The 246,754-nt window shown below is 32.8% G+C and overlaps 10 protein-coding genes across 17 annotated transcripts; 4 read left to right on the top strand and 6 right to left on the bottom strand.

Annotated features, from left to right (window-relative positions):
* Window positions 1–3,222: 3,222 nt before the first annotated feature.
* Window positions 3,223–24,930, bottom strand: LOC148599522 (uncharacterized). 3 transcript variants are annotated; one of them, XM_088557714.1, is made up of 16 exons: window positions 24,800–24,930; window positions 22,839–23,047; window positions 22,373–22,450; window positions 20,148–20,286; window positions 19,557–19,689; window positions 18,581–18,674; window positions 17,621–17,698; window positions 17,166–17,320; window positions 15,612–15,649; window positions 15,193–15,298; window positions 11,023–11,181; window positions 9,383–9,527; window positions 7,447–7,566; window positions 7,024–7,099; window positions 5,304–6,371; window positions 3,223–4,706 (listed from the first exon to the last, which is right to left on the bottom strand). In XM_088557714.1, the coding sequence occupies exons 1-16, from the start codon at window positions 24,903–24,905 to the stop codon at window positions 4,627–4,629; spliced, it is 2,784 nt and encodes a 927-aa protein (XP_088413840.1). In that variant the 5' UTR covers window positions 24,906–24,930; the 3' UTR covers window positions 3,223–4,626. The 3 variants fall into 3 exon arrangements, with proteins under 3 accessions (XP_088413840.1, XP_088413841.1, XP_088413842.1); XM_088557715.1 differs by having other exon boundaries at window positions 7,048–7,099; XM_088557716.1 differs by having other exon boundaries at window positions 19,557–19,662.
* Window positions 24,931–26,769: 1,839 nt separating this feature from the next.
* On the bottom strand, window positions 26,770–34,983 carry LOC148599521 (uncharacterized). The gene is made up of 3 exons (XM_088557717.1): window positions 34,874–34,983; window positions 31,183–33,150; window positions 26,770–28,771 (listed from the first exon to the last, which is right to left on the bottom strand). The coding sequence occupies exons 1-3, from the start codon at window positions 34,878–34,880 to the stop codon at window positions 28,473–28,475; spliced, it is 2,274 nt and encodes a 757-aa protein (XP_088413843.1). The 5' UTR covers window positions 34,881–34,983; the 3' UTR covers window positions 26,770–28,472.
* On the top strand, window positions 34,984–97,113 carry LOC148599520 (dnaJ homolog subfamily C member 13-like). 2 transcript variants are annotated; one of them, XM_088557712.1, is made up of 56 exons: window positions 34,984–35,120; window positions 35,943–36,018; window positions 38,212–38,287; window positions 38,534–38,683; window positions 39,407–39,448; window positions 40,072–40,218; window positions 40,777–40,830; window positions 41,326–41,468; window positions 42,599–42,758; window positions 43,179–43,270; window positions 44,114–44,211; window positions 44,853–44,921; window positions 47,005–47,087; window positions 48,585–48,757; window positions 49,114–49,213; window positions 50,198–50,305; window positions 51,388–51,543; window positions 52,228–52,284; window positions 53,113–53,234; window positions 53,938–54,013; window positions 54,877–54,972; window positions 55,516–55,626; window positions 57,248–57,376; window positions 57,978–58,122; window positions 59,088–59,160; window positions 60,052–60,211; window positions 60,424–60,486; window positions 60,917–61,018; window positions 61,794–61,898; window positions 62,671–62,958; window positions 63,354–63,554; window positions 63,949–64,103; window positions 65,417–65,618; window positions 67,441–67,556; window positions 69,662–69,740; window positions 70,195–70,327; window positions 70,576–70,760; window positions 71,172–71,246; window positions 71,874–71,990; window positions 73,111–73,290; window positions 73,729–73,902; window positions 75,275–75,388; window positions 76,159–76,275; window positions 76,551–76,604; window positions 77,468–77,591; window positions 78,110–78,201; window positions 79,700–79,799; window positions 80,799–80,873; window positions 82,279–82,561; window positions 83,036–83,252; window positions 84,172–84,351; window positions 85,196–85,336; window positions 85,767–85,907; window positions 86,729–86,828; window positions 88,015–88,026; window positions 92,406–97,113. In XM_088557712.1, the coding sequence occupies exons 2-56, from the start codon at window positions 35,951–35,953 to the stop codon at window positions 92,516–92,518; spliced, it is 6,726 nt and encodes a 2,241-aa protein (XP_088413838.1). In that variant the 5' UTR covers window positions 34,984–35,120; window positions 35,943–35,950; the 3' UTR covers window positions 92,519–97,113. The 2 variants fall into 2 exon arrangements, with proteins under 2 accessions (XP_088413838.1, XP_088413839.1); XM_088557713.1 differs by lacking the exon at window positions 88,015–88,026.
* On the bottom strand, window positions 94,771–101,513 carry LOC148599519 (uncharacterized). Its single transcript, XM_088557718.1, has one exon. The coding sequence runs from the start codon at window positions 101,000–101,002 to the stop codon at window positions 99,515–99,517; it is 1,488 nt and encodes a 495-aa protein (XP_088413844.1). The 5' UTR covers window positions 101,003–101,513; the 3' UTR covers window positions 94,771–99,514.
* A 5,434-nt stretch (window positions 101,514–106,947) lies between these two features.
* LOC148599518 (uncharacterized) lies at window positions 106,948–109,424 on the bottom strand. The gene has a single exon (XM_088558562.1). It carries the CDS (start codon window positions 108,560–108,562, stop codon window positions 107,099–107,101), a length of 1,464 nt encoding a protein of 487 aa, XP_088414688.1. The 5' UTR covers window positions 108,563–109,424; the 3' UTR covers window positions 106,948–107,098.
* Window positions 109,425–121,740: 12,316 nt separating this feature from the next.
* LOC148599517 (uncharacterized) lies at window positions 121,741–125,508 on the top strand. The gene has a single exon (XM_088557710.1). It carries the CDS (start codon window positions 122,192–122,194, stop codon window positions 124,061–124,063), a length of 1,872 nt encoding a protein of 623 aa, XP_088413836.1. The 5' UTR covers window positions 121,741–122,191; the 3' UTR covers window positions 124,064–125,508.
* Window positions 125,509–129,297: 3,789 nt separating this feature from the next.
* On the bottom strand, window positions 129,298–168,776 carry LOC148599516 (ADAM 17-like protease). Of its 2 annotated transcripts, XM_088557709.1 has the most exons (23): window positions 168,614–168,775; window positions 166,932–167,061; window positions 164,573–164,703; window positions 162,926–163,014; window positions 161,370–161,467; window positions 159,574–159,671; window positions 158,769–158,902; window positions 156,020–156,115; window positions 154,589–154,672; window positions 154,214–154,352; window positions 151,852–151,962; window positions 148,365–148,483; window positions 147,256–147,325; window positions 145,096–145,219; window positions 143,185–143,292; window positions 141,841–141,903; window positions 139,223–139,296; window positions 136,419–136,540; window positions 135,308–135,386; window positions 134,287–134,375; window positions 133,463–133,510; window positions 132,828–132,993; window positions 129,298–129,421 (listed from the first exon to the last, which is right to left on the bottom strand). In XM_088557709.1, the coding sequence occupies exons 1-22, from the start codon at window positions 168,666–168,668 to the stop codon at window positions 132,835–132,837; spliced, it is 2,220 nt and encodes a 739-aa protein (XP_088413835.1). In that variant the 5' UTR covers window positions 168,669–168,775; the 3' UTR covers window positions 129,298–129,421; window positions 132,828–132,834. The 2 variants fall into 2 exon arrangements, with proteins under 2 accessions (XP_088413835.1, XP_088413834.1); XM_088557708.1 differs by lacking the exon at window positions 129,298–129,421 and having other exon boundaries at window positions 129,891–132,993; window positions 168,614–168,776.
* Window positions 168,777–181,331: 12,555 nt separating this feature from the next.
* On the bottom strand, window positions 181,332–213,840 carry LOC148599514 (islet cell autoantigen 1-like). Of its 2 annotated transcripts, XM_088557164.1 has the most exons (14): window positions 213,699–213,840; window positions 211,560–211,608; window positions 210,260–210,434; window positions 208,168–208,240; window positions 206,362–206,485; window positions 204,646–204,844; window positions 202,818–203,042; window positions 201,291–201,373; window positions 198,286–198,444; window positions 196,068–196,177; window positions 194,132–194,272; window positions 184,251–184,502; window positions 183,082–183,197; window positions 181,332–181,500 (listed from the first exon to the last, which is right to left on the bottom strand). In XM_088557164.1, exons 2-14 carry the CDS (start codon window positions 211,565–211,567, stop codon window positions 181,390–181,392), a joined length of 1,776 nt encoding a protein of 591 aa, XP_088413290.1. In that variant the 5' UTR covers window positions 211,568–211,608; window positions 213,699–213,840; the 3' UTR covers window positions 181,332–181,389. The 2 variants fall into 2 exon arrangements, with proteins under 2 accessions (XP_088413290.1, XP_088413292.1); XM_088557166.1 differs by lacking the exon at window positions 198,286–198,444 and having other exon boundaries at window positions 213,699–213,833.
* Window positions 188,140–192,478, top strand: LOC148599515 (protein meiotic P26-like). Of its 2 annotated transcripts, none has more exons than XM_088557162.1 (3): window positions 188,140–188,280; window positions 189,595–189,684; window positions 190,361–192,478. In XM_088557162.1, the coding sequence occupies exon 3, from the start codon at window positions 190,369–190,371 to the stop codon at window positions 192,388–192,390; it is 2,022 nt and encodes a 673-aa protein (XP_088413288.1). In that variant the 5' UTR covers window positions 188,140–188,280; window positions 189,595–189,684; window positions 190,361–190,368; the 3' UTR covers window positions 192,391–192,478. The 2 variants fall into 2 exon arrangements, with proteins under 2 accessions (XP_088413288.1, XP_088413289.1); XM_088557163.1 differs by lacking the exon at window positions 188,140–188,280 and adding an exon at window positions 189,457–189,478.
* Window positions 213,841–218,120: 4,280 nt separating the features above from the next.
* Window positions 218,121–230,674, top strand: LOC148599513 (uncharacterized). 2 transcript variants are annotated; one of them, XM_088557800.1, is made up of 6 exons: window positions 218,121–218,240; window positions 218,940–219,013; window positions 219,754–219,874; window positions 225,533–225,647; window positions 226,383–226,522; window positions 229,062–230,674. In XM_088557800.1, exons 1-6 carry the CDS (start codon window positions 218,221–218,223, stop codon window positions 229,291–229,293), a joined length of 702 nt encoding a protein of 233 aa, XP_088413926.1. In that variant the 5' UTR covers window positions 218,121–218,220; the 3' UTR covers window positions 229,294–230,674. The 2 variants fall into 2 exon arrangements, with proteins under 2 accessions (XP_088413926.1, XP_088413925.1); XM_088557799.1 differs by lacking the exon at window positions 218,121–218,240 and having other exon boundaries at window positions 218,530–219,013.
* Window positions 230,675–246,754: the final 16,080 nt, after the last annotated feature.

Genomic DNA, 246,754 nt, shown 5'->3' with positions numbered 1-246,754 from the left:
TTCAAATTTCTAGGACGTTATTCAAATCATACGTCTTTTGAAAATTCGATAAGTCGCATAAAATCATTCACTTTTTCCCAACTTTGCAACATTCTTGTATTTTCTGAAAGGGCTAGCCGCTGCGTCTAGAGTGAATTTCTAAGGTCATGCGCTGTTGGAGCTTGATGCTAAGTGTCAAATTAATGAAGGCTAAAATAGCACTTATAGGTTATGAGTCATTGCATAAACTAAGGAAACGATGCTTTCTGTAATTCACGATGTTATTTTTTTCATCATGTATATTGTCAGCATATTGCCTCTGGTATGAAAAAATATGCTTCTCACTAAATTTATTAGTTTTCTTCTTATCAGTAAGTTATTGATTTTAATTGGATTCTAGCTTGATTGTTGAGGTCAATTTGCACCAAGAAGACATGTAATGGCTTTAAGAGATCAATTGAGTTGAAAGAAATGCTTGCAAAAGATTCAAGATTGTATATACTTGAAAAGTAAATTAAGAGAACCAGAGTAAGAACGGTAATTAAAAAACATAATCCCAAGACAATAGCTAAATATATATAGACACACACAACAAAGAACATGAAATAGTCAAATAATGCACACCCAGTATGTAAGTAATTCTTATTTATGAGCGAATTTCATATTAACAATAACAGAAGCTCTCGTGAGCTTTGATAGTGATTTATATATAAAATAAATAGACACAAGACATACAAAATATTAAGTAGCACTTAAAGCTAAGAATCATGCAAAATTTGATTCATGGGTAAAAGGCCTACATATTTCTATTTTTTTGATATTTTGTTTGATTTTGGCATAGTAAACAGAAATCAGCATTCAGTTTTTAATATAATCCGTGTTCTTATGAGATAAAATTTATATATAATGCACGGTAGATTTCAAAATTAAGAGAGATAACTCTGTAAATGACACTCAAATATAATAGAATCTATTATATTTTCAATGTGGATTATCCTAAGAGCAGGCAGATTTGAATTAATAATTACACATTTTATAATATAGATCCATAAAACAACTTAATTACAAAAATAAAAATATGTAGTCTTTTTCGGGGTGTATCACATTTTTTTCAGATTTTGCTTGATTCTTACGAAGACAGCTACATAAAACATATCAGCATGCAAGCATACATAATTTGAATAAGGCACACAATATGAAATAAGCTACGGTCAATCAGCGATCTTAACCAACATCAAGTAAGACTAAGCAGCTAAAAAGCACACTTTAGAAGCACTATAAAAAGTACATGTATGAATATGAAAGCATAGAAAGAAAACAAAAACAGCCTATAAACACAAATATATTGGCATTTATTATTATTCAGGATATGAATTAGACAGGATTTTGGATAATTCAGTGTTTGGTTTAGACAGTTTGTTTTATTATTCAGGTGCAGCACTGGGCTAAGCGGACTAAACAATTTAAATGATCCTTCAAGACATGATCAGTTGCTTTTATTTGAGAATACTTTAAGAAATCACGATCATATTTCATTCGTAAAAAGTACTACTACGAAAATTGTGAAACTTGACCAAGTCTAACTGTAATAGTACTCGTACACCTTTCTTGTTTTAGATATCACACTAGAAAATTGTAGCTTTCATACAAAAAATATGACAAATAATGATTTTGATTTTCCCTTTGTTAATGTTCCTGAATCATCATCTTAATTAAGGTATTTACTTTTCTCAATTGGTCCATTTGCCTCGTATTTAATAAAGCGTTTGCACCATCACGGTACCGAACGCAGATTTTACGGTTCCAATGCCGGATTCGCGTTTTTTTTTTTTCTGACGCCGGAGTTGTTTGATTTACGGTGATTTCTAAGTAAAAAGTGGGTAGCGTTAGTAAATTATTCTGATGTAAATGACTGTTTGCTTAATCTTTACAGCAATATGAGCATCCGGTACTGCAATGAACTACCTTTAATTGTTTGCTTATCTACAGAGGTAAATAGCGTATTACCAAAACCGTAAAAAATTGCGATAAGGGTTAGACATGGTGACCAGGAGTATCGATATCACAAACTTCTGAAAACATTTCCTTAGTTTGTTTTTTTTTTCACTGGTACAAATTAAAACATTAATACAAAAAAAGATAGCAGGGTAGGTTCTTAATTAAAACTGTTGTTGCCAAATTTCTTACGGAAACATTATCAATGAAGCACATTCTTTCAAACAAAATACGATGGATTTATCCACTGCCCTTAATAGGTTTATTCGTAAAGGATACCTCTTTCAAATCATTGTTTGTTCTTTGAACCTGGTTTTCACGTTAGAGAAACTCGGTCCGTCATCACATCCCTACGTTCAAACTGGGTCATTTTTTACTATTACACTACATCAAAACTTATCTATTTAGTACGAGACGTTACGACTCCAAATCCAGTTCACTCGAATTGTGGTGACCGATGTTTTCTGATATTGGTAGTTTTTCTGGTATTGTCAATTTTTGATATTACCTGAGATAGCTTAACCTACCGGTGCACCTGGTCCATGCTCCCAGTTTTTAGTGGAGTCCGAGTTGCTCATTTGCGTTTGTTACTTTGTATGTATGATTTTAGTTACTTTGTGTTCTTTGTTTTGTATGTCTGTTTTCCATGTCTGGTCTTTGTTCCTGCATTACATTCTATTGATGACCGCTATAACCTTGGTTCCTTTGATTACTCTTTCAGCAATTGCAAGCTTTTCTTAAAGTGGATATATAATATTGTCTACAAGGATTATTTTAAGGTATTCAATTGAAAGAATTGGATGCATTATTTAGAGAATTATATAGTATGTATGTTTGTTTTATCATTTTATGTTTGACCTAACATTGAAGGCGGATATCATAGGCCTTATAAAACTAGTTTAACACCACCTCAGACATGGAATGTTTATCATTGATGTGTCTTTATGTCGTTACTTTAATTTTAATTTTATTTTGAAGAAATTTCATTGTTCGGTTATGGTTGATTTTATTGCTTTTGTGGCCTTCCATAGCTTCCATAAACGTATGTTTACTTTTCTGTTACAAATCTTTGGGTGATATCTGGAAATATTTACTATTTTAAATTTGTTATATATTGATACACTTGTAGATTTCACCATATCCGTTCACTTTGTGTATTTTTTTCTTCTGCTTTTCAAAAAACATTGATATGTTTCATCCTAAAAAACGTAACGTCAGGAGTAGACGAAAGAGGAAAAGAAAACTAAGTTTAGTTTAAAAAGTTTATGTATTCATATATATTCTAATATGTTCTATATAACATTATAATTTAAGTCGGCCGAAAGTTATAAATAAGAACAGGACATACAGACATACAGACATAAAGTACAGATATATTAGCGTTATAGTATATAAAGAATAAACAAATCTAGGTGCAATATTGAGAACATGATCTTTAGTAAATGTTATACATAAAATAATGAGAAACTTATTATTACTGAAATAAAGTCAAAACATCATAGAGACATTTTATAGTGCAGATTTAGGGATTTAAAATCAAATCATCTGCAAATCTGTTGCAGGAAAAATTTCCCGCCATTTTTATTTCCTATGTAAACAAATCATTTAACTATCTTAATCTCAACACTTATTTGTATCAATATTGGTTTCTTCGTATTTTGAATGCAACAATAGTTTTAAAGTTATTTTATGGTTTTATTCCCCCGTTGAAAATAACATAACGAAAGTGTGTGATAAATTCCCATATTGATTTAGTTCAAATAATTCATCAATTCATGACGTCATCGATACCAAAATGGCACAACCAATTAAGGTCTTCTATTCATTTGAATGGAAAATATCATCACTGGAATATTCATGCACTATTTTTATGGTATGACGTATTCAAAAGAAAAGTCATGCATGGAAAATGCATCAAAGTATATGATTTCACACGTTTGTGAATCTTCAAAGATGACACATTCAATTCTTATTATCATATTTTATCGGCAGGTGTTTCTAGAAAAGCAGAGGACGCTTACCCCACCGGTGCACCTGGTCCATGATCCCAGTTTTTAGTGGAGTCCGAGTTGCTCATTTACTTTTGTTACTTTGTATGTATGATTTTAGTTACTTTATGTTCTTTGTTGTGTATGACTGTTTTCCATGTCTGGTCTTTGTCCCTGGGTTACATTCTTTTGATTACCGCTATGGCCTTGGTTCCCTTGATTACTCTTTGATATGTTTCTCTTATTCTATTTCATCTGTGATGGCAAACATGGTTTTGGTATTTTTTTAATAAATGGAGATTAAAAGTATTGTTCAGTAACTGTATGCATGGCCTATAGAAATAGATACAAATGTGTTTTATCGACTCATGAAGCATCATTTAAAAAAACTGATTATCCAATGAGATCAACGTGTTAATGATAAGCACAATAAGTGTATTTATTTTTCAATTATACGACAGTTTACTTAAATAATGATACTTGAGTACTTATGTTCATCTGACACTTATATCCTCTGAAGAAATGAGATAGTAGTCAAGAGTTATCTCCAAGGTATCCGGTTTGGGATCAACAGTTCCCAATGGAAAGTGGACAAAAATTGTGTGAAATCAACTTCTATATGACCAAGATATAATTAGCCGCTGTAAGCTCGAAGTATTTGGCTCTAAAAGAGGAGTACTTTAGTCAAAACAATACCAAATAGAACCAATATTTCTTTCCCAAATACCCTGCAAACACCAGAATCTGTAATAAAATCAAAATAATAAAATAACAAATATCATTGTTAAATAAAGAAATCGTTTTGGCAGTTTTCTATGACATTATTTCCGCCAGACTTTCAGTAAAATAACGGTGTTTTTTTTCAGTGACGGCCAATGCCAGGTAGTGTATGCATATAACCACAAAAACATTTTCAATTATTTACCGAGGGCCATGCACTGTACTAGATCGACCAACTAAATTAATTGGTTCTTAAAATACTAAGCAATGGAAGCAGCTATCAACCACATAGGGGCTCGTTTTGGGTGATTTGTCGTGTTGTACTATCATTGGGTGTTACTGTTAAACACCAAATATAGTACCACCCATTGCTAGCTGAACCTGTCAAATCAACCTAAACATACCCCTGTGTCAATAAAAAAATAAGCTGGTGTACCACATGTCTACGTATCTCCTATTAATTATTTCGTAATGAAAACCTAGGTCTACCAATTGAAATTCCTTATGAATCCTTGAAAATGTATACAAACGATGGACAGGCAATATTTCCATTCATCGAGTGAGGTATGCAACCAGGAAATACACAAAATCATATTTACTGTACAGAGTGTCGCTACTTACTAAAATTGTTTGTATTCAGGGTTGAGTCTATTGTTGTCAACTTCGTGATCGAAAACAATGATGATATTGTCTGAGACAACGGCTCAGTGTGGGGTGTGGTCAATTTATCAGTGGTATCTATAGTAGAAAAATTGGTCGTCAGTGATGTTCCACCAGGCATTCGTGTCGACTTTGGTTCCGTCAGTTTTAGAGATTTTGTTGACAGATATACCTCCGTAGACAAAGCTGGAGATGATGATGTCATTCTGCTTGTTGATGTCGGTGCCAGTTTTGTCGTTGTTATAGCTTCAGATGTTTCTTGCTCCATCTGTCCGGATGTGGTTATTGACATTTGCTCAGTTGTAGATATTATTTCGGAGGTTGATGTCTCCGTCAGTTGAGATGAGGTTGATGACGTATTCTCTGTTGTAAACACAGTTTCGGACGTAGATGGTCCCATCGGTTCAGATAAGTTTGCAATCGTTGGCGCCGTTGTAGATCTACTTTCTGAATCAGTCAGTTCAGACGTTGTTGCTGACCTTTGATCTCTTGTAAATGCAGTTTTAGACGTTGATAAATCCGTCAACTCAGATGTTGTTATTGAAATTTGGTCTGTTATAAATGCAATATCGGACGTTGGTAACTCCGCCAATTCGGATACCGTTGACGTTTGTTCTGTTGTAAATACCGATTCGGGCGTTAATGAATCCGTTAGTTTAGATGACATTATTGTTGTTAGCTCTGGTGTATGTATATTTTCAGAAGCTGATGACTCCGTTAGTTCAGATGATGGTGTAAACGGAAGCTCTAGTGTAGATAAAGTTGAATTAGTCAGTCCAATTATTGTTGTTGACGTTTGGTCTGTTGTAGATTCAGCCTCGGATGTTAATGACTGTGCCACAACAGATGTTTGATATGAAGTTTGTAGTTCGGTTGCTATAGTTACTGTTGGCAGATATGGAGCACACGAATCACAGCAAGCAGTGGCGACTTGAAGGCAGTTGTGTGGAGCAATGGAGGCAACATCAGAACAGTTCCAAGGTTGGTTACTATACACTTGCCCCTCAATATCGCCATACAAACAGTTTTCTACAAGGAAATAAATAAGGCAGTGAAGTGAAATTACGTTACACCTTAAAAAGAAAATTAAGCATGGCTATAAGTACATGTAACTTTAACTAATAATTCTTATTGGACAACGAGTAACCAAATAATCTTACTTAAGCATGCATATCATGTGTTGGCCGTATTTCTTGGTGTTAGTGTTTCTTTAGCGATCAGAACTTACTCGATCGGGCAAATTTCTTTACTCACAACATCTAAGTTGAATTTAATTGTAGGTACTTTTATGCGTTAATTTCATTTTCGTTTTTGTTTTTGTTTTTGTTTTTGTTTTTGTTTTGTTTTTTGTTTTGTCTTTCTGTTTAATTTTTTTTTGTCTGTGGAGTAGATGGTTTGGATGTAACATATACAGAGGACGATCCAAAATTTTAGGTAAGTGGAATATGACCATTTTTGGGAGGGGAATTACCTCAGAGGAATGCCTAATTCCATGCAAATACAGTTCCTATTTTTCCAAAATAAGTATTTTAGGGGATACAGTTAGTGTCTTAAAATCAAAATTTCTTGCAAGAAATATTCATATTTTATTAATTTTAGTAGGAACGAACGTCCCCTCGCTTTTTTAACCTGCACTGTGATACACAAATCTCTGTAAGGTTTTGGTTGCGTAGATAAATACCCATGCTTATGAAAATGTTCATACCATTTCCAGTCGGAGCTCGCAAATCAAACTTGCATTCGCCTAATTGACACCACTGAAAAATATTTTTACTTCTAGTATACGTTATATCATACCTTGGCGTATAATGAATACTGAAATAAAATGACACAGAAGTTTGCAATGCATTTCAACCAATTTCAATTTAGAATGATAAATCTTTCCTCGCCATATTAGACCTACGCTTAACAGCGTAAAGGTGTTGCTTCTGGAGTGTTTTGACTATGTAACTGTTCGTTTCAATATTTCGCTTTAACTATCTAGCCTTCCTGATTCTTATGAGAATTTGTATTTTACAACATTTGTAGCTGCGTGAAGGAACTATAATGATAAAAGGTGTATTTAATAATATTTATCGATAAAACGTAACGATTTCTAACTAACCATTTGATTTCCACAAAGCGTTCCCTCGGCTGCTAATATTCTTCTGCAATATCCGGGTGCTTCCGGAATAGCACAATAAAGTGCTGTGCATATTGTAGAGAAATGTCCTTTGTACAAACCCTGCAAGTTGATATAATTAGTAACTATATGTTTGTTAAAATGCTTTCACATTGACACTTTTATCAAATTTGTGTATACAACATTCTTAAGTTTGGATTGATTTGGTTACTGCCATCTTTCAATGGGAACTCCTCAGAAGTGACATACTTGTATACACTTAACATGACGCTCAAAAGATTTTTTTATTTTATTTCTGAAGTTATCTTAATCCTGATAATTTAATGCAAATACTTATCACTGGGGAAACCAATATTCCAGCGAAAATTCAACGAATATACTTCAAGGATAAACACCAGACCAGGAAAATAGGCAGACACATTTAAGAACTTGATGAAACCAAAATAACACATAAAAAGAAACAAAATTATATGAGCAACCCGGACTCCACTGAAAACTGGGAAAATGAACTGGGTGTGTCGGCATGTAAAGTGTCCTCTCCTCTAAAAACACCCGCCTAGACGCTCATAAAACGTCACGTCCGGGATGGACGAAATAGGAAAGAAAAATTATGTCACGTTGAAAAAATCGGTTATCACATTGCAGATGGATACATCATATATCAATACATCAATGTGACAACTATAAAACTTTTTGTGGTGATGACTTGTATCTGGGACAACTTAACCTTGTTCCAGAAGCCAAATTGTAAGAAGCTGAGCATGATAAAAAAAAAATGGGTTGTGATAGGATAACTCTATAACAGCTTCTGAATGTATGTTGCCACTGATCAAAGGAAAGTTGACAATACGGAATGAGAAATTATCGCGTTTGGTTATCGTTAAGTGGTGAGTCCACCACACGGGATAAAGACGTTGTCGATTAAATATTTCAGCATTTTGACAACATCTTTATTGCATTCAGAAGATGATTTGGAATCGTTTTTACAAAGTTCGGAGAATTTCTACCTAGTACGACGTTTTTGTATCAAGGTGTTCCATTATTTTAAGTTACAACGATGTATAATACTCTTCAACTTAATATTGGGAAAAGTGGTATAACAGATTAAAAAATCAGAGGACTTATTGCTTTTATATATCGATAATTATTTAGATGAATAATCAAGGGAACCACGGTTAACGCGGTAATCAAAAGAATACTATCTAGGGACAAAGACCAGACGTGGAAAACAGACATACAAAACTCCACTAAAAACTGGGAGCATGGACCAGGTGCACCGGTGGAGTAAGCGTCCACTGCTTTTCTAGAAACACCAAAATTTAAAAAATCAGAGGACTTTTCCGTTGCTAATCCGTTGCATATTAAGAGATAATTTTTATACCGGTTGCAAGAAGATCTAAGATATCAGGTCGGAGGGAGCATGCAAAATACTTGCTGAGAAATATGAGGGACAAAATTGATAGTCATAGAAATTTAAGACATCATTAAAAACATTTTCAGATTGAAGAGCAGCTAGGCTGGAACAGCCCAACGCTCTTGATCATATGTGTGAGTGAACGATCACATGTCTAAGAAAAAACACATGCAATAAATTAACCTTGAGTAATACGACTAGTGGTAGTGTGCGGCCTTCATTGTATGTAATATGAACAAAAAAGAAATACGTGACTTTATAAATATTCTTCTAACAAGACAGTGTTTTATCTTATATTCTGATTACCAACCGTGAACTGTCAGTTTCTAACATTACAAATAGTCTTCAACCATCAAAAATTCACATTGCATGATATTCAACCAGGGGCACCGCTGTTGCTGTGTAAGGTGCACGAAGTTCATCCCAGTACTCATTAAGTTTCGTTTTACTCAGTTTTGTCTATGAATTTCATTTTATTTAACAATTCTTTTTTTTAAATCGTACCTTACAGAGATACGATGATGTTCCCAGGGTGTGTTTACATTGTGAATCGGCATCATACACTTGACCCGGTTGGTCATTCTTATATTGCAACAGGGCAGTAGCATTGTACCCTGAGTGTAGCTCTTTCATGCAGTTTGGTGTAACCCTAGATGATAAATATAATGAAACATCCGTATAGAACTTGACTATTCTGATTCATGATTAGTTATCCAATAGACCCTTTTGTGGTAAGTTGGTGAGCATGCTCAATATACACTTCCGCGAGGTAGAGCTTGGGTAGAACAAAAGTGTTTTCCTCGCGGAAGTGTATATTGAGCATGTTCTACGCATGCTCATCGACTACCTCAACGTTAGCTCAAAAGGGTTTATAGTTTCTTATATAGAAGACATTTTTATGACAAATTGACTACCAAGACCTGAAATGTTGATATTGTCTCGAGCCACAGCCGGTGAGTGCATTACTGATTTTGATGGCAGTATAACTTTCCAAGGGCAGACAATTAATCAATAAAGCCCCCTAGATCATCAACTATAATATTTATGTGATTGAAGAATCTAAAGCGTAAATTGTAAACCGGAAAATGTCCCCACCGTCTTTTTTTTGTGGTTAATGTGACCAATCTACCTTCGTGCAGCTTTAAAATGCAATTTTTCTCCAAATTATTCTATACTTTCTTGGAAAAAAGACAGTTTCATTTTCGCGTTACAGATCTTACCGCCGTGGAAATATCGAAAATATAACTGCCGCGGTTTACTGTTTTACTGCACGGTTATAACATGGACATTTCATGTGGTAATGTACCTCTTCACATTGTAACGTTAATTAATGAAAACCACATGGTTTTTATCCAATAAGAATAGCTCATTCTTCCCTGAATGAGGAAAAACTAATATTTTCTGGTTAAAGATATCCATAACAATCGGGAAAATTGTCAATTGTGTAATAGCAAATTGGAAGAACTTGTGAATATATCCCTAATAGAATATTTCCTCAAAGTCCAACATAATTCAAAGATTACTTACAATTGACAGGGTACAAGTACAAGTAGTTGCAAATTATTTTATTTAATTTATATTTCGATTTTCTCATTAACAAAAACACGATTAAGAAATTGAATTTCATGTTTGTGAGTTAAATGTTTCTATATGTTTTTCATACATTTAACAATTCTACAGTTTTCGTGTCTTTGCGGGTGTTTCATAATTAATAATTTATTGTGAAAGTAAATTTAATTCGTGGATACCAATTTTCGTGGATAAGGGCAGATACACAAGTTCGTGAAATCTTGATTTCGTGGTTTCGACGTTTTCAGTAAACCTCCTTTTCATTGGGAACCAAATTTCGTGGTGTGACTTAACCACTAAAACCACGAAAATTGGTACCGCACGAACAATAGTACTTTCATAGTATCTTGACTTCAAAATAAATGGATGTGAAATTAAGACATAGTACGTCACCTCCTAGCTCCATACGAAGGTCATTAAGATTGATGATTCTAGTTCGGTCTTGGATGTCTATTGTGATCTGAAATGTCTGATTTTGACAGAAAAGGTTAAATAAATATTGTAGATATTCATACGAAACACTCAGTATACTGAGATGGTTCAGTGTAATCACAATGGTCCGATTGCATACTTACGAATCTATGTAAGAAGTGAAGTAGCTCGTGGAACATGATGAAAATTTCCATTGGTTAACGACAGTACCAGCATCAGATAAAGGGCTTGTAGAAGCTGACATTATATAATAATCGCTGAATGCACATAAATTGCCATCTCCATCATGCTTTGCACTTAAACTGAAAAAACAATATGATTAAGTATAAATACCAGGCGTGGATGATTCATCATATCTAATTATAATCAATGAAAACTTTAGGATAGCAAGCTTTCAATTTTTGAGCATTTAATGCACCGGAATATAATATGGTTAAATTATATATCGATGGAAAGCTTATTTCAAGCTCTATCGAAATATCGATGTCGTATACGCAATAAGAAAATGGGATAAAACGTCAGTCATTACTTTTAAGATAAAAATGTATCATTTTTGTAAGACTAATTTCCCTTTGCTCTTAAGAAAAATTCCAAACTTGTTACATCAGATCAGCTCAAATTCCATCTCATACAAGAATCAATAGCTATATTTAAGAAAAACTATCAAAAAGTGCCATCTGCGGCCGTCTTGGGAAATATGCCAAAAACTTTCAAATTTTAGCAGTTAAAAAAGAAAGGTCTTGAAGTCTTGAAATGTAAAATTAGAAAGTAGATATTAAAAAACACCTTTTTTATTTTCTATTTAAATAGCAGCTTTGAATGTGTCATTTCTCCATTAGTTCAATTACAAGTTCCCATTTGATCCATTGTGTGAATATTTCGTATATTTGCAAAGAGAATTATATAATACTAGTTTTTCATAACCATCTCAGTTGTTGACAAACTTTGTGATAAACATATAATTATAAACTCAAAAGAACACCACTGAATCTGTCTATAATTTCTTCTTGGTCTGGCTACAACGAAAACTGGTCAATCAGGTTGTTGAAAAGCGGAAATCATGTGTTTATTATGAAAAAAGACAATACCGATATAATGCAATAAATGCAATTCAAAGAAAATAGCTGAAACAACACATCGTTATTAGCCAAAGTTGTTTTTATTGCACATAACGAAACAGTATATCATTGTATCATAATTGATTTGGACTTAAACATGCTAATTCAAGCCAAAAGAAAGAAACATTTTTTTGCTACCCGGTTTTTGAAAGGTCATGAAATGCGACAGAAACTGCACCTCAGACACTTTTTATGTCCAGTTTGTTTCATGTGACGTGTCAGCAGCAAAACACGCAACTGTCACTAATAGTATCCATGTGTCGGCAAACAGGTCCTTAACAGAGTTACCCTGTCGTGAATTAAAAGCGTGTATTGAACATTCTGGCTGATATACCCATATCCTTCACACAGACCAGTCATGAATATACAGTTTGTTACTGGATACTGAGATAGCTTTTGATTTGAAGACAGCTCTAGGTTATGAGAATTTCTTGGTGGAAAGGGGGGATATTTCAATTTCATTGCACCGGCCTCTTGGCGGGATAGAATTGACGAGAATAATGATAGCATTGACGATAGCGATTTGTTCTACCCCTTCGTATACCAACCTGGAATATTTTTTTTTTGTAACCTTACAGGTTGTTTTATGTTTTCCGTTTGAAATGAACTAAACAAAGTAGGGGACTTCGGGCATGTTTGATTGTTTGTGCAGATATCCAAACATAAGAAATATATGTGAATACTTGTAGCTTGGGTGTGAGTTAAATATGATAAATATGAATATTTAAATGTTGTCAATCTAACTCCTTGCCAGTTTGCTTAATGTGTTCATTTCATGTTCCCTTCGAGTTGAAGCAAAATGCCGTTTGCTATACGTAGCATCTTGTGAAACAACGTCATTACGATTTCAGCCTGACATAGTCTGGAAATCATTAGTATGGCTATAGCATTCGTTCTTTTAGGTATATTACAATCGTTTACTGCATGCATAAGTGGGAGAGAGGTTTTGAATTGCAAAGACTACTTGTTTCCTTGTTTTTAGATTTTATAATGAGATAATATTCATAATTATGCTATAGTATACAATCATAATTGCAAATAAAAATGTGCAGTACATGATAGTACTTGAGCCCTAATTTAAAATATATGGAGTCCTTGTTCTTCACGAGGTACAAAAGAATGTATTATAGCGAAAGGAGAAGTCCCCAGAGAAACGGATAAACAGAGAATTATAAGAATAATACCAATTTTTTTCTTAGACCAACAACATAGTACCATAATGAATCGACAGTCGGAGCCAGATATTTCGAATTAATTGGAGATCCGTATAAGATTTGACACACTATTTATGAATTAATTGTGTTGTTGATATAAAGAAAGTATTTTGGGTCAAAGCCGAAATATTTTATAGGATCTATACAGTTAATGCAATCTCCAGGGGCGGATTCAGGCGTGGGCGTTTTGGGCGCATGGGTTGTCAGGGGTATGTTTAGGCATTATAAGGTTGAAACTTTAATTTCTCGCTAATTTTACCACAAAAGATATCTACATTGCACACACTCTAAAAGAATATTTCAAAATTTAACCTAAACAAATTTTTCTCTGCGCCCCCCTAATTTAAAATCCTGGATCCTCCACCTGAATTCAATCTTTCAGTGTGCCTTCTTATGCATAGGAAACAAACACTCCCATTTGTTAATCATATGTACTCCTTTTAAATGTTTTGGCACACTTATGATTTCTTCTTTAGCTAAACCACTGGTCCGATGCTCTCTTTTTGTATGCCTAAATGTTATATTGACTAAGATTTGTTCATCGTAAGCATAGCCTAAAACCATATTAATACTGCGTCCATGTTCATTGTGATATTTTCTCTTATACTGTGAAGCAGAAACTGTCAGCTAACGAGGTTATACTTTGTAAATTGTTAAGTGGTTATAGGTCTGCAGGGACATTGGATTTTTTAAAACTTTTTGCTGAAAACCCTTCAGTCATTATAGATGTTAGCAATTTATTTACAGTATATTATTATCCTCTCTTACAGAAAATATAATAAAAATTGAAATGAGTGAATAACCAACATATGGTCAAGAATGTCAAAAAATGTCATGATTTAACAAGTGCGTGGATATTGTTAAACGCACGAGCTATATATTTAAGCGTTCGTGAAGCCAGTAGTTATATTGTGATTATCATGCTAATCAATAAATTATTTATTGCTATTTTCAACATAAATTTTAAACTTTGTGATCGGCATATTCACCCCCGTCAGACTGTCAAGCGAAAGAATTGACCGAAAACAAATCGATAGTATTCAGCTTGATTGCGAATGGATCGTAAACACGTGTTTTATTACTTTTTTGACAATTTCAGCAAAAAAAATCAAGGATGTCTGTCAAAATGATTATCAGATGCAAAGGTTTTAAAGCAAAGGGTCTGTCATTTTTAGTAATTCATTTTTTAGAAAATGCAAAGAGCAGCATTGCGCCCTAGGTATTTTAATTAAAAGTGTGTATCTATTATTATGCTACACCATAATGAGCGAATTGTTTCGTTGGGTTTTTTTTTGGAAATAAATGTACATTATTCCATAGTTTTTGCAAATGGTAATCATTCTGACAGACATATTTGATTTTTTTTTATCTGTAAAACATTTCAGTTTCGCTGAAATTGTCAGAAGAAATAAACAATGTGTTCACGATCCTTACGTTCTCCGTTCACGATAATCTGTTCTTGATTATTTCTCTCTCTTGACAGCGTAACCGATGGGGATGGTATTCTTGCTGTGACCTTTCAGCCGGAGGGCGAGGGCGAAATCTATATCATATTGTGAACTATCGACTTTGTGTTAAACAGGTTATATTCGATAAGTCATGCTATTTTTTAATAAATTATGATAATTAGCATTAAAATGACAAATGGTTCATGACATCACTGTAATGTGGCATTATTAGCCCAATGAGATTACTGGGGATAACAGGAAACATGCAACTCCTGGAATTAAATTATAACCCAATGTATACAAAATATTAGAATGTTAGACAAACGATCGGAAAAAATGTGAGGCCACGTAATATAGATCAAAAATACAAGTAGAAAAATATTTTCATCTAATGGACAGGTAGTGATGGCCTCCATGGGTGAGGAAAATAATTGCTGCATGGAAATTTTGGAAAAAAGACAACGAAATTGTTTGAAAAGTTTCGATAAATATTTTGGTATTAAAACGTTTTTACCCAAAATATATTAACATACCTGTGTCCGAGTTCATGTGCAGCAACCGTTATCATAATAAAGCCGAAATGATCTTCAACTATAGATTGGCTGCTTGGTGTACACACTGTGCCTACGTAGGCCAAGCCTAAAATACAGCAATGTAAAACCAAATTTATGTTTATATGTTCTTGCTTTTTGCAAACTTTTTCATGGACTTTGATCGCAGAGTAAATGATCACTACATGTAAAAATAATTTGTGTGATCTGTTTTTTCTCTCTACTTGAATTAATGAAAATAAAGCATGAAACTGAGAAATAGAACGATTTCAACCTTGATCGAATATATAATAAGTGTTAATAATAACTCGTGGCGTATAAATTCTACGCGAAAAGTGAAAATTGCATATGAAATTTGGATAAAGACTCTATACACATAACAAAAATCAACAATGTTTAACCTGCATTAGATCCTGAGCTCTCATGGGTTAAGTCATATCTGAAATTACGAAAAGATTGTATAGTATTAAATATTAACGAAACAATGGGCAAGAAACTAATAAAATATTTTACTTTACGGTTACCATGGTTTCATAAATCTCGTATAATCAATCAAATCAATGTCAATGGCATGATGGTAGCGGATTGGTAGGTACTTTTACATTGTTTGTAGATTATCGCATATAGAATTTCATAATGGAGTTACCTCCGTTATTTATACACGTATATGGTCATGAGTACATAGCACATGAAACTAGATAAGTACATCACGGACTATTTTCAAATAGATATATATATAAAATGTATATCTGCGATAATGTTATTTTTATATTCGAACTGCATATTTACACTGTGTTGAAAGTGTAACTTTTAAGTTAAAAGGAAGCGTGGTTTTAAAGATTTAATTTGAATACATGTAGCTGTACTATTTAAACTAATGAAATATTTCATATTATAAATAACATGTATGCGTAGATTGTGATATTATTTCATATTGAGTTCGCATGTTTGTAATTTGAAGTTAGATCATCATTCACTAAATTGTATTATTTGTTGTTACAGATTTATTAACATCTGGTAATAAAAATCGAACTCTAGTATCATCCTGATGTCAATAATTTGTGCAAATGTATTCGTATTATAAACAAAAATTAGACTCTCTGGGTGATAACGTTAAATGATTTTTAGTGCATCTCTAAATAACTTAACTTGCTGTACATGCGTTTTATTATCATTCTCAGTGTTCTCAATTATATATGTGTCTTTTTTATCTCTGTACCAAAGATGTTGGTGTTTAGAGAATAAAAGATATATGTAAGATTTATGTATCATGCATATAATTATCGGGATGCAAATGGAGGCCGGGCTAGTCATAACAAGGGACGTTAGTTATATCGTAAAAGCTGTTAATGTAGCATACGATTTCTCGAAAGGAACAGATATTGTTTAAAGCAATTTGTGGCTAATAATGAAAGAACTATTTATAAAGCACGTGTTGTCTAATTTGCGAAGCTTGTACTTCCTTGTACATGCATATAGTTATCCTTGCCATGTAAACAACGAAAGCTAGCTTAATAATCATCCCTGAAGAGTAAACAAACTATACTCATCGATTACGCAATGTCGTGACCCATGTATCATTTGCTTTATATTTTATATCAATAACGGCGATAAAATGTAAAACAAAAGACAACAGATTATTTGTCTTTGTATATTTATAAAAGGAACGCATTGATATATATTGAAAAAAAAATGTGAATGGGGATACAGTATAACAAATTGTGGATGTTTGTAGGCTAACTTATTAGAATATATCTTCGTTCCATAAAAACACTAAAATGTTTATAGGCCCATCCGTGTTTAATGCAGGGTAGTCGGAGCGCATGCTAAATATAAACTTCAATGAAGAAAATTCTACACCAAGACCTATATACCCCACGAGAGTGGATGTCACGCATGCTCCTCGACTAACCCGCAGTTTACACGAAAGGGCTATTGTATTCGTGCTGTCATACCGCGTGAACAACATAGCATGGTCATTCCCTGGAATTGCTGTACCCATGTGCTGTATCCATGTCCGAAAGTTTTCTAAAGCATGCTTCGAGTCAACTTGCGCAGTGCTAACATTTTCATTTCTAATGGTCTCTGTCCATGTAGAATCACTTGGAGTCTGTGAAAAAAATTTGAATTATGCATTTTCTTTCTTTTTTTGGTTGGTCTGTGCAAAACAAAAGTCCTTAGCCAGTGGCATAGTCCCTTATTCCTGTTTTATTTTGATCATGTACTTGTGTAGATTCTACTGCCAGATACAATAACTATGCCAGAAAAAAAAACGTTGGTTTTTACCTGTGCAATTTTAAATCCGGCAAACAAAGGTTGGCATTAACCGTGCAATTATTAACTAATCAACCGTGTTTTGGTATTATCTGGGTAATTTATATTTCAGAAAACAAGCAAACTTTGGTCTTACCTGTGCAATAATTATTCCAGCAAAAAGCACTGAAATCGTATATGCCTGGGTCTGTATGTTTTTGTACCTAATGTCAATCTAAAATATGTTGATATTCATTAGAAATCTTAAACATTTGTATGATATATGGATAGACGTAATACTTTTTCTCTATAGGATGAAATGAGCAATTCGTCAAAGGTTAGTCTGTAAAACTAACAGTGAACAATTACCGAAAGTTTCATTATCTGTGTGTTCTATTTTACCTCCAATTTTACATATTGTTTCATTCCCTGTTTTCGTGACTTTTAAATCTTCCCCTCCGTGCAACCTTTTGATATTTTGAATTTTGTGGTTTATGTCGCTTTGAAAAAAAAGAAGCGTTCAATAGTTTGCCCGACACACTGATATAACAGTAAACCTAGGGCCAATGCAATGTCACTAAATCTGGAAGTTTATATACATTACTAAACTCTGACTTAATGTATCGGTTTAGTACTACAGAGCAGGACTTGATCGATTTAACAAATATTTCGGTCTGTAATGTAAATCGTTTCTGCCACTGAATGCAAGATATTAACCAATCAATAGGCGTTAAGTCAGTATGTACTGATTTTACGTCTACGTAGTTCTGTGTTTAAAGTCAATGTCACAGGTAAGGAGGGTGTTCATGGCGCTTTTAAGGAGGTAGACCTAGAGTAAGGGTCATAACTCTTGAAATCAGTGATATGTTTGTATCATTTTCAATTTCCCCAAAGCCTTTCAAGCTTTTATCTGAAACAGAATGAAATCAGTCCAAGTCACTTTGATGCTTACACGAGATTGATGTAAAATGATGAATACAAACGTTCCAATGATTACTAAGAATTGTGTCCTTTACATCTAGGTCTACCTTCTTAATAACCGAAAATAGCGTAAGTGCGGTTAAAAAAATTGAACGGAGATTGTATTTAACGTTTTAGTTAGTACATATTTTCTTACTCCGTTTATGACAAAGGCATAGAACTGTTTGATAGTTTCCAATGCTTCTTTTTCCTTCTCTTTATCTGTTGTTGCCGTACTCTTATCATACCAGCTGTGGATTAAATTAAAGGCATATCAAACACTACTCCGGTGAACATGATCCGTATTCATAATTGTAAATTTGTCTGCTGCAAGCTCCGAACAACGTCTGACGTTCTAAATCCACTCTAGACACTGTAGCCAGCACTCTCAGAAAATGCAAGAATCTTGCAAAGTCGGGAAAAAATAAATGATTGTGTGTGGCATTATCTGATTGTCTACGTATAATTTGAATAACGCCCAAGAATTTTCAAAGTCCTGTCTGCAGCGGTCAGCAAGAGAGGAAACGAACGTCTGCCACTCGGTGGAGTTAATGTCCGCAGACAATCTAACCTCTTTCTGATTTACTATGAATCACTATATGCAGTATACGTATCAATTTTCAGTGTTGCTAATTTTCGCGGTTCTGTCAAGTGAACATATTCGCAGGTATCAATTTCGCGATTTCAGTAAATGATAAGAGTTTTATAGTGTTCAAAAATCAATTTGTTGGGTACTATTTTTTCGCGCTTTTCTGTCAAACGCCAAAATAGCATGAATTAGTACACCGCGAAACTTAATACTTTAGAGTATATGATCGTAACTGAGGTGTGTAAGCACCTTACTGCTGAAGGAAGAAATTCACACACTCTGTCTTTCCACTGTGCCTGTTCGTAAAGGTCTTCTTGTACGATCTATGTGTCTGATATTGTAATTTTCGTCCTATAAGTTATTCGAAACAATCGTGTGTTTATTGCGATGTTGTCTTGGAGGATGTTTACAAAGAGTCCGTGCTTTGTGAAAACGTTTACAATTTTATCAAGAAATTAACTTTTAAAACAACTTTGCGTTACCGCCGAGACATAACATCAACACAGTTACACCAACAAGTAGAGACTAAAGGTATTTTACGTACTATTTAAAGATTGAATAGTCAACAACTATAAGAAGTTCCAATTGATACTCTCCTGTGGCTCGCTTCCATCTTCTTTTAACAGGTACATTTCTGGGATCTGTTATATCTGGGATACCATTAATGTAGAATAAATCTATTTTTCGGAAATTTATTTTTAAAAAAATAATAATAAATAAAATAAATAAAAATTACCCATCAATTCATTATTGTTTATTTTGTAATCTCATGATGACTTTGAAATCTCAAGAATTAAAATACAAAAATAATAGGGATACTCCTAATGTCCCAATAAACACCCCTAACAAAACATCCGTTTATTAGGGTTTTATTAAGTTGTAAAATGTTGATTTCATCAAATGTTAAGTACTACAATCTAAGGGTAAACAACTTGCAACTGATGTAGAGTTGAATGTAGCCGAATCAAGGGACAAAACGAAAATCATTTTTATGAGTGACTATGAAGTACCTTAAATGTAATTTACTAAACCATTACCTGCTATGAATAAATTGTGAATCTGCGGTACCATCGGTAAATTTGCGATATCATTACCTTTTATGTTTAATTAAATCGGTTAATTTTTTTAACATTACCTGCTATGCTTAAATCGGTAAAGTCGACGTCCCAAATTCTTTGCTTGAAAATCTTGAACTTGGCAGCCACATTTTGTTTAGAGAGATCATCGTCAGATTGAATAACAAAGTCTCTGTTTTTAACTCGTAATACACCAATCTGTCAACAACAAAAATCTAGTTATGACAGTTTCAAAACTTATAAGTAAACGTATTTTTTTATAAATATTAGGTTGTAGTCCCTAGTTTTATAAATAATCTCAAATTGCGAATATTTCTCAAATCTTTAATTTTAGGCAATTGAGAAGTTGAAATTTTAGTTAACAAAACGTAATGGAAAAATCAAGTTGAGATGTTATATCCCCGGGAGCTAAATTTGTATACATACAAAAGCAATCAAAATTATATAATAGTATATATGATGTTTGTAGGCGATAATGCTTTAAAGTAGTATTGATCTGATACAACTCAGATAAATTTAAACATTTACAGGTTTTAAAAAGTATGTTTAAAAAGCTATAAATAAATATAACATAAAATGTAAATAAAATAACCCTAAATATAACACTCAACGGACAACAGAAAATAAACATGCACATGGAAGGAGTCGCTTATGATTTTGTTAGCGACTGAAAACTTGATTAAATCTATTGCAGTATTATCGACAGCATCACATTTTAACCCTAAACAGGATATAATATATCCGGTTGAGTATGGAATATCAATCCCTTCTGCTTGCACCAAATTCACCAAATATATAGCACTACTTCCTTGAGTTATATAGAATTATTATTCATGATTTCAGGAGACGTATTGAACATCTTTAATTTCGCATCCAGATTTCTTTTTGAGAGATCGTCAAATTGAATAACAATCTCTATTTTCAATTTTAGTCTTGTTTTTTGTTTGTATAATTCTTTTGCTATAATATATTAGTCGCTATTGTGTTGACTTAATGTTACAGTATGCAAGTTACTTAATAAATATGATTAAACTATCAGGTTGAAATTCATCGTTGGTATGTCGTTTTCACATTGAATTTTTTTTCCAATTCAGGGGTTTTAAAAAGGATACTATAGGATGTTACAAAGTCGCCAGAACCAATAATGTCAAACTGTTAACTAGCTTAAGTAGCAGTCTTTCTGAAAATCGGGCAGGGGTGATTCGTGCATGTCAAAAACCCACCGAATTCAGTTTTATTTCTTGTTCAGAAACTGTTACTGATCACATAACCAGTCTTAGTTTTTCATTAGAATGCTGCGCTTTTGAGATAAAGAGTATAAAGATTGTTCATGAAATTTTCGCTTTTCAAGAGTTATCGCTCTTGATTTGGTTTTATTTGGTTGATTTTAGTTGGAGATATAAGTATGATTTTTCTAAAAAGTTCAGATCTGAATGCAGAAATTAGTATCGTTATGTGAAAGTATAGCATATGTTGACTGAAAAAGCTTCTTTTGTTAGGTGAGTTTTTCTACATCATGAATCATTTACCATTGGCAGTGTCTGAATTTTATGTGGACTGGTACTTAAGTATATAGAGGCAACTATTTGGCTATACCTGCATATAATGTTGTTATGGGGCCAGCTGCAGTCTGCATAGTGGTATTAAGATTTTCTCGTCAATCAATGAAAATCAATGAGTGACCTTGGGCAGACATTTTTCATCCAAGTGGGGTTGGGTTGTTGTCTTTTTGACATATCCATTCTCATTATATTCATACACCTAAAACATTTCTTATATTATCATTTTCAAGCAAACAAAATCCCTTTGATTGGTTCCCCTTCGTGGCCAGTATCCGTCAATCGTTATTTTTGTGCAACGAAATCAACGTTTACTAGTATTTCAAAACCTCTAAAATTCTAATTAAAAATCAAAAGTAAAGTACAAATCTTTGTGAGAATCAGGCAAAATTTGAAATGTTTGAATCGTGCATGTTAAAATGCCACCGATGATCATTACTCTCTTATTATATTGGCCCCTTGTGTTAATATTGAATCTCATTTTGTCTAGCTCCTTTACGAAATTGGTAGAATGTTGAAATTTTTACATTTTGAAAGACGTGTATATCTCTGTAATGCATTTCGTGAAACTATAACTCATTCTGTCAAAACTATATGACGAAGTTCCTACTTTTAACACTGATGTACAAATAATCAAATTATACTGTCAAAGCGATATTTTTTTACCATGTTTTATTCACTCCCTGACTCTTACAAAGATTTACGATAAATAGTTGTTCTCTTACCATGCTTTCGCCTCCCGTTCTGCTTTTCTGTATCATAAAAACTGCTCCTGTGTTGATATCTTGGTAAAATGTTGAGTTCTAATAATTTTCGAAAAAGGTAATTACATCATTGAAAGCATGTGTGTTTTTTATTTGATCCTTTTGTACGATTTGAAGTAAAGTTAAAGGTATATAGGATTATACGCATTCGTATATAAACAAAGTGAAAGCAAAGAACAAAAACAACGCTACTAGATATACAAAATGTATTTACTTTTACTATACTAGTATTCCAAAACTCGTTAATCGTCACCTGGTCTCGATTTCACAAAAAGTCGTAAGTGTAAAGTTGATCGTAAGTAATGACATCATGATTTAAAATAGCATTGTGACGTCATGATTTACGATCAATTTCACACTTACGACTTTTTGCGAAACCGACGCCAGGCCTTGTTATAAACGTCGTATGAAACAATGCAGAACTCACCTCCGCCGATTCCATTTCGTTTATGCTCAAAATTCCCCCTTTTAAAGTCAATGCAGGAATGCTTATTTCTATATTTGTATTTTGCTCAAGGTTAACATACACTGCCGTTCCCTCGATAGCGAACTCCAAGTGGTATGTCCCATAAACGATTATATTTTCCGCAGACCTTCTGACTCTTTTTTCTGATTTCAAATGTACATTTACAATCTCTGAAATTAATTTTCATACATCAACATATAGTTATCTTTTTATTAATTAAAATATAGTAAAACCTGTCTAAAAGAACCCCTTTTAGACTGAGGAAATTGTTCGGCTTAAGGGACCGGTCAAAATTTATCGCCACATAGGACCAGTGCAAATAGCAGTAGGACAGATACTTTTTAATGTAATGCTTTTGCACCACTTACTTACTGATAATATCCATAGGACACATATTTTTTTAGGAACAAATACTTTGAACTAATTTTTTTATTAACTTTAAAAAAAACTATTATGGCAAAAATAGTCAACAATATATAAATGCAGTAGAAAATACAACTATTAAACGTTATTTATTGTAATTGGAATAACTATGTATTAAACTGGAAATTTTTATAGAAGTTTTATATCAATACCTCATTTGTAAGATCTTTAATACACTAGTACTGTATGTGTTAATATAATATTTTTAAATAAAAACTTTATAAGAAAACTATGATAGGACACCAACTTTTTTCATTACCAAGTTGACATAGGGCATCATTTTTTTTTCAAGTAAGATAGCCATAGGGTTGCAACTTTTATTTAGGCTCTTATTTTTTTGCACCGGTCCTACGTGGCGATAAATTTTGACCGGTCCCTAAACTGGTGTTCGTTGTACCCAACTTAAAACACATTTAAACTGATATGAAAGACTTTTAAAAAAGTGTCTGGTTTAGTCGTGTTTTAGCTTATTCGAGGTTCAGTTCTGTACTACAACTTTCTGCTTTTTACCTTTGGCGAAAGAAAAAAACCAGAAGTTCCGAATGAAAATGCTACAACTGGTACTTAATATGAAACTTAGCACATAAAGTATTGAATTATCAGGGAACCAGAAATATAGCGGGGGAAATCATGGTATTTCAGCTCTTCAATTGTGAGGTAATAGGGAACATCTCAAAATATCCATTGAAACAAGATGGCGGGTAAACAATACGTTTAGTGCAAAATTCTCGTGGGAAAAATAAATTCAGAATTTTTTCAATGTTGGAGGTAAGAACGAGAAATAATTGTATGAGAATTGTAGTATAGAACTACATAAATAAAATGGCTAGTTTTTAAAGGAACTTTTGAGTAATAAAAATAATAATCTAAAAAACACTGCAAACAGGCTGAGGTGAATTTGAGTATACACGTAGTTAAAGTTAAATCTTTAATTACGCTACCCTGTTTGACTTGGCACATGTTAGATCGTGTAATTTAATCAGAATGGCACATGTTAGATCGTGTAATTTATTCAGATTAGCACATGTTAAATCGTGTATTTTAATCAGACTGGGTTCAGTTAAGACCGGTTACTATGTATCTTGAGTGCGATACAACTATGCCATTATATAAATTCTACTCGAACCTGTGGAAATGCTCAACAAAGTCTCGCATTTTTCATTATAATTTTCAACCTCATATCTGTATCAGTTTTATATGAATGTAGTGCTGTATCGTTTTGTTTTATAGTTCTCTTGTAAACGTTGTAAAATGTGTAGACCATACACAGAAGAAAATGACATGCGCGTAAGACAATAAAATGCGAACGTGCGTAAGAAAAATATCATACGCGTTAGGTAATAAAATGCATACGTGCGCAAGAAACAATATCATGCGCTTTAGACAATAAAATACGAACGTTCGTAAGAAAAAATTTCATGCGCGTGGGACAATAAAATGCGAAAAATGTTATGCGAACGTTTTAATGATGTTAGGAGATACATTCTAATTTTACGTACCTTCATATTCAATGTGATCTTCGGATGATATTTTCATAAAACAAAAGGCAACCGAAAACAAGTTTAAAAGAATTAGAAATAGAACAAGCTCCTTTACAGATTCCATGTTGAGTCTCTTGTACAATGACGAAGATAAGTATGCATTGAAAAAGATCATGATAGATAGCAACACGGATATACAGTGAAAACTATTCAACCCGAACCCAGATTTAATTGAAAACCTTTCTAAACAAGACAAGTTTTTAAGTCTTTCATATCCGCTACAGTGTATTTTGAACTTGAGTAAACCGAACACCTGTCTAAACCGGACAAATTCTACAGTACAAATGGGGGTTTGGTATAGACAGGTTTCACCGTAGTTAGATATACATCTGTATATAATTGAAATACCTTTTTTGATACTGTAGGTGTTTTGAGGTGTATGTATAATCCATTAGTACTTACGTCCTGCTTGTTTTATTTAATGTAGATAAGAATTAAAAACCTGACTTCAAAGTTAGAAGTACTACATGTTACGAGCATGTTTGAACTATACTTAAGTGAAACCTTTGCGGATGTTCAAAAGTTCTGGTCTCGATTTCACAAAAGGTCAAAAGCGTAAAAGTTGATCGTAAGTAATGACGTCATAAACTAAAATAGCATTGTGACGTCATGATTTACGATCAATTTCTTGATTTTTCTGTATTTTTAACCTTTTGTAGCTTTTTTATCATTAGTTGTATTTTTATGATGCCTTTATTTATGTATGCTAAATGTTAATTACAGAACGTGTATCTGAATCCTTATTGGAATTTAATGTATAATACTAGTTTGTAGCGCTCATGTAATTTTATAGTAAGATACTATTTCAGCTAAAACTAAATGACAATTGACCGTTATTTTTATTGTTTATTGAGAAAAATATACATGTAATGTAAACCGCTATTTTTCGCATTTAAGGATGTCGGACCACTTTCGCGGTATCCATTTTGTAAATAAAACTCTTCTTAACCACTAGATTTGTTTGTGTCAGAGAACTATAATCAGGTTATGTACGTGCAATAGTGGTTTTTTATCAGAATAAAATTTTCGTTTACGAATAGCGCAATACGGACACATATTTCGTACCCTTCCTTTATCTGGGGCAATTATCATACAAAAATAATGGTATGCGCATCTTGATTTAGAACTTAAGGAGACAAATTTGTAATAATCAGGCAAAATGAGGAAAAAAATCTGCGAACGTGCATCTCAAAAACCTACAAATCTGATAATACAATTTCTCTCAAATAAGTCATCTCTATTTGAAATGGACGCTCTTTGATCTCTGCACCACCGGATATGAAAGAACACTAGATGGTTTGAAAATGGAAGTTTTTGACAGCGTTATCTGCCATCAAATGTTCATTAAGTAATTTGTAGTGTATTTTAATGGAATTATAACTTATTTTACCAAATTGATTTGGGAAATCTTTTTCTTAATTCCTTTCTAAGCCAAATTATACTGTCAAAGTAGTGAGTTTTTTCTAACCACGTTGCTTCCAACACAAGATTCTCACAGAGATTGGAACTTAGATAGCTGTCCATCTACGAAGTACGCAGGGGTGATCGTTTGGTCCAAAAATCACATACTAATTGTATGTTAGTATATGCTTCAGAGTACTAACATGTACTAAAGGTTGCATATCATAGTTTTCTAGTGGCGGGAAATAAGTCAATGGTCGTTTATAGATATATCTGTTTTGCCAACATATTCCGTAACATACTCTTAATTTCGCATATATTTTACTACGTAGAAGGCTTAATCACAAATCGTTGCATGGTCATTTAATTAGTAAAATTGCTAACTTGCATAAAAAAATACGAGGCACTTTTTTTAACGAATCTTTAAATTTAGCACAATTTTGCAGGATTCCTTTACATACCTTGCGGGTTTATAAAAAAAACTATGACATTAAATGGATTCGGGTTTTGTAAGTAAATAGAAGAAACCTGTATTGAACGTTTTTAATAAATATAGTACAAATGTACAAAAAATAATAGTAAAATACATAGATGAACAAAAACTCAATAATATGAGATATAATTGCACATATCTACATATTGACTATAATTAACACTCCCCCCCCCAAAAAAAAAAAAAAAAAAAATACGTATTGGTACCCCTTCCTTTGGCACTTTCTGATCGACAATATGCAAAAATCCTTTTATTGTACACAGCAGATTTTTTTTCACGTGAAATTCATTTTAATCGAGCTTCACATGAAATTAACATGATTTGCACATAAAATTCACTTAACACAAATCGCATGTGAACATACAATTCACGTGAATTTCAAGTGAATTCTGTCACAAAGTTTATTTCCTCAATTCGTGTGAATATCAAGTGAAATAATTTTGCCTGTGTACCGGAATATATATTTTGCAATGGTGTGATCCAATTTTTATGGAAAGCTTCAAGCAACATCTGGGTGTGATCTATTTGCTCAAATTTGCTCATTGACAGGCTATGATTACAAAAAAAGTCGTATTTTTTTACTTGTTATCTTAAAAAAGGAAAAACAAATGCACTGTTTCCATCCTTTAAAAAATGCAAGAATGTTTATATGATTCCAATCTAATCAATTTTCAAATCTACCCTGGAAAAATGCCAGATTTAATCATCTTCAGTCTAATCGACTTTAAGACCTTAAAGGATGGAATAGAGATAACCAACTGGCATCCTACAGCAACAATTTCTTTTTCTAAACTCCCCTTTTACCAATTAAAAAAACTACTAAACATAATATGAAACTACATTTCAGAATTGTCATATAAGTTGAAAATTGTAATACAATTTTAAAAGCAGACGATAGAAGAGGGAACAGATACGCAAACTCCCAAGTCAAGGTTTTGAGTCTCAATACCTTGTCTTGGAAGGATGACAGATGTGGTGAAACGCAACAAATAAAAGGGAGATAATGATGAGATTATACAGAGAGTTTATATACGACACAAGGCACATAAAATTGGCACTTCGAAATTCATTGATCTATTGATTACTTACCTATTTGTACGTACAATGTATAGTCACATACTGATTTCTAATTAAAAAGTTCAAATATAATTTCTTGTAGATTATACAGGAGTAAAACCCACATTTCCTTTCAATAAACGAAGCGTATTTCAATTACATCTGAAATACTATAAAACTAGCTTGTCTCACACGAATTAAAAAACACTCCTATTAATAGTATATACTAAAGGACTAATAATTTGACCTATTCATAAAAAGTATTCATCTGTATTGTATTTAATGCAGAAAACATATTTTATTTAACACTCTCTTCAAAATAAAATTTCGTGATATTGCAGAAGCAAATCCAAAAATTGTGAAAAAGTGAGTATCAGACATGAGGTTGAAGGCTGCTATGCGGAATTTTTTGCCCAAGAACTCCCACACCCCGGAATACCCCCTCCCCCCCCCCAAAAAAAAAAGAAACCATTAAGTTCGTTACACTAGAGGTGACTTTAAGTATATACGTCTCTAGTGGCAACCAAGATTTGTAACCGGAATTGTCCTTCCGACAATCACAGAATAAATGGAGAGCGTCCTAAGTCATACATATCAGACAAATGTTGTCTGTTTCCTTGTGGTGTTGTAATTACAGTCTCTGCCTTTGGGCATACAGCTTCATGGCTTGTGGTTTTGTAATTACAGTCTTAGTCTTTGGGCATACAGCTTCATGGCTTGCAGACGCAAGCAAAGCTCATCGTATCCAATTATATGAAAAACTCTTATCAGTTCGTCAATATTTGCCATAGGTCCTTTGAACTCTTTCCAGAAAAGCATAGCATGGTAAACTCTGTCTTGTAACTTATCCTTCCCATAATATGTCTGTTCGAGTTCCGCCATCTTATCTTCCGGGAATCGGAACTTCTTCATCAAGTACCGTAACTCGTTTTTGTTTAACGAAGTCTTGATGACATTGATCATCTTCATCAACAGCATTTCTGAAAGAAAGAAAACAAAAACAACTTTAAGAAATGATTAAGAACTCTGTCTGCATATTGTAGTACCTCCTCATTCCTTCAAATTAAAACTCATAAGCAGGATTATTCCCACTTTATTACAGTCAATATGTTATTGTACGTCTTTGGTAGAAAATTTCATCAATCGGACATAGTCTAGAATTACTATTGAAACCAAAATTACCCCGACACTTTCATCTTTTGAACACTGTCTTTTAGCATTCTGAAAGGTCTCGCATAAATCACTCAATTCTGCTTCTGCATTAATCTTAGAAAGAGTTATATTTAACAGCGTGTTGCTTCCGTTCAATTCGTTATGGACAGTACTTTGTAAAATTAATAAACTTCTAAATTCATAGACAAGATTTACTATATCGTCTTCTATTCATTGTTCTCTAGAAGTAAAACTTCGAGTTAGGAAAGTTGCATCAGGCTTGAACTTGATATGAGATAAAATGAGTGTTATGAAGATCATATGTGACATTTGTATATGATGTTACGTTGGTGCTTGCTATGCATCTCATATAAGTTGTAATATATTATGGAGAAAACAATGCAAGTACAGGGGTTGATCCAAATTTTTTGAAAGGAGGGTTCTAGAAAAAAAACAGAAGTTCAAGGTTATTAATGGCTCATTTTTTGCCCAAAGTTTGTACGAATTAACAAAATTTTCCAATTAAAAGGGGGTCCAACCCTCGGAACACCCGTTCGATCCGTTACTGAAGTTGAAATATCTTTTGTCTTGTATCTAGTTGGCTATTTTGTAATAAAACATGTTAAAACTATCTAAACTGTGCTTTATAAGATTGCTAATATTAGGTCTATTTTTCTCACTTTAAAATTTATCCGAAGCTCCATGAACAAATATCCCACTGCGCCTACCCCAAACCCCGGAACATCCCCACTCCCACCGCCTCACCTGCATCTTAAGTTCGTTAGCATAAAAAGTTAGTATATAACCACGATTTATAACCGCAAGTGTTCTTTGGAAACATTCTATCAACTAAAATTTAAATCATACCATTCGTATAAATGCTTAGATATTAAATTTAGTCTAACGCAAAGTTCATGCTTCTTAAATTGTGTTGATTAGAATCAAAAACTACATGCACGATACATGTATTGTTTATATGGTATTTTGTGTCCAATTTCAATATTCTTAATACTCAAGTCAGCTTTATGTAAAAAGAAACACTGTCTAAAGGGTGGTATTGTATACACGACAAATCTCTCCCTTTTTGAGAAACTAATTAGGTTTCAAGTCAAACAAAATCTCCTGGACTTAATGGAAAAGCCCTCAGATAGAAATAAAAAAGGGGCTATTCATGAAGGTAGGGTACATATGACTATTCCTATACACCAATGAAACTATAATTTCAAAGCAACTTGAAAGTCAATCCGGAGATTTTAGACTCCGGTTCAGAAAATGCAATAGTTTTTGTACCGTAGAGAAATTTACACCAATGCGCTTTCAATCTGATCAGTCAATAACTTTATAGAGCAAAAATTGGATCGACCTAACCTACCTGACAAAGAAACGCGCATGTGTACATGTGCAACAAGTTTTATGAATGTGAAATGTTGAAAAGTTTTAATAAACATTCAAGGACAATCACGGAGACAAAAATGTATACAGTGATTTCTTAAAAAAAAATCCTTTGCTATTTAAGTTAACTACAATCTATGCAACACCATTACCAAGGTTTGGGTGGAAAATGACGTAATTGTACTATACACACACAGCCACACATACTAAAGTATACGAGATCTTCAAGAGGTTTCGTATCAGAGGATCAACGACTCAATCTAAATGCAAGAATCGATATCAAATCATTTTGGAGGGATTTAGACCCTCCACCAACATGATACTTCTTCAAAGTTTGTAGAAAAGACACCATGTATTGGCATAGTCAAATGTAAATGCTTCTCACAAGGTTTCCGGTTATCAAATTAGCATCTATTTAGATTACCAACTACTAGTATTTCTGAGTTACCTTCGAAACTTGTAACATCTACAAACAAGACATTCAAACACTGCTGGTGAGAAGATTTTTCAAAGGTATGCAAAGTATGAAATTATTTATCCAATTAAGGACTGTGCATATTGTGATGATTTCGTTTTCATTGTTAAAAGCTTTAACTGAATCCTAATAAAGTCTGATTGAATTATTTCTACTATCTTACATGATCTTTTATGGGGCTGGGCAATAAAACATTGTGGTTATTTCTGAACAAAAAAATGCAAAGAATTAAACAAAATCGCCAAAAGCAAATTGTAGAAATAAGGACTGAACACTGACTGTAATTTCTGAGACCTGAATATTTGACAATGACCATAACTGTCAAATACAAACTCTGCAGAGCTGGGTGTAAAATCAATGCATTGACCTTACCTTCCCTTTCTAACGCTCTGCGGATGAAACGACCAATGGGTTGAAGGACACCACTGACACATACATCCATGGGTGGAGTTTTAAGTGGGTTGTTATGGAGACGCAAATCCTTCAAATTTGATAGATTGTCAAAGTTCTCTGGAAGTGATGTAAGGCAGTTGTCATTGAGATGAAGGACTTGTAACCTTGGCAACTCACAAATGGAATCTGGCAGTGTGTGGATATCGTTGTGGTCCGCAATGATAGAGCGTACGTTTCGCATACCATTGATTGTGTTCGGTAGCGTACGTAGCGTATTGTTCGAGAGAATCAAGTATGAAATGCTAGAAAACTCCATTTCATCTGGAATGTAAGAAAGTTGAGTCCCATTACTTTGGTCAAATTTTAGCCTCTCAAGATTTGGAATCGAGAAAACAGTTTTCGGAAACTCCGGAAATCTGTTGTCTGAAAGATCAATATCGTTGAGTTTTTCCATGTCAGCAACATTTTCTAGGACTTCTTGTAACTGATTCGATGATAAATCTAAAACTTGCAGCTCTTTTAAAGTGCAGAGTTCCTGATCAAATGTTGCAATCTGGTTATTATTGAGTTTTAAAACTATAAGTCTTTGGAGCTTTGAAATTACAGGAGGAAGACTTTCGATGCTGTTGTGGCTAAGATCCAATACTTCTAAATGCTTGAGTTCGCAAGCGACATGTGGAAACTTGGCGAACTTATTGTTACTAAGAATTAGCTGTCGAAGTTGTACTAGACCACTGAAGTCACTGGACAAAGTTTCTAGTTCATTGTTTTCTAAAAGCAAAATTTCGAGGTGGGAAAGTGAGCCAATGGCATCAGGCAGTGATTTGAACTTGTTATGAGATAACATTAGTGTATGTAGCCTTCTCAAGTTTTCAATTTCGATTGGAAATGAAGATATGTCATTTTTCAATAAACTTAAAACTTCAAGATGCGAGCACCAACACAAATTTTCAGGGACATCCTTGATACAATTTTCACCAAGATATAGTTCTCTAAGATTATAAAGTTTCGCGACATGTTCAGGAATTACACTTATTTTGTTGTTCTCCAGACCGACGACTTCGAGCTTCTCTAACTGGAAAAGCTCTTCGGGAATTTCCTGAAGGTTATTGCTGTTTAGTCCAAGTACAGTTAGATTTTGCAGTTTACCGATCTCTGGTTGGATTTCTTTCAATCTGTTTCCGGACAATGCTAGTTCTGTCAAGCTTTCCATCCATAAAACCTGAATAGGAATGAACTCGAAGTCGTTATCGTCTAGAATTAGTTTTTCCAACAACAGGAAATTCTCAGTATCACGAGGTAGATTCGTGATTTGGTTGCCAGCGAGTGAAAGTTGTTTGAGTCCATCAACTTTGCAAATCTCAGGATTAAGAAATTCCAGACTGTTGCCATCAAGTGTCAAAACTTTTAAGTTTTCTAAATAGGCAATCGCGTTCGGAAGATCCTGCAGTCTATTATCATGCAACTCCAAAACTCTTAATTTCCTCAAATAACCGATTTGGGAAGGGATTTCCTCCAAGCGATTCCCGCTTGCCCTAAATTCCCGTAGACTTTCCAGACCACCGACGTCAGGCAACATTTCCTCAATTTCATTGTCTGAGATATCTAACTGGACAAGCTTATCAAGAAGATAAACAGATCTACTTAAGCTTCTTATTTTGTTTTTTGCCAGGATGAGAATTTCCAAATTCTTCAACGAAATCAAGTCGTCGGGGACTTCAGAAAGTTTATTCTCCTGTAGATAAAGCGTTGTCAGATTGTCATATTCAAAGATTTCTGGCGGCACATGACTAAGACCACAAGAGTACAGATCAACCGTTAGGTATTTACCCTGGACATGAACTCTTTCTTTCAGATTGAAGACGGGTTTCTCTTCAACCACTTCTTTATTTTCGACTTTCTGCCCCTCTTCATTTTCTATCGTTATGTTCAACGTGCTTGCGGTTTCTGTAAAAAAAAAAAACAGATCTGTTATGTATTGGGTTAATTATGGGTCAGTAAATAGTAAATGGTAATTGGCTAGATCTGGATTAAGATTAATATTAACAGTTGTATGCACAGACTTTCTCACGACCATCTGTTGATTGATCCCAGCATCACAGGATAAAGATCTATAGTTTTATTTCGAAAACGTTTTATGACACTATCCCCTGTTGAACATAACAACTCATTTAATTAATTGCTTTTGACAAGTAAATATTTTGGTCAAAGTTAGAATTTTTAATGTTTTATTTATAATTTGTGTTTATTATTTGGTTGACTTTTTCCGGACTTATACTTTAATAGTTGAACAACGTGTCCCCAGTTGTTTACAGATCTCTGTTAATTGCCTAATTCAACTTTGCGTATGGTACGTGTAATACACGTTGGATGTTGATTTGGTATATTGGCAAATTAAGGTGATATTTTACGAACTTGTCTATTATTTGACAGCCTGTAAATTTATTACCAATACAACTGTACAAATTACACATTCACTTTCATAAAATTACAATTCATCCTTAGTACCTGAACAGAAGAAGAAGAATTGTATTATCAAATCAAGGGCCTCAAAGGACATGCACATTTATGAACAACTATAATTACTTATGACTGATAAATAAACAATGAATAAATATCATCCTTGTGTCTTAAATAGAACAGCCATGGTATAGGCAGCCCTTCTACAGGATACACCAATAACGATGCTATTGTGATGGTTATCCATGATTATGCAAAAGATCTTACCAGCGTCAAATATTTTATTCAAAGCAAAAGTTAGTTTTACATAAACTGCATACTATTATTTTTACCATCAGAAAACTGATTTATTTGTTTAAGCCATTCTACAGATACATGTACAATGATTTTCAGCCAGTGTTGGCATGTACTGTTTTTTTTTTATACATTGATTCATTTAAAAGACAGCTGACATATTCAAAGTAACAGTTTAAATGGTTTTTAACAAAGAAAAAAAACATTAAAAAAAAAACAGTTGTAAATGTAACAGTCAGTCGTTTAATGTAAAATCATAAAAAAATATATTCATTGGACAACGATGGATATCAACATTGTCTCATAGTTATTTTAAAAACTTCTTGCTAAAAGCCTGACTGTAATAAACTGGTTTCTAAAGAAGATTCATTATTTTAGATCCATTATATGCATCTTTCAGCAGAGGAATTATCTAAGCGATACCAACAAATAACTTCCCTTCCCATGTGTACATCTATATAATACTGTAATCCATAAAAGGATGTTGACTAACCAAATTGAGGAGACGCTTAAGTGATTTCTGGGGATTTTAATTCCATACAATCAACAAATCGGGGCATTTGTCTTTGATCCGTTTATAACAGTACGGAATGGATAATTGGTATAAATATTAAAAAGGCTGCCCTAATTTCTGCTTATTACGCAGAACTTCAAATTTGTAACAAGAACAATAATTCTGAGTAATCTTTAACAAAGTTGATGTTTTCATAAATGGGATAAGGCCCTTATCACTGAAGTGAAACGCTCCGCCCCCTTTTAATAGTTTAATCTAATTTGTTAATTAGCTATGCACACAAAGGCTATATGTCAACGGTTTGTCTTTCGAGTAAAGGAGAAATTTGATATTTCAATAAGAAGAAGGTAAATGAAAATTCAATGCATTTAAAACTATGTATCAAGAGGCTGATGATGTTACCTGTCATTTTCGGCAATACACATCACTCAGGACGCTCTGGTTGCCATGCAAGGTGTCCGTCTCGCATAAGTCGAGACATGGCGTGATGTGGGAGGACCCAGTGAAGCGCATGACAGGAAATTAATTTTGTAAACATGGCAGCCGCCAAGTCAAAGATATTTTGCCGACTATTTATTTGGTGTTTTAATTGAATATTTGTGTGATGTAATCAGTTTGTCAACTTCTGCCAGAAGTAATATTTTGCTGGGTATGAACTTTTCTCTCAGTTTCCAGATCAGCGTTAATAGAGTTGCAAATTCTAAGAAGGAAGAGGTTTTCAAAATTCATGTCGGCCCAACTTCCTACCACCAGCCTCTCATATTGCTTCTTCGTTTATCTCATACCTGAAAGAAACAAAAGTCTTTAAACTTGCTTCATGTTTGCAAGTGTCAAATGCAGGCTGAGATCTTATTGTTGACATTTAGTCTTTGCAGGATAAAAATTTTGATATTTGATAACTAGTCCGGATGATGAGGTCATCATGATGTTTGCTTAGACATTTTAATGTAGCATTTATGATGGGAGGCAAAAAAAAAAAAAATAAAGTAAAAAAAAGGATGAAGCCACAACAGATTGTATAATTACTTTTTTTGTTAGAAACCCATAAAACTCAATTTGTCAACTGCTTAAGGCCTGAATTTTTCAAATTAATGAAATTGAAAGTAGACCTTCACCAGAAAGTATTTCAAAATGAAATATGACAATTTCCAAACTTTACAATTTCAAAGTTTGTAAATTTCCACCATACGAGGGGTGGAACTTAATAGGAGAGATTGCGTCAAATCTCAGGATTTGTGTCTAACCTGTTTATTACTCAATAATACAGCTTGTCACAAGGTCACAAATAAAAATTGACAACTCTTCTGTGTATTATAATTTTTGATGAATTTGAGTAAGATTACAAAAACTTCAGCAATCTACATAAAAAAAATCTCAAGATAATGTACATTTGCACATGGTAATGAAAGATTTTATTAATTTAATTAGGAACTAGTTTGTCCACATTATTTATACAACATATCCATTTCAGAAGTCAGAATGGGATCTATGAAAGACAACCAAGATGTGGCTTGTTATTTTATAACAAAGCACTCATGGAAAGGAAAGTATGTTTAAATTTTATGTTTTGTTCATGGCAGAGTTCTTGTTAAGATGCGTACACGCGTCTGGACACGCCTAGTTAAAACATTGTGTGCCCATGGGATGCGTCTTCACAATATCAGCTGCATCCTAACATCAGTAATTTATTCAAAAATCATTAAAACTATCCTAAAAATCGTGACAAAAATCTCTTTTTTTGACAACCTGAACAACCGGAACTTTACATAGTTAATTACTTGTGATGTTCATCATACGATTGTTTTACCAAACAAAGTTAAGTTATGAAGTATATGATAAAAAATTGTGACAAATAATTTCAGTCTCATTTCTTTAATTAGAAGAGTCATAAATCTGACAAAAGGTGTTAATTGCTGTCTAAACAGGTAAGGGTATGTTTTATGACAGGTAAATAATCTCTGAGGAGCAATCATTGACATTTGGAAAATGAATCTTGATTGGATATGCCACTATTTTGTGAACATCCAATCATTTTCTAAAGATTAATTTCTACTCTACAATTAATTTGAAAATACTGTCTTTTTAACAGGTCTCAAATTTGTAGAACCACAAATTTTAAAATTATCACTGTTTAGACAAAATGAGTTACCTCTCCTGCAGTCTTCACATTTCCAGTAATTTCAACAGTGCATTATTTTCCCCATAAGTTTTGTTTGCAATAATTAAAAGAAATACTATTCCTCTAAAATTGTGATGATTTTGGAAATTCAGTATCAAATTGCTTGAATATTTGTTACACTACACCTCATGGTATGCATTTAATTAAAAATAAGAGTTGCCCAAGTTTCCATCTATCTATTCTCAGGAAACTACATTGTATACAGCATCACACTGCCACATAATCCTAATAAGGCTTTCATTGATATATATATATAAACTTGCTAAACTGTAACTCTTCAATTTCAAAACTTGAATCCTAACCCCCTTATACTGACATCAATGAGATGTATTCTAAAATAGTAGAAATGAATTTGAATGTAAATGTAAGTTTTTTCATTTATTATTTTTTTTTCAATTTGATAAAACTTAAATTTTAAATTAGGTTTGGAGGAATCCAACACAAAAAGGGCTTACAAACTTCAGTGCATGGACATGTTGTTCAACTGAAAAAGGCACTATAATGCTATAGTGATTATCTCATTCATACAGTAAAACCCATGCAATTTGCAAGATATGTCCCGAAAATATCGGTTCATACATTGTCCTGCATAAAAACCTCCATGGGGATTTTCAAAAGTTGGCATGTATGTTAGTAATGTAAATAGTTACATGGAACTAATTACACATTATGTATTGAGTTATGTCATGAAGCCAGCAAACAGAATAAGTTTGTTTTCAAATAAAAAAAAGATGCTGAGTTTACTCTTCACAAGTTAATATGGATGACATGCATAATTGCAGTGAGATATGGTTTTGTATGATTGTACATACATGTATGTACATGTAGTACTATGTACACAAAAAATATTGAGTGTAGCACTCTGAATGGTTTTAAATAAGGAAAAGGGTGGGACCCACCAAGTTCATCTGGGACTCACCTTTCCTAAAAGTGATAAGTCCCAGGACTCACCATGTAAAATTCCTAGTGAGAGCCCTGGTTCATGGTAAAACTGTCAGTGTGTTATCTTTGTCAAGATTTTAAAACCCCTTATTGTGTCAGCAGTTTCCATAATTGTCTCTATTTTCAGTTCCCTTAACCACAAATTCTCTGTGAAAATTTAGATTTTATTTATAGTTTGACTTGATTACTGTCTTTGTAAGAATCATGCAAAATCTGAGAAATGTGATACACCCCAAGAAAGGCTACATATTTTTATTTTTGTAATTAAGTTGTTTTATGGGTCTATACTATGAAATGTGTAATTATTCATTCAAATCTGCCTGATCTTAGGAGAAAATCCACATTGAAAATCCAATAGATTCTATTGTATTTGAGTGCCATTTACAGAGTTATCCCCCTTCATTTTGAAATCTACACTGCATTCTATACAATTTTTATCTCCTAAGAGCACGGGTTATATGAAAAAACACATGTTAATTTCTGTTTACTATGACATTTCAAACAAAATACCAAAAATAAAAATATATAGGCTTTTTACCCATGAATCACATTTTGCATGATCCTTAGCTAATCTATCTCCTTGAATGATTGAGATTGAATTTTCCCCTTTGAATTTCAGATATAAAAGAATTTTTTCAGTTGGAACCCTTGGTATCACAACTTACAACCCACAGTCATTAGAAATTACAAATCAGGTGAGATAATCTATTCCTGATTCTGAACATGTAACATAATTTCAAGTCCAAGGGAATTTTCTAGAAAATTTATTCATTTATTTATTTGTTCTCGTTTCAAAATGCATGAAATATTTGCCAAAATGAAAGCCTTAGACTAGAGCATTTTTTTTCACATAATTTTATATTATTGAAAAATTCTGGAACTAAATAGCTCTTTACATGCATTTCACTCAAACATGTGCCTTTAGTTCTTTTTTTTTTCAGTGGCCCTATGAAGAGTTTGTCGGCATTGTGCCAAATGTAAAGGCCCCAGGAAACAATGAATTCATTATCACCATGAAAAAAGGCCCAAAGAAGACAGACTCAATGAAGTTTTCTACAGATCATAGGGCTGACTTACTGACCGAGGCTCTGGTATTTATACAAATTTATTTTAAAATTAAGCCAAATGTTTTACTACTAACTTCTTTGCATATTCTTGTGGTAAAAATAAAGTGTATGGGAAATGTCTTTGAGAAAACCATGCAAGCGAATCAAACTAACATATGTAAATTGACAGGAAAAAAAAGGAGGGACATGAAAAAGTAATTGACAAGAAAATTACACAAGTTTCTTACTTGAAATAGGTACATGTAAATTCATATGTATATCAGTATTTACTCCCTCATTATTTTATCAGCCTACAACATAAGACTTATCTCAGTCTGTACCAAACCCTCAGTCATTTCCAGTAGAAAGTTCTGTGAAGTAGACTCCAGGAATCATAAAGATTGTAACCTAATGTTCAAAACTGTTTTCAGAGTTTAGTTTGTTTCCATAAAATACTGAAACAGTAATACCTTATTCAGTCTAGAAGTAAGAAGAGAAATTAAATTGGCTCAGTAAAGAAATTGATAGTTTCTTAGAGCCTGGCTTAATGTAACAGCATAAAATAAACAAGGATTTAGCAATGATATAATCACAGTGTTCAATGTCAAACACCAAATTTTACTCAACCTTCTACTGACTGTTGATTTATTTTATAAGCCTGTACCAAACTGATTATTGGCACAGGCTTAAATTAGTTTTACAATATGATGCTGTTTGATAACCTTCCCTAGCAGAATTCTCTGTCAAAATTTGTGTTGTCTTTTTCAGAGATTTAGAAACAAATTTGCAGAGGTCAATAACACTTCAAAGGTAAGTCATCGCTTTAAACTCTAGCAGACATGATTTTGCTTTTAAACTAGTTTTCTTCTTTCTCAATTCCATGACTTTGTAACTGTGTATTAAGAAAATGTGTTTTTACATCCATTTTGCCAATATTAGCTATGTTTTAGTCTTGTAGAAATCACATACCAGATCAAATTTGTGTTGCTTAATAACATTCAAATGCTCTGTGTGTTAAAACAAGGCAAAAATTGAAAACTTGCATTGTCTATTTTTCTTCAAAATGATTTTGTATTGTAAAATTATTTGTCATATACAGAACCTAATTTTCAAATCTTCAGTTGTTAATTCTGTGTTTCCGGTAACCCAAAGGATCTTATTTTTCCCTGTCAACCCTAATTTTTTAGGATGTCAAAAAGAAAAACAAACAAAAAACAGATTTTCAGCATTTCCCTCGTCATTTTTTTACTAGAAAGTAGAAGTTTAAAATTCATTAAAAAAAGACCTACCTACTCACCCTAATTTTGAAGGAGATGTTACCGGAAACACAAATTTTTTTTTTAGGCCTAAGAAGTGAAGGTACACGTATTGTCAATTAAGATAATTTGATCAAGGTGACTTCAAGGTTTAATTGAATGTTTTTTCTTTCAAAGAAATTCAATGCATACAAACATCACTGGTCGGAGTCTAGAATTCCTGTGATTTTAGAGGTCAACCAGGGGTCACTAGACCAAATTGATCCAGCAACAAATAAAGTATTATGTTCCTATGACTACAAAGACATGGAAGGTTTAATACAGGTAAGGTTAAAGGTCATCTAGGCTTATTAGGAGATTATCCAGTTAGTGTCCCGTTGAAATGATTAAACAATATTATTAACTTGAACTATGAAGATGGGTTCAAAGGTCATAAGGTTGGAAAAATAAACAGACCTTTGTCTACATAAAATGAGAAACATAATTTTGAAACCTGAGTTTTTATATACAAGCATGATTCACCTTTCACTTACCTTCACAAAGTATTATTTTAAAGATCACATTTTGATCACATTGTCTTGTTATAGAGTTTTATGGTATATTGAACACAGGCCTGTACATTAAATAATGGATTCTACAATAAACATACATGTAGTAGTTATCACAGTTGTACATGTATATACATATTTTTTATTTTGTATGTTTTGGGGAAAGAGTAGATTTTTTAATCATTAAAAAAGATTCTCAGAAATATAAATTGTTGTTCTACTAGCCTATCCTAAAATATCTGAAGATTAGTTACATGTATGTAAAAAGTCTTTGTTAGCAAAATTTCTGAAAATTATTTTGTACATGTAGTTTAACTATTCTTCGTATTTACAGATGTCAGATTACCCAGGTGGGGTATGTGTGGCCCATGGTGGATTTACAAGGCTGGTATGTCATACTACACTTAAAGCACACTCATGATTAATGTTAGGTGTTCAGTCTGAAGTGCACTATTGCACTATACCCATAGTATTTGTCATTTAAGTAAGAAAATAGACATTTTGGTTGAGCACCATTTTAGACTGAGACTTTTGTGATCAATTCTGAGAAAGTGATGAAAGATATACTTGTACTAGGTTAAAAAAAAAGTCAATAGATCACTTAATGTCATGTGTTTTCTTCCCTTTTGGACTCCTCTGCAAACTTGTCAAGCAAACATGACTCTATATGACATACATGTATCTCTAAATCAAACTAATGTAAGCATACTTGTAGGTGCTGAGAATAAATATCCAGAGCAGTTTAGTTATCGTCCAAAATCTTATTCTGTTAAATATCTCAACTCAGTTGTTCTTTTTTTTTGTTTTTTGTTGTGTTTTTTTTTTTTTACCAAATGTACCCAATTCTATCAATGCCATTTTTAAACCTTTTTCTATATTTCAGCACTTGTTTGCTCTGGATCAGAGAGATGCTTTAATAAAAAATGTAATGGAAGCAGCTGCAGCCTTTGTTGGGGTTTCTGTCAAACAGAGGAAAGACCCAATAACTATGGAGAAATTTGCAAATCATAGACTTGGAAAATACAGGTATATTTTTATCATATATGAAAACAAACATGTCTTAGTGAGTAGTTTTCGTATTGCATTTCTTTTGTACGAAAGGAAATACACTTAATGTAAGAACTGTAACAGATATTGTATATTATTTCATGAACCTGCAATATATATCAAAGCACAACCTTCTTCGTCAGTTGCAAATCAAAGAGCGCTAATGGATACAAAAAAAAACGTTTAAGTCATAATGTTCAATTAATATCATAATAGAATACAGTTCAATGAACATGACATTAAATTGTTTTCTATTTGTATCTGTCAGCATTTTTTGATTTGCAACTAATGAAAAAGGTTGTGCCTTTTTTATTTTTTATTTCTCTCCATGAAGAGTATTTGTGTTTAAATTTATAGATTTTGTATAAATAGAATTTTAACATGCTCAAATTTTATGATGGGAAAACATAAATTGCTAACTCATGCAATTCCCAGAAAACACAAAAATACAATCTAAGTTGAGGAGGTAGACCTTGGGTAACGGACATAACCCCTGAAGTCAGTAATTTGTTTGTAAAATATTCAATTTCACAAAGCCTATCAAGCTTTCATTTGAAACAGAATGAAATCAGTTCAAGTTACTTTGATGCTTACATGAGGTTGATGTAAAATGCTGAATACGATCATTCCAATGATTTGTAAGAGTTGTGTCCCTTACCCAAGATCTACCTCCTTAAATGAAAAAAATAAAATTAATTTTTCTTTTTTTGTTGTGTTCTTTTTGCGAAATTCTCTTAAATTCTCAACAGAAAAGCTACCGGTATATTTATGTAATTTCAGATCAAGAAGATACAAATTTTTTTTTATTTTTAAAGACATGCCTATACCATGTTGCACCCATGGCTGATGTGGTTTGGTTGAGTCAATTTGTATTTGTGATGACAATAATTTGAATATGAGAAAACTAAACAATGCATATCCATGTACATGTACCACTGCAAATATATGACACAAGCTCCAGATTACCTTCAACAATTTCAACAACTCATGAGATTTTAAATAGAAAATCATTGATAATCTTGAATGCAGTACTAATCGTTTTATACATAAAATGTACATATCCCTTGATTTATGTATGAAATAAAATCTTTTTAAAATACTTTTTCAAGCACTGATGAAGCTCTGACCTCCTACACAGAATTCATGGTTCAGAAGATCTCCTCTCGGCATTCAGACTCAGTCAGAAGAACATTATGTCTGACAGAAACTTGTCTTGTAGAAAGAGATCCAGCTACATACAATGTGGTGACACTGAAACCTCTTTGTGATGTAAGTATATCAACAGACATGGCCATGTACATGTACATAAATGTCTATCCCATTCCTGTTAATTTACTCTGTATACATGTCTTTCTGTTCAACATCGGCAGACATGGCCATTTACTTTGATGTCTATTCCATGCCTATAGGTAACTCTATATACATAAATGTCTATCCAATGCCTGTAGGTAACTCTGTATACATGAATGTCTATCCCATGCCTGTAGGTCTCTCTGTATACATGAATGTCTATCCCATGCCTGTAGGTCTCTGTATACATGAATGTCTATCCCAAGCCTGTTGGTCACTCTACATACTAAGCGTTTAATGAACAAAATGATAACAACCACTTATTCCCTATCTCATTGATATAATGTAGTCATTTTGTATGAAATTAATCTCTGTTTCATTGAAAATTTCTTATTTCAGATATTTGCCATTGTGAGGGACCAGGAAAATCCACAGAAATTCAGTGTTGAGTATGTTAAAGGTGCAATAAGGACATACCAGTCTACTGATAGGTATGGTTTATTGTTGATTTCTGTGTCCCCTGTGGGTGTGTAGTGTCAATAATAGTATAATATTGGCTTTTATTTTGTATGTTTAGGGGAAAGAGTAAATATTTTAATCATTAAAAAAGATTCTCAGGAATATAAATTGTTGTTCTACTAGCCTATCCTAAAATATCTGAAGATTAGTTACATGTATGTAAAAAGTCTTTGTTAGCAATATTTCTGGAAATTATCTTGTACATGTACCATAGAACTTCAGTGTTTCAAGGATATATTCTATCAGATGTTTGTTAATCTCTTTTAATTCAGAAAACATTGCAAAAAAATTAAAAACTGAATCTCATGACAATTTTCTAATATAATGTATTGTTTATAGTTTTGTTTGTGTGGTTTCTTTTACGCTTCATGCCTCAGTGGTCTGGTGGAAGCATACTGTTCTGGAGTGTGACACGATTTGGGTTGCACTCTAATCCATGTCAAAGACTAAAACCAATACTCATTGCTCTGCCAAGACGTTGGTGTACAAGAGAAAGAGAAATCTTATTAGCCAGGAGTCAGAAAAATGAGTCCTGGTGAAATGATTTGTCTCCCTGCAGGCATTTGCTTCAGTGAGCTATCACATTAGACATCTGGCTCTGTATTAAACGCAATCTAGAGTAAAGCAGAGTCTTTTGATTCTAAGATCAGAACTGTTATTACTGTCAGCAGACTACCTGTTTTACCTCTAAAATAGTCCTGTTGACCACCAAACATATGAAGTTAGTGTCAAATTCAGTTTCAGTTTCATAATAAAAGTTTTAAAAAATCCTTTTGAGGGCATTTATTTTAGCAATTTCTTTCTTTTTGTTGTAGAGATGCATTGATAGCCTCAGTCCTTGATGGAGTCAGGGCTTCTGGAAATAGAGATGTCTGTGTAAAGATGAAGTTCACATCTAGAGGTCATCGCTTAGGTTTGTATCAATTTAAACATTTCTTTTTGTTTTTTTTTAGACCAGTATTTGTAAAGTATGGTGAATTTTAGGACAGACAGTATAAGAAAAATTTTGGTGTCTCTTTTTGCAGATTTGAAGAGGTGCCTAAGTAATTAAGCCAAGAGAACATTTTTTGTGGTAATTATTATGGAGTTCTTAAAGAGGCTGCTACACTGCACCAAAAATATCATTCTGCGAAAATTCCCCACTGTACGGTAGCTGTTCCCCCTTATTTCACTACTTTAGCCGGAAATATTGAATGGTTTCAAAAAGACTTCATAAGTTCAAAAGAACAATAGTTCCACCTTTTTCTTTCAGGGCTGTTCTAGTAAAACATATGAAGAATGGGGGAAAGGCATTTTTATTCTTTGTATATGGGTGGGTCTCCAAACATCAATAGAACTTCTATGGATGACTAACCTGTTGAAAAAATGCCTACCCAGGGTACCTCATATCTTTAGATTGAACAGCCCTCAAGAATTAATACTCACATCTGATATTTCTTTAGTGTATTCAATACTTCATTTTGCAGATATTGTCTTGTTAAGTTTTTGTTGGGTTTTGTAATTTTATTTTATTTTTTTTTGTCAGCTCTATGCAATTTTCTCATTTCTAAACAGGTCCATTTACAGTTCCAGTTGATGAAGAAGTCGAGAGTCAACACCTTAAATTCATCTCTATACCTCCAGGTATTGTGTGATTGTCTTTTTTTAGACAAATTGATAAAGCAATTCAAATAATGCCTAGTAAAACTAGTTTAGCCCTACTGCAGTCATGCCCCTAATATCCATCTCTATACCTCCAAGCGTTGTCTTTCTTTTTGGCTAACTAAGTATACCACTTATTTTCCCTTTTCAACTTCTGCATAATGGCTCAGGGTAAAAATGCAAGGGATTTTTTTTCTCTCCAAAAGCTGTTGGGTTTTATTTTCCTGCTAGGTTCAGTATTTTTTTCTCTAACAATTATTTATTTTGAAAATGAAACTACATTTAGTTTTTAAGAGTATTTGTTGACATGAGAAAAAAAACAGTGAATCACATATTAATAGGGCTAACTTTTAGGGCTAGATATGTATAGAAGAAGAAAAATAATGTCAAAATTTAAAAAAATACCACTATTATCTATTGTTGCAGAAATGTAACTTGGTTGACTTGGCAATTCATTTATTTTTTTTAAATGGAGCTTTCCACAGCATAATAATGAAAACAAAATAAAAATGTTTTACCACACAATTTACGACTCTTTGCACCTTGTATGTGGTTTCATTACAAGATGTCTCCAACAATTGTATCATGTGTATTCAATGAAACCTGTCTAAACTGAACCTGTCATGGTTTGAATGATTTGTTCTTTATAGACAGGTGTTCAGTTTATACAGGTGCAACATGCAGGGATCTACACTAACAATAGTTTGGTAGTCCTGTGCCACCCTGATTTTGGAGGACTTGGTAGTCCTATAGCCTATCTAAATCTTGTCTTATTTTTCATAAGATCTAAGGTCAGAACCGTTATTATTGTCTGCAGACTACCTGTTTTACCTCTGAAGTAGTCCTGTTGTCCACCAAACTAATGAAGTTAGTGTCAAACCCCAAACATGTATTGAATATAGTGTAGAAAGACATCAGAAATGATAGGTTTGGACAAGTTTTCAGTGTATGCTAGAGTACAGTTTACGCAGGAGAAATTGTACATGTTTTTTAAAGGAGGTAGACCTAGTGTAAGGGGCACAACTCTTAAAAATCATTGGAACGTTTGTATTCAACATTTTACATGAATGTCATGTAAGCATCAGAGTAACTTAGATTAATTTCATTCTGTGTCAAATGAAAGCTTGATAGCCTTTGGTGAAATTGAATATGTTCGTAATTTATGTCCCTTACCCTAGGTCTACCTCCTTAAGGTAGATCACACCTAATTAATAAAGTATGCTAGTTTTTTGAAGATGAACTTGAATGAACATAATTTAGATTTTTAATGCAAAATGTCACCAAACTTGATTTTAAGTTAACTGAGCCTTGATAAAGGCAATTTCATGTTGATTCATGTGGGGATTTTCACTATTTTGCAAACTATCAATAAACTGGTAAATAGAATTTCTTCAAAATTCAAATTAAGATCACTTAATTGACCTTTTTTTCATATTTCAAAAAGATAATTTGGGGTAACCAACCTTTTTTCTTGTAATATTAAAAAACTAGTGTCCTATTACAATTCCCACCAATTATCCCTCCTTAAAGAGAATTGTTTGTAATTTTACCATACAATCTTTTATGTCTAATTTTTTTCCAAATAATTTAAAAATAATGTTTTTACATCATTTTAAACATTATTAATTCATTGGAAATATATATGTCTCTATGATTTTGTAAGATGACAGAAAAGAATGCTCAGTGTAATAGGAAGGATCTACCTAAAATACCTGAGAAACACATGTTCGTCATTTTTTCTCTCTGTAAAAGATTACTATAAAGAACATATGTTTCTGGCTAACAAATTAAAATTCATAAAAAACAAGTTGATAAAGAACATTTTGCATTTATATGTTTTCAATAGGGTTAGTATGGTTTCCATATGATTTTCAAAAAAATGATTTGATGGGTATTTTTATATGCATTAAAACATATATTTGCCATACTGGTCCAAAACATATATTTCCATATGTTTTAAAACAATTTAAAAGCAAATGTTTCAATTTGGCACGTATAGAAATGTTCTACCGTAATTTATGAAAATATGAATCAATTAAGTTAATTGAATTACTTTTATTTCTAGTTGGTATGACTTTTGATGAATGCGTCTCCAGGTTTAACAGTAATATATCGTACAGTGGTCTATTACATGCTGTTACACAAGATGTAAGTTATTAACAGTTATATATCCTACAGTGGTCTATCATGTGCTGTTACACAAGATGTAAGTTATCAAGTTACATGTACACTATAGGCATTAACCTTTGAAAATTCTAAAGTTGGAGATCTCCCTCTCAAATTTTTTTCAAAGTGTTAGATTTGTCAAGTTATTGTTTTTTTACCATGTTTTGACAACAATTTAAGTAATTTATCATGATTTTATGCTGAAAATTCAAATAATATGGAAGACTGCTAAAGTTTCTGCTTTGACACAGACACGTAAGCGGAAAATTGTTGAATTTTTCAATAAATATTGGGAGGCTTCTTCCAAAAGTGGGAGAGTTAACACCTATGATGTACATGTATATACCATGAAATCTGTCTAAAGTGACCAATTGAGAGCAAAGTCATAGTCACATAAGGCAAGTGGTCTTTATATACTGGTTAATTTGACGCAGAAAGCACCACATGTGGATACATGTATTTTAATGATACATGTAGTCTTTAAGAAAGGTAAATACAGGTGGTTAAGACAGGTTTAACTGGATGTTCTATTTATCACATTTGGAATGGTTCTTGACATTTGATTATTAATCAGTGGCTCAATTAGGCCTTTCAAAGTTATTTTTTTTGGTTCTCAGGTCATTTTCTTTAATACCAATGAAGAACAGAGGTATTTTCTTTACTCTATTTACTGCCTTAAAATAGTGATGAGAGTGTTTTTACATTGCTTATAATCAGGCCAAAAAAAAGGATTAGTCTTGTTTCCTACCACCAGCAAGAATAATAAGGTACGTAGGTAGGGAAATTATTTTATTCTTTTAAAAAGATTTTACATTGAGTCAGTGGGAAACAATCTAGCTTTAACAGTGCTTGAGCTAAAGTGGTCATAAAATGTTTTGGGTAGGAAACAGACATTATTTTGTTTGGCCTGAGTTAAAACTATATGGGAGGCCTTTTTAGTTTTTATTTCATTGAAATTGCAATGGAAGTAGATCTGTAAGGCAAAAAAACTAACAGCTAAATGTACATGTACTTCAGTTGGACTGTTGTTAAGAGAAACTTTCATGTGACCTTCACCACAATATGACCTAAGCTTATGCAATTTAGCGAAAGAGTAATCAAGGGAACCAAGGTTATAGCAGTAATCAAAAGAATGTAATCCAGGGACAAAGACCAGACATTGAAAACAGACAAACACAACAAAGAACATAAAGTAACTAAAATCATCCATACAAAGTAATAAAAGCAAATGAGCTACTCGGACTCCACTAAAAACTGGGAGCATGGACCAGGTGCATCATTAGGGTAAGCGAAGATTGATATAGAAATGGGAATCAATAAATGAAATTATACATGTATCATTTAAATTTTTAGTCTTTCATATTCAGCCTTAATCACACATGTATTAATCTTGTTGGTTGCTAGTTTTCACAGATTCTGTCAAATGAACATTTTTGAAGTTGTCAAATACCAGAATCTGGATGTATGATTGTTTTGCAGGGGTTGTTTGCTGAAAACAAAGAGAAGTTGATCAATGGAGCACTTTCTGGATTGTTAGAGAGAGAAGGAGACCAAACAATTATCTCCCCTGAATCATTAGAGGCTCAGTTCTCTGCCTTAAGGAGGCTAGTGGCTTCTAAAGCTGGTTTCCAAGCTTTCACACGGTTACCTAAGTAAGTATCCCTATTCCACCTACTATTTTCTGTAATATAGTTACTACCTTGGTGGTCTCATTGTGGCGTGTTCACTTTAATTGCAGATCTTAGGTTCAATCCCCAGCCAAGTCACAACATAGACTTTGAAATTGGTACCTACCTTAAGTAACTGCATACATTGTAGACTATTATCCATAGAATGCATGTAACTTAGAAAAGTGATGTAGTGCTATCTGTCAGGATAGGCGTGGAAGAGTAAATACTGATATATAATGGTTTGGTAATTTATTTGTTCAAATGCCTAGGAAAGCCACTTCTCAATTATATTTTTAGCATGCACATTAACTATAGCATATTGATATTTTGTTTTAAAGGATGAGAGAGAAAGTGGGAGTAAAGGTTGTCAAAGCTCTGAAAAGGAAAGATCATGGTGTCACTCATGCTGCAGTTGACATGCTCTGTGCCCTGATGCAGGTTTGTAAGAATTATTCTGAAAAAAAAGATCATGCTGTCACTCACACTGACCTCACAGCTTATTTGAAGTAATTTTGTCATTTGAAATAGCAAATATTTTTTTATTATCACGTACTTGGGCTGGTTATTGGCCTATTGTCAATGGCAACGTCATCAATATCAGCCTGTTGTCAATGGTAACATACTTGATATTCCTGTAGATTTAATTTTTATAAACTTTACAGATTTGTTTATTGCCATAAAAGTTTTGACATCATCCTTTTTCTCCATTACGTGATGGGGTATCACTTAATGTTCGATTAATGCCATATTTTTTATGGTTCAAATATGTATTAAAAAGATCTTGACATTTCATTGTTCTATATTGTCCCTTGCATCAACCCTTGACCTGTATCCACCATTGAGCAGAGCAGTAGGGCTTTATACATAGGCCAGTATGGAAAATGCAACATTATAACCTACAAGTTCGTGTACCAAGGCAGTAGCCTGAGATTGAATATATCAGGTACACAGGCAAATGTGCCTCACATGAGAATCATATGGTTTGCATCATATGATTATCATGTAAATCGAGCACCATATGATAATCATATGTTTCGGTTTACATATGATTATTGCATGATTATCATATGATAATTATATGTTTTTCACAAACATATGATTGTCATGTTTTTAAGCCAAAATTAACTTATGAGAATCATATGATAATCATTTGACTATCATATGTTCAATATCATATGATTATCATATGAATTGAGCACCATATGATTATTATATGAATTGAGCACCATATGATTATCATATGTGGCACATTTGGCTGTGTATAGTAAGAACAATGCTATGATATAATGATGTTAATTTTTTATATAGATTATATGCTGTTATATTCCACCATAGATTATATGCTGTTATGTTCCACCATAGATTATATGCTGTTATGTTCCACCACTTTTTTCTATTGATATTCCTGTTATTCATTTTCAGCCTATGCATGATGATTATGATCTACGACAAGAGCAACTGAACAAAATGTCTTTATTGTCATCTCGGAAATTTCTAGAAACTCTGCTAGAGATGTTTAATGAACAAGTGGTAAGATAATTTTTGGAATGTATATGTACATGTACTTACTGAAACCATTTAGACTCTTTAGTCTAGGCATTCCAATACTATACATTTTTATTGTTTATTTGTTGGGATTTAACGTCCGAGCAGCAATATTTCAGCTATATTCAGACAATGAACATGAAATGGATGATATAATGAACATGAAATGAAAAAAAAAGGATGGGTCACAAGGATAATAGGGTCGACAAATTTTGATTGCCACTGGAAAAAGGGGGGATGGGTAAGATCGAGCCGTGGATGCTTATTTACTTTTGTTTCTTTGTATGTTATTTTGGTTATTTCATCTTCTTTGTTGTGTCTTTTTGTTTCTCTGTTTAGTCTTTATCCTTGGAATATATTCTTTTGATTATCACACAAATCTTGGTTCCCTTGATTATTTTTTTTTAACCTGCATATGTACATGTACTAAGTCATACACCTCTTACAGCCATTCAAGATTTTTTCTTTGTTGGAAGATTTAGGTCAAACAATATCAGAGTAACCCTTCGTCACTATATCACCTGCATGTACATGTATGTGCCACTTGCTTGGTAAAGAACCAGTATCTACACATGTACCAGTTTTTAAAGTCTTTGATGTGAATTTGTTGCAGTTCAAACCCACGATCTCCATCAGTGGATGCGAGCTGGCTTCCACAAGACACCTAGATGGCTGAGATTTTATTTCACTGTTATTAGCTTTGTATATGAAAAAATGGGAAAATTTAACATCCTTATGTAAAGTTTGACAAATCTTTGGTCACTTAAATAAACTGTTTGAAAACCATGAACATTTTTAATTTTCCAGATCATGGACATTTCTCCACTTCTCCTATAAACAGTACTGTTTGTGGAGTACCAATTTTTATTATTTTTGTTGTGTACAAATTAGTGTGAAAAAAGAACCTGCAAAGTTTAGATGAAGTACATTGAAATACTTATTAAATTATTAGCACAAAAATTAGTACTCACAAATATCATTATAATGTTTTAAACACATTCTGGAAAGATGAGCAATTCCAGAAATTAACTTGTATACAGTACATTTTATTTTTCTCATTTTTGTAGGTACACAATACTGGTGCCCTTGTCATCTCAGCTATGTTAGATTTCCTGACATTTTCTCTTTGTTCACCATACAGTGAAACAACAGATGGAGACCATTTTGACAATCTTTTAGAAACTGTAGCTTGTAATGGTAGAATTGTGTTCAAACTTTTTCAGGTTTGTTTATATTAGACATAAAATATTTTTAAAATTTACATTTTAATGGTAATTTATATTAATTTAACCTGTAACCTTTGAATCACTGAAAGTGTTAGTAAGAATGAGGCCTAATAGGAAAAAATCAGAAACATGTATGTCAAAACCCCACCGATCTGATCATGTAATATCACTCAAGGATACCTTTTCTTTTTGAAAAGACCCTTATTTGATTTCTGCATCACTGGCTTTGATCAGAAATTTGTCAATAGAATGTTAAAAAAAAAATGAGGTTTTTTGACAGAGTTATCTGCCCTTGAAATGTTCATTTTCAGTGCATTTCAATGAAATCATTTCTCAGTGCACCAACATGATATGCAAAATATTGTCTTTTTTCATTGTTTCTGATGGTGCAAACAGTCAAATTACACTATCAAATTGGTGAGGTTTTTCATACTATGTTTCACCCACTGCCTGATTCTTACAGACGGACACTTAATTATACCTTTGTAGAAGGTACATAGTGATCATGGTGTCCCTCTGTTTAGTCATTAATTATACCTTTATAGGAGGTACATAGTGATCATGGTGTCCCTCTGTTTAGTCATTAATTATACCTTTGTAGGAGGTACTTAGTGATCATGGTGTCCCTCTATTTACAACATTTTTGTTTCTTTCGTTTTAACATTAAGCTTTTTATTTCAGCATCCGTCAATGGCTGTTGTGAAAGGGGCAGGCCTTGTGATGAAGGCAATAATTGAGGTATTATTACATTAAGCAACTTAAATCAAAGATTTTGAATATTTGGACACCTTAGAATAGCAGTAATTACATTTTTTATGCATATGATTAAACTATGCTAATCTCATGAGATAATCAGCTATACACATGATGTTTTCATGAGTCTTTTAGCTGTTTACATGTATACAGGCCACGCCCAGAATCAAATGGACTACTTTTATTGATCTATGTGTATTGCCTATTTTCTAAGTATCTTTAAACTAAATTGAAACGAAATAAATGAAACAGACAATTGAAAAACAATGATAACACAAAAAGCAGCTTTTAACCATGAAATACTATCAAAATCCCTCAAAGTGTACAAGTGGGCAGATGTTTGGATCGGCATTTCTACACCTATTTTACCTTTCCTCGTTTGTCTACCCTTGACTTGACTATGAGCAACTCGGCGGGTGTTTCTAGAAAAGCAGAGGACGCTTACCCTACTGGTGCACCTGGTCCATGCTCCTAGTTTTTAGTGGAGTCCAAGTTGCTCATTTATTTTTGTTGCTTTGTATGTATGATTTTAGTTACTTTATGTTCTTTGTTGTGTATGTCTGTTTTCCATGTCTGGTCTTTGTCCCTGGATTACATTCTTTTGATTACCGCTATAACCTTGGTTCCCTTGATTACTCTTAATCATCTCCATTTTATTTAGACAAGTAGTTACAGGCATTCTGTTTATTCAGTTGACATTAAATGGCAATATTTTAAAAAAAAATGAACTTTAAAGCTGAAATGTTGAATTCAAACCATCATCCGTCATACTTTTTTTGTATTATGGTGTTAAATTAAATATTTTCCTTATAGGAAGGTGATAGTGAAGTTGCAGCAAAAATGCAGGAATTGGCCCTTGCTGAAGGAGCACTGCCAAAACATCTGCACACTGCTATGTTCACACAGAGTATGGACAGCAGAATGTTGACCAACAGGTAAAATTTAACATCATGGGTTGATTCTATTTAAAAAGCCCCTATTCAGAGACTACTGCTCAAACATCTGAACTGCCTTGTTCACACAGAATATGGGCAGCAGAATGTTGACAAACAGGTAAAATGTAACATCATGAGTCGATTCTGTCTAAAAAGCCCCTGATCAGAGACTACTGCTCAAACATCTCCTGAACTGCCTAGTTCACACAGAATATGGACAGCAGAATGTTGACAAACAGGTAAAATGTAACATCATGGGTCGATTCTGTCTAAAAAGCCCCTAATCAGAGACTACTGCTCAAATATCTCCTGAACTGCCTTGTTCACACAGAGTAGAATATTGATGAACTGGTAAGATTTAATGGCAAGGCTAATGTACTGAAATGATTCTGGTCTAAGGGCCTTGACTTAGGAATGACTGGTCAATTATCTCATTACAGACATTTTCACACAGTTGTTTGGATTGCAAAATGTTGACTAAAAGATGTTCTATCTTCTAGGGTTGATATTATCTAGATCAAATTGTAATGGAGAATATCTACTTATTCATAGATCGTCTGAATATAGCTGAAATATTGCTGCTCGGACGTTAAACCCCAACAAACAAAGAAACTTATTCATAGGACATGAATATTTGAAGAAAGTTACTACTTGTATTGTAATATCCCTTTCTTAATTTTGTAAATTTTATTTTCCGTTTTAGGCAGCTGAGTCGACATCTTGTAGGGTTATGGGTAACTGGACATCCTACTGCTATGGGTCTGCTCAGAAGAATTGTTGTAAGTATTTACATGTACATATCAGTCACATTTCATTGGTATGATAGTTCAGATTTAGGAATTATAACCAACTCTTGGGCTTATACTGGTCAGAGAACAGGTCTCATCATTTTAAGACAGAAGCAATGCTTGCCATTCTGCTCACCAAAATATCATTCCTAAATGAAATTTTTTGTTTTCTAGCTCATTTTTGAGAGCAAAATATTGGCAGTCTGTTAGACATTTTGTCTTAAATTCTGTGCTTGAACTTGTTTCTGAGGAAAGGAAGAAAAATCAGTTGGTGAGAATTACTTGCCGGCAAGAATTACTCCTTGGCCTGTACCTGTTTTTAAGAAGTGTTTATTCCTAAATTTTTCCACATTTGTTGTTTCTTTTAAAGGTACTTAAGGTAAACATTTGCACATTAGTTTCAAAATTATAAATTATGGTCTATCAAGTTCATTAAGCATTATTCAAATTGGCAGTTTCATATATCTGGCTTTATGCATTAACAGTAAGTTAGTTTCTTCTACTCAAATGTATAAATAATGACCTTGACATTTTTGATACATTTTGAGTTGAAGAAACTAGAATAATGCCAGGAACTAGAAATTGGTGCTTATATGCTAGGAATCAGATACAGGCATAATTTCAAAGTAGTAGATACATATTGAACATCTCAAAGACATTCTTTTTTTACTCTTTTTCAAACTTGATTTTATTATGTTTCTTTGTTGACTTCATATCTGATATCCAAACAATTGTTTAAAAAACACTAAAACATTCCTAGGAAAGGTAATGTGTTCGAGTTTTAGGAAAAAAAATATTTCAATTACAACAATTTTTATAAGAAGTTCTAAATTTTGGTTTTTTTGTTTTTACAGCCAGGAGGTTTACTGTCCTACCTTGACTCTAATGATGAGGTACCAGTTCATGAAGATGACAGACTGAATGTCAGGGACAACCTCAAACTAGCTCAGGTATTTGTAACTTAATTATTCACATACATGTAGATCTACCTAATTTTTCTTCACATTGGTGATATGTATAACTGTATATGCAGATATTTTATCTTTATTCTTGGTAAGGAAATATCCGTGGCCCAAGATAAAAATTTCCTTGATTGATTTGTTTAAGACACTACTCCAATAAAAATCATACTGCCAATCAACAAGTGGGTGGTATATTTGAATATCCTGTTTGTCCATCCAAATTTCATGGCAATTATCTCAGCCCTGGATGGATGGATTTATTTCAAATTAGTGTGTTGGAGGGTATACATAGCATAACAAATGAACAAATCAGGGGCAGATATTTCTGTCAAAAACATCAATTTTCTTATTCTTTTATTAAAAAAATTCCTAATATATCCAGTGATCCATAGCTCATATAGTGGCCATTTCAAATAAAAAAGACTTTCATTAGTGAAAGTAGATTGTCTGGTCAGGGGGAGGGGTTTGACATGCGTGTTTTTAGATTTTCTCATTTTGTCAGATTCCTACAAAGACTTGTATTTTCTACAGGACATACAGAACAAGAATAGAAGGAATCCAAATATTGTGATGATTGAGAAGAAGGTTGATGAGTTCCTACAGCATTGGAGAGCTAGAATTGGACTCCAGAAACAAAAGCAGGTTGATATAAAAGGCTTTGATATGTCACAAAGGGCATTAGGCATGAATGTTGTTTTGTCAATAAAAAAATTATATTAAAAAAAAGTTGATTCCCACAAAATCGATGGTTTCCTGGCTTTAGACCATGATGGAACCATAAGATGGACCAAGGGCCCATTCTTTATAGGAGCCTATTGAAATATTCAGGATTTCAATGGGGCATTTAAAAAAAAGCCCTTGCAAAATTTCAGTGGGCCAGAAATATCTTAATACTGTCATAAGGGACAAATAAACAGTTTATTTTGGTGCCTTATTAAGGGGCCCAGTAAAAATAAAGGACCAGTAAAATTCTCTCAACACATTTTTCTGTAAAATTGAAAGGGCCCATCCCGGGATAGTCCCAGTTGCATGCATATAAAAGAGCTAGAATTCAACATCAGAAACAAAAACATTGATATGAAAGATTTAAGTCAGTCTCAAATTTGTCATACGGTCAATAAATCATGGTCACATAAGACAGGTGACCTTTGATACACAAGTTAATACAGTCGAACTTCGTTAAGTCGAAGTTGAAGGAACCATGCAAAAATGTTTGAGTTATCCGAGGTTTGAGTAATCCGAGGTTGCGGATAAACCGGAAATACTAGTAGTTTGGTCCATGATTGTTTCTGTATTTATGTCATTTGTTATGATTGTACATGTACATGTACTTCACACTTCACTTTACACGGTACTTCGTAATGCCATGCGTTCCTATCAGAAGATTTTTTTTTTTTTGTATGTTGTATATCATGTTTGAAATACTGAATTGCACCGAATGTTTTAGTGAAATTTCCTTTTATTTTTTCTATATCAAAAACGTCATAGTTCATAACATGCTGCTTTGATTCACAATCAGGAGTGTCGTCAAACCATGTGCTCTACATCGTCTGAATATAGCTGAAATATTGCTGCTCGGACGTTAAACCCCAACAAACAAACAAACATGTGCTCTACAATATTACAATAAAATTTCAAATTCACTAGTGAAACAAATGTAGTCATTGAAATACTCTTACTATCATCTGTTTGATGTTTCATTAAATAGTCAGATACCATTACAATTCATCTGTATTTTTAATTTTTTTTTAATATAAAATATTTTAAAATATCAAAATATCCGATATCAATGTTAGTGTAAATTTCGACATGTTATTAATAAAATTCGTTTCTTTTAACAACACACACAATTTTAAATTAATTAAATAAACAAATCAAACTATAAAGAGTGTCAACAAATTAATTTTAAAAGCCACACTAATTGTTGTTAAAACACACTTCGATCATGGTTTGTAATAAAGCAATCAGTTTTCCGACTAATTAGTTGACTTCAAGACATCAGGGTTAATTAACCTCGAAGCCCTATCGAGGGGACTAATTGATTACCTTGAGTTATCCAAGGTTTCAATTCATCCAAGTTCGAATCATCCGAGGTAAAATTGTATTAGAGTAAGGGGAGTTTTGCTGGGACTTTGTAATTAGTTCGAATTATCAGAGATTTCAACTAATCCGAGTTCAACACATGTTCATGTTATATCAAAAGTAAGAAAAAGAAAGTTGATATACAATTAAAAAAAATACATGTTTGGTTATGATTTTGCAGCAAAATGACCTAAAGCCAGTAGTATTACGGAAAAGAAGAGAAAGAATAAAGAGTGAGGCTAACTGGCCTCTATTTTATTATCACTTCAGCAGGGACCATGCAAAACCAAACTTGATCTGGAATTATAAGGTCAGTGTTTAATATAAACAGATATGATTTTTTTCCACTTTAAAATGGAATTCCATTTTTTTTCAAATCCAGACTTTAATATTACGTATCTCTTTTAACTGTACACTTGCTTACAATTTTGTCAACTTCTGCTTTTTTGATAAGTGTAAAATCAGTTTAAAATGTCCTGTTCTTTAAATTACATTTTCTTGATCTTTGCAACTCTGTAATTTTGCCTGTAAATAGAGTTAAAAACAAATGCAAAGTCACTATTGCCTGTTTAGGAAATTTCATGTAAATGAACATTTTAGTATTCAGTGCACAAGGTGTGGTTCAGATAATGGTTTTCCAATTTTTAATTGTCATTCTTATTTTTTTTCTATCAAGTTATTGTCCTTGATACAGTGCAGTAAATATCTTAGTGGAGATTAATGTATTATTGGGTTAAAATTTATTTGTAGGCTTTATCGTAAATTGTTTTGGTTTGTACAGTAAGGGAGAACATTTATTTTTACTGAATGAGTTGTCAGCCAAGAGAGATAATTTAATGTTTTGTGGTTGGAGGGGAGATAAATAAACATGTTTTATGTGGGAAATAACTGAGTGTTTTGTGTATTTATAGACTAGGGAAGAGCTAAGAGAGAATTTAGAGAACGAGATGAGAGCTTTCCTGGTGGATAAGGAGTTAGGAGCCAGCTGTGTGATAGGCTGGAACCATAAAGAATTTGAAGTTCCATATGTTTGTCTTAATGAGGAAATCAAAATAGGTACTGTGACTGTCTCCATCTCTTGAAGGGAGAACACATTGTTTTTGTCATATTACTCACAAAGTTTGTTCTTTTTTTAATCTTTTAAAGTATGTGTTAATTATCAGATTAGAATGAAACATCTGAATATTATTTCCTACTTTGTAAATGTGTGTACAAATTAAAACTATAAATTTAATTTGGGGGTTTCCATCAGTAAAAATACTGGGGCATGTATGTAAGCATAATTCAAAGATCAATTTATAAATTAGTTACAGTGGATGGTGAGTCCAAAAACCTTTAAAAAGTATATTAGTTATATTCCAACTAAGATAACTGGTGGTGTTTTGGCCTAAAGCAAAGAGGCGCTGGTTCTTTTCCCAACTGAGTCACACCAAAAATTAGAAGTAATTTTTTTTCTGCCATGCACATGAAATATACACTCTCAGGAAATAAAGTGACCACTGGTTTGCTAGAAGTTATATTGTGTGTTTACATGCCTACCGGAGAGTTATTGCTTTTGTTTAGCTAGCTTATAATTAAAACAGCATGTCAGACTAGCACAAAGCAGGGTCTGTTTTATTGATAGGTCTCATCCTTAAATGCAAGAACTATCTGCTATAGGTCGTAAAACCACTATCAATTAATCAATAGCTGTACTGTGAAAGTACTTTAAATTCGTTGGTACCAATTTTCGTGGATTAGGGACGAAACACAAATTCATGGATTCTTTGATTCATGGTTTTCAGATTTTCAGTATACACATCAACGAAAATTTCCTTTTTGTTTTGAACCAAATTTTGTGGTTGGTTTATCTATGAAAACCACAAAAACTGGTACCCCACGAACAATATTACTTTCACAGTTTTTAAATCCTAAGATTGTTCTCTACTTTCAAATTTTTTGTTTTATCGGTATGTATATTTTATTTCATTCAAATTATGATATGTAGTTCTATATTTTGACCTTTTACATGTGTATCACAGGTGACTACTATTTGCGCTTGTTATTAGAAGAAGATGACAGTGAATCAGAAGAAACTAGTGCCATAAAAAGATCGTAAGTCTCTAGTTACTATTGTTTGTTATAATATTGTTTAGGTAGATCTAAAATTTGAACACACTTTTTATCAAGAATGGTTCTATACTACACCTGTACTTGCCTGTTCTGACGCAAGTGTTGTTAAATTTTTACGGATGCTAATTTTCAACATTACTGTCGAATGAACTTTTTTGAGGGTATTTTTTATTTTGGTTTCAGTAAATTTTTAGCGTTTCATAGTGTCACAAAAAAAAAAAATGGTACTATTTCTATCATGCTTCCACCACCTACATGCAAGTCATTTTAAAAGTATCAGTCTTTATTAGAATCAGATAGGAGGTGACTCATGCATGTTAAAAAAAAATTCAATTTCATTTCTTATTCAGGAACAGTAAACCAGGTTTATTTTGTCATTCTGTTGTTGTGCTTTTGAGACGAAAATTATAAAAAGATTGGGAATGAGATTGACACTTTTCAAGAGTTATTGTTCTTGATTTGGTTGGATTAAATGGGAGATTAATGTATGATTTTTTCAAAAGTACAGGTCCGAAAACAGAAAGGATATGAAAGTTTAACGTATGCAGACTGAAAAAGCATCTTTTGTTTGGTAGGGGATTTCTGCACCATAAATCACCTCTACAAAAAACATTGAATTAAATATGGATTGGTGCTTAAAATTTACTTCACCAGGAAAATTCTAAGTTTACAATATTCTGAAATCCTGTACAAGTTAGTCCTTTTAGACTATAGAATTTGTTCGGATCACTCAGGTTCAAAATGTATTTGAATTGATGGGGGAACTTAAATGTCTGATTTATTGAGGTGTTTTGTTTATTTTAAGTTTTGGTTTAGACAGGTTTCACTGTCAATATTGTAAGTTCATTTTTAATTTTTCGTTTCTGTTTTCAGATATGAGTTTTTCAATGATCTCTACCACCGATTCCTATTGACACCAAAGATCCCCATGAAATGTATGTGTCTCCAGGCCATGACAATTGTGTATGGTCGTTGTCATGAAGAAATTGGAGCTTTTAATGATACTAAATACATAGTAGGAATGTTAGAAAGGGTAAGATTTATCAACCATAGCCCCAATATATGTTTTGAAGAAAAGCCATCTTCAATTTTAGAGGTTAAAAGAAATTTGTTTATTAGGTTTCATGGCAGATATTAATTTATTACTGCTTTATGAGTATTAATTTGTGCCAGCATAAAGAATCTGATTTATCCAAGTTGTACTTTATTATGCTTATTTTCATTTATCTGTCATTTCTTTAACAGTGTGCAGATAAACTTGAAAGAGACAGATTAGTACTATTTCTGCAGAAATTGATTCTCCACCAAGTAAGTTCAATTCATCATGTGATTGTGTCAAGCTTGTAGTATGTGATATACGTGGATGAATGTCTTTCACTATTTAGCAGATTTCTGCTAATTGTAATTCATATGTAATCCTAATATTTTTTTCCTTTACTGTATAAGTATTTCCAGTTTTGCCAGTTTCCACATTATTTTTTGTTACGTGTACATTATTGTGTCAAATAACTCATTTTTTTAAAAACAGTTCCCAAAATAATGATGAAGTCTTCGGTTTTTGGCTACTTGAATAATCTTTTATCTAATATCAGAAAATGCATAATCTCCTGTAATTTTTTTTTTTTTGGTTTATGGAATAAGATTAGTTTTTGTTGGAAAGTGAAGGACCTGTCAAAGACTGTACGTTTCTTGCCTAAAAAGAACACTTTATGATATGATTAATTTATTCATATTTCAGAAAAATGTCAAAGAAATAATGGATGCAAATGGCACCAAAGTTTTAGTTGACCTCTTAACCCTTGCTCATTTGCATACCAGTAGAGCAACAGTACCATTACAAGTGAGTATTGTCTTTCCCATAAATATTCTGGTACCTACATGTGCCTCATTAGATTTATTGTGTATTGGTAATTGTACATTTAGCACTTACTTTTGTGTACTCCTTTTTTCCCTGTTTTCATGATGTACAAATAATGATTTACATGCCTATTTTATTTTTATGAAGCATTGATAATTATCTGTTAATATTACAGAAATTCATTCTCTTGAATACATGTAGGTGCATGAGATAGAAACTTGTATGTTTTCAGTAATTATCATGGTTAATCAACTAATTAACTAAAATTCTTAATTAACAATAAAGTAGGTTAGATACTGTTTAATAGGACATACTTATAAAAGAGCATTCAAATACCATAAATTGGGATACTTTGACGTCAGGGTATTTTGGAGTTTTTCTCCCAAAATTAGGGTGTCTTATTTTTTTATGTGTATTATTTTGGTGATTGCCAAACATTTTCATTGACATTTCTAGCAGTCAACTTTTTTTTGGGTGGGGTGGGGTTGTTTAATTTTGGCACTTTTAAGACAGGCGCCAAATACACCAAAATAAAAATACATGAAAATTTACGGTAGATTCATATAGATAATACCTATCTTATAATAATAAATTTCTAATGGATATTTTTGATGGGAATATTTTAATAACAGCATTTGGACCAATCAGCATCACAGTACCAGATAAAGTTATACAAAAAAATTTAGTTTACCCAAAGAACCAACCAATCAGAAAGCTTGTTACAATTCAGATTTAATCATATCTTTATATTTGTCAGAGTAATGTAATAGAAGCTGGGGCAGACATGAAGAGAGAGACAGAGAAAGAATGGTACTATGGGAACAAAGATAAAGAAAGGCTAGGTCCTTACAGTTTTGAAGAGGTAGAAAATCAAGATGATATATTGAAAGGAAACTGAAATTTATCAAGAACTGTATTGTACCACTATATTTGGTCTGTACAAAGACAAAAACAGTTCACATGAAAATCATGTAAAAAAGGGCGTCATATGAAATTCCTATCATGTGATTTCTAAATTTCACACAATTTTTTAAAGAAAAGCTACCATGGCATTCATATAAAGACTGAATTCACGTAATTTAAAATTACTTGTGAACCCGTCAAAATTTATTTTTCTGGTGAAAACCATGTGTATTGTTATGTTAATACACCTCACATTGGAACAGGTCAATAATACATGTACATTTAAACTGACATAATGAGGCATTTGAAAATGTCTGGTTGAAATGTATAAAGTGACAAAAAATATATTATCCAGAGAGCAATTTTTGACACATGTTTCTATTACAATGCTATGTAATGTTCAAAATATCAGGATATAGAAATGGAGATATGGCCAATTTGATAAGGCGTGTTCATATATACATGTACCTATTATAATATTATTTTATTGCCAAACACTTTTGTATTGCTATGATGTTAATGAACCTTCCAAGTTGATTGCAATGTTTTTTTTTATTTTACTATTTACTGGATCATTAAATCCATGAGCTAATTTTCATATCATTATTTAAAGATACAGTGAATAACATCGATTATTTTCGTGATGAGGCAAAGTTTTAAAAAAAAATTTGGCCAATGGCATTACAAATGCAATGCTTTCTAGATTTTAAATCATTGTTTACAATTTGTAGATGAAAGAATTATGGGAAGAGGGAGTGGTCCATGCCAAGACCAGGTGTTGGGCCCAGGGAATGGATGGCTGGAGACCCTTACAATCAGTCCCCCAGCTGAAATGGACTATCATGGCTTCAGGCCAAGCTGTAATGAATGAGAGTGATCTAGCCTGTTTAATACTCAATATGTTGATCAAAATGTCGGGGTATTACCCTAGCCGGGATTCTGATGGTGCAATAATTAGACCACTTCCACGTATTAAAAGAATGCTGTCGGATTCTGTTTGTCTTCCACATATAGTGCAGGTATGGCTACAAATGTATTTTAAAAAGAGTACAGGTAATAAGATGTTTTCCAGGTTCAGGGTACAAAGGTTATTCAAATATTAATCAACTTTGCTCCACCTGTGTGGTCTTGTGGTAGCATGCTTGATTTGGTTGTGGCATTTTGATTGGCTCCCAGCCGTGTCACACCAAAGACTTAAAAATAGGCAGTCTTTAAATGCATGAAATATCTGCTAAGGTATGTTAAACTACCATTCGTCAATCAATTTGATTTCACAATAGAAGAATAGTGTTCTAATGCAGAAAAAAGAAACATGCCTCAAAGTTTAGAACATTTTGACATAATTGTACTTTTTAAAAGTCCACCTATAATTGATTTTCTTACCTTGGATATATAAAAATGAATTATTTTTCAGCTCTTGCTGACCTTTGACCCTATACTCGTAGAAAAGATTGCCAGTTTGTTGTATGACCTGATGCAGGACAATCCCAACATATCACGTCTGTATCTAACAGGTGCTTTCTACTTCATAATGATGTACACTGGATCAAATGTTTTACCTGTCGCTAGATTCCTCAAATATACACATGTCAGTCAGGCATTTAGATCAGACGAGGTTTGTGTTACATGTATTTATAAGCTATACTTGTAGAAATAACAAACTTTATTTATTAGCAACTTGTTTTTCCATTGTCCCGTGTGCCTGATTATATCTCAGGTGGCTGCCGTGATATTAAAAAATATCTGAAAACTCCAATGACAGCATCTCATCTGTGAAGCCACTGATAAACAAAATTGAAGGTATTCCTTTGGTTAACTTGCTTATAGTATATTTAATTAAATTTACATTAAAATGAAAGAAGAGTATGTTTAGTGATAAAAAATCTAACTTTTTTTTTGGCAAATTTGACTTGCATGGAAAATATTGTAGTAAATGGTATAGTCCATGAATCATATACCACATGTACTACCCATGCATTGTGTTTGATAATTAAAATCTATTTTGCCAGAACAAGAGCTCAGACATAATGAACAGAAGTGTATTAGGTCACATTTTACCTGAGGCCATGGTGTGTTACCTGGAGAATTACTCAGCAGAGAAGTTTGCCGAGATATTCCTTGGAGAGTTTGATACTCCTGAGGCCATCTGGAACAGTGAAATGAGGTTTGTTATAATGATCAAGGTATTACAGTCATTGTCAGTGAAGGACTCTTTACTCCTACAGTATGTGAAGAAGTGAAATTATGTACTGACTTTATGCTGTGCTGTGATCTAAATGTTAAAATTTATCTAACTTTTTGGTCATGTGACCAATAAGGTCAGTTTTGGTCATGTGACCAATGTGGTCAGTTTTTGGTCATGTGACCAATGTGGTCATAAATGTACTACAGCAAGTCATTTTGAAGGACATATTTTTCATGATTTGCACCTCCAACTGAAAACTAAAATGAAATTTTCAGACTGTTTATGTAAGTGATAAAAATAGAATATATATTGGGAAACACATGAAATGCTTCAATGTATAGCTTAAATTCCATTCAAAGGTCACCATCAGGTCTTCAATCAGTGTAAGCACTTAAAAGTCTATGTCAACTGTACATGTTAAATTATGCACAATTGTTAATTATGTTCAGGTGTTCTGAATCAATATATACAAAAGTCATCAACTTTTAAAAGGAAAAAAAAGAGCTGAATGTGTTATGCTTATAAGGTATGAATATTGAATACACAAAAATTGTAAGAGGAAATGTGAGTGTTAAGATCAGTGATCTTCTTACTATAAAAAATGTTATGAGTGTCTCTTAGAATCACATAGTAAGGTGTGGCACTGTCCATCTGTTCAACTTCATATGCAGTCACTATTAATTCAACAAGGCCATACAAACGTAATGCCTAGGTTCTCAGGCCACTTTTAACAAATGATACTGGAAGGAGGCTTTTTTTTTTTTTTTGATCATAAGCAAGTTTTCTTTTAAGAAATTTTATCGAATTTAGCAATTCTGTAAACATACAGAATGTTGAGAAGTTAAATGAAATACTCCATGGCATTAAAATTTTACTGGAATATGAGATGTAGCAAAAAATAAGAGCCATCTCTCTGCTATGAGACAAACTTTCATTTTTTAATGATCAATGTTAAATAACAGCCTCATTCACATCATACTTTTTACCTTTCTGTCAAGCGCACAGACGATTCCATTAACTAATTAAAAGTCTATTCCGTACTGGATATGAAAATTTTTTGATTTTGTGGCAATAAAAATTGCAGATGCGGGAGGGTTTTTAGGGATGCGGCAGGGCCTGAGATCCTAGTTTATTTTGTTTTTTAGCCTAACTTGAATATGCTTTTTGCAGGTTTTCATGAAAGAAAGTGACCTTTTGCTTTTCATTCTTTTTCTATTTTTTGTTAAAAAACAAGGAACTGCATTATAATAAGCATTAACACTGCTATTATACCATTCCATTTCAATTTACAGACGAATGATGATTGAGAAGATTGCGGCCCACATTGCTGATTTCTCGCCACGTCTCCAGAGCAACACTCGAGCCCTGTATCAGTACTGTCCAATACCTGTTATTAACTATCCTCAGTTAGAAAATGAACTGTTTTGTAATATTTATTATCTTAAGCATCTCTGTGATACTCAGAAATTCCCAGACTGGCCAATTAAAGACCCGGTAAGTAAATATTGATCTAATTATTAAGTAAGTTATTTTAAGATAAGGGTAACAACAAAATTACCAAACATTGATCCAATCCATAATCAAGTCAAGTCCAAAACAAATCTGGCAAAATAGGTATTACACCTCTGGAACAGCTGGTGTCGTAATGGTCCTGACTTGGTACAGGCATTTCAAACAAAATGGTGGGTTAAATCTAGGTTTTACAGCGCACTAAACCTTTCTCTACCATTGTGGCATGAAGATATCAGTGACCAAATGGCATGTGCATGCTATTGCCTCATAATCGGTAAATCAGTGGTTACATCAGCGTACAGGACAAATTACAAAATACAATCATTACTCATTATTTTAGAAGAAACTGAGTATTTTTCAACCACTTAAGAATAATAAATAAGTTGAAAGGAGCCCCATGTAAAATGTAAAACCAAAGCTAAATACAAATGAAATACAGATAAAAAGTGGGGGATACACGGGATGGGTAAGAAAAGAAAATCCAGACTGTCTATACTGTATATTTATACTCTCAGCAAACAAAGTTTTGGGGTTGGTATATAGGTTTCACCCTGTCTGTTGCAACTGTTTCTTAGCAGTTTGCAGCATTGTTATGAAATTTTGGTCTGAAGAGTTGTCTACAACTCCTGTTTAACTACTTGCAGGATTGTAATGAAACTCGATGGAATGTTAGATTACCATACTGAGATGTGCATATTGTCAGGAATTTATGTTTGATAAAAAAATGTAGAAATGACGGCTGTTTGACTTAGCTTGTTTCAGCTAAACTTGGTCTTGTGTGTTGCTCACAACTCCTCCTCAACAATTGGCTGGATTGTAATGAAACACAATTATTTAATTTCCATATGGAGATGTGCATATTGTCAGGAATTTATGTGTAAAGTAAATTTGCAGTCATATTCTGGTGTTGCGTATTTACAAAAAAAAACAAAAAAGCAACTGATTTCAGTTTGGAGATGGGTGTTTTAGAAATGGCAGCAAAATTGTGTGTCAAAATTTGCTAGACTTTCCCTCCATAAAAATTGTGTCCAATATAAGTCTTGTGTCCACATCGGTCCCCAAAAGTACAGGGTTCAAAAGTCTGTGGAGGGTTTAAGTACCATTAGGGGCAATGTCTAGCCTTGTCTTGTTTTTTTTCTTTTTTCTCAATCGTTGTTATTCCATTAACTACACCGTACTACAGCTTATATTAATGTATATGATATTTCATTGTCTGTGTTTACAAATGGTTATCTGTTGCTGCTGTTTTCCACTGTAAGTCTCTTCTTGCTGCTGTTTTTCACATTAACAATCAATATCCAGTAATAGATTTTAACAAAACTTTAACAAAACTTGGTGCATATGTACTTAGTCTGATTCAAAGTCTAGAATATCATCAATTTCAAGGCCTTGAGACAAATTTCAAGGTCATAGAGTGACATATTTACACAGTTAGGGATGCTATATTTATAATGCCCTTACTTGGTATTAATATATTCCGAGGAGTTTCCAAGAATGTTTAACTCAGTAAATAAAGGAAAAAAATTGGTGAATTTTATTTCAGCCTGGTTTATTAATATGTCCTGATTTATTCAATGCTAAATCAGCTACAGGCAAGTTTCCTCCATATTGCCAGTAAAGAATGCAAAAAATAAATTTTATTTCCCACAAAATTCTAAGTGTTTCCTCAGAAAGGACTGTGTGCTGTGTGACCAAACTCACTAAAGTATTCTTTTGACTCCATTTTAAATTCTTACTTTTTTTTACCTCTCATTTCAATTGAGGTTTGACATTTTTAACTATATTTTCTGTGTGACATTTCTAGGTCAAATTGTTGAAGGATATATTAGAAGCTTGGAAGAAGGAAGTAGAAAAGAAACCACCCACAATGTCTATAGATGATGCTTATGAAGTACTCAACTTGGCTAAAGGCAGTGGCGGGTAAGTTGACAAGAAGAAAAGAGAATATAAATTTGGACATGTTCATGATTATGTGTATGAAGTGCCCAAAGCTACAGTGTATGGCAAATATTTAGACATGAGAAAGAATACTGGATGAATTCTTGATTATACCTATGAAATGCATAACCTGGCTTGAAGGAGTGTAGATAAGTAGGCAAATTATTGATTGTGTCTATGAAGTGATTGACTGGGCTTAAAAGAGGGGTGAACAGTAAATTGGTAAGAAGAGAACTCAATATGGGCAAGTTCTTGATATATAGTGTTTGAAGTTTTAGGGGTTAGAAAATATATAGGCTGGAAGAGAATAAACATATGGGGAATTTCTTGATTATGCCTATGAAATGCTTAGCATTGCTGAAAGGGATGGTTGTAAATACAGTCGACTCTCGTTGTCTCGAACTCGGATGACTCGAAATTTCGGTTAAGTCGAAATTTTGTCGAAGTCCGGAAAAAAATGCCTATTTGTCTATGTTATTTTACTTCTTTTTAGTCGAAACTGGATGAGTCGAAATTTCGGTTTTCTCGAAGTAAAAATTAAGTCCCTTCAATGAATTTCCTTGTAAAAGTCAATGGTTATCTCGAACTAATTAGGGTAAATTACATGTCAAAGTGTCAAATCATTTTACCTGTCGAGGCCCTGTGTCACCATTAATTAGTTTATTACACCTTTCGATGATGATTTTGATTTGATGACTTGTTACCTGTATTTCTATAATTAATAAAACTATGAAATATTTTATTAATGCAATTAGATTTCTTTTATTTAATGATCAAAGACCATTGTCGGCATTTGTGTTTTTGACAAGATGTCTACGCTTGGGTGTGTATAAAATAATTACCGTTATCCGAACTCAATGGGTCGTTAAAATAAGATTGTTGTTATTAAAATCTTGATGTTTTATTAATTACAATTTTAAACAAACATATACGCTTGTGGATGAATAGCAATTGGCCAAGCGGATCTTGAACATTTTCGGCGTTTCTGTGAAAGCAAAGAATATGTAACCGGATCCAGTTGTACTTATTTTGTCATTCTCGTCCATGGTCATCTCCCCTTTCTGCTGCTCGAACTTCATTGATTTCGTTAAGTCGAACTTCGGTTGAGTCGAACTTTTCTCCTGGTCCCTCCAATTTCGAGATAACGAGAGTCAACTGTACATGTATACTCAAAGAGAATGGATGTTTGGTCAAGTTCTGAATTTTGCCTATAAAATGTTCAACTTGGTTAAGGAGTTTGCACTAAGTATGCAAGTTTTTGTTTACATGTGTGTCTTCAAAGTGATTAACTTGGCTGAAAAGGGTGATGGTAAGTTACATGCATGAATTTTCAAACAAATTTGTATATGGTAGAACCAGTCTTAATAAACCTTCCAAGGGAAAGCAGAAGACATACTGTAAAAGTATTCATTTTCACAGATTCTATCAATTGATCATATTTGGGGGTATCAATTGTTATGACTTCAAAAAATCATTAGCATTATATAGTGATAAAAATCCATTTAGCAGATACTATTATCTTGCAGTTTTCTTTTGACCTTAAAATTGAAGTAGCTATCTTTGTAAGACTCAGGCAAAATCTGAAAAATGTGATACACCCCAAAAAAGGCTACATATTTTTATTTTTGTAATTAAGTTGTTTTATGGGTCTATGGTATGAAATGTGTAATTATTCATTCAAATCTGCCTGCTCTTAGAAGATAATCAATATTGAAAACCTAATAGATTCTATTGAGTTTCATTTACAGAGTTATCTCCCTTAATTTTGCAATATACAGTGCATTCTATATAATTAAGAACACAGATTACGAAAAATTGAATGTTGATTTCTGTTTACTATGGAAATTCAAACAAAATATCAAAAATAAAAATATGTAGGCTTTTAATCCATGAATCACATTTGCATGATTCTTAGCTGGAGTGCTACTAAATGTGTTTACAGTATATATATACAGGTTAATTTTTCGATGATTGAACTATATCATGATATTTTATTCATAGTTTTTTTTTAAATTCAAGTTATTGCTGAATACAGGTGGTCAATAAGACAGGTTTGCCTTTATTTTATGATATTTTTTGTCTTTCAGACATGAGGAATCCAAGATTAGGAAAGCCTACTTCAAATTAGCACAGAAGTACCATCCAGATAAAAACCCAGAAGGAAGGGTACGTAATGATAAAATGATATGATAATAGTAAAAAAAGTTTGAAATCTCCATCATACAGATGCATGGAAATCATACTTTTCGTTGGGAACCAAGACTTGTAGTTTCCTGAACCCATGAAAATTGATAGCCCACAAACAATGATACTTTCACATTATAGTCAAACATTTCATTGGATGTCTGATTCTTACGAGTTATTATAATTCTTCCCAAAAAGTATGTTTTCAAAGACGTGTGGAATATTTTGATCAGAACTAATTTTTTTCCATAATAAAATTCAATAAAAATTGATCTAATCTACATGATAATGTAGCAGTGGCTAATTTGTATTAAACTGTGGATTGGAATAAAGCTGACCGCTTGATGTTGTTAAAATTTAATTATAAAAGTAAAATACTATGGAAAAAACACTTATGATAATGGGAAGCCACAACTAATTTCTTGTTTTCTTGTAGGATATGTTTGAAAAAGTAAACACAGCATATGAATTTTTATGCAGTAAATCTAGATTAAAGGAAGGACCAGACCCTCAGAATATAGTCCTCATACTGAAGGCTCAGTCAATATTGTTTGGAAGGCATAAGGAAGGTGTGACATTTAGTGTCAGTTTTAATGGCAAACTTAGCCTAATAAATTTTCTTTAACGAAGATAACTTAAGGGTTGATATATGTACTAAGTGTAATCTGTAACTCAAAAAGTATTGAATCATTTTTATTCATATTTTGCACAATGATTATATATGTATTGAAGATATGAACTTCCATTTTGGTAAAAAAATGAGTATCATTTGATATAGACACAGGTTAAGGCATGTTATTGGTCTTATTAACTTCAGATTTACAGCCATACAAGTATGCTGGATATCCTATGTTGATAAAGACGATTCGCATGGAGACTAATGATGATCAGCTGTTCTCTAAATCAGCCCCGTTACTGTCTGCTGCCACAGAACTAGCTTATCATACTGTCAACTGTTCAGCCTTAAATGCTGAGGAGTTACGAAGGGAAAATGGAATCCAGGTTTGTGCTGGCCATTTATTCTCTTGAGTTAACCAATTACAACTGTATGTTACTTGTTTCAAAAGATAAATTAGATCTGGAAGTTTTTCTCTGAAAGGTTTTTTGTTTTTTTGAAATTGCAATATATTTATCTTTGCTTATTTTTTTTTTTAATTAAAACTTTAAATCTTTGTAATACAGAATATGAAACAATGGAATTTTTTGTATCTTCTACATAGTATTACATAAGGAATAATTTTAGATTTTCATGGAAACTCATCTTGTTGCTTATTTAGAAATCTCCTTGAATGCACAAAGTCTTTGTATAAGAGAACATTTTTCATAGCATATTCCACAAAAATGGCTGCAAATCTAAAAATAATTTCGGTTGATTAAAAAGTTCGTATTTTACATGCATATTATATAATTTAGGTGTTACAAGAAGCATTTGACAGATGTATGAATGTCCTGAGTTTGTCAAGTAAACCAGAAGATACTGCTGTTCAGGTCAGTTTTTCTTCCTTCATAAATAGAGATGAATAGTCAGCAACATCCTATATATATGGAGGGGCTATTAAAAATGAATGGCATAAAAGCATTCTGTTTGAAATGATGTGATTGTTTTAACTTTTAACCCAGGTAGATGTTCTAGGAAGTTTTTCATATTCTTTTTGGTCCAAATTACCCATCAGGACACAAAAAAGTCCATATTTGAGTACAAATAGCTCCATCCCTCATTTGTAAAGCCTTAAATCATATTAGCCGTACGTGTGGCTAATGGCATATTCAAGAAAACAATGTTTGGCCAATTTGGCATTTGATCTTGAATTACTACTTTCAGTGATATATGTAATTAGTCAAATGTCAAAAAAGTTTAAAAGGACTGCATGTTGCTTAAAACATTTTGTTGGAGTTGGATATTCCAAAGACAGGAGTACTGGGAATATTAACATTGTTCAAGAAATTGTAACTAGCTTGGACTCCACCAGAAACTACACGTAGTAGTTGTGTAAGACAGTCATTCTAGAAATTGGTAAGAAACTAGGAGTATTAATTGAGGAAGCCATTCCTTCAAAGTGCCTTTGTTTTTATAAAAACAGTCACTGTATCACTGTCGTTTCATTATAATTACAGGTGTGTACCCATGTTGTGAAATGTTATGCTGTATCATCACAATTCGAGGGTTGTAGAGAAAAGATACAAGAAATACCAGCCATCATCAAAAATATTTGTAGAATTTTATATTATAAGGTGAGAGAAAAGGAGAAATTCTAAAAAGAGGTTTTTAAGCAGTTTATTTGTTATTTGTTATTTCATAGAAGCTATGAATTCATTTCAGCTTGAACTACCAAATGAGAATTCAGAGCTTCAGTATTTCAGTTAACTAAACACTATTGTAGAAATTATTTCAATATCAAGAAAAACAGAAGGAGGCATGGAAAATTACCTTTGACTCCACCGAAAAGTAGGAGCTGTAAGAATTTATTTCAGTTTCAAAGACTATAGAGATTCATATTAAAAAGGGAGATGGAAAATTACCAACTTTGATCACACCAAACAGTAGGATCTTAAAAGAAAATTTTCCAGATATTGGAATTTTATGTAATATATTTGACCCTACACCCACACCCTCCCAGGTAAAGATGTTACAATTGTTGTAAAAGTGGAAATCTGTGAGGTAAAATCTATAATTAAACATCACCTATTTAGAAAAAAGGATTTATTCACACCTAATGCATATGCATCACATGGGCATTACAAAGTTAATATAAAATATACATCACATGGCATACACTCCACATCATTTCATCTATCCATTCTTTACACTCATCAGCAGTCAAATTAAGCTATATATTTCTCCACTTGTCACTATCACATAATGACAAATATATGAAACAACATTAACACTTATAGATGCCATTGGGGAATATAACATATTTTGCAGTTGTTTTCATACTGAATTCTCCTTCAACTTGAAGAGTAAAGACGACAGAAGGTTATTCTGAGACAAATCTGGCGTCATACGGAATAAAATGACAAGTGTGAATTCATGGATTGAAATTCTTTTTTTAAACAACATGTATCTTCTGCTTATATAGTAGATTAGACCATATTTAGACAGAAGCAATTTTATTCAATGTGCTTACTAACATTTTCTTTCCGCAATAAAAATATTTTTTGATAGCTCATTTTTTAGAGCATATTGTTGCCAATCTTTTGAATATTTAAGACACAACTTTTTTGCCAGAGGGGACAAAAATATTGGCCTAGAATTTCTTGACCAGGGTATGTAATAAAAAATTTGAAATAAGATTGTCTTCCTATTTTTCTGTCTTGGTGCTAATAGAAAATTCATATTTTGTACTTTCAGAACTTGCCAAAATTGTGTTCAGAAGTAGCCCTGTGTATAAGTGCCTTTTCCGTGGACTTCTGGCTTCAGACCAACTTGTTCCAGTCTGGTGTGCTCTTCCATTTGTTACTGTTTATGTTTAATTATGATTACACACTGGAGGAGGGAGGTGTAGAGAAGAGCGGAGAAAGTAACCAACAGGTAACTTATTTAAGACCTTGTACCATATTTCTGAAACTTTCAGGTTGTTTTAATTTCCACCTTATTTGTGACTTGAAATACAGAAAAAGTTAGCTCTATTTGAGTTCTACTAACTTAAGCCACATCTTCATCTTCCAATCTTTGAAACAGAATAATAAAAAAAGACAAATCACAAAATTTATCACTTGTGAAAATTATCAACTTCAAACCTGATTTTTTTACTTTTTCTAATCTTGATTAATTATTAATATTCTTCTTTTACTGTATATTTATTTCTTCATTTGCCAATTTCTGTTTTGTTTGTTGATTTTGTAAAATTAGGCCGTAACTGTGAACTATGAACTATGACCTTGAACAAATCTTCTTCATTATGAAGATAATCCTCTCTTGTTAATCACCTGACTTGCACAGTATCACATTTTTATGATTTTATTGCAGGAGGTATCTAATCAATTAGCTCGTGTCTGTGTCAGAGCCTGTGGCAGACTGGGTGGATATTTTCCGAAGAATTCTGGTTTGGAGACTCCAGATAATGATCCTGTAAAGAAATCATTAGCAGCTTTGTTAACACCATTTCTGTCTCGGAAATTGTCCCAAGAAAACCCATCGGAGGTATTTTGTTTCATCGTTTCATAAGTAAATTACTTTTTGAGAATAGGTCTTATAAATCTTGTAGATACACATAAAAGAATAAGCAATTTTAAAACCAAAAAAAATATACAGACATGGAACACTGATATTTTGTAAACTGTTCCTTTTGCATGTTGTGGAGGTCCTCCCAATCTTGCTGTGAAGTAGCCCAAATTGCCGAAATGGCATTAAAAACAATAATCAATTAATCAATCCAATCTGGGTTTCATTCAAAGTGAAATAAACAACTTTTTGTACAGGAGTGCATATTCTTGATTCAGAATTACATAGAAAAAATCAAAATGTCTTCTATTTATGCAATATTTTTATCAATCCAACTTTGGGAGGACCTCTACACAATGTTAACGGAAAAGTTTACATATTCTCCATGGGGAAGCACCAAGCTACATATCAGAAAAGTTTAACTATGTTTCAAGAAACAAACCTTATTCACTAAGAAGTGCTGAACAGGGAAATTTGATAATCCCAAAAATTGAAACTGAACTTTTCAGACATTCATTCATACATTCTGGGTCTGTATTGTGGAATAAGTTACCCAAACATTTACATAATCAAGCCACTGGCAACTCATTCAAAATCAATCTAAAGAAGTACCTTAACACATTTGAATAGAGTATCTTAAAAGAGAAAATTGTTGCTGCTTACACTGTTTATTAATGTTCTATAATGTATTATCTTAAAGTGATTTGGTATTGTCAAATCAGCTTTTGTTTTTGTGTTGTGTTGTTTATTTTTAATTTCTAGTAGATATAGTTTTTGTGTGTGAGGGCCTCAGGGAAGATTAGGTTGTAAACTAAGTGTGTAACCCTCTTGAAATAAAGATTTTATTATTATTATTATTATATTTTGCCATAAAATATGTACTTGCCTATCTGTGCATTTTTGGAATAAATACCCAAATCACATAAAATAATGTACCCTCAAAACCATATTTTCAGATATTTTGGATGAAAGAAGAACTGTATTGAAAATTCTGCATTGAGTTCCATTAATTATTTATTTAGATAATGAAAATATTGACAATTCTGTGTGTATACGTGCACATCCATGGTCTTGACTTGGGAAGAACCTTGAGTGATAATCCAAGGGTGGGCAAAATCATGGTCAAATAACACAGGTGGTTTTAATATACAGGTTAATTTTACGTAGGGATTTTTCAATCATACTTTTTTAAGACTAGTAATTGTTTAATACAGATGATCATTAAGACTGTTTTCATTATTAGTTTTTCTGGACCTTGTGGCATCACTATTTGTCTGTGGTAATTATATCTGCATTTTAAACCACTTCTTCTGAGTCTTTTGATATGTAATAAATCTTCTCCTTATTTCAGTTGTTGAAATTGTTGAACTGTAACTCAGAGAATCCATATTTGATGTGGGATAATGCCACCAGGGGGCAGCTCAATGAATACCTCACCGACCAACAACAGAGGGCCATCAAAACTGTGAGTATATTTACATCCAAATTTAGATTCAATGTATAAATCTGTTATGGACGTTATTCCTATTGTTGTTTTAAGTACCATTCTGTGTAAGAATCGGGCAATGATTGGCACATCATCTTTCTCAGTATGGTCTTTTTACATCAAACATATTCAATACATCTTGAAAACAATTGAAAAGCAATTTGAATTTATCCTGAAATATCTGTTACTTAGTTATATTTTAACTGCTTATGTAGGAAAATTGTGCGGGAAAATTTTCCCGCCATTTTGGCATAGTACATTTCAACTAAATTTGACCTATCAATATCTTAGAAAGTCAAACTAAACAAATACTTTCACTGTAATTACTGGAGGTTATGAGGTACAAATATGGATAATGCAATAAAATCGCTGCGTTTTTTTCTTTCATGTACCACATTTTTTACACATTTTGCCTGAATCTTAGACAGAAAAGTACTTAAAACTTTTGCATTTATTGCTCATGTTCAAAACATTCTTATCAAGGAGGAAGTCAGTGTCCAGTTTTATAAATCTTAATTAAGATTTTCCTCAAATCATCAATTTCAAATGATTTGATTGGTCAAAATTTGAAGGAAGGATTTGAGGAAAATTTCAATTTCATATTTTTTTTATAAAACTGGATCAAGACCTCATAAATACCTTGTCTTTTGACTTAGCAAATAACACACAAAAATGTTTTCGATATTCTTACTTTGGCCCGTTCTAATTGGTTCAATGATGTATGTGGTGCAGAATTATTTGCTTTTTAGGGTGAAGTAGACCAGAATTATGGAGCAGATTTTGTGTTTGAAATCCATGCCAAGGAGCTGATTGTTGGAGAAATATTTGTCAGAATTTATAATGAACAACCTACATTCCCATTAGAGGTAAGTTTCAACTTGTTCAATTGGTACGAGTACTTTTCAAAAAAGATTTTGGCCAAATTTTACATGTGAAAATCTGGTTATAGTATGGTGAATGTAGGATTAGGAAATTATTTTTATAACATTTTCTACGCAACTACTGATTACAGCCTCATGATATTTGGTATCCAGCATCAGGTACAGGTCCATATCGTGGGAGCTGATTTTTATATTTTTTATGATTTATCAGTGAAGTCTATAGTAGTATAGAAATTCTTTTATGAATTCATATTTTTCAGAACCCTAAAGGATTTACGATTCATCTCTTGGACTATATGGGATCTCAAGCTCAGGTAACTATAACAAAGAATATAGAGAATGATTCAAAAAAGGATGCAGTGCTAGATTTTTGTCAAGTAATTTTAATTTTGGAGAAAAAAGCACATGGTTCATATTATATGCAGACATTGAGAAAATATTTACAATACTGTAAACTAAGAAATTTTTGCACCATTTTTTTTCCAAAGCTTTTGTGATCAATTTGCTTTCACACAGAATTTAATTAATGATGGTAAGGGGTATTTTCTTTGTGATCTAGCTCGCAGTATTTCTAGTTCTAAAAGAACTGACCTATAGGTTTGAAATAAAAATAATAAAAAATGATGATAATTGATGGAGCTATAAAGGGAGAAAATGCAATACTTGATGGGACATAAATATGAAAATTCATTCAGCTGGGCATAAGAAGAAACTTATGCCTACCTGTTTTTTTTAATATAATGCCCTTAAAGCGTAATCAAAGGAAACAAGGTTATAGTGGTAATCAAAAGAATGTAATCCAGGGACAAAGACCAGACATGGGAAAACAGACAAACATACACAACAAAGAACATACAGTAACTAAAATCATACATACAAAGTAACAAAAGCAAATGAGCAACTCGGACTCCACTAAAAACTGGGAGCATGGACCAGGTGCACCGGTTGGGTAAGAAATTTTCATGAATAATGAAAATTCTTACAAAACCTAAGATTTCCCTGGAAGTGTTTCTCTCTTGCATTACACTAGAATTGATACTGGTCATGCAGCATTTGTTTTTGATAAATGAAAGTGTTCAGGTTATACTATGGTACTTCTGTTGTGTTTCACTATATCTGTCCCCTTCTCTATAGATCAATACCTGGTATGTGAAAGGAATTAATGCTTTTGTTTCAGTATTTACACTCACTGATGATGTTACAGCAACAGAGTCAGAGTTCTAGTCAAAAACAAGGGGATAGGTTACGGCATGTAGAGCTGGCGTTAGAGGCTCTCCGCAATGTGATAAAAAATAACCCAGGTGAGTTAGAAACCTGGTGATAGGTTATGCCATGTAAAGCTAGCCTTAAAGGCTTTCTGTATGTGGTGAAAATAACCCAGGTAAGTTAGAAACTAATTGACAGGTCATGCCATGTAGAACTGACATTAGAGGCTTTCCACAATGTGATAAAAAATAAACCAAGTAAATTAATAACTAGTTGACAGATTACAGTGTGTAGAGCTGGTGTTACTGGCTCTCTGCAACATGCTAAATAAAAAGCAGGTAAGTTGAAACTAGCTGACAGATTACAGTGTGTAGAGCTGGCATTTGAGGCTCTCCACAATGTGATAAAAAATAACCCAGGTTCATTAGCAGTATATGTCAATGAATGGGTAACTAATTTTATCAAAGTCAAATGTAAAATTTCATCTATTCCTGTATTCTGATGCTATTTACAGTCATGTTAAAATGTGAATGTGGTGGGTTATATTATAATATGCTTCACACTTTGCCTGATTCTTACAGAGACTGACACTTTCCATTGCCTCTGTTTTCAGGTGTAGAGATCCAGTGTATAGGTCATTTTAAGCTCTTGTTTAGCCTCCTGAGGTTGGATGACTGTGCCAAATTACAACAGTGTGCTTTGGAGGTAAGATCAATTGTCAAGTAAAAAAGTCCTTGTGATATTATATATGTTAAAATTCACTTCCTTGGCAGTTGCAAATTATATAAAAAACAACCTTAACATGAAATTTTTTTGTTTAATTTGCACAAGACATTAAGATATCTGAATGCAAAATCAACACCCATGAAAAGGGTTTGAACCAGCATATGGTAGGAAATAACACCTTGTGAATTCAATGTTCACAGTACCTACCTATCAGCAAGATATCTTAAATGCATAAAAGATATCATGTGAGTATGAAGTATTCTTGATTTTTGGAAGTAGATTAATCAATTACTTATCAATTATACAGTGAAATAATAGAAACAAGTTTTCATTATAAAAAAATAATCCCTTGAAACATAACAAAATTTCAGATCAATAAATGTTTTTGTTGTTTTAATCAAATTAATAATTTAGAATTCTTTATGTGAATTCACACATAAATTTTAGTGTAAAATTATTTGTAACCTATGATGTCATGATAGAAAATATAATGCCGCTACCTATGATGAATATTATACACATGATTTGTTGTAAATAGATATACTAATAACCAGAAACTTTTTGTGCTGATTTTTTTTATGGTTTCTGTGATCAATCTGCTATCCTACAGTTTTATTATTCCTAATCAAACCTCAATTTATATAATAATAATCTTTTGGAAAGAACATTCACGATAGTTTAATTTGTATGTTATATGTCTTATCTCTATATAGCACAAGTAAATCTGCCACTAAAATTTCAATATTAACATTACTTGTTCATCTTTCTTCCTTGGAGTGGTACCTTAGACATGATCACGCTAAAGTACTTTTACCCTGCGACTTTTTCTGCACCTGTCTCCAGTCAGGAATTTCTGCCCTTTGTATGTCTTGTTTCATTTTCACTTTCAGTTCACTTCATGTTGCTGGAATATATAAAGGCAAATGTTTCCCTGTACCTATGTATAATGTTGTTTTCAAGCCAGTTTCAGCCTGCCTTGTTTTGTTAGGGTTTTAGAACCCATGAATGGACTTGAGCTGACATTTTTCATCCCAGTGGAGTTGATGTCTCTGATATATTCTCCATATCTATTCTCCTTATTTATTATATAGATAGCAGCGTTTTAATGAATGTTTCCAGTGTAATAAATTTCGATAATTCACACTGTGAAATAAATTCAGTAATTTCACTCTCGAACTTCCTCCCATCAAAACGTCTCATCTTTAATATCAATCCACCAATCACAGAATTTAAAATTCATCTTGAAAATATTGATAAATTATGAAGAAAATCTATATAATAAATAGGATAATCAATTGATTATCGTGAATAACCAAAATATGATCACTCATGCTAAGGAGGCTTGAAGATTTAACTCGTGTGCAGAACAAGTTCCACTTATTAAATCTAGGTGTTCTTTGGCACTTTATAATATTTTGGTTATTCACTCTTTCCAATTAATTATACTATTAATATTGTTATCCTTCATCTTTTTTAGGTAGTAAACAACGTGACAACAAACCAGGAATGTGTCAATGATATAGCCGCTTCTGAGGTCCTTGCCTATTTACTGTTAGCCATCAATATGCTTCCTAACTGTAAGTTTCTAATAGAAAAAAAATGTTGATTTTATAATTAGCAAGGAAACAATTTATTTCATACACTTAAAACTATATGAAAAATTTAGACAAAGGAGATAAAGTGAGCCAACACCTTGTATTTCTGTAGGTTGATAGAGACTGTTGAAGTGGATACCTTGGTATGCAGGATGGTCGAATGTTAAGTAGCTGTCTGTGTAAGAATCATGCAAAATCTGAAAAATGTGATACACCGTAAAAAAGGCTTCATATTTTTATTTTTGTAATTAAGTTGTTTTATGGGTCTATATTATGAAATATGTAATTATTCATTCAAATCTGCCTGCTCTTAGGAGATAATCAACATTGAAAATCCAGTAGATTCTATTGTATTTGAGTGTCATGTACAGATTTATCTCCCTTAATTTTGAAATTTACAGTGCATTCTATACAATTTTTATCTCGCATGTTAATTTCTGTTTACCGTGGCATTTCAAACAAAATATCAAAAATAAAAATATGTAGGCTTTTTACCCATGAATCACATTTTGCATGATTCTTAGCTGGAGTGCTACTTAACATATCAAAACACCAATTAATTGACAACAACACTTCTAGAGGCTGCTAACTTGTTTATTAAATTAGTAGACTAGTTTTGCCAGCCAGAACAACAGATTTGTTTACTGAAGTAAAAGTTTGGCTTCAAATATGAAACATTTGGTTAAATTTTGATGTAGCATAAATTTGTGTAGCTGAAACGTTGTTACCCTCAGTGGGAAAGAGAAGAAATTTGGTATGCTCTGCAGTGTTCACTCCTTTGCCATTATTAGTAGGGATGTTTACTGCAATTTACCCATATATCCAGATATAGGAGATTTGCCAGTGTGACATTATGGATGCATGATGTTCAGCTTATATCATATATGTAGAAAACCCATACATTTCTATTTTCTACTTAATGTTTATAAATGCAAAATAAAAAAATAGCACTTAATTATCGCATCAGTCATATTTCCACAGGTCGGTTATTGACACTGGAGAGTTTATTTGCTTTGATGTCAAGTACAAAGATAGTCAAAGAAGCCATGGCAAAAGGTAAGTGTCAGCTCAAACATTTGTTAATGTTTTATGTCTGAACATCTGTGCCATGACTTTTAAATAAAATTTAACCCTTTGAAAGTTTTAATTTGTTAAGTTTTGTGTGTTGGTGTCTGTTGTGGTTAAGTTCATTTCATGTTAAGTATGAAAAAAAAGTTTTATAGAGCACTACTTTAAAAAAAAATGTTTCAGCTTAAACCAAACCTGATTTTAATCCATTTTAAAAAATCTTTGTTGTTTTTATCTTTACCCCTTTTTTTACTAAATATTTACTTCTGATATTGCTGTGATTTGACCATGTAAAATTAGGTCTGTAAACAGATTTTATACTGCAACCACTTAGGACATTAACAGTGCACTGACTTGACCAAAACTTTGATACACTAAATCGGCTCGAACTGATGAAAATGAATGGAACAGCCTTACATTATCCCATTGTTCTAAGCTTTATCTGTATATCATCAGTTTTATGTCTAGTCATCATACTGTTATTATCTATAATATTGTGCATTGCACTGAGTGAGACATTTATCACTACCAATCCCCTTCACATTGCACTGAGAGGGACATTTATCACTATTAATCCCTCTCACATTGCACTGAGTGGGACATTTATTGCTACCAATCCCCATCGCATTGCACTGAGTGGAACATTTATCACTACCAATCCCCATCACATTGCACTGTGTGGGACATTTATCACTACCAATCCCTATCGCATTGTACTGAGTGGGACATTTATCACTATCAATCTTTATCACATTGCTCTGAGTGGGACCTTGATTACTGTCAATCCTTATCACATTGCTCTGAGTGGGACATTTATCACTACCAATCCCCTTCACATTGCACTGAGTGGGACATTTATCAATACCAATCCCCATCACATTGCACTGAGTGGGACATTTATCACTATCAATCCCCATCACATTGTACTGTGTGGGACATTTATCACTATCAATCCCCATCACATTGCTCTGAGTGGGACATTTATCACTATTAATCCTTCTCACATTGCTCTGAGTGGGACATTTATCACTATTAATCCTTCTCACATTGCACTGAGTGGGACATTTATTGCTACCAATCCCCATCGCATTGCACTGAGTGGGACATTTATCACTACCAATCCCCATCACATTGTACTGAGTGGGACATTTATCGCTACCAATCCCCATCACATTGCACTAAGTGGGACATTTATCGCTACCAATCCCCATCACATTGCACTAAATGGGACATTTATCCCTATCACATGAGACAAGAAAATGTTATTTAATCACAGAAAAAAAAAACAATGCTTTTAAGGTTTTGATTATATTGTCAACGAAATAAAATCATTTATCAAAATTATAAATATCTTCTTGAAATAATCGTAAAATATGATATAATTATTTTTCAGGTGCTGTGATATATTTATTGGACTTATTTGCAAATTCTACAAATCCAAATGTACGAGAAAAAACTGCTGAACTTTTAGCAAAAATGTTATCAGATAAACTAGTAGGACCTAAAGTTAGAATAGTGCTATCTAAATTCCTTCCGCCAATATTCATGGACGCAATGAGAGACTCTCCAGAGGCTAGTGTTCACATGTTTGAAGGAACACATGAAAACCCAGAATTAATTTGGAATGACGAGTCACGAGAGAAGGTTTCAAATGTGTGCAAAAAACTTAAAAATAGGTATGATGCAATGTATTATGTGGGTTATATGGTTGGAACATGTATTCACTATGTTGCACAAAGGAAATATTTAGAGTATAAAGTATTTCAGGCAAAAAAAGATAAAACAGATATGATAATTATGCTGTTAAAGTACCATTGTTGGTTGGGTACAGTTTTCATGGTTTTTATGGGTGAGCCAGACCACGAAATTTGGTTCTCAACAAAAAGGAGATTCCCATTGATATATATATGTATTGGAAACCTCAAAACCGTGAATTTAAGAATCCACAAACTTGTGTATCCATGGCAATTAAAGTACATTCACAGTAATACCTTAAACACTTCAATTTTAAATTTTACCAAACTTCAGCATATTTTTCCCCCTTTTTTCCACTGCCTTCATATAGCCATCTCTTTTTATTACTTCTTCTTTACCACTGAATGGAATTTAATGAAACTGTGCTGTATATAGAATCTAATTTATGTTTTCAGTCATTTTAAAGCTCAGCGAGAGAACCCAGATACACGATGGAGTTTAGGAGAAGATTTTGCTGTAGTGTACACAGATGTAGCAGGAGAGCTTACAATAGGTGGCGTCTTCCTTAGACTATTTATAGCCAATCCTGGTTGGGTTCTACGCAAGCCTAAAGAGTTCCTCACAGAACTTATGGAAAAGTGGACAGAGTTAATTAAAGTACAGAATGCTGAGGTAAGTTTTTATATCCCTGCTCCAAAGGAGAGGGGGTAAGTTGTTTTACCCTTGTGCTTGTTTGTATCCTTTACAATTTTAAAGTAAGGCAGGGATATTAGTAGTGAGCCATTTCTCACAGAATTCTTGCTTTTCAACATATGATGAAGCTCATGTGATGAAACTTTTACAAAACCAACTTCCCTTTAGGAAATATGTTTAACACGGCAGTAAACTAGAAACATTTTGTGCCATATTCATTGAATTGCATTTTTTGCATCCTTTGCAAACACAGTTTTTGGGGAACATTGAATATAGGAATCACCCTGTCTGTCTGTCTGTTCGTCCCATTGTCTGTCTAAATATCTTGTTATTGCTACTTTTAAACTGCTCAAGGGATTTTGATGAAATTTTAAAGGATGATTTGGCATGACATTGGATGTGCATGAAGGAATATAACTATTGTTGGTAGACCACTAAGGGAGGTGATCCAACTTATATGTTTTAAAAAACATTTAACATTGAACTCAATTTGAAACCAAGGTATTTAATCAGTGAATTCACAGTCTTTAATGAAAATGTTTGTGACTGTTTAATTTTTAGCATTACAGGTCTTATTGCAAATGTAGGAAAAAAATGGTAAAATTTAACAGATTGTATAAGTTTTACTTTAATGAGCTAGTTAACAAGTCCATTTATATGTACAATTTCATGGAAACATACTTCTTTTTGTTTTTGTTTTTTTTTTTATAAGTTTAGGGTATAGGGTGATGCCCATTTTGCTGGATCGGTAAATTTGTCATTAAAGGCTGACACCTGGTGTAGGTATTTTCTAACCATTTGTGGAAGACTGTTTTTTTTTTTTCATTTCATTGTTTTTAACTCTTACAAAGCTTGTTGTAAAAGCTTGACACAATTATTATGTTAATTTTTTTTTCAGGGTGAAGTGCTGGAAACTGTTACCACTGCCATTGTTTATTTATTTACCTCACAACCTACCATGTTAGACCAATTACCGCAGCTTGGTTACATCCCAAAAGTGTTCCAGGCCATGTCTCATCGAAACACTGCTGTCCCTAAATCAGCCATCCAGGTCGCTCACCAGCTGTCCCATAGTGAGGTATGTTAAAGTTCAAGGCGTATTACAAGTGAGGTCAAAGTTGAGATGGCAAAGTACTGTTTAAGCCTTGTTGTTCGTGGGATACCAATTTTGATAGTTTTCATGGGTTTGGTAAACCAATAAATTTTTCCGAATGAAAAGGAAATTGTCCTTTCTTTTTGTATGATACAGTTGTCAAAACCACAAATTCAAGAATTCTGCGAGCTGATTATTTTCTCCTAAACCACAAATAAAAGTATTTCACAGAAATATAAAGCTGTACGGTACATTGCTCTATGTCTATTTATACATCATTTGTGTAATGCATAATATTTGGTGGGAACTCAGGCTTCAGGCTTTATACCTCCAAGCATAAATTGCCAATCAGCAGGTACTATATGTGTATAGCATGGAAAAATAAATTTGTAAAGAACATTGTAAGGATCCATTGCAACTTAGCCATTTTCAATACACTGAATAATATCCTTAGATTCAGAAAGAAAAGAATCTTATATCGCTTATTGTAAATAAAATGATCTGTAGGACAAAGAAGTTTTTTGGGTTTCTTTTATTTGTGCTAAGAATTACTTGGATATTACTGTTAATTATGAACAGTAACTTATCCCAATTTGTTGATGAAAACAGGTGGTAAGAAAAAAAGTATTGGTAAAAAGAATGCAATCAGTCAGGTTTTAGTTTTGAAATGGGACGATACATAATTTTTGGCAGATTCTTCGGCCCAGTACATATAAGTTTTTATTTTTCCTTTTTGTAATTAAGAAAGGCCGAGTAGTCCAAATTAATTAACTATATGTTGTGATACCTCAAATTTGAAATTAAACATTAAAGCCTTTTCAATTTTCAGTTATGCATAAGAAGTATGGCTCAGATAGATTGTTTAAGTCCTATGAAAGTTGGCATGAAGGTAAGACGAGACTCAATTGCCCTGGCTGCTGAGGCTCTTAGTAAAATGTTTGACAAAGGAGAGGAGGAACTTGTGTCACAGGTAAAAATTACTGTCACATTTAGAATTGTTTTCACACATAAAGAAAATAGTGTCACAGGTAAAAATTACTGTCACATCTAGAATTGTTTTCACACTAAAGAAAATAGTGTCACAGGTAAACATTACTGTCACATCTAGAATTGTTTTCACACATAAAGAAAATAGTGTCACAGGTAAAGTTCTTGTCATGGATTCCATCTTTTGGATACTCAAAATCAGAAATTCATGAATGTTTTTAGCAAAATATAATACATGTTAGTGACAATATTTATTACGGTATAACGGCTTTAAAAAAAGATACGTACAATTGGACTATTACTTCATATTTCAATAGCTTTGGCGGTCATTTGGCTACAAGTGGCAGTCATTATACAATTAATCCAAAAAAGTCAACTTTTTTAAAGACTAATAATACATTATCATTTTACAGGCTTTAAAGGTAGAAATGGTACCATTCCTGCTGAAGCTGTTAGAGGCTGGATTAGAAGCTTTAGACAACCCAGCAGCAACCAAAGCACAGATAGTCAAGGCACTGAAAGCCATGCAGAGAAGTCTACTCTATGGTGAACAGGTAGTACTTTCCATTGTATTGTAATTCAGGGATGGTTTTTCTCAGCCTTTTACCAGAATTCCGCTATTTCAAATCCGCATTTTACCGTTACTATTCTTTTTTTACTGTATATTTACTTCCAACTTTGCCAATTTCTGCTTTTGTGGTTGACCTCATAAAATCATCCCTTTTAATTGCATGTATATGCCCATCTCTTGTTACCTTGATTTAGATATATATCATACACCCTCTCAACTGGTGGTATGTTGGAATCACCTTGGTACTCCCTCTGTGGTCTTATTTATCATTACTTCTAATGAATGGATTAATATAAAAGTTGGTATATGCTTTTATATAGAAGGTGCATGCATTGTTTTGATGTTTGTAGCTGTCTGATATCAACTTCTTATTTTCACATATGGAGTGAGTAGGGGTATATACCTAGCACTTCAATATATGTAGCATCATTTTTTTTTTCTTGTTCTGAACTAGTTTTTCATTTTCCAGAACACAAATAAAGATAAGTAAGAGGATTTAAATGATTTTTCTACTCTAGATGTTAATATTTAGATTTAGATTTTTTAGCTTCACACAGGCAAATGTGCCACACATGAGAATCATATGGTTTGCATCATATGATAATCATGTTTTTCACAAACATATGACTGTCATATGTTTTAAGCCAAATTTAACATATGAGAATCATATGACTATCATATATTGAATATCATATCATTGTCATATGATTACCATATGATTATCATATGTGGCACATTTGGCTGTGTAGAGCCAATTAACATTAGATTTAGAGAAGACAAGGTAAAGTAATATATTTTTTTCAGATAACTGCTATCCTAGAGAAGTCATCAGTATGGAGAGATTACAAAGATCAGAAACATGATCTCTTTATATCAGATACACCTATAGCTGGCTACCTTACAGGTAAGCTGGTGTTTAACTTTTTCTCCTGAAATTTGTGATGGCATAGTACTTTGTTTTAATTTTAGTGGACTAAAAGGTTATTTTTGGAACACTCATCTATATATGAGGGCAAATTATTTTCTAAAACCTGCAATAAACAGTCTTCACCCTTGTGTGATGTTGTAAATAGGTGCCAACATTACATGAGGATATGTTTAATTTCAAATCAGCTTTAAAAAATGAATAAGTAAATTTATAACTGAAAGCTGGGTTTAGCCAATGTTGGGCACCTTGTAATATTCATGATGAGGGCAACATGGTGCTTAAAGATGAAGACATGGTGCTGCACCATGCTATAATGGTTTGGGAAACCTCTTATCAGATCAGTTTCATCTGTAAACTATAGACTGGCTTTAAGCCATGTTTGGCAAGACTCCTGATAAAGTCAACATAAATATTCAACCCTACTATAATTAGACCATTTAATTGTTCCATTTACTCACTACATGTATGATCAAACAAAGCTACATTCTACTTTATGTTCTGATGACCTTTTCGAGAATCCTCAGGTTTTTCCATTTACATAAAAGCAGTAATCTGAACTGAAAGTAGAATGGAGTGTTGTTCAATCATACATGCAGTGAAAATTAGGTCGAATTTTTAATTAGATTGCATCAATATCAGTTTTCAAATAAGGAAAATTATCACTTTGAAATGAAAAAAGATCACACGAATTTCCTCAATATAATCTTTATATAACTACACAGCCAAATGTGCCACATATGATAATCATATGGTGCTCGATTAATATGATAATCATATGGTAATCATATGACAATGATATGATATTCAATATAAGATAGTCATATGATTATCATATGATTCTCATATGTTAATTTTGGCTTAAAAACATATGATAATCATATGTTTGTGAAAAACCGTATGATTCTCATGTGTGGCACATTTGCCTGTGTATGATAATCATATGGTGCTCGATTCATATGATAATAATATGGTTGACTTGAAAACATATGACAATCATATGTTTGTGAAAAACATGATCATATGATAATCATATGGCACAAACCATATGATTCTCATGTGTGGCACATTTGCCTGTGTATATCCCTTTTATAATTGTATTTAGCTGAAATGTATGCATGAAACTGTGTATAATGAAGCTATGAAATTCTCCTTTCTTTAACAGATGGTAAAGCAGGTAAAATCTTCACTTAAGTCTTGCTTTTCTGGTATCTTGCTGATTAACACACTACATGAATAACTGTGTGTTTTATTAACATGTGTTTGTGAATTGTAGTGCTATGACAGTAAATAATTCACTGATCAGTATTCTTGTTCTGTGTGGGATATGGTTCATAAATGTCTTTTACAGGAAGGACCCCTACACAGGAAACATTGCAACATATGTTTTAAAACATATGGAAACATATGTTTAGGACCAATGCAGAAATATTTGCTTGGAATCAAAAGTTTTTTTTCTGAATTATATGAAAACCATACTTTGTTCATACATTAAGTCCTGTGGAAGACCTATCATTACTATTTGATTTTTATTTACCATCATGAATTAAATTGTGAGTCCAAAACATGTTTTTCATGGTGGTCCTGCACATTTGATAAGCATTTGTTTTTCTGGTGTTTTCAAAACATATGAGGAATATATGCTGCAATTTTGCCTATGTAAAAGAAGTATAATTTATATTCTTAAAGTAGTCTCTGGGTCAGATTATTGCCATGATGTAGCACCGGATAACTGTGTCAACTGTATGAGACGTCTTTGATTTAACCCTTTTAAAATTTCCTCCAAATTGCTTAGTACATACAGCAAGTTCAGAATTACACCTTTTAGTTAAGTCTATTGAAAAGTTATTCATAAGCTTTTGGCGTTGCAATTGTGTCCGTGCTGGCATGATGACATATCTACCTGTGGGCTGTTGTCTCTGTGAGCTAATGAAATGAAGATTCACCTTAGGGTATTGAACTACAGTAAATACAGGGCAAATGCTCTCCTCCTGAATTGCATGAAATACATGTATATGCCTTGGGAGTGTTAAACTACAATCAATCAATCAACCATCAATATATTCTTTAAGCAAAAAAAGAATAAAGTAAAAAAATTAGAGATATTGCTCTTTGGTAGGTATTGTTTCAGCTGTGGCCAAATTTTGAAGTTAATTGACCTAAATACAACATGTCAAAATAGGTATGAATTTTTTATCATTTGAAAAGAAAATATCCATACTTAACCACAATAATACCCTAATAAAGAGCAAATAAGGTGTTAATGTAAATTTGAGCCTATAAAGTTATGCAGTTGTTTGAACATATCAAAATTTACACAGACCTGATTTCCTTCCACTTTAAAGAGGTATTCCAGTTTTTCAATTTTGGATTTTACCATTTTGATTCTTTACTTCTGATTGTGCCATTTTCCCCTTTGTATGGACTTCGTAAAATCAGGTCAGATTACATTGTACTTGTTTCTGTATCTCAAATGCTTGTATTTTGTGAGACTTACATTATGCCATTTGTCTTCATGTACTCAGAATATTTCCTATTAATTAATCCTGTCATTGTATTGAATTGATCTTTTTGCCTAAGGAGATTTGGTCATCATTCCCTTATTGTGTTACAGTGGAACCAGTATAAACTGAAACCCTGTAAGAACCAGGCGTTGATTTCACAAAAAGTCGTAAGTGTTTAATTGATCGTAAATTATGACGTCACAATGCTAATTTAGGTTGTGACGTCATTACTTACTATCAACTTTACAATTACGACTTTATGTGAAGACAACACTTTAGGATATGGGGGTTCTTGATGAACTGCCCTATGAGCAGAAAGCATTGGAAACTGCTAAAAATGAGCTTGAAATTTGTTAAGTGCTATGAAAACTGTGAAACTTTTGTCCAATAATTCCTTCAAACCACTGAAACATTAATAGCTACAGGACTTAGAAAAAAATATTTGGTTAATACATGTACAAAATGTTTTGAAATTGATAAGAATGGGATTGGAGAGAATCTAGTTTGGACAGGTTTCAGGTTTACTTCAGGGTTTGGTTTAGACAGATTTTATTGTACTTGTGTGCATGATTGTGTGTTGTGTACAAGTCTTTTTAAGAATTGGGCAAAATCGTAAAATATGAAATATGCATGTTGCACTTCCATCTATCCAATGGTTCACCTACTGGTCTCCTATACTATATTAACAACCAGTTAATTACTGGTTCAGGAGTATATATTTTTACTTTCAATAGATAGCTAGAAAATTTAGCATTTAAAGCTGTTTGCCCCAAAAATGCATTTAATTTCATTGAAGTTATACATGTAACTTATTTGACAAAACAATCTCCCAAGACTGTTTTTTTAGTTCTTAAACCTGGTATCACATTAAAGAGAATAAAACAGTCAAAGCTGTTAATGTGTCCATCACTTTCTGCTTCATGCACAAAGAAATGCGTGTACAACATAAGCAGAATCAAATGGTTGGAACCCCACTATTTTGTTTTGAAAAAAAATTGTTGATTTCATTCATTTCATCCCCAAAAAAAAGACCAATAATAGCATGAAATTTCTCTCTCCAGAATCTCAGGATCCACACCTGTGTACACACTTGAAATAAATTTGTTATATGCAACCCACTGCCTGGTTTTTTGCATGAACACCCTCTTAAAAAGTTTCAATGACATTTTAATTTGTATTTCATGTTAAGTTCATGTCTATGCAAGAGTCAGGCAGGCAATGATACATCTTGAAAATTTTATGCGTTTGTATTGAAATTCATTAAACATTCTAATAAAACACTCTTAGTACAAATTAGGGGGGGGGTGTCCATTTGATTCTGAAGGCTGGCTGGCAGTTTTTATATTTTCAAACAAATTTAGATAAAACATTTCTTCTCTACTCTTGGTGAAGAGATTCATACTTTTGAGTTTGTCTGTAGATTTTTAATCAAAAGTCCATCTAATGAAAATCAAAGGTCCTCTATAGAGATCCAATGTAGACTCCGGACCTCAAACCTACACTAATTTGGACCCCTAGGGTTTACTTTTTGGAGTGTATAGGCATTATGTCTGTGACATATTCAATGCATGTCAGCACTAAAATTTCAACGAAACCTTTGCATCGTATCACTGTAGCTACATCATCTGATTTTTATATAGACCAGTACTTAATAAATATGAACCTGTATTATCTGACATTCGAATGCATATTGTCTCTCATTCTGTGTATAATGAGACACAATTTTGAATATAAAGTGGGGGGATAGTGGTTTTTTAATTACTTAATATTTAGAATTAAAGCTTAAGTGCATGACAGTCTTTCTATTGCATATAAAGCTTCTATCTACTGTACTGCTGTAAAGAGAGTCTTTCTTCCACCTTTATAATGTCTTTATACTTGTTTTACGATGGCATGTGTGCATGATACTAGCAGAACCTTTTAAGTACCAGTCTTTATAAATGTCAAACAGGAGGTGATTCTTGGATGTCAAAATTTACTTTTATTTTTGTACTCCTGCAAACGAAGTTGGGGGTATTTAGGTTTCACTCTGTCTGACTGTTTGTCCGTCTGTCCGCAACTATTTTCTAAGCAGCTTGCAACATTGATATGAAACTAATGGGATGTGTCTACTGTCAGGAATTTAAGTTTGGGCAAAAATTGTAGAAATGGCAGATTGACTTCAGTAAAACTTGTTAATACAGAAACAGACCATATAACCAGTCTTGGTTTGTCATTTGGTTGTTGCACCTTTGAGATAAATTATATACAGATTTGAAATTGACACTATGCAAGAGTTATTGTTCTTAATTTGGTTGAATGAATGTATTGTTTTCTCTAAATGCAAATATGAATACAAGAAGGACTATTGTTACGTAGCAATATGAGATACGTTGACCAAAGAGCATCATTTGTTGGCTGATTTTTCTACACCATGAATCACCTGTTCTATAGGCAGTGTCTGATTTTATACGGACTGGTACTTAAATATTTATTTAAGTGGTTCCATAGTAAATGTCTTAGCAAACAAAAAAATATTCAAAACAGAATGTGAATATTACTTATTGTTTTAAAATCTGTTCTTCTCTTGTGTTAGTCTGTCTTTCTGAAGACTAAAACTTCTATGATGAAAAACACCCTTCTATTAAATAAGGGTGCATATGCCGATACATTCTCGTTTATTTTCATTAAAAATAAGGCTGGCTTAAAGTACTTTGATGTCATTGTGCTCATTCAGTTTTGATACCTGTCCTTTTTATATATGTCTGTAAGTCTGTATACATGTCATACAATAACTCTAAAGAGGAGTTTTTATATCTGTTCAGGACAAATATCTTAATGGAAGGAATCCTCTTAGTTTTTGGAATAGACACAATTAAACATGGGAGGGTTAGGGCCTTTCATATGCTCAAGTGCAGTTGATTGATTGAATATCAGAGCACTTTATATTGACTTTTTGTGGGACATCATAAAGTCAGCATTACTCAAAGTAATTCTAGATTTTTTCAGCTTTCCTCACTAAGCCATGGTGAGAAAAAAATATCAATTGTCATTTTGCTTTCTATATTTACAGGTCCAACAGGGCCCAGTGTGGCAGGCTACCTTACTGCAGGGACCAGGACAACTATGCCTGATCAACCCCCTCCAACAGATAGGGAGGAGAGACACAATAGTCTCTTGGACTGAAAAAAGGGGGAGACACATTATATTTTAGGATGAAAAAAGAAAATGTGTTAAAACAATGTGGATGTCAATAAACAAAAAAGAAATAAGGATTGAATTAACCATGATTTGTTTATTTTAAACAGAATTTTAGGGATTGTCCCCAACTGTCATGAAATACTTTTAGTAACCAAAAATGTTGAGCATCAATAAAGTTACAAAATGATCCAGATCAGTGTTTCAAATTTCTTGAAAATTGTAAAAGAAAGATGCTAACTTTACTTATCAATTTAAGAAAATATGATTTGCAAGTGATATGTATGTTATCAGTGATAGTTACCACAGTGGCAGCAATGATTGTATTGGTGGACCCAGGGGAATATACAGGAAGGTGGTATCCTTCCCCACCGTCTACACTTTGTGATTTTTCATGCATTATTTGGCAAAAAAAGCCATTTATAGAAATGAACACACCCTTTATAAAATCTGTGTATCCACATTGCCTCTGCTGTAAAAAAAGGACGTATTTACTGTTTGAGCATATAGTAGAATGCTAGAATGATGATAAATTTCCAATGTTTACCTACAAATGACCAATGCCATTCTAAACATTACAAATTTATTTGTGATTACTTGTCATAAAAGGAAAGTCTCCATATTGAATATTCTCCAAGATATTTACTTATTAGCAAGAGATTAATTTGTTATTGCCAACTTATATATATTTAACCACAGCATTCATGTGATATTATAATGGGATCATGTGATCAATATATTTGTTACTTTTATTGTTTATTGTATCATAATGTTTCTGAAGGGCCATTTATGAGTTCAGTAAGGTAACATGAAGAAATCAAGCAGAAGGCAATTTACCTTCGTGTCAGTTCAAGATAGATAATGGAATAAGTCAGAAAACCTATCTAAAAATTTTCTCTATTCTAAAGTTACCAGTTACCTGCTTGCTATTTACATGGGACTGTTGCTCAAAAATCTGCCATAGTTTTAGTCAATTAAATTGGATTTTAATTGAAGACTTAGTTTGCCTTTGTTTGAGATTACTGTTTCATGGGCATTTCTCTTCTCTTTTCTTAAATAGCTATTCTTCCTGCAATAAGATTTCTTACCTAATGGAAAATGGGTATTAATTAAAATCATGTAATTCATTTTTTTGTTAGCTTTATTCATTTGAAATGATGTTAGTCTGCAAAGAGGATTTTTTAAATGTGTGTATGTATGTGTCTGTCTATCTGTATTAGAATGTGAATTTCTACTGGAAGTGATTTGCCACTTAGTTCGAAATGGGTATAGAAATACCATGTTTGTTATTAAAATTTGAAAATATATGTACAATGACCAGTATACAAGATGTTGGTATAGGTTTTTAGAATATGTGTTTGTATAAAAGGTATTTTACTTTAAGATGGCTTGTTTCAAAGGTTATAGATGTGTGTTGAATTTTGTATTTTATTAAGTTGCTTAGAAGAAAATTATTGAATATTAAATAATTTTTTACTTGTGTATGATACCAAAATCGGCGATCTATAAAAGAAAAGTATATATGATTTTCTTCAAGATGAATAGATATGATCATTTTTGTGCAAGAGTATCTCACTATAAGATTTTTTTTGTTCTAAGGTTTGAAAATTTGTTAATTTTATTTTTTGCCTAGAAGAAAATAATTGAGTATGTTTTGTTTGTGAATAGTGTAAAGATTGGCATTCTTATCAAAAAAGATATAATTTTCGTCAAGAGAAATTATCATACGTGGTATCCTTTTGTAGTCTCGGAATACATTTTCTGAGCTGGAGATTTAGTATTCATGAGCTTTTTAACAAAATATAATAATAAAATCAGTTGACTGTTTACAAGTATATTCTAATGTTGATCATGTCCTTTCTTCTCAATCCTAACAAAATGAAACTGATTTGATTACAAAATCGAGAATCTTAAAATCCCCATCCCATAATTCAACTTTAAAAGGGAGATCGGAGTCCCCTTCCACACTAGGCAAGCATCAACAGTATGCAAGGTTGTATTATTCTTTGCATTTTATAATGTATACAGTTTGCTGATATTATGTCTGCCATTTAGTCATTAAATGCAATTTTAATCTTTAAAATTTTCAATTTAAATTTGTTGCCTCTTGTTCAACCTTTTTCATTTTATGTATATAATAATAGGGTATATATTCAAAGCAGACTTGTTACATAGTTAAATGTGGACCTGTGCAATAAATGAACTTTATGTAACAATTTCGCATCATTATTATGCTTAGATATTTTATTTGTTCTGTGTTTTCTTATGTTTGTTATTAGGTATTAAGTAGCACTCCAGCTAAGAATCATGCAAAATGTGATTCATGGGTAAAAAGCCTACATATTTTTATTTTTGATATTTTGTTTGAATTGCCACGGTAAACAGAAATTTACATACAGTTTTTTATATAACTGGTGTTCTAAGGAGATAAAAATTATATGGAGTGCACCATAGTTTTCAAAATTAAGGGAGATAACTCTGTAAATGACACTTAAATAGAATCTATTGAAATTGCATTGTTGATTATCTCTTATGAGCAGGCAGATTTGAATGAATAATTACACATTTCATAGTATAGACCCATAAAAAAACTAAATTACAAAAATAAGAATATGTAGCTTCTATTGGGGTTTATCACATTTTTCAGATTTTGCATGATTCTTACAAAGACCGCTACTTATGATATGATGTGTATTTACTTGAACAATTGAACTTGCATTAAAATGATTCTGCATTTTTTTGCCATTGCTTCATTTTTTTCATAATTCAGTTGGTGTTCAGCTTCAAGTTGTTTGAATAGATTCAACTTCTGTTACAAATATTTTGCATTTCTAAATATCTTGTATTTAAGTAGCAGTCTTTATAAAAATCAGGCAGAAGGTGATTCATGCATATAAAAAAAATGAATTCAATATTGTCGCTTGTTCAGAAACAGTTATAACACCACATTACCAGTCTTAGTTTCTCATTTGGGTGTTACACTTTTGAGATATAATTTATATAGATTGTACATGAAATAAGCACTTTGCAAGAGTTATTGTTCTTGATTTGGTTGATTTTAGTGGAAGGTTTAAGTGTAGTTTTCTCAAAGGTACAGATTTAAATACAGAAAGGACTATTGTCGCTAAAAATAAAGCATATGTAGACCAAACAAGCATCATTTGTTTCTTGGTTTTTTCTTCACAATGCGTCACCTTACCGTAGACAGTATCTGAATTTTATAAGGACTGGTACTAATATTTGAACAATTGTTTTATTGATGTACTATAAATGTAATTAATTTTCCTGGATTCTGTCAAGTGAGCATATTCGTGGGTATCAATTTTCACAGCTTCAAAAAATGGTTATCATTATATAGTGTTAAAAATCAATTTTGCCAGTATTATTTTTTGTAGTTTTCTGTCCACTACAAAAATAGCAAAAACTAAAACACAGTGAAAATCAGTATGTTTACAGTAATGAAAATTAAAGTGAAAGTGGAGTGTAAGGTATTCAAAAGGTTAAGGTACATTTATGGGTGAAATAAGCCCCCATTTTTTATGTGAAAATATAGTTTTTAAGAACATTTCAACTTTCATTACTCAACAAGAAAAAAATGAAAAATTCCAATATGATAATGTTGTTATAAGTTTTAACAAATTTGCAGATTGGTAACATTCTGTTTAGAAATTCAGACTAAGAGGAGGCCAAACATACCTCTAAGTGTACCTAATTCTTATTACATAGTGCTAGTATACAGTTTATATTTTTGTAATGTTACAAACACAAAATAATTAGTTCAGAATAGCCACATTTCTTCATTAAACTTATACAGTACCTTTCCATGTAAGAGTTAGGCAAGTAGTGTAAATCTTAAAAAAAATGATAGAACTCTTCATAGCTTCAATGCATTTACAAAGCCACCAAAAACACTTTAGACACAGATGGTAGTGCTGGGACAGCACAATAAGGATTTTGACTTGTTATTAATAGGATCAGCAGGTAATATTTGAAGAGCATTTCAATTTATGGATTTTGAAAATGGTGGAAGGGGGTTTGCAGGCTACTCTTCGCTCATTTTTGCCAAACTTTTGCATGAATTTTATCAAATGGGGATTCAAACCCCCCCTTTTCCCCCATTTGGATGCACTGCTGTGTACAGATTTGAGATGTATCAAATACATTTCACCAATGAAAATGTCCTCAAGTTTTTTGGTGCATCAGTCCTATTCTTGAACTTGCCAAATTTTTACATGGATCTGTGCATAAAAGACAATGTTATATAGTATTCCAAATGGGTTGCACCTTGTGATAATGAAAGTTGATTATGTTTAGGTATAAGATAACTATTGTTAAGCTCATTAACTAAAATGGTATCATAGATCTTAATTACAGGTCTCTGATGGTATATTTAACTAATTGTTCATGTATATCATGTTTTGTCAGTTGTAAACATAATTGAATGTATTGTTCATCTCATAATACTACATCACAGTAAAATAGTGCTGCATACCAAATGAAAGTTATAGAATGAGTGATTGTTAATTGTTAATTGCTATTTCATGTGAAAAGACTGAAAATTAATAAAGTTATCATATGATGGATTTTTCATATTTAATTACAACTTAAATTTAATACCTTGCCACACCAAGAAGCAAGGTATTATGTGATATCCTTATAAAAAAATTATGTCCCCCCTACGGTTCCAAATGATAACTTGAGAATAGATCAATGATTTTTTAAAACTTAGTACAGTTTTCATATACCATTAAACACAAGTAAAGATAGATTTTCAGCAAAAACCAAAATGTTATTTTTGAGTTAGGCCATTTTGAACATTTTGCCATCTCTCAGTTTCCACCATTATGTGGCCGTGTATCTAAAAGTTCCATTATTTTGGGTTTTTCACAACCGCAAAATATTTTGGTGTATGATGGTATTGTGCTATCATTGTTTATATACACTTGGTTTTGTGCAATAACTTGAATACTAATAGGTTGATCATCATAAAGTTTTCTTTTTAGTACACGTGTACCTGTGTTGCCTCACGCACATCCTGGTCTTGCCAATTTGATATTACTTCCATAGACTTAATACCAGTGGCAGATACAGAAGAGGGTTGATCCCCTTTCTCTTGTTAAGAAAATTTGTCATTTTCATGTGTAAAATTGACAAAAAAAAATGGTTTAAATAATATCCTGGCACCCCTTTTTTTCTGACGAACCCCAGCTTGCACCCCCTCCTTTTCAAAGTTTCTGGATCCGCCCCTGAATACTTGTGTATGTTGATAATCAATAACTTAACTGATGATGATCCAATTCTTTACAGAGTCATGTAAATTAGAGTGGCGTCACATTTTTAGATGCAATGTATGTTGGTATACGAACTCCCCTTCGATTTATAAATTTCAAATTTTACATTGATGACTATTCATTAAAACAGGCTGATTTTCCTATTGGTCTACGTACAGGAAGTGTAAGTCCCAGGTCTATACATTCTGTGGCATGTGTTTGGATGGATGCATATTACGAGGGCCATGTTTATTACATGGGCAGTACTCTCACTCACCATCTATTGATAACAAATATTCATTTAAATAAACGAACTTAAATAAGGCAGGTGTATGGTGCTGGTGACACTGCTCTTCATCCATTATTGTATATCAAGTGATGTACACGGTGTACATGTAGGCTTTTATTTGAGATGTTACCAGGTTTTTTATATCACAGGAATGGTTCAACTTAGAAGTGGTTAATCATATCTGTTGACGGTTTAGGGGCGGATCCAGACACTTTGAAAAAGAGGTGTGCCAGTCTTGGTTACTCAGAAAAAAGGGGGTGCTAGGATCGACATTTGTTGTCATTTTTTGTAAATTTTACTCATAAAGAAATATATAAAATTCCAATAAAAACGATGGGTGCCAACCACGGGTCCACCACTGTGACCCCCTTCAAAAGCTTTCTAGATTCTCTCTTAGTATGGTTGTTGCCCAGTTTCATATTGTTATAATCTATAATAGATGTAATGTAACATTTCATCAATTTTAATCTTTCACTAGATAACCCTTTGAGTCAGGTATGCGGTTGATTATAAGGACAAAACAAATTTATTTCTTGGTTCCTATGCTACTTAACCTTTTTTTTCTTAATGATACCTAGTTATACTTTTATCGTCACTGCAATAAAATAAAACAATAATTTTTCTTTGGGGTGTCTGTAAAAAGCCCTCAGCAATTTATTTGGACAAGGAATGAAGAAGATAAATGCCTCCGTCCCACTCAATGTTTTCATAAAAATGTAACAAAGTAATTAATTTTCCGAATAGCCTTAGCTTAGAATAATAATGTACATGTATTCCGAATGGCATCTGTTTTGAAGAGGGTAACGTAGATTTGCAGTCATTAAAAGTTAGTTATATATACACATATGTTTGAACGTTTTGTGTCATGTGTTTCCTTTAGACAAATTTTCGCTTAAACTATTTATTTTAGTAAATTAGTGAAAAGGAGAAAAGGATGGATAAATCGAAAATCTTTAATACCCATACCATTCGTGAACTTTAAAATATTTCTGCAGAATCATTCATTAAGTGCTTATACAAATGTTTATGTTAATTTATTTTTACCGTAACATAATCCTTAGCCGATACATGTCTAAGTGTCTTTCCCTGTCTCAATACTTTTAAAACAATAATTAATGCTTTTGATGAACGAGTAATCAAGGGAACCAAGATTCTAGCGGAAATCAAATCTAGCGGAACAAAGACCTGACAGGAAAAACAAACACACACAACGAAGAACATAACATAACCAAAATAATATGTACAAAGGAACAAAAGTACATATTTTGTACACGAGCAACATTAGTAATTAAGTACATATACATTCTCGTGAATATTGTTAATATGTTCTCTTTTGTTGGTAACCAAAGCCTATATATTTTTTTATATTGTAATAAGCGTATGATGTAGTATTCTGCTGTGAACCCCACAACTCTTCGGCAAACTTTATTTCATTAAATTCTTGTAAATACCAATGAAATGTTTACGGAACTTTAAGTCAATAAGTACATAAAGTAGAGAATTCGCTACATTGTTCACTAGATAGAGTCTCAAAGCCATTAAATACACAGGGTAGGCAGCGGTGTGTGCTATGCTGGTCTCATACGTATCATCCACCGCATAAACAATCAGAATGATTATGTATGGTAGAAAGCTGAAGATGAATAGAAGTGTTATTGTGAAGAGCACTTTTGTGATGCGTTGTTCCCGCTCGCTTATGAAAGTTTTCTGTTTTCTCATGATTGTCCCGCCTTTTCTTGTTATGGCTGGAGGAGACGGTGGATCAATATCGACTGTCACGATCGTGTCCTCTGTTTGGTTGGAGCAAGTCGATTTTCTTTCCTTATCACTGGATGCTTCTGTCTGTGTTACGTACACTGCAGTATTTTCTAATTTGCCGTCACGAATGATGAGTTGGTTGGTTGGAAAAGTATTCGAGCGCACCCTGGTTAGTACCAAGGGGCAATTAGTTAAATTAGGTACATTCAATATCGATGCTTCCGTTTCCGGTGGATCGGAATTGGCGTTTTGGTCATTCGATGAATTAGTGCATTTATCATTGTCATCTTTTCGACAACGATATCTCTCGAGAATAGGGGCAGAATGCCTATCCGGTGCCCCACTCCCTTTTCTGACATTGCTCACGGCTATTTTGTCGTCGGCCGATTTAGTTTTCCGACTGAAACGACTAAGCAGAGAACGCCTCCTTGTCGATTTCCTTCGTCGTTTGATGCGTATTGTAGCTTGGACTTTAATTGTGTGTGTTCGTAAATGAAGTCCAACAAAGATATATAAAACCACCAACAACCCCATACAAATCAAAATAATCAACAATGCCCATGCATAATAGACGTACCCGATTCCTTCATCAACATAATCTGCCCAGGTGCACTCGTTTCCTGTCACAACTTTCCCTCCTTCTTCAATATACAGAGTTTTATCACCGTAAACATATATTGCCGGAAGTGCTGCAGTAGTGGCGAACCCAACGACGAATATCAAAGCTTTACGAGAGTGTTGCTCTGTCATTTGGTCACCGTAAGGTTTGCAAATTTTTCGGTACCTCTCAGATGCAATAACCACAAGCATCATAGAAGTTATCATAGCAAAGCACGTGTTTAGAAATCGAAATATTTTGCAAGCGATTTCAGATCGAAAATTTAACGGATTTAGTTCGTCAGCTATTTCAAATGGCATCGAGACACAACAACTCGTAATGTCCACAACTGCTAGTGATAAAACAAATATTCGGTAAGTCGAATGTCCGAATTTAGTGTAATATATGTATAGCACATGAATGTTTCCGAAAACACCAACAACGATTAAAATCAAAATAAAGATGACCACTGGTAATCTTCGGACAGCTTCGGCATTGTTCAATGTATCCAAGTCCACTTCCGAAAAATTCCTGAATTGGAAACTAGAGTTCATCATGTCCTGCTGTTCAAACTATACAGCTCTAATAGAATATTTTAAAGAAGCTTTTCACTTTAACAGGTGTTCATTTTAAAAACAAAACAACAAAACGAAGCAAATGAGATATACAATTTCTTATCTATCATCCTTCGTTTTTAAATTGCATTATTGTGCGCACTTTAAGTATCCTGTTTAAATTACTTAAATTGCTATTCCATCATCAGTTTGTTCATCTGATATTTTTTACGTCATCACATATGGCATATTGTTTACGTCGAATCCCACGAACTTTTATCACCATACAATGGACGCGCTTTCATTAAATTTTCAATAACTGAAGTTACATGTACTGGTATGACTTAACATATAATCGCTTAGATCTATCAAAATATAAAGATAAATCATTGATGACTTTATTCCGTTTAAAAAAAGAATGATAAATCGCTATTTCCGTTCGTCCCGTTTCATCGGAAGTTTTCAGTTGTTTACCGGACAAGTCTGCAGCGTAAATAGATATCCCAAGTAGAAGTGGTGTCACTTTTCGTGATGTCCGTTTTTTTTTAATTTCACACGACTGTAAAGATATTTGCGTAAGTGCACAGGAAGTGATAGGAGATTGATAATTTTATATTCTTGCCCAGTACACAAGAATAATTGCAACACATTTTTGTTCATATGTTTCAAAACATATGGAAACCTATGATTAGGAGCAATATGGAAATTTGTGTTTGTGTGCCTATCAAACCACATAAAAACAAAATTCTTTTTTTCTAAATTGTATGAAAACCATTTCTTTTTCTTGCATTAAGTAGGTAGATCTAGGGTAAGGGAAAATGAAATCAGTGATATGTTTGTATTATATTCAATTTCACCAAAGCCTCTCAAGCTTTTGTTTGAAAAAGAATAAAATGAATCCAAGTGAATTAGATGTTTATATAAGATTGATGTAAAATGCTGAATACAAACGTTTGAATGATTTTAAGAGTTGTGTCCCTTACCCCAGGTCTATTTCCTTAAGTCCTATGGAATACATATAATCACTATTTGATTTTTATTATGTACCTCTTTTCATGAATTAATTTAATAACCCTAAACATATGTTTTTTTTTATGTTTTTCATGTAGATCCTTAACATATGAAAACATATGAGATGAATTTTCAAAACAGGTTGGTAATTTTTTTTCTGTGCAGTATAATCAATGACCACTAGTTTAATATTTGGACTTCAAATTTCTTGCATAAATCTTGTTTTGTTATAAATTGTTTACGTACACGCATACATACAAATTTTTCCTGGATCCACCGACCCGATTTCTCGTAATTAAATCCTGGGTATTGATATTGTTGGTTGTTATTATCTTACGCACAAATCAGCGATTCTAAATCTACTTATTACCGAAAAATCTGCGGACGAATCTGGAACTATTTTTATATGGACACGAGGATCTATCCAACGAACAAAACGTGTAATTACTGAAGACTATTTTTAAGTATATAAAAATAAAGTGTTTCCTTGCTGCCTAAGGTTGGACAGACACCCATAGGCACAAAACACGTGTGTCTCATTTTATTTATCTGTTCCCTTCCATAAATTTACCTTTCAAAGCAATTTCCCCCTTTTCTTCATTTACATTATTTCTTAAACAAACGAGGTATCCAGCATCATTTTATAATAATATATTTTGAAAGTTAAGACATAAACCCGATCCGACATTTGTGAGAGCATCTTTGGCTTACATCCTGTTGGTGGTCAGACAAAAGAAAACTGCATGTTTTTACAGAATCTTTGTATGTTGGATATTAACTAAAATAAATCCAATTCTTAAATAGACTATTTCTCAATGGACGGAAATCATGAAATCATAAAAAAACTATGGATTTATTCCGGATGTATGCAATATCGTGTTTCTAATAATATAATTTAGAAGAATGCATTCTTGAATTTATATCTACCCCATTCTACGAGTCATTTTCCCTCAAAAAGTACTTGGAAAAAATAGTGAACGAATTTCAAGTGTTCAAACTGAATCATGGAAGACTCGAATTGACAGTGATTCCGAATTCACAAGGTTTCGCGGCATACAAAAGGCTGTGTCTTTTGCCAGTCACTGGTAAAGTGCAAAAAAGTTGGAATGAAATAAGGACCTCACATTATTTATATTTACCAAACTTCTGAAAGAAATAACCGAAAACTGTGTATACACTATCATGTAACAATCAATTCACGGATATATATGTGTGTGTGTGTGTGTGTGTGTGTGTGTGTGTGTGTGTGTGTGCCCCATGTGTTGCTCTTGTACATGCACTTACAAAAAAAACGTATCCGTTACGTGATTTGTATTGGAATGTTATCACCGAAAAGTTCATTCATATGACGACGAGTCATTTCATCTGATGCTTACTGATACTACTTATGTAGACGACGACTATTAATATAACTTCAGACCACTAAATCATACTCATATGATTCAATGTTAAGCATAGCAGGCATTCTCGGAGAGGAGTCTATTCACGAGATATCGCGCTAGGGTGCGCCAGTTCTCCATCATCTTCTCACAGTATACTTTAAGTTAGATAACACACTTTCAGTATTAAACCTTCACTAAAAATTTCAAAAACAATTTGTGGACATGTTTTGTTTCCATACACGTAGCCTGGATATTAATATATTAAATGTCGAAGAAAATTATCATGATTGTAAATGTTGACCTACTATAAGTATGAATGAATGGAGTGGGTCATCCGTCGCCATTATTGTTTTTGTTTAACCTAGGTCTGGAGCTAAAACGAAATTCTTGATCACATTTGCATTTAATTGTCATCAGATTTTAGTGAGGAATTCCTCCAACATTACAGACCATTAATCAGTTCGGTTTATTTTACTGCAGGTTGGAAATCAATATGAATTTAAATTTTTAATGTATACAAGGATTTTTATGGTGTACAGAAAATCACTATGGCAAGCTTATAAAAACAATTATACACCACACTAGAATTGCAATATCGATATGACACCTTTATATCCCGAATGTCAATTTACAAGTGGTTTCAGCTGGCTAAGCGCTCTTCAAACATTTTACCAATGTTTAACTTTATTTTTCAGCCAATTAATGACAAAGTCATTCATACAAATTTCATCCTGCCGTGAAACAATACGTAACTAATGAAAATTGTTATCTTTTTTTCCCGTGAGAGACGACGAACATTAGAATGGAGTCATAGAGTAGTCAGAGTTATCATCTCAAATCAAACAAATAAAATAGATGAAAAAGCACAAAACACATTACGGAAATTGCTTTAGATATTAACACGAGTTATGTTTTATTGTAAATTATGTTTGTGAAAGCGCCATCTCATCATCATCATTGATGTTAACCGTAGCAATATAAATGACTACATGTATGGAAATTATTATTTCAGACGACATTACATCGAGTAGTATAATTAACTTCAGGTTGGAGTTGGTCTGACCATTACTCGATGATTTTTTTTTATTTAGTTAACAGGACAATTTTAAAGAGGGGAATTAGACGTTCTCTCATCTAAAAGGTATTTTAATATAAATTTGATAGAATATTTAAAGCTCTTTGCCAATCGCACGGAAGTTCATCGGGTGAGTGTAACTCTATTCTCCGAAATTAACTACATTACTCGCTATTAAATGTCCATCATCCGAAGTCGCGAGAAACGGATATGGCTAAACATACAGTACAGAATCTAAACAAATATGAGAGTTCAATGAAAGGTCTCGAGTATCATGCATATAGTTTTAAGTGATCCTGTCTGAGTGGGTTATTTGTTTAAAAGTCCAGTATAAGAACGAACAAGAACTTTTCCTAACATATATGAGCCCTAGTTAGCTGACAAGGCAGACAAACGCTTACCCAACAAGGTGGAGATCCAAAACTTATAAACGGGAGCAAGATTCTGATCCAAACATTTATAAAATGGGGTCCCAGGCAACAATTTGATCACTCAACCACATCTGACAATACAAGGAGTTCAAACCTCGGAACACCCCCTCTCCCTGTCCATACACCCTACCGTTGTAAGGTGATATTACACTGATGCATTTTGGGATATACAAATATTAATATGTTTCTGCTTTAACTTGGGGCAATGATAAAGGTTTTGGCATTTAAAACATGCTCTACGAATGAAAAACTGAATTCAACAACTTAAAAAACAATCACACAATTAAATTTAACAATGAAGAGCTAGTTACTGGTACTTAAAGAAAGGTTATATTTGTTTAGATAATAATTTTCCTAGTTGTAGTGTATAAGAATGCAGCAAATTTTCCGTACTTTCTCGAAGCAGAATTCAAATAAACATTAGCTGAAAACTATAACTTCTAGCATTTATTTTTGAAAAAATCAAGGCATTTTGAAGTGTTTCCAGTCACAATACCAGGGTATTTGTAACAAAATAAAAATTATATGTTACTTAATTTGCCATTAAATGATTCGTACTAGGAATTGTACTTGAGCTATGATCTAAATCAAATTGTAGAAAAAAGGAGATTCTTGGTCTTTTTTACTACATGAGGATGTACAGCAAGTTTTATGTCTATCCACCTAGTACGTGTAATTAGATGCGTAGACCTGTACAGCACGAACTCGCAATGCTAGTCGGGGATCGAATGCGGTATTTCAGCTCGATCAGTTGGTATGCTAGCGCTCTACCACCTGAGCTAAAGGAATACTTACATAGCGCAGCTAATGGATCAACAGAGGCAGGTTACGTTACGTGTGGGTTGTTCCAGGCTATCATTGATAACATATTACCCCAAAATGCACGAAAGTAACTATAAGTTTCAAAAAAAAAGGACGCAAACCGAAAATACGTCTCTGTAGTGTGACATTTAAATCTACTCTGTGAGAGGAAGCTGAAGCTCACAAAAGTTTGCTTCCGCTAAAAGTGCTGTTATATCCATGGACCGATGTGACCGGCTGAAACCACGGTTAAAGTGGTCAAAATCGAAGGATGCAAAAAACAGCAACGAAAAACATTAATATATCTATACAAATTAACCGACCATCAAAACACAGAAAATCACGCACAAGCAAATGAGTAACAACGAAATTAGAATCTTTTTAATTAAAGCTGAAAGCGTGGATTTCGAACAGTATAACTGTCGCATTTTTACTCGGAAGTTACGTGAGTGGCTTCGAGTATTGTAAGTATAAGAATAAAAAATGGGCTTCCGGCAGATAACTTCACGGACGGAAATGCTGTCTTCAAATTAATGCGTGATTCTCTTTGAAACTTTAAATATTCCACCGATATCCCAAATGAATGATATTTCAAACATTTTTAAGTGTTATTTTTCAGCTAAATGTTGTCGAAATCGAGACGCCAAACTATTTTTTACCGCTTGACCGCGTAGTAATTTCAAAGAGATAGTTAAAAGCTATCCTGGTTCCCGGGACTACTGAATATTGCGATCGGCAACCAGTTTAGTTTAAAGTTTCAAGTTTCAATTTAATTGGATTTATTTCTCTTTGGGTGGTGTTGGATTTTAAATATGCCCCGTGGATGGTACTATAATCAAAATTATTTTATCAAGAAGCGTCACATTCAACATCATCAGCCTATTTTTTTCAAGTTTAAGGTCTCAAGAACATAAACAAATGCAATAATCTTATTTTCACGATATTTGTGTACATCTTTGTTTTGTTTTGCTGCAGGTTGCAACGGAAATATGGGTTCAACACCAAAACATTCTCAAACCTTGGTCCATGTCATGACCGGCACTCTGGCACATTGCTTAAAAAATAAACATTAGGAACTTATCTTGCAGGTTGCACGCCAAGCAACTTCCGAGTTTCAGCACCTTCGGTGCTTTGATTTCATATACGTAAGCTGAAAGTAACACTCTCCAGGTTTGGGATATAAATTGCAGGTAATGGCACCATTCTTTTCAATAATTATTAGCTTATTTTTATGTGACATATGCCGACTGATTCTAAAATACTGATTTATTAAAAATAAGACAGCGAGTACGATATTACTGTAATATTTTGACATGTCAAAAGATGATCAACAAATGTTTTATGTAAAGAATCCTAAAACCCGAAAACAGTTATACAAATAAATAACAAATTGCACTTTTTAGATTAATGCTCGTAAAAAGGAATAAATATCCGTCAAATGCTTCCGAAACTTTGAATCGAAGCTGGAATATAGGAAAGGATTTGAAACATTATTTAGTAGATAAAGCCTAAGACCGATTAGATATACAATGTGTTGGGTATTTGTCATATTCGCTTCGTAGCTTTCATCCGCACTATACAGTATCAGAATAATAAGGTACGGTAGAAAACTTACTATGAACAATACGGTAATTGTGAATAGCACTACGGTAATTTTTCTCTCCCTTTCCGGTACGTTCTTTTCTGGTTGAGGTATGAGCGGGTTAACCCCTGCTTCACGACCAGTTACGTTCTTGAATGCCTTCTGCAAGCCTTTCATGTTATATGGCTGATTAAGTCGTCGTGTTTTCGACTTTGGTGATATCCTCGTCGGGGTAGATGTTTTAGGCACTGTCTGAGATGATGTTCTCGACGACGCTAGCGGCGACGAAGTTTTCGGCGAATATCTCGGCGACGATTTGGTACTGTTTGACTGTACTTCGTCTAGCTTACTACTAGAATTACTGGCCATTTTATTTTCAATTTTGTTTTCTTTATTTCCGTCGTCTTCATCTTCGGTTTTGGACGAAACACCATTTTCGCAAGAATTTCTTTGTCGACGAGAAGATTCTCTCGCTCGTCGGAATGATTCCTGAGCTCGTCGTAAAGACTCTGGGCTCTCCTCCTCGATACTTTCGAGTCTGGCAACTTCTTTGATTTGATACTTCTTTCTAACATGGGTTGCCATTTTCCGAGCATGTTTCCACAGGTATTTTCCAACCAAAATATAAATCACGATTAGAGCAACCATACAGAGTAAAATGATAAGCAGCGTAATTCCATAAAAGACGTACCCTACTGCCGATCCTTTGACGTGATCACCCCACGTGCACTCTGTTCCTACGGTTTTATAACCTGGAATATCTACAGAACGTCGGCCATATATGTACAGAGAAGGAAGTGACGCACAGGAAGCACATGCAACAACAACCAACATGGCATATATGGACTGTTTCTCTGTAAGCTGGTTTCCGAATGGTTTGCAAATTCTTCTGTATCGTTCGGATGCAATTACAACAAGCATAAATCCTGTTCCGATAGCTAATGTGAAATTGATAAATCGAAAGATTTTACACGCCACTTCCGCTTGAAATAAGTATGGGTTGAGCTCGTCGTAAATTTCGAAAGGCATTGATATGACACAGCTTATAACATCTATCGAGGCTAACGTCAGTACAAAATTCCGGTACGTTGATCTGTTGAAATATTTAAAATATATATAAATCACGTGTAGATTCCCTAAAGTTCCAATGAGTATCATAACAGAAATAAACACAATTACCGGAAGTCGTCTAAGTGCTTCACGTGAATTCAGTGTCACAAGATTTGTTTCAATCGAGGAATTAGAAATGTTGGAAACGAGATAAGCTGTCGAATCGTTCATTGTCGACGTTTTTATATATAGTGATATTGAGGAAACAAGCTTCTGTTAAATTATCTCTATCTTCTGAGGGTACATGTCCAAGTATATCTTTCGGAGTTTATAAACGTCCTGGTATTTGTTTTCACAAACACTTCTGAAGTACCCATGTTGAATTAATAGAAGGCCATATCCATTAGCAGCTATTGTTTTCCCTAAGTCCAACTTCGACAATAGTTAGAGCCGCTAAATATCAGGATTGACTTGATGTAAACAATTAGTAATTCCATTTCCTTTCTTGAAAAAAAATGCTTTGCATTTCAATCCATCACATGTTTCACATGCAAATAAATTCTTGCAACAGCTTCATGAAGTTTCATTTTAATGCAGGAAACATGCTAGCAGTCACTCGGCTATGTTGAAAGTAATACAGCACCAGGATCAATGAATTTGTGTAGAAATCACTCATCACAAGCGCAGACGAACTCATTATTGTCACATAACCCAATGTAATATTATGACAGTTGTTTTTCTATTATCCTTTAAGATCAATTAACATAGTTTATATATCTTTGCTATTTTACCATTAAAAAAGGAATAGTTAATGTGACCCTGTGATGACAATACTATTTCATTAACATATCTTGTTGGGTATTTAATTCAATTAAAATCCACGGGAACTTATGACGGCACTGCAGTAGCTGTAATTTTTGATCGAACACAGCATAACTTAATTTCGCTGAAATCAAGGCAGCGCAAAAATGTAAACAAACCGTACATTCTACACACAGAAGCCTTCGACTACAAGCTATTCTTATTCCCTATCGCAATCAAAATAGTTCTAACGTATGTTGCTTAGTAATCAGTGTCTATTTTCAAATTCCTCTATCTACCTCTGCTTCAAGCGTACACTTGAACTTGAACGGGGGAAGGCAGCTAGTGTTTAACGTATAAAATCATTATGTAATGCAAACGCTCCCCGCGTCTTTATTTTTTTCATCAGCTGAAGAGTAAAAGGTGTAAAGCTGGTATAAGGATGGTTTTGTGTAAAGATCTGGCATTAACCTACCTCACTTTAGTTGTTTGTGTTGAACCAAAAATTTAATTAACGGAAAAATGAAAGAGGGGTGTTTGCTATATTTGCGTTGGCGTAAAAGTGTGAAAACTAACGTGCGTCTTTAAACGACTTATCACTAGAATAAGTTATCTTTTTCAGTGGGCGGACACGAGAATTGAAGAACAAGAGTGCGCGCTGACCCACCAAACAGGGCCGCACCGTCACGCTTTTGTGATTTTCTTTTCAACCTTTGGTTTTTAAAATTTCTCGCAATGGGTCATTTTTAAATAAGTCAAGACAAATCTTGAAACTTGCGCGTGTTCAGGTCCACAGTGGTTGCGCTACACACTCTTTTTGAAAATTTTGTGAATTTTGGGCAACCATTTTGTATAAATGAACAATGTTAGTCTGAAACCCACCCCTTTTTTAGATCTCTGGTCCCTACCTTTAATCTCTGAATACTACATATAATTTTGTTTTTAGTTTAAAATACAATTATAGAAAATTTATACAATTCAGAACGAGAACATTTGATCAATCGAGCTGACCTTGCTTTGGTTTAACGCGACATTAGCGAGTCGGATTTTTGTGCTCACAATCAGACTAAAGGAAGGCGAGTCATCCGATCCAAACATATTATTTTTCGTGTCATCAACTAGGAATTATATTTTTCTTCATAATTTAGCAAAACTTAAGATGTGGGCTATATACAGATAAACATGTTTTTAGTTAAAGGTGCAAAACTAGTTAAGATCCTTGGTCGGTATTACAGGTTAGCTTCCTGTCAAAGTGAATTCGGGCTGGCAAGTGTTCAAAGGTCACAGGTTAAACTCGTAATGTAAGTTTTTGTAAGAATGAGCTAAAACTGGGAAAAATTGGGAAAAAAATCAGAACATGCATTGTCAAAAACCCACCGATCTGACATTATAACTTCTCTCAAGCATACTTTCTCTGAATGAAAAGACCAACCATTTTATCTTGACTTGATTTGCTCAGAATTGGTTCAATAGAATGTTTTTGACAGAGTTATTTGCTCTTGAAATATTCATTTTCAGTGCATTTCCATGAAATTATAAATCAATTTACCAAAGTGATATGGAAAATCTTGTCTTTAATTTTGATTCTGATGGTGCAAAAGGTCAATTTAAAGTTTCAAAATTGTGTGGTTTTTTTTTCATACCATCTTTCAGGCATATCTTGATTCTTACAGAGATCGACTCTAAATGAACAGCGCTGAAAAAAATGTTTCGATTCGATATAATTAACATTTACTAACTGTTCAATTTCTAGAAATTTTAGACAGTATTCCATTATCGAGTTAAAAACCAAATCAATCAATCAATCCAATGCACTTCTAGCTACATATACCTGAACCGATGAAGGTAATATGTAGGTTGTTTTAGGGGCCAGTCGAAGGGGATTCTGACTGTGAGATATATTACCGTTTATTAAAGGCTGAAAGACTGCCATTGGCTGTTTTTTTTTTTTAAATAAATTTTCTCAATCACACCCCCTTTTGAGTTAAGGGTTGAGTAAATACGTAACATATCACACGAATCACGTAGCTGTTTCTTATGTCAATTTCTAAAGAGAAAGTTGCGTGATTCCTAATAGGAGTCGTACTTCATTTTGGTAGCAAGGAACATCGAAGAATCGCTACAAGATGAATTGGCAAGGAAATGAATTAACAGCATTAATCATTTCCAATGACATCTAATGTATATATTATTGACTCCTCCATGTTTAAAACACATATGAGATGCTGATATAATGACATATCCAAATGCATAATCTTGTTGCTTTTGAAATAGCGTCGCGACATGCAGCGGCTTACTCTGTTTGCATTGATATTTGCAGAAAACATTATTAAATTTAATTGAAATCTGTAATTTGTATATTTCATCCGACTTTGATATAAATTGGAAGTGGAATGGTTAATGTAGAATGAATGTGTTTAAACATTAATTAGATAATATTAGACAGGTACATACATCGGAAAAAATTATTCAGAAAATATATAGTGTCAAGACTGGGATACTGTGAAAGTTCTATTGTTCGGTACCAATTTTCGTGGTTTTCGTGGGCAGGCCAAACCACGAAATTTGGTTCTCAAAGTTAAGATTCCACTGATGTGTATATTGAAAACTTCAAAACCACAAATTCAAGAATCCACGAACTTGTGTTTCTTCTTTAATCCACGAAAATTGGTATCCACGAATACATTTCTTATACAGTATAAAATCTCCGAGAGACATAGTCGATAAAAGAACCTCTGTTTCGGATATTGGGGCATGACAGAACTTTCTTCAGTATACGCAGTGAAGATCATTACCTTTCATCTAGTTGGTTTAGAGCAATAATAATAATAGTCACTGCAATGAGATACCTTTCATTAATAAAACAGCCTTATATATATATATATATAGTACACACAAGAAATCGTGGTTGCAACTTCCTATCGAACACGATGTCAATCGCTAATGTACTTTGCTAGTCTGCATAATGAACTAAATCATTCGCTTTAAAAACGTTACGAATTAGCATTGGACTCACAAAATATCTATACATGGCATTTATATGTTAAAGATATTATACCCACTGCTCTGAATGATGTGTCAAAACATTTTAGAAGTAAAGCGTCTAAAACTAATACGAAGTCTGCCCTATTATTACGAGGTAATTTATCAGGATAATATTGATAATCTCACTGATTAAAACTTTTTTTTCTTATAAGCATCTAAAAGGAATTTATCCAGAGATTTTTATTTGTCTTTTGCGATTTCGAGTCTCGAAATCTAATTTCGAAGCTGAGAATCTGTGATCACAATCTGTAACTTGAATTAGGTCATTATAAAAGATTCTCAGGGAGCTGAGGCTTTGTCGTTATTGTTTTATAGATGAAGTAGACAATGAATGGCATTTCTTTTTCATATGTAATAATAACAGTTTGGTTCGAACTCAGTTCTTGAACGGAATTTAGGCTGATATATATATTTATGTTTAATGACATATATGTCTGTCCGTCTGTCATTAGTATTCAGAGACTTTTGTATAAAAAATTGCGAATCCGAAAATTTATTAAGTTCGATTAGAAAATCGCTATTAGGAGAAAATAATTGTGACAGTAATGAAATCAGTGAATACCATTTAAACAAATTGTATACTTTTTTTTTATTCACTACATTTTAAAACGAGATGACTTGTATTTTCCCACTTTTCCGAACTTAATTTATTCTTAAAATACTGATGTAACATTCTGGATTCCTTTACACTGCTAAATCATTTTTAACGAAGATATGGACTAGTTACCTTCTGCATTGTTCTTAGGTTAACATGTAGGGATCAGAGAAAACTTTTAGAGCAGTCGCGTAGAAGCCATTAATACTACTCTTTCAAGAGAACTTTTTGTATATTTTTGAGACATCAGATTCGGTTTAACAAAAAAGTAGATGTTAAAATTCTTTTTTAAATTCATGAGTTTTTCCCCGAATCTTCGTTTTCAAATTGATTTTTTAAAATTTCAATGTTCTTATGAAACCAAGATAAACTGCTTCTCACTTTAGTGTAGTACTGGGCCATTATTTAATGAATAATCCTCATCTGCTCTCAAATGCGTATTTGATTTACTCTATGACATCGTCAAAGATTTCACAGTTTGGATGCATTAGAATTCATTAGGTGGTTTGGTGTTATCGTGCTAGCCTCGAGTACGTAAGGTCATAGGTTTTATCCTCGACCGACTATTAAAATAATGGTGGTCAATACTTTGATGTGGCACGTACACGATGACTTGTTACATGTAGGAGATAGGGTGACGACTTTATACATGTAGGAGATAGGATGACGACTTGTTACATGTATGGGATAGAATGACCACTTGTAGCAGATGGGGTGACGATTTAATACATGTAGGAGTTAGGGTGACGACGTGTTACATGTAGGAGATAGGGTGACGACTTTATACATGTAGGACAGGGTGACGACTTGCTACATGTAGGAGATAGGGTGACGACTTGTTGCATGTATGAGATAGGGTGACCCGACTTGTTACATGTATGGGATAGAATGACCACTTGTTACATGTAGGAGATGACTTTTTACTTGTAGGAGATAGGATGACGACGTTTTGGTTCGAAATCAAAATACCTTCAAGCAGTTTCTTCTGTGAACTAGCACAAAACGAATCCGACTCAGCGTGTCTGACTACTACGTAGGAATATCAATCACATGATATCGTCCTGAAATGCAGGAATTTTCTGCCATAACACTTGAACCACGATTAAACAAACATTCATTGATCACCCATTATCTGTGGTAAATGCCGAAACCAAATTCTGAAAGAATTCGATTCAATTGACATTATTAGGCCTTTATTAATATTACTTCAGAAAATTCAATATTTGCTTCATAGCATATCTTCAAATGCAGACTCCCGAAACATAAAGATAAATAGTTTAAGGCAATGAACGATTATTGTCGCAGTACGTTAACTATACTCAGCTACTCAGTAAGACCTCCATTAGCAAATGAATTAAATTACTTTGATTAAGTTCGACCCATTTTCAAAGAAAGGAAATGTTTGTAGATCATTATTGCGTTTGAAATGGAGGGAAATCCGTAGACAAAAGCGGGAAACTCACGGATAAAGACAAAAACAAAAAACAAAAAAAAACAAAACGCGAACGACCAAACCGTGCACATACAAATGTAGCAACGAGCAGAGGAAACTTCACTTCAGGGGTGAAATAAGGTGCTCTGCAGGGGCGAGTAATTCCTGGCCCAAGCACCACGAAACTTGGAAAATTACGTTTGAGAAGTTCTTAACTGTGTGTGACATCATCAATTGCAAAAGACTTGATTGGAGTTACTATAGAATTAGAATATTCTAAGATATGAGTATTTTTAAACTTTTGTTGCGTTTGGGGTCTTATTCTTTTGCATGACGTCTGTCGTGCCTCTCGTTGAAGGTCACGCCGTCCAATAAAAAAGAGAAAAAGATTTATGATTGACAGATGAAGTTTAAAAATAGTGGTATGATTGCCAATGAGACAGTGATCAACCAAATAGTAAGCAATTCTTTTGTAATTCTTTTGTGCAGTATCAGGTAGTTCTTTTGTTCAGTACTTTTTTTAAATTCTGAATATGTCATATTCGCATTTAAAGAGTTATCCAATACCAACATAGCAGGATATAATTACATGTACTACCCAAAGTGCATTGGAATTGATTGATATTGTACCCTCTGCTAATAGATAGCTTATATTTCTATAAAAGCCATAGTGTCCAATTAAGAGGGCGTCCACGCAAAAATCAGGCAGTGGGTGGTACATGACAAAAAATCATCTATTTCATATCACAAATGCGTCCCTTTTCAGTGTTGAATACATGTATTGGTTTTTGATTAACTGCAACGGGCAAATAGAAAAAAATTACATAGAAAGCACTGAAATTCATTGAAAAAGAATTAACGATATCACTTTCATCCTGTGCAAAATTTGATTGCCTTCTTAGGGGACTTTAACTCATTTTCTGGGCCATACATCGTCGATTTAAACAAATCTGTGTACTATTGGACAAACATGGACTTATATTAATATATGTTAATAAATATATAATTTCATATTGACCCTGTTATAGGTTTGAGGGTCTGTCATATTGGTCGAGGTGGTCAAGGCCAGTATGATTGACCGAAAAAAAAAATATATATATATATATATAAGGGTCTGAAAAATTCCCAACGATGTTAGAACTGTCAAGTTTGCGAAGCACTGCACTAAGTCCAGCGCCCTAGACCACTACTGGACTTAGTGCAGGCGGTATTGCCATAGATGTCAAAGCGGTACGAGTTCGAGTCCTGCGGAGGGAACGACAAAAATTTGCTTCGCAAACTTGACAGTTCTAACATCGTTGGGAATTTTTCAGACCCTTCTATAAGTTTACGTTATCCTCCCTGTATCAATTTGATCCGATGGAGCAGTGTAGAGAATAGAGTCGTCACATTCTGAGACGTTGTATATATATATATAGATAGATAGATTCAGTGGGGTAAATTTACCGTCAAAGGAATTTTCTGGTTTCTACATGGACAGTCTCTTAAAACTCGATGGATACCTGTCTGCAGTACTATTATAATGCGCATTATTGACTTCTCGAAGCTCATAAAAAGTTAATTGAATGTCCAATTAATAATTCGCCACAAGCGTTTGAAGATATACCTCGAGTGGATTCAATCCACTTAATGAATAGATAACATAAATATTTACAAATATTAGCTCAACAGACAATGCATAATTGAAGGTTGAAAGATGAACACTTTAATTTAAAAAAGGGAATTTTTCACGCTGGAATAAATAAAATCGATGTTATCCAAATCTAAACATTACATTCAGATGTTAAATAGGGACATATGAAATACATTGCTTGAAATATAACGAATATCAAAATGATTCCTTGGTGGCGAGAAAAGAATTAGCAAAAAAGTGACAAAAAGGGGGTGTCTATAGTAAACAAAACAGTGTTTATTTTTAGAGTTGGTTAAAAGAGGAAATCAAATTCAAGATAGAAAAGGAGAAAACATTTCTAAAAGCCTAAGCCTTCCATTCCATGAACCATTTTACAAATGTAGGGTCATTCGTCGATTTTTATCCTTTCAGTTACTATGTTGCCGGAACGTATTCGAAGTAGATGTTAGAAATTAAAAAAAATAGTGCGTGTTGAATATCTATTTAGTTGTTTTGTTTTTGAAAACTTTCCTTCTATTCATACTGACACATAAAAGGATATGGTACTGTTTCAGTCGTTGCCATATACACGAAAAATGCTAGGATGGAACACACACACACACACACACGCATCCAAGTCCCTGAAGTCTTACTGTGACAGATACAAACAAATATTCAAACAGTAACAAACATTGGAGGATAATTCACACGAAGGAAAAACTAAAATATGAAGTGAATTGACTGCCATTTTGAAAAAAAAAAGAGATGGCTATTTACAGCACACGAATGTTGTTAGGAAGAAATTGTTATACCCACAGATCGGTCATTGATGACGCATTATTATGCAGCCAAACGTTCTGATCGTATTGAAACGATGACATGACTGAGTCCGCATAAAATACCATTGGCCATTGGTATCTGAAAGGACTGAATTCGCGTTGGAAGAGTAATCAAGGGAACCAAGATTCTGGCGGAAATCAAAAGAATGTAATCCTGGGACAAAGATCAGACATGAAACAGACAAATACAACAAAGAACATACAGTAACTACAATAATTGGAGAATTTATTCTGGTATTTGAACAGTAATTGTCAAATATTTATGTTCATTCGCCAGATATATTGAGTACATTAGTCACAATCAATTACTGACTGTGTAAATTGAGATCTCGAACAAAAGTAAGTGAATACTGATTAAAATTAAAAATTGAATTTATGTTATACCTACCGTCTGATATTTCTAAGTATGAAAATGTGAAACAATATTTTTAATATTTTAAAACACGTTTGATTAAAGACTATTCTGAACTTGGCAAGATAAGCATATACTCATTGTGTTACAGATTGCACTGTGCAGTCATAAGTATGACGAACGTCACATGAATTTCTGAAATGATCTAATACAACTGAGACAGCGTTTGCTTAGAATTCTACTGAATCGAGCTTTCATGTGAAATTTAATCCTTGCGAACCTTTACATGAAGTTCATATTAAGTGAAAATCATGTTAATTTTTCGTAAATTTCACTTGAAGTTCGATTCACGTGAATTTCATGTGAACAATATTTGCCGCTGTGAAACGAGTACTATCTTTAAAAACTAAAGATAGCCGACGCAGTAAAATTAGTTCTTTTTACTTATAATTTTCTACATTTCATTAACAAGAAATAACAAATGGCACGCACTTTCAATTTTCGATACAGATTTTTCGAACGCCACTAAATTATCAGTATTTGGACAATCGGGAAACAGAATTGCGATCAGGTGACTTGTGTTTCCATGGAAGAGCTAGCGCCTTTAAAGTCAATGGGTATAAAGCGAAACTATACTGACTGCGTTAGAAAAAAAAATAGATTAGAAGAGTAAATTAAACTGCACAGCTCCTAAGAAACTAAAAAGATAAATACCACCTTAAAACAGATCATCTGAAGTGGCAGAAATACGACAATAGTATCTATGACTGAGATGGATCAAGGAGTCGTAACCACACTCTTGTAGAAATATTGTGTTCATTTTGTGCAAAGAATGAGCTGATTGTAGACTGGAACCCCTCTCGATCACCACTTAAAAACCTCTGGATCTGCCACTGAAAGTTACGCATAAATAACATCGCAAACGATTCGTTGATGAACAAATGGCTTCCAATTTAATTCTCTTTTAAATGAAAACTCAAGCCATTTTTTTGTCTATATAATCGTTCATTGAACATGTAACAAAAACGACAGGTTGAATTCTAACCATAGTTTGATTGTCAATATTAGTATCATGCAATGTATGGGAACATTAGATTCTATTGACATTACTAAGTCTACATGGAATACCAAGAATTTGATACGATTAAGAGGCTGTCCGTGCAAAAATCGGGCAAATCCGATGATATGGATGGCACATTGATTCTTCCAATGTATTATATGTGACAAATATTATCAGCTCAATTAAAATTGCCATAATTGTGTCAAAAGTATTGTGATATTACGATGAAACAAATTCTAACATAACAGAAGTGTTCTTTGTTTTAACTATACTTCATCATTTTACCGCGTTTCAAGATACACAATGCACAAAGCAGACTACAATTATTCTCCATGGCACTTCAGTTAATGTATATTTAAGTATTGCAGATGTTTATTCGGTCATATATCTTTTTTTTTGGTTGCTAAACCTGTTTCCACATTCCGTTGAAAAAAAGAAAGATAAATATTCCTTCCTTTTGTTTAGCGGATAAATGCGTCAATAGAAAAATGCTTATAGCAGTTTGAACAGAACAAATGTCTCTATTGAAGTTCCATTGATAATTCACCATTTGAAAAATAAGACATAAAGAGCGAAAAATTCCCCCACTCCTTCTGTCCAAGATTTCGCACTAAATTACTTCTTCGCCATGCTTACTTAATAATTATTGATAATTTTTTTTAAACAGATATAAAACTTCGCTTTACAATTGAGATCTGATCTAACCTCCCAGAGAAACTGACAGTACAGCCGTGTCTAGGACAGTTCTAAGAGAGTCATAGAACTGTTCTATAGACGGCTGTTCTGACGTTTCTACCTTAGCCGGCTCTAAAACTGGTCTCGTTGGTTTGGCTCTACTAGAACTGTTAAAAGAGATAATCATGGAACACATATTTGGGGTATATTTTTAAAAATCTACGGCTTAATTTAACTCGTCTATTGAACGATGCTTGACTACTGCTGTCTACTAACAATTACAGGGATAAACTATCAACTAACGTATTATTCACGAGCAAGTCTTTATAAGAATCAGGCAAAAAAGGAAAATATTGGGTAACCTGCATGTCAAAAACCCACCAATCCATTCAAAGATGATTTCTCTATTTGAAAAGACAACTATTTGATATCTGCAACGCTGGATTTGTTCGGAAAATTTTCAAAAGAATATTTAAAAAATAACATTTTTGACAGTTATCTGCCCCTGAAATGTTCATTTCAATGCATTTTAATGAAATTATAGCTCAATTTACCAAAATGATATGGATAATCTTGCCCTTTCTGTATGATTCTGATGGTGTAAAAAGTCAAATTACACTTTCAAAATGTAAGTTTTTTTCATACCACGTTTACCCACTGCCTGATTTTTACAGAGACTGACACTTAAAGGTAACTATACTCAAAGTTTAGCGAGTTCAAATGATAACTGCGAATTATTAAGCAATATCTCAAGTTCATATGGATCAGGTGACGAATTGAAAAAGTATTACCACAAAGTGAAAAGGTATCACCACAAAGTGAAAAAGTATCACCATAAAGTGAAACGGTATCACCACAAAGTGAAATAGTATCACCACAAAGTGAAAAGGTATCACCACAAAGTGAAAAGGTATCACCACACAGTTAAAAAGTATCACCATAAAGTGAAACGGTATCACCACAAGTGAAATGGTATCACCACAAATGAAAAAGTATTACCACAAGGTTAAAAAGTATCACCATAAAGTGAAACGGTATCACCACAAAGTGAAATGGTATCACCACAAAGTGAAAAAGTGTCACCATAAAGTGAAACGGTATCACCACAAAGTGAAATAGTATCACCACAAAGTGAAAAGGTATCACCACAAAGTGAAATGGTATCACCACAAAGTGAAAAGGTATCACCACACAGTTAAAAAGTATCACCATAAAGTGAAACGGTATCACCACAAGTGAAATGGTATCACCACAAATGAAAAGGTATAACCACAAGGTTAAAAAGTATCACCATAAAGTGAAACGGTATCACCACAAAGTGAAATGGTATCACCACAAAGTGAAAAAGTGTCACCATAAAGTGAAATGGTATCACCACAAAATGAAAAGGTATCACCACAAAGTTAAAAAGTATCACCATAAAGTGAAACGGTATCACCACAAAGTGATTGATTGATTGATTGTTTTTTTTTAATGCCGATTCCCACTACCACTGCACCGACTACGGCCATATAACGACAAGAACATTTAACAATCTAGACACATTAAAAATGAGATCTAAGTCTCTTCATAAAAGATTGAAAAGTTATTACCACAAAGTTAAAAAGTATCACAACAAAGTTAAAAAGTATCACAACAAAGTGAACAAGGAACACTACAAAATGGAAAGAATTACCAGAAAGTGAAAAAAGTAGCATCACAAAGTGAAAAAGTAATACCACAAAAGTAAGCATAATTAAGGTAGCTATGGTGTTCCATTAGATGTGGACAGGTTTATGCTAATGTATTTTGCTGGAAAATTGTACCATCATTTGGAGAAAATTCTTGACACTTTTTGATATAAAAATATACAAGCTGATGAATGATATAAAGAAAACCTATGACGCGGTAACAGGGCCATCTCTACCTATTTTGGCATACCCTAAAATAATTCTAACATATGCTGAAATTACTTTTGTACGGAAGCCCATTAGTGCCAGGTGTTCACTTATTTTTTTTACCCTCATCCATTGTAAAATAAAAATAGCGATTCTATATTTTCCCCTTTACTTAACATGGCAGGTTTGATTTCTGTTATTGATGCAATATTGATAAAAATTTAGCGCTTGCGCGAAAAAAAAATCTCAAGCTAGATTGGTCTTCTCCGTGTCGGCGTCGACTAAGTATGCTGCTTAGGGCACTTCATTATTTCACACCAGATCAATGGTCATCTCCGCATTTTCTTGCATGGGATTTTTGTAAAAAAAAATAGAAACGGCATGAGAAATCGTGCAAAATCCTAGATTTAGAAGTAACGCAGTCACTTGCTTACAAATCAGAAAGTTATTTAGTTTGTTAATAAGTACATTGCATGTATATAATATAGGATTCGATAGCTTCTTTGATTATTCTTATCATGTAAATGTCTTACGAATATATTACAAGCATACGTACAACAACTCTGTGACTACGAAGTACCTGCCGCCCTTTATATTGAAGAACTTAAGTATCAGTCAATATAAATTTCAGACACTACATATGGTAGGGGTGGTTCATGGTGTAGATGCTTTTTTGTCTATTTTTTTTTAATGAAAGGAAGTTCATTATATATTCAGGTCTATATTTTTTTTTTAGAAATCCCACTAAAATCCAAATCGAGAACGGCAACTCTTGCTAAGTGCTAATTTAAAAGGCTATCTTTACAATTTTTATATAGAAAGTACAATTACCGAACGACAAACAAAGAATTATTATGTGGTCTGTAACTGTTTCTGAATAAGAAATTGATGTTTTTTTCTTACATGCATGAATCGCCTCCTGTCTGATTTTATATAAAGACTGCTATTTAAATAGACTGAGAACGAGGCTGGTCTTATTGCTATCAACTCACAACTTATGCAAAACAGTAATGCCACAACTTTACCACTATAAAGATGGGTTCGTGCTGAAAATGACTATCTCGAGTCCCATATTGTAAACAGTAGAAATGCACTTCCGCCTTAAAAGCACATGCCCACATACAATGACTATTAATCTTATGAACAGTATGTAAATTAACCACTAAACAATATGACATCTTGAATTTGTATTTTGACAGATGGAACACAAAAAATGTTCATATGATGACTTTTTTGTGTAGGAGATCATATATAGAAATAACAGGTTAACTTAATATTGACATGAACGATACACGCACATGTTTACGGAATCCGACTGGTTCATTTTTTTTATTCGAATGGAATTGTATTAGCTTTTTGCGTATTTTGTAATCATTGAATAATTAAAGCCAAGAAGGAACAGTCATCATGCTTGAAATATCTACAGTATCGGAACAAGACTGAAACAAAGCAGAACGCTCAACTTTCACTTAGCACCGGGACCTAGTGGAACATTTGTTGAAAATGGATTTCGCCTGCGGCATCACTTTTGATGGAAAGTCATGGATTTAATTGCTGAACAAACATATCAAGATGTATGTAGTTTGTGTACTAGTTTTTATTATTATGTATGTAGAGAGAGCTAGAACTGTAGATTTCAATGTAGATCCAAGTAACTTGAGACCGAAGGAAAACCACCGGGTCCTGAATTTCCACAATGCCACTGGACACAAGGCCGTTGTCGTCGAACAAGGTATGCCGTTATCGATCAACTTCTGTTTAAGAAAGAGGTGTGCCGTAACTATAGAAAATATTCGATTTCTAAACCTGAATTCGAGCGCTATTATTGAGGTGCATGTTAATAGGCTACCTTATGGATCATATGTGTCTAAACCAAATTTAAACCATTCCAGTATTTTCATGAACACAGGCAATTTTTCAATTATCCATGATTTAGAGGGATGGAATATAATGAAACTATACATAAATAGTACTGTTGCTGTAGATACAATCACTGTTAGAGTTGATGATGACAAAATCAACAGTCTCATATTCACGTGCAATGTGACGTGCATTAAGGAGGCACGTTTTCCAACTAACATATCGAAAGAAATTTTACCAGGTTACATGACACAAAATTCATTCTCTACAGACTGTGCAGAGGTTGATAATATCGATGTCCCCATATATCATTCCACAGTAAGTAAGTTTAATGTCACTGCTACGTTACCACAGTATAGATCATTTGTCAACACCAGACACGAGAACCTCACGGACTGTCCTCATTTACCACCTACTCTCTGGCATTTTGATGACTTCGAAGCATCTCCATCTGCCCCCGAGTTATCCAAAGACCAAACTTTTCTTACTTTTAAGAAGGAACGTAACGATCTTCTATCGATCATTATAACCTTTAGGTTACAAGGTCATAGTTCAGGAAGTATTGACTCCGACATGGGGTCACTTTTGTTCTTAAACTTCACATCCTTATCATTTGACGTCACAGTGTCTCCGAGAATCAAGCAAAGAAAAGGAACCATGGAAAAGTATAAGACCGTCAGCTTAAATGAGTCTGAATTGGGAACTATATGGAAAATACGTGACTACACTTGGAAGGAAAGAGAATTCAATTACATTGCGATAGATATATCATCAAAACATGGCTTAAATTTTGATATCGATATAGTCAAATTAGACCGACGACCCTTCCTTCCAGATAAAACTGTGACGTTATATAAAAGTGACGACGCAATTATTGAAGGAATTCTCGTCGACATGTGGTGGAGAGCGCGAGAAAGAATGACTATTAAAATAAATGATATACATTCTTTTGATGGATACGCATTTCTCAGGATTTATCGTCCAGTCCCGTGGACAATTGGCTACAGCCAAGTATTTATTCTCTACCAGGATGGAAACGCTCGGTTTTTACCAATTTCACCGAACGGTTTAGACTGGATTCCTTTCGGAACTTCAGTGATTATCGGTCAAGTCCAACGTGACTCTACGAGACCGTATGTTTCGATATCGGAGGTAATGATATATCCCGAAGAATCGTGGTTAAAAATCCAATATCTTGACGGAAGTTCTATGAAAATGACGTTAGAAGTAACCGAACATTATACACGGGGTGTGTTCGAAGATTTAGTTTTCTTGAAAAACAAATACATATATCCATTTATAACGGCAAGGTCTATGTACGTTGATGAAGGGAACACGGACGTTGATAGCGTTAAAGTTGATAACGTCAAGACTTTCAGCGCCATGGATAACTGGGGCATGATCGAAGGACGCTCGTTTGCTTTCCATAGACGGTGCATGTCTGTCCATCTGAACTTAAGCCCGGATATACATATCAGCATCATAGATACGTTCAAAGGCGGATCAACCTGTGTATTGCTAAATTATTGGTTGCTTTATTTTTGTTGGACTCTGATATTGATATTAAACAGGCGATCGAACTGACGGCAGCCATTGTTTGGAAAACTGATTTTTTTTTGTACATTAACTGTCATTCACTAACGAAATAACAAAGTATCATTGAAGATTGAAAATGACCCAATGATAAGTTTTGGACTGATACCAATCGTTATTGCAGTGGCAAACTGGTTTTTAGGTTAAGTGTTTTTTCTACAAAATTGGTCAATAATCGTTTACAATTTCAGTCCGTTCAAAAGATGAAGAGAATATATATATGAGCCAAAACAGATCAGTTTTCAAGCATTTTAGACTGTTAAATATCTGTCCAAACCAAGACAAGTGTATATATTGGAATAATGCTTGTAGGTTTAAAATGGTCTTGGATAACTACTGGTAGTCCTTTGACAATGCATTAATGTAAACAAGTCAGTTTCTTTATTTATGTTTTAACTTAAGGAACTCAAAACATTTTTGAGCTGATTTTTAGGTATTTATTTTTTCACAGTGGCCAGTTTTTTTTAGAGGGAGGGTTGTGATCACACAAAAGTACTTTAACCCCACCCACAATTTCTGCGCCTGTCCCGAGTCAGGATTTCCTGGCCTCTGTATGTTTTGTTTCATGTTCACTTTCAGTTCACTGGAGTATATAGGCAACTTTGTCACTGTACCTGTATATAATGTTGTTTTGGGGCCAGCTGCAGCCTGCCCAGTGGGCTAGGGTTTCTTCTTTTTCCATTGAAGACCCAAGGGTGGCCTTGAGGTGACATTTTTCATCCCAGTGGGGTTTTCTCTTTGACATATTCACCTTGTCTATTTTCCTTATATTTGATGAGAGGAAAGATGAGTTAGAAAGAAAAAAAAACAGTTCCTTGATTAGCATTGAATATTCTATTAGTAGTGGATATGGTTACACACAAAATGTGACCTGATTTGTGACATGAGATACATATTTGGTGTAATGCTATCCAATTCAAAATATAGAAAACAAAACTATTGATGAATCATGTAAATATTTATCAATAAAACAAACTGGCATATAAAATGGAAGTAAGGTTGTACACAGTATACAAAATATTTAGATGATGCAGATTATTTTTCAATAAAAAAAAAACACAATTCAGGAATAAATAGACACATCAAAGAATGGTTTATAGGTAATGATATGTCAGTAAAAAGTCAACAATACATGGAATGGAAATTTGACAGAGTTTCTAGAATTCTACTTTTTTTACAATAATAAATTTACATGTTAGATTTGGTTTTGTATATTAAAACTGGTTAAAAATAGTGGCAGATTCAGGGATTTACAAAAGGGGACTCAATTTGTTTTAGTTTTTAATAACATCAGGGGGATCCACTTATGGACTAATCATTCAGCTGCACCTATTAAGGTTTTCATATACATTGAAATTAGTGATGGAATTTTTTTCCTTGATAACAAGGGAACAAGATATATTTTTCAAACTCCAAATAAATTTGCTATTATCCAATATTTATGTGATTTAATAGTTATGATAAATATGACCAATTAACAACCAGTAAGTACTACATCGTAAATGTAGGAAGGTACATTTCACAAATTACATACACAGTTAACTTATTTACATGAAACTGGTCCCATAAAAATGCAACAATGGTTAACAAATGTTACTATAAATAATGTATATATCAGTGAATGAGAAATGTTGTGACTGCCAAGAACAAGATCTAGAAGCTGTTTCTCCTAAATTGTCATTCATTTATTTTTTTTCTTCAAAATACTGAACTTGAAAGAAATACCACTGGAAACAAAAGGGTGTCTTTAAAGCTTTTGGTTTCACTGTTCAAGTTCACAATTCACAAAAATTTAAAATATAAAATTACAGAAAAAAAAGTAAGTACATTCACTTGAAAAAAATTAGATAAGATCCTACTACATATATGAATGAAGTAAACATTTAAGGAATTAGTGTTATATATTTTTTTTCAGTCTATGAAGAAATAATCTCAATTATGTGGTGCACAATAAATAACCAGCATAGCTGCCTATTTTGTAAGTGTGCACCAAGGGCATTGAGGTTATTTCAAATAGACCTAAAAATATACATTCATTTTTTATAATTTAATTTTAGTATCAAAATTTAAGGAATAAATCACCAAAAAAGGTTGATGATATCACAGTCATATTACAAAATTTGGTCTATGAGATGATGGAAAAAATTTTTTATCCAATCAGAAAGCGTGTTACATCTGAAATTAAATTACTTATGTATAATATGGCAAATGTTTCCAGCTTCCCATTGTTAGTAAAAACTAATATGTGTACAAAATATAAACATTCAACTAGGGAAAAAACACATTACTCAGGCCATTCAAAGTTAATTTCTTCTTTCTCAAGCCCACTTTTAAAAATGAAAATCAGTGAAAAAATGTGTGTTCATTCATTGATAAGGTGGTAAAATAGGTAATGAGGCACACTAAAGAAAGAAAAAGAAGTGAACAAAAATTAATTTTAGTTGCAATTGAAGTTAACTTATTGTTTCTCATGTGAGAACCAATGAAATACAGTTGTATTTGATAAAGAGGTAAAAATGGATAATAAAGCACTTAAGTACTGAGAAGGAAGGGCTTGAGAACCAAGTAATTATTTAATTTGGCCTTGAGATCACCAATCATGAACACAGTAACGCTCATATAAATATCTATACTGAATAACATGAAAGCTTTTTGGTAAATGCAATTGTAATACAAACATATCATTTTGTGTTTTTTATGAAATATCAACAAATTGCAATATTTAATGAGATAAAAAGGAATTTACATGTATATCAAAGACTTCTGTTAAGTTACATGTATGTAAAGTAAAAGAAGACCTTATTGATACACTGATACACACTTACCATTACCATGTCCCATGATTGCTTAAAGGCTAGGGACAATGAAAGACATTTCCTTTAAAGAGAAGGAAACTGTGAGTTTGAAAATAAGGTAAGAGATAGGATAGGGTTAGAGTTAGATTCTTAAATGCAAGTTTTTGTAAGAATCAGGCAAATTGGGAAAAATCAGAAAACACACTGATCTGAGATAATATCACTCCAGGATGCTTTCTATTTTTGAAAAGATCATCATATGATCTCTGCATCACTTGATTTGCTCAGAAATTTGTCAATAGAATGTTAGAAAATGAGGTATTTGACAGAGTTATCTGCCCTTGAAATGTTCATTTTCAGTGCATTTCAATTAAATTATAAATCCATTTTCCTAAGCAATGTGGAAAATCCTGTATTTTTTCAATCATTCAGATGGTGCAAATAGTCCATTTAATTTTCAAAAAGTGTTTTTTTTCATATCAGGTTTATCCACTGCCAGATTCTTACAGAAACTGATACTTAACCTATGGGTGAAACCAAAACTTATAGTAAATGAAGATCTAGTAACCAGTTTTTAATGTTTTAAAAATCCTTACATTTCATATTCTACCTTCACTTGATGAATCTTTTCAGAAAATATAAATCTTCTGATAAGATGCAGAATTATCAGAAAAAAACAAGCCTTGAAAATAATTTTCCCACTGATTTTCAAAGAATAGAAAAAGGGCACAAAACAAAAAGTTTGGCCGTAAATGACAAAGGTGTAACAATTCAAATTGACAGATTCTTCTATAAATGTTTGCACATGATAACTGATGCCCTGTCCACGTGATAACTGACACCCTGTCAGACATTGCAGGTTAAATAAACATATAAAATGGAAAAAAGTTCATTTGTACCAATCTTAATGATGAAGTGAAATTATTCTTTATCAATAATCTCAACATAACTTAAGTATCAGTCCACATAAAATTCAGACACTGCCAAAGTGATTCGTGGTGAAGAAAACCGACCAAACAAACAATGCTCGTTCAGTCTACATATGCTAAACTTTCACATAGCGATAACCATTTCTGCATTCAGATCTGCACTTTTTAGAAAATCATACATTCATTTTCCACTAAAATCAACCAAATGTTGCCAAATCAAGAACGATAACTCTTGCAAAGTGCAATTTCATGTATAATCTATATAACTTTTTTTTTCAAAAGTGCAACAACCAAATGAAAAACTAAGATGGTTTTGTGATCAGTAACTGTTTCTAAACAACAAATAAAACTGAATTTGGTGGGTTTTGACATGCATGAATCACTCCTGTCTGATTTTTAGAAAGACTGCTACTTAATTATGCCTTGTTTACTCCCTGTGTAAAGGTGTGACAAAGTATAGGCCACTAACAATCTTTCTCCAGCTCACTCTGCTTTATAATTTTTTATGCAACACTAAATCTCAAGTTTCTTATAAGTTACTACAACATACGTTGATAAAAGTCTTAAAACAGAAATAACAACAGATAAAAAAAAAAAACAGAAATAAAGATATAAGAATACATTTTTATATAAAAATATTGACTTTACCAATGCACTTTTCTAGTGTAATTCATTATTGTGAAACTTGCCTGAGCTGAATCTTAATTAGCCCAGAATTCTGTTCAAATGTAACTCTAAATGACCCAGAAATATGTCTAAACTGAACCCTCTATAACCCAGAATCTTGTTCAAACTTGACGCTAAATAACCCCCAAAAATTGTCTAAACTGAACCCTCTTTAACCCAGAATTCTGTTAAAACTCGACTCTAAATAACCCATAAATCTGGTCTAAACTAGGTATCTATATAATGTAAAAAATGTCAAGGCATATTGACTGTGTGTTAACCAAAGATCTTCTTTAAATGAACAAAGCCATCAATATAAAAAGGTTCAGGTGTCACTGTACATAACCCGTGAGAATTCTATTTAAAAATAAACAAACAACCTGGTTTCATAAAAATCTTAAATTGAGATTTTCCTCAAATCTGTCCTCAATTCAAGACAATCAGATTGCTTAAAATAATCTTTAACTTTGGTATTAAAGGAAATTCTCAATTTGAAAATTGTTATGCAAAAATGGATAAAAGGCACTTATAATAGGGTAAAGGCACTAAATAAAGTTATGTTTTAATTGAAAAATCTCTGAATTTTTCTCAAATTTTTCCTCAATCAATTCCTTTGACCAATCAGATTGATTAAAATTGAAAATTTACTAAAAACTCAAGGTACTGAGAAAATTTTAAATTCGAGATATTTCATTGGCTTGATTAAAGGCACATATAAAGATATTTTCAAGTAAAATGAAGACACACTCATTGTTAGAAAATATAGATTGGAACTATATATTTGTTAAATTGGAAATAACTACCCATGTCATCAATAAGTTCAAAATTAAATATTACTGCATACATGTTTTAATTGCATATTCTAGTTAAGTGTTATTATCTGTAAGAATCAGGCAGTGGGTGAATCGTGGTGGAAAATAGACTCAAGTCGTTCCATGAAATCTTATTCAAAATGTTATCTGAAATGCAGAAATGGCATTGATTTTTTTGAAGTGTCAGTAATTCGAGGTGTAAATAACATAAAATGCATTGCAAGTCCATCATCAAAGGGAGAGAACTTACTTTTCCTCTATCATTCTAATGTAACTTTGAACTCACTTTTCTGCATCCTCTGACATTTCTAAGATGAACATACTTGTTAATTTGTCTTTAATAGACTAATAACTAGGCTGATTCATTAGCCCGAATTTTGCCAAATTCTTAATAGATTCCAGTACTTTAAAATTAACACAGAATTTATCTCATCAAAATACAATTGAACATTGAAAACAATGGTTTTTCTTTCTTTTGTCAATTGCATGCTAGGTTAAATACTCTATTTTCTCTGACAAATAATCCATATAATTAACAAAAATCCCCTGGACGAATTTACTGTAAAAATACCTATCATAGAATTTTAACGGCTTTTAAGGAGGACTTTTCTCCATGATGCAAACATATGACCTTTTAATGAAAATTAAAGTAGTTAAAAATATATACATATTACATGCATGTGCTTCATTTTATGATTGAAAGTAATTATAATATACACTTTTTGTACATTATTTTTCATAGGTTTTCCAACAAAATGAGATGCCATTAATGGACAATTATGTCCATGTTACAAACTTGTTTACAAAAAAAAAGTTATACAGTTATATTTACATTTGATAATGACCATATTTTGTAAAAATGATTTGTAAAATCCTGAACTTTGTGTATTATTGAGAGATTCACAAGTGTAACTTCCAGTCAGAATTCATATAAATTACAGAGAATCAGTAAAAGTCATTACCAGTTGTTTATGTAAAGCGATTGCATAATTGATTCTGTTTTCTCTATGCAATTATATGAGACAGGCATCACCTTAAATGCCAGCAAAGAATGCAATGTGAATGTACTTTAATTTGTGGATACCAATTTTCATGGATTAGGGAAGAAACACAAGTTTGAGGATTCTTGAATTTGTGGATTTGAGGTTTCAGTAAACACATCAATGGAAATCTCCTTTTCTTTGGGAACCAAACTTCATGGTTTGGCCTACCCACAAAAAAAACCACAAAAAATTGGTACCCCACGGACAATAGTATTTTCACAGTATTTACTCTTGTTCTGTGATGAATTAACAATATATTGAGTTTTCCTGACTGGGTCATCCCATTCATATTTTTAGTCACATTAATAACAGACCTTTTTCCGCAGCGTCACGTAAAAAAATTGACATCTCTTCCACATTTTTCAGCTTTGACAGCATACAAACATCCTTATAGCTAACATATTATATACAGGGTGTTTAGTGGGAGTATTGAATGTATTTCAGCAATGACTAGTTTTTACAAAAAAAGGTTTTAAGATGTATCACCACCTGCCTGTTTTTTACATAGACATGTATTTGAAAACAGTTCCAATCTCATTACTGTAAAAGCTGTCTCAACAATACCATAAGTTAACCATACAATTTTCATGCCAGACTTAAATATGGGGAGGACTAATTGTGAAGTAAGGCCACAAATCTATTCTCAAAGGAAATTCTGATTTTTTTTATTTTTTTTTGGGGGGGGGGGCTATACAATGGTTGGGATTAAAATCTTAATAATTTGCCATTTTGTCATGAACTCTATAAATGATATTTGTTAAAATAGGCTTCATTGAAAAACAACTTGCATTTAATGCATATGGCCAAAGAAAAAAACTTGTCTGTTTAAGGTTACCCTTCCTACCCTATTTTTTCAGCATATTTTATTTTTTTGTGATTTGTTACTAAACCATCATTGTTTAGTTGTGCACTTTTCAATACAAGAAATCCTCACAAAAGTGTCTATAAAAATATAACATGATTTTCCTACCCTACCTACCATTTTTTATCATACAATGTAACCTTAAACAGACATATATTTTTCTTGGCCTAAGTATATAAAATAATTAAGTATAAAAGGTATAATGCTCTCTGTAAAATGTATAAATTTGTATAAAAGCATAGAAATATGATGATCTAAAATAAGCACTAACTTTCTTTGAGTCAACAGCTAAAGCCTATTTTTTAGTTTTTTGTGACTCTCCTTTTAAGATAATGTTACTTTTCCCTTGAGAACAACCTTAACAATGGCCATAAATATTTATGAACTTCAATTTTACATAAAATAAGAATTTTCTATAACAATACTAATTTGTTAAAAATAATGAAATTTAAGAAACGTTCTACTAAAAAGTTACTAAATTTGTTTTTTAGGCCATTACGCGTTAATTTCATGGTTCTCAAACTATATGTATAAAAATAACTGAGGGAAGGGGCAGATTTTTTTTAACTTTTATTCCCCCCTCCCCTTGAAAGATCAGTATACAGTAAATATATCAATTTTCATGGTTTATATGAAGTGAGCATAATCAAGGCTATCTATTTTCGCAGTTTCAAAAAAAAATGTTTAGTGTAATGTAAAATCAATTTCACATTTCTGTCCATTGTGAAAATAGCAAAATTTAGAACACCCAGAAAATTTGTTTGTTTACAGTACATTGTTTATAGCAAGCAAAAAAAATGAGGGAAGTACCTTTTTGTTTAATGTACCGTGAATTGTCAAATTTTTGCTGTGCTTTTATTTTCACTATTTTCGCGGTAAACCCCTAACCTGAAAATTAATTTGAGAAACTATTACAAATTTAGAACTGCATGAAAGCAGATTGATTGCTAAAACCGTAAATGTAAAAAAGAGACTGTACAAAAAATTCTTGGTTTACAGTATTTGTTCATATAGCAGTAAAAATGGGTCATCAAAGGAAAAAGATGGAGAGCCTGAGAACCAGAAAATTATTTTTAATTGGCCTTATGACCAGTACATATTAAACATCAATAAACATTTGTTAACAAATGATACATGTACATACACAAATCAATTAAAGACAAATTTGAACTATCATTTTCTTGACAGATTAAATGAATTCAATGTCATTTGAAATTGTTGGAAGGAAAATTACCTCCCTTTTTCAATGCAAAAAAAAAAAAAATAAACAAAAACAAAAATAAATGCAGAATGTTGCACCTGTAAAATATTCTATTCTAGTGGCCTTACAAGGTCAAAAATCAAAATGAAAATAGGCAAAATTGGTAAAAAAATGTAATAATGATAACTGACTTACATCTGAATTATTCAATTAAGGCACATACAACAAGGCACAAAAGTGAAAAAAATCAGGGCTAATGAGTTCTGTGGTACAATAGAATTTTTTGAGTTTGCTGAAATTTTGTTGAAAAATAAAAAAAAAATGATAAGATGTTAAATGATTAGTTATCTTAGTTTGACCAAAGTAAAAATACTAAAAACACATGAATATTACATGTACAAGCCAAAAAAAAAATTCATTATGGAAATGAGTGAATGTTAAAGGCACCTGGTATTTATACTTTTGATTCTTTTAAATCCATATCATTTTGACTTTTAATTGTGGGCATTGGAATAATCCCAAATGGTCTCACAATACTCCCTGCCGGCTTCAGTTTTAAACTCCCAGCATGCTTAATCAGTGGTTTATCTTCATCCAATACGAATGCATTATTCTGTAACAAAAAGGAAAACTAATCTGTAACTCATTAAAGAGAAAAACTGACAAAACATGAAGTTGCATGGGTGTTTCTAGAAAAGCAGAGGACGCTTACCTTACTGGTGCACCTGGTCCATGCTGCCAGTTTTTTGTGGAGTCTGAGTTGCTCGTTTGCTTTTGTTACTTTGTATGTATGATTTTAGTTACTTAATGTTCTTTGTTGTATATGTCTGTTTTCCATGTCTGGTCTTTGTCCCTGGATTAGATTCTTTTGATTACTGTTATAACCTTGGTTCTCTTGTTTACTCTTGCACAAATTATCATGCTAGGTAAGGTATACTTCCACTAATACAAGTTAGAACCAAATATGTCTGGATGTTCATTAGGAGGATACAGATGGATGGAAAGAAAGATGTAGGGGGCTGATTAAAAGTGTAAGAGACAGACAGAGGAGCTATAGCTATAGAATTTGATGGTTTACTCACCATTCTGCTGCTTCTCATTCTCTTAATTCTTCTATCATTCTTCTTGTCCTATTGACAAAAATATGAAGATATAAATCAGCGTTTCAGTACCTGTCAACCTTCCCAAATAAGGCGGGGAGACTTCCGCAAAATCAATGAAATAATTAGAATCTCCACACAAAAGTGTATGGGAGGTTTTTGGTTAAAATTACTATATGTTCTGTGAAATTCAGTGACAATGGGGAGAATCTGCTCCCACATGTGACAGCGACAAAGGGGAGAAGCTTCCACTTGAGACAGTGACAATTGGGAAGAAGCTCCCACTTGAGACGGTGACAATGTGGGAGAATCTTCCACATGAATTGCTCAAATGGTGAACAGTCATGTTAACAATAGTTACTGTAAATTTAGAAATCATTGCATTCATTAATCTATAAGAGTTTGTCACTTTCTTAGAAAATGTCAGTTTTTAAAGTTGCTATATTGAGTCGATTACATTTTTGCAAAACATGTAATAAAAATTTCAGAATAATTTCATAGTTTATGATATGAGAATGGGCTATTTTCTAATGCAATCAAAACTTTTAATGAGCCATTCTCAGACTTTTTTTTTGTTTAAAAACATCTTATTTCATTCAGAAATTTTCAGCTGGATGGTACTACATGGCACAATGCCTCTCATAAGTAAAAACAAATATGAAAACATAATTAAATAAAACTTTGTATTTTTTGCATTTTTTCCCTTTAACATGATAATTGGTACAAACGAATAAAAGTACTTTCACAGTATTTTCTATACATTTATACAGTCAAATAAGCCATTATTTATCTATACATGTACTTACAAAGTAGCTAAATATACAGCTAACAGGTATCCACAAGGCCAATGAAAATATAATGATTGTCCCTACTATATTGCTCTTCATGAATGCAACTGAAACAAAGGTAACATACAGATCTTACGTCATTTTACACAACAAAACTGCGATCAGATAGGTCACCGGTCATTGGTCATCGATCCATCAGCAATCAGTCAGTCAACGGTCATCGATCTGTCAAATCATTGTGCCGATCGGTTCAAGAACTGTAATTTCTATATTTAGATCAGTACTAATGAGAAACCCATACATTCATTTCCCACTAAAATCAAACCCATACATTCATTTCCCACTAAAATCAACCAAATCAATCTTAATGATGAACAATATTGCTGGCAAACTGTTAATTTCATACACCACACTCAAACAAAGCCTCTTGAAATAATACCAAAGCACTGAGGACCTCCCTGTATTCAGATTTGTATTTTTGAGAAAATAATACATTCATTCAACCAAATCAAGAACAATAACTCTTGCATAGAGTCAATTTAAAATCTGTATATAATTTATCGCAAAGGTGCAACTACAGAATGACAAACCAAGACTGGTTATATGGTCTGTAACAGAATGACAAACCAGGACTGGTTATATGGTCTGAAACTGAATGACAAACTAAGACTGATTATATGGTCTGTACACACCAAGACTGGTTATATGGTTTGTAACTGATTCTGAATTAAAAATATAAGTGAATTCTGAGGGTATTTGACATGCACAAATCACATCACGTCTGATTTTTAAAAAGACTGCTACTTAATTATTAAAACACAGAACAGCTGCAAGCACATGAAATAACAGTCCACACTCTTTGTAAAAACAAAGTCTCTTAACTCTGGAATAAAAAAAATAGAAATAATACCAAAGGAATGGGGACCTTTCTACCATGAAATCAAATATAAAAAAAGAGAACCTGAGACTCAATTTTATTTTTAATAGGCCTTACATAGACAAAAATGTACAAGTAGAGGAATAAAAAGATTAAGCTTACCAAATTCATCTGCTGTGATATTTTCTATAATACTGAAAAGTCGCTGAACCATATCAGAAATCTGCTTCTTACAAGTGCCCTAAAAATATTAATGAAACTACACATTTAACAAGTGCTTACATTTTTTGGTTTGGCCTATCTTTGTTCAGTATCAAACCCATGTATATTCATTTGTTCTCTGCATTCTTTGATAATTTAATATGACCATTTTTACTGTTAAAAAGGATGCTGACTTTTGATTTGATCTTGGATTCAAAATTTACCTATCATCTGTTCAAAACACAAGGTCATGAACTTTAAACCACAACCCTATTAACCAGACTACCTTTATCAAAGAAATAATCATGTCAAGTGGTGTGTGTATTGGAATAAATTAATATAAGGGTGACCCACATTATACACCTTAAATTAATATGAATTAATCATAATTTTTTGCCAAAATATTACATTATAAGAAATATTAACTAATATCTGAATATATTATCTTGAATAAGTATATAAAACTTTGGGTTGATTTATGCATATCAACCGCTTTGCGGTTTATTCTGCCTAAATTGAACCTTAGTTCTTTATACAAGATAATATATTCAGATATTAGTTACATTCCTTACTTGTCTAAAAATAGACCTTACACAATAACTGTAATGCTGTTGCTTTGTTGGTAACAATCATATAAGTAAATACATTTTCCATCTGACTTCAGCAAATAATCCAACAAATACTGTGAAAGTACTATTGTTCATGGGGTACCAATTTTGGTGTTTTTTTTTTTGTGGGTGGGCTAAACCATGAAATTTGGTTACTAACAAAAAGGAGATTTAAATTAATGTGTATACTGAAAACCTCAAAACCATGAATTAAAAAATCCATGGACTTGAATTTCTTCCCTAATCCATGGAAATTGGTATCCACGAATTAAAGTACTTTCACGGTACCGTAACATTTATTATGGGAAGGTATATTTTAAGTTATAAATTATGGGTCCTTTGTAGATTAAAAAACAAAGAAAAAAAGAGTTCTTACAACAAAAAATGTTTGGCATAAAACAATTTCTCATTTATTCTGGGTTTGCATAATATAGATTTCACTTTACATGCACTATGTTATTTACCAATTCACAGTATCCATGGTAACAAGGTCTGCCATCTCTCAACATGGTCATGGAGGAGTCTACCTCACAGGTAGCATTAGATATGTTATGTTTACAGCACTTAAAACAAGTGTAACCACTCTCTGAAATATAAAAAGGATTTGAGGCCTACTTTTTCACTTGAAGGAAGAAATTTATTTTGGTAACTCATTCCATGTTAATAGTGCTTGTAAGTCTTGTTCTAGTTTCATTTTGTTTCAGGAATTTCCAATGTAGAATGTATTGAAATCCAGACTGATCAGCATATTATAATTTACTTCCAAGATGTTGAAACACAGCAATACAGTGCAAAATCTTCTATTTTATGCTTTTCTTGACATTTTTATCATGTAGAACTAGAAATTCATCATTATTATTGGTATCTTTTACATGAAAAGATGTTTTGCATATAATACTGAACTCAACGATATGTTAATGACGAATTTCCATGCATTTGAATGGTAGACGAGGATCCACTCTCATGAAACCAAGGAGTCACGTGCCAAGACTTACATTCCTTATAGGTTAAACCAAAGAATGGATTAATAAAAATTGGTGCAAAAATAAGCAAATCTTCCATTAAAAAAAAAAAACAAAACAAAACTTCTATCTACTGAAAAAAAATATTTCACACCAACAAAATCATATCTTTATTTCCTGTTACCAACCATTGACCAGCAGTCTTTTTCACAAAAAATTGTATCCCTATGAATTTCACGTGAGAAATATTTGCCAGTGTAAGTGTAACATTAGTTGTAAGTTCTGACATCATAATAGATCAAACTATTGTGACATATACGTTACCACTAATTTTACATCGTCTGAATATAGCTGAAATATTGCTGCTCGGACGTTAAACCCAAACAAACAAACAAACTAATTTTACACTTAATACAATCTTTTGTGAAAAGGACTATCAGATTATTTAATACTTTTTCAACAAGACGGAGTTTCTCATGCTGATCTCGTCGAGCGGTTTTGCCGCGTGACGAGATGAGTATGAGAAACTCTTGCGAGTTGAAAAAATATTTAATAATCTGATTATCGCTGTTTTGCTGAATTGTAAGGTATTAATTTTCTTTTATCTTCAGTAGTCCTGACCTAAATATGTAAGTTTTATAAGCACTGCAAGATTTCCTTTCAGAACTATTTTCCAGTGACTTGATGTAACATATGTTGTACAGCTGTGATACACATCATTTGAAAAAAAAATTGATTAGCTATAACAGTGATGTTTAAAATTTGTGGAATTATTTTGGGATTTATTCATTCTGTAGAGGTGTATATTTTCATGATAATTAGTTGCATGTCTAGATAAGCATATTTTGATTTAGTCATTGTACCGTTAGTCTTTTATCCATAAGTTTACCTTTATTATGATTTTAAATGGTTTACTATAGGAAAGGGGATGAAATACAGTATCATGTTATCCATGTAGGATGCTGTTTTAAGTAGTTGTCAAAGTTTTTGATTTATTGAAAATTGGTGCTAAGTTGGTGTTGAATTGGTGCTTAATTTAGGTCAGTTATGTAAGTTATGATAATTAAAATAGTTGGTGCATAGTTGGTGTAAAATTGGTGTTGAAATGTATATAAGGGCTTTGATTTTCAGTTTAGAAAAAAAAAGAGAAGAAAAAGGAGAGAAGAAAAGGAGCGAAGGGAAGATTGGAGATTTTGTGTTTAGGAATATACGGCTGCAGACTGAATGTAAGATTGGATTTATTTTATGTGGTTAAGGGATGTGTTTTTCGAGACAAGTGATGCAAGAGGAATATTATTTTTGAGAGTTGTAACTTGACGTAACTGGAAGTTAACTCGTTGTTGATGATGTTTGTTTGACGTTTTGACGTATACTTGCCTTAACAGGAATTGTTAGTATTCCGGACAATATGTTTCGTGGTTCCGGACAATGGTCTGAGATTATTGTGAATTATTGACGTTAGTATAACTTGCCTTAACAGGAAGTTATTATGTTCTGGACAATGGTCTGAGGTGTTGGACAGTGGTCCGAGATCGTAGATTGTATGTGTTGACGATAGTGTAACTTGCCTTAACAGGAAGTTATCACTATATGGAGAATTCCTCGATTGTTGATGTCTGTTGTGTTGTACCCCTGTACCATATGGATCCCACCCGTATAAAGGAATTTGATAACTTTTATTTGATAACTTGATTGAGCACACCGTATATGTGAGTTTTCGTAATTTTCTGATTTCCAAATAACTTTTCATCCTGTAACATGTATTTTATGTATAATCGTAATAAACTGTAGATTAGTGACAATTCTCTTTATTTTGAACCTGCCTGGAATTGTGAATAACTTGGCTTCTGTGGTTAAAGCATACCAGCCAAGACCTTTGCGCGCACTCGGCTGCCATGGCAATTCTAATTGGGTAAGTTACTGTATTTAGTCATTTTCCATTGCAGACTAGACAATATTGCCACAATTTGACCATTATTTGATTCGCAGTAAACAAAGAGACGATTATTTGGGTCGTCAAATATTCCTACGCTGTTGCTTGTATGTCACGTGAAGACATAAAAACTAACGATAATTTTCATTCTCACTTGACTGGCGTGAAATTGAAAATTATGGTATAGCAAGATTGAAGGGATTTTAAACAAAATAGTGATAATATTGGATATATTCTATCATTAACTGAAATTTTGTAATTTCCAGTACGAAGTTTGTTCCAGAGAGAATTTACCCCACTATGACATTAAAAAATAAATAAATAAAATAAAATCCCAACCTACAAAATTAAATTTGTTTTTTGCCTTACTTACCAGGTGGACATATACATGGAACTTTTCCTCTCACTTCACAAAAATTTAAACACACACCATCTTTGCATATACCACTGAAAGGACAAAGCAATCAAAACAATGGAGAATTTACACAATGATTCTTAACAAGAATAAAAATCAATTCAGGTCAATTTAAGTAGCACTCCAGCTAAGAGTCATGCAAAATGTGATTCATAGGTAAAAAGCTTACACATTTTTATTTTTGATATTTTGTTTGAATGGGCATAGTAAACAGAAATTAACATTAAGTTTTTCATGTAACCCTTGTTCTTAGGAGATAAAAACTATACTCGACGTCACATACAACACATTTTCGAATTGAAGCTCTACTTTTTAAACCATCGGGACTTACCGCTAGAGTTGTCTCTCTTTTATTTAATATGAAGATAGTTCGCATATATGAATGACATGTTAGTACCAACGAGTCGCTTATAAGCTTAAATCATGCGTAACAGATCCTTAAGGGAAAATCCCATACTAATATCCGCCATGTTGGTTTCTACGGGACGATTGTTTACAAACAAAGTTCATAAGTTCCCGTCGAATTCCAGTGACAATCGTCTGCTTGATCAACTTCTCGGTACTGTACGTTGTTCACATAAAATAAATCTGAGATATCCCAAATAACGCCGAAGTGCATTCTGGGTTTTTCGGTTTTTGGACAAACCATTTAAACGTAAACAACATCTCCTAGCAACCCGATCACTGTAAACATGGCCGACTTTTTACAATGTAAATATTGGCACAGAGAATTAAAATCTGACCGGAATTTAACGATTCAATGTTTAGGGAGAAGCCGTTTGGCTAAACAAATGAGCAAGTCATTTAAGACAATTTGAACGACGGTAGGTGTCAATAAAGTCGTAGAAAATATTTTTATTCAAATTTTAACAGTATGTTATTTATGTGACGCTGAGTATAGAATGCACTGTAGATTTCAAAATTAAGGGAGATAACTCTGTAAATGACACTCAAATACAATAGAATCTATTGGATTTTCAATGTTGATTATCTCCTAAGAGCAGGCAGATTTGAATGAATAATTATACATTTCATAATATAGACCCATAAAACAACTTCATTACAAAAATAAAAATATGTAGCCATTTTGGGGTATATCACTTTTTACAGATTTTGCATGATTCTTACACATTGGCAGCTACTTAAGAGTTATCAAGGGAACCAAGGTTATTGCGGTAATGAAAGAGTAATCAAGGGAACCAAGGTTATAACAGTAATCAAAAAGTAATAAAGGGAACCAAGGTTACAGCAGTAATCAAAGAGTAATCACAGGAACCAAGGTTATAGCGGTAATCAAAGATTAATCAAGGGAACCAAGGTTATAGCAGTAATCAAAAGAATGTAATTTAGGGACAAACCAGACATGGAAAAGTAATCAAGGGAACCAAGGTTATAGCGGTAATCAAAAGAATGTAATCCAGGGACAAAGACCAGACATGGAAGAGTAATCAAAGGAACCAAGATTATAGCGGTAATCAAAAGAATGTAATCCAGGGACAAAGACCAGACATGGAAAACAGACATACACAACAAACAACATAAAGTAATTAAAATCGTACATACAAAGTAACAAAAGCAAATGAGCAACTCAGACTACACTAAAAACTGGGAGCATGGATCAGGTGCACCGGTAGGATAAGCGTCCTACTTTTATTGAAACATCTGCCGACTTGCTCATAAAAAGTCTAGTCTGGGGTAGCCAAACGAGGAAAGGAAAAGATATGACCCGTTGAATAAATCAGTTTTCATGGTGCAGATGGATACACCATAACGATCCACAAGTTCATGATGACGACCATAAAACTTCTGCAGTGATGACTTCAATCTTGTAGCAACATAACCCTGTTCCAGAAGCCTATTTGTTAGAATTCTAGCGTGATACAAAAACTCTGCGTTCTTTCGCCAAACTCTGGCATAACGTATGAGTTGTGATATGAACACTCCATACGCAAGTGCTGTAGGGAAGTTGCCATAGATGAAATTATTGAAAATTGAAAATAGCAAACCGACTTCCAGCACAATACAGCCATGTTCTTTCAAAATTATTGTGATTAAAAAAAATAAAAATTACTTCCCTCATTAATTATTGTGCCTTGAACAAAGTAGAGAGCATTTTCAGGACAAGGAACATTTAAAATGTCTCCTTCCCCAAGTGATTTTTTAAAGATAAATAGATATTATTCCTATCTGGGAAACCCGGCATCGTTTTGGAATTATACAGCGTAACTGAAAAATAAAACTGGTACCAAAATAAACACATTCATACAGCAGAACTTTTGTTGCCTGAAACACTGTTGGCCTTCCAAAAAGATTACAATAAATTAAAAGCCAATTACCTTTTTGTAGATAGCAAGAGCATTTTTAAGCTTTAGAAATCATATGTTTACTTTAAAAAATATTTTCCCACGTGAAAATCTCTAATAGTTATTCAGTGTGTGACCTGCCAATTTACACAAAATAATCGTTACCAGAAATGGGGAAAAGACTAAATTAATGAGTTTTTCCCAAATTTAGAATATCATCTACAATCAGAGAACCAAGAATATATTTAAATTGACCAAAGAAATTAGACTTACCCATCAATACATGGCTCATCATTTCTTTTATTCTCTGGTTCCGGACAATAAAGACTAGATCCACTGGTCAAAGGTTAAGAAAATAATCAAATTTGAACTTTATAACTTCTAAACTTAAATCAAGGAAAAAACCAGATTGCTAATGACTGTAAATTAATTAATGATTGAAAGTTTTTAGATTACCGTCTAGCAGGGAATTTTCACGGGATGCCGATTTTAGCCTATTTTAGCAGTCTGTCTGAAAGCACCAAAAATAATTCCACAATATATTTACTCTGGGCTTCAGTACTTTGAGCACCTGTAGCAATCGCCAAAATAAGAAACAGTAATTTTTTTTTCTGAATACCTTTTTGCCTTGAAATCGACAAATTTTACACCTGCCGAAATACGCTATCTCTTTTTAAATTGTTGGAAAAAATGTACAACTTTAGACAGTGCGACAATTGAAGATCTTGGGTTCTTCTGTAAATGTAAGATGAACTATGGCAGATTGATGTTTGTGCTGCTATCTGAAACTGCATTTGAATTATTTTCCAACAAATTTTTAGTTCATCAAAAGAATATCACAATAAAATTACCAGGCAACTTTATTAACACGGGATTTCTGTTTTCAAAACCATAACATCCCAGAAGAGGGAAATGATGACAGATTTAACCTTGGCTCTAGGTATATAGCTTTTAAACTGAAGTGATATGCTCTTGAACATTACTATAAAGAGAAATTTTGATTTTTTCAACAATTTTCTTGTGCTCCACTCACAGAACTTCTCACAGTCCTGGAAGGAATTCCATGCTTTAATAAGAAGTCTCCCCAAGTACATATGATTGTAAAAAGTGTAAGAAATTATGTCATTGCAGAATGAATCAGAATACAACAGATATCAGTCTCAAAATACTTGCTCAATACTAAATAATGTATTCCTCATACTGCACAGTGTGATTTTTGAATATTTACCTTAACCTTGGTTCACTGCTAAACAGGGTATGACATTAAAATTTTATCAACCTTGCCCAAAGTGAAATTTAAGTTGTCCTTTAGTAGATGCATGTTGAAAAATAAATGGTACTTTTAACTTATCCTGGGCAATAGGACGCCTGTAACACCATACCATTGTCATAGCGAAACTTTGACCCCCCTTATGACATTTTAAAATATCACAACAGGGGGGTTAAAACATCACAGCTATCATATGATATTTTAACCCAAGGGTCAATATTTTGTGGGGGGTCAAAATATCATATGACACAATGCTTAAACACACAAATGGAATCACTTTGAAATACGGTGAATCAGCAAAATAGTTTCTTATAATCTGTGATACAGGTTTCATTACAAAAGGATACTTGCACATAGCGTCCCTTTTACAGTTTAGAGTATTCTGAGTGCCACACGGCGTATTTCTAGGAGCTAAATCACAGGTTGACAGTAGACAACATTCATAGTTCCATCCACTGAAATAAAAAAAACCAAAGCAAAAATAATTAGATTTAGGACAAAACAGGCTCCTGTCCACCCTTGCTACTTGTAATAGTATAGACTAAATAGTGTGACAGCAATAAATATAGGCACAACTCTTTCTGAACAGTTTTATACAATGTTCCAAAAAAAACCAAAATTTTAGGTACAAATGTATGTAAATACAATTGTAAAATTGATGGAAGTATAAAACATCAATGTAACTGTATTACGTGAAAGAATTTTCTTTTTCTATCTTTAAATATGTCTTTACATAGAAATTAAAACACTTTAACAGGAGAACATGATTTGACTAACAAGTTTATACTCTGCCACAGACAATCGAACCCTAGACCACTCAGTGACAAGTCAGCGACAAACCGATTCGACTTAAGAATTAATCCTTTCGCCAGGTCAATTAACTGATTATTTAAATCTCACTACCTACTACAACGCAGGTAGACCGTCCTGCCACATTTCCCCCACCTTAAGAGTCTTCGTACCACTAACAACTCTAACACTAGCTCATTAGCTATCCAAAGCCCGTGGGTTTTTTAGTTGGGTGCTAAATATAACAGGAGAGCATGATTTAACTAACAAAATTATACTCCGCCACAGACGATCGAACCCTAGACCGCTCGGTGACAAGCCAGTGAATAACCGATTCAACTAAAGAATTAATCCATTAGCCAAGTCAATTAAGTGGCTATTTAAATCTCACTACCTACTACAACACAGGTAGGCCTTCCTGCCACAACACTATACTGAAAAGCAGATTATGGCATGACAGGGGTTGTGTCCTTATTGCATGACTTTGATGTACCATGATTCTCAATCCTGCATGGAAAGAATTGGGATTGATTTTACATATGATGGGACAACTTTTTGTGGGTTTAAACTGGTCTGGAGCTGGTATGTCAGTTAACTGCTAATAGTCCTTATTTACATTGGTGTAATATATATTCAATTTCTTGGTTGTAACAAGGGACTCAGACCTTTCTGAACTGATTATTAGGTGTATTTAATTGTGTAATATTTTTTCCACAGTGACAGGATTATAAAGGGGGAGGATTGTGATTACTCTAAAGTACTTTAACCCCACCATATTTTTGCACCTGTCCCAAGTCAGGAATTTCTGGCATCTGTATGTCTTGTTTGGTTTACACCTTTAGTTTTTTTTATGTTATTTGAGTATATGGAGACAACTCATTCGCTGTACACAGGCAAAATTATTTCACATGATTTTCACCTGAATTGAGCAAATAAACTAAGTGACAGAGTTCACATGAAATTCAGGTGAATGGAGCCTTTACGTGAAATTCACATGAAATGTTCACATGAAATTCGTGTTTAGTGAATTTCACATGAAAATCATGTTAATTTTATGTGAATTTCACATGAATTTCATGTGAAGCTTGATTAACATGAATTTCACATGAAAAATATTTGCCTGTGTACCTGTGTATTATGATGATTTGGAGCCAGCTGCAGCCTGCCCTGTAGTATGAGGATTTCCTCATTGTTCATTGAAGACAAATGGGTGGCCTTGAGCTGACATTTTAATTCTGGTGGGGTTGTTGTCTCTTTGACATATACACCATACCTATTCTTGTTATATATGAAATGAATGCTCAAATGTTCAAGTTAATTGACAGAAATTCTTTTCGTTAGTGAAGATTTAAGTTCATTTCTATAAAACTGAAAAAAAACCTACAAGCCATGGTAATTGTGTAAATTTTCATCTTACTGAAAACAAACTCTGCGATGAAATTTTCATGGTAACATACTGATCTACTGACCTACATATTGCACCTGGTTTGAGTTTACAATTTCTATCACAACAATTATCACCATAGTAACCAGCATCACATTCCTCATCTTCCTCAAGTTTACCATTTCCACAAAATGTTACATCAGAACTTTCTGAAAATACAACCCAAAACTAAACAAAGGTGATTCAATATGACAAGATGAACAGAAATACTATGCCTTAGTTTTATTTAAGATGTAACACACTTTCTGACTGGATAAAACAATTTGTCCATCATCTCATAGACATACTTTTGTAATATGACTATGATGTCATCAACCTTTTTTAATGATTTACTTCTTGAAATTTGATATTAAAATTAAATAACAAGGAATGGCTGTTATATTTTTTTCTATCTATTTGAAATAACCTCAATGCCCGTGGTACACACTTGAAAATAACCTGCTATGCAAATTATTTAGTGTGCACCACATGATTGAGGTTATTTTTTCATAGACCGAAAAAATATGACAGTTGTTCCTTAGATAAAGAAGAACTCTTAGATCTCTTTTGTTTGTGTAGGCAATATTAGCAGAATTATTGTCCTTTTATATTGCATGTAGATACTTTCATATGTTGGTTCTACAAGCAAAAATAGTAAATACAGTAAAGCCTATCAAAGCAACCACCTGTATTCAACGGTAACAAAGATTTCAAAGGTATGTAACATGTTAAGGATAAGACTTTTAGACTTGATGTAAAGGTTCAGTAATCTATGGCTCTACTCGAGCACTTTCTTTTCTTGTTTTCTTTTTAGCTTGAGTGGAACATTTATGTGAATGCCGTAGATACTCACAATCACCTCGTTATGTATATTTGTGCATGCCATTGTATGTTATGTATCTTAAGGAAGTTCGTAAGTACAAGTTCGTCCTCACTGTTTCTCACCCGTAGTCAGGTCCCCTCTTTAGTTTGTTTCTCCCATTCTAGTCCTGTTTCTCACCCATCATTTCATGTGTAAGGGATATACTGTTACCCCAGAATAAATTCTGTTCAGCCCATTTCCTTTAAGTGTATCATGTACTGGTTTAATCACTGGGTGCCGCCATCTTCTTTCTGTATTTCCCCCATTTATTGTTTTTACGTATGTGGGGCATCTGTTACCATGACTGGGGGCACTCAACCAATTAATAATTCTAAGGGTCCCCAAGGGAATACAAAACCCCCAACATTGTCTGCTTCTGGGAGACTGTGACCTGTTACCAGGGCTAGATACCTTAATAACCCTTTATAAGTGACCACAGCGCTCCAGCACAGTCTATCTCAATCAACGACCAGGTTGAATTATTTTTCCTGTGTACATACCCCATTTATACATATATACGACCATAGTTTATGAACTGTTGACCTGACCCAGTTCCCACGACAATAATCATTCCGTTCCACTATAGTAGTCATGTTTACTACTTGTAAACAAACCAAATAAGGTTGGGGGGGGTCCCTGATTTTTCTCTAGTGCTCTGGTGGGATTTTATGACATATAATTGTTATTGTTAGTTATATCTATGCTATTTGTCCATAATAAATAGTATATTAATTTGAATGGCTAATGTTCTTTATGAAACACCATAGTTGGAATCAGTGCATTGCTGTTTAGCTACCTAGGAGTATATTGCCATGCTACCACTGCATTTATAGTATAAAGGAAATTTTCTATAGTGGTAAAGACCACAACCTAACATATTAACACTGTGACATAAACAACCCCCTCCCAAACTTTACAGGTATACATGGGCAACTATTTCACTGTACCTGTATACAATGTTGTTTTTGGGCCAGCTGCAGCCTGCCTTGTGATGTGAAGGTTTCCTTGTCATTCATTTAAGACTCATAAGTGATCTTGAACTGACATTTCCATCCCAGTGGGGTTGTTGTCTCTTTGATATATTCACCATATCCAATCTCGTTATATGATTGAAAAGCATTCTATATATGACCAACCTGTATATAAAGACCACCAGTCTTACATAACCATTATGTGTCTCATCCATCAGAGGTCACATAAGACAGCTTTGACTGTATACCTTACAGACCCAGGCCATATTAATTACATTGGTTTTGTTATCTGACATAAATTTGTTCAAAGATAGACAACTCTTGTCAAAAATAACAAGTATGTGGATTCTGATCTTATAATATTTATAAGTACCTGTGAAACATTTTGGTCCTTTTGTTTCCAATACTTTATATATATACTGCTTACTACATTTGCTGAAAAACTGCCAAGAAAATAAAAATGAATTTCATATCTTAAACTGAGAAGTTTTTGCAGGGACTTATTTTTTGTGGTCTCTGCAATCAATTTACTTTGTTCTACCAATTGAATTATAATCTTCTACAAAGAAAATATTCATGGCTGCTTTTTTTTCTCGTAACAGGTCTTACTGCCAAAAAAAGTGAAAATAAAACTACTGCAAAAATTTGAAGTTTACAGTACCTAGTCAGTAAGTTTAAAATGCATTTAAGAATTGAGTGTATCATTTCTTATATTTCATAGGCCTGTAAGTGTTGACATAGCACATTTTCAATGCTTTTACACACCAATAAAACACAAAAAAATTAAACATTCAATTCTTATAAATACATCTGACATATTTCTCTTATTGTGTTTCATCTGTATCAAGGCTACATGGTGGCAAACACTGTTTAGGTTAGATTTCATTTAAATATAGGAATGTAATACACAGCAATAAATAAATGAGGACGTGGCTTATATAAATAGCTAGAAATGTGTTTCACTGAATCTTGAAACATCATGTGTCCAGCTGATTATCCAATGAAATTAGCACATTTAAATGATATGCAAAGTAAATAAAATTGTTGGCATGTTTTAAAAATATGCAAAGTAAATGTAATTATTGGCATGTTTTAATAATATGCAAAGTAAATGTAATTATTGTTCACATGTTGTAATGATATGCAAAGTAAATGTAATTACTGTTGGCATGTTTTAATGATATGCACAGTAAATGTAATTATTATTCACATGTTTTGATGATATGCAAAGTAAATGTAATTATTGTTCAACAACTGTTCTCAAATCATTTAAAATTATTACAGCAAAGTTCTCTCGTCCTATCACAAAGGAAATGGTAAAAATCTGTCTACTTAAAATGAAAACCTGGTGAAAACTTTACTGTGGAGGTGGTTTTAACAAATTTGATGTATGACACCAATTTCAAAATGATGTCATCCATCATACATGCAATATAAGAAATGTAAACTTCAGTAGCTCAATAAACAAAATATAAGTAATACCTTATTGTTGATGTCATATCCTGTAACAGCATAGGGATACATGAGGTAATGTCCACCATATTCAGATGTAGGAGCACAATCTGCAGTATCTGGGTCATGTTCACTCCCCCAATTATGACCTACAAACATAAATAAAAATTTGGTGAATCTACACAAGACCTGTATTTTCCATGTTGGACAATTTTGCATGTGTTTATTTTAACACGATGTATTTTAAGCTTTATGGTACTATTTGCTCATCTTCCCAGTTTAATCTTTACTATGCAAGAGGACCACAGGCACTTGTCTAAGAAAAATGTTGACCCCAAAACCTTACAATAACTAAAGGGGTCAATTTTGTTCTGAGACAAGCACCTGTGTAGAAAGTCTATAAATAGGCTTTTTATACACAAAGTAATTTACCAAGAGCTTATAACTTTTGCTCCCACATTAAACAAGTCACTGCAATAAATTAACTGACATCAAAAGTGTGTACACCAAGATGTGTGGGACACAGCAGAGTGCAGTTATAAGAACTTCATGTGAGAAAAATTCCATGCAAATTTTAGTATTTATGGTTTATCATTTACTTTTTAGTTATTCACTTTAAGCAATAACCCTTCCATATATGACCTTTTCCTCTTGCATTCAAACACTCTGTCACTATGTCCTTTTTGATAACATTAGAATATTGTATATGTCATAAGCAGGACAATTCAATTCCTCAAAAACATGGCAAAATAAACAAGAGATTCCCAGGAGTCTGAGTCGCTAACCTGGTTAATTTTTTCCATTCAAAAACACATAACTTTCTGCCTTTCAAGAGCAATAACTCTAACAAGGATTCATCCTAAAACTTTGATTCCCACAAACTTTTGTAGGCCTTATCATAAAGATCATTTCAGCAACCGAAAGTTTCAATCTATCTATCAAAGTTTTCAAAATATTGGCTGAAAACTGTTTAAAAAACATCATTCTTTCACCTTTCAAAGGCAATAACTCTTACATCGAGTCGTCAGACAACTTTGACCCCTGGAGACTTTTGTGGGCCTCATGATAACAATCATTTCTGCAATTGAAAGAATTTGGCCAAAACAAACGGTTTTGGAGATATATGCAAAAAACTACTGTCTGACTCTTATGATTTATTTTTAGTAACAGCGGCCATATTTTTTAAATCTCCACATCAGTTCTATGAAGGATACCACAAAATACATTCTTACTAAGTTTGGATCCAACTGGTCAAGTAGTGTCAGAGGAGAAGAGTTTTGAAAAATTTTTAACGACGACGAAGGATGCCAAATGATGGCAATAGCTCACATGGCCTTCGGCCTGGTGAGCTAAAAAGGGGATAGCAAAATGTTATAAATGGCCTAATTCAAAAACTACATTTGGGATTTTGCTGAAATTAAACTTAATGTGTATTTTATGGTCTGAAACAACTAAGCAAAGTATATAAAAAAAATTATTAATCTGTTCTCCAGTTATCATCTGGAAACAATTGGGGGTTGGAGAGATGGACAGATGGACGTTTTTCGGAGGGTATCAAATTATACCTCACCACTTCGTTTGGTGGGCTACAAAAAAAGCCTTGCAATAAAAAGTTTTAATAATGTTTTTCATTTGGTTTCTATATGTTCTTTGCCTTTTACATTCTACATTTATTTTATCCTATATATTTAGAAGTACTTTTAATCAGACTCACCTTTGATTTCAAACTGACATTGGTATTTCTCTTAATATCAAGTAATTAAATATGCATAGGATTCTTAAGCCACTAAAAAGAAATTCAATTTCTAAGAGTAATGTCCCTATAAATTATGTTTCTTTTTCTGCACTTAATTGGAAGAAAGTAGTCTTCCTTTCACCAAGTCTTAATTTGAATTATTTCTCCTCTCTCGGTAGTAAAATTTAGATTTTAGTACACTTACTGGTATTTAAGCTTGCATATGGAAAATCCATATTTTACTACCTCGTGATGAGAAATAATTTAACACAATATTATCTGAAGGAGAATCTATTCAGAAGCTGTAATGACTTTTTAAAAATTTTCTTCATTGTGTATTGGTGTTCATGTGGTAATTTCACTTATCTAGTATAAATTCTTACCCAATTCTTCATTGATCAGCCAAATGAAAAAAAGAAGAAAAACACATATTAACTTAATAGAAAATGAATCTAGAATGAATGGTTTACATGGAAGATAAACTTCATGAATTATTATGACACTGTTCCAAGATTTCATATCAATATTAACCTAATATCGATAATATGAAATCTTGGAACAGCGTCCTAATAATTAACGAAGTATGGTTGAATTATATAACAATTAATTACTTTGAAATGAGTCGCTACAGAGATTTTAATATATTTGTTCAAAGCTAGAAGAAAAATAAAACCATACGAGCCAACTGATAATTAAAGTAGAAGACTGAAGTTTACCCATGCATTGTACCTCTGTTTGCAAGTATTGCTAAAGTACTTAAATTCGTGGATACCAATTTTTGTGGATTAGGGAAGTAACACAAAATCGTGGATTCCTGAATTTGTGGTTTTTAGGTTTTCAGTATACACATCAATGGATTTCTTCTTTCCTTTGGGAACCAGATTTTGTGGTTTGGTTTACCCATGAAAACCACGAAAATTGGTACCCCACAAACATTAGTACTTTAACAGTGCCCAACAATCAGTAATAGTCTTTTTTGCACATATTCATATGAAGCCTGAACTTTTATCAATAAGTTTCATAGAGCAGTTTAATAAGAGGAATCACACTTTCAAGATATATGGATGGACAGATAAAGAGAAGAATGGACAAAAGTAATTTCTATAAATCACTAAACTTTACATAGAAGAAAGGGGAAATAACAGGTATTTTTGGTGACGATGAAATTTTGCTTTGTATGCTTCTCTATCAGCCTTATTCTGATTTGAATGTACAAATTTTCTTTCAAGAATTTCAACAGGGAGAAGATGATTGGCAAATTTGTGGAAGCACTCATGAATTTTGTTATTGTAAATTCATCAATTTTCTAAGTCTATGTCCATTTAATAAATTTGACAGTAAATTTTTTGCAGTTTTTAAAGTAATAATTGAGTGCTTAAGGAAAAAAATCTATTTAAGGAGGTCGACCTAGGGTAAGGGGAACAACTCTTGAAATCAGTGATATGTTGGTATCATATTCAATTTCACCAATGCCTATCAAGCCTTCATTTGAAACAGAATGAAATCAATCCAAGTTACTTTGATGCTTACATGAGATTGATATACAATGCTGAATATAAATGTTCCAATGATTTTTAAGAGTTGTGTCCTTTACCCTAGATCTACCTCCTTAATCTGTACTATTTTTCATGCCAATTACCACTATGTCTGTTGCAAAAAAGTAGTGAAAATTAGTTCATAAAGAAAATACTTCGGTTATTCTGCATTTGATTATCCAAATATTCACAAAGCCATAAAAAATAGCAGTCATTCTTTAAGAGGCTATAATGAAGACTGACATACCATGTGCTGTGACTAGTGAAGCCTCCAATGACAGGATGTGGTATCCTTTACTGTTCTTGCTGGTACTAAGTCCTGTGTTTAACATGGAGTTATGACCCTTATGAAGAAAATCTGAAAAAAAAAAAAATTTTAAATAACACAACTAAGTTAACTTAATATATCACTTGGAAAAATACTTGATGTGCCATGATAAGCTTTGAAACCAACAGCAATAATTTAAGAAATTTCATACACCCATAGGTTGATATTAATATGATAATTAATTGGAAAGAGTGAATAACCAAAATATGATCATGAGTGCCAAAAACACCTAGATTTAACGCATGTGCAGAACTTGTTCCATGTACAAGTTAAATCATAATGCATTCTTGGCATGAGTGATCATATTTTGGTTGTTCACAATAACCAATTGATTATCCTATGTATTATATAGATTTCCTCCACTATTCATTGTTATTTTCAACATAAATTAAAAATTTTGTGAACGGCAGTTTGATATTCGTGTTGTGACGTTTTGGCGGGAGAAAGCGCTAGAGTGAAATTACCGAATTTATTTCACAGTGTGAATTATCGAAAAAAATAACACTGGGAACATTGGGTTAATCACTGCTTTCTATATAATAAATATATAAATAAGTTCTCTATCTGTTTCATTTCATAGCAACAATGTTTTACAGGAAAGCACACCAGTTTGACCTTCAACGGTAAAAGAGATATTAAGAATATAACAACACTGAGTCATTGCAAGACAAAGAAATCTCAGACACCCAATAGTAATATTTCCAATTCTATAAATCTTATCCAAGGATACCTGAGATTTTCTGGTGGTGTTGATTCCTTTTCTCACTTTAAAAATAGATTAATACTTCAATAGCTCTTCAATTCACAACACACTGCTTGCCAAAATTTCATTGAATTTACAAGATGTCACAGAACATTTCATGGTGAAGTCACTGGCCTCCTGTGGTTTATCTCACCCACAGGTGAGATAAGGATTCTTCTTGTAATGGCTCTTTGTTAGTTGAGACAACAGTTGTTAGACAAGGTCATGTGTGCATGTCTAAAGTCGTTCTATTTACCAATGAAACGTCTTAAAAGAGCCAGCGTCACAGACATATTAAAAGCAAAGGCAAGAGAAAATTTGACATCACTATATACTACGTTTCCATAAATGGTGGCTCTCTCTAGGAGAAGCAAAAAAATACATATGTTTTTACTTAAGAAACTGGTACTTATACTCATTGCAGATCAAAGATTGGGTTATCTTGTTCCGCTAAGCTCTTCTGGTAAAATAGACTTCTCAAACTCATGAAAGATTAATAGGATAATCAACTGGAAAGTGTGAATAACCAAAATATTATCAGGAGTGACAAAGAATGATTTAACGAGTGTGCGGAACTTGTTCTGGGCATGAATTAAATCCTCAAGTATTCGTGTCATATCTATATTTTCAACTTGAATTTTAAATTCTGTCATTGGATGATTGATATAAATTATATGACATTTTGGTGGAAAAAAGTCCTAGAGAGAAATTACCGAATTTATTTCACAGTGTGAATTATTGAAATTTATTACACTGGGAACAATTGATAAAACACTGCTATCTATATAATAAAAACATAGTCTTTAATTTTCACCCATGTAAGAACCTTTTAATCTCAAGTTGCACTTACAATTTTAAAAGCATGAAAACACTCTTTGAAACCCAAAATTTGGATTATCTCTCTTGAAAAGCATCAAACAATAATTGTCTAGCTTTATGCACATCTATCTACATACCGGTATGTTGTTCAACCCTCTTGCAAAGTTCATACAGTTCTTATTGCAATAAACAGACCAGCAGATGAACCAAAGAACAAACTGACAAGGTGATGGGTATATATAGACATGGGGTAATTGTAATTGATTAAATTAATTACATTTTTGAAAGTATCTGATGGTAATCAATTACTTATTTTATTTTTGATTGTTTGTAATAAAAAAATAACCAATTAGAGGTCATGATTGGTGAAGATAAATTAATTTGAGATAAATACTGTAATCTGACGGGTTAAAATAATTTTGTTATATCTCAATGGATAACAAAATATTGACATGACCCTACTCAGTTAAATTCAGAGCTACTTTTCTTATGTTCAAAGATAAAAAAATGTTTTCCAATTAATTTATAATTTTTAAGAATTGGCTGTGATAAAAATTTTGTGTATTGAAAAATAACATAAATTTTACATTTGCATATTTTGTTTATTGCACTTCACATATTGTGCATATTGTTAATTGCACTTTACACATGGAAAATTTATGTTCTTTTTCAATAGACAATTTTTTTATTATTGCCAATTTTTGAATAACTTTTACCTACCCCAAGAACACAATCCTCCAGGATCCTTTGTCTTTGGGGATGATATGTAGGCAAGACCAAGCACTCCTCGCTCAAACTTATGAAATGTGAATAAATGTGCAAGACAGTATCCTCTAAACTGTTGGTCTCGACTAAAAGCCTGAAAATTAATACATTGTAATACATGTAATAGATAATGATACAGTTTTGTGTGGTGTGCAATGTAATGTATCATAACCTATCTATTACTGGAAACCAAATTTATTTTCAAACAAACCTCTTTTTGTGAATCAATTCCTCGTAAAATTTGTACAAATAAAACCTCTCTTTGGAGGCAGAATACCTCACTTTCCCAAAAATATGTATAAATAAAACCTCTTTTGGGCAGCAGATTACCTCTAATAGAGAGTTAGCTGTCCAGCCTTCTGTAGGTGAATTATAATGTCCTGGTTCATCTGTATAATTCTGGTATATCTGAAGCTAGAAACAAATCAAACAATTTTCTTTTCATTGGTTTACAAAGATTAACAAGATAACATAGAGATGGAAACCATCTCTAAGGATCCCACCATGGAAACCATCCCTAAGGATCCCATCATGGATACCATCCCTAAGGATCCCACCATGGAAACCATCCCTAAGGATCCCACCATGGAAACCATCTCTATGGATCCCACCATGGAAACCATCTCTAAGGATGCCATAGCCTAAATAAATTAAGAACAATTATACAGAAAATTTAAGCTGATTACCCTAATGCCTAATATCAAAAGCTTACACCAAAAGACAACAAAGTTGCAACCCAAACATGAATCTGTATTACAAAATCATTAATTTGACCTTTATGACACACATGGTACAAACACATCACCTTGAGCTGACCTACCCACATGTCAAACATCAAAAGCCTACACAAAGTTACAGCCTGGACACAATTGTTATGGAACAACGCATGGACAGAGTGATCAATACAGGATGTCCGCAACATAGTGGTGGGTCATAATTATTCTGGAAAATCACCCTTCCTTTACGAATACTACCCTCCTGAACATCAATACCACCTTTCAAACAAGAGTACCACCTGCTCCATCAGTTTCTATTTGTTTCTATTAAAGAACAATACATCAGATTTTTTTAAGAATTTATCTGCACAAAAGACTTAATGACAGTCAGTATAACATAACAGATACTGCCTGCAGTATAGTGTGGTATACCAAATCACCATACTCAGAAATGACAATCATCCTGTCTTGGGCCATATATTCTTTCTTTCTTTGGTAATACTGTAATTCTATATTGTCCTAACTGCAGGCAGTGTGTGTATAATGCTGATCTTAAATGTTCACTGGCAAAACAAAAAAATTGTCTAATCTAAACAGCTTGAAAAAAAATTCATTGAGTCTGTTGGTTAAAGAGCAGAATGCAACTATCTTATTTGGCACTTTAAGGAGGTAGACCTAGGATAAGGGACATAACTCTTGAAATCAGTGATGTATCATATTCAATTTCACCAAAGCCTTTCAAGCTTTCATTTGAAACAGAATGAAATCAGTTCAAGTTACTTTGATGCTTACATGAGATTGATGTCATATGGTGAATACAAATGTTCCAATGATTTGTAGTTGTGTCCCTTACCCTAGGTCTACCTCCTTAAACAGCTTACAAAAATTTCCAATATATTATATGAAATACATTTTTGTATTTAGCATTTTTTTTATTCTTTGTATCAGTTTACTGAAAGATCTTGTAATTTAAAGGTGTCAAATACAAGCAGTCCCTGTGTTAATATTGGGTCAAATGACCTGGATTTCATTCTGATATTTATACCTCTGCTATCTCAAATCCAAGTCCAATAAGTCCAGAGCTATCACTTGGCCATGATGTTCTCCTAAATATCTCATTCACTTTGTTCATGGTTCCTATCTGAATCAGAAAGATATCAGGGAACATCTACATTTCATGCAGTTCAAATTTTTGTGGTATTCAGTCAAACTATGAATTCAAATTACTGATGCACTGTTACAGTTCCTGAACTGATCCGTACAACTATTTGACTGACCAATGACTGATGACTGGTGACCTTGTCAGTTCACAGTTTTGTTATGTAAAATGACGTATGATTGGTTCATATAAACTTCAGAATTTTGATCAAAATGAATGAAATAAAGTCCCATGTTTTAAAAATGTTCAGGTACTGTGTATTTCCATTGAAAATTACGATGCTTAGGCCAGAAAAAAAAACTTGTCTGTTTAAAGTTGCCCTACCTACCCTAGTAGAACATGTTTTTACAAATTTTTGTATAAAATGTTGCTTAACTATCATTCACTAGTTGAGCACTATTAAAGTCAAGAAATACTCTCATAAGTGTCTATATACATGTAAAGTGATTTTAAAAATATAAAATTTTTTTATCTACTTTTAGTAACCTACCCACCTACTTTTATTTATTTTAGTCAATGAAACCTTAATCAGACATATGTTTTTTTCTTGGCCTTAAATGATCTGAATTCCAAACTCCTTGAACTGATGAAATTTTGACAAATCATGAGAACCAATGACCACGGATAAAAGCACTATCCATTTTATAAGGCCAGGCTTAAAGAAAAATATGTTTGCCAGATTGAGTAATTTATAAATATTTGTCAAAAATCTGTTTTTCTCCCAAATCATTCAAAGTTTGAACTTTAATTTTCAAAAGATAAATATAGATGTAGCTTATAGTAATACTACCATTACTAATACTTCTGTTATTTTGTTGTAAAACTCATCAAAAAGAAAAAAAAACACCAATACAAAATACATGTACTGATATAAGAAAAAGATGAGAACAGAAAAGATCAAAGATATTCCATCAACAAAAGCTATTTTAGTCAGGGCTTTTATTGACAGGCAGGTTGGGCTATGACAATTTTTTCATTTTTTGTCCAAAATATTTTATTTAAGATCTTCATAGGCAACATGTGCTCATATGTTCTAAGGTACAGACTAAGAACCCTTATCTCCTTTGATGATCTTAAATAATACATTTTTTCTACTGATATATCTTAGTATGAGCAACTTTATCGGCTCTTATCTTTAAATTGTTTAGGAAGTGTTTGATTCACAATGTACATAGACTGACCAATGAACAGACATGAAGAGATATGCTGATTCATAAAAATGTATATTCTCTAAATTTTGTTTGTACAGTGAAACTTCTACAAACCGGACCCTCAGAAAACTGGTCTTCCCTTCAAACCTGCCATTTTCAAAAGTCCCAACCAATATACCTTAAAACCTGTGTGTTTTGTCTTCAAAAGACTGGTCACCCCTGAAAACCGTACATTGGCCGGTTTTCCAAAGTTTTAGCTACCTTACTAAAGTAAAAACAACCTCTCAATTCTGGCTGACTGGTTATTGTTCACTTATTAATTAATATCCATGCCAAAACAATAAAGAGATGAAATCATTAAACTTTGGTGATAGGTAGTTAGATAAAACCATACAAATGATTAATTACCATCAATAGCCCTTTGATCTTTAATACACATTCTTTCAAAACCGTTTTGTCTGCAGTACCCTTTATAAAATCAAATCATTTAAAAAAGATGCAAGCTTTGAAGTGTAATAAAGAGCTCAAAGTTTTGAATAGGCATTAAACATGCCTCGACCAGAAAACTGACAAGGTGTATGGTTATAGAACACATTAATGGAAACAGCTCTTCGAATGCATTGCTATTTTTCACAAAAACGGTCACCCCTATAAACTGGCCATTTCCTTTTGTCCCAGTGGTGGCCGGTTTCGAGAAGTTTCACTGTATAACAAAAAAATAAATTTTGTGATTTGAAAAATAAAATGGGGTTCGTTGATTGGTTTTATTGTTGTATTTTCCCACCACTGTCCTATCTTTAGAGGAGTCTTGAGTGCTCACAAACATGTTTAACACTGCCACATACTTTACGTGCATGTCCCAAGCCAGGAACCTGTAGTTCAATGGCACTAGTCATTGTTTTTTTATGTTCATGGTTATTCGTTTGTTTTGTCTATAGATAAGTTCGATTTTCCTCTTTTATAAATAGATTCACATAATTTATTTGGGGCCTTCTACAGTTTGCTCTATGGTATGGGTTTTGCCCATCATTGAAGACAGTGTGGTGACCTGTAGAAGTTTAATTGTTCGTTGCATGGCTTCTGGTGGATGACTGTCTCATTGGCAATCATACCACATCTGCTATTTTTATATAATCATATAAATAAGGAAAAAAATTCTTTTTCTATGCCTTCCCAAAAGACTACTATATACATGTAATAATTCATCTGTTAGGTAACAAATAATTAGAGCAGAAAATGACCCACAACACAATCAATTATAGATTAAGCCAGAAAACAGAATTTTTAACTGAAAATTGTTTTTTTTTTATTTTATTTTTACTCTTACAATTTTTATGGTAAATCCTACAACTTGACTGTTGTAAATATTTTCAAAAAAAAAAAACATTAATAAGATTAAAAGAACCACTACAAATTTAAATATCCATGAGTGTAGATTGATTGCAGAAACAGTGAAAATTTCCAACATTTCTGTAAACACTTACAATATAATTGGCAGTAGTGTGTGCTCTCCCTTCACCAATATTCTTATGAAAGTTGTAATCAGCTACTAAAAACAGCTTACAAACTTTCTTACTACCAAAATTCTTCAGAACGTCTCTTTTATCTCGAACATTGCCTGGAAATAAAGAGAAAATAGTATTCTATAAAATTTAAGATTTTTCTGTTCAAGTATTCTGATAACATGGCTAAATACACAAATTGCGTACATCATATCTTGGAATCATAAAGTAAATTCCATCATTTTGTTTACAATATGTTTACTCCTTCCAATTACTTTCATTTATTTTTCATATATAACTGGTTTCAGAAATATACATGCTGTCTAATTTTGAAAAGAAAAACCTGGTGTTAATTTGTTGACAAACCACTTCACAGAACTGATAAAGGAGGGTTTGCAGAACAAAATCAGGATTCAAGTAACACACATGATTTTATGAGGCTAAAAAAGTGGAAATTACTGAAACTGAAAAAAGAATTAGTACTAAAAAAAAAACTTAATGGTAAAATCCAGATTCAAAGCCAAAAAAAATCATGCCTGAATAAGTTGTAGCCTTAGAACCCTCAATTTCTGACCTCCAACCATTGAAATTTTATTTACCTGGGTACCTGACCATCAACCTTTAAAATTTCATTTACCAGGGTACCTGACATAAACCCTTCTACCTACACTTTATTGCGGACTTCTGATTTCCATTGACTTGAAATTCAGAAAAGTCTTGGACCTTCCATTCTTGAAAGTAAATTTGAACCCCTGATAAAATTGGTTTAATGAGTAATTCAATCTACCTCCAAAGGCCTTGTCAAGGAATTCCATCTGAATGTCATATTCACTGACCCTATGATGACTCGTATCATATCTATCATTCTGACCACAAAATTTTACTCTGGAAAAGAAACATGCAATACAAATGTTAAGTATAGGTATAACTAAGAATTATGCAGAGGGTATTGTGGAGTACATGTTTACCTGAGAATTATACAGAGGGTATTGTGGAGTACAGGTTTACCTAAGAATTGTGCACAGGGTAAGTAGAGTAAAGGTTTACCTAAGAATTATGCAGAGGGTGATGTAAAGTATATATTTACCTAAGAATTATGCATAGGGTGATAACTACAGGTTTACCTAAGAATTATGCAGAGGGCATTAAGTACAGATTTACCTAAGAATTATGCAGAGGGTGATGTAAAGTATACATTTACCTAAGAATTATGCATAGGGTGTTAAGTTCAGGTTTACCTAAGAATTATGCAGAGGGCGTTAAGTACAGATTTACCTAAGAATTATGCAGAGGGTGATGAGTCAAGAATTTTTGTTAAAAATTCATAAAATTCAAAATTCAGCCAGTATCTCCAATCAAGTGATTTGAGAATCAACAAAAGTGATGAAGGACTATACATGTAAGCACATAAAGAAATAAATTGACTAGTACATGTATGTAGTGATCTGTCATTAAAACAAAATTGGTGAATTATTATTTTCGTCACTTTCTCAAACTCAAATACAAGTCTTACTTGGTAGTTTTTAATCAAATTCTTGAAAATGCTTATTTCCCAAACAGTTCAAGCCAGAATCTATTGCAATAATGTGGTATCATTTCCTAAAGACGTATACACAAATACTGCCAGACAATGCAAGCATTGACAGCATGATACCAGTTCCAATTTCAATAGCTCTCTAGGTAGAAATCTGCCTTACATTATACCATTGTGTCCTACTTACAGGGGAGCAACAATCTACCAGTGCACCGATGCATCGCGATATTTCCAGTTACTATTACCATTTACACGATTCCGATCCATTTCTATAATTGCCTTGACCAGAAGTACCCAAAGTAAACAAAAACGTACTTAAATGGCAACCTGAAGACTTGTCACTCCATGGTAACAAGAAGACTTGTCACTCCATGGCAACCAGAAGACTTGTCACTCCATGGTAAACAGAAGACTCATCACTCCATGGTAACCAGAAGACTTGTTACTCCACCAGCGGAGTATAAATCAGCTGTGTGGAGGCAGAAACTAGCATAAACTAAAGCTTGAACAAGCCATCTGATTACTAGAAGTAATAATATTCAGTGACATAAAAGAAGATCTGCCATCATGTAGGTATTGTAATACGTATCGTATTGTCAGTCAGGTATCCTGATATGTATCATATTTTCAGTCAGGTATCGTGATATGTATTGTATCGTCAGTCAGGTATCGTGATATGTATCCTATCCTCAGGTAATGGAATCGTTACACCCTACCTACTACTCTGCCTTTTTTTAAGTTGGAATAGCTGTCAATTATGATTCCCCTTTCCTGTAACCTGAGGCAAATATATTATTGGTGTGGGAAAATTGTTTATTATGTCCTACTGTCCCTTTTGGAAGTAGAACACTTGAATTTATGAAAGGTTTTGTCAAGTATGGAAAGTATACTTGAACTTCAAATGTGAGCAAGTTAATTTTCATTAGGAGTTTTCCAGTGGAAACTTAAAATTTAAAAAAAATCCTATAACACTGAATAAAAACAACCCTATTTCTTAACAGACCTTATTATTTTAGAGTAGTAGAACTCATACTGATGTTAAATCTTACTTTTCACCAGCAACTGCATCTTCATTCCATTTTATGTCTGACTGTCTGTAGGCAATCAGGCTGTGATTAGATGAGGGCCCAAGATGTCTCCAGGAAGGCTTAATAAAATAATGCATGTACATGTATAGTCAAAAGGTTATGAATAGTTTGAAATTTCAGAGTTTAGTTATTGGCAACAGTGGTTAAAATATTACTTATTAAGTAGTTCTCAAACTAAGAATCATGCAAATTCAGTAATAAATTATACACAAAAATATCCCCAAAAAAGGCTACATATTTTTGTTTTTGTAATTAAGTTGCTTTATAGACCTGTTCGATGAAATGTATAATTATTCATTCAAATCTGCCTGTTCTTCGGAGATAATTCACATTAAAGCTCTTATGAACAGGGGTTATATAAAAAACTACTTGTTAACATACGTTTAATATAACATTTTAAACAAAATATCAAAAATAAAAAAAATGTAGGCTTTCCAACCATGAATCACAATTTGCATGATTCTTACCTGGAGTAGTAACACCTGACATCTTGAAAGCCTGGTATATCTGACTAACAAAGATTTATTTCACATAACTGATACTAAAATTTTATTAACAACTGAAAACAATGTTTCACTATTTATCCTGTCCAATATTTAGACAGAAGTGAGACAAGAGCAACAACAGGGAATTGGAAATTGGTAAATTTGAAATAAATATACAGTAAAATAAAGAATTATTATATTAAAATCAAGAAACATGTAAATAAAAACAGATATCTGCTAATCTGTGGGGAAATCACATCTATTCAATGAATTCTGCAGAAAATAAAAACTAATATTTTCATATTTGATAGTGGCGCAAGTTCCTGTGCATGGATAAAGATGAAATATTTTTGATATTCAGATCAAATCATTCTATCAGTGAATGTACATCATGCATTTAGTATTCCTGTTTTATTTTCAGATGGACTGTTACACCCCCTACTTGAAAAGAGGGAGATGTATAGTGATCTTGCTCTCTGCCCATCACCCCCCCCCCACCCCCACCCACCCCAGTTATAAACTCTTCTCAAACGGGTAAATGGAAATTTCTAAAACTTTCATATAATCTTTATCACGTGATGCTATTGTGCACCACATAATTTGTTTTTCGATCAAAATAACTTTGAAGGTTTCCTTTATGTTTTCTATAGAGGGGTTGGGGGTATCAACAAATGAGCTCTGCTCACAATTTTTCTAGGTATTTCTGTATTCCTGCAGTCCATTTCATTAATAGTTGTATGTTTAAAATTCATAGTAAGTATTGTTGTAATAATAATTCTTTTACTGTAGTGACCCAACTTAAGATCATTTTTTCAAGACATTTTGGTTGAATTAGCCTTTAATTTGAGAAGATTCCCAAGCCTGACCATAATCTAACTGATTGATTGATTGTTGGTGTTTAACGTCCAAGCAGCAATATTTCAGCTATATCCAGGTGATATATTTAGCCTTGGTATTCTAAGAGTAGTTCAAATATCGAAACTATTGCATTTAAATGATTTTTTCCAATAATTTCATTTACATATACCTTACCTCAACAACATATACTTCATCTGAAGTTGTAACTGTTGTACTCAGTAGATTGTCTTCCCAATGAGCCTCAACATGGGCATGATCATCACCTGAAATTATAAGTAATGACGCTAAGTGGTGTCAAGTCTACATTGCATATATAGAAAAAAGGTGGTCTATAGATAGAAGAAAGGTAAAGTCATTATACAGTGGATTCCACTTAATTGCATACCTATTAGTTGCATAAACTAAAAAAACAAAAAAATTCCCATCTTTTCCATATTAAAAAATCCTTTTACTTGCCTAACATAAGGCCAAATATGAGAAAATTCCTCTTAATTGCATAAATATTTCTCAAAATTTACTCAAAATGTATCTAAATGGGTAAAACAATAATATGTCGTTAGTGAAATTCCTCAGTTTCCTTAAGAAATATGTCTTTTCAACAATATTTTCTCTTCCTTTTGACTAGACATCGAAGCCGGAATCTAATTAAACATGAGGAAAGAATATACTCCCACTTAAAAATTGAAAAATATCATGTATTATCCCTTGAAATGATAAATTCTGTTAATTGCAATTTTTTTTCAGACATATAGGTTATGCCATTAACTGGACTCAACTGTATATGATTAGAGTAAAGTACAGGAAATCTTGCACAGTTGAGTAGAGTTAGGTGTTTATCATGAGAGCACTGCACAGTCAAAATACCTCCCCTCGTAAAAAACAAAAAAAAACAAAAAAAAAACATATGGAAACATATTTTTAGGACCAGTATGGTAAAATCATGTTTTAGTGCTTTAAAAATACATAAAATCATACGTTCTTAAAAATCTTATGAAAAACAATACTCTTTTCATACATGTACAACGATTTGACGGATCGATGACTGCTGACTGATTCATTACTGATGGACAGATAACCGATCTGATTGCAGTTTCATTATGTAAAAATGACGGATGATCTGTTTAAAATAAAAGAAATATGAAATAAAAGTATAAATTGATGTTTAAATCTATTACATTATGTAAATACGTGTATAATTGACAAAGAAAACAACATAAACTGTAAAATACACTGACCGCTCTGTGGTCACGCGATGCGATCATCAGTTAAATGGATCGGTTTGACGGATCGATGACTGATCGGAAACTGATTGATGATCGATCACAATTTCTGTAGCACAGATCGATTCAGGTACTGTAACTATAACATTTATGTGTAATTTTTAACAGTTTGTTTAACTTCTTGCATATTAACCTCACTAATCTTCACTTTCAAAATTTTACTACTCATATTACTGTCTTCTAGACATTTCCCCTATATCTCTGCCTGTTTTACATGATTAAATCTCTTTCAAGTATTTGAAGAAAACTTTGTCAATGTTGCTCATTGAGATGATAAAAAATAAGTAATGAAAACCAATCAAATGTGTAGGATATAAATCTCACACCTGCTATGTGCTTTTTATTTGCATTCTGAAACTTTTCTGAAAAATTTATTTTGATTGGTCAACTTCCACCAAAGTTTGTCTAAAAATTTCTTAATATATGACAGAATTCTATTCCATCAAAGTTTGTCAAAGCCTTTTGTAAGAAGAATCTTTTACAAAAATTTTGATGGAAAAAGTTGATTATGTAAACAGGCCTTTACTATTTAATACATTACCTGTTATAGTTCCAACCAGGAAGTCCTGTAGATTGACTTTATTGAGTGTTTTTTTACCATCTGGAGCTACTATAGATATTTCTGTTAGCCTCGTTACAACTGAAGACTGCTTTAACATCAAATGAAAATCCCTGAAAAAGATCAAAACAGTGCAAAATACACTGGACAATCAGCAACTTAAGTTTGTAATACATCCTCCCCCTTTTTGGTGTAGCAAGAGGCAAAATTCGGAAACAAAAACAAGAGGCTCCTAGGAGCCTGAATTGCTTACCTGGTTAAATTTTTGCCTTTCAAGGGCAATAACTCTAACAAGGAGTTGACCAACATATTAACTCAAAGAAGACTTTGGTAAGAGCAATAAGGATCATTTCATCAATTGAAAGTTTCTTATCTATAGTTTTCAAGATATTGGCTGAAAACTGCTAAAACATCCCCTTCAATCGCTCAGACTTTTGTAGGCCTTATAATATGGATCATATCAACAATTGAATGTTTTTAAGTTGCTAATAGTGTTAGCAACTTCTTGCACTCGTAATTTTTGTATTTAATATTCGCATCTGATTTGCATTAATGTGTAGTTATACACCACATAATCCAGCAGATCTTCACCGTGTTCACCGCCACAGCGTTATAGTTCTAGATTCATACGAGATAAAAATGTACCTCTTAAATATTATACACGTGTGTTCTACGTGTGTTTCTTGCTTGAATGAGAATGGGAAGTTTACATGAAATGATCAGTTAGCTTTGAACATTACCCAGTTTCCGATTCAGGCACTGAGGCTCGTTACAAGACTTTATAGGTCATATGCATTAGCACACCCAAATATTTATGAATATTCATTGCCAGCTGCATAATCTGGTTCATAAACTGGTTCCCTGTCAAATTCATTAGCGACCCAAAGATCGCTACAATGTACCTTTTTAAAAACATATCATACACATGTCTATGGGTGATTTTTCCTTGTACATTGTATTAGAACGGGAAGTTTACATTAAAAAATAAAATGATTGGTTAGCATAGAATTTATGTAATATTACCCAGTTTCCGATTCAAACACTGGCGTTCGTTCCAATTAATTATATAAAGGTCATATATATTATCAGGACACCGATATCTATACAGTGAAACTTCTACAAACCGGCCACCACTGGGACAAGAAAAAATGGCCGGTTTGTAGGGGTGGTCAGTTTTGTGAAAAATAGCAATGCATTCTAAGAGCTGATTCCATTCATGTGTTCTGTAATCCTACACCTTGTCAGTTTGTTGGTTGAAACATGTCCAATGCCTATTCAAAACTACTGTCTCATTCAATAATCATCTGTCCACTGATGAAATGCAAACCGGTCAGTGAATGAATTATTAATTACGTAATATTATGTAATCATTTACAGTTTTGTTGACACATTTATTACAGGTGAACAATAACTGGATGGCCGGAATTGAGAGGTTGTTTTTATTTGAAATATGTAACTAAAACTATGAAAAACCGGCCGGTGTACAGTTTTAGGGGGTGGCCGGTCTATTGAAGACAAAACACGCAGGTTTTAAGGTATATCGGCCGGGACTTTTGAAAACGGCCAGTTTGAAGGGTAGACCGGTTTTCTGAGGGTCCAGTTTGGAGAAGTTTCACTGTATATAGCCATTCGGGTCATAACAGTTACAAAAGAATATGCAATAACCTCAAGTGAACCAAGATTTTTTAGAAGTCCACCGATTTTAGAGTATATTGCATTGGATGTTTAAAGTATGCCAAAATCAGTGACAGTGAATATTTGACGATTAGTGACTTTGAAGACTTCAGTCTTTGATTCCTATCTATCATAGTTTTCCAGATATCAGGGTGAAAACTGTAACAAAGAGTCATCCAAATCCAACAACTTCGACCAAATACAGACTTTTGTAGGCCTTATATTAAGGATCGTTTTGGCATTCGAAAGAATTGACTAAACCAGACTGTTTTGGAGATATATGAGAAAAACTGCTGACTGATCCCTTTGTTCTATTTTTAGCAACAGCAGCTATTTTTTGATGGATCGAAAACCTCCACACCAGATCTATACAAAATACCTTAAGGAACATTCATACCAAATTTGGCTGTGACTGGTCATGTAGTTTCAGAGGAGAAAAGTTTCAAAAAAATTCTTAACGATGATGAGGATGAGGTTGAGGACAGATGCCGAGTGATGGCAACAGCTCACATGGCCTTTGGCCAAGTGAGCTAAAAATAGAAAATAATTGAAAACAAAAGGAATTGTCTATCAGACTAATAGTACATTTTTTAAACAACATATCAAAATCCCTCAATGTGATAATGTTTTAAGACAATACTACGACACTACCAATAGTACAACTTACCTCCCAAAAGAAGAAAACCAAAACTCATGTAAATGTGATGCTGGGTTTGGATCTGAACTCCTTCTAATTCTTGAGTGGATATCTGCTTGTGTAAGAGTTTCAAAATATTTCAATTTAAGACCAACATCTCCTGTAAAAAAAAAAATAAAATTCACAATCTGTCAGGGTATATAGCTGTTACAGTAATATATTGTGGGTTAATCAATAAGAAAATGATAGAAAGAGAGAATATGCAAAATATGATCAAGAGTGTCTAAGAAAAAGAATGCCCAGATTTAACAAGTATGTGGAATTTGCTTTTGCGCGAGTGATGATCATATTTCGTCAATTTATGATAATCCTTTGTATAACATGGATGTTCTCAATTATCTATTGCTATTGTCAACACAATTTTTTTTATTGGTGGATTGATGTTCATCTTGTGATGTGGTAAGGGGAGAAAGTCTGAGACTGAAATAACCCAATTTATGTCACAATGTGAATTATCAAATTTTATCACACAGGACAAATTCTATGAAAATCACTGATTTCTAAATATTAAGAATATCAAATTGCATATAGTAAATGTGGTATATTTCCTAATACATGTTTATGCATACATGTACCTGTTAACCTAGTCTAACCTAATTGGGAGATCTCCTGTGATCCATCATAAAATTGCAGGAGATCTTGTGTGACAACATTATCATCCACACATCAGGTTTGTGTCAATAACAGACAGAATTGTGATGTAAACACCTGATTCATTAAGGAAATATTGTCTAACTTATCCACAAATGTACAACTATAAATGGCTTATAAAACTATGATCAGACCACAAGTGCTTGCTCCCACAATCAAATATATAGCCCCATTAATTTATGTTAAATACTAGTGGGGCTACATATCTGATTGTGGGAGCAAGCCCCTGTAATCACACTTAATAAACTAGACAGTTTTCTATTTATGTTGGGCTATGCTTGAAATGGACGGATTCTGTTGGTCAGAAACAGAACAAGTCATAGAAATTATGATGATTAGTGCCAAATTGAGTCGATGCATCATCCTTACCAGATTTTTCATAAAATTGTAATAAATTCTTTCAAGTTTGTTAAATGTGTGTATTTTGTCTTAATTCTGAATGATTTTTAATCAACACTTGTTACATCAGATATGATTTAATAACTTTCATTGTATTTGTATCATTTGGTATATATTTGTATAAATGAATTTCTCACAATTTCCACATTTAATACAAACGTAACAATTCCATGTATATTAACTAAAACCAGATGTGTGGACAATTAGCCTGTAAAGGCTTCCCGTCCTCCAATGCGTGGAAAAGGGCCCACTGCCTTGTGCTTTTTGCTTTTCAGAAGAAATTTATAAAGTATCTTAGTCAAAACTGTCATTTCATTAAAAATCCTCTGATTTTGGTTCTACTAGTTTATTATAGTGTTCTCTTGTTATTTTAAGATTGTGCCCCTCTATCCCATTTTCAGCTGAATCACTGATAATGATTTATGTTTGTCATGACAGAAGTTTACTTTCCAAAACACTTTGCAATTATTTAATTAAAACCCTATTGGCACCCATAAAGATTATACAACAACACATAACATCCTATGACTCAACCTGTCAAATAGTGTTCAGGTGTGTCGGAGCTGGTTTCAATTTTACACCCGAAATATGTTTATCCCTACCTCTAGTAAGATCAGGACAGATGAAAGTCACAAGAAACAGCACCAATAATCTCATGTTTCACACCCTGTCATAATGTTTTCTTTCCTTTTTTGAACTTTTTGAAGTTGGAAAACAAGAAAATCGCGCTTAAGTCAGGGGAGGTAATATCAGCTGTGGTGACTAAAATTACATCCGGTACTGGGTGAGGGTATGAATGAAAATCCGAAAAAAAAACCATACATACCGGATTTGAATAAAATCAGAAAAGTGTAACTGAGGACAATAGAGCCATTTTCCTGCCTAAATATTTGGAGAGGATTTGAATTTACTATTTAATTTTCAAAAAACATAATTCATAATCCTAATTTCATCCAAAAAAAAAATAATAGTATAATAATATTCTTTATTGGCACAAACACAATTACAATAATTGGCAAATATAGACATTGTTATTTATTGATACAGGGACTGTTATATACAGGATTATGGGAAATTTGCTATTTTTGTTTTATTGTATCCTTTTTAACAACTTTTCTATTTGAAAAAAATAATTGCTCATCTGAGAACCAAATTCATACTAGCTTAATTAGGGTGTAACCATGTGATTTTTATTGGGGGGGGGGACTAGGATCAAATTCTATTCTGCCAAAAAATATTAAGACAATAATAAACCCTGCCTTTTATTTTCTTTCTGGCTTTTCATTTCTTGAAAATTTAAGTTCTGCCTTTTATTTCAAATTTGATCCTAGCCCCATAAAAATCATGCAAGAAGTATTTACAAAAAGTTTTTTTTCTTTTTACTTTAGTACACATCATTCATATGAACTTTTGAAAATATAAAGAAAGATTCAATATTTTAAGGCTGAAAATACCCCTTATTGTACCTACTCCGTTATTTTATTAAACTCTTCCCTCCCAAGTGTCAGGTCTGTAAGAGACAGAGAAAAGACTTTTTAAGAATTTTCACTTCAACCCTTTCTGTGTTTTTTCAGTCTTGCTACAGGGAGTTTGCTTCATTTGTTCTCAGATGTTCTTTGATGTAAAGCTCTTTATGCTCCTTGTGAGCTCTTGATTTGGAATTAAGTACCATTCTGTGTAAGAATCAGGCAAGGAGTGCCACATCATATTTCTCAATTTGGTCTTTTTTGCCTCAAAGCATTTCAAATATATCTAGAAAACAACTATTAAGCTATTTAAGTTTCTCCTGAAGCATTGGTGACGTAGACATTTTTTGACTGCTTACATTAGGAAAAACTTTGGGAAAATTTTCCCGCCATTTTTTCATAGTGCATTTTAACTAAATTTGACCTATAAATATCTTAAAAATGCTTTAAAAAACTTACAAACACTTTAACAGTCATTTCTTGAGCTTATCAGGTATAAATACTTGGATGATGCAATAAATTATCTGTGTATTTTTTCTTCATGTGCCACACCTTACATACATTTTGCCAGATTCTTAGACGGAGGAGTACTTAAAAGATACGCTATGTTATATTATATTATGTTCTCAGTTTAATTAATCGAGTCACTGACGCCTTAAAACCAGATAGCCTCGGGTAGATGGGGCTCGTAAACCTTGGAGGGTAGCTTAATCTAGGAGAAGTAAAACTCTGATCTAAACCTCCGCTGCCTTGCGGCTACACCCTTCGACAGGGAAAGGCTTCAGGAGGCAATCTCGAGGAAAATCCAGAACCAGGAATCTGTAACTCCCTTCCTGTACTTCCAGGATCAGAACTTTTGTTCAGAAGCTAAGGGTGAGGTAACCCCGACAGAAAACCTTGAGTGCTGAGGACGGAGGTGTTGGGCAATACAACACACTCAAACAGACCACAGCATCACGCACAAACAGCCAAAATCAAAATTAGATATCTGATATTTTATTTTTTTCCAAATTTATGTTTGTGAAAACAAATATAAATCTGAGGGGCTAGTTTAAGTATTACATCCTATGCCTCTGAATACATTTTCAGCGTACTTATTTTGGGCCAAGTTTGTTAATTCTGTAAAAAAGTTTTTGATAATGATCTTTAATTATCAACAGATGAAATTAAAACAGATGCTTTTAGAGCTATTGACACAAGATTGATTTTGACTCTCTAATACTAGCCATGAGATAAATTCACTGAATGGCCTATATGTGATTCATAGGGATATATGTGATGCTACATAATCAATCTATCTTAAAAATAGTATTAAATGGATATAAAAAATTGACTGATTTTAGACAAAATATCTGCATGCAAGTGATGAGGGGTTTCCTGTTTTTTGAAATAGTTATTTTAAAGAACATTTTGAATCTAACCTAAAGCCAAGGGCATGTGGAAAATCACATTTTCCCATTTCCTGCTGATGTCATATTTTTTCACTTTTAAAAATTATTTACATCATAATTTAGGCAAAATCAGCTAGCAAAGTCTGCTTGCTACTACATGTTTTAATTACTTTGTTACACAGTACAATTTTTGGATGGAAATACTGGAATGTTGAATTCGGTAAACTATCATTGATCTTATGATAAAAATTCAATGTAGTGGTATTTAACATAGTTTTTATTTAGTATTCCAAATTATTCTCTATTGGTCCTCATTTCTTACATCACTATCTGTTTTTATATATCTTTGAAAATCAGGTTTATGAAATCTAAGCATGTCATGTACAGCTACATAATATATTAAATAACAGCAAGGTGTTTCCAGGGAAAGATCCAGGATTTAAGGTTAGAGAAGGTGTAAATAGAATTGAATGCTGAGCAAAATGAGGCAGGCATGAATTTTTTTGTTTTTTTTGTTTTTTTGTCTTTTTTTTTTTTGGGGGGGGGGAGGAAGGGTAGAATTCGTGAAAAATCCAGAATTCATTCTAATTTTTTTTTCATATATATATATCTATATATAAACAAAGTAAAAAAAACAGTGGCAAAATGCTTCAGTTAAAAATACAATCACATAATTATGGTATACCTATACAAAGCTTTTGTCAGAAAAAAACTAATGAAAAAGATGCGGATGGATACATGGATGGATAAACTGATAGACCTCACGATCACTATATCCATGTACCTCCTACCAATGAGAGGGGATAAAAATATTTATAGGTATCAGGATCACTGCATAAGTAACAGAAGTCAGCTCTCTTAGAAAGTAATCAACATAATAAACAGATCCAGTAACAGAAGGTCAGCTCTCTTAGAAAGTAATCAACATAATAAACAGATCCAGTAACAGAAGGTCAGCTCTCTTAGAAAGTAATCAACATAATAAACAGATCCAGTAACAGAAGGTCAGCTCTCTTAGAAAGTACTCAACATAATAAACAGATCCAGTAACAGAAGGTCAGCTCTCTTAGAAAGTAATCAACATAATAAACAGATCCAGTAACAGAAGGTCAGCTCTCTTAGACAGTAATCAACATAATAAACAGATCCAGTAACAGAAGGTCAGCTCTCTTAGAAAGTACTCAACATAATAAACAGATCCAGTAACAGAAGGTCAGCTCTCTTAGAAAGTACTCAACATAATAAACAGATCCAGTAACTGAAAGTCAGCTCTCTTAGAAAGTACTCAACATAATAAACAGATCCAGTAACAGAAGGTCAGCTCTCTTAGAAAGTAATCAACATAATAAACAGATCCAGTAACTGAAAGTCAGCTCTCTTAGAAAGTACTCAACATAATAAACAGATCCAGTAACAGAAGGTCAGCTCTCTTAGAAAGTAATCAACATAATAAACAGATCCAGTAACAGAAGGTCAGTTCTCTTAGAAAGTAATCAACATAATAGATCCAGTAACAGAAGTCAGCTCTCTTAGAAAGTACTCAACATAATAAACAGATCCAGTAACTGAAAGTCAGCTCTCTTAGAAGGTACGCAACATAATAAACAGATCCAGTAACTGAAGTCAGCTCTCTTAGAAAGTAAGCAACATAATAAACAGATCCAGTAACTGAAAGTCAGCTCTCTTAGAAAGTAATCAAAATAATAAACAGATCCAGTAACAGAAGGTCAGCTCTCTTAGAAAGTACTCAACATAATAAACAGATCCAGTAACTGAAAGTCAGCTCTCTTAGAAAGTACTCAACATAATAACCAGATCCAGTAACAGAAGGTCAGCTCTCTTAGAAAGTAATCAACATAATAAACAGATCCAGTAACTGAAAGTCAGCTCTCTTAGAAAGTAATCAAGATAATAAACAGATCCAGTAACAGAAGGTCAGCTCTCTTAGAAAGTACTCGACATAATAAACAGATCCAGTAACTGAAAGTCAGCTCTCTTAGAAAGTGCTCAACATAATAAACAGATCCAGTAACAGAAGTCAGCTATCTTAGAAAGTACTCAACATAATAAACAGATCCAGTAACTGAAAGTCAGCTCTCTTAGAAAGTACTCAACATAATAAACAGATCCAGTAACAGAAGGTCAGCTCTCTTAGAAAGTAATCAACATAATAAACAGATCCAGTAACTGAAAGTCAGCTCTCTTAGAAAGTAATCAACATAATAGATCCAGTAACAGAAGTCATCTCTCTTAGAAAGTAATCAACATAATAAACAGATCCAGTAACAGAAAGTCAGCTCTCTTAGAAAGTAATCAAAATAATAAACAGATCCAGTAACAGAAGTCAGCTCTCTTAGAAAGTAAGCAACATAATAAACAGATCCAGTAACTGAAAGTCAGCTCTCTTAGAAAGTAATCAAAATAATAAACAGATCCAGTAACAGAAGGTCAGCTCTCTTAGAAAGTACTCAACATAATAAACAGATCCAGTAACTGAAAGTCAGCTCTCTTAGAAAGTAATCAACATAATAAACAGATCCAGTAACAGAAGGTCAGCTCTCTTAGAAAGTAATCGACATAATAAACAGATACAGTAACAGAAGTCAGCTCTCTTAGAAAGTAATTAACATAATAAACAGATCCAGTAACAGAAAGTCAGCTCTCTTAGAAAGTAATCAACATAATAGATCCAGTAACAGAAGTCAGCTCTCTTAGAAAGTACTCAACATAATAAACAGATCCAGTAACTGAAAGTCAGCTCTCTTAGAAAGTACTCAACATAATAAACAGATCCAGTAACAGAAGGTCAGCTCTCTTAGAAAGTAATCAACATAATAAACAGATCCAGTAACAGAAGGTCAGTTCTCTTAGAAAGTAATCAACATAATAGATCCAGTAACAGAAGTCAGCTCTCTTAGAAAGTACTCAACATAATAAACAGATCCAGTAACTGAAAGTCAGCTCTCTTAGAAGGTACGCAACATAATAAACAGATCCAGTAACTGAAGTCAGCTCTCTTAGAAAGTAAGCAACATAATAAACAGATCCAGTAACTGAAAGTCAGCTCTCTTAGAAAGTAATCAAAATAATAAACAGATCCAGTAACAGAAGGTCAGCTCTCTTAGAAAGTACTCAACATAATAAACAGATCCAGTAACTGAAAGTCAGCTCTCTTAGAAAGTACTCAACATAATAACCAGATCCAGTAACAGAAGGTCAGCTCTCTTAGAAAGTAATCAACATAATAAACAGATCCAGTAACTGAAAGTCAGCTCTCTTAGAAAGTAATCAAGATAATAAACAGATCCAGTAACAGAAGGTCAGCTCTCTTAGAAAGTACTCGACATAATAAACAGATCCAGTAACTGAAAGTCAGCTCTCTTAGAAAGTGCTCAACATAATAAACAGATCCAGTAACAGAAGTCAGCTATCTTAGAAAGTACTCAACATAATAAACAGATCCAGTAACTGAAAGTCAGCTCTCTTAGAAAGTACTCAACATAATAAACAGATCCAGTAACAGAAGGTCAGCTCTCTTAGAAAGTAATCAACATAATAAACAGATCCAGTAACTGAAAGTCAGCTCTCTTAGAAAGTAATCAACATAATAGATCCAGTAACAGAAGTCATCTCTCTTAGAAAGTACTCAACATAATAAACAGATCCAGTAACTGAAAGTCAGCTCTCTTAGAAAGTAATCAAAATAATAAACAGATCCAGTAACAGAAGTCAGCTCTCTTAGAAAGTAAGCAACATAATAAACAGATCCAGTAACTGAAAGTCAGCTCTCTTAGAAAGTAATCAAAATAATAAACAGATCCAGTAACAGAAGGTCAGCTCTCTTAGAAAGTACTCAACATCATAAACAGATCCAGTAACTGAAAGTCAGCTCTCTTAGAAAGTACTCAACATAATAAACAGATCCAGTAACAGAAGGTCAGCTCTCTTAGAAAGTAATCAACATAATAAACAGATCCAGTAACTGAAAGTCAGCTCTCTTAGAAAGTAATCAACATAATAAACAGATCCAGTAACTGAAGGTCAGCTCTCTTAGAAAGTACTCAACATAATAAACAGATCCAGTAACAAAAGTCAGCTCTCTTAGAAAGTAATCAACATAATAATCAGATCCAGAAACAGAAGGTCAGCTCTCTTAGAAAGTACGCAACATAATAAACAGATCCAGTAACTGAAAGTCAGCTCTCTTAGAAAGTAATCAACATAATAAACAGATCCAGTAACAGAAAGTCAGTTCTCTTAGAAAGTACGCAACATAATAAACAGATCCAGTAACAGAAGTCAGCTCTCTTAGAAAGTAATCAACATAATAAACAGATCCAGTAACAGAAAGTCAATTCTCTTGGAAGGTACTCAACATAATAAACAGATCCAGTAACTGAAAGTCAGCTCTCTTAGAAAGTACTCAACATAATAAACAGATCCAGTAACAGAAGTCAGCTCTCTTAGAAAGTAATCAACATAATAAACAGATCCAGTAACAGAAGTCAGCTCTCTTAGAAAGTAATCAACATAATAAACAGATCCAGTAATAGAAGGTCAGCTCTCTTAGAAAGTACTCAACATAATAAACAGATCCAGTAACTGAAAGTCAGCTCTCTTAGAAAGTACTCAACATAATAAACAGATCCAGTAATAGAAGGTCAGCTCTCTTAGAAAGTAATCAACATAATAAACAGATCCAGTAACTGAGTCAGCTCTCTTAGAAAGTAATCAACATAATAAACAGATCCAGTAACAGAAAGTCAGCTCTCTTAGAAAGTAATCAACATAATAAACAGATCCAGTAACTGAGTCAGCTCTCTTAGAAAGTAATCAACATAATAAACAGATCCAAACTCAATTTAAATCAATTTATTACCTTTTAAAATTAAATATATAGCAACAACAGATATGATATTTACTCTTACAGATCTTCAATCACAACAAGAAAAGAAAACTAACAAAGGTAAATTCATAGGATTCTTATTATGGAGACATAGTGCAATTCTACTGATTAAGTCATTATATTTGATGACACAATGAATCTAACATGCTCCCAACACACATTTCCTGCTGTCTAGCACATCTTAATACAAATTTCAGATCACTTCAGTTGCAAAATAAAATAAAAAGCACTGATCATTTGATTTTCTTGGTTTGAGGCCTTGGTTATGTTTAGAATATGAGTTTTAGGTCCTGATCTTAGTCCTGTAAATAATTTGCCCAGCGTCAGAAGTAAAAAAATTCTGGTCCACTTTTTGCCCATGGAAAAATGTTAATTTTCCAAATAAATATTCTTGTATTAATCGAATAGAAAATCAAATGGCCTGTGCCTTTAACATTTTGTCATAAATAATAATTGCACATGATAATTCTTGAATACCCCAATTTCAGTCAGCGCCTCAGACTTTTAAAATGCATGCATTATGATTTTAGCTAGCATAAAGAATAGGAAGATTTTTACATATACACAGGAGTATTTAAAATCTGACATCTTATTCCACACACAATGAAAGTATCATATCAATTGATGAGTGGTATTGAGAAACATTAATTATTCATTTTCCATGTACGGTAAATCTAAAGCAAGGCAGATTCAGGATTTCAGGGATGTTAGGGCTAGCATATATCAAAGTAAAGGCTAAAAGAAACAATATAAGAGAACAGGTAAAATTTGTGAAAAATCAAAATTTCTGTTTTTCTAATTTGATGGGGGAGGACTACACCCAGCACATCTTTTCTTGGATCAACACCTTTCAAGCAACAGGATAAATGTAATTGGGATCAAAGATATATGTACCACTCCTCATTATAAATTTTCAAGGTGAAAAAAATGTCATTACTCTTTGGTAAATACTGTAAAGGTATACATGTACCAGTAAAAGTTCGATAAAATATAATTCATTTAAGTTAAGGTTTGGGCATGTAAATGAAAAAAGTTTGTAACAGTATTAAATTCATGGAAGTACTGCTTATACAGACATTATTACATCTTATCAAAATTAAAGAATAACCGTCATGTCTCTTTTTGAATGCAAATTAATTCAGAAAAAAAAAACAATAACAAAAACAAAAATACACTTGCTGCAACTAATCATATAACAAATGAATTGCATCTTCAGAGAGAAAAGTTATATACCATATAGTGGGTAATTTTTAAAGGTTTTAATTTTTGCTATATTTGTGGTGTTAGCAGAAAGTGTGAAAATAAAAATAAATCAAATCAATGCTGCATTAAGTGCACACATATCACAAAAGGAAATACAAGCCACTAAAATCTAATACATGTATCCTTCTTCTTAGAACAAATGGTGAATCTTGGCACTTACAAAAACTACCCCAATATGGTAGTCCAGTTGTCCATTTAAAAAAAATAAAAATTGTGTTTATTTTTCCCAAGGACTGATAGTACAATAGATGAACATATTGTGACACTTAAATTTCATGAAACTGACAAACAATACTTTTTGTGAAGTGAAACTTGTCTTAACCGAACCCTGTATAATCCGAAAACCTATCTAAACCAGACACTTTTTTTAATTCACTTAAGGAGGTAGACCTACCGTAAGTGCATAACTCTCACAAATTATTGGAATGTTTGTGTAAAGCATTTTATATCAATTTCTTCTAAGCATCAAAGTAACTTGGATTGATTTCATTCTATTTCAAATGAAAGCTTGATAGGCTTTGGTGAAATTGAATATGATGCAAACATAACACTGATTTCAAGAGTTATGTCCCTTACTCCTGGTCCAACTCCTTAATATCAAAATAAATGTATATTGAACCCTTGTATACTGAATACCTTCCTAAACTGAACTGAAGTTGGAGCCCAAAAGCAGTTCAGTTTAGGCAGTTTTCACTGTACTGTGAGTATGTATCAATTTTGAATACATCACTAGTTGCATATGTTGTAAACGTAAGATGATAAATAAGAAAAAATATACATAAGTAATACTATTGCACAAAAAGAAATATTTCTGTAACATTTATCATTTACAACATCAGTCTGAAAATGAAAAAAAAAGTTTTAGCTGAATTATAACAATTGTAATACATGGGGTATAACTTTATGATGTTGAAAGTTCAGAAAATATTGTGAATGAGCAGGACAGTCTAAACAGGGCCTAATCTAGAGGGAGAAATTAGCATAAACTCCTCCTTCTTTGTGCTCACTTCTCTCATTTGTCTTTGACAGGAAGAAGTTTTTGTCATAGATTACATAGACAAAAATGTCAATATTGTTATTTTTTAACAGAATTTACTAAAATTTCTGCTTGTCATCAATGTCTAGATTAGGCTGTAGCATGATTAGTCAAGCATGTAATAGGCCTGTCAACCTTTTACATTACATTACAATCTTGAAACCAAAAAAATCAGAATTCATAGATAATTAAAAAAGAACTTTACCATAAAAACAAACATTGTGCAAACAAAAATTCAATTCTTCAAAGGAGTTAAGTACTCCATGAACAGAATTTGTGTTCAAATCAATTAATTATGAAGTAGAACCTTCCTCAATTTTCACTTTGAGTAGCCCCAGTAAATGAGTTTACACTATCTCAACATGAAAATGTTAATGTCAGTAGTACTTCTGAATTATAAATATTGGAATGTTACATAAATAAAACAAAAAACAAAAAAGATAATTATAACAGATAACATAAGCAATGAAAACAAACAGGTTTAGACAACACATGTTTTAAACAAACAACACAGTAACAGGAATGCATCTACAGTACCCTTGTCCAAACAATCACGAAAATACATTTATTTAGAAATGCCTAAAATAAACTCAATATTGTAATGAGAAAAAAGAAAATCAGAACAGAGATTCATTGAAGAGGAAGAACTACTTGAATTTTGACAAACCATGCTGAAAGCTGTTTTGATGTAAAACAAAAACAAAACAAGTAAGACGTATACATGTCATAGATTAAGTGTAAGTTTTTGTAAGAATCAGGCAAAATGGGAAAAATCAGTAACATGCATGTAAAAATCCCACCAATCTAGCAATATAAATTTCACTCTAGAATGCTCTCTCTATTAAAAAAGACCATTATTTGACCTCTGCATTACTGAATTTGTTCAGAAATTATTCAATAGAATGTTAGAAAAATGAGTTTTTTTGACAGAGTTATCTGCCCTTGAAATGTTCATTTTTAGTGCATTTCAATGAAATTTTGACTTAATTTACCAGTGATATGGAAATATTGTCTTTTTCCCTTCATTCAAATGGTGCAAATGGTCAAACTAAACTTTCAAAATGTTGGTTTTTTTCATAACCATGTTTCACCCACTGCCTGATTCTTACAGCGACTGACACTTAATGTTTTAATAAAATACTGAGGGATTTCCAAATTTCTACAGAACTCTCCATGATATTAGATGAATTGAAGGGACCAGTAAGTAAAGAATTCCTTTCCCCTTTCTAATTAAGGGGATAAAGAATTCATGCCCATTTTCCACCACTGCTTGTTGATTAAATTTCTGCAAGAGGTTTTCATTTTGTACTAATTCCATTAGAAACCCTAATTCTCCTTTAACCATGTTATGGTGTAAATTATTTCTCTACTCTCTTAACATTCTTACTAAGCCCACATTTTAAAAATCATTTTTTTAATATCTGAAGTGGAGAAATGATTTATACCAAGGGAGAATCTATTTAAAACAACTTTACAGTGAGAAAAAAAAATCTTACACCGTAACATAAATAATCAATTAGGAATAAATGCCAAAAAAGAGGACGATGAAAATACAGTAACATAAACAAGAAATAATAATAATAAAAAAAAAAAACAAATTAGTACTACATGTATATAATTACAATGATCAGACTAGAAAAGATATGGATTTCAAAATCATGATAAATATCGAACTGATATTTTCCTCAAATTTTGATTCAATTTGAGATTTACGAAACCATGCATATATTGTCATAAATATATTACAAGCTTTGGTTTGATCAGTGTGTAAAATTGATATAAAGAGTATTCCAACATGACTTAATACCATTCACGTAAACCTCCTGTCTGGAGGATCTACCATTTTCAAAGGTGTCTCCCATCCTAATCTGCAGGAGAACAAATGCCTGTTACAAAATACATCGTAAATAAAAGAAATCCAGGTCATTGGCATCATCTGCAAAGCCAATCCAATGTATGGACAATTGAATTTGAGTGTTGCATGCATATACATGTATGTATTTTCAATCTGAATAACTAAAATAAATATTGATTTAAAAATAACTCATTTAAACTTCATTCTTTCCAAAATTTCAGAATCTACCAATTTAATTCTGAAAGTTTATCTGATGTATGATTTACTCAATCCTTTAAACTGAAGTTTTTCTAATGAAATTACAATAGTTGATCAGTTTAGAAACAACATTTTTGAATCCCACAAATAAATAAATAATTTAATAGACTCTATTTGGAATGTTAGATCTACTAGTAAAGAAAATAAAAAAAGGGTAAAGTAAAAATAAAATTAGACATATAAGATTTTCAGAACTTAACACTGATATGAAATGTTAAGCATACAAATGTCATTGAAATAAACTACATGTACTTGTTAGTGTCAATAAAGGTATAACCTCTGCATTTATTATGGTTATACCTTAAAAAATTTCTTATACACAGTTATACAATGTAATTGGTCAAGCACACTGTTTTTGTTAGAACATTTTAATCAAATTTAATGGACTTTACCAGAATCAAATACTTACCAGCTTGAATCACTCATTTATGGTTTTTTAAATATTTAGATTCCCATACAAAACCTGCAAGCTCCAAATAAAGATGAACTTAAAACTACAATACCTACTTCCAAAATTAAAAAAAAAATCCTTCCAGAAATTCAAGTTCCCAGTTTTAAGGAAAGTAGAACAGAATAAATAATATTCATTAGCATGGGGAATATAAGAAATGCATGGGAAGAACCATTATTTCAATTAAAGGTGGGGGGGGGAGGGGTCAAAGCAAGGCACACAAATTGTTGGGGTAGAATTTGTAAAAATCAAGATTACATGCAAAACCATTTTTTTTTTTCCAATTTTAGATGGGGTGGTGGTGTATGCCAGCTTGCCTCTATGAAACTGGGAATGTCCGAGACTGTTGAAGAATACAATTTAATGGGATTCAGGAAAAATTACATTAGGATGTTCAACAAGACACAAAAACATCTTGAAAGTCTGCAAGTCTATGAGTTGAGGTAGGATAAGAGACAACACTTCTTAGAAGTAATCTGTTTTTAAACTGGAGATTTTATCACATAAAGATTATGACGTTAGTTTTTGGAGTTTCAGATCATACTGCTTACAAAATAGAAGCTATAAATAATTATGGCAGGACATTTTTTTAGTATACATGCAAAAACTAATACCAATGGATTTGAATATTAAAAAGTTCAAGATCATTTCATGCTCTAATGAGATCACTTGATATTATGACAGAAACTAAAGCTTGAAAATACAATCATTTATGAATCATAATGTCTACATTGTTATGATGATAAAGCATGCTAAAACTGGGAGTTGGACATGTCATCAGCTGTTTTTCCAATAGCATCTGGGTTGGACAATGGATCTAAATCGGCAAACAGGTTGAACCATGCTGACATATCTTGTTGTCCCTGAAATGAAATACAGAAGTAAACAATGGCTATTATTAAGATATTGTATATAATTTTTACAAGCAGTATTTTTAAAATTTTGGTGGTCAATACTAATCAGTCAATTTGTGCAACAGAATTGAATAGACAGACAGACAGACAGACAGACTTAAAGACAGGCTGATTCAAACCTTAAGCTCCCTTTGATGATGCTGGTATGGGACTAAAAACAGTTATTTCATACCTGGCAGTGATTTTGTTCCCTTGAATTTACCTCCTAATACTGGGTGTTTCCCCAAGCAAAATAATATCAAAATCATGCAACAATCCTTAAAATCACAGTTTGCCCCTCCTTTTTAGTTCCCAAATGGTTTATTTTCTTCCCAAATCTAACAGGAGGGGACACTTTTAATAAACAGTAACACAATCATAGCAGTAATGAGTGAATAGTGAACTTTGTTGATGGAAACGTAAACACCACTGCAGTAATGAGAAATAGTGAACCTTACTGATGGAAATGAAAACACCACTGCAGTAATGAGAAATAGTGAACCTTACTGATGGAAATGAAAACACCACTGCAGTAATGTGGGACAGTGAACTTTATTGATGGAAACGAAAACACCACTGCAGTAATGTGAGACAGTGAACCTTTTTGATGGAAACAAAAACACCACTGCAGTACGGTGAGACAGTGAACCTTATGATTGAAATGAAAACACCACTGCAGTAATGAGAGATAGTTAACCTTATTGATGGACATGTAAACAACACATCAGTTATAGTAACAAATAGTCCTATCTGATCTAACAACTGTCTACACCAATGTAAATGTAAATTACAATTCTTTTAAGTGTCAGTCCATGTAAGAAGCAAATCTCTGCATTTTCCTGTGGCTGTGGTTCTATTCTAATACTAATCAATATATCAGTGCACTGTGATACTTTCTATTTAACTGTCAAAAAATAGCCTTCAGACAATGCATGGTTTAAACTTGGTCTTTCCTACTGACAGTTTGCAGGGCATGTATGGTCTAGATTAGGTTTATCCTACTGAAAGAAGTCCAACCTTTAGAAAATGTATAGTCTAGACTGGGTCTTTCCAACTGATAAAAGACCAGCCTTCCGAACATGTAATTGCCAATGGTCTAGACTTGGTCTTTTCTACTGATAAAAGACCAGCCTTCAGAACATATATAGTCTACACTGGGGCTTTTCTGTTGATAATAGACCAGCCTTCAGAACATGTATGGTCTAGACTGGGTCTTCGCTCATAATAAAAGACCAGCCTTCAGAACATGTATGGTCTAGACTGGGTCTTTTCTGTTGATAAAAGACCAGTATGCAGGACATGTATATTCTAGACTGGGCTTGTCACACTGATAAATGAACAGTCTTCAGAACATGTATATTCTAGACTGGGTCTTTGCCACTGATAAAAGACCAGTATGCAGGACATGCACGGTCTAGACAGGGCTTGTCCCACACATAAAAGACCAGTATGCAAGACATGTATGGTCTAGACTGGGCTTTCCCACAGATGAAAGACCAGTATTCAGGACATGTATGGTTTAGACTGGGCCTTTCCTACAACAAAACAAACCTTTTTCTGAGCTTTAGCTTTAGACTGCTGTGAAGGCTGTGCAGCACCACCTACTGGAGTCTGTCCAGGGCCCATAACTTTTCCTCCTTGCTGCATTGGTGGAACTCCAAGTGAACCTGTACAAAAATCATATAGCACATGTCAATCTCTTGTCTAGAGGTGCATTTTCTCTTTTATGGACTACGATTTTTATATTCGATTGAATTTTATAACAATGCACTGATAAATGAAGGTAATACTGTGTTTACAAGACACAATTAACAAAACTAAAAGATAAAAGGGTCATATCTTTGCCTAAATAACTCTGCACTCTGAAATGTCATATACTGCAATTGACAAACCACTAATTTTATTGTGACATCACAAATGTAACATAGTTTTGAAGTAGCAAGTAGCTATCCCTCTTGGAATAAAAATTAGCTGATTTTCTGGCTTTATATTAAATGTTTTTGTTGACAAATGCTTGGTAAAGTCCCTGCACTTTCAGTCTACTTATCTGTCCACAAAATGAAAACAATAAAAAGAAGTTCGTATTAAGTTAATGTCAATACAATGTGATCGTAATAGTCTTGAACTTAATATGCATGGTACTTAAAATCCTAATTACGATTTTAAATGAAATCAGAACAATCAATGAGTACATATTATATCAATGAAGGATAATAGCAGAAACTCCATAAAGACAGGGCTAATTGATATTCTAGTTTAAACATATTTTTTTAAGTAATTTGCATGTTTTAACATCAAACCAAAACAATAGAATGAAATGAACAATAGTAAATTAATCACAGGATTCAGAAACAAAACTTTAAGTCTTATATCAATCCGTCTATTGAAATCATGAATAATAATTATATCATATACCATAGCTCAAGGAAGTAGTGCACTAGTGCTTATAACGTGCATTTGGTGAGTTTGGTGCAAAGCAAAGAGGTTGATATTTAATGCTCTATGTATTTACTCTGGTCATAAGGAATTATCAAAATTATTCAAATGAAGTAACTGTGTAATTAAGGTTGTTAATTTGAAGTATTTGTTCTGTATCAAAAAGTTTTGAACCTTGGTAAACATTTCAATGCTTTAATTGATGTTTTCTATTCTAGTCTTGTGAACTAGTGTTTCAAAAAGTGGTTCAGGTCAAATTTGAAACCAAAAAAAATTATACGCACCAGAAGTCAAACTCATTCCTGACATCTGCTTGTTCAAATCTAGCAAGTTTGAAGGTAAAAATTCTGAGTGCTGGCTTGATTCAGCATTCTGGTTCGTTGACAATGCCACTGAGGACCTTCCTTCACCAAACACAGCTTGCCATTCTGCACTAAACTCATCCTCTTCTGTTGACGGAGCATTTAAAATTTCATTGAGAATTGTCATGTCATCTTTGTCTGTATCATCTGGTTCTAATTCCCCCGACAGTAAATCTGCAAATAATAATAAAAAAATATATATATAGTATTTAGATTATACATGCTAACAACAGCTTTCCAAAATGTTATCAGACAAAAAAAGAAAATCTTATGTTGAATTTCTAAACCATTTACCTGAATTGGCTTGAGTGATTGCAATCTATCAAGCTTCATGAAAGGGTAGACTTAAATATCGTCTGTCACTAAACCATGCATACAGGCCTATTGAAATTCTCTGGTATAATTCAAATCATACATTATTTGATTATCAGATGTGGCATAAAATCATTCAATTTCCCAATATTACAAGTTCTCATATTTTCTTACATAGCTGTCAGCAGCATCTTGAGAGAGTTTCGAATGTCAAATACTGTTCTAAGCTTGGCAAAATCCATTGATCTAGTTCTGTTTTTTATTCTATTTTTGTAGTATAATAATAAAAAATCCCAATCTTACAAAAAGTATTTCAGTAGAACAAAATCAGCATGGCAGGTCCGTCCAGGTAAAGGTGTAATGGGGGTACATCTCCCCTTTTTCAAAGAAAAAAAAAAACAAAACAATACAAAATACCTATTGTGATCTGATAATATTGATTTGAATTGAATTGAATATGGCAATTTATCACATTCATTCATTAAACATGTCATAATCAGATTTTTTTTTTACACTGATTCTCGTAATTACGCCTTCCCTTCATAAAATCCCGGACCCTCCTCAGCAGATAATAAGTCAGACAAACACTCCAAAAAATTCGACAGAGAACAAAATTTACAAATGTAGAAGAAAAATACATTATATACCCAGTTTTCTATTTGTCTGGTTGCATAATTAAAATCCTTAAAATCCAGTTTGGGGTATGGACAGATTGATGGAGGAACATACATACAGACAAACATGACTGGTATGGATAGATTGATGGAGAAACAGGCAGACAGACAGATATGAGTGGTATAGATATATTGATGGAGAAACAGGCAGACAGACAGATGTGAGTGGTATGGACAGATTGATGGACGAACAAACAGTCAGATATGAGTGGTATGGACAGACTGATGGAGGAACAGGCAGACAGATGTGAGTGTTATGGACAGACTGATGGAGGAACAGACAGACAGATGTGAGTGGAATGGGCAGCATGATGGAGGAACAGACAGACAGATGTGAGTGGTATGGACAGAATGATGGAAGAACAGGCAGACAGACAGATGTGAGTGGTATGGACAGAATGATGAAGGAACAGACAGACAGAGAGATGTGATTGGTACAGATAGACAGACAAATGTGAGTGGTATGGACAGATTGATGGAGAAACAGACAGACAGACAGATGTGAGTGGTATTGGACAGATTGATGGAGGAACAGACAGACAGATGGACAGATGTGAGTGGTATGGACAGATTGATGGAGGAACAGACAGATGGACAGATGTTGTTGAAATAAAACTTTGGACCATCCAAATTAAATGACTGATTTTTTATATACTACAATTTCTTTCTATCCACACTTGAAATCTCATTATTAGCTTTCAGGTAAAGTAAGGCAACCTCAAATTATTATGAAAATAAGCACTCCTTCAACTCCAAAACTTAACCCAACCCTACCTTAATACTAGTCTCTGGTACTTAAAGGTCTCAATTTTACATCACCAAAACAAAATCTTATTGTCTTATATCAAAGTTTTATCTTTGGATCTGTGAACTACCCACTTGTAATGTACACAAGACATGTTATAAAACATCATATGCAAATAAACTGATCAATTTATCCCATGTTGTATGAATACGCAAATAAACTGCAAATATTAAATGCCTATCTTTGACAGCTGGGGTATAAATTACCTGTGGAGACATTGATATTAGGATTTAGGTAAGGGACACTGACTATTCCTATCATATGTGCCTAAACTGGTTTACTGGTACACGTATTAAGATATGGATAAAAAGAAGAATGCAGGAAAGTTAATAGACAGGACATCAAATAATGAAAACTGAAACTGGAGTGCATGATTTTTTTTTAAATTCTCATAGAATTGATGAATAACCTTCAATTTTAACTCTTTAAAGTAAAATTTTGATAGCCAGCTTGGTTAAAATATGACCCTATGAGTCATTATATTGCCCAGTATTATTTAAATACTAGCCAGACAATCATCACTAATGCTGAATAATTAGCACTAGCCAAATGCATTTTTGTTCTGTTGCCAATAACTGATGAATTTGACCTTCTTCTTCTTCTACCACATGTTTTAAACAAAACAAACTTCTTCCTTCAGTGGCAGATCTAGAAAGGTTTTGTTGGAAAATTTTGTTAACTGTGTTTATAATTTTGGCAAATATAAGTAAAGAGTAGCCTGGAACCCCCCACCCCCCCTTTTTAATGGGAACCCAGCAGGAACCCCTCACCCCTTTTCATAATCTCTAGATCTGCCTCTGATTACTCCATGAGTATCAGGCAAGAAATATAGAGTGCAAAGATAGTGATAAATTCACAGACACTTTCATAAGAAGTTCAAGAAGCGTAAATTTTCAAACGATAGGAGTGGGCATTAGTAAGAAGTTTTGGGGATTTCTAGATGGCAACCATTTCATGTTTTCGCTTCTGTCTATGATTTTTTCCCCTTGATTCAGCATACAATCTATTTATGTGGGATCTATGTAAGAGGGTTATCTTGGGTGATGGTAGATATTTTCAAAGTATTTTTTAAGGAACAATTCAATAGACTTTCATGCTGGCTTTAAGTTAACAAATTTAGCATGAAAGTTTAACTGACCTGCTAGTTTAAATGTCAGTCTCTATAAGAATCAGGCAGTGAGTTAAACATGGTATAAAAAAAAAACACCATTTTGTAAATTTAATTTGACTATTTGCATCATCAGAATCATGAAAAAAACAAGATTTTCCAAACCATTTTGGTAAATATAGTTATAATTTCATTGAAATGCATTAAATGAACATTTCAAGGCAGATAACACTGTCAAAAATTTCATTCATCTAATATTTTATCAAAACAAATTCTGAGCAAATCCAGTGATGTAAAGATCAAATAATGGTCTTCTCTAATAGAGGGAAAGAATCCTTGAGGGAATTGTCGGGTCTGTGGGTTTTTCACATTTTGCCCAATTCTTACAAAAACTTACACTTAAAACTTAAAAGTGTGTAAAATATCTGCAAAAGTTCATTACTAAATATTTACTTTTTGTCCATTTCTTCAACATTGGGTTCTCACAATTAGCAATGGGATATTCATTTATAACTATTTTTTACACATAATTTACTGGTATATAAAGTTTAATTCATTTACAGAATGGTAAGCCTAAGAACTTTCATGCTGTGAAATTGTAAAGTTAAACACAAAAAAAACAATTCAGCTCCTTCACTGAACCTCATGACTTATTTGGTAAAAGTCCAGAAATATTCAAATCTCAAATATGTTTTTGCAGTTAAATACCAGTACTTTCAATGATTGAAAAAATTTAAATGCCGATGAAATGTTTATTGATGCAAATCGAATTAGTCTTGTTAAAAACCATTACTGAAAGTACATATTACTTATCCTTTTAAACTTATTCTCAAAGATATGAAGTTTTTGACAATTTGGATGGTTTAAACAGATTTGAAAGGCAATTAATTTTTACCTGTCTGTAACTATTAACGAGATTTTATACCTGGAGATTTTTGTCAAGCAGAGGAGCCCCTTAACAACATAATAGATAGTGATAAAACATAGTGATGAAATTTAAAGAGAGATAGAAACTTCAAGATAAGATTGTTTCTTAACTTTCATCTTGAAAAGGTAAGTTCATTAGAGAAAAAATATAGAATATAGTAAATTCAGAACTTTTTTGTGCATAATTCTACTTTGTTATCAAGATTTATGTGATTACAATAATAATGGCAGGTTAATACAAGTCATCAAGATATCAAATATCTGATAGTTCCCTCCAAAAGAAGCTGAGAAACCTATTACAGAAAAGTGTTCAGAAAATTGTAATTGACAGACTAAAGGATGAGAAGATGATTGCACTTAAGCCCCATGTAGAGAAGGGATAAAAAATGACAAAAAGAAAAAAAAATGCACAAATTTTTAATTGCTGGTATTCAGAATTTTTACACTCTGATGAACCCAAATGATCGTTATTGTAGCTACCTGAATTGTTTCTAATTGATCAAACATAATTTCCCAATAACAAACCTACTAAACAAACATATTACCATCAATATATTACCTAAATAGAACTTATAATATTAAAAGTAAATACATGAATTTTCCGTCTAAATATTTATTTTCTTGTGTTTAACACATAAATGGTAACCAATATCATTGTATCAACAGTTTACATACTTTTATTGAATGATCAATATCTTCAATAACCATTGATTGAAAGCCAAGAAACAACTCCACTTCAAACATATACGTGGTTGGGGGGGGGGGGTGGTAAAGCATGGACCCAGTACTAATACCCACTCTTCAATACCCATGGCATGTAAAATCTACCCAATAGAAAGTATGCTGATTTTAGAAGTAAGCTCATTTTAGGCCAAACTTCCTGGTTTAAAAACAGACAAAGCGAGAATCCAAAATCTGCAAAATCAGAAGTAAATATACAGTAAAAATAAGAACTGTAATGATAAAATCTCGATTTTAAAAAGTGGAAAAAATTCATCCCTGTTTGACAGACATATATGTATGTATTTTAGCTGACTATTTCTAAATACTTCTGAAACTAAAAATCGATACATCAATAACTCAAGTCCAAAATGCAATTAAAACCCTATTCCTTTCCCGTGCGGTATTTCATACCCTTAACATAATTCCTTATGTAAACAACCTTATCAAAATCTAACATGACCATTCATTTTTTTTCATTGATTGAAAATCAATACAGGATTTCCCATACCTTAATAATCAATTATTGTAAAATGAACAAGTAGACTGACTTTATTGGGCTAATTATAACTGTGTTCTAATTCTGGATTAATTAGGCATCATGGTGACATGCTAAAAATGTTCATTAAAACTGACAATCTTGTTGTCACTAGTTACTTATAATACTGGCTGTTACAATCAATTAAAATAACAATACAAGTTTTATTGGATATTTTTCAGAATACAGAAGTTGAAGCTGACTCCAGTTACCGATATGAGAATTTGCCGTGAGGTTGAATTTGGTATTTGTTATACAGGACTATCACTAAGGTAAGACAAAACTTGAAGTTTAACAGTAGACATCAATAATCATTTTACAGGAAAAATACATTGTATATATAACTAAATGACATAGGCAATTCAGTAAGAAAAATTGTGGGGGAGACGACCTAGCATAAAATGACACCAACACTTAATCAGTATGACATAGATATATTGAGTCTACTTCAAAAGAACTTCCTATATTTATTAGAATGAAAGGAGATTAACATCACAAAAAACATCATAGCAGCAACTCCACAATGTCAAATAAATTAAAATAAACATAAATGGAAAATATGACTTATCTTATACATTACACGTACATGGTTAAATATAAAACTGTGGGAAAGACTGACTAAATAAATGGATGAAAAAGGTTCAGCAATGCTTCAGAATTTCATCTGTTCAAAGTAACTTATTTATTTTCACAAAATTCACCATAAATTATTTTTCACTTAATTCAGTACCTATAAATATGCACATAAAACATTAAGCATATAGTAACCTCCAACATAGCACAAACTTAGACACCAGGTACTTGTGAAAATGTTTGAAGACGTAAGTGCTTGGGAAAATATGTACAATTACAGGGTATTATTTTCTACACAGATCTGTCTTGTATAATTTTAGGTTATTAGAGAAGGCTCTTATTTCTATGGTTAATGAATATCACTTTCATTTTCAGAATACACAATGAATGGAAAGACTGAGACCACCTTAGCCGAACTAGTTGAATCTAAATTCCTGAGATGTTCCAAATGTGAGAATATTTATGAAGAACCTAAAATTCTTCCCTGTCTACACACATTCTGCAGAGCTTGTATTGACCAGATCAGTAATAGGGTACCAGTTTCTGAAAATGAAGAACCAGTCACCAAACTGCAGTGCCCTCTATGTAGATCTTTCCTTGGGGTTTCAGAGGAGGGAGCTGCAGCGTATCCAGAAAATTCCTTCATTACCAATCTAATATATGTACGAAGCTATAAGCAAGACACTTCTCGTCATTGTGACTATTGCAAGTTTGACAGCAAAGAATCAACAGCGATATCTCTTTGCTTAGACTGCAAAGATGACATGTGTGAAAACTGCACAAATGCACATCACCGCACCAAAATAACCAGAAACCATCAGGTTATACCATTTAAGCAGATTCAGAATGGACTATACGATCATGATATACGATCCCATCAACAACCAGCTTGCAGAGCACATGATGAAGAAATTAACTCTTTTTGTGAAATATGTGAAATTTTGATCTGTGCAAAATGTAAAATTGCTGAGCATGACAGTCACAAGACCATGTCTTTGGAAGAAGCACTTCCACGCTATCAGAGGCACATTAATGGATTATTAGAGGGCATTCAAGGTCAAATTCCCAATCTGAAAGACTATGTGAAATACCTTCAGAACTATAGAAACTCAGTTGAAGAGAACAAACAAGTCCTGACTACACAAATTGAAAGCCAAGCAAACTGTCTACACAAGATTATAGATGAATACAAAGAAGAATTGAAAGAAAAATTAAATGACAGATGTGAAACTGAGGTCTTAGAAGCCAAACAAAAGCAAGAAAATCTGGAAATAGCAGGAACATCTTTGCAGAATAATTCAACATATCTAGAACACCTTCTACATCATGGAAGAAATGATGAAATTTTGACATTACATCGGCCCATCACATTTCGTTTGACTCAGCTAATGAATATGCAAATAGATGGGATTAACAATAAACTAAATTTAGGTTTCTCTGCAGGAAGTAATATAGAGCAAAATATAAAAATTCTCTTTGGAAAACTGGCCATGGAACATGTTCCTGCGAATCAAAAAGAGACTTCCTCGGTTTTGGAAAATGGAAGAATCTCTATGTCAACTGTTTTACCACCCCTTAAAAACGCACCCATAGTTTTACAATCATTTGAAGCTGATGGTGAAAATGACTCAAAAGATGTCTGGCCAACTGGGGTGGCAATTACACAAACTGACAATATTGTCACAGTTGACCGGGACAATCAAAAGGTCAAGGTCTTTGACAAGAGTGGGAAACTAGTTTTAGAATTTATAGGAAAACCTGACAATAAACTTGGTTCACCATTTGATGTAGCTATACTGAAAAATGGAAATATGGCGGTCACAGACTATGAAACAAATGAGGTCAAAATATTTGACCCCCGAGGTCAATTCTTATCATCAATCGGTGGACAATTTAAGCATCCCAGGGGGATAACAACCAACAGCAAGGGTCAAATTATAGTAGTGGACTGTGGAACCCTTGAACTGACAATTCACGACCCAAACACAGGTGAACTTATTAAGAGAATAGATGGAAAAGATAAATCAGGGTCAAAGGTCATGGTTGACCCCTATTGTGTTGCTGTTACCAACAATGACAACATTCTCGTCACAGATACTGCTGCACCAAACATCAAAATTTTTAGCCCTGAAGGAAAATACCTCGCAAATTATGGAAGTTATGGGACAAAACAAGATCAAATTCTCAAGCCTTTTGGTATTTGTTGTGATGACTATGGATATATATTTGTGGCAGACCATCAAAATCATCGTATACATGTACTGTTACCTGATGGTTCATTTTCAAAGTACCTCCTGACTAAAAATGATGGACTTTGGCATCCAATGGGATTAGCTATAACCAAGAACGGACATTTTCTTGTAACAGAAGCACTAGGCAAAGTCAGAGTTTATCGCTACATTTGAGAAAATCTTATTACATTGTGGAAAATCTTTACTCTGGAAAAATTATTCTTTGAATTAAATCAAATAATAAATTAAAATTTCTAACATATGCAATATTTATACTTAAGAAATTAATAATCAAATAGATCACTAATACATACTTACAGAGTTAGAAATAGTAGCCTGCCCACCAGCCCGAGACAGGCTATGTTCTGGCAGGGCTGGCTAATTTTAGCAAAAATTTATATAGCCATATAGTAAATATATTGAAAAATTGTATTCAGGACTGGCTAGAATTTCAGTGAATTTCCTATCCTGATACTTAAGACAATATACAACCTGCACTGCAGTATTATAGTACTTGCTTCGAGTTCATATACATATTGAAGATATTTACATGTTGACAAATATAAGATGGTTATTCATGTTATGGGTCTTGCTTCCTAAATAAATATCAAGCATTTATAACAAAAACTATTTGCAGATGACATTCAAATACAAATTGTATTGAAAAAATGTATTTTTTCATAATGGGGTAATCTTCCCTTCATTCATGGTTATTATTTCCTAATTAAAGTTTTCTTGAAAGTTGATAAGAAGTCTGATGGCAAAATTAACATTCACAGGAAATGCTTACATACTAAGACTTAGAAAACAAATTGTGAAAATGGCACCCCATGACAATTTCCATGGATACAACATATATACAGTACTACACCAGAGACTAAGAGAGAGAAAATTGCCATTGGCTTGTAAGTTTCATCATGTGACCTAAGAACTAATTGGTTCATAACTTCCATTCAGAAACATAGGAGTTAACCATTTATAGTCTATATTTCATAAGTCTCATGTGTAAAATAATGATAGAAATATGACATATTTAACCATTTATACAATGACAAGACTTGTAATACAGAGTACGTGTGCAAGGCTAACAATATACCTTTAGCCAACTGGAATATTTAATAGCTACATCCCCAGAAATGGGTCACGAAAGTGAATTCAAAGTGAAAGTAGCATTTAAATTGTTTTAAAATTAAAATACGCAGTTCATAAACAAAGAAAAAATAAAAGAAATAATTACAGTATCTTGATCCGCTTAATTTTTATTTTTTTTTAAATAGACAACAGTTTATCTATCCTATCTCGCCCCTTTCGGCTATCGTCCCTTTTTTTCAATGACTTAACAAATGTAAGAAAATATATGTGTGATGCTTGGTTAAAATCTGTACCTAACTCATATTACTTTAGTAGCATAAAATAATCAGATTACTATACATCATATAGAGGAACATGAAAGTAGCAGGCTGAATACAAATCAGTCGTCAGTTTTGAATGTATTCATCAGAAGATATTAAGAAAATAGTAAAATACTTCAGTAGACTATTGATTGATTAGTTGGATGTGCAGATATTTCATGAATTTCAGAATGAGAACATCTGACCATACAAACAGACCCTGCTCTGTACTAGTCCTAACACCATTTATATTGTGTAAGCACATAGAAATGGTCTACAAGGTCTTTCCTTATGTAACAATATTCATGGTTTTCCTAGGTTCATCACACCACAAAAATGTTTGTTTTTCTTTTAAAAAATTATCAAAAAGAACTAATACTGTTAATCACATGATATTCATCATGTCTACATTAGCTAACTAGTTGATCACATGACATTCATCAAGCCTAAATTAGCTCACTAATCACATGACATTCATCAAGCCTACATTAGCTCACTGATCACATGACATTCATCATGCCTACCTTTATTCTTTTTCCTGGCTTGCGATGACTCTGACGAAGGTATTATTTTCCCGCTGAAATCCTCAACTGGTTTATCCTCTTCAAATTCAATAAATGGACTAGATTTATCGGCGCCATCTTTTAATAGCTTTGATTTGTTCTCTGAAACATTCATGGTACAATGCAAAAGTGAAAGTCTATCAAAGAATATAAGACACAAAACTATTTGACAGACCAAGTATATATACAGAGAAACATGTCTAAAAACCACAACCTGTCTAAACCAGACAATTATACAAGTATCTTTATACATGTATATGTTTGAGTGTATTTTCAACTTGAATAAAATGAAAACCTGTATAAACTGACAAAATTTTACAGTCAAAAAGGGTTCCATTTAAGTAGGTAGACCTAGGCTAAGGGACATAACACTTACAAATTATTCAAAAGTTTGTATTCAGCATTTTACATCAATCTCATGTTTGCATCAAAGTAACTTGGAATGATTTCATTCTATTTCAAATGAATGCTTGATAGGCTTTGGTGAAATTGAATATAATACAAACATGTCAGTGATTTCAAGATTTATGTCCCTTACCCTAGGTCTATGTCCTTAAACACAGGTCACTGTATATAAATCTGGAAAAATAACCTGGTTTACAGTTATTATATACCTGTAGAAAGCTGTGAAATTTCAATGTTCCCTGTGCAAAAAGGAACCAGTTAATGTAAAATTTGCAGTGAAATCTAGTATTATAGACTGCAGAGAATTATTGAAAGTTCCATGTTTAATATATTTAGATACTATCAATATATTCAGCATTTTCACTCTTCAACTTTCTCCTGCCATATTATCACATCACTTTTCTATTGTGATATCAACTTTACTGGACACCATGTTGACTGACAATTTAGAATGTCAAGATCACAAAATTATCACTTTATATGAAGTAACAATACATTAAAGAAAAGATAAGATTTTTCATTGGTTACTGTGAATAGCCAAAATACCATAACTTGTGCTGAGAAAGCTTGGAAATATAATTTGTGCATGATTCAAAGTTCCAAGTATTTGTTAAATTTTGGCATTCTTCAGCACTTATTATAATTTTTTCAGTTATTCAATATTTCCAATTCTAATATGACCTGCTTCAAAGATCTTTAGACTACAGCCATGGTAAAAAAAGTGATGAACAAATGAACAAGATTTCATGCAACGAAAAGGCTGCGTCTATTCAAAAATATGAAGAAGCTAGTCCTATTAGAATCGAAACAAATCACGGAAACTCCCATTTTATCATTTGTTTTACCACAAGCTGGCAAAAAGTTGTTACTTAACACCTTGCTATCGCTCAGGGTAAAACAATGCGACATAAATGGCCAGCCTGTGGTAAAACAATCATAAAAATGGAGTTTGCGTGGTTTATTTCTTAATTATTTTATAATTTTTTCCTTCAATTTTTTCATTTTCATTTGAATATTTAGCTTTTAAAACACTGGTACAAAATCACGAAGAGATGGAGGTGTTTTTTTTTTAAATCATTTTTCTTGCTTTTTTTGCCTCCCCCTCTCCCTTAAAGAGAAGAATATGAGGTAATTTATTATACAATTAATAATCAGGAAAATGAAGTATGATAAATAAAAATAGCTGTCACTAAATGAACATTAAATGATGGCAAAACATGGGGGACGGCAGAATGTTCAAAATAGCTTAACTACAAAACAACAGTTTTGATTTTGCTGAAAATTAAAATTGACTTGTATTTTTAGGTACTTAGCAATGGTGCAAAGTTACAAAAATATTCATTGATCAGTTCTCAAGTTATTATCTAGAAACTGTCATGGGAAAGACAGACAGACAGACATACTGCTTACTGGAGGGTATCACATGAGACAATGCCACTTTATGTGATGGGATATAACAAGTTGGAAGGACAAGAAAAATCTTTTCACATACCTTCATTCATACTACTGTTATCTCCTTCATACAAATTCTGCATGCTTCCGTTGGTTTGTAAAGCATCTTTCCCATCATCATCGTCATGGTAATCTTCAAATTCTATCAACCTGAAATGAACAAATCTACATGTATTCTCAACTAGTAATAAAATTTGCTTACCACTTTTTAATAAGGTGATAATATTTCCGTATAAAAAGTGTTTCATTCAATATTCAGAAACAACAACACTTTTTTTAACAGAAATCTATAAAATTTGTGAAACTTGAATGCACTGCATGATCTGAATCTACACTGCACATAATTCAATGGTCTCTGCAAAGCATCTAAACAATCAGGATACATTTTGTAAACCAGGAATGGCTCAGAAGGGATTGGAATCCTTAAATAGTAGTCTGTTGAATGCAAGACTGTATTTTCCACCCGAAATTTGTAAAAATTATGGACAAATCGTAAAGGTTGGCATCTATGTTACTGTTACAAGTAAGGAGCTTGGGAACTTATGCTAGAGAATGTACGAATAGGCACCAACATTTCAGTCTATTGTATTACAAAACAGACAAACCTACACACCCAATTATAGAATCTTGCCTTGAGAGCAGATGATTACTGTTTTGCTACAATCCAAACATTTTTTAATTTTAATTTTTAGACTATGCAGATGAATTTCATAGTCTCCAGATAGTATAAAAATGATAGTTAACTCTTTGTTGAGAATAATTCTGTTCCTCAAATTCTTGAAACAGGAGTCTTTATATCTATTCAAAAAAATGTTCATAGGAAAGGTGGAAAGGTGATCCTCCTCTCATGATGTCATAGAATGTTATTTATAGCGCAATTAAAAAACCACAAATAGTTAAAATAATCCCAATGCCTACAAAGTAGGAAAAAATACAGTTTGTCTTAAAAATAACATGAAAACCAAGTTTAATGGTGATATGATGAACTAGAAATTCTGTGAGCAAGCTCACAAAGAAAATACCCCTGCTTCAGTCATGGACTTCTTATGTTAAATCCTGGTTGTATTATCTACCTTTGCAGGGATCTAACAAAGAATATATTTTTTATGCACATCTACATATGATGCCTAATACTCTAAAAATAACCTTCATCAAGATTCCTCAAAAGTTCAGGAGAATTTTTGCCAAATGGCAAAGCCTTTCATTTAAATTCTCTTTTCAGACTTCAGACATTGACTTTATTGCTTCAACATGTTCATGTACATGTATCAGTCTCATGATGCCTAAACTTTTGATGAAATTTAATTAAGTCCATTGACTAGCAACAAAGGAGTAGGAAAAAAAAATAGGAAGCAATTAAAAGCAAAAGAACAGGGAGTTTCCTCAATTTAGCATGATTTAGGTCAAACATTTTACTACAAAAGTATCAAAATCTTTTGAAAAAGTTTTGAGTTTCTGCCATATAATGATGTATGGATGGATGGACAGACAGACAGACAGACAGACTGCAGTTCACTATAACATGACTATCAAAATGAAGACATCTATACAGTGTCGATACAAGGGTAGGCACCAACAGAAAGTCAATAAGCCCTTCAACTGAATTGAGTAGTGCATATAAAAGTTTAAAATCTCTTGAATTTTAGTACATATGCTTTCTTTTGTGTGGTCCTTACTATTTTGAGCATAGATCATGCTCCATTATACATAAAGATTTACTTTAAATGATGCACTAGCCACTTCCGGGTCAAATGGCCACCCCCCTATGTAGTACCAAAAGCACACTGAACCTAGACATATGCATTGTAAGTGCATTATTTGTGTGTATTATGATTAAAAGTAGTCAAAATAAAGCTGAGAATGTGTACTTTAAAATCATATATGTAATTAACTACAAAAGTGTATGAATATTTTTGACATGTGTGAGTAATTTGCCTCCATGCTGTCATTTAGCAGAAAAGGTAAAAATGTGGATTTTCAGTATTATTTATTTAAGTAAATTTTGTAAAGAATTTCTACAATCATTGTACCATTAGCATAATGATTTTGGAAGCCTTATTTTCAAAGCTTTGCAACAGTATGCGACTTGAAGATGTAATTTGTCCTGGGAATTCACCGTGAAACTTTGAAAATTACTTTTTTAACATGTAAAGTAATGGAAACATTAGAAGTGGTTAGTGAGACCCAGAAGTAGAATTAGAGAAAGTAGGTTTGTATCATTCAATGAAAAACAAGCTAGGTGTTCATACAAACTTTACCTATCATTACGATTATTATCGGAAAATTCTTCACAATGATCTATTAAATTTCCTTCTAATCGATTGGACAATTCTTGTTCGTTACTCTCTAATCTACTGGCTACTTCTTGTTCATTTTCTCTCCTTTCCTCTCGTGATTTATCTTCTATATAATCATAACTGAAATACCACAACAAATAAACTAGCACTATTGATACAGTCTAAGCATCTTATAAGGGAGAAGGAGGCATTTATTTTAAATAATTCTTTCAATTTATTTTTTTTACATTATTTTTATATGCCTAATAAAGTTCCATTTCAGTGAAAATTACTGAAAGTCAATTTGTTTTCTCCCCAACCTCCTCAGAATATAACAAATTAATATTATTGCGTAAAATAGTCCTTTTTCATATTCCTGAATATGACTCATTTTTAAGAATTTAAGCAATGGGGAGTAACTTTCTACAAATTTGTCATCTGACAGACTGGTTTACTTTCAAATTGGAGCAATGGACATCAGTAGACATCAAATTCAAATATTCAATTTATTGGGGACATGGTAAGTACATGGATACATTTAAATAACTTATTTCAAAACATTCAGGTATGTACTGAAGTGAAAATAGTTAAAGTTTCCAAGAAAAATATTTACAGTTTTTTCTTTCCTCTATGAGACAACCAATCAGGTTATCAGGTATTTAGTGGTATACCTTTATGTCTCTTTGAAAAACTTGCTTAAATGGCTTGCATTTCATAAATATGAAAAAAGACTAGTCACCACAGATTTACACAACACTTTTCTTCATCCCATCAGAAAGAAGTTTCTGTAATTAATGCTTTTGTGTAAAATTGCCCAAAAAATTTACACTACTATTCAAAAGTGCAATATAATTAGAATTGGACCTATCAATCGTTCCATTCAGTCACTGAATGTAGGATCTAAAAGCAATTCATTCTATTTTCTGTTCAGAATCCTTGGGTTTTTTCCTTTGATGCTTTCAAAATCAAGAAAGATGAAATCTGATTGGCTGATCAGAAATGTCTTCAGAATGGAAAGTAGAATGGAATGTTGTTAGATCCTACATGCAGTGACTGAATAGAACAATTAACAAATTTTTATAAGTTTGCTAAAAAATGCCTTCATTATCTCCCTTTAAAGATAACAATACTAATACAACATTCATACAACATTGTTGCCATTACAATTTACCACGTTTGACAAACTTTTGAAACTAAATTGGAAACTTTAGGTTTGTATTTTGATATTTTTATTACCATTGAACAATAGGCTTTACGTATACAGCTTTTCTATAGAATTACTTAGTATTTTATTGGGTCATACAATGTATATGCATCTAAACACCAATTTTTGAAAATTTACTTCAGATATATAGAATAATAATTTCTTTCAATTTTGATACTGACAATATCAATACCATTTATTGGTAATCTAATAATTGAATTTTTGATGATTTTAATGCACTTTCAGAAAAACTTAAGTAATGCAAATACAAACTGTTGGTGTGTGACATCATTTTCAGTCAAAATGATTATGGGTATTTTGTCATGTACAAGAGATAGAAAAATATCTGTCTGACAACAAGATCAAAGGAAAATGGTACAGATCACCAATAAAGAACATGTATTTGAGTTCTTCAATAAATTGAATACAAACCGCAAACATGCAATACCATTATCAATATATAGATTCTTACCAGAGGACATTTATATAGAGGGGGGGTTAAAACAACTAAAAATGGACATATATTTTGTGTAAAAAATACAATCAAACTGAAATATGAACTTTATCTGTATTTTATGATACTCAATAACTGTACAAAATTTGACAAAAAGATCCAGCAATATCTTCTTAAATTTTCACCTGGAAAACATCTCAGCGAATGGACTTACAAGCAACTTTTCAGAAAGTATTATATACCTTGCCACTTTGTACGGTGGGGTATAAAAAACTAAAGTAAAGTTTTTTTTTGATCTTTTAAATTCATTTTCCTTTAATGGACAGAATGGTTAATAGATAAAAAAAATAATAATGTGCCCTATAATAAAACAACTAAAAATGGACATATATTTTGTGTAAATAATACAATCAAACTGAAATATGAACTTTATCTGTATTTTATGATACTCAATAACTGTACAAAATTTGACAAAAAGATCCAGCAATATCTTCTTAAATTTTCACCTGGAAAACATCTAAGCGAATGGACTTACAAGCAACTTTTCAGAAAGTATTATATACCTTGCCACTTTGTACGGTGGGGTATAAAAAACTAAAGTAAAGTCTTTTTTGGATCTTTTAAATTCATTTTCCTTTAATGGACAGAATGGTTAATAGATAAAAAAAATAATAATGTGCCCTATATTAAAGGCTAACTGGAGTGCTGCTACATAAATGTATTTGATGTCAAATATTTACACAGTCAAAGTGTTACACAAGGAATATTATAATATACAACATACATGTATGATTTTTAAATAAATTGAGTGCGCATGATGTGATCAGGCCATAAAAAATAATAAATATGTTTACGGTTACCTTCGAAGCAAATATAGGGTTGGCAGGCTGGCATTCAAATTAAATGTTACTATTCATGGCAAAGGTTTCACCTTTCCTCATTCAAATCATTAGTCATGGAGTAAAATTTTACGATTATGCCCCATGCTGACTTTTTGTTTACTACTAGGTGACCGATATTCTATAACGACATGAAAATGCCTGATTAAAAATTGCCTGATGACTTAGCTGAGACGTACTTCCAGATTTAAACAGAAATTTATTATACCAATTTTTTAATATAAATTATAGTTTGCCAGATAAAGTCATTAAGGACCAGGCATAAAAATATAGTTTGTTAGGTAACGGTAAACAGACATATATATACTTTATGGCCTTATCCTATCTTTCAGTTTACATTCAGTTATCATAAGTAGCACTTTCTGCTATGAAACAATCATGTACAACACAGATGCTAATCAGTACAACAGTTAACTTTAACATTACTTACTTGCTAGGATCAAAATCATCAATATCTGCTTCTTTCCCTTTAGCCGATTCTTCTGCTAATTTTCTGTTTGGTTCTGCTAAATCCTGCAAAATAAGGATCAGTCTTTATTTAGCATGATTTTTTGGTATCAGATTTGAAAAATAAAGAAACAGAAATTGGTGAATATACAGTGTAATAAAGAACTGTAAAAACAAAATCTGATTTTGAAAAGTGGAAATCAGTGAATCTATGGAAAAACCACATTCCTGAGGGCTCCAATAATTTTCTTACAGTTCAACAAATTTTTTTATGAAAAATTAAAAGGCTTAGGCCCAGCATGCCTGGCATGGATCCAGAAGTGGAGAATTAAAACCACTACTACCTATAAAAGAATCAGTTTTTATGCATCAAAAACAAAAGTTGAACAACAATGCTGTCATTTTTCGAGACACATGTAATTAAATTCAATTAACAAATGAATAAAAAAAACTGAATCAGTTGATTCAACAAGCACTCAAAGAGTAAAATTTGTTGTAAGTTATGTCAGCAATAATTATGAATAATTTTAAACTAATGGCTTTTTGTGAAATCATCTAGTTCCATTTAAAGAATGCCTTTTCTGTTTCAGGGCTGTTCCAGTAAAACATATGTGGGAAAGGGGGAGATATTGTCTTATGGTGATGGTAAATTTGATATACAGAAACCGAGGGACGCCCGTGACTAAAAAAATTGCACCTCGGACTTGCTGTTTTTCAATGAAATAAGTCTGTCGGGCTTGGCAAATCTAAAAAAAATTAAAACTATTTTTTGAAAGATTTTGTTGTCATTATTATTTGGACCATGTTTCTCAATCTATTCCCTGACCTATAAATAGTAATAACTTTATTTTTAGAATGGGTATTCACTAGATCGATCTATTGATTAGTCATTCTCAAGTCTGAATCACACCTGTGTTTGATCAGACACACTTTTTGACATACTACAAATTTTATTAATCAAGCACTGGAATGATAAAGATAAAATTTCGTTGATAAACTTTTGAGGAAAATATCGTTGCTCAATTACAATTTCACAGTTAAAAAAACGCAGAAACGAAAAGCTGATGACAAGGCATCAGACCTGGATACGGAATCAATTGACACTGTGTCTTCTTCCCTGCAAACATAGAATTATACATAAGAATATCAGATAACAAAATTGTATTTATATCGATTGGGACTTGACACAACATTGTTTGGGCTTAGTGTACAAAAGGCGAAAAAGTCCAGGGCTCGGGTCTTCCCAAAAAAATTTTAAACCCCCGAACTTATCCTCAGACATTCAACCTAATGGTAATGGACAGTTATTCTATGAAGGATGGACAGATCAAGAAAAGATAAAAGATAATAGAACTTCTATGGTTGGCTCTCCTGGTGAAAAAGTACCTTTCCCTGGGTACCTCAAATCTTTTTAAAAGGAACAGCCCTCAGCAAAAATACCCATCAATGAGACTTACTTTAATTAAATGATATGTAACTTGTAGTACTGGTACCCTTCATCAAGACTTACTTTAATGATGTTAAACTCATAGTATTGGTACCCTTTAAAGCTTTCGGCCACTGCTGTCATGGTTCGTGATGTCTTCTCCCAGAAATGTAGCAATGTTGACTGGTAGTTTGCCAGAACGTGAGAAAACATATTACATCTACTCGCTGCCAGTAAATCAACTTTCTGCATTACATCTAATTTTAGTTTGTCAAACTTTGCTTTTGTTTTACGGACTTGGGCTTGGACCTGTAAATAATGACCAGGAGTTTCATTATTTTTTTGCAATGCAATTACCTTTGGTTTTGTAGGAGGTACTTTTTATCATTTTCTTTTATAAACATGTATGAAAAATTTTAAATTCAGGAGGTTCCTCTCAGTAGCTTAAAAGTACCTGGTACCGCCCTTTAATCAAAAGCCTGAATGACTGACTAATTGATTGATTGTGAATTTCGGACCTGAAAAAATAATGACTGATTAATTGATTGATTAATTGTGATGTTACATACTACAGCAGATATTCCAGGATAAGACACTGCTTTGAGCCATATTCATCCATGAAATTTGTTTTTTCAAGTAAGTGCACTGTTATCCTTTTCATACTTAAAACTAAAATTTTAAAGAGTACTAACATTCTAAGCTACAAAAGCAACACTATTGTTTTAAAGTGGGACACATCCTGACAATTTCAAATCATAGTCGTGTTTGGGTTGTTACAACAAAAAGTTCAAATCAGTCGGTGACAACATTTCCGTTGTAGAAATCTGACTGCTCATAAAGAACACTTGCTGTATAAAGAGTAATAACAATGTCAACAGGTCATGATACAGTCACTGTGTGTGATACAGTAATTCATGTTAATTCCTGTAAACAGGCATTGATACAGTCACTGTGTGTGATACAGTGCATTCATGTTAATTCGTATAAACAGGAAATGATACAGTCACTGTGTGTGATACAGTGGATTCATGTTAATTCCTGTAAATAGGAAATGATACAGTCACTGTGTGTGATACAGTACATTCATGTTAATTCATGTCAATAGGAAACGATACAGTCACTGTGTGTGATACAGTGGATTCATGTTAATTTGTGTCAAAAGGTCATGATACAGTTGCTGCGTGTGACACAGTGGATTCATGTTAATTACATAGCTTATTTGTCTGAAAACAAAAATATGCAATTAACAGTAATTATCATTTCAAGGAAAAATACCTAATATCATCAATGTTTAAGTGAACATATTCTTTTATCATGTCGAATTATATTCTGGCCATAGTGTCTAGTCAAGAGAAAGAGAAAAAAAGTTCTTTAGAAAACTGAGGTAATATACTAACCATGTGTTAATGTTTTAACCTATTTTTAAGTAAATTTTGAAAAATATTTATGCAATCAAGAGGAATTTTCTAGTTTTTGGTCTAATGTTATGCAGATAAGAGAATTTTTTTACATGGATAAGATGGGAAATGTTTTTGTTCTTTGAGTTTCTATGCTATAATTCAAAGCATACGATTTCACTGTATTTTTTTCTTTTACACGATTCTTAATTTTGGCAATTTCAAACTAAACAATTTTTCATTTTACTTAACAGAACAATTCAGCTTGAGTAGTAATTCAAAGACTGAATTATTTCTTGTATTCTTGACAAAAAATCTGTATATTTAGGCCATTCAAGCATAATTTCTTGGTTCTCAGGTTTTTTTTTTTATGAATTCAATGCAAATGGAAGACAATAAGTATACATTTTTTACAATTTTTTTTTTTGCCAAAAGCAGGGATAAATGATAAGGAAGCATTGAGTTTCTGTTTATTGATCTGAATAATAAGCAAAAGCAATCTCTAGACAACTTACTTTTCTAAATTTTTCTAACTGTTTATAAGTATCAGGATCTAACTGTTCCGAAACATCTTTCATCCACAATAATGCCCCTCGGTATTCTGTTCGTGCTCCCTCCATTCTATTTATTGTCATCAAGGTATCTGATATGGCACGGTATCGGAAAGTTTCTACTTCCTGGTACAGACGTACTAGTGGCACTCTCATGGCTAATCTACAAAACAACGACATGAAATGGTTTTTTTTTTGTTTTTTTGTGTTTTTTTTTACAGGAATAAACATGATGATATTGCATGTGTTGCCTAATAGGTATCCCCCGAAAATAGACAGGAAGTTGATATCCGAGAGAACCCAAAACTGTTTACTGATACAACAAATACGAGAATTTTAGTGAAATACCAAAAATATCAGTCCATCCACTAGGAGTTAAGTTCCAATTGTGACAAAATTTGAACAAACAGACATTCCAAGGTGAATCCATGGTGAGTGGGAAAATAAAAATTTGGGAAGACTTTTGGGTCAGCAAACTTTATACATGCGTTTTTCTACATTTAGTATTGGGTCATTGGCAAGAAAACTACACAAATTACAAAGAATTTATAAAGACACACCTCTGATATTCAATATTCTAAACTGATGTTAAACAACATATTTAAAATATTTGTGTATATAAATGGAATACTGTATAGTCGGAAAGCATTGCATGTACATGTATTACTGAAATCAAAATTGATTTATAATTTCTATAACTATATGTTGTAGTTTGTTGAACATTGTGCATTGTTGAAATTTGTAATTATCACAGCTTCACAATCACAAGAATTGTTTTACAGCTCCAAAGTGACAAAATCACACTAATGACTACAGTACTTAGATGCCTTCACCAGCATCACATTAAAGAGTATATTTTTAGTTTATTATCATTATCGTTTATTGACAATTAATAGGATGTAGTTGGATAATAATAAAATATCAGTCTTTATAAAAATCAGACTGGAGGTAATTCAAGCATGTCGAAAACCCACTGAATTCAATTTAATTTCTTATTGAGAATTAGTTACAGACCACATAACCAGTCATAGATTTTCATTTGGGTGTTGTGCTTTTGAGATAAAATTTATATAGATTGTACATGAAATTGGCACTCAGAAAGAGTTATCTTTCTTAATTTGGTTCCATTTGGTTGATTTCAGTGGGAGATGAATGTATGATTTTCTAAAATGTGCAGATCTGAATGGAGAAATGATTATGATTATGTGAAAGTATAACATATGTAGACTGAAAAAGCATCGTTTGTTTGGTGGGTTTCTCTTCACCATGAATCACTTTACCATTAGCAGTGTCTGAATTTTATGTGGACTGGTACTTAAATAATATAATGAATAACTATAGTATGATTACAAGTGCCAAAGAACACACAGATTTAACAAGTATATGGAACTGATCCATGCACGACTTAATTCGTCAAGCCTTCTTGGCATGAGTAATTATAATTCAGCTATTCACAAGTGTCAACTGATTATCATATTTATTATATACATTTTCTTCATAATTAATTATTATTTTCAACATATTTTTGGAATTTTGAGATTGGCAGATTTATTTTCATGTTGTAATATTTTGGTAGGAAAAAGTCCAAGAGTGAAATCGCAATGTGAATTATCAAAATTTATTACAAAGGGAACACAGATAATTCACTAATATCAATTTATAATTATAATTAATTGTAACCTTTGTTGTGCAGAAAAACTCTGTGATTTGCCAACAGCAGCCATCATTTTTCCAGCTCTAGTTTTATCAATATTACTCTGTGATTTTAGAAACCGTCCTGTGCTACTCTCCTCCTGTGCTAACCCTGCAAATATACAAGATTTAAGTACCATTCTCTGTAAGAATCAGGCAATTGGTGGCATATCATTTTTCTCAATATAGTCTTTTTTGCCTGAAGTATATTCAAAACATCTTGAAAACAACTGAAGATATTTATATTTATCCTGAAGCATCTGTGACTTAGATATTTTTTTACTGCTTATGTTGGGGAATTTCCTGCCATTTTTCCAAAATGTATTTGAACTAAATTTGACCTATCCAGGGGTTTCATTACTTTGTTTTGCAATGTAGATACCTTTGGTTTTGTGGGAGGTACTTTTCATCATGTTGTATAATAAAAATGTATGACATTTTAAAATTCTGGAGGTACCTTTCAGTAGTTTAATAGGGTAAAAGTACCTGTTACCGCCTCTTAATGAAAGGCCTCCCTATTAATATCCTGAAAAGGCAAACTTTACCAACACTTAGATGGATATTTCTGAAGGTTATGAGGAATAAAGTCTTGTTTAATGCAAAAAAAATCTCTGTGACTTTTTCTTTATCTGCCATACCTTGTACACAAAATGCCTGATTTTTAGAAAGAACTCAAAGAATTTTATTTTTCAAAAACATTCCACATTAAGTTAATGGTGAAACAATCTTGACTTTATTGGTACATAAACCAAAATGGACATAAAATTTTTAGGATAGGCACAAAAAATAGAGAAGGTAGGATAGCAGGAAACAGACATATTTTTTTTTATCTTAGTACAAAAAATACTTTCATACAATAAAATTCATGGAATCAATTAAGAAGATTTGGAAAAATTTCTGTAGTAATTCAAATTCTAGAATACTGATCTAAACATGAAATGATACAGCTCAATTTTAACACATGAAGCATGCAATATGATGATTGTTTAATTTTACTTAACATCAGTGAATACACATGTGTGTATAAGTCAACAATTAACTTAAGTGCTATAGAGATTTTTAATCAACTGAAAAATTTATGACCGTTTGGATAATATGAGCTTCTCCAACAACTGATGGGTTTGTGGAGTAAGAAAACCAAATATCACACTATTACAGGCTGGAAAATCAGCAAAACCCTCAGGCCAGGTAGGTGCTTGGAAAACTGGACACAAGTGGGGCTCAAACTCAAAGAGCCTGGCCCTTGCAATTACAGATCAGGCGTCAATATCACAAATAGTCGTAAGTGTGAAATAATTGTAAATTATGGAGTCACAATGCTATTTTAGATTGTGATGTCATTACTTACAATCAACTTTACACTTTCGACTTTTTATGAAATCCACACAAGGGCCTTCACTACTATGTCATCTTGTTCCCTAAATAAAGGTCTCTATCACTGATTATGGTCTTATTACCAATATGTGAACAAAGTAAACATGTTGTCATGCTAGGGATACCCCCCCACTGGTGAAGCAAGTATAAATCAGACAGCACCCTAAATAGTTCACAATTATTGTGACGAAAATTATCTGTATCATTCCATGTAGTGAAGACTGCAAAATCCCACCAAACAGAGAGTTGAAATCAGACAGCACCCAAAATCCCTTAAAGTGTATGCCAAACCAATATACAATGTGGGTGGTATAGGAGTCTCGAGTTGATACCGCATACAATACAGATTTGGACATGTAATATTCAGTATATACCATCCACTCATAGAGTAGGGGTATAATAACTATGCACTGTACTTACTACACAGACGATCTTGGTACTTCTCAATTACTTTTAAAAGTTCCATGGAGGACTTCTGAATCGCTCTGAACACCTACAACAGAACATCAGAAGATGCTTTACAAAAAGCACCAGTAATTATTTAAGATCTTCTCGAAATATGACCTTGCTCATGATTTCCACGGGTTTGATATCACCCTTTTCATCAGTATTTTCGATTTGCTTTTAGTACTTATAAAAATTTTTATTTAAGATTTAACAAATGTGATTTGAAACTTGTACCTAATAAACTGTATACATGTACATATGCCTTAGGTTGTACAATGTTGTATTCTTTCCTCCAAATTACAATAAACGTACCAATTTTTGCTATTTTTGTGGTAGACAGAAATCCTCAAAAAATAGTACATCTTAAATTGATTTTTACCACTATATAACACTAATCATTTTTTCTTAACAGCGAAAATTGATACCCACGAATATGTTCACTTGGCAGAATCCGCGGAAATTAGCAATGGCGAAAATTAATATGTTAACAGTACTTGTGTTTCTAGAAAATAACTGTACTTACCCTATATGTTCTACCCATGTAACAGTTTGTTCAAGTTGTTTTAATGAAATAAGGTTTGCTCATATATAGTTAAGTTTTGGTTGATATGTTTTCATTGCTTTGTTTTTGTGATTTGGAATACTGTGAAAGTACCATCATTCACGGGGTGCCAATTTTGTGGTTTTCGTTGTTTTGACAAACCAAAAAATTTAGTTCCAAACGAAAAGAAAAATATCCATTCATTGGTATGATCATAATCAAGAATTTACTTATTGACATTACTTACTGAAACTAGAGGCTCAAGAGAGCCTGAATTGCTCACCTGGTTAACCATTTGCTTATTTGAAAAACTTGAGGAATGAGACAGGCTAAGTTAAAATCAACTAAATTGCCAAATGCAGGAAATGCTTTTCATAGCATTTTCATGACCTGAACCAGAATTTTGCTAAAGGCAACAATTTTTGATTTTTTTTCAAAAACCTGTCTCATGACCCCTAAGTTCCATTTTTAGTATAGGCAGCCATATCTATTAAAGGATTAAAAATCACAAGAGTCATTTTGAGCACAATACACTAAAGCACTAATTATGCTTATTTTCATTCAATGTTCTTAAATGGTTTTAGAGAAGAAGATTTTCAAAGTTGAACTTGTGAAAAAAAAAAAACAACAAAAAAACTGTTTCAGGGGTCGTAACTCCTACATTAGTCAATGAATGGTTTTGAAAATTTTGGCATAGGTCCTTTTCGTGATGCTTAACAATTTTACCCATGCAAGAAATTTGCTAAAGGCCACGGTTTTTTGAGTTATTTGCAAAAAACTGCCATCTGACCCCTATGTTCTATTTTTAGTAATGGTGGCCATGTTTTTTTGATGAATCAACAATCCCAATGGTCAATTTGTGTTGGATACCCTAAGGAACATAAATGCCAACTTTCATTGAATTTTGTGTGATGGCTTTTTCAAAGTTGCAAAGTTGCACATGCGAAAAATGCAAAAAAAACTGTTTCAGTGGCCGTAACTCCTACATCTGTTGACCAATTGTTTTTGAAAATTTTGCCATAGGTCCATCTCGTGATGCTGAACAATTTTACAAAAAATTGCAATCTGACCCCTATGTTATATTTTTAGTAACAGTGGCCATGTTTTTTCATGGATCAAAAATCCCAACGGTCATTTTGTGCAGAACACCCTCAGTAACAATCATGCCAAGTTTAGAACCTGTCAGTCCAGTAGTTTCAGAGGAGAAGATTATTTAAAATTTGTCCATGACAACAACAACGGACGCCAAGTGATGGCATAAGCTCACTTGGCCTTTGGTCAGGTGAGCTAAAAATGGAAATTTGTACTTATGGCTTCCAGTACTTTTATAGTAAGAGCTCTGGCTATCACTTTAAGCCATGCTGGTCATATACATGTACTTTTTTCATTGCTTCAACAGAAAATTCAAAGCAAATATGTTGTTTGAATTTCAAATTTATACTTATTGTTAAAAAAGAAGTCAGTAGTAACATCATAAGTACAATTATTTTACAATCAAAATCACAGCCAGCTACTGGTACCCACCTCTAATTTAGCGTCTAGGGCAGCATCTGATGCTACGACATGCTCATCCTCCTTTTTTCCAAGTTTCTGTATGACGGCTTGTTTTGTAGTCCAAAATGTTTCTTTGATCTTGTGAACTGTAGATTTATCTGTTCTCTCCACATACTTGTCATAGTTAGAACCACTATAGCCATGCCTATAAATAATTTTATAATGTACATGTAACACCAGCAATAGATAGATAGAACTTTGATTAAAAATAGAGATGAAGGGAATGCCCTTGGTGGGCAAGACACACATTTCAACCTTCCATACTGCAGCTGCCTCCTTTTGTAAACCTTTACAAATATGCATCAACATCTGAAACTATTTACTGCCATTACTATCAGTTTCATTCCAATAGATCATTTTCATATTCTGACTTTTTTTTTAAATTAGCAAAGGGAAGTAACTCTCCAACCCAACACAGAAAACTTACCATCTGCATAAAAGGAAATAGGTTTATAACCATTAGATAATGAAATACAGAAAAATCTGTAATTTGACTGTCTAACTTATAAAATCGTGAAAAAGGAAATAAAATAATGAACAAAAAGCATTTTAATTTACCAAGAAATTGTCCTAAGCACATTAAATACTTTTTATCTTCATGTTTGATATTTTCAAGCTTTAAGCCAGGATGATCCAGAATTCCCCTTTTTTAAATTAGAATTTTAATTTCTCTTAAGACAAATTAGAATTCTAGTTTGCATTGGTTAAAATCATTACTTTCATTTTGCCCTAGGAGGATTCCAGATCCTACTGGATTCCAATTTGCTCTGTAACATAAATATACATGTATGTACTGTACATGTATACTGAAGTAAAAAGAATATAATAGGACATGCAGTTGCAATGCAAAATATTGGCTCACTTCTAATATTTTGCCTAAACACATACCAAGTTTCATAACAATCCTACAAATCATTGAGGAGGAGTTGTAGACAATCCATCAGACCAAGGTTTGCTGTAAAGTGCCAAAGTCAAACAGCTGTCGGGCTGTGGCAGGGTATTTAAAAGAGTAATCAAGGGAGCCAAGGTTATAGCGGTAATCAAAAGAATGTAATCCAGGGACAAGGACCAGACATGGAAAACAGAAATACACAACAAAGAACATAAAGTAACTAAAATCATACATACAAAGTAACAAAAGCAAATGAGCAACTCGAACTCCACCACAACATTTATCACTTTTTGGGCAATACATAGGAAAAAAAGAAATATTCCACCCACCCTCATAGGCCATCATAAAAAATGGTTGTGATGAATCTATAATACTTACGACATCATTCTTTTTTCTTAGTTGTAAAAAGACTGACAGGACATGGAACCTACAATGAAACGTTTATGTAGATTTTACTTCAGGAATGTAACATGATTAAAAAAAGTACATTACTTGACTTAATAGAAATAAAGGAAAAGAACACTTTCTACATTAAATGTTAAAGGGCTTTAATGGTGATTGAGCCAAAATGGCCATAAAATATTTAGGGAGTTTACAAGGGATGTGGCCATGGACGGAATATAACTAAATATATTATTACTTAAAACATCATTTTTTCTTTAAAATTTCATTGCAGTATAGACATCAGACAATAACAGTGCACTGACTTGACAAAAACTCTGATATACAAATTTGGCTCAAACCACAAATCAGTTTTATGTAAAGTCAGTGTACCATTATTGTCTATAATATTTTTTTGTTCTTACATGTTCAGCCACATTTTATCTACCACTTTCTTTGAAAAATATTCAAATTTACATGTAATTGTACATTGTATAAAAATGTTACTCAGTATTGTCAGTGCAGGGCATTAGAATTAAAATTTCTTGTTACCTGCGGCAAGTCAAATGTTTATAGATGTTTCACATTAATTTCTGTTGCGGGAAAATTTAACGTAACGGTCAATATATAAACAGTCAAACAGGAAGTTGATGACATTTCAGCTTGAAATCAAACTCTGTAATATGATATACATTTGACAGAAAACAAAGAATATGAGTCAACAGCAGCTACTCCCAATTCAGAAAAGGGGTACCCAGGAGTAATGTACTGGACCCATACTATTTGTGATTTATATTTACAATCTACCAGAAAAACATGAGTCAGATTGCTATATGTTTGCTGATGATATACTGACGTCTTCAAACATAGGAACTACAGTTAATTTCCGGACATAATAAATCTATTCTATCATATTTAGAACCTTGGTTACTATGGTTACAGTATTGACAACAGGAAAAAAACTTGAAACAATCTATCACTACAACTTATGTAATACTAACTTGGGACATGTAGAGATAAAAAAGGACATCGAAGTAACAATAGACAATAAACTCAACAACAATATACCTTGGTATAAAGACAGGAGAAGTTAATTACAGAATTTTTTTGAAATGGTGTCTCCACTGTAGTGAGTAGAGACCCTGCACACTCCACTCAAAATATCTCCACTGTGAAGAGTGGGGAAATTAAAATTTGTGTTGACAGTAGTGTATGTATATTAGATAAGCTGAACAATTACACCCCTAAATGAATAAATTTTCTATTATTATACAAGGCACTAGTGCAACTAAATCCTGAATACACCAGTGCTATGGAGTCCATATAAAGTGAAAGATATAACAGCCATTAAAGACATACAAAAGGCGAGAAACTAAACTTATACCATCATTCAGATATCCTGAATACATAGAACTATTAAAGAAACCCAAACTTCCAACACTGAAATACAGAGGTACTAGAGGCAATACGATTGAAACTTATTACTAAACCGACATTTGAAAATATATGACAAAACACTGCCAAACTTATAACACAGACTACAATGTAACTTGAGGGCACAATAAGAAGTTGGCACCTAATAAATAAAAGCAACAAAAGCATTAGATCAAACCACTTCATTCAAAGTATTGTGCATATATATTATATGGATCAGCCTACCCAGCAGTGTTGTGAATGCACCAACAATTCAAACATTTGAAACCCACCAAGACAATAATTGGTAAATACCGATATGAATTTTAAGTATAGAGCAAATGCTGACAATACAGAAGCCAGAACTGAAGGCAGTCAGCAAGAAACAAAAATTCTGAGCATTGTGGAGTAAATCCAGCACTCAGTACTGACACTGTAAGATGATCATTTCTGGCCTTTATACTATGGTCTATGTCTTATGAGATAATTTTTTGGATCAGAGATGAAAAAAGTGGTTGCCCTTACAACCTATTTATTTCAGTTTGTTTTCATTGAGTTTTACCTTTAAATTGTGAAAACAAATATAAGTATGTTTATATAAACATACCAGATAGTGTTGGTTGTGACAGTTTTTGTCTGTATTTTTCAATGAAACGTGTCAATCATTGAGTTTAATGGTAATGTTCTAGCTTAAAGCCTTCAATATCTAAAAGTAGGAAGTACCTAGGCTATAATACAAATTGGGTAGTTGGAGAAGTAAATGATTTCGTGAATCTAAGACCAATATAGGAAAAATACTGCTTCATTGAAATCGCATCATTCTCTCTTCTACCATGTTTACTAACGAACGTTGCCGAAGTACAACGGAAATACCCGAATACGTAGAAAGGGAGGTTAACTGAAAAAATCAAAGGCCTGAAAATACTGAGTGTCTTTTATTAACCTATCATCGCAGGAAACATGTCCGATACCAATACACGTTTTTTTTTCACATTGTAAAAAACTCTCGGCATAAACTATATTATGTGAAAAATTGCAACAAACAGTTGTATAACGATACAAACAAGTAGCCAGATAGATAAAAATTCCATCGCCTTTACCAGGGAGTGTATGTACAAGTGATACGTAACAGTCCCTGCCTTTACTATACACACAGACCTGTAATTTTACAGGTCTGTGCTATACAACAGTAAAGGGAAAGGTATGGAATTATGTGCCGTTTTACCATCAAATTAAAGAGTAGAATTTCGCGTTTGAGAGCATTCAGATTTCTGTTAACTTGTCAGACCTGAACTCAATGAAATTTGTGAGCAGCCTAAAATTCGAAACACCTACAACACCAAAGCCATATAGGTGGCAACCCATGATTTCAGGTTGATGATGTGGATGATATAGAAAATAGAATTAAAGACCAAGCGAAGCAAAGCAATAATATTTTTTGGGGTAGAATAAATGGGGTGTAATATAAAGTCACTGGTAGAATAGACCTTTTTGTGGTAAGTTGATTATCATGCCCAATATACACTTCCACGAGGTAGGGCTTGGGTAGAACAGGGACTTCATCTAATATAAACTCCGGGTAGAACTAAAGAACTTTCCTAGCGAAATTGTTTATTGAACATGCCCTACGCATGCTCATCGACTATCCCAGAGTTAAAAAGGTTCTATTTGTAAAGAACAAGGTTCCATGCAAATACCCCTCCTTTTCAGAAGGAAGCACGCCGGGTCCGCCACTATGAGTCCGCGCCTTCATGCAGCACGCTAACATGTTTTCCAGTTGGTGGTTTATACGGTCTTGACTATCCTTGCGGATCTCACACGACCACCCCTTGCGGGGATTGTGTTAGTAGATGCATGTCTGTTAGTAGTAGGAGGTAGCCAAGGCCAGCCTTCGGGATACCTGACTGAAGAACTCAGTCAGGGTATGTCCTACTAGCGACTGGGCTGCTCTGTTGACGCTCTGGCCTACTCATGGACCCCACGTGGATCCGAGAGCGTATCCCCACTCTAAGTATTTGGGAGTACGTCAATGTGTAGATAGTGTAGCAGCTTTAAATATGGGGGGTACAGTTATATAGCTCCTTTGACATACTTTTGCAGAATTCATCGGTGCTGGATTAATTTGGCTTCCTATTTCGATATTTCTTCAGTAGTTTTGAGTACTTAATATATATCAAAGCTAATGTTTAAAAATGTAATTAAGTAATAATTCACGGAAACTCCATTTTATTATTATTTGAACAAGGGATGGCCATTTATGTCGCATTGTTTTACCCCTAGCGGTAGCGAGTTTCCATGCATTGTTTCAATTCTAATAGAACTAGTTTCTTCATGTGTTTGAATAGACGCAGCCTTGTGTTTCACGAAAAGTTGGTCATGTGTTTATCACTTTTTTACCATGACTATGGTCCAAAGAGCTTTGGAGCACGTCATACTAATTTTGAGCTTCCAATCCTATGCATTTGATTATAAAGCTTATAAAGAGAGGTTACTCCTTGAAACACCTATGAAAGGATATTTTTTTCTGTGGACCAAATCTTGATTTTTCACAAAAAAAACTCCAGAATTTTCTTGCATCGCTTCGCTCGGCCTTAAATTGTATTGACCAGCCACCTCCAAACCTGAAATCCTGGATCCGCCTCTCCTTATAGCATTGTATGGAATTTTTAATGTACAGTACTAGTGTGGTGTTTTTATGAATGTTTCTTACTTTACTGTGTCCATGTATTTATTGCCTTTTATCCCATGTCGATTAAAAAGCTCCTGACAATATTAAAAAAAAACAACGAGGCAAACATTTGACAAAAGTGTGTCTACTGTTGCATGCCTCGTTATGTCAATATTATTATTGTTGTTATTTTGTATGTAAATGTCCTTTACAAATGATTGTTTAATTGTTCACACTTCTGTGTTTATATGTAATTATATAAGCTGTAGGGACAAAACAAGGAACGTTTTGCCTCACATATGCATTAGTGCCGTGGACTTGATATAACTATTATTTTAAATAGGTCCGCATTTATGGAATGACTTTGAACATCGAAGTTGAGTCAATATGATATTAATTATAAGTTTACGGGTACCTTGTGTAAAGTAAGTAGGCTCTGATCTTTATATACATTTGTGATCTGACTCAGCAGTTCAGGTTTTTTTAAATTCAGAAGAAGATTGAGACTCGCGAGTAGATCTATCAAGTTGATTTCATTCGCGACAAATCCACGGTATCGACAGAAGGATACAATCTCGTAATAGGTAGATGGTAGTGCTTTGTATTGTTAGTAGTAATATATTTTAGAGATACTTAAAAGCATTCCGCTTTGAACATCATAACAAGTACTATCTTTAAAAAAAGATAGCCGACGCAGTAAAATTGAACTAAGTTTCTACATTTCTGTAAAAAAAAATACCGCATGACACGCAATTTCAAATTTTCGATACAGTTTTATCGAATGTAATTTCAAATTTTCTATACCGTTTTTTTGAACGCAACTATGTTATCAGTATTTGCCAATCGGGAAACATAATTGCTATCAGGTGACTTGCGTTTCCATAGAAGAGCATCCTTTAGGTCAAAGGGTAAAACGCGAAACTATACCAACTGCGTCAGAAAAAAAGTTGTAGCTTTCTTCGACGTATTTTATTTGATATCGATTCCAAGCCAGTTGTTTATATAGCTACCACTTAGAGTAAAATTAGGTAATTCATGATGATTCTTGCGGATTCCATCAAATTGTAACTTCTCAAGACGCGCATTGAGTTATATATATAATTAGATATTCCACACTTTTCCCAGACTGCACAACAATATTCATGTAATGGCAGAAAATAGACGGTTTAAGGCTTAAAAATATCATTACCACTTAATCAATATTTGAATTTTTGTAATATAGACATTACTTGTGCTGAAATGAAAGTTGGTCACAAAAACTAAAGGATCGAGTTTTCCAGTCCTGCTTAGGTGTAAAGCAAGATAGCTCAGTTCTATCTAGGTTGAGAGCAGACTGACAATTATGAAAAATTTCCTCATTAACCAAAATATGAATTTCAGGAACCCTTATACCTCCCAGTTATGAGGCCAGATAAAAAAAACTTGTCTGTTTTAAGTTGCCCTACTTACCCAAGTACATTTTATTGGAATTTTTCATGAGATGACACAGAACTGTCAACTGTCAAAGTCAAAGACAAGAAATCCTCCCATAAGTGTCTATATAAAAAATATTTTTTGTATTTTTTGTCACATTTTGTACCTAGTGAGCTATTGCCATCACTTGGCGTCCGTCGTTGTCGTTAACAATTTTTAAAAACTCTTCTCCTCTGAAACTACTTGCTCAATCAAAAACAAATTTAATATAAATGTTCCTTAGGGTATTCAGCATAGAACTCCAGTAGTAAATTTTGATATGCCGAAAAACATGACCGCCGTTACTACAAATAGAACATAGGGGGTCGACTTGCATCTCCAAAACCGTTAGGTTTAGCAAAAATCTTTTAGGTTAGAAGTGTTCAGCATGATGAGATCTATCTCTTGTTTTAATTTGTTAAGCCATGTTGGAGTTATTGCCTTTTTTGATGTTTTTTCCCTATTTTTAATGTTATTTCTTTAAAAAATCTTTCCAGAAACTACCTGACCAATTAGAACCAAAGTTGGTATGAATGTTCCTTATGGTATTCTGCATAGATCTGATAAGGGGATTTTTGTTCCGTCGAAACAATGGTCGGTATTGCTAAAAATAGAACAAATGCACGGATCTGTCAGAAGTTCTTTTCATAAATCTCCAAAACCGTCACGTTAAACCAAATTCTTTTGATTGCCAAAATGGTCCTTATTTTAAAGCCAACAAAAGTCTGCATTGGGTTAAAGTTGTCGGACAACTCCTTGTTAGAGTAATTGCCCTTGAAAGGCGAAAAGTGATGGTTTTAGCAGTTTCAGCCAATATCTTGAAAACTATAATAGATAGAAACGATTATGAATTACACTAGTCTTGAATTACTCCTCAATTACCTTAAAAACGATTTTTAGAATGTTAATTTACTACATTGTTCAAATAGTAAAATTTTAAAAAGTCTGGAACACAAGATAGAGCATTCAACCCATGATCCGCCGCATGAAAGGTAACTACATTTAAACGCTAGAAGTACATTGTACTTCCTCGTTGGTGGAAAACTACAACAAATGTAAAATGTCATATCCGTAAACAAAAATTAATTTCTAAGCACCCTAACCGATAGTGGAAACTTTAACTAGATGCTTTTGTTTGGGAAAAGGTAATATTTATATATGATATGCAGCGAAATAACATTCCTTCCTGGGGTAGATACATTTCATAACATTCATATATTCTTGTATACACATGTGATATCTTTCCACACCTACTAGACCTCCGTCAAATTACGATTGGAGTACTTGTTTTAACTGCTGTACCTGCATCCCCCCTCCCGTGGCCTCCTGGATCCGCCATTGTTTTAATTTTCCACGTTCAGCAAAAAAAAAAAGAATAAACTACAAAAACTTCTGGTTTGTTTGTTGTTATGATGCATACTTTAACCCCGAAGATAATGTTGTTCGAATTTTCTGGGGATCAACATAATTAAAATGGGAAAGTTTGCGGATCTTCTAATTAATAAATTTTCCGTAAAGTTTGATATTGTGTAATACAAATATACAGGTAGATAAAGAAACTAGATTACTGGTGTGTGAACGTGGAAAATTAAAGAAAAAAAAAAAAAAAACACCACGAGAATGGTTGTAATCATCAATGCGTAATTTATTATTTCAAAATCGTAAATATCATATATATTAAGATGTGTATTTACTTATCGACGCATCAAAATTGAAATGAAGTGGATAACGTTCTTTTTCTTTTACCTTGGTCATTGTCGATTTTTTGTGAATGGACAGCTATGTTTCAGTCCAGTTTGTAAAACTGATTGGAAATATTATGATATTCCGTATCTTTCGGACAGAAGTGGAATGTGTGGACGGAATTGTACACGGTCTCTCGTTTGTGATCCTTGCAAAATAATAAGTTCACAGAAAGGTAAAGTACCACTAACGATTAAATCGGGGATAGTTTATGATGATAATGATGAAATATAGAAGTCAATAAGAAACACATTATAATGGGTACTGGGTAACTAGGTCGCAGATTGACATGAATACTGACGGCTGTTACGGTTGCTTTACCCCAGTTAATAGTTAGACGACTTACACTATTATATGCTAAAAAATCAGATAAATATAAAATGTCACTTTGATTTGAATAATATGCGATCTTAAATGGGCAAGGCGGGAATTTGGTGAAGTTTCATTCCAAAATATGAAATAAATTATTCTTTTTCTAGATTTTGTGAAGTAATAAACTCATTTCCAAGTTGACATTTATTAGTTTTTATCCTTTGAATATACTGAATTCGTTTTATTTTCGCTCTAATCTTGGTTTCCTTGTTTCCCTGGTACATGTATTAGATGACACGAATTATAAAGATAATGACCGAAAAACCGAGAAACTCAGTTATCAGCATAGGTCAACTTTTCATTGTTTTAAACATTCACGTTTAATATTTCTGACAGAAAAATCTTAAATAGTTAAAACAGGTGCGTGCCTCTCCTTTGTTTTCAAACAATGTCTGTTTCACGTAATTATGTCGACAAATACATTACAATTAACAAAAAATGATAAAACTAATAAATAAGAACTATTGTGGCTGACAGCAAATATCAACACGATGAGTCCATTTGACTGTTGGTATAACACTACATACTTTCATATATTTACAGCGGATCAAATAGATTCACAAATCAAATATGTAACATCATCTAAATCATTGTGCGATGGAGACGACCAGAAAAGGGTATATTTTGGAGTGGTTCTGATTAACAAAATGGATTTTACGTATGGGTAAGTGTATTTAGTATTACGTAGTTTACATAAAAATAAATTATCCCCTTTTTTGTAGAATTCTCCGACTGTAATTAATATTCAGTTCAAAATTGTTAGAGTTTTTATGGGAAAGAATAGAGCATTTCCTCTCAGAAGAATCAAATGAGCCTGTTCTGAAAATAAGCTCAAACGTGTCTGATATGAAACAGCTAGAGGTATTCCTAATTTTACTCAGGAAATAATTTCACAATATAAATATTATTCATCGTCTGAAAATAGCTGAAATATTGCTGCTCGGACATTAAACCCCAACAAACAAACAAACAAATTCAAACGATAATTTACGTATTGTGAACAGAATTATTTTTTACTCCCGATAAACAAAACCATTTCTCAGTAAACGAACCACCAGAAAGTGAAAAATGTGCACTGTTAACTTAAGGGATTGTGTAATATTAATCGGCTAGTCGGACCGATGTAGAACCCCATGGAACAACCACTTAAGTACTTCTCCATCTAAGAATCAGGCAAAATGTGTATAAGGTGTGGCACATGAAGAGAAAAAACACAGAGATTTAATTACATTAATCAAGTATTTATACCCGATAACATTCAGAAATAACCATCAAGGTTTTTGTAAAATTTGCCTTTTTAAGATATTGATACGTCAAATTTTGTTAAAATGCACTACGGAAAAATAGCGGGAAAATTTTACCACACTTCTTCCTTATATGAGCAGTCAAAAAATATCTACATTACAGATGCTTCAGGATAAATTTAAATAGCTTTTCAGTTGTTTTCTAGATGTGTTGAATATATTTGAGGCAAAAAGGATAAAATTGAGAAATATCATGTGCCACCCATTGCCTGATTCTTACACAGACTGGTACTTCATATTTTCTGCATCTATACAAATTAACCTGACGCGCTTAAACTGGAAAAGAAAGGATGTTGCTAGAGAAAGGGTTAAAAGTGTAAAGTGTGGCGAAGTGCTATAAAGTCATCGACCATTTTGAAAGCGAGGGGAAAAGGGGTCTAGGGGACGGTTTTTTTTTTTGAAAGTATGTAAATAAATAAATGTTTACATTTTTAGGGAAAAAACTTGTTCTCATTCATTGCAAAAAAAAGAAGAAAACCCCCCCTCAAAAAAAAAAAAAACAACAGAAAATTGCCCCCAATATTTAACCAGGCAGATTTTCAAATAAATATGTTGATTTTGCTTGCTAAATAAAGACATTGCATTGCGAAACAAAAAATTCTCACCCGACCCCTCCCCCACCGCTGTATGCCAAAGGAGTTTTACTGTCCATTACTACTCTTACGAGTCTCATACAGACGTACAAGTATGATGAAGCTGACGTTGCTCATTGATATAGACAATTCCTACTCCACATTATCAAAAGATCAATGTAGAATAGATAAAGTACAATATATCAGCCTAAATGTGTGCTCAAAACTTCATTAGATACCTTAATTCAGTGGGGGAATATATAAATATAGTTTAATTAATATAATTTATCTGCAGTTGTTATAAATCAAAACAGAAACACATAGGAGAGAAAGAATTTTATGATATTGTGTTCTTGCTTTTTATGTTAACATAAAAGAGCTTTAAGTGGCTAAAATAATGTAGGATAACAAACATGCCAGGTTTTAACTCCCTCACCAAAATGAATGAATTAAGTTTTTGTTATTTTGACAATGTTGTCCTTATTAAGTACCAGTCCACATAAAATTCAGTCACTGCCTATGATTAAGTGATTCATGGTGTAGAAAACCCAACTAACAAACACTGCTTTTTCAGTCTACATATGCTATAATTTCTCATAACAATAATTATTTCAGTATACATACCTAAACTTTTGAGAAAATCATACATTTATATCCCACTAAAACGAACCAAATTACACAAAATCAAGAATGACAACTATTGCAAAATGCCAATTTCGTGTACAATCTATATAAATTTTATCTCAAAAGCGCAACAACCATATGAAAAACTAAGATTTCTGAACAAGAACTAAATTTGAAATCAGTGGGTTTGACATGCATTAATCACCTCCTGTCAGATTTTTATGAACATTGCCACTTAAATATTCAGTAATATTTATACAGTACAGAAAAGTGTTAACATGATAATTCACTGTGATAGTGAGATGGCACTCTGTTGGTAGTACTACTGTAAATTTTCTACTATTTGACATATTTTTCTACTCAGATTATTACTTAACACATCTTATGTAGTTTCTTCAATATTTTGTAAAATGAACATATCAGATAATCCAGTGTAAGAGGATAATCCACATTTGTTGAAAAACAATTTTTTTTGTCTCTGTAGTATTCTGAATTCAAAATGATTTCTTAATTTCTTGCTGCAAACTTTGGAGCTCATTATAAAATCTTGTATAAACTTAGTTACTACAAAACAGTCTAGTTTTTGTTTGGTTACGATTATTTGTACAGTATTTACTGAGGTTTTGTTCTTGGTATTTACATGTCATAGCTCCATCAGCCACATAAATCAAAAGACTTAAATAAGCACTAGATTTCATTCAAGTTATCAAATACTATCAATTCATGTAATTGTTTTGTTGAACCAGTTTACACTGGAAGTGTTAGCATTTAGACCTATCTTATCTGTATTTGTATAGATTTATATTCAACATTCTAGGCTTATCAGTTGGGTCTTTTAAAGGAGCCTACCCATCTACCAATCAAAGTACATGCTAAATATTAATACATGGAAATGAAGATAAACTCTCGACATGGGCATTGCAAACACTTATTAAACCAAAATAAACCATGGGACCCAACTTTTTTTAATTTGAAGTTCATATTGCCAATACAATACAAAATACAAAAGTGGGCCAATACGGGATCTAGCCGTCCAATACGGGATTTAGCCGTCTAATACGTCATATCCATATTGTCCTAGCGTATTGAACTAGTAAGTCAATGAAGGTATAATACATTATATATATTATAACAGAGTGCGTATTATGTATTTTAAATGAGTTGTGTTAAAAAAGATTACCTGACAAATAGGAACAAAACGTTCTAATAAATAGTTTGAATCATGGTCTAGTTCTTATCTTAATGCCGTCCTATTCTAAATGATGGAAACATTGGTTAGAAAAAAAAACAGTATATATAAGGTAATACTATAACTAAGTCACAGATGTAACAGGCCTTCGCTTATGTCAACAATAATGTTTGAAGAAACTAGTATAACTCTCTGTCATTCTGCCGAATAAGCTAGCTAAGTTAATATACTTTTGGACCTTGAACTTCAGTCCAATATGGCTAGCCTCGGACAAATAACTAAGCCAATATGGAAAACCTTACGCAATAATACTATAATATTGCAGAATGATTAAAAAAAAAACAACAATATGTAAAACACCCCATAAAATGACATAATAAGTACCAGAATAGGTAGTAAAGATTCATAAACAACGATTTGCTAAAATATATCACCACGAATACCGGTACTAGATAATAAGGGTAACAACAAAATTACCGAGCACTAATCCGATTCACAATCAAGTCCAAAATAAATCAGGCTAAACAGATATTACACAACCGGAGCAGTTGGTACCGCAATGGTCCTGATTTGGAACAGGCACTTCAGAAGAAATGATGGGATAAATCTAGGTTTTACAGCGCGCTAAATCTCCCTCTTCCTATGCGGCGTGATTATATCAGTGGTGATTAAAAAGCATTTGCATGCTATTGTCATAATCGGTCACATCAGTACAAAGAGCATTTTACAGAAAACAATAATTATTCATCGTTTAAGAAGAAACTAAGTATTTTTCAACTTAGGACTGATATCTAAAAAGAATTTTGTAAGAGACCTTTTAAGACGCCTTTCTTTATACCCTTGCTTCAGGAGTCTGTTACGCATACATTTATGGCGTTGAAAGGAAATCTGAGTAGTTAGTACTTGCTCTAGCGTAGCGAATCAATTGTGAATATAAACACCATATGCAGGAGATGAAGGAATTTTGCTGAACAGGTAAGGACAATTCATGATATTAAAAATTGAAGTCGTCTTTTTTTCATAAATCTTAGTGGTGAGATGACAACTGTTGTCAAATTCGAGATGTAGACCAAAATCATGCAGAACAGGCTTTTTCTGTAGTCTCCTTTATTTTGAGCACTGGTTGATATAATGACGGTAACCGTTTACCAAAAGAACCGTTGGTGATGGACAATACATCATCAATATATCTGTATGTAAAGTTACAGGATTAAGCTTTTGAATGTTATTCTTTATGAGATTCGGAAGAAATTCAGTCTCGTACGAATATAAAAAACAAATCGGCTAGGAGAGGAACACAGTTAGGGCACATTGGAATGCCAACTTGTTGTTGAAAAATAGCTTCTCCAAATGTTCCAAATATGTTATAAATGAGGAAATCAAGTATATTGCAAACCTGCTTTTATGTGTAGCAAACTTTGCCTTTCTGTGATGTTTTAGAAAAGTGTGTGGATTTGTAACCAAGAACTACTAGTACTTAACATATTTTTGAAACAACAAAAGATTTACGAATAAGTCTTTTCAAACGAGATTTCAATTTATCATATGGTAACGTAGTGTAAAGAGTTGAGAAGTTAAATACTAATTTTCGAAAAACTGCGGGATTTTAGGTTTTGAAGTAAATCTTTAGACTTTTTAAGTATCCACATATGATTGATGCCACTACGAGAGTATGTGGTATTGCAATAAGCTTGCTGTCTATCCTATCCTTGACTGTGGGCAATATCTTTGTAAGAGGTATTGTCATCTCCGAGGAGGAACAAGATGAAGATCCTGCAATATACCTTCTTTGTATGGATTCTTTTGATGTGTGGGAATCCAATACAAATAAGGTAAGTCTCACATTTTGTTTAGATGTTGAGAGAAAACATGAAGGACTTGTGGTTGTTTATTTAATATCTAAACATATCCTGGAAAACATAAGCAAGCTATCCGAATCATTAGCACTTAATACTATGAACTCTTTTGATCCTCAAAAAGCCATCCTCATCTTTTTATATAGTAACAACACCCTTAAAAGAACCCCTTTCATACACTTAAATGTTTCATCATGATACATTATGTATTGAAACAATTAAAATGTAGGTTTTTTGAAAGCATCCGGCAAAATGGGAAAAATAAGAACATGCATGTCAAAACCTCACCCATCTGACAGAATAATTACATTCAAAAATGCCATTTCTCTTTGAAAAAAAGATGAACTCTTCACCACTGGATTTGCTAAGACAGAATGTTAGCAAACTGAGTTATCTGCTTTTGTAATATTCCAGTGCATTTCAATAAAATTTTAACTCAATTCATCAAAATGATATGGAAAATCCTGTTTTTTTTATTGATTCTGATGTACAATTAAACATTCATATTGTAATTTGTCATGCCATATATTACGCACTATCTGATTCGTACAGAGACTTACAAAACAGCCATGGAAAACATTAAAAAGTATTTAGAGGTTAAAATTGATACTAAAATTTTCCAGTGAAAAATTTTCACATAGGATACTGCATTATGCTGCATCATACATGGTAAGTTAATAGAGTATATAAACCTGACGACTGAATTGGATATCAATTTCCAGGTTCAAGTAAAAATGTATGTGAGATTTGGTACAATTTAAAGTTGTTTATATTCAGATCAAAGGAAGAAAACGCCAAGAATTTTGCAAAAGACCTAAGAAAACGATGGAACCTTGGACCATCTTCTTGTAACAGTGACGTGATCATATTTTTCTCAAGAACAGACAGACAGGTGTGGTCGTAATACTATAAGGAATATTCTAGCTAATACTACGCTGTGCATAAATCATGTACCACGTGCTATGTTGCATCGTGCTTTAAGACCACAAATTGCTATTAAAAATCGAAGAAATAAAAAAAAAAAAGAAAAGAAAAATGACTAAGTGAACATTAGCCACGTTTAAAATATACAAAAGGAACTGCATACTAATGAAGTATAAATAAAACGCAAAAGAAAAAAAAATTGAATCCAAAGTTTCGGCCTCACGCCCTTCGTCAGAGGCAAAAAGTACTCATAGAATAAAAGGGTAAAGATCAAAATGATGGATTGCGGAAGGGTTAAAACAAGGAGATATAATTTCTTTTTTGTTACTGATTAGTGATGGACGTCATTTTGAATTTAGTCTAACACTGAAATATCACGTGACAAATTTATACTGTTTTGACATGATTTTATCTAACCTAATAACTAAATTATATTCTAAAGTTTCTACGTCTCAATCATCACATTTTAAGACCAGGCCTTTTGAGATTTTTATAATTTTAAGCTCAATTGCGTTTGTTACTTTATATGCATTATTTTGGTTACTTTATGGTTTTTATTATGTATGTCTGTTTTCCTTGTCTGATCTTTGTCGCTGAATTATATTTTTCTTTTATTGGTTCCCTTGATTAGCTTTTGATCTGTATGACATATTTTCTGTGATCAAAGCAAATAACGTCTAAACATGAAAACTTGTTGTTTCAGATTTACACCTCAGTTGGTAGCGATGCACACAAGGTTCTTAAATCATCGTGCATACAGGATATCTACGAAGATGCTAGGGATAAATATTTGAAGCATGATCAATTTGGAGATGGCATAAAATATATGATAGATGAATACAAGTATGTCATTTATTTGAGTTATATTGCTGTTGCCTGTGTTGCTTTTCTTTATAGACCTCTTACGTTAGTTAAGGAAGCATATTTATGTCTGGATCCAGATTTATAAAATCTCAAAATTATTTTTTTTTCAAATCCTTTCTCAACTAACATGTCGACCAATAAATTGCTTTTTTGGGAAAGAACCAACTCAAGATTAATATTTTTGACAATCATTTTCTTGTCAAAGTTTCGACCTTTTAAAGTCAGTCACTCGATCCGTTAACAAGCACCAAGCTTTAACTATTGAAGGTCAGTCACTCATATCATTGACAAGCACCATTGTATCGAACCTTCAAATCCCTGAGCATTCGAGAGTTTGTGATCATTGAATGTCAGTCATTCATCTGATAACCATGAGTCCGTCTCTTTATACCTTACCTTTAATGTCGGTTTTTAATGAACATGATGAAAAAATGGCTAAAATTGATTTTTATGCAAATTAATTTGAACAACTGCAACTGGTCAATCTACTAAGTGCTAGAATAATATTTTGCGTTTATTATTTTATAATACTAACCGCGTAAATTAAACAATTAAACAAAGTAAATTAAATTAATATTCTAAGATTTAAACTGTTCCGATCGCGATCTTCAATAAATATTGATTTCACCCCTTTTCATGGAACCTTACTCCTGACAAGTGTATCTGTATCAGGGAGAGTAATATAAAGTCCCTGCAAGTACAGACGATAATACGAACATATCTGTTTTTTATTGCTTTTTGATAATTTTATTTGATAACTCATAAGGGGTTTGTGCTGAAGTTCCTGTGTGTACTTAATCTTTTTTGCTAGAATTGGATATTTTAACTGACTTATAAAGATATTGTCCGTGCAAGAAAAGCTCCCTTAAACTTACTTAGGGTCATCTATTATATATTGTGTATTGTGTGAAATTCTCAGTGTAAATTATTTTATTTCAAAATCAGTAAGACAAAAGAAATTCAATTATATATTAATTATCATCGAAGTCCTGTGTAATGTGTCGCCGAACCATGTTAAGATAAAAGAAGCCGCCCACGATATCTCTTGGTCATAATTAAGTCTACTGGGCATGTTTATTAATATGACCTTACGGCAAAGAAATAGCGATACACAGAGTGTCACTATTCAAGTTGTACCCTCCTGTTCAAGTCCTAATAATAGTGTGCAAAGTAGTTATAATTTATAATTTTATAATTTCACCACGCTGGGATGTATGCCTAACGAAAATGGACAGTTGACAGAAAACGAGAAGAACTTTTGTCTTCTTACCTTCTAAGCACGATTATTGCACCCATACACAGACAAGTGGAACACTGTACATCATATATACAAGATATTTACGAAGATATATTAACTTTTTTCGGGCCCGTGTATACATTTTCAATGTACCCAAATGGAGATTGAGAACCAATCATGTAACACTTCAATATATGGTAATTTAGCGTTAATTCCGGTTTTCATTGATGCATATTAATTAGGTCGCCGTGAAAACAAAAACACATCATTTTAACTTTATTTAGCACAAATCTTATGAGAAAACGTTAGTTATACACGTATCTAAACATAGTATTACTATAGTTTTTATGAATATAAACGTTTATAAAATGATTTTTTGTGTGTCATGTCTCACTTAAACTGTGTAAATGAGTAGGTCGCCATATCAAGTGAATCTCAGGTGTTTGTTTATTTTTTCACTCTATGCAGAACTGAAAAAAAAATCTTGCAAATCAGGTCAGTTTTGTTATATCATTTGCGTTTCTACTTACTTACCTATTCCTTTACTCTTATGAGGCTGATTTTATAGCTGACCTGATCCAAAAGATGGAATATCGTTTTGCTAGATCCTTTAATCTCAGTTCGATATATAGATGACGTATTGTTGTTAAATAATCCTAGTTTCTAGTTTCGGAGATTTAATACATCGCATCAACCCCAAAGAACTTGAGATAAAGGATACTACAGACACTGTGGAGTCAATCTCATATCTTGGCCTACACTTAAGAGATCGATGCTAAAAGAAACCAATTTACAAAACTATACCACAAACGCGTTGAATTTTCATTTCGTATTGTCAACTTTCCTTCCATCTGTGGCAACATTCTTTCAGCACCTGTGGTTTGAATTTTCATATCACAACTCATACGTTGTGGCAGAGCTTGTCGTAACTACTTTCACTTTGAATTCACTTACCTGACTCATTTCTGCGGGCTTGTCTGATACCTCTCCTTTTAGCTGTATGCATATCGTTAGCCTGGCATGCGATGTTCGGTATGAAACTGGCTGGTTGTTTTTCATCTTATAGCAGAGAAAACAAACGTCTATCCTTCTTCTATCTTGCATGCTTAAGTGTTTCTGCCTGTTCGTCATTTGTCATATTAATCATTTACTTTCAGGGTTTTGGCATTGATAACTTTTATAAGAAATTACTTACTTTTTCTCTTCAAGTAGCCACTTTTGATTAATCACAACACATAAGGCAATTCGATTTTGACAGTTTAGACTATGTTTTTTTTCCAGAGAAATCTTTGAAGATGGGACATGTGAAAATAATTTAGCATTAATTCTTGGATTGATATTCGGTATTATCGGATTGATTTTCCTTGTTTTTTCAATAATTGTCTGCTGCAAAGGCGAAGGAGGTGAAGGTGGAGGAGGTGGTACAGGAAGATGGGGTGGAGGAGGAGGAGGAGGTGGTGGTGGAGGAGGAGGAGGTTGTGGTGGTGGTGGTGGTGGTGGTGGGGGGTGCTAACTATATGAAAGGGAAGTTATGTAAATTGTAAAAGTGGTATGCAACATTAAACGGTATTTGTTTACTCCCGTAATCCTGTTTCTAGCTATAGGATATAAGCTGTCATGAGTGATCCGAAACATTTCGTATTTTTCAGTTTTTCCGTACAGAGTTCAGTTATTACTCAATGTGTAAGCCAATCTTCTATTTCAACTTAGCTACGTACAAGTCCTTTCTTCTCTGACTTGGCGTGATGATGCATTAATGATTTCTCCAAGAGTACGAACCAACTATCTTCCATCTGATTTGTTTCTCCAAGAAGAAAATGTGTTATACAAGATTACATTCTAATACAGCAAATTATGCTTTTGTAACTTTATTTCTAATGACACAAAATAGAGATGATATTAATATGCTAATTAATTGGAAAGAATGAATAACCAAAATACTATCACGAATGCCGAAGAACGTCTAGATTTAATGAGTGTGCGGAACTTGTTCCGCGCACGAGTTAAGTCCTCTAGCATTCTTGGTACGAGTGATGATATTTTGGTTATTCATTATAACCAATTGATTATCCTATTTATTATATAGATTTTCTACATAATTTATCAATATTTTCAATATGAATTTTAAATTCTGTGACTGGCGGATTGATATCAAAGTTGTGACGTTTTAGCGGATGAAAGCGCGAGAGTAAAATGTATTTTACAGTGCGAATTATCTTAATTTATTACACTGGGAACATTCGATAAAACACTGATAGATTTAAATTTTCAGGATAAATGGTGATCCTAGTACATGTATTTTCATTTCATATTCATTCCATATTATCAAAGAAACATTCCGATTGGATACAGTATTTCGTCCATCATCTCATGACCACATTTTGTAATAACTGTGATGTCGTCAAACTATTTAAAATTTAAAATAATTTACTCCGTGAATTTTGATATTTAAACTAAGCAATAAAGAATGACTTTTTTATTTTGTCGTTCTATTTGAATTAACCTCAACTTATTTAGTATGCATCACGCTATTGAAATTATTTCTTCAATAAGCTAAAAATATAACAGCCATTCATTAAATATTTCCTTGCAGATTAATTATGTTCAGATACCTTCCTTTATATTTTGTTATAATGCTGAGGAAATTTTACTCCTTTCAACAATACATCTATATTTATCATGTTTATATAAGATTTGTTACTTATGTATTTTTTGTTTTGTTTTTTTAGGTTCTCAAAATCAATATATTTCTTTTCTGTCGATCTGGTGATATGTAGGATTACTTTCTCTAAATAATGTATTTCTTACAATTAGTGTTATTGTGTTTTACATTATTAAAATATTATTATTATTTACTAAAAATCGCAAAAAATAAATAACACGCCATACGGCAATTAGTGTGTTGCTTATTGATTTGGGTTTGAAAATATACAATACAATCAGCTTACAGTAAATATGATTTTTGCGGGAACAATTTTCATTGGAATTGATGCTACTAATTCATTTTTGATGTTGCAAATGTTACTTTGGTAAATAGACAGTTCATTGACAGACATTAAACCAATGTACGAAACGGGCGACATTCCGACAACATCAAAACAATATGTGTGGCGTCAAAAATGTTATCTAGTCAGTGTCAGTCTTCATTTAGCTACTTTAACAACATATTTATTATTCAAGACCATCTTATGGTATGAGTTTTACCTATTATAGAAGACCGTATCGTGACCTATGGAGGTTTAAGTGGTCGTTGCTTGGCCTTTGGTGGATGACTGTCTAATTTGCAACCATACCACAACCCCTATTATTATATTGTCTAATTTTCAAGTAAATATTGATAGTAAATAATCGAATAGACATGTCCACTGCAATCATTCGGTAGTATATAATGATTAACCAAATGTAGTTGATAATTGATAAATGTTTAATTGGTAAACTAAGGAATTCTTCGATCATGAATTTCCTTTCCAATGGTTTTTTTTTCACGATGAATATTGTGTTAGCTAACCAACCTAAGACCAGTTACATTTCCTTGACCGTATCGAAAATACTTCCCTTTTTAGCCTTTCAGATAATGCTTACCCAATCTGTACACCTGGTCCATGCTTCCATTTATTAAGTGGAGTCCGGGTTGCGCAGTTCTGTTTCTATGTACGTGTTATTTGGTAACTTCACTTTTTTGTTGTGTGTCTGTTTTTTATACGTATAAACGAAAAAAATATTGAGAGCACACAGTATGGTTTCACAAGCACAAAGATTGGTGTATAAGGTTGCTTAAGTAAAAGTTATCAAGGGAACCAAGTTATAGCGATAATCAAACGAATGTAATCTAGGGACAAAGACCAGACATGGAAAACAGACATACACAACAAAGAACATAAAGTAACTAAAATCATACATACAAAGTAACAACAGCTAATGGACAATGCACAGCTGAAAGTTTGTTGTATAAAAGGAATTCTATATTTAGGAATTAGTTATATTAGATATGAATAATTAAACAATAAAAAAAAGCTTTTGAAAATCCACTAGGAGAGGCGGTGTCATTGACTTATTGCTCAATCAACGCTAAATGAGTGAAGAGTTATCAAGGGAACCTAGATGCTAGCAGAAACTAAAAGAATGTTATCCAGGGACAAATATTTGACTGAAAATAAAAACAGACACACGCAACAAAGAATATAAAATAACCATAATAATATGTACAAAGAAACAAAAGTAAATGAGCAAAACATGGAGGATGGACCAGGTGCATCGATAGGGTAAACGTCTTCTGCTTTTCTGGAAACACCCACAGAGTTGCTCATAAAAAGTATTCAAAAGAGGAAAAAAAACTTTAATACGTTGAACAAATCGGTTCTCATGGTACAGAAGGATACATCGACTATAAAACTTCTGTACTGACGACTTTAAACTTGTCGCAACATATACCTGTTCCAGAAGCCTAATTATAAGAAGCCTAGCGCGGTACAAAAAATCTGCCGGAAACTCTGGCATAATATATAATTTAATTTGTGATATGAAAGCTCCATACACAGGCCCTGAAGGGATGTTGAAAAAAATGGCACAAATGAAAGAAACGTGAACAATGCGGAATAAAAAGTAATTGTGTCTACCATATAGTTTCCTTAACAGCTTTTCTTTTCCATTGATTACTCAATGTAGGTCAAGATATGAGGCTGACTTTACAGTGAATGTAATATTATTTATCTCAAGTTCTTTAGGGTTGATGTGATGTTTAAAATTCCCTCAACTATGATTGTTTAACGATAATATGTCATCTTTATAGTGGAAACTGAGATCAAAGAATTTGGCTAAATGATGGTCCAACCTTAGGACAGATTAACTGTAAAATCAGCCTCATAAGATTGAAGGAATACATCAGAGAGTAGAGGTTCACAATGTGTTCCCATTAGAGTATCACCCGTTTGAAGAAAAGTGCATCTACAATAAAGAACAAAAATGTTGCCGATCGACACATCTTCAGTGTACTTGGAGGATGATTTGGAATCGTGTTTTAAAACATATAAGGAATATCTATCGAGTACTACATATCTGCTCGTAGGTGTGTCGTCTGATTTTTGAGTAACAAGAATTTATAATTTTCTTAAGTCGCGATTTTAACTGAGTATTGGGAAAAGAAGTATAATGAGTAATCAAGGGAACCAAGGTTATAGCGGTAATCAAAAGAATGCAATCCAGGGACAAAAGACCAGACATGGAAGGAGTAATCAAGGGAACGAAGGTTATAGCGGTGATCAAAAGAATGTAATCCAGGGACAAAGACCAGACATGGAAAACAGACATACACAACAAAGAACATAAAGTAACTCAAATCATACATACAGAGTAACAAAAGCAAATGAGCAACTCGGACTCCACTAAAAACTGGGAGCATGGACCAGGTGCACCGTTAGGGTAAGCGTCCTCTGCTTTTCTAAAAACACCCGCCGAGTTGCTCATAAAAAGTCAAGTCCGGGGTAGACAAATGAGGAAAGGAAAACCATGACCCGTTGAAAACAGACATACACAACAATGTAAATCTGATACAGTACTTTTATTGGTAAACTTTCCACTTTGTGGTATTTTGGGAATGGGGAATATCCAATAGATAAACTTAATGCATGCATCATATACTTTTTCTACAAGGTTTGTCATTTGATTTTCTAAATCACTGATGCATACCCTGTCTGTACTATACATGTACAATCATAAAGCGTGTCTATAATACTTCCTGGTTATTTCTCTCTCATTTGCCGCTTCACGTAGGATCAAAGAACGATATGGGTACAGGTGTGGGATATTTAGTAAATTGCAATTTTTGTTAAGTACTTTTATGGAAAACTTGTTATTCAAGTGAATAAAGGATTACTAAAATTGTTGATTCAGATTTTGTTCGTAAAAGAAATATGTACTAGTTTGAAGTAATTTTATAAGTACATTTTTCTACAACACTACCGCACTCTTTAAAAGGGACAGATAATTACTTCAATTCCAGAATCACGTACCATTTCAGAAAGTCCTATAGACCTAAATCTGGATTTTGTAAAATTGAGGTATATGGTGCTTTTCTGGCATGTAAAGTGAATACATGATGTTTGAAATTGTCAATTAATTTTCTGTCAAGTTGCAAAACATTTAGAAAGAATGAAATAAGTACATACATATGTATAATTTTGAAAAAAAAGAGCAAAAATAAAATAAAAAAAAACTATTTGAGTTTAAAAATGATAAACACATATAAAGGCTGTTATCTTAGGGGAATTATTTAATGCATGTAATTGATGCGAAATATTTTATAAATCGATTGAGACAAAAAAAAAGACAGTTAAGTGTGTATAAGAATATTTACAAATAAATGTACGACTATCGTTGTTTTGAAATAATGGCGCGGAGTTTTGTAAGCCAGTTTATCAAAATTAACGATCTACATATACGTATTCAGTTGTAGAAGCAACAGTGTAGTGTAAACTCAAACTTCAAAGAAGAAAAACAGATGTATATACAATGTAACTCGATAATATCAATAACCGTTAAATTGCATTTATTATTAAATATACTTTTATCGCGCTAGAACTCTAACAAATAGGCTTCTGGAACAGGGTTATGTTGCTACAAGATTGAAGTCATCACTACAGAAGTTTTATGGTCGTTATCATGGACTCGTGGATCGTTATGGTGTTTCCATCAGCACCATGAAAACTGATTTTTTCAACGGGTCATAGTTTTCCTTCCCTTGTTTGTCTACCCCGGACTTGACTTTTTATGAGCAACTCGGCGGGTGTTTCTAGAAAAGCAGAGGACGCTTACCTTACCGGTGCACCTGGTCCATGCTCCCAGTTTTTAGTGGAGTCCGAGTTGTTCATTTACTTTTGTTACTTTGTATGTATGATTTTAGTTACTTTATGTTCTTTGTTGTGTATGTCTGTTTTCCATGTCTGGTCTTTGTCCCTGGATTATATTCTTTTGATTACAGCTATAACCTTGGTTCCCTTGATTACTCTTTCATTTACCTCACATCTTTACACCTTTCTCGTGATTTTGATCTTGTTCATTTTTACGTTATTGATTTACTATTACAGCACCTACTGCTGTGAAACACAATTAAATTCCGGGTTTCATGTTTTTGGAATAAAACATTTTGTTCCTTAATTTTTAAGCCAACTAACATCTACTTATAGTGTTTAAAAATTACAAATGCAAATGACATTTATTGCTTTGTGTATCTGATCATATGGTCTTTGTATAACATCTTTAACGGTGTTTTAAACTTTTAAGGTAGGCAAATATACAACAAAACGTAAGACATACAAAAAATCTGTATTACTTCATAATGTCATGATATGCCAAAGAGAAGTCACCACTTCACAAAAATGTAGCCTAAATTTCTGTCGGTTCATTAAACTCTGCAAAAATTTCCTTTTTATTTCCCCTACTTATCAGAGATTCAGTACATTTGAAATCATTAACAGCCATTAAGAAAGTGTAATTATAAAAATCGAATCCGGGTACTAAATGTGACGATCTCTTTACCTTAAGAATAAATCTTCTATCTTGGAAATAGTATTATAATTGTATTTGGACGGCAGTGTTCTGATCCTATCTGTAAAGCTGATTGGGCGTATGATGAACTTCCGTTCCTATCGAAAAGAGATGGACTGCGTGGACGAAACTGTACACAGTCTCTCATTTGTGATCCCTGTCGAGTAATAAGTTCACCTGAAGGAATAGTAGCAATCTTAGTCGCAAGATTAATTCGTTTTAGATTCAAAGATATGCCTTACGTTTATAAAAAAAATAATGCCTTACGTTTATAAAAAAAAATAACTTAAACAAATCCAAAGAAGATTTTGCCTTTTCAAATGCTAACACCTGTTGTACGTCTATTTTGTTAAGATTAGCCAGATGTTTGGATTTTACACGTCACCAATCAAATATACAGGGCGTTTATATTCTAAGGATCAAAACAGGGAAACACACACACACACAAAATAAAAATATAAAATACAGAAAATAACACGTACAAATTAAAGAAACAACAATGAAAGAGCCTAAGTTCTACTTACACCAAATGCCGAAAAATGCTAAAAATGTTTTGTCAAGGCAATGTCAAACTTGACTACAAAAATGATACTTTGTCTACTATAAACATACCTGACAGAACAATACCAATATTTTAGTATCAAAAATCATATATGATTCATTTTAGTGTATTCTTTAGAGTCAAATAGACTCAGAAATAAAATATGTAACATCCTCTGAATCACTGGAATGCATCGGTGATAACCAGGTTTATTTTGGAGTGGCTTTGATCAACAAAATGAATATCACTTTAGGGTTAGTATCATGTAATTCTTTGGTTACACCAGGTATCAAAGGCCCCATTCTTTTTAGATTTCAGGAAAGCCAAAAAGAGCCGCTGGTCTTGCAACGGGAATTAATTACAAAGTTCGTGTTTTTTGTTGTCTCCCCTGTTTGTAATGGGTACCTAACATTATCTCTGTATCTATTAGGCTGGTTTACATCTCTTTGTACATTGTTTTATTTTGATAAAATAATATCAAGAATTTTTGACCACTTGTTTCATGGTAATAAATTAAATATAGTAGCTTCTTACAAAAAAGTTTTGATCACTATGATGCTTTGAGTTTTATCAGTTGTAACGTCACAAAAAAAACAAAAACCAGTTGCTCGGATTCCTATAATTTGTTTTGTTTCTTTAGGAAACATTGTGTTTTTTATTTGAATAGTGACGACAAAAGTTTGTTCGGGAATATTTTACAGGAAGCAAACTACAGAGTTAACGATATGAGTTATTGACTTTTGAAAACATGGTCAGGCGAAAAACAGCTTTTCATAAGCTTTCTTGGGACTGCCCAACCCTTTGAAATGAAAGTCAAAACCAGAATTATTTAGTCACCATATTCCTTTTTCAAAAAATGGTGCACATTTATCAATTTGTTTTTATGTTTATTTATAGTTTATTTGTATTTAGTTCCTTTGTTAAACTTTTAATTGTTGCAATCGTTCATAAATTCATCATTATTATTGCCATTTTTTTCAAACATAATTATAAAAAAAACAACTTTAAGCTCGTTAATTTCAGAAACTGCTGGTTAGATTTTGAGAAAATTTGTCATATTTAGCAAATAGTTTCAGACAAATTCATAAATACAAATTGTGTGTCCGGTCGGCCATTTTTCAAAAAGACGCCAAACGCCATGAAAAATTCGAAGTTCTGATTTAAGTAAAAATTGATACGTATATATAACTTGTTTCGGGGTCCGGAGTTGATACGTTCGTCGTTATCCTACAGTGGGAACGTCGCGCTGACAGGAGAGTTCCACTCTAATGTTACGCAGGAGAGGGGAGATAATTATATATTACCCAGCATGCCCTATCATCATTTACAATGCAAAATCATGCTCGGTGGAAATCCTTTCTAAATTCACTTCAATACATTTATATGATGATGTTCAATGCCGAAACATCAGAAGTAAACATTAATGAAGGAGTTGCATTGGAAAAACCGACCAAATCGAACATTTTTTATGAAAATATATGATCTAAAAATATGCGACAAGTTTCAAAATTTTCCACTGTCGGAAACCCCTGGTCTATATTTAACTGACACATTTCCATTCTAAGCCTTTTCATTGGTCAGATTCGTGCTTATTATGAAGGGGAATCACCGAGCTTTTTTTTAAATACCAAATACTACCCATAGGCCTCCGTTGTATTTACAAACAAACCACCTCGCCAAGGAGCAAAATTTATAGATGTCCTTGGGGATTTTTGCCATAACCTATTGTCATTCTGGGAAGAAAGAAATAAAAAAAAACTTTTCCTGTGCTTCTGATGGTAAATAGGTGAAGGAGAGTGGGTTTTGGGGGAAATTAATTATTTACTTGAAGCAATTTCAGTAATCGTAGGTTCATAATTATAGATCTATCAAAATTTTTAGAACCACATAAAATGTGTAGGAAAATTTCATAAAAATATTGCCTTTATCTGATTGAAGCGAACGTGATTCTAAGTGGGCTGTATAGTCTTTAATATTTTTGCATATAGACTCATAGGCTGGGTTTTCTTCTGTGGAAGAAAAAGGGGGAAGGTATTCTAAACATTTATTTTAATTTATATGATTCATGATTGATATTCATAGTTTGAGAAATCACAATTTTTATGTGATTGATTGCTAATCAATGTTTACAGCATGTATTTATTTTTGGTTTTGTTAAAGGAGCAGATTTGTTTCAGGTGATCTCTTTGCTCATTGCCTTTTGCTTATAGTAATTTTTTTAAAGAAAAAAATATGTTTCGACATTAACGAAGTCCTTTTGAATTGATCAAAGACACAGCATCATGATACCCGATGTCTTACTAGTCCTTTTTGCTTCTTACTACTTAGGGGGTTTTAACGTCCTTAACTACCCTGTCGGGTCTTGCTCGGACGGTTTGCTTCTTACATTTACATCTGGTATATATAGTGTCTGCTTTAGATAAAAAAAAAAAATAAAAAAAACAAAAACAAAAAAAAAAACCCAAAAACAAATATATCTGTGCATGGTCAACAACGCTTCAATCACCCTTGACGTAAAAATGCTTTTGTATCTGTATCATTTTCCCCTTGCATCACACCTTAACATTATTCTCTAGTTTCTTGCATAAATTTTGTAAGCATAATTTCTTCTAAAACTGGAAAAATTGTGAGCCAAAATCACTTGGTGATACCATGGAAACCATTTAAGTCGTTCAGATAAAAAGCAAATTTAAAGGTAAGTAATTTTGTCATGTGATAAGTAAATTTCATCAAAATCCATTCAGTTGGAAAAGCAAAATAAAAGGTGCACAAAGGCATCATGTATTGAATGTTTCATTGAAGTGCAATCAGCAGTTTCAAATGAGTTGAAGCTTAGAACTGGGCACTGAAAAATAGGTGGACACCATGATCACTTTATACCTCCTGCTTCTCAAGCATGGGGAAAGGATATCCATTATTCTGAAAACGACAAAACCAAAGCGAACACAAATTAACTAAAAGAAACATACAAAAACTAGAGAACAAATGAGCAACCAGAAGTGAACCATTACACCATAACATTACCACTGCTCACTAAAACCTGTGAGCAGTAGTAGTTTAAGCCTATTATGCTTTCAGTAATATCACATGATATAACAGTAGATCTGATTTACAATGAACCTTTGTTTTAGGAAAAATACTGTAAGTTACTGTAAGAAATTTTTTTGCTTTTTTTTTATTTAAACAGGTTAAGAATTCATTGAAAGGACAAAAATGTAAGTCAGTCAGTGTCTTGAAGTTTACACCAAGTCTTCACAATATTGATCTTACATGGTGCTTGGTACTGTACTAGGTGTAATAAAATCAAAGTAATTTAAAAAGCACATATATATTATTTGAAACAGCTGCAAAAAATTGTTCATGAAAAAAGGTCTTGCTTTGTTTCTTTAAGTCATGACTCTGAAGAAAATAAAAAAAATATGAATGACATTTTAATATTTTAATGAAAATACAATGTTTGCCATATTAACAAAACTTTGATATCAAAACAAGCTTTTAAAAAGGCCTAAATATGCAATTTAATCATTGGTGATACTCCATCCTTTCAATTGCCTGATACTCCATCCTTTCCAATGCCTACTTGCAATGTAGAAAATACACATACATATTTGACAAATATGATACTATCCACATTTCTTGAATTTAAAAAAGAATGTTAAATAGTACATGTAGGTTTGTGTGTGCAAAGATAAAGAGTAATCAAGGGAACCAAGGTTATAGGGTAATCAAAAGAATGTAATCCAGGGACAAAGACCAGACATGGAAAACAGAAATACATAACAGAGAACATAAGGTAACTGAAATCATACATACAAAGTAACAAAATCAAATGAGCAACTCGGACTCCACTAAAAATTGGGAGCATGGACCAGGTGTACCGGTAGGATAAGCGTCCTCTGCTTTTCTAGAAACACCCGCCGAGTTGCTCATAAAAAGTTAAGTCCGGGCTAGACAAACGAGGAAAGGAAAACCATGACCCGTTGAATAAATCAGTTTTCATGGTGCAGATGGATATACCATAATGATCCACGAGATCATGATGACGACCATAAAACTTCTGTAGCGATGACTTTAATCTTGTAGCAACATAACCCTTCCATACATTGCATTTTTATATAAGTTAAATGCTAGAAATTGAATTGAGGTTACATGTAACTGGCATATCTTTAGTTAAGTAGGAACTTGCCTCTTACCTGTCCTTCAACTGTATACTGCTCACATACACACACTCACAATACTTGTCAACCTGCTACAATCATGAATGTAGCAATCTGGAATATAGCAATAAAATTCAAATAAAATTACAATATGTGTTTCATTCAGATAATAAAAATATATCACTAATGTTTGTATTTAAATTAAAGAAACAAAGCATCCATTTGTTTTGATTGAAGAAATTTTACCATTGAGTGAAGATTTAAATAATAAACCATTCGAAAGTCTCAAAAAGTAAAACAATACACATTTGTATGTAAACATGTACATTGTATTTTAAAAATTAAGTATAAATGTATATTTTTTTTCTACATTAAACAACTAACCTCAATTTTAAATCATTCCTTTTTTGCTTTTCTGGTTTTTATTTTGGATTTAAAATTGCATTGTAACGTCTTTTCTTTAAGAAGGTAAAATTGTTTTCATTCTACATGTTCAAGTTAAAATCCCTCCCCCTTTTTTCTACTACAAACGTACGTGTAACCATGGACAAGGACCAACTAATCAAAAGCAAGTGCTTTCTGCGGTTCATGATCATAAGAAATGTTGCTTTATCATACACAATTCACAGAAAATTATGATTCAGAAAAATAAGTAGCAAAATTGAATCAGAAATCTGCTATACAAAATGACAAAAATGACGTCAATCTCTAAAACCGGGCCGAAGTGGCTGATCGTTCGTATGTGTTTGCCGTACCTCCTATGGATTGTGTTGGTAACGATTTGAAAGACTGTTGTTTTAAGTTACTATTTCAAGTAGTACAAAGTCTGTATAACCTCTAGGATTCAATTGTGTCAGTTGTATTTGAGTGGGGGGACTACCCGCCATATTTTCCCATTCACTCGAAGGTAAAACGAAAGCAAGTTTAAAACTAGGATTTTCAACTTAAACGGATGGTTTTTGCACTGAACTGAATAAGTAAGCACTTATACAATATTGCACACATTGTCGTGATAAAGATACGTACAATATATTTCATCACATTTGAAGAACTAATAATGACAAATAAAATTTCATGGGCCTATCTTATTATAGGATTCCTATTACAAGTTTTGTTTCAAAATTCTGGGCTGGGCATGCATAAATTTGAAAAAGAAGCTATAAAGTTAGAATGTTTAAATTGTACTCGTTATATTTATTTTAATTAAAATACATCTCTTTTATTAAATTTGTATAGAAATTCGCATGTTCTCTCATAAGCAGCTTCAAAGTTCAAATTTTAGATCGACCTGGCAAAGGTCAGATACATTCTATCATTAAAACCCAGCCAAACTGTATCTGGATACGTTTTGTTGTTACAAAAGTCGATTAGAAATTAGACCTTACATGTCGTACAATAAATAAAAAAAAAATAAAGGGTGTCGTTCTTTCATCTTCCGCATTCAATTTTATTTTAGTGGATTGCAGAAAATTGCTGAGAAGTCAGTTGCAGCCAGTACTTTTTGGAATTTTCTTTTGTTACCAAAATGATTTCCATCAAGAAACATTCGTAATATATATTATGAGTAAAAAAAATACTTGACAAAATAAATACAAAACAAAACAAATAAAACAGAAATAAAACAAAAACGAAAAGTGTTTTGCTTGTTTTAAATTTGTAAAAGAAAAAAAACACCTTCAAACATATATATACCGCCCTTTTGTCCCAACTTTATGACTGTTTTATATTATGATACAGAAAAAAAAATTCTTCGCCTACCCTACCGGTGCACCTGGTCCATGCTCCCAGTTTTTAATGGAGTCCGAGTTGCTCATTTGCTTTTGTTACTTTGTATGTATGATTTTAGTTACTTCATGTTCTTTGTTGTGAATGTCTGTTTTCCATGTCTGGTCTTTGTCCCTGAATTACATTCTTTTGAATGCTATAACCTTGGTTCCCTTGATTACTCTTTCGAAATGTGACAGTTTCTGAGCAGGACATGGTATTCTGTCCACAGCCTTTGATATCACTCCCATTTTTGTGGGAGTTCATACTGCTATTGGTTTAGCTTTGTGACGTCTTGTTATATGAATTTTTGTTTTGTATAGGATGCTTGTATTTTCGCAATATCGTGTATATATATAACGTTTTTGTTTCCAGTTTTCAAGTTCAGGTCATAATTTGGTTTTATGTATCTGAATAGTCACATTACTGATTGTTGACGCTTCGGTAGTTTTTGTTGATATTTATTCTCAAAACGACTTTATCAACCCAAAAGCTTTTATTTGATAATTTTTGTTCACAAAAGATGCTATTTGTGTCCATATATTGTAAACGTTAAAATTTTCGCGGTTGTTTATTTTCGCGGATTCTGCCAAGTGAACATAATCGAGGGTATAAATTTCGCGGGTACAAAAATGATTAACGTTATATAGGGTTGAAATAAATTTTACTAGCATTACTTCCACTGCGAAAATACTGAAAAGTAAAACAGCGCGAGAATTAGCACAAAATGAATCTTACATATTGGTAAGTGATATGATGCGGGTGTATACTGTGAAAAAGGTAAAGTTGAATAAATTGGCTTTTGTTAAAAAATAATTTTTCACTGTTCAGTTTTACATAAATTAATTAGCCTTCATAACTTTTATAAAACTTAAATGTGTAAGCAGTAAACATTTATGTTAGTTGGAGATTCGCAACAATTCAAGTTAGAATTTTTCTTCGTATTATATCGATGGATGCTATACTAATGTAATCTATCTTCTACCAGGTTACATGCTCAGATTAACTTCATGTTAGACTGAAACTAAGCTATCAGCACTTCTAAAGTCACAGGTAAAATTCGCATCGATTACCGTCATGAGGATTTCGTCTTCTACTATATAATAATAACAATGATAATAATAATAATAATAATAATAATAACCAAAAAAAATAATAATAACATTCTTTAAGAGGATGACATATTTAGTTACATAACTATATGGTCCTGCAATTTATATATGTTTGCAACATAAATCATATAATTTACATTGAACCAAATGAAAATTGAAAAGAATGATACAGGTGATATACACTGTAATTAACCAAAGTACTGTTCTAAATACTACTTTTCAAAATATTCTACTGTTGCACAATTGGTTAAATCATCACTCACTTTATTCCACAGATAGCTGATAGCTACAAGATATGATGAAAGAGCGCTTATAATATTCTGTTTTAAATTTTGAAACATATAATAAATTTCGATTGCTCTATCTGGTGGATCACACAGTAACTTAATATCATATCTAGATACACTTAAGTAGCACTCCAGCTAAGGATCATGCAAAATGTGATTCATGGGTGAAAAGCCTACATATTTTTATTTTTTGATATTTTGTTTTAAATGTCACAGTAAACAGAAATTAACATGTGGTTTTTCATATAACCCGTGCTCTTAGGAGATAAAAATTATATAGAATGCACTGTAGATTTCAAAATTAAGGGAGATAACTTTGTAAATGGCGCTCAAATACAATATAATCTACGGGGTTTTCAGTGTGGATTATCATCTGAGAACAGGCAGATTTGAATGAATAATTACACATTTCATAGTATAGACCCATAAAACAAATTAATTACAAAAATTAAAATATATAGCCTTTTTGGGGGTGTATCACATTTTTCAGATTTTGCATGATTCTTACAAAGACAGCTACTTAAATATTCTGGAACCAATAGATTTATGGACTTGAAAACTAAAATTGCCTTTAAGCTTCCATATAAAAAATAACAAGGTATAGTCATCATTTATGTTTGTTCAAAAGTATAAAAGATGGAGTCATGACATTTTACTCACCAAAAATTATCCGTGTTGCTCTTTTCTAGAGTTAAAAATCTTATTAATATTTAGCAATATAAAACTTAAGTTAAGCATTTCTAGACTTGCAACTTTTTTTAATCTACGTAACACATCCAGTTTGTCGATATGTTCTTCGTTAAAGCATCTACATGATAAAACCATGTCAAAGAACAATCCATGTTTACTGCTAGGAGTTTTGATACATCAACAATTTCAAAAAAAGCATCATTAATTGAAAAAAAACATATTTTACTACATTTGGAAAAAAAATAGTTGTAATGGCACACGGAGTTGAAAAAGCATAAAAATATGCATAACCCCACATCATTCATTAAGTAGAGCAGGAAAATCAAGAACTGCATTAGAGAAGTATTCATATTGCTCAACCCCTCTAGCTTCGAATACTAGATCTGTCCATGACTGAGTATAGTCTGTAATTTTGGGGCCGAACAATTGTTACATGATACATAAATATTTAAAAAAAAACATGTACGACCTGATTGATTTTCAAAAGGCAGATAAAAAGTTGTGTATGCTTTGTTCCAATTAACATTGATTGTCTTTTCGTTACACATCCACATATTTTTTTTCTAAAACTGCTCAGAAGGGTAAAGTGTGCTTCGCAGAAAAAAACAGATTTCTGGCATACTTGATTTCATCATTGACACCATCATATTTGTTGCATTGGGTTAGATATTTTTAAGCAACAAGTTGACACTTATAGTGCTCCTCTCCTAGCCGACTTGATTTTGTATTCATGAGATGAATTTCGTCAAAATGTCGTAAAAAATAAAACAATAAATAAAAAAAGATACTTAATCTTTTGACTTTACATACAGATATGTTGATGATTTATTGTCCATTAACAACCCTTCAATTAGTAGATGGTTTTCTTGTATATATCTTCCAGAGCTCGACATAAATGAGACTAGCTTGTCTCAGCTTGTAAAACAGCTTGTTTTGCGTATATTTTGGACCTATACCTCAAATTCGACAACAGTGGGCAACTCAGTACTAAGAGTTATGATAAAAGAGACGACTTTAGTTTTACAACTATAAATTTTCGTTACCTATTTGTGTACAGTATATTATTGTAAGTAGTCATGTATCGCTGTATATGATTTATTTGTGTGGTTTATGTATGAATAAATGTTAGTTTTATCAGTTTCAGTACTTGAACTTGTAATTTTGAATGTTACACCTTGATAGTATATTTGTAGTCTGACATTTTCTTATTACTCAGATATTCCTACTCCATTCTTATTTCTTATTGGTCAGTTCACTTTTTGGCGGGAAGTTATCAAGGCAGTTGACTCTAGGTTTTGTGTATGTGAAGAAGCCATTTTGGTCTTGTTGAAATATTATATCTTTTTGATATATTTCTATTCACGTTGAGGTTTGTTTCTAATCAACAATTAAGGATTTATAACATGCAATCCTTTAATTTCTTAGAGTAAGTGATCTTTGTGGAGCAAGTTGGTGATTGAGTTTTAATGATTTGTATTCATTAAGTAGAGCAGGAAAATCAAGAGCTTCATTAAAGAAGTGTTCATATTGCTCAACCCCTCTAGCTTCGAATACTAGATACGCCCATGACTAGTATAGTCTGTAATTTTGGGGCCGAACAATTGTTACATGATACATAAATATTTTTTAAAAAAATATGTACTACCTAGTAGATTGTCAAAAGGCAGATTATTACAAAGTGTGTATATGAAATCGATCTGTTTAATTAGGTCAAAGGAATATAACGTCGTGAGTTTCGCATTTAAGCGTCGAAAATCATGTGAAAGTGATGTAGTCATATTTTTCTGAAGAAAAGATAGAGAGGTGTACTTTTATATCCTTTATGATGGTTTCAGCTAACACTACATTGCGTTTTCATACTGAGAATTCTAACTTCAATAATAGTGACATTTGTACAATTCTTTCAGCTTCTGCATATGTACAGTACTTCAACTTTTATAGAAAGTCTTTGTGAAACATAACAGTAGGCTTGCAACCGGTCGGCACAATCAATGAATCGGAAGTTCCATATTGGAAATAGTCTCAACATCGGAGCATTAAAAGGGTCAAAAGAACATGAAAATTGGACATTTTGATACTTTCTTGGCATGGATTTGTCCCGCCTTATAATTTAGTCAAACTCACCCCCATTAATAATCAGACCATGGATGTTAAGAATTTTAGGTACACACTCCTTTTTAATGGATCTGCATCAAATAACTAATTTGAATAATAAATTAACAACGTCTGAAGCAGGTGTTTTTATTAAAGACGTACAACTCCATTGGGGACGATGCACATCTGGTTCCGACTTATCATGTACCAGGATATATTTGAAAATGCTTAAAATAGAATCTATTTGGAAAAAGCAAAAAAACAAAAAACATAAAACAACAAACAAAAACAAAAAACAACAAACAACAAAAAAAAACAACAAAAAAACAACAAAAAACAAAAAACAAAATAACAAAACAAAAAAAAAACAAAAAAAAAAAAAAAAACGATTAACAAATGTGGATCCGGCTTCATATAAAAATTCAAATTTATATATTTTACAACTTTATTACCACAGTTAATCAGAAACATTTTTATTTACATTGTCCGTTTCATAAAGCATTGTAGAATGCAGTTATTTTGGATCTAGCAAAGTTCGTTGCTATGACAAACTGAAGTGACGTTATTAGGGCATATCAATGCCTTTTAAGCAACTCAGATTTTGTGTAGGAACAAATTTAATTTCAATATATGTTACAAATGCACTGTAATACGTTTTACTGAAATCGAACTTTATTAAATACTGTATTAAAAAGAATTCCGACACATCTTTTTGCAGGAACTTTTCCACTATCATGTTGACAACAACAATTCATCGATATGACCTAAAACTAATGTACGGATTAGG

This window comes from Perna viridis, chromosome 13 (assembly GCF_037379345.1).
Source record: "Perna viridis isolate PV_CMFRI_1.1 ecotype Kerala chromosome 13, ASM3737934v1, whole genome shotgun sequence".
In the NCBI taxonomy this organism is placed as follows: Eukaryota; Metazoa; Mollusca; class Bivalvia; order Mytilida; family Mytilidae; genus Perna; species Perna viridis.
Note: the sequence above shows the minus strand (reverse complement) of the source record. Positions and strands in the feature narration are given on the sequence as shown.

Bases quoted from the DNA above. Each gene is read 5' to 3' on its own strand.
- LOC148599514 (XM_088557164.1), bottom strand. The intron at 206,486-208,167 runs GTAAGTACAGTG...GTATATTTGCAG, and splicing joins GTACCAAGATCGTCTGTGTA to GGTTAGCACAGGAGGAGAGT. The intron at 203,043-204,645 runs GTAAGTTGTCTA...CATTATTTACAG, and splicing joins AGTTAGAAAAATTTAGAAAA to GTCCAAGCCCAAGTCCGTAA.
- LOC148599518 (XM_088558562.1), bottom strand. From the start codon at position 108,562: ATGAACGATTCGACAGCTTATCTCGTTTCCAACATTTCTAATTCCTCG.
- LOC148599522 (XM_088557714.1), bottom strand. From the start codon at position 24,905: ATGGAATCTGTAAAGGAGCTTGTTCTATTTCTAATTCTTTTAAACTTG. The intron at 11,182-15,192 runs GTATGTTAATAT...TTGTTTTTTCAG, and splicing joins GCACATGAACTCGGACACAG to TTTAAGTGCAAAGCATGATG. The intron at 9,528-11,022 runs GTAAGTATGCAA...TTTATCATCTAG, and splicing joins TTCACTTCTTACATAGATTC to GGTTACACCAAACTGCATGA.
- LOC148599519 (XM_088557718.1), bottom strand. From the start codon at position 101,002: ATGATGAACTCTAGTTTCCAATTCAGGAATTTTTCGGAAGTGGACTTG.
- LOC148599520 (XM_088557712.1), top strand. From the start codon at position 35,951: ATGGGATCTATGAAAGACAACCAAGATGTGGCTTGTTATTTTATAACA. The intron at 53,235-53,937 runs GTAAAATTTAAC...TTTCCGTTTTAG, and splicing joins AGCAGAATGTTGACCAACAG to GCAGCTGAGTCGACATCTTG. The intron at 58,123-59,087 runs GTACTGTGACTG...TGTGTATCACAG, and splicing joins TAATGAGGAAATCAAAATAG to GTGACTACTATTTGCGCTTG.
- LOC148599521 (XM_088557717.1), bottom strand. The intron at 28,772-31,182 runs GTAAGGTCAATG...TCTTTCTTTCAG, and splicing joins CAGAGCGTTAGAAAGGGAAG to AAATGCTGTTGATGAAGATG.
- LOC148599516 (XM_088557708.1), bottom strand. From the start codon at position 168,668: ATGAGATTATTGGTGCTGTTTCTTGTGACTTTCATCTGTCCTGATCTT. The intron at 164,704-166,931 runs GTAAGTTGTACT...GATCTTTTTCAG, and splicing joins TGGTTTTCTTCTTTTGGGAG to GGATTTTCATTTGATGTTAA. The intron at 135,387-136,418 runs GTAAATAACATA...TAATATTTTTAG, and splicing joins ACCATGGATACTGTGAATTG to GGCACTTGTAAGAAGCAGAT.
- LOC148599517 (XM_088557710.1), top strand. From the start codon at position 122,192: ATGTATGTAGTTTGTGTACTAGTTTTTATTATTATGTATGTAGAGAGA.
- LOC148599515 (XM_088557162.1), top strand. From the start codon at position 190,369: ATGAATGGAAAGACTGAGACCACCTTAGCCGAACTAGTTGAATCTAAA.
- LOC148599513 (XM_088557799.1), top strand. From the start codon at position 218,812: ATGAAGTGGATAACGTTCTTTTTCTTTTACCTTGGTCATTGTCGATTT. The intron at 219,014-219,753 runs GTAAAGTACCAC...ATATATTTACAG, and splicing joins AATAATAAGTTCACAGAAAG to CGGATCAAATAGATTCACAA. The intron at 219,875-225,532 runs GTAAGTGTATTT...GTTTATATTCAG, and splicing joins AAAATGGATTTTACGTATGG to ATCAAAGGAAGAAAACGCCA.